General features: G+C 35.2%; 1 protein-coding gene across 1 annotated transcript; it reads right to left on the bottom strand.

Moving 5' to 3' along the window:
- Window positions 1–67,818: 67,818 nt before the first annotated feature.
- BMP5 (bone morphogenetic protein 5) lies at window positions 67,819–204,989 on the bottom strand. The gene is made up of 7 exons (XM_003926372.4): window positions 203,755–204,989; window positions 142,587–142,779; window positions 110,371–110,519; window positions 90,422–90,616; window positions 75,357–75,433; window positions 73,491–73,601; window positions 67,819–70,161 (listed from the first exon to the last, which is right to left on the bottom strand). The coding sequence occupies exons 1-7, from the start codon at window positions 204,242–204,244 to the stop codon at window positions 70,012–70,014; spliced, it is 1,365 nt and encodes a 454-aa protein (XP_003926421.1). The 5' UTR covers window positions 204,245–204,989; the 3' UTR covers window positions 67,819–70,011.
- Between the last annotated feature and the right edge of the window lie 83,369 nt (window positions 204,990–288,358).

Below are 288,358 nucleotides of genomic sequence, written 5' to 3'. Positions count from 1 at the left end.
CATTTCCATGCATAATCTAGAGTCACCTTGTAAATCTCTAAAAAAAATACATTTGAATGGCTGTGACATTTTTAAAAACAGATAATAACAAACATTGGTGAGGATGTGGAGCAGTCAAAACTCTTATGCGCTGACGGTAGAAGGTAAAATGGTGTAGCTGCTATGGAAAATAGTATGACAGTTCCACTGGGAATTAAAAACAATTACCATAATATCCAGCAATTGTACTTCTAGGTATAAACTCCAGAAAATTAAAGGCTGAGACTCAAGGTAATATTCATATACCCGTGTTCGTAACAGCATTATTCACAATAGCCAAAGGTGGAAGCAAACCAAGTGTACATTGTACATTGATGGATAAATAGGTGAGCAAGATGTGGCATGTAGATATCTATGTATTAACCCTACTAAGGGAGGAAATTCTGACACATGCTACGAGGTCAGTAAACCTTGAAAATATTATACTATGTGAAATAAGCCAGTCACAAAATGGTAAATACCTAGACAGTTCAACTTGACAGAGATAGAAAGTAGAATGGTGGCTGTCAGTGGCATGGGAAATGAGGAGTTTTCAAAAAATATGGTTTAATTGTTGTACATGTTTATGGGATACACTGTGATATTTTGATACATGTATACTATATGGAGTGATCAATTCAGGGTAATTAGCATAACTCTCAGATGCAAAAGTACAGCTAGTTAGGGGAGTTACTTTTCAGTGGGTCCAGACTTTCCCTGCGGGAAGATGAAGAAAGCTTTGAAGATGGGGGGTAGTGACAGTGGCAGAAGCATGTCATTGAACGATACATGTTAAAGTGGTACATTTTATGTTTTGTATACTTTACAAAAATTAAAATAATTGAACATTAAGTAGGGTGAAAAAGAATTTACAATCAGTTGTTTGCAAGTCCTCCCATAATGCCTTTCTCTTTTTTTTGTTCTTTAATATACTCTAGACTGTAATGTTAGGATTTATCCCTTTCGCTTCTGTTGCAGCCTACTGTTTCTCCTCTATAAAACATTAAATTTCTTAGGTTTATGGGCTATTACTATCCCAGCCTTTGCAGTCTAATCTAAACACACCTGGGTGACTTATCTTAAATTTACAAACAAATTAAAGAAACAAAATTGAAACGTTCTTTGCATAGTAATATCAACTTAGATTTTGCATCTAATTTACACTATTTGCCAGTTAAAATGAGCATCGTCTTCATGAAAGAACAATTGATCTGTTAATGATTTTAGGCAAGGGGAAGTTTATTTTGTCTTAATCCAGCCTGTAGAAAAGCATTTCCTTTTCTTTTATGTGGTCTAAATTAAGTAAAAACATCATACTCTGAGCAAAGAAATCATGGAATGGGCCCCTTGCTATTGTGTCCTGATGTTGATGTAGAAGAGAGACTTCATGACTGGAAGGCATCCGTGATATTAAACAGGCCTTGGTGCTGTGAAGTGCTGAGAGTGGTCATGCCGAGCAACAGGCCACAGGAATGCAAATCATCCACAAAGCCAAGAGTGGAGCTAGCAGGTGGCCTCGCCCATTCATCTGATGTCAACACTTTATTCAGCTCAGGCCCTTTAACATCTGGGAAGGCCCATTATTGCTTTTAATTAAGTTGAATACAGTCCATGCAGTGTTCTCTTCAATTAAAAAAAAAGAAAGTCACAAAAAGAGGTATCTTCTGTACACTGAGGGTCACTCTCTTTATATAAATAAATAAGGACATTTAACTTAGGTCATGTGGAGGTTTTAGTTTCCCAGATTTTTCCATACATTATTTCAGCATTTTATAGAAAATATTTATCTGGCTTTTGGCAACAGATCAGATTTTCTTTTAGGGAAAAACGAGTTCTTTTAGTTCTCTTATGATTAACATATTAGACTTTTGAAATATTTCTACTTTAAGGAGTTTTGGAATAACCATAACATATCATTTCAAAATAAGTTTATAGAAGATTAACCTGTAACAGTGGAAAGTGTCAGGTTATGGAATTAAGTCATTTTCTGAGGTCTGAATCTAAAGCCAAAACCATTTGTAATTCTGCCTGTAAGTACATACATACATGCACCCACATGCATATTGAATATTTCAAGTTATGTAAAACAAGTCACTGTCAAAATCTATTTAAACCACTACTCTTTAAGAGCCTTGTAAGTGTGAAATTTCTTAAGATTTTCATGTATAGTAAATATTTAAATTAGAAAGGCCAGCCAAGGTACAAAGTACTTAGAAGGTTCATTTAGAACTTCATAACAAAGATCTTATAACTTAATGAGGTTAGTACTTTTCTTCTTTAAATGTCTTTGAAAGTCAGAATTTTGCTTTCAAAGGTAAAAATGTTCAATGTCTTTGTGGGAAAATAATTGTTTTCTGTTGGAAATAGGTTAAACTTTGCTATACAACTAGCCAGTTACAAATTTTAAGTTGTTAACCAATGACATGATTTTTTACTGAGTCTAGTAAAGCATTAAGAGAATCACACTAAGAAATTCTTGCAATCATACATTATATTTTTATATTCACAACCTTATACCTGGTCTAACATATAATAGGTATTTAATATGTGCTCAGAAATGAAGGAAGGAAGGGCTTAGGGCGGTTCTAAGTGTTAAAGATGAGTGACAGGGTAAAAATCAATTCAAACTGATACATATCCATAAAATAGAGAAAGATGAAGCTTTCTTCAAAGTCCTAACTTTTGAGCAGATTCTTCAACAATCTTCAAAATCCAGTTTATCTGGATTTTGAATGACATTATTCTTTTCTGCTAATGTCACTCTCTATCCTTATGTTTTTCACCTTTTTGGATGCAGACACACCTGTAAAACTTCTTCTGAATCAACATCATAGAGTCCCATTCCAGACATATTTAGTCAGACTATCCCATTTAGGAGCCTGATATACATACTATCTATGGAAGCACTCCAGACGGTTCTCATGCCCAACAAATACCAGTAACCATCGTGTTAACAGCACCAAACCAAACCAAATGTTTTTCTTTCAATATACTTTTTTTTAACCTCTCTATTTTTACTTACACTTTTCTCTTATCCTCAAATGCTCTTTTCTCCTTCTATTTCTAATCAAAGCTTTAGGATTTCTGTTATGTTACATATCCCTTCCTCCAAAGCTGAAGCCCCAGAAAAATAATAATTCTCAGACATCTCTTAAATCAATTTCCTTGCAGTTAATAAGGTTGATTACTCGAGAATATTCTGCAGCACACTAAATGTGGTTCCAAGATTTCAAATGTCAAGAGATCCCAATAAAAGCCATTATTAGAGAACTGCTGTGGTCACGAAGGACTTGTAAGTATTTAGACTGGGTAGACAAGGGTCATTTTGCCTTCGTTGAGAATGCCCAGGCCCTCAGGCTCATTCATGGCTCTCTTCATCCATGCAAAATAAAAAAGTCTCAAGCTCTCTAACTGTGGCTGAATGTCCAGCCTCCTTATGCACAGTACACAGCTATTCCTCCTATGGCCCTGGGAGGGAGGAACCCAACTTTTGTCTTCTTGGCTTAAGTACTTTTCACTTACGCAGTTCCTAGAGTGAGTTTCCCATTGGACCTCAACCTCTATGGTACAATCTGTATAGGGATTATTAGCAAGACGTTCCCAGTAGCACTTAAGAGTTCTTATTTCCCAACCCACTAATTGGGCATCTAGAATTCTGAACACAGATCTATATATACTTTCGAGCTCCTTTAAGAAAGCAAATGTACCTGCCATTCTGGCATCAGAATTAGGTTCAAGTCTCTTGCTAAGAATTAGAAGGACAGAGCCTTATGTGCCCAGTACCATTAAGGAGAACTTGGGTTCTTAAGACTTGGAGTCATTAATTTCTAGATTGATTAAGGTCTGATGGTGAGAGGATGTTGAATCCTGGGGCGGATCAATCCTGTGCAAGGTGTGGTGGCATAATGGGATAATAACCTCGCAATATATTATCCCACTATAGAATTTTTAACCGGTTAAATAGATGTTCATTTCTCTATCTAAAATGTCAATGATCTTGTTTGAGATTGGTAGTTCATTCATCCTGAGTTATATAGTAAATTGCTTGGTTATGAGCACTCTGCTAAATGCTTGTGATAAGAGGGAAAATAGAGCTTTCAATCCCCACTTTCATGATGCATGTAATCTGGTGAATGACTCAAGCAAGTAAACAGATAATTACAATTTAGCATCCTGTGATATATATTTGAAAAATATAGAAGGCTATGGGTGTACATGAGAAGGGCTCTCTAAGCAAGGTTTTCACCTTTAGAACCTAGTGCCTGTAGATAATTGGTGGTAAATAAATGTTTATCAACTAAATAATTTTAGAAAAAATTGAAAAATATGTTATAAATGTTATCATGCGTTCTTCAGGTTTAATAGGCCTATACTGTGAAGGCGATACTTTTAAAATTTGTGAAATGGAAAGATAATTCTTTCCTCACTATAGTATTAAATTCTGCTTTGAGAAATAATACTTATCTTCAGAAAAGGGGAACGATGTGCGGGTCTACTGCTATTATCTGGACTATAGGAGGAATAAGCTGTATATAAAAATTACACTGAGGAAAAAACGTCAGTGGCATCAGAATTATGTTCAAGTCTCTTGCTAAGAATTAGGACAGTTTTATGTGCCGAGTACCATTCAGAAAGGCTTGGGTTCTTAAGACTTGGAGTCATTAATCTCTAGATTCATAAACTAAGGTCTGATGGTGAGAAGATGTTGAATCCTGGGGCAAATCACTCTTGTGCAAGGTGAGGTGTCCTAAAAGGTCGTGAATATTTGCACAGTATGGATTAGAAGAAAAGCAAAATTAGATGGAGTCTGGCAAGGAGTGCTTGGTTGGCAGTGGAGAAAGCTGACTTTAAAAATAGGGTGTTCCCCAACGTAGACCCGTGGGTGTCTAGGGAAGCACAATTTAACAATGAAGTGATTATCTTCCTCTCCTACTTTAATTCCCTATAATTAGTACCAAACTTTTAGAAAAGTTGTATATAAATCATACCATGTTGAATGGTGACGGTTTGAGGAATGAGACAAGGTAGCACACCGAAGGTGCTATACCAAGTAAAAAATTGATTGCTGCTGCTTCTGTGGGAGAGAACTATCTCTATAGAAAATTGGGTCTGGAAACTTGAGGCAGTGACCAGTAATGAAGTGAAAGGTTTTCCACAGTGAAGCTGTAAGCAGCATGGAAGGCCCAGATACTAAGGAACGTTTTCACGCCACCCAACTCAGAAATGAAACAGCTGCCTCTCTTCCCCTAGTATTTCCTAAAAGAAAAAAGAGGGAGGCAGGTGATTAATTATTCTAATTAACCTTAAGCAAAATTCACACTTTTGTCTCTCTGGTGTCTAATTAGAAACATGATAATACCTTGCCAGCTTCAGTGGACTGATGCGGACAAACAGTAAACCAGTAAAGGAAATATAAAAGTTCTATAAAGACCAAAAAAAAAAAAAAAAAAAAAAAAAAACTTTATCACTGTACCTACGCTAGAATATACTCGTGATGTATAGCAATGATGGGGTGAAGTTTTAAATTTTAAAGTTCAAGGGGATCCTAAATCAACTTAATAAGAATGTGTTGGCCTGTTAAGAGTTTCATACATGTTGCTGTGATTATTAATAAATAACTAAAAAGAAAACTGAGGGAATCCTGCCAAAAAATGCTGTGAAAAGATGAGCATTTTAAAGTAATGTTCTTACCAAAAAATGTGTTCTGAAGCTCAAATGTGAATGTTTTAAAAAATATATTAAACATATAATATGGCAAACTTACCTTCTAATAGTGCATCTCTCCTCGTCTTTCATACTTACAGAAGATTCCATGTCTGTTTAACTCCTAATCAACCATGGTTGGTAGGCCATATGGACTTCTGGAAGAGGCTATTTATTAAGGATATTAAAGAATATGTATAATAGATTTTCTTCTATATGTTGCAATATAGATCTTCAAATTTACTATTACAGAAACAAAATTTTTACTCCACAATTCAAGTAATTCTTCAGAAATATTTTCTAGCTGACTAATTGAAAGTATTAGTGGAATTTCTTTCCCTTATTCACTGCAAATTGGAACCCATATCACTTTATTTACCCATTTGTATTAACACATTACAGATGAAGTAAGAAGGATGGTACTTAGCTTAGGAATTTATTTTGTATGTTTAAAAATTTATTATATGATTCAAAATTCTAATAAAAGATGCCTCTACCAACTTAACTAGAAGAGAATAGAAATCTGATTTAAGCTGTGTATTAAAGGTGAAAGAGTGTCTTCTAATTTCTGTACTTTATCTCACTCTTTGTAAGGAAAGACAATCTTCCAAAACTCTCTCTTCCATCCTTGCTCTTCTCCAGTTTTTATCTGAATCTGTAGAAGAACTGAAGGGCTTGGGATCTCAACATGGTGAAGTGAGCTTTATGGCCACAATTTAGCTTCTGAATTCATGCTAGTTTCTGCTGCAGTCACAGGTCTGATTAGGTCATGGCTGGTTGTTCATTTAGATACCATGTGATACAGTAAAGGGAGGCAAATTTTATTGGAATAAAGTAATGTCAGGGAAGAGCAAAGGAGAAGAGTTTGAAGGGGAGGTGTTCACAGTTTAAGGAAATGTAATGCGACTTCAGTAAGAAGATCCATTTGAGACGCTAGCTAACATAGCCACATTTTTCCTCCCATGGATTCTGGGGCAAACAGTCTAGAATTGAATCCAAGTAGAGTTAGGTTTCTGCTAGACTAGCTAAAAGTAGAATAGCAGGGTCAAGAGAGTCTGAGTCTAAGGAGGTATTGTCTTGATGAGATCTTTGCTGGATAAGGAGAGAGATCAAGACTTGAAGACATAGAAGAGCAAAAAGTAGTGGGGTTGATGGGTAGGAAAGAAGCATTACTAGAATTGCAGTGTTAGAGAAAGTAAGCTAGAAAGTAGAAAGGAAGCATAGAATGTAGAAAGGAGACATGAAATTAGACTTATACAGTTACTGCAGTTATAGTAATATCTAAATATGACAATGGACGTTGGTGATTTTGGTAACTGATAATTTGCTACATATGCATCTGGAGTGGTTGCTAATGTATCAAAAGAATATCTCTTAAAAATCAATAGGTAAATGAAAAACATCCCAATAAAAATGGTAAATACAGGCTTAGGCAATTCTCAAAATAGAAATACAAATTAATAATAAACATATGAAGAACTATTCAAGCCAATAAAAGCATCTTTCAAACTGACAATCTTTGCAAATTCTAGCATCCAGTATTAGCAGATTTATAGTTAAAAAATCATTCTTATACAATGGTGATGTAAAGGTTAAATCAGAACATTCTCAAAGTAACTTCGGCAATTATTTTTAAGAACCTAAAAATGTACATAGCCTTTGACTCACTAATTCTGTATCCAGGAATTTGTTCTAGGACACAATAAGAAATGTGATTCTAATTATTGTTATTTCAGCAATTATTTAGTATGAGTGAAACATTGAAAATAGCTTAAAGTTGAAACTTCTTACAGGAAATCATTAATGATAGAATGAAACATTCAACAATCTTCGAATATCATTTTCCAATAAAATTCTATAACCAAAAAATTATTTAGAATGTACTAGCAAAAGCAGGCTACAAAATGCACACAGAGATTGTTCTAATTATTATCTATTTCTCTGTACATGTGTGTGTTCAGTGTGTTATGTGTGGGTACAGTAGTATGCATAAAGCCTGGAAGACAAACTTGGTTGTGCTTATCTCTGGAAGCTGGATGACTTAAAAAAAATACTTTCAAGCTGGTCTCAAACATAACAAAGCATCATATCTACAAAAAGAGAAAATGAAAATAAAATTTAGAAAAATAATTTTAATAGTATTCATATGCAAGACCATATGAGAACATTCAGCTACAGCTTGAGAGAAGTCAAGTAGGAGAGGTGAGATAAAAAGTTAGAAAAAGGAAGTCTTGACATCATTTGGGTTTCTGGATTCAGTCATGCATAAACAGTTCCCTATTATCCTTCCCATGATTTTATTGACTATACAAATATGTTTCTTCCACTTTGTTTTTTGTTATGTTTTGTTTTTACTTATATAGATTTCAACTGGGTTTCTATCACTTGAATCAAAGAATGGTAGACAAGATTAATATAATCACTATTATGAATTACATAGCAATGAATTCTGGCATATACATATTTTTCCAATTTGTTTCTGTTTTCTTATAATAGCCTCCTAGAAGGGACTGAACATATCAAAGTCTCACTGGCTACTGTGGCAGTTAAAAGAAATATAGCATAGAGATGTCATCCCAGGGTAAGCCAGCCGTATAGACAGGTGTTCAAAAGATGACCATAAGTAAATGTATTCATCATCTCTAATTTTTAAAGTCAAGAAACTGAATTTTCATTAGCGAAATCAAGTCTCAGAGATAACGGTATCAACCTTAATAGAAGTGCTAATTTATATAGTCAACTATTACCATTATGCCAGGTAAAATATCCGTGGTATTTGATCAATGCAACTCTTTCTACAGGGAAGCACAATCCCCCCATCGACTCTGGGGACAATGTCTGGGGACAACATGTTTTGTTGTCACAGCTAAGAACTGACACTAACATCTAACCAGCAAAGACCAGGATGCTGCTAAGCATGCTACAAGGCACAAAACACAGTCTCTATGATGCAAAATTATCCAGACCTAAATGTCCAGAGAGCCAAGATTGAGAAGCCTACAGTAGAGACATGCACTTGACAAGTGATTGATTATCCCAAAGGATCATCTTTATAAATGGGAAATACTAATTAAAACTTTTTTGACCATTATAATCCCTATTTCTAGGCTCTATTTATCATTTCCTAATACGAATGCCTCCAATAAAGGTACAACACAGTTAATTACAAATTTCTTGGTTCCAAACACATTCTACTTCTGCCTCCCTAGAATTACAACCAAGTCAACTTGATTGCAGTGCTTCATTCACAGGGAAAAGCTGTATCATTGGATATGCATATTTCAGTTTTTCTAGAAATAGTCAAATTGGTTGTGGCAGTTTACCCTTTTCCAACAGAGTTTTACTCCATAAACTAACCAATAGATGGAACTTTTGGACTTCAAATATTTGTCAGTCTGAAAGTGAAGTTGTATTTTATCATTTGACTCAGCATTTTTCTGAATTCTAGGGAAATGAGACTATTCTTAATAGTATAATAACCATTCTGGTTCTTTTAATTACAATTTGTCCTTAATATTCTTTTTTAGTTTTTTAATGTTTCTTATAAATTCATAGGAATCTTTAGAATTTCCAGGTACCTAATATTTTTTTTCTGTTTAACATATTGCAATACAATTTAGTAATGTTTCTTCTTTTTTTTCTTTTTTCGGTGTGTTTTGTATGTTGGTTGGTTTTTGGAGTTTTTCATTGTTATTGTTTTGAGACAGGGTCTCACTTAGGATGTCCAGGCTGGAGTGCAGTGGCATGACCTTGGCTCAATGCTTCCTAGATATTCCAGGTTCGGGTGATTCTCCCATCTCGACCTCCTGAGTCTCTGGGACTACAGGCATACAACACCATGTTTGGCTAATTTTTTTTTTGTATTTTTAGTAGAGACTGGGTTTCAACATGTTGGCTAGACTAGTCTCAAACTCTTGGACTCAAGCAATCCATCCGCCTCGGCCTGCCAAAGTGCTAGGATTACAGGCACGAGACACCACTACCAGACAGTAATGTTTCTTTATCATTACAATCTTTGAGATTGAAAAGACGTTTCAGATTATCTTCATTTTTAGTCTAGGAAAATATATAGCTGAGTGTTATCTCTAGAAAATACTACTCCCTAATAGTTTACTAATTTCATAGAAGTAGAGATAATCATCAAGTATTATGTTAAATTTTTCACTTTTAACAAATACGTTCCAATTGTAATACAAAATCTACTTTTACATATTTATACTGCAAGGAACTTTAATAAGTTCTTTTTTTTTTTTTTTTTACCTTTTCTTTCATATCACAGATCTTTTGTGATGTTTATCAGTTATTACTTATATTTATGCCACTTAAGGTGGTCATAAATGTTTCACCTAATCATTTTTTAAAAGGATATGATGTAATTTACTGTTGTTCACTTTTACAGAGGTTTATTTTATTTTACACAGAACGACGTGGCACCTCTCTGATTTGCTGACTCAAAAAATATTTATTGCATGCACTCTGTGTGCCAAGTAGTGCTGTAAGTACAGGAAATACACTAGGATACAAAATAAATTTAATTCCCGACCATATGGATCTAACTTAATGGAGAGGGAGGCAAACAATAAAGATAAATATGTAAAATATCAGCTAGTAACAGTACTAGTAAGTTTAAAAATGCGGTATCTGCATGAAGCATAAGTGAGGGAAGCGTGATTTTCAATTGAATAGCCAGAAAAGCCTTGCTGAACTGACATCTGGGGAAGACAGAGAGCTGTGGATATAAGGAGAAAGGGCATTTTACCTAAAAGGTAGAATGAGAACAAAGCCCCTGAAACATGAGGCTTTAGGCATGAGGCTTAGATAGCTAGAGATAGAACTAAAAAGAAAAATGGGACATAAGGTCAGAAAGATCATGCAGGAGCCAAATACAGATTTCTAGCTTATACCTTGAAAAAGGTGGGAAAGTGCTGGAGGGTTTCATCATCTGATTTAGATTTTAATTGGATCACTAGAACTTCTGTCGCCAGGAAAGTCTTCCAGGGGGCAAGGGCAAAAGCAAGATGAATAAAAAGATGTTGTCTTTACTTCTCTCTCTACCCTTTCTCTATTTATTTATTTATTTATTTATTTATTTATTATTTTAATAGAGACAATATTTCACCATATTGGCCAGGCTAGTCTGGAACTCTTGGCCTCAAGTGATCCGCCCCTCTTGTCCTCCCAAAGTGCTGAGATTACTGGTATTAACCAACTGCTGTGCCCAGCCCGCCCTTTCTTTTTAACCCACTCCAGTGGGTTATTTGCTGTAACTCATTTTCCTGCTAAGGACGATAATAATCCCCACCTAGGTAAATTCAGTTGTCCATTCTAGTTCATCTTCTTGGACTTTTAGCATTTTGGCCTTGATATAGTTTCTCACATGGCTTCAAGGATAGCATAATCTTGCCCTTCATCTCCTAACTTCCTTGCTCTTCCTTCTCAATTTTCTTAGCTGGTTTCACCTCATGTCCCCAGACTCTTAATGTACGGAATCCAAGAGTTCATATTTTGTTTTCTTATCTCCAACTGCATTGACTCCCTGCATGATCTCATCCAGCCTCCTGGCTTTAAATATCATGTAAATGATAGCAGTTCCCAAGATCTATTTTTACGGAGACGATTCTATTGAGTTATAACCTCATATATCTAATTATCTGAATAAACTCTCCACCTAGATGTATACTAAACATCTCAAAAATCACTCTGCCTAACCAAAATCCTGACGTTCATCTCTGGTCCTTCTCTGTCTGCTGCCTTATTCATCTAAGTCATGCCAGTTTCATTCTTCCAGATTCTTAGGCTAGAAACTTTGGGTTCTGAAAGTAGAATTTGAAAACTAAGCTACAAATATAAACGTTAGAATTACCAGCACATAATTAGGTGACTCATTGCTTTTTTAAAATACCCTAAAACTATGCTTTTGCTGGTGTATACAGAATAGTCACATAAAGTATCTTTTGTTTCTATAAGGAACTCTTCAATACAAATGTGTTTCTTACCTACATCTTAAGTTGAATCTCTAACACTTAAGAGATTTAATTAGGCAAATAATATTAATAAAGCAGTAATTTATGAGTGACTATACTAAGCAATAAATACAAAGCATTATATGGCTAAACACAGATTTTTCTGAAGAGATTTGACTAGCTGGTCAGTTTGAAGCTAACTAAACTAACAACAGTTATTTTCTTTTTTCACCTCTTTCTTTGAGATCCTGTAATCAATTTCTTAATAATTTTTAAGGATTATTTTCCAAAAAAGGTAAAATCATTACTCTCATACAGATAAAAAATTGACATCTGTAATATGTCTTATGTTATTCATTATTAATGAAATAAGTGGGCAAGCGTTAAACCTGCTCAAAGGAAAAGCCAAAGAACAGACACATTTATAGATAAGGAATATTAAAATGGATTTGCAAATAGACACAAAACTGGCTTTTTATACAGTGGAGCAGGAAGTCTCTACCTGACAGAATTTATTTGTCTGTCTATAGAAAAAAATCATTTTGGATCACTAGAAAGTGCAATTTAGTGAGTTATAAAATAACTCCAAGAGAGTGAAGGGCACAGAGCCCTGTAAGATTGCTTACAGTCTCCTCCCCTGGCTTCTCTGATTCTAATTCTGATTCTAATCCAGTTTTTCATTGGAAACACCTAGTAATCTTTTTTGCTTATTCCAAAGTTTCTCTGTAAATATTTATACCCAGTGTCGGTCATATAACAGAATAAAAACCTCAAAACTGGAGAGTAATAAGTAACAAGAAAAGAGGAAATTATTGTTTTTTTATTAATTAATGCATATTTTGCTTCTACATAAGAAATGAAATTATGTTTAACATAAACATATAGTAACAATTCTTCAAAAAGTTTTGTTCTTATGACATTAAAATGTTATAATTTTAGTTATCGTTTATATTTGAATCTTCTAATTATAATTTAAACGATAAATCTAACAGACTATGACACTATTCTCTGTTAAAAAAAAAGCACTTGAGAAAAAATTGGTTTTTATTATTAAATAACTCCAGTTAAATTTATATATATGTGGTATAATAAAGAATTTCTACTCTTTGTTATTCATCCCTGGCCTAGAGCTTCAAAAAACGTGGAATTTCCTGAGTGGAAATTTTCTGAGTAGGAGTATTTCTTAGGTTAATTAGGTGACTCATTGTGGGAGCCTTATGCAGATTCTGAATGGGAGTTAGTCATTGAAAATACCTCCCACATCATTGTAACTAGAGGGTTGAAACTTTGGGACAGCTCAATCTCAAGCAAGAACCAGGTGGACTGGAATTTGAGCTCAATCACATGGCCAATGATTTCATCAATTATGTCTACATAATGAAACCCCGATAGTGTTGAACCTGCAATTTAGTGCAGCTTTTGGATTGGTGAGCACATTGATTGCAAAGAGCGCAACATGCCCAGATTCTGTAGAAAGAGCACAGAAGCTCTGTACCCCTACCCCCACCCCAATCTCAGACCTTGCATATATGCCTCTTCCATTTGGCTGTTCCTGATACGTATCATTTACAACAAAACTGTAATTGTAAATACAGTGATTTTGGTGAATTCTGAGTCATTCTAGCAAATTATCAAGCCTGAAAGGAGGGGTGAGAACTCCTGACTTCATAACTGGTCAGTCAGATGTGTATGTGGCCCTGAGATTTGAAGCTGATGGCTGAAGTGAGTGTAGCCTTGGCTTCACAACTGTTTGTACAAATTTGTGGGGTCTGTGCTAACTCAGGATAGTGTTCAGAATTAAAGTGAATTAAAGGCCACCTAGTTGTCAGAGAATTGGTTTTAGGACCTAATATGTAGATACTGAGCAGCGTAGAGCATTAAGTCAGCAATAATAGGAAAGTATGTTGAAGCATTATATTTAAGAAACTCACAAGGAGTGACTGAATTTCTTACTGCGTCTGTCTATGTGATATTCGATTATTAGCTCAATTCAGTTAAAATAAAGCTACAAAACAAACTCATCTATCTATGAGTATTGAGATCCATTGAACATAAATTACAATAACCTTTCCTGAAGCAACTTTTCCAGAGGGTTTCCTTTTCTACCCATATAAAAACACAAAGAGGAAACTTGTGGGCCAGTTCTTCCTACTGCAAAAAAAGAAAAATGGCAAGTGTCCAGTGGTTGTGAATAGTGTAAATGGTAAGCCTGGATGATGTCGGAACAAAAACTACTTTTTAAGTCATCATATTTCATGACTTAGACAATTTTCTGGCATCAGTGCATCTTGACTTCATCTAACCAATTTTTTCAGCCATCTACAAAATAAAAATGTAAGGCTTTTACAAAGAAATATTGGGTAAAATAAATCCAGATATAAACAGTATGTCTACAGGATTGTTATAGCAGCTCCAATTATAATGAAAGCAATGTTTTTAAGCTTTCTTGCATTATGAACATAATGCTCCCAGTATTACAGAAGCCAGAAGTCTATTTATAATGGTCTTAGCTGCCCTCACTCACTACACCAAATCCTTAGCATGCAAACTGAGGCCAGAAAATCAAGGTTCCAAATTACACCATGCAGAATGCCAATGCAAGTCTTTTTCATCTCCTAAAGCGTTAAGACTAAGAATGTAAAAGACTAGCTAAAAAAATGCTTATCCTTGAATATTCAAATGTGTAAAATAAAAAGCAAGCATTTAGTCTCTATTTCTTTATTTCTTGAATCACATATGCATAAAGCAGCACTGAAAGTATTTTACGCTGATTTTTTGGCAAAGAGGAAGCCTGGTAAAGAACTGAAACAACACAAAAGAGTTAAGTCCACGTAAAACATCACCTTTGTCTTGCAAGACACAGTAGAGAGATCTTACTGATTTCAAAAGAAAAAAATAAGTGCTATTATGTTAAGTCTAAGCATAAAACTGCTAGAAAATAAAGCACTACAATTATATCTGCTATCTGTAAATCTCAGTTAGTGAAAGAAACACAATGATTAGGTGGTTGATGAAAATCCTTCTAGAACTGTGTTCTTGTTGCTGAGTAAAATTGGTTCCTTGAAAACCTTCATTTCCCGTAAGTCATAATGAGAATGCTTGTTTCATACCTACATGTTATTAGGCCATTTTGCAAACAGAAACACCCAAATTTTGGAATTTGAGCTAATTTTCTTCTGTTTTCCATTGCAACTATTGAATTAGTACCAAACCATCATAACTGTCTGTTTTTTATTATGCAAGTTAAAAGCTATGAAGCTCTGAACATTTCCATTATAAAAATGTGTTACTTCCTAAAAGTACTAAAAGTTTCCTTAGCTTGGATATGTCCAAAGTTTGTTATAATCCAAAAATGAATTATGAACAATTTAATTTCATATTTTCAATTTGGAAAGAGTAAATCAGTAATCATAGTTTAGCAGACATTGATTTTGTTTTTTAAACACAAGAAAGACATGGACGGATGACCTTCACCTCTTCAGTAGGCATAAAACGTAAGACGTATAACACCCAACTGGACTCACAAATAGCTCCTGACACCTCATGCCTACAAGCAGGAGAGACACTAGGCAAAACTTCAAGGCAAATGAAATGTCTTCTTGTAACCCTTAAGGTCCTTTTCACAGCACTTCACAGCTTCAGAATCCTTTCTGTTCTATGATCCCCTCCTTACCAAGGGCTCTTTTGAGACTTTTTTATGTTTTAAAGGGCAGTTTCTGAAGAAGGCAATGCTTAACAAAAAGATATGACTTCTGTTAGAGGTATTTCAAGTATTGCATACTGCTTGGTCAGCTTCCACATTAGGCCCTTTCAACCTCTGTATGATGGTAGGGAAAACTGTCTTCCCTTCGTAATAGTGAAGCTAATGATTAAAGGATGCTTAGGATTGATCATTTAACCCAGAAATATTTTGATGACATGGAAATGCTATCTTTTGGTGGATGGCATTCAATCTTTTTTTTTTTTTTTTTTTTTTTTTTTTTTGAGACAGAGTTTCACTCTTGTTACCCAGGCTGGAGTGCAATGGCGCGATCTCGGCTCACCACAACCTCCGCCTCCTGGGTTCAGGCAATTCTCCTGCCTCAGCCTCCTGAGTAGCTGGGATTACAGGCACACGCCACCATGCCCAGCTAATTTTTTGTATTTTTAGTAGAGACGGGGCTTCACCATGTTGACCAGGATGGTCTCGATCTCTTGACCTCATGATCCACCTGCCTCAGCCTCCCAAAGTGCTGGGATTACAGGCTTGAGGCACCGCGCCCAGCCGGCATTCATTCTTTATTAAAGTCTCTTTCTAAAGCTAGAACACTTAAATTTTTTTTCGTTCAGGTTATCTATTAATCTGTCTTTCTTGCTCTTAATAGATTTCTTTCTCTGCAATTCCATCCTAATTTTAATACTTTACCCCAAACTTCTAATTTTTAAGTTATTTCTTGAAGTATTTATAAGCCTAAGTAACCTTGTGAAATTATAGTAGAAGGCAGTAAGCATTCTTATTGAGAAAATACAAAGCTCAAAAACCATTTATTTTAGAAGTAATCATAAACACTGCTTCCAAAATGCTCAGTCTTTATTACAGCACTTGACCTGGTTTACCTTCAAAAAAAAAAAAAAAGGTCTTTTAATAGTGACTAATATTTTCTGTTCATTTAATCAATATTTTATTCCTGCTGAATTAGCATTTTGATCTATTAAATAATCTCTTATGTTTTTAAACTATTTTTAAGTGTGTTCATAGCACATTTCTGTGCAATTCATTTCTCCACAAGTAAATAAAATTCAATTTAATGGTGTTTTGTTTTTATTATTTTAATTATTTTAATGTGTTCCTGAATAAGAAGGCTTTTTAGCTTTTACAAATAAAAAAAGATAAGAAAATGCTGTATTTTTCTTTTATGACTCTAGCAAGTCTGTAACTACAAATATTCATGCCTAATGATTATTTTATTTACCAAACTAATGTGGTAAATATGTGTTCTTTATGGACGTATATAAAGTTTCAATAAAAATTTCACTTATTTGAAGGAAAGAGAACATGTATTTTTGTAGTAATCTTTAAGTTTTTTTGTTTTGTTTTGTTTTGTTTTGTTTTGTTTTTTTCCCAGACAGAGCCTCGCGCTATCACCTGGGCTGGAGGGTGGTGGCACCATCTCTGCTCACTGCAACTTCCTCCTCCCGGGTTCAAGTGATTCTCCATCCTCAGCCTCCCAAGTAACTGGGATTACAGGTACCCATCACCATGCCCAGCTAATTTTTTGTACTTTTAGTAGAGATGGGATTTCACCATGTTGGCCAGGCTGATCTCGATCTCCTGACCTCATGATTCACCTGTCTCAGTCTCCCAAATTGCAGGGATTACAGGTGTGAGCCACCATGCCTGGCCAGTAATCTTTAAGAATATTTCTGATTATGTTATTTGACAAATGAAAAAATCAACCTTCTCCTACATAGCCTACTGTCTGTATTAACATGACTTCAGTGGTCTTTATGGAATTGTCTTTTTTGTTTACTACAGGAACTTTTGAAAAGACTTACAACTTTTCAATAGAAGTCGTAAACAGTTAACCTAACAAGCGTCTTTGAACCCCTTGCCTAAAAATCTTGGCATTGCTGCTTGCACCAATTATAGCCTGTTATGTCATAAGAGTTTTCCAAAGCTAATCAAGCTCCCTCCTACAACCCCTTCTTCCTGCCGAGTTCTCTCCATTGCTTTCTTGAACCAAGCTTCAGAAACTCAATAAAATTCAATCTTGCCCTTCCTGGTCAGAGACATTCCCAAGGCTTTGTTCAAGTGTTACTTTCTCACACTGCAGTGAGCAATAAACATAACTTTGTCTTATCCACAGTTGGTAATATATGAGGAGGTGGCATTCAACATAAACATAATTTAAAACATTTTTCTCTCCCTCAAAATACGTATATTTCTAAATTAAACACAATTTTGGACATATCATTTTAAGTTGGCTGGAAAACATACTTTTTTTGGAATCTCTGAAAAGTTCTAAGTAAGTGTGTATCATAGCTTTAAAACTTTGAAATGGTTACCTGGGTAAAATGGTAGTAAAAGGTTTACAGAAAAGGAGACGAGGTTTTTCACATTATAACAAAGTAATAGGAACTTTTCTCTAAACTTTTTCCAAGTTATTTTAAAGGTCTGTTTACTGTGTTTTTCATAGAATTTATGAAGTTTTACCACAAAATTCAAAGCATTGAAAAGGTCATTCGCTACTGTGTTCAAAGGAGTTGGAAAAAATAACATTTGTGAATTGCCCATCTTCTTTTTAGAGAGAAGAAACATACATTAATTTCTTTGAAAAGTGTCATGATTAAAGTGCTTATGGTAACACCTTTCTGAAATTTAGATGTAGGTCTAGTTTCATGACTCATTCCACTGGACCATTCCTTATTCCCACAGTGTTGCCCTAATGCAGAACCTCATACACTACAGTTCTGTTCAACAGCAATGACAGAGCCAAATTCATGCATCTTATTTTCAAAGACCTGTGTTTCTTAAGTGTAGGATCCATGTCTTCTACCCATTAAGTAAGCAAGAAGTATTTAACAGAAACCAGTTAAAGGAATGAGGTAAAGGCAGACCAAGGAAGTGGAGAGATGTCCAAATGGGAGAAACAAGTGAGAAAGAGCTCCCAGGATTTATGAACTTCTGGTAGAGGGTAAGGAATACATGGAAACACATGCACTGTTAGGTTAAGATAAAACAGGAAGTCAGAGATACAAAGACACACAAGTGTACTTTTATTGTCTAGAATCTTGTAAATCCTTGTCAAGCTCACTTCTTAATTACACAAGCACACACATGCGATCATCATATGATTGTTAGTTCACTTACATGCTAATTGGTAAGATTTCTTAAGGAGAGTTCTAGTCTCTTTGAAACTAGCTTAAAATTGATGCCTAGGTATGAAACATTCGTTTTTATAAAGGCCTATTCTAAGGATGCTTTGCTATTGCTTACTTTGAACTTTGCCTTTATGCTTTATCCTAGGTAGACATGCCTTTCTTCAAGAAGTATTCAACTTAAACTCATGCATACACACAGCCTGTAGGATATTCTTAAGTAGGTAGATTGGTTTGTAAATATTCCTTCTTTTGTTATACTTTAAGTTCTGGGGTACATGTGGAGAACGTGCAGGTTTGTTACATAGGTATAGACGTGCCATGGTGGTTTTCTGCATCCATCACCACATCACCTACTTTTCTTCTAATCCTATCCCTCCCCTGTCCCCCAACCCCCTGCTATCCCTCCCTTAGCCTCCCCAACCCCAACAGGCCCTGGGCTGTGGTATTCCCCTCCCTGTGTCCATGTGTTCTTTTTGTTCAGCACTCACTTATCATTGAGAACATGCAGTACTTGGTTTTCTGTTCTTGTGTCAAGTTTGCTGAGCATGATGGTTTCCAGCTTTATCCATGTCCCTGCAAAGGACATGAATGCATCCTTTTTTAAGCTGTATAGTATTCCGTAGTATATACGTGTCATGTTTTCTTTATCCGGTCTATCATTGATGGGCATTTGGGTAGGTTCCAAGTCTTTGCTATTGTGAACAGTGCCACAATAAACGTACGTATGCATGTGTCTTTATAATAGGATGATTTATAATCCTTTGGGTATGTGCCCAATGTAGGATTGCTGGGTCAAACAGTATTTCTAGTCCTAGATCCTTGAGGAATCACGATACTGTCTTCCACAATAGTTGAACTAATTTACACTCCCACCAACAGTGTAAAAATGTTCCTATGTCTCCAAATCTTCTCCAGCGTCAGGTGTCTCCTGATTTTTCACTGATCACCATTCTAACTGGTGTGAGATGGCATCTCAATGTAGTTTTGATTTTGCATTTCTCTAATGTTTCTCTTGTGGGCATTTAGTGGTGTAAATTTCCCTCTAGACACTGCTTTAAATGTGTCCCAGAGATTCTGGTATGTTGTGTCTTCGTTCTCATTGGTTTTAAAAAAACATCTTTATTTCTGCTTTCGTTTCATTATTTATCCAGTAGTCATTCAGGAGCAGGTTGTTCAGTTTCCATGTAGTTGCACGGTTTTGAATTTCTTAATCCTGAGTTCTCGTTTGATTGCATTGTGGTCTGAGAGACTGTTATGATATCCATTCTTTTGCATTTGCTGTTGAGTGTTTCACTTCCAACTGTGTGGTCAATTTTTGAATAAGTGTGATGTGGTGCTGAGAAGAATTTATATTCTGTGGATTTGGGGTGGAGAGTTCTGTAGATGTCTTTTAGGTCTGCTTGATCCAGATTTGAGTTCAAGTCCTGGATATCCTTATTAATTTTCTTTCTCCTTGATCTGTCTGATATTGACAGTGGGGTGTCTCCCACTATTATTGTGTGGGAATTGAAGTCTCTTTGTAGGTCTTTAAGAACTTGCTTTATGAATCTGGGTGCTCCTTTATGGGGTGCATATATATTTAGGATAATTAGCTTTAGTTGTTGCATTGATCTGTTTACCATTATGTAATGTCCTTCTTTTTTTTTTCTTTTTTTTTTTTTTGACCTTTGTTGTTTAAAGTCTGTTTTATCAGAGACTAGGAGTGCAACTCCTGCTTTTTCTTTTTCTTTTTTTTTCTTTTTTTTTTTTTTTTTTTTTTTTGCTTTCCATTTGTTTGATAAATCTTCCCCATCCCTTTATTTTGAGCGTATGTGTGTCTTTGCATGTGAGATAGGTCTCCTGAATACAGCACACGAATGGGTGTTGACGCTTTATTGGATTTGTCAGTCTGTCTTTTAATTGGGGCATTTAGCCCAGTTACATTTAAGGTTAATATTGATATGTGTTAATTTGATCCTGCCATTTTAATGCTAGCTGGTTGTTTTGCCCATTAGTTGTCGCACTTTCTTCATAGTGTCAATGGTCTTTGCAGTTTGGTGTGTTTTTGCAGTGGCTGGTACTGGTTGTTCCTTTCAATGTTTAGTCTTTCCTTCAGGAGCTCTTGTAAGGCGGGCCTGGTGGTGATGAAATCTCTCAGCAGTTGCTTTTCCATAAAGGACTTCATTTCTCCTTCACTTATGAAGCTTAGTTTGGCTGGATTAGATTGTCTGGATATGAAATTCTGGGTTGAAAATTCTTTTCTCTAAGGATGTTGGATATTGGCCCCACTTTCTTCTGGCTTGTAGGGTTTCTGCCAAGAGATACATTGTGAGTCTGATGGGTTTCCCTTTGTGGGTAACCCAACCTTGTTCTCTGGCTGCCCTTAGCATTTTTTCTTTCATTTCAGCCCTGCGTACTCTGATGATTATGTGTCTTGGGGTTGCTCTTCTTGAGGAGTATCTTTGTCGTGGTCTCTGCATTTCCTGAATTTGAATGTTGGCCTGCCTTGCTAGGTTAGAGAAGTTCTCCTGGATAATATCCTCAAGGGTGTTTTCCAACTTGGTTTTGTTCTCCCCATCACTTTTAGGTATACCGATCAAATGTAGATTTGGTCTTTTCACATAATTCCATATTTCTTGGAGGCTTTGTTCATTTATTTTCACTCTTTTTTCTCTAATCTTGCCTTATCACTTTATTTCATTGAGTTTATCTTCAGTCTCTGATACCCTTTCTTCCACTTGATTGATTCCACTATTGAAACTTGTATATGCTTGACAAAGTTCTCATGCTAAGTTTTTCAGCTCTATCAGGTTGTTTATGTTCTTCTGTACTCTGCTTATTCCAGTTAGCATTTCATCTAACCTTTTTTCACGGTTCTTGGCTTCTTTGCATGGGGTTAGAACATGCCCCTTTAGCTCAGAGAAGTTTGTAATTACCAACCTTCTGAAGCCTGCTTCTGTCAATTTGTCAAACTCATCCTCTATCCAATTTTGTTTTCTGGCTGGTGAGAAGTTGTGATTCCTTGGAGGAGAAAAGGTCTGGTTTTTGGAGTTTTCTGCCTTTGTGGGCTGATTTCTTCCCATCCCCATTGATTTACCTACCTTTGGTCTTTGAAGTTGATGATGTTTGGATGGGATCTCTGAGTGGACATCATTTCTATTGGTGTTGAAACTATTGCTTTCTGTTTATTAGTTTTCCTGCTAACAGTCAGGTCCCTCTGCTGCAGGTCTGCTGGAGTTTGCTAGAGGTTCACTCCAGACCTTGCTTACCTGGGAATCACCAGTGGGTGCTGCAGAACAGCAAAAATTTCTGTTCCTTCCCCTGGTAGCTTCGTCCCAGAAAGGTACCTGCCCGATACCAGCCAGAGGTCTCCTCTATGAGGTGTCTGTCAGTCTCTGCTAGGAGGTGTCTCCCAGTCAGGATACATGGGGGTCAGGGAGCCACTTGAGGAGGCAGTCTGTCCCTCATCAGAGCTTGAATGCTGTGCTGAGAGATCCACTGCTCCCTTCAGAGCTGCCAGGTAGGGACGTTTATGTCTGCTGAAGCTGTATCCACAACTGCCCATTTACCCAGGTGCTGTGACCCAGCAAAGTGGGGCCTTTATAAGTCCCTGACTGGCTGCTGCCTTTTTTTCAGAGATGCCCTGCCAGCAAGGACGGATTCTGGTGACATAGTCTGCCTCAGAGGCCTTGCTGAGCTGCCATGGGCTCATTCACATGCCCATTCACTGTGTATATTTCCTGGTGACTTTGTTTACACAGGCAAGGTTAGAACTGCCTACCTGAGCCTCAGCAGTGGCAGACACCCCTCCCTCCGCCAAGCTAGAAAGTCCCAGGTTGACCTCAGACTGTTGTGCTGGCTGTGAGAATTTCAAGCCAGTGGATCTTGGCTTGCTGATCTTTGTGGGGTGGGACCCGCGGAGCCAGACCACTTGGCTTCCTAGCTTTGGCCCCTTCCTGGGGGAATGAGTGGTTCTGTCTTGCTGGCATTGGAGGTGCCACTGGGGTATGAAGGAAAAAACTGCTGCAGCTAGCTTGGTGTCTTCCTAAGTGATCATCCAGTTTTGTGCTGGAAACCTGGGGTGCTGGTGTGGAAGGCACGGAAGGGAATTACCTGGTCTGTGGGTTGTGAAGACCATGGGAAAAGCATAGTTTCTGAGCCAGAGTATTGGGAAAAGTCCCTAATGGCTTCCCTTGGCTGGGAGAGGGAGTTCCTCGACCTGTTGTGCTTCCTGGGTGAGGTGACACCCCACCCTGCTTCGGCTTGCCCTCCTTGGGTCACACCCACTGTCCAACCAATCTCATTGTGATGAACCAGGTACCTCAGTTGGAAATGCAGGGATCACCGACCTTCTGCATTGCTCTTTCTGGGAGCTGTGCACCGGAGCTGATCCTCTCAGCCATCTTTCCAGCAATCATTACTTCTTTTTTAATTAAAAAAAGATGAGCCATTTGTACAAATGCTTTATTGAAACTAAATACGTAATACATACAATGAGATTAAGACAACATAGAAGTCTGCATAGTTATATCCTGTTCCTTGGCCGGTTGAGGCAGCTCAGTGGCTGAGCCCAGTCCAGCCAATCCGCAGCTTCACTCACGACTTTGAGATTTGATGCTAATTCTTTTGAATTTCTACAGTTATTAAATACGTGTCTGAGTAAAAAAACAAAAAAATAAATAAATAGTTTCTTTTAGATCCGCTGATACTTAACTGTAAATCCTTTTCATATGTGTAGGTACACATTGGTCCAGAAAGTTTGAAATAAATTTTATTATATAAAGTTTGGAGATAATAGTGGGCTAGCCATTTGAAAAGCACATAACACCTTTCTGAAGAGAAATGCTGGCTTTTATTTGAGAGCAGTTTATCAACTGCCTGGAAGCATCACTCATCTTTGTCTGATGTCCCTTCTGGCTCTGCAAGCCCATGATACTAAAAATTTTAGATTTTATCTGCCTTTAAAATGTATGTCATTTAAAAAATTAGATAATGAAAAAACTAATACCTGAAAATTTGATTTAAAAGAAAGAATGCCACCAATTATTTTTGTTTTATTTTTGTTTTATTTTGGAGGTGGAAACCTACAGGAGATTTTGCCATTAGAGCTAGTAGAGGATGGAAAGTTTGGATCAAGATTAAATGTAAGAATTTATAGAATATGCAAAATTTCTAACACAGTCCATGCATACCACAGACTCTCAATAAATTTGAAACACTAACTTGGCTCTCAGTAGTTTAAAACACTTACTTCCTATTCTGTGCCAATGACTGTGTACCCATTTACTTGCACTCCATAATCCTCATACTATTCGAAAAATTGGGATATCATTCTTCCCATTTTCCAGGTAGAAAACTGAAGTTATGAAACTTTCCTAAGGACAAACAGCTGATAAATGGTAAAGGAGCCTTTTAATCTAGCAGTCTGGCTCCAGAATCTTAGCTTTTAACCACTGAATTATACTACTGTTTCAATTGCTGTCTTTAATACAGTTTCTTACAATGGGAAATCCTTTAAATATTCATTATAATGACAAATGAAGTAAAGAAAAACTAGAAATACATAAAATCAAGATATGCCGTGTAAGCATATGTAATTATTCTTGTTTGACTTTACATTTTAAAAAGCTATATGACATAGTACCTTTGAAGTTTGACACTTAGATTTGAATTTTGACTTTACTAGTTGTTTAAATTATTGCATCAATATGAAATTTGTTTACTCACATTCAAAACCACTTACCTGTAAGGGTTATTGCAAGGATTAAATTAGTTATTAATGCCTAGTAGATAATCCACACTCAGTAAATGATGGCTATGATAGCCATAGTAGTTTTTATGTTCTTTCTACTCACTCTCTATTTTTATTTACTCCCTCTTCTCGAAGGAGAAGAGCATAGGTGCACAGAAAGATCCTTAATGACCCAGGGCCTTGTACTATGAGGTATTCAACTGTCTGAGTGGGGAAGACAGGCATAAACTATATGTCCAAGGCCCTGGGGCCAGAGGAATGATTATTAAAAGCAGTGGATTGAAAAGGCGAATAATTTCAACTGTAGAAAGTGAAGAAGCAGATGAGTCTGGAGAGGTGTCAAGGGACCAGATCACAGGGCCTCGTCAGCAATGTAATGAAGTTTGGTTTTATCCTAAGGACCCTAGGAAGTCACTGAAAGATTTTCATGCAATAAGGTACCTGAACAAATAGACTAGATTGTTATTTGACTGCAGCGTGGGAAACAGAATTAAGACGCAAAAGTACTATCAAACAAGTTAGGATTTTGGGGTTTTTTTTTTGTTTATTTTCACCATGTCTAGTCTAAAGAAATATGATCTGAGTGTAGAAAGGTGCTGTGGGAAATGAGGAGGTGCTTTAGGGATCCACTTCACACTGCTTAATGAATTATTATGCTAGGAAATGAATTTCATGGTAAGAATTTTTTTTTTCTTTTCATGGCAGCATCATTTCCGTCTAAATCAATTATCCCCAATTGTCATCACTCCCACTTTCTCTTTTCTCAAGCAATATACTTGCACACTTTTACAAAATACTTTGTATTTCCTTGGACTTAATAAAGTATAAAAAAACCTCATAAAGAAAAGTGTTTAGAATAATAAAATTTATGAATTATAGAATGAACAATAGAGAAAATCTTGTGTCTGTATTACTCTTTCCATGCAAACAATTAGAAACATTTGGTAAAAGAAGTCAAATGGATTTCTACCTATTTGGCCTATTTTTAAAGTCAACAGGTATTTTTGTTGTATAAAGATTTATTGAATTTATGAAGTACCTGTTTGGTGCAAATTTCTATGAGTGACACTGCAAAAGTGACACAAAATATTTTTCGAAAAAAGGTTCTTTCTGAGAAGATGCTATTCATTTAAAAGTTTATTTAAATAAATTATGTATTATAATGACTCCAGAAAAAAATATAGCCACCTCTAGAAGTCCTACCCTTCATTCATTTTACCCATTTGCAAAGCAACAATTACATCACAATAAGTATAATCTAAAGATTCAAAAAAGAAGGAACCAGGTTTTCTAACCTAGAATGGCTACAGAAGTTAATTTAAAATTAAAAGCAACATTTTGTCTCACTAGAGACCATGTTATATGACATACGAAGGACTTATTTTAAATCGTAGCAAATGTAAACTGAAATGCCATCCTTTGCTTATTTAAGGGGTCTCAATTTACTTCTCTGTAAATGAGGATAAGCATATTCTTTTTGAATTGTGGGGATTGGATAAAATATTGTATGCTAAATGTCTAGCTTGGTGCCTAACACTAAAAGGAATTAACCGTGATTAACAGACTAACAGGCAGATTCCAAACTAACTCTGCATTTGAGACCAATGCCTTCTTTATCTCAAATATGAATTCATTAGAGTAAGTAATGTAGCACATTACTGAATGCAGGATTTGGGGTATATATACTGGAAATAATAAAGAAGCAGGGATGGACTGTGTAGGGATGAGAATAAGCAGTATTTCTGAGTAGTGTGGTTCTTGATCTAAGACTTTTTTTCCCCCAGTTAGGAAGAAAAAAAATAATACAGAAAATTTACACGTTTAAGATTTTGCATGAATTTAAAATTGTTACAACATCCTGGAGAATTAGACTAATCTCACCTATGATAAACCCCATCTTTAAAGTAAGGATTTCAATGTAGAATGATTTAATCAAAATGTTTAAAATAAAATAGCACAGGATTCATAGAATTACACACTGTTTTAAAAGTGTACTGTAGTTGCCGTAGATTTTCCTCACATTTAGGGTCAGGATTTGAGGCTAGACAAAGGGATAAAGATGATTTAAAACACTAGATTAATTTACTTTTAACTAATTATAATTAATAACACTTCAAGACTGTTTACATTTCTGCTGTCATCCATATGCATTAGCACCAGGTTAATGTGATAACCATGAACCAAATAATAGCTTGCATAAATCTCCTCTGTATTCAGATAGCAAAGTCCATTGCCCTGTTCTTACTTCCTGGAAACAACCTTTGATCTTCAGATCAACAGTAAAAATAATTACTGGCATTGGCCAAACCAGGATTCGTCATTTCTGTTCTGAGTAGCTGCACAGCTGGAGACAGATGTGCAGGTCTCTCTGCACAGATCCGAAAGGATCATCTCCAAGCGTTTATATCATGCTTGTCATTCGTTTATCAGAGGCCAAATGTTTTTCTTTGTAAACGTGTGTAAAACATTCTCAGAATTTTAAACAATAACAAATCAGGGCTGAATGTGGCCAACATGCAAAAAGGAAATTTCCCATCTGTCCGAATGAAACAGTTGTATTATTAGAAAATGAGTCCTAAAAACTGTGCACATACACAGACACACATAATATTTTAATGTAGATTTTCAATAAGTGGTCCAGCAGAAGGACAATATACAGAGAACGTGCCAAAAGTTTAAGCAAGAAGAAAACAAAGTCTGTTACTATGGAAAAATGAAAATACATTTTAAAACGTGTTAGTTCATGAAGTTAATTTTTGTTGTTAAATTTACTTTTCTTCTCCTTATGTGTCAATATTATTAACATTTTAGGAACAATAAATCACATTAATTCAATATCTCGTGTGAAGTTTCATTTTGTAATTGATACCTTTAAGTGTCATTTGTTGAAGGAAGATTATTCATTTGCTCATTGAATAAATATTGTGTAGTGTAATTTAAGTCCCCGGCACAAGACTAGTATTATGTTCTAGGCATTGGGGATACCATGTTCACAAGACAAACCGTGATGTACAGGATCGCATGAAGACTCTCAAATTCGACCGAGAGTAAAACAGACACTAAACAAGTAAATAAAGTTAGTTTCAAGTTGTAATTGATGCTAGAAAGACAGTGAAACAGAGTACGGTGACCACTGAGACAGATGGGGTGGCGGCACCTGTTTTAGATGAGGTGTCTGATTGGTGGGATTGGAAGACCTCTCTGAGATTAGTGTCTTCAGATAAGACTTAATCATATAAAAGAACCAGTCATGGGAAAGCCTAGCATTAAAAACTGTCTAGGCAGAATGAACAGCAGAGCAGCAAGTGGAAGGGTCCTGGATGGAATGAACTTGATGTACTCAAGGAAGAAAGAGAAAACCAGCAGAACTGGGCCAAATGAGCTCGGGAAAGTTTGGCAGGCACTGATTTTCACTGGGCCTTGTAGGCTCTGGTAAGCAGATCCAATTTTATTTTAAAGATGATTTGGGGTTTCTTTCTAAGCATATTTTGATTCTTTTCCCCTAAAGAGCATTGACAGCATGGAAAACCTAGAACTCCCTCTTTAATAAGTTAATGAATAGGAAAGAAAAAGATATAATCAGGCCTATTCTAACATTTAAAAAATTACAGACTCCTCTTGTTTTGAAAAAGAAATATATAATCCAGCCAAATTATTTCTGCTCATCTCTTTAGGCTATTGTTAAATGCATGATGAAAAGGGAAATTTCAGGTTAGATTTCACACCCCCGGGGGCTGATTTTTACATTTTATTGAATTTGGCTCCTGGATCATGTGATTTGAAAGAGCTGATTTTACTCTGGTATCACACAGACACAGACTAAATAAATTTGCAGCATTTCAGGAAATCCACTGTTTTTATTCTAGTTGTTCACCAGAGTTGAGCCCTTTTCTTGCTCACTTGAGAAATCACCAATTCAGAGGTCGTACCTTACTTGAAATTAGCTCATGATTGACAATCTTAAAGCTAAGCAATAAGTTCCCAAAGAAATTAATAGCACTTTAAAGAATGATTAAGTTGTATTTTAACTTGTCTTCCTAAAGTCAATAATTTTATTCTTATTAATATCAGATGTATGATTTGAGAAATAACTAGAAAAATATAAAGAAAAATCTCACATGAATCCTACCACCTAGAGATAGTCACAGTTAATATTTTGGTTTCCCCTTCCAGCTATTACAGTAAGCCTTTGTAGAATCAGTCTACCTACCATTTTATTACCTATTTGCTTTTTGGAGAACTTAATTTACTGTGTACAAAGATACGTATTCTTCTAAGACACAGAATTATAACCTGATGAACCACAATTTATATAACTAGTATCCTACTACAAGACCTTAAAACTGTTCTAAATTTTTTTCTTTTTGGAAATGGTTTCACAAACCTCTTAGAACCTATTTGTTGGGGTACATTAGGCACAATTTAAGAGCTTTAAATGAAAAAAATTGCCTAGGTAAACAGGAGCTAAGGAAGTCTGCTAATGCTAGTAGCCATTTGCATATTTGTCGTATATCATAGAGTTGGAACGCTTTTTACTTTTTTCTTCTCCTTGGCCAAGTTACCCAGGTAAACATAAGAGCACTTAGGTTTAATAAGTGACAGAGTAACTTTAAAATAGGGATTATGGTAACCTCCTCTGGCCCATGGACGGGGCAGGCATTATACATTCAGTTTTCATGGGAGATAATTGTGTGGATCATCAAGTGCCGTACCTCCTCGGGATGTCAAATCTCCTAGTTACATGGACAAACAAAAGGCTCGCCGATTCTTTTACTAGTTTCAAGAATGTAAAGCAAATTTAAGTTCGGTTATGACTCATGAGTTGTTTTTGTTTTGTTTTAAAGTGGATCTAGATATACATATTCCACTATGTCCCTAAAAATTTATCTGCTGAGAAAACTAAGAAGGCGATTTAAACAGTTGAAGATAATTTCATTTTAAGAAGTCCAGCTAGTAGAAAGTAGTTTAAGAGGGAAAATCTGGCCAGTTTGACACTCTTTCAGGTTAAAAAAGTTGTTTCAACTACTGTCAAGACCAATTAGACAGTGGTCCTCCTATAATGGAAACAATGAGTAAATCCTGTATTGGAAAATTCTTGTTTCCTGCTTACAGCGTTTTCATGGAACTTCCCTCTATATGACCACAGAGCACAGAGGTAGGTTCCGAAAGATACAATCTTGGAGTGGAGCTTCTCTTGCTTTACAGTCAGAGTTTATTATTATTTTGCATTTGACCCCAAGCTGGGCCAGTAAGATACGCTTCTCTAGGAATGTGGAATGCTTGTCTCGTTCTCCATGAGTTTCTTTAAGTCGTTGGTTCTCAGCCAGGAGTAATTTTGCCCTCAAGGGGGGAATTTGACAATGTCTAGAGATACTTTTTGATTGTTACTACTTGGAGAAAGTGGATGTTGTCATTTAGAGGGGATAGGTCAGAGATGTCACTAAACATCTGATAGTGCCCAAGACAGTGCCCACAGCAAAGAATTATCTCATCCAAACTGCTGGTAGGACCAAGGTCAAAAACCCTGGTTTAAAGTAAGAAATGTCTAATCTTTGGAAATGGAGTGAGACCTGTGCTCTGCACTGTGGACTGGAGAGCAGGGGTAGTTGGTGCAGAGAAAGAGAAGAAATAAACAGTTTCCCAAAAGAAGTACAGACAGGAAAGCTAATAGCTTCTCAGTTCTAGGACCCTGTATCTTAATGGGATGGCTACAATCCTACCTCTGGTTTTGTGAGGAGTTCTGTAGTATTCTTATACTAATTCCGAACTAGAAATTAATATACTCGTAATCTAGTATATTATCTGTGTGTAAAATAAGGGGGAATATACTTCACTTCAGGGATGTCCAATCTTTCGGCTTTTCTGAGCCACGTGGGAAGAAGAATTCTCATAGGCCACATATAAAGGACACTAACAATAGCTGATGTGTTTAAAAAAATTTTGAAAAAACTAGGATACTGGGAATTTATCTAGCAAGATGCAGAGTTTTGTGAGATGGAGTCCAAATTTGTAATTTTCTTTGAATTAGTAGGGTTATTAAATCCTAAGATAGCTTTTAAAATCTATTTCATTTCAGTAGCTCAGGGCTTTATTTCCTTGCTACTTGCTCCTGCTTTGGAGCTGTGCTGTAAGAAGTGGTTCCAAGAAGGAAGAGCTTAACTTGGTTCTTGCTACTTGCTCCTGGTTTGGATCTGTGCTTTAAGAAGTGTTTCCAAGAAAATGTACTGTTTAAACAGAATGTAAATACTGGATTACTGATTAATGCACAAGCAGAAAAAAAAAAAATACGAGAAGGGAAAGTTCCACCCCAAGAACAATATAACCTACATTGGAAAGTGTGAAGAACAATTAAAAAATCAATATTACAGGTGAAAAAAGTGGGCTCATTATAGGTTTAAATTGTATAGAAGAGAGTAGAAATAAAGATATAGAGCAGGCTTTTTCAACCTGCACCCTTTGGGCCGCATGTGAACCAGGACATCTTTGAATGCAGCCCAACACAAATTCATAAACTTCCTTAACACATTATGAGACTTCTGCGATTTTTTTGTTTTTTAGCTCATCAGCTATTGTTAGTGTTAGTATTCTTGATGTGTGGCCCATGACAGTTCTTTTTCTTCCCATGTGGCCCAGAAAAGCCAAAAAATTGGACACCCCTGGGTGTCCTTTTGAAGTGAAGCATATTCATTTTATTTTAGACAAGTTAACTGAATTGCCTGAGCCTGCATTTTCTCATGTGTAAAAGTAGGGTAATAAAAGTGATCTGAGTCTGACTCTATCAATAGGAAAAAAAGGAAAATAGCTTTATTTTTTCAACAATTTATGGTACAATCCTGATCTGTCCTGAATAAAAAGAGAACTAAGCTTTAAGTAGATTTAAAACAAGCCACATGTTTATCAGACCTCCCACTCTCCTTTCGTCCCTCCTGCTCCAGAATCTCTTAGATTCATTTTATAAAATAAGAGTTTTCTTGAGATGTAATTATATTATCATAAAGACCTTTTAAAGTATTTAATTCAGTGATGTTTTTAGCATATTCTCAACCTTGTGTAACCATCACCAATAACTCCAGAACATTTTCCTCACTCCCTAAAAAACTTTATACCTATTAGCCATCAATCCTCATTCTCCCTCCCTGCAGCACTAGGAATCTGTGACTTTACTTTCTGTCTCTTCAGATTTGCCTATTCTGGATATTTCATACAAATGGAATCATATAATATGTAGCCGTTTGTATCTGGATTTTCTCACTTAACCTAAAGGATTCAAGTTTCATCCATGTTTACCATGTATCCTAACTTGGTTTCTTGAATCACTACTTCGTTCTTCTTTTCTCTGTCAACGGAAGGCCTTAGCTAACTTTAAAATACAGATTCACTCAGTGAGGAGACTGGTTATACTCTCTGGGATCCAGATGCAAAGAGAAGAGCTCGGAATGGATAAACCTTGATAAGGTTCATGTTTAGATTAATCCATTGAGACTAATGTACAAAGAGCCTGTTTTGGGTTCTTCCTTGGTACCAACCAACTGTAACCAGGCAAAAAACACAAGCTTATAAAAATGTCTGATTTTATCAGAGATCAGTATTGCAGCCCCTGCTGCTTGTTGTTGTTGTTGTTCTCCATTTGCTTAGTAAATCTTCTTCCATCCCTTTGAGTCTATGTGTGTCTTTGTATGTGAGATGGGTTTCCTGAATACAGTACACCAATGGGTCTTGACTTTTTATCCAGTTTGCCAGCCTGTGTCTTTTGATTGGGGCATTTAGGCTATTTCCATTCAATGTGAATATTTTTATGTGTGAATTTAATCCAGCCATTTTGTTACTGACTGGTTTTCTTTCCCATTAGTTGACTCATTTTCTTCATTGCATTTTTGGTCTTTGCCACCTGGTTTGTTTTTGCAGTGGCTGGTACTTGTTCCTTTCTGTGCTTAGTGTTTCTTTCAGGAGCTCTTGTAAGGTAGGTCTGGTGGTGACGAAATCTCTCAGTAATTGCTTGTCTGTAAAGGATTTTATTTCTCCTTCACTTAAGAAGCTTAGTTTGGCTGGCTGGAGACGACATATGCCAGAGAGGATGTGAAGAAATAGGAACACTCCTACACAGTTTGTGAGAGTGTAAATGAGTTCAACCACTGTACAAGAGAGTGTGGTGATTTCTCAAGGACCTAGAAATAGAAATTCCATTTGACCCAGCAATCCCATTACTTGGTATATACCCAGAGAACTATAAATCATTCTACTATAAAGACACATGCATATGTATGTTCATTGCAGCCCTGGGTACAATAACAAAGACCTGGAACCAAGCCAAATGCCCATCGATGATATACTGGACAAAGAAAATGTGGTACATATTCACCATGGAATACTATGCAGCCATAAAAAATGATCAGTTTGTGTCCTTTGTAGGGACATGGTTGAATCTGGAAACCATCATTCTCAGCAAACCTGACATAAGAACAGAAAACAAACACCGCATGTTCTCACTCATAGGTGGCTGTTGAACAATGAGAACAAGTGGACTCAGGGAGAGGAGCATCACACACTGGGAGCAGTTGAGGAGGTTAGGGGAAGGACAAGCGGGGGTTGGGGGGGTGGGGGTGGGGAAGGATAACATGGGGAGAAATGCTGGATATAGTATACACCTAAAGTAAAATTTAAAAAAAAAATAGTCTGATTTGAGGAAGCCTTGCGAAATAGAGGTGGAATTGGATCTGGGAGGTACATTTTCCAGAATATTTGGGGATAGATTGGTGAGCAGATGAAATAATGCGCTTAGTATAATAATGTATCTGTTGATCTATTGAAAAATAAGAAAATAGATATTTTAAAAATGAACTACATACCAATATAAGACTGTCAATTAGTATATTTAAGAAAAACTTAGATATTAAAGGGAAATTATGGAAAAATAATGAAAAACATTGCCAGGGTTTTGATTAGTGGAAATTATAAGCATTTTCCTTTAATGAGCACTGCTAACAACTTTTAACTGTTTTTCTAGGAAGGTGTAGAGTTTCACGAGATGAAGTCTTTCTAATTCAAAAGAAAGGTTATATTAAATATTGATTAAGATAGTTTTTAGTTTTATTTCAAGAACTCAGGTCCTTATATATTATAAGCATCCAAAAAGCAGAGGTGCTTTTAAACACCCTATGCTACCATCACTATTAAATATTGATTAATTTATAGCACAGGGGGTTGATTCACTTAAATATTCTGCTGCAGCATTTTTTTCTGCATAACCTATAACATATTTTTTAAAATCCTTGCATGTTATAAAATTATCTTTTATCACTAGTTTATTTGGTTGCAAAAGAGTTCATACTTGGTGCTTGCAAATACTGACATTTTAAAACTAAATTGTTAAATCATTTGTTCAAATAAAACAATTCAAATGTAAATATAATAGCTATTTGGTACCTACCGTTATAAATCTTAAAAATATATGAGAAGATAATTAGAAATTTTACATTACATATTTTATTTTAAATCATACTTCCAATCTAATTCTACCCCCAAATGTTACAAATATATTATCCTACCTAAATAGGTTAAATATGGAACATCTTGTCATAACTATCTACAATAAAAGTATGTAATTTGAATTACGTAACATTTTCTGTAACTCTGTAAAATTTTTCAATTTATTTAGATTATTATTGAATATGTTTAATATGTATTAATCATAAAAATGAAATTCCTTTGAAAGTGGATTAATAGAGGCCAGGAGCGGTGGCTCATGCCTGTAATCCTAGCACTTTGGGTGGCTGAGATGGGCAGGTCATGAGGTAAAGGGAGAGATCATCCTGGCTAACACAGTGAAACCTGTTTCTACTAAAAATACAAAAAAATTAGCCGTGTGTGGTGGCAGACACCTGTAGTTGTACCTTCTCTGGAAGCAGAGACAGGAGAATCACTTGAAGCTGGGAGGCAGAGGTTGCAGTGAGCCGAGATGGCACCACTGCACTCCAGCCTGGGTGACAGAGAGACTCGTCTAAAAATAATGATGATAATAAAGTGGCTTAATAAAATCGGTATGATTCTAAAATTAGTTGGTGTATACATAGATGAATATTTTCATCATTGAAATGAGACAGAACTCAACATAATTTATATAGCTAGTTTTCACATTTGAGGATATGAATTGTATGTAACCACTTCAATTATCCATAAATAGTTACATAGGAAAAAATAAGTCTATCTCCAGAATTACCATTTAATTTGCAATGCCCCTTCAAAGTTATATGTTAAAGTTACAATGAAATTTACATTAAATACTTACATGTGTGTGTGTGTGTGTGTGTGTACGCACGTGTATGTGTGTGGCACCCAGACTGGAGTGCAGTGGTGCAATTATGACTTACTGCAGCCTTGACCTCCTGGGCTCCAGCAATCCTGCTGCCTCACCCTTCCACATAGCTAGGATCACAGAGACATGCCACTATGCACAGATCACATTTCTGTTTTTATTTTTATTATTTATTTTTATTTTTTATTCCTGTTTGTTAAATCTTATAGATGTGGTAAGAAAGAAGAACTAGACTGATTATGATTTCTCTTTTTCTCTCTCTATATATATCTATATCTATATTGTATTTTAGATTCTGGGTACATGTGCAGATTGTGCAGAATTGTTGCATAGGTACATATACGGCAATGTGGTTTGCTGCTTCCATCCCCCTATCACCTGCATCTGGCATTTCTCCCCATGTTATCCCTCGCCAACCTCCCTACCCCCACTGTCCCTCCCCTAGTTCCCTCCAACAGACCCTAGTGTGTGATGCTCCCCTCCCTGTGTCCATGTGTTTTCATTGTTCAACACCTGCCTATGAGTGAGAACATGTGGTGTTTGATTGTCCATTGTAGTGTCAGTTGGCTGAGAATGATGGTTTCCAGCTTTATCCATGTCCCTACAAAGGACATGAACTCATCATTTTTTATGGCTGCATAGTATTCCATGGTGTGTATGTGTCACATTTTCCTTGTCCAGTCTATCATTGATGGGCATTTGGGTTGTTTCCAGGTCTTTGCTATTGTAAACAGTGTTGCAAAGAACATGTGTGCATGTGTCTTTATAATAGAACAATTTATAATCCTTTGGATATATACTCAGTAATGGGATTGCTAGGCCAAATGGAATTTCTATTTCTAGGTCCTTGAGGAATCACCACACTGTCTTCCACAATGGTTGAACTAATTTACACTCCCACCAACAGTGTAAAAGTGTTTCTATTTCTCCACATCGTCTCCAGCATCTGTTGTCTCCAGATTTCTTAATGATCGCCATTCTAACTGGCGTGAGATGATACTTGAATGTGGTTTTGATTTGCATTTCTCTAATGACGAGTCATGATGAGCATTTTTTCATATGTTTATTGTCCTCATATATTCTTTTTTTTTTTTTTTTTTTTTTTTTTTTTGAGATTAAGTCTCACTTTGTTGACCAGCTTGTCTTGCACTCCTGAGCTCAAGTGATCCTTTCACCTTGGCCTCCCAAAGGGTGAGATTACATGTGAGCCACTGTGCCTGGCCAAAAATACTGTAAATAAAATACCAGATTATATCTTATTTAAATTATTTCTAATTTTGTTGCAAGAGAACAAATTACATGAATTGCGAAACATTTTATTATATAGTCATAAGAATAATCTTTTTAGTTACCCAAGAAACAAGTGTCCCTCAGTTTTGTGCATGGAGGGAGGATTTTACCTTAAAAGCAGTGTGCCCTAGTAAGAATCAGGATGGTTGAGTGGGGTGTGTTTATTTTACAACTGGGGTAAAGAAAGGGCAATAGTGAACGGGGTAATTGGAAAGGAGTAACAGTAAACTATGTTCTCCAGGTAGATCAGTTTTACAGTAGTACAGATGGAAGTTAAGAATATGGATACTGATTCCTCTAAGAGTTTTGAGTCTGCCTAAGTCCAGACTCAAAGGTCTGTGTGCCTCAGTTTTAAAACAGCTGGTCTTGAATGGTGGTTTCCAAGTGAGGTGCATGAATCAGAAAGGACGCCTAAGACTGTCCACAGCAATGCACAGGAATAAGCCAGGGTTTTATTTATATTTTGATCCCAATATGAAAAAAGAAATAGTTTCTGTTTGCATTATAAAATATATGCATTCACCCTGATATCCCTTGTGTCTAGCATTATAGTAAGTCCTAGGGAGAGTGAGTACCACATGGTCACTCATTTGTTTTCAGCATATTGCCACAGATTTAACACCATTGTTTGCTCTGGTGAATTTTGGGCTTTTATTATTACAAATAACAGAATCTTTATAACTCTGACATGAAATGGAAAATGATTGTGAAAAGTCTTCTGTATTCCACATAGATTCACCAGTTACTGCATGAGAAAATATTTTTTAAAAGTTGTTGAATATGAAACTTGACCCAAAGAAGAATAAAGAAAAAAGCATAAAACACTATATTTTACCATGTGAAAAATTAAGAAGATATACTCATCAAAAACACCATAAAACGTGTATAAAAGTAAGCAACAATCTGACAACAGACATTTCCAACTCATATTGGTAAGGATTCATATTCTGGATGTGCATTTACAACTTCTACAAATCAGTAAGAAAGCATAAAGTACCCTGCTACTACTGTTTTACATAAAATAAATAATAGGAATTTCACAGGATACAAACATGGCTCTAATATTACAAGATGTCCAATCCTAGTAGTTATTAGAAAACTGAAAATTAAATCCAAAATTAAATACCCTTTCATATCCACCATTTGTCACTACTGTGTGCCCGTGAGAATGTCAAAGAAGAATCCTTTTACTCTTGCTTGTATAAGTAAAAAATTGGGCAACATATTTGGAATATGGTATGCAACACATGGTAAGGTTGAAATGCATGTAGCATGTAACCAAGAAAGCCTACTTCTCAAGAGTTATTTTAGGTGCCAGAAGGTTTTACACACATTTTCCCAAAGATATGCATAATAAAGTTCATACCAACCTTGTTAATAGCAAAACAAACAACATCTGGCCAGCCAAACAAAATACCTTTGAACAATCCTAAAGTCCATCAGGAGTAGAAGTAGACAAATAAATGGTGGTGTATTTATACAATGGAATATTTGGTAGTGAAAATAGATTAAAGTCATAGACAAAAATACATTAAAATCACAGAGATATACTGTCGGACAAAAAAAGTCAGAAATAAGCATACGGGGTGATTATATTAATTTCAAAGCCAAATAAGCTACTGTTTACAATTTTCTACATATATGTATGTAGAAAATCTGCAAGGAAAGCCAGTAAATTCAGCATTACAGTTAACAGGTTGCAGAGGGAGGCATTGGAAGAGGACAAGTGAAGTCATAGATGAGGAGCTTTTAGAGTACAAGATTCTGTATTTTCACTTGGTAGTGGCCATATGGATATACACATTTTTTTCTTGTTTTAAAATTATATGTGTAATTTTTCATTGATTTTTGTGTATGTGGTATATTTTACAATTAGAAAAATTATTATTACCCTCAAAGAAGGAGGGAAAAGATATGAGTTATGGATTTTTATTTTGAAAAAAATACAAGTGTTTCAAATGTGCTGCTACTTTCTGCAAATGATACCTGGCCAACATTTGTATGTTGCCAGAAACATATTTGGGGATGGGGAGTGTGGAACATGTTTTACAAAACGTCAAAGTAAAATTAGTATTATTACAAAGGACATGAGAGAGAATTTTGCAAATTTATTTTTAAAAAATTCTATCATTACAAGATTTGTGGTAAATAATGTGCCTCACCTATGAAAAATATATGTGTACAAAAATAATTTGAGAAAAGAGTATTAACTGCTTTTTAAACATTCTAAATGAAAAGTTTCAATGGGATTTTTAAAAGATTATTAAAATTATTACAGTAGTACAACTTCCAGGTGATGGGTGCACCAAAATCTCGCAAATCACCACTGAAGAGCTTATGTAACCAGATACCACCTGTTCCCCAAAAACCTATGGAAATAGAAAATAAAAATAAAATAGAACAATTTCAAAATAATATACAAGAAAAATCAATTGACATCAAGGAAAATGAAAATTTATTAGCCAAAGTGCAAGAATTTTAGATCTTTGTGTCATTGTGAGTTTTCTAGTTACAATGGCATGAAACCCAAGCTTGAAAGCAAAAGAAACACCCCTAAAATCATAAAGTACTACCTCTGAATGAAGTAAAAAAATAAAATAATTATAAGATATGTTTAAATTGGTATATTATACATTATTAAACAAATATTCTAAAATTTATGAGGTACATTTAGTTATGTTTCACTTACTATAATCTTGGTGTTTGCAATGGTTTCTACCGTTCCTAGATACTTTTAAAATTCCTTAAATAAATATATTTCAAATAGGCTTATTTCAGTTTTATCAGTTTATTTCAAAATCTTATTTTAAATTTAACAGTTTAGCTCATCTTTTAAATGTATATTTGGGGTATACTGTAATGAACAATAATTGTCTGTCATTCCCATGGTTTATGCATATAATTTATATATGAATAAATATACACATATTGTATGTTCATGCTACAAAAGTTTAGTGATAAGAGTGTATGATCCTAAAAAGTTTGGAGACCAGTGGTCTAAAAATCTTGTTTGGTACATAATAAATATTACACTTCACTTCTGAAAATAAAAAATGCACATATAGTCAGAATTTCTGCCATAAATAAACCTGTTTAAATTTTTTAATTCAGTATTTTTCAAGTATATATTGCACATCTCTTTTTTTTCTGGAACACACATTAATGTCCTGTGGAAGTGGAGGTGGTTTTCTATGTAGTAATACTCTAGGAAATGTTTAAAATACTACATTTAAACATTTATATTGTTAAATGTGCATGCAGAGAAAGTAATTAAGGAGAACTGTAATTATACTTACGTTATTCAGGGGGCTGTGCTGCAGCTAAAGGAAAGGAAATGAATTCTAAGTAGTTAAATTATCTATGTAGAACTTTGTCATTTGTTTATATTAAAAACATATGTCATAAATTGAGAGATAAATTCTATTTCATGTACATTTTTGAAGGAGAAAGTTTTGACTTTGTCTAAGAATGACTGTCATATGAAAATGAAAACAATTAAGCTTTAAATTAAATCAACAGAACTCATAAATTCAGGATAACAAATTTATGCTGCCCTTTATAGTGTTAGCCATCAGAACTGCCATATTTAAAACCATGTAGTTAAATATCTCTGAGGAAAGCTCACCAATCACAAAAGAAAATCATTCTCACCTATTAATATTTGGCATCAAAGAGCATTATGAATTTGATCACCAACTTTATTCTTCATATTTCATATTTAATTCTTAGTCTATTTTTCTTAAAGAAATTCCTAAATGGTTTAAACTGTTATTGCTGAAGTTTCTCGAAAGGAGTTTATTGAGCATATGAAAGTAATTTTAGCTGATAAAATTTATTCCAAAATAAAAATTGACATTTAAATATCAGTTTCATTCCTTCAAATAGCTGCCATAGTAGAAGTGCTTCTAAATGAATTTAGAACATGTTAAACATTTGAGATACCCTTAGGATTACATATTTTTTTAACTAAAAAAGACTAAAGGAAATAACTTTTAGGCAATTGAAATGCTAAAAATTGCAAATATATATCATCTTCATTCCTTCAAAAAGTATTTGTTACTGAAATAACTAAAATGAGTTAATACCATTGAAAGATTAATTTTGGAATATCTGTGTGGATAGCAAACCAGCATAATGTTTGACTTTTTTTTTAGCACCAGAAAATGCTCTTTGATGGATATTTTTTCACATGAAAAAACAATGAGTTGTTTTACTCAATCTCAAACATGTTATACACAAAGTGGAATGGCTGGAATAAACATAAAAACAAGAATCTGACCAATAAGGCTTTGAAGCTGTTTAGACTGCTGATTGGGATCCAGTCCTAGTATATTAATATATATTCTGCAAACTCCTATGCTTTACATTTATAGAAATCTTTACCATTAATAAAAGAAGGAAGTATTTTATATATATATATATTATATATATATATATATATTATATATATATATTATATATATATATATATATATATCATATATATACTTTAAGTTCTGGGGTACATGTGCAGAATGTACAGGTTTGTTACATAGGTATACACGTGCCATAGTTGTTTGCTGCATTCATCACCCCATCATTTACATTAGGTATTTCTCCTAATACTATCCCTTCACTATCACCCCACCCACTGCTATCCCTCCACTAGGCCCGACCCCCCTACAGGCCCTGGTGTGTGACGTTCCCCTCTCTGTGTCCATGTGTTCTCATTTCTCAACACCCACTTACATGTGAGAACTTGTGGTGTTTGGTTTTCTGTTCTTGTGTCAGTTTGCTCAGCGTGATGGTTTTCAGCTTTATCCAAGTCCCTGCCAAGGACATGAACTCATCTTTTTTTATGGCTGCATAGTATTGCATGGTGTATGTGCCATATTTCGTTTATCCAGTTTATCATTGATGGGCATTTGGGTTGGGTCCAAGTCTTTGCTATTGTGAACAGTGCTGCAGTGAACATACATGTGTATGTGTCTCTATAGTAGAATGATTTATAATCCTTTAGGTATATATCCATTAAGAGAATTGCTGGGTCAAATGGTATTTCTAGTTCTAGATCCTTGAGGAATCATCACACTGTCTTGCACAATGGTTGAACTAATTGACACTTCCACTAACAGTGTAAAACCGTTCCTTTTTCTGCATATTCTCTCCAGCATCTGTTGTCTCCTGATTTTTTTTTTAGCTTTCTTTTTATTTTTTTTAATTGTGTTTTAGGTTTTGGGGTACATGTGAAGAACATGCAAGATTGTTGCATAGGTACACACATGGCAGTGTGGTTTGCTGCCTTCCTTCCCCTCACCTGTATCTGTCATTTCTCCCCATGCTATCTCTTCCTACATCCCCACCCCACCGTCCCTCCCCCATTTCCCTCCAACGGACCCCAGTGTGTAGTGCTCCCCTCCCTGTGTCCATGTGTTCTCATTGTTCAACACCCGCCTATGAGTGAGAATATGTGGTGTTTGATTGTCTCCTGATTTTTTAATGATCGCCATTTTAACTGGCCTGAAATGATATTTCAAAGTGGTTTTGAACTGCATTTCTCTAATGACCAGTGATGTTGAGCTTTTTTTCCATGTTTGTTGGCTGCCTAAATATCTTCTTTTGAGAAGTGTCTGTTTATATCCTTTGCCCACTTTTTGATGGGGTTGTTTTTTCTTGTGTTTATTTAAGTTCTTTGTAGATTCTGGATATTAGCTCTTTGTCAGATGGGTAGATTGCAAAAATTTTTTTGCCCATTATATTGGTTGTTGGTTCACTGTAATGATAATTTCTTTTGCTGTGCAGAAGCTCTTTAGTTTAATTAGATCCCACATGTGTGTTTTGGCTTTTGTTGTCAATGCTTTCGGTGTTTTTGTCATGAAGCCCTTGCCTGTGCCTATGTCCTGAATGGTATTGCCTAGGTTTTTTTCTCGGGTTTTTATGGTGTTAGCTCTTATGTTTAAATCTTTAATACATCTGGAGTTATTTTTTGTACAAGGTGTAAGGAAGGGATTCAGTTTCAGCTTTCTGCATATGGCTAGCCAGTTTTCCCAACACTATTTATTAAAAAGGGAATCCTTTCCCTGTTGCTTTTTTTGTCAGGTTTGTCAGAGATCAGATGGTTGTAGATGTGTGGTGTTATTTCTGAGGCCTCTGTTCTGTTCCATTGGTCTGTATCTCTGTTTTGCTATCAGTACCATGCTGTTTGGATTCGTGTAGTATAGTTTATAGTCAAGTAGTGTGATGGCCCCAGCTTTGTGTTTCTTACTTAGGATTGTCGTGGCTATGCCTGCTCTTTTTTGGTTCCATATAAAGTTTAAGATTTTTTTTTTCCAGTTCGGTGAAGAAAGTCAATAGTAATTTGACGGGAATAGCATTGAATCTATAAATTACTTTGGGCAGTATGGCCATTTTCATGATATTGATTCTTCCTAACCATGGGCATGAGATGTTTTTCCATCTGTTTGTGTCCTCTCTTATTTCCTTGAGCAGTGGTTTGTAGTTCTCCTTGAAGAGATCCTTCACATCCCTTGTTAGTTGTATTCCTGGGTATTTTATTCTCTTTGTAGCAGTTATGAACAGGAGCTCACTAATGATTTAGCTCTCTGTTTTTCTATTAATGGTACATAGGAGTGCTTGTGATTTTTGAACATCGATTTTATATCCTGAGATGTTGCTGTAGTTGCTTATCAGCTTAAGGAGATTTTTGGCTTAGACGATGGGGTCTTTTAGATATACAATTATATCATCTGCAAATAAAGACAATTTGACTTTCTCTTTTTGTAACTTAATACTCTTTATTTCTTTTTCTTGCCTGTTTTCCCTGGCCAGAACTTCCAATTCTATCTTTCACAGGAGTGGTAAGAGATATCATCCTTGTCTTGTGCCAGTTTTCAAAGGAAGTGCTTCACACTTTGTCCATTCAGTATGATATTGGCTGTAGGTTTGTGGTAAACAGTTCTTACTATTTTGAGACTCCCTTCATTGATACCTATTTTATTGAGAGTTTTTAGCATAAAGGTCTGTTGTATTTTGTCAAATGCCTTCTCTGCATTTATTGAGATAATCATGTGGTTTTTGTCTTTGGTTCTGTTTATGTGAGGAAGCATGACAGTTTCTATCCTTCTACATGATTAAATTACCTAACGTCAATGTACCATATGAAGGACTATGAAATCACCAAGATTTAGAAGAAAGTACTGGGCTACTTTTTACCTTTGAATTAAATATCTCTAAGGGATTCTCTGTCATAGAAGAAAAAGAAGGAGAAGAAAAAGAAAGATGGAACAGGAAAGAGAAAACTAACTTGGTACAGACTTTTGGAACACACAGTTTTGCTATTTAAAAACTTCTTTGCATGAAACTCTCTTTCCTGTACAAATGTTATTAATAACATGTACATATTATTAATATAAATATAGAGTGGGACTGAGAAGGATATTTAACAAAGGAAAGCTTATGAGTAGTGAGAGGAAGGGATGAAGTTGTTTATAAAACCTGGGAGATGCAATGTTCTTTCCATACATAGTAGAGTCCTGCATGTTTATTTTAATACTTGAGTTTGTTAGCTTTCTTGAAGTATTTATTAATGGTGCTTACACTGGCTTTCAATAAAATCCATAGCTGCTTCCTATTTCTATATATACAGCACTCTCATTGTGTGAATTTTTAACAATCTACATATTTTTGATTAAGTCAAAGAAATTAGTTTTATATTTTTAAATTTAAAAGACTGATAACTTGAAATAACACATTCATTTCTATACATTACACGCAGTCACAGTACTAATATGTATACATGACTATAAATCATGCCAAAATGGGAAGCAATGAAGCATGTACTGCAGTGTCTGCAGTCTATATAGTGTGACCCTGGTTTATAAAATGCCAGTTTCACAAAAGAAAATGTTAATTTGTTTGAGAAATATTCTATTGACTTAAAATCTAATTCTGTAATTTAGCCTTTTCTGTTTTTAAGAATGTCAGCCATAATTGTTAAAAATGAAGGTTTAATCAAACTTGGTGCTTGGCCCAGATCATCACACTTGGGAAGCAGAGCTCATCATTCAGGGAATTCCAGAGCCAGGCAAAGACAACAAGTATTTACCAAAAGCTGTGAGGGCTACTGAAATTAGAGACGTTTAAGGAACCAAGAATTGAACTAGAAGCAAAGTTCAGTGAGCTTTAGAAATAAGTCCAAATCAGGATCCAGGCAACATATCGGAAGGTTGAGGCATAGAAACTGGCAGGGGAAAGTAGATGGAAGCAAAGCAGGGTAGGCTTTTGAACAGTCATCTAATAGGCAATGCTAGTGTCTGAGGCTGGCATTAAGAAACTTATTGAGGGGTGCCCTATAAAGCATCTGTCATCTAAAGGACTACTAGTTTGGACTGCTCAGATATTTTCTTTTGGGGTCACATTTTTCCTCAGGCAAATTAAATTATAAGCAATTCCAGAGAGGAGAGAGTCTCTTTTAGCTTTTGTCCATTTAAAGGAGAACAAAACAAGGAGTCAGAAGAACTTGATACTGGTTTTAGTGTTTGTATAAGTTCTCTATTGTTGCCTAACAAATTACCACAAACTCTGGCTTAAAACAACACAAAATTCTTATCTCTGAGTTTAAGTCATAGATAAAAATTTTAAGTCAGCAGTCTGGTTTGGCCCAACAGGTTTCTCTGAGTTTTACAAGGCTGCAGTGAAAGTGTCAGCAGAATAGGCTTTTACCAGGAGGCTCTAGGAAAGAATCTGCTACCAGCTTCATTCAGGTTGTTGGCAGAATTCATTTCCTTGTGGTTGTAGGACTGAGGTTCACATGTCTTGCTAGCTGTTGGCTGGTGATTCTCAGTTGCTAGTAACTACCCACATTTTCTGGTTCGTGCCCCTCTTTCTCCATTATTCAGAGTTCAGCCTGCCCTCCTGCCTTACCTCTGCAGCCTTCTTTTTCTGCTGCATCTGTCTGGCTCTTTTTCTGCTTCCCTAGTCTGGCCCTGCTATTTTCATTATTTCCTGCTTTTATGAGTTCATGTGTATATTAGTCTGTTCTCATGCCACTAATAAAGACAGATCTGACACTGGGTAATTTATAAAGAAAACAATGGACTCATAGTTTCACATGGCTGGGGAGGCCTCACAATCATGGCAGAAGGTGAAAGAGGAGTGAAGGCACATCTTACACAGTGACAGGCAAGAGAGCTTGTACAGGGGAACTCTATAAAACCATCAGATCTTGTGAGACATAGTCAGTATCATGAGAACAGTATGGGTAAGACTGCCCCTATGATTCAACTGCCTCCCACTGGGTCCCTCCCACTAAATGTAGAAACTATAGGAGCTACAATTCAAAATGAGATTTGGGTGGGGACACAGCCAAACCATATCGATGTGATTGTATTGGGTCCACTCAGTCCTGGATAATCTCTTTATTTTAAAGTCACCTGACTAGCCAGCAGAATCCCATCTTAACAATATCTATGTTAGTGTGTGATTAAGTAACCTAGAATGGGACTCTTGTGGGGACATCTTTAGACTTCTGCCTATAATTGTTTTATTACCAAAAAAATTGTGTGATGCTGGCAAAACAGGCATCTTTTTTGTATCTCCCCTCAAATAGTTTCCCATTGAAAAACTCAGAAATTAGGCCTAATAAATGTTAACTTTCTCCTCCAGCTATCTGTACCTAAAGTCACTTGACTTTGGTATAATGCCATGTAATTAGTTGCTGCCCAGTGAATATTTGTTGCTTGAGGTAAAATAAATAACCTTAATTGTTGAATATTTGAACTTACACTTTGTGGCTTTGTTTTACAAAACTGTATTCTAATAAAAGTTCACATAATGTTATTTATATATTATATATCAAATTAAAATTTCATATAACATTCTGAGTAATTCTAGCACAGAGTTTTTATAAAAATAAATCCACTACCAAATTCTCTAATTTCAGGACTGGCAAATCTTGCTTATTACATCTTCCAGTGCTAGACTTGTGACTTCCAATAGTATGCTTCTACTTCTATATTTTGGTGTAGGATGTACCTATTGCTTAGCTACTGTAAAAGATGAGAAATTTACCAAAACTGCATTTCATTACTTTCCTCCACTTACATTCCTCATGTTGGTGATTGTGGCAGATTGTATTTTCCACAATAGCATCATTAAGATCTCCCACCTCTCCTCTTACAGTATGATGCTGATTTTCCACACATCAACATGTGGGATGTTTGTGCCCTCCCCTTGACTCTCACAGACCTGTGAAAATGGTAAAAATGTGGCTACTTGACTTCCAATGGTAGGTCATATAAGACAACCAGCTCTCTCCTGGTTCTTTGGAGATGCGTATTCTTGGAATACAGCTGGCGTGCTCTGAGGAAACCCAGATCACAAGTAGAGGCTCTGTTTAGGTGATCTAGCCAATAGACCCAGTTGAGACTCCAACTGACAGCCAAATCCAGTATCAGACTCCCAAGAAAGCCTTGGAGATGATGCTTGTCTCCATTATCATCTGTCTGTAATGACATGAGAGACCCAGCTTGAGAATATTTAGGAGAACCTGGTCAATCCAGAATCATGAGAGATAATAATGTAGTCATTGTTGTTTTAAGCTCTCAGGCTTTGGGTCAGTAATAGGTAACTAGAACAGCTATACCTATATTTTATATTCTTAAGTTTTATTGACTCAGCATTCTGACAGAAGTTCAATTTTAGTTTTATTTGTTGAATAATTTTAAATACTTTAAAATAAAACAGAATTTAGTGTATTATGGTTATCTATTAACAAATGCAACTCAGTAAAGAACAAAGAAATGAGATTAAGTACCTAGAGGGGAAATCATACTTGTCACTAAGTCCCCAAAACTCAAAGAAAAATATCTCAAACACAAAGACCCAATAAATTTTCTGCTAATATTTTTATGGTCATAATCAACTATCATTTTTCTTGTACCTGAAGACATCTTCTTTTTATGGCACTTTTTCCTCATTTTTCTTTCTTACTGTCCTTATATTTCTTAAGTAATATCTTTAAAAAATAAATTACTTAGGGAACTTACTTTTCTTATGTAACTTTTTTATTAGGATTGCATGAGTGGGAAATAGTTATATACTTTTAAATGTTTTTATTTTATACTCTTGCTTTCTTGATAGTGTGACTTGATATGAAAATTTAAGTTTAATATATGTTTTTAATTTAAGAGACTATTTTTTCTTATGTCCACTATTAATCATTAATCTTAATTTTTTTGTATGTAAGCTATTTCTCGATCTCTAATGGGTGCTGGATTTTTTTTTTCTCTTCGGTGGATTTTAATTTTTCACCTAAAATCATTCAGATGTAGGTCTCTCTTAGTCTATCCCTTTTGGGAATTGGAACTCCTTTTAATTTGAAGAACAATGTCTTACGGCAGCTTGGAAAAAATATTTTTTATATGTGCGCGCACGCGCGCGCGCACACACACACACACACACTTGATCAGTTTCTACCATCTCTCTTCTCTTCTCTGCTTCCAGATATCACATAAAATTACCTCTAAGATCTATATAACATTTCTCTCTTACTTTCTCTCATGCGTTAATGTCTGTCTGTAGCTTTCCATTTGGGGGAGTTCTTTGCTTTTATGCTGTAGCTCACTAGTTTGGTTAATTTAGCCTAACCCATTTTATTGTTCATTCATTTGATTTGTCTCATTTTTAGAGATAACATTTATCATTTTTGTCTTGATATCTAATTGTTCTTTAGTAACAAGCTGTTATTAATTTATTGATATAATATCTCAAATCTCTGTAAATATACCCTTTGTTTCTTAAGAGAATTCCCCCAGTCCCAAGATAGGACATCTGAAGCCAGGTTTGCTTGTCACAATTGGGAGTGTTGCCACTGGCATCTAGTGGGTTGAGGCCACAAATGCTACCAAATAGCCTGTGATTAATTCCTAGGACAACCCTCCACAAAAAAGAATTATCTGTCCATAAATGTCAGTAGTGGCAAAGTTGGGAAGCCCTGGAATATACCTATTAGAAATATGAAAAGTTCTTTTTATTCCATATATCACGTTTGATTCCTCTGGATTTGATGGATATATTTTCTTCTTTCTTTTTACATTGTGGGTTTTCTTCCCCCAAATATGTGTTGATCTTAGCTCCTAGTTCTCAAAATATACAAAGTTGAGTCATATAATTTTCTCTCTGGTTGTGTTTGCCTATTTTCCCAAGAGCTTCTACTTTATATGAGAGAGCCAACCACTGATTTCTCTTAGGGAGCAGGGCCATGTCAACAAATCAGTACCACAGTAGGGTGCTTAGGTATAGAGCAGGCAGGCTAGAGATCCCTTCCATTGTCAAATTAAGAAGAGTTTTACTTTGAAGATAAAGTATCTTACTGTATTTCACTACTAGATGAACCTTTTGGTTTCCTTCTTTTACTTGATATTTTCTTGGTGTCTGACGTAAATGTCCAGAGCTATTTCAAATCCTTCTCTACGTCTCTCTCAGGCCAAAACTTATTCTAGAATATCTCCCCAAATAAGTGTTAGGTTCTAGCTTGGAGACAAATACTACTGCTGTCAGCCATGTCATCTGCATATATTCCAGAGGAGGAGGAAGAAAAAGTAAGTCTCTCTAGGCCCACCTATTAAAAAAGCGGTTGTTTAATTAATTAATTTTTTTGATGATTCCCAGGACCCTCTCCTACTCTTTGTGTTGATGTCATTGAGTTTACAATTTCTCAGGGGCTCCATCAGGATTGATTGCTCTCACTTCTGGAAACTTGGCTTGAATTCTTCTGCTCTGTTTTCTCCATTAATCCCATTCTACCTACTTTTTAGTTTCCACGGTTTGTTTAAACTTTCTGGTCCACTGGTAGCACTTTTTTATGTTTCCCAACACTATTATTGTATTTTAAAATGCTGATCCTAACCATTTTGATGAAACAGTGTGCAAGAAGAGAAATAAACATGTAAACCAGAAGCTACCCTGAATCAATTATAGACCCAACTTTCATAGATGTTTGTCAGTTTCATATCGTCAGCCCCCATATTAAGTCATGTACCCTGGTAGCACATCTTGAGTATGTCTTGTGCAAATGATTTATTGACAGACACTCCTAGGGAAACAGTATGGAAGTAGATGGAGCAGGATGGGGAAAGAGGAAAAATGCCAAGTTTGATAGGCAGAACACTGCCACACCCAAGATGTCCAAGTCCTAATCCCTGGAACCTGTGAATTTATTACCTTACATGGCACCTTACAGCTGTGAGTAAATAAAGGATCTTAAGATAGTGAGATAATCCTGGTTTAGCCAGCTAGCCCAAATATAATCACAAGGGCCCTTAAAAGTGAAAGAAAGAAGCAGGTCAAAAGACAAGGATTTTATTCTTGCCAAGAACCTTCCAAAGGAACACAGCACTGTCAACACTTTGACCCCAAGGAACTATCTTTGGACTTCCCAGGCAAAGTCCGTCAGAGAGCATCTGACCACAGGAGAGTCCTAGGGTGTAAGTGCTGCCTCAGAGCTGTCGCACTGATGACAAGGGGCTTAAGACTTTGATACTGACACACCTGTACATTTTCTGGTTATTTATAGTTAAATTCCCAGGTATTTCTGGCACTCCACCTGAGATGGGGAGAGCATGCAATTGTCAAAAGGGATTCAGAGTTCTGAAATGAGCACTGACATTATTCACTAGCCCTCTCTTCACCTAATCTTCCTTTTAGATACTCAGCTATTGTATACGTATATTCAGAATCATGGAGAGGCAATGCATATCTAACTGTCCATTTACAAGCCTAGCTCTCCAGCAATCAACCGATTCTCTATAACCCTACTTTCCAGTTTTCTACCCAAAAGAGTCCTATTTTGACTAAGATACAATCTATTTCTATTTCTTGTAACACAAAATATAAACAACCAAGAAAATGAGGAGTGGGAAATCATTCTTCAGAGAAATGAGACAGAGTAGAAGACAGAACAAGTCTTGTTCCAAGGTGGGAATCAAACATCTTATACTATGAAGTCATAACACTTGATTAAAGATGTAATCTAAGGCACTAAGTATTAGTGTCCTAGAGAGGCATATATCTGGGGTATCCTGAGTCTGGTGCTAGAAAATAGTATAAAAGGCATTAAAAAATCAAAGGCTAAGAGATATGTAAATAATTCTGTATTTGAAAAGTTAAAAAACAATTTACTAATTTAAATACTAAATATTAAGCTCAAGGCAAAATTCCAGTAACACCCATTTTGATATCTGAATCTCTGCCCTTTATCTAATAAATTAACCTAAATGAGATTGTTGAATGCATTCTTTTTTTTTTAATGCATTCTTTTGCCTACTAACGCATTTACAATTGGATTATGTTTATCAAATGTTGGCACCTGTCTAGATGCTAGAAATAAAAATAAATAGTATTGTACATATTCACAAACAATCTTTGCCTTCAGATAGCTTAAAGTCTCATAGTATAGGACAGTTATAGGAACCTAAATATAAAATAAACATATCTTAGTAAATATAAGAGATTAAATATATCATTTGAGTTCTTTGATTTCATTAGGATAAGTCTGATAATAATGCAATTCTGACAATTAGATTATTAAAGATAAACAGGTTCAACAGGTGCTATGGTTGATTAAGTTGTCTTGAAAATTTGGGACAGTCAAAATGCCCAGTCTAAATCACAGATTTCTTTCCACACCAATACACTCTTCCTGATTCCACAAAGATGTTGCCTTCAACTTTTGTTTGAGAAACTAGATTGCATATCATCTTCACCATACAAAAAAAGCAATTGCCTGTATTTCATCAGGTCAGTGTGGTAATTAAATACATAAACATTTAACCAGCTGTTTATTATTTCATCCATCTCCATTTTTCTCAAATCAGTATGAAACTCAGGCAGTTGTGTGATAGGAATTCAAGACTCTCATCAGTATAAGAAATTAGTTTGAAATTTAATTTTCATACTGACACTTTATACAATCTTAGATTTAGAATTGTTGATTTGAAAATAAGATTCTACTGACAACATAAAACTATTTTGCTGTCCTAGAAGACTATTCTCACTTATAACTAAATAACACAATCAAGTTGTATCTATTTAGGGGCACTGAGTAAGTTAATTTTAAGAATTTTTCCCAAAGATAGTCGAATTTAAATCTTAAATCCAAAGTATTTCTGATTAATTTTCCCAGGTTTTAAATTGTATCCACAGATTTTGTGGTAAAATGGAAGTTTTAGTGGCCTGACAGAATGATTATAAATTGACTCCATATTTCTGGTTCGTCAATTCAGTTGGGTATGCTGAAATCTAGAAGAAAGAAATTATAATTCAACTAGGTTGATCTCTTTCGTAAGCCAAAAATACTTCAGTCAAAATTTTAAAATGTTAATACATTATTTTTAAAAGATCCTCAACAAAATTCAATACTAATTGAAATGATTGATATGACCCAATTACTAACATATTGTAAGTCTTCCTCTATTGCATTTGAAATACTTCTTGTAAGCATTTTTAGTATTCTGCTAACAAAAAACCCGCTGTGACATTTATTTGTTTTTATTTTTGTTTTTGTTTTGTTTTGTTTTGTTTTGTTTTTGAGATTGAGTCTCACTCTGTCACCAAGGCTGGAGTGCAGTAGTACAATCTCCATTCTCTGCAACCTCTGCCTCCCAAGTTCAAGCAATTCTCCTGCCTCAGCCTCCTAAGTAGTATGATTACAGATGTATGCCACCACACCCAGCTAATTTCTCTATTTTTTGGTAAAGACAGGGTTTCACCATGTTGGCCAACTTGGTCTCGAACTCCTGACCTCAGGTGATCCACCTGCCTAGGCTCCCAAAGTGCTGGGATTACAGGTGTGAGCCACTGCACCAGGCATATGGCATTTATTTGTATTAAACTCACTTTTCATTGATTATATGTTTTATATAGAACTTTTAGCCAATTATCAATAGTTTATCATTGCTGCTACTGTTTCAGAGGTCATTTATTTTTGTTGCAGCTAATACTGTCTTTGCCATGGAGATACAGACACAATGCTATTGGTTGGATTTCTGTAAGAAGAACATAGCTAGAGGTTCTAACTCAGTATTACAGAAGGCAAATCCTTTGGAATTGATCCTGGCCAAGAAAATTCCGGTAACTGAAAGCATTTGTATTTCCACGTGACCCAACAGTACAAAAGTATCTTCTCCACTGAATAGTTCCTAAATTTCCTGTTATCAAATGAACCAGTTTCAAATTGTATCTGAAGTTTGTATTTTCATATTGAGTCTTCATTTTACTGATGCTGAAATACATTACTTGAGGTAAGATGAACCATTGAACTAAAGATACCACCCTTACAACTTCCTAGACATAAACATACTGAGACCTAGTGATACATAGTATTTGGTTTCTTAAGGAGAATAGAGAAGAGACAAAAGGAATTTCTAGCCTCATAGACCCATGCAGATGTTCCTAAACTGGACTAGTAAGAAATAGGAGCCTTCCAGATTCCTGAAAGGAAAGGAATCTGAATTGGTATGATGTTCTAAGGGAAAATTATTCTCTTACAAGAGAGCTGGAGGTAGATGAAGAATGTAGTCCTTCTATTCTACATATTTTCCAGGACCACCTCTTGAAGGATGTCACATAGTGAATCCTTTCCTAATGGATTTATTTCACTATAATATACTCTTCCAGAAAAATTGCCAGTTATAAGTGTTTTGAGTTTATAAATGAAGTTTTAATCTTGTATCTCTCACCCCCAAAATAATCAGTCATGTCAAAAATTAACTTATGTTACTTAAAACACAAAGATCCAATAGCCAGCCAAATAACTGTATAATACTACTATATAGGCAAGACACATATATCTGTATATATGAATATATAGTTGTATACAGCTATACAAATTACAAAATAAAATATATTGTCTAGTAAGAGATAATATCTTTAAGCCTTAGGATTTTTCTACCATGTAATTAAATTATAAACTCTTTTTGTTCCCCAAGATATTTATTAAGTACTAACTTAAAAAGAAATTTTAAATATATACTTAGGAAATAACTTAATCTTTAGGTTCCCCAAAGTGACAATTTGAGAACTTTCAACAGAAATATATTAGTTGTTCTTGCTACTGGTACTAATGGAATATAAAGTACATGATGGAGGACTATACGTTTACTTTCTGCAAAACTAAATAATAGAGATAAGGTAAAAGTAGTTTCAACTGTAAGTAAATTTTGTTTGTTTAAAAAATAGAATAATAATAATCACTTTTGTGATTTGACAACCATAATAGAATTTACTTCATATGCACAGCAAAATTAACTTCAGTTTCTTCTTTTTTTATTATAATGTAATATAAAACATGATCTTAAGAGTAGTTGTTGCATTTCATTCCTATGGAAAACTTAACATATATTATTCTAGAAATAAGCTGTAAAATACATTGATCTGTGTACTTGCCCAGAGCTAACATTGCTGGGAAATTAGAGCATAGTAATATTTACATTGAGAGCCTTTCTTATATCAACAAAGTGTTTTTCACCACTGACAAGGAGAAGAAAGTTTGTGGAGCAAAGTAATAACTTATGTTTATAGCTCTGTAACAGTAAGCTAAGGTCACAATAATGCTGTGAAACAACCAACCACAAAAATCACAGTGGAATACACAAATAAGTACTTATTACTCACAAGCCTTCAACTTACCTATGGGTCAGCTAATCTAATCTGGCAAAGCTTATAGCTCTATTGATTTTGCATGTGGTCTTTCATGTGTCCTTAGGTTTTTAGCCGGGAGTTTCTCTTCTTTCTCCCAGAACAGCAGGTTTGCCTAAACATGTCCTTCTTATAACATTAACAGAGGCACAATAAACAAAGCCCAATCACACAAGTGTTTTTCAAGGCTTTATTCATGTAACATCCTTCAACCTTCCATTGGATAAAGTAAGTCATGCGGTCCAGTTCAAAGGCGAGGAGTGGAAACTTCGAAGATCAATAGCGAAGTGTATAGATGCGGGGAATGATGAACAACTGGGTCTATTAACACAGTCTGCCATAAGCCTCCCTGGAGCACACAGGAGTTTCCTCCAGCTTTCCCTCTGGCTGCCTTCTCTAACTCTGTGGGCCCTGAGAGACATCATACTCATGCTTATTAACTTTTATTTGCTTTTGGATACATGTAATATCATTTCTCACTTAACCATCTTATGGAAACATTCACAATTACTTTTAATATAATCAAACCTCTTGATTCATAAAGGCCTCATTCAGAAAATGCCTCTTTCAATATGCCTATTTAGGGAAGTGATTTAGGAGAATGTGATATCTGAGGCTTATTCTTCATAGAAATGTGTGGGGTGCTGCAGGCCAACACCTGAGCATCCCCTTTAATGAGGCTGCTAGTACACATCAATGCACAACAGCATGACTGTAACAACCACATAGCAAAAACTAACAACCTGTGGGCAATGGCTATTCTCCTACCTGGCCTCCTGTCCCCCATCCATTCCCTAATTAAAGCTAGGGTAATACTTACATTATTTCTTTATTTCTACATTTTTGGCTTTAGTACATTACCTCATTTAAAAAAAAAAATTAATGTTTAAAATTTTTATTTTATTTTATTTTTGGTGTATACTATATCCAGCATTTCTCCTCACGTTATCCCTCCCCTACCACCTGCAACTGCCGCCAGTGTGTGATGCTCCTCTCCCCGAGTCTACGTGTTCTCATTGTTCAACACCCACCTATGAGTGAGAACATGCAGTGTTTGGTTTTCTGTTGTTGTTTCAGTTTGCTGAGAATGATGGCTTCCAGATTTATCCATATCCCTACAAAGGACACGAACTCATCATTTTTTATGGCTGCATAGTATTCCATGGCATATATGTACCACATTTTCTTTGTCCAGTCTATTACTGATGGGCATTTGGGTTGGTTACAGGTCTTTTCTAATGTACACAGGGCTGCAATGAACCATAGGTGTGCATGTGTCTTTATAGTAGAACGATTTAAGTTCTTTGGGTATATACCCAGTAATGGGATTCCTGGGTCAAATGGAATTCTATTTCGAGATCCTTGAGAAATTGCCACACTGTCTTTCACAATGGTTGAACTAATTTACACTCCCATCAACTGTGTAGGAGTGTTCCTATTTCTCCATGTCCTCTCCAGCATCCATTGTCTAGAGATTTTTTTAATGATTGCCACTCTAATTGGCATGAGATGGTCTCTCAATGTGGTTTTGATTTGCATTTCTCTAATGACCAGTGATGATGAGCATTTTTTCATATGTTTGTTGGCCTCATATATGTCTTCTTTTGAAAAGTGTCTGTTCGTATCCTTCACCCTTTTGAATGGGGTTGTTTGTTTTCCTGTATATCTGTTTTAGTTCTTTGTAGATTCTGGATATTTGCCCTTTGTCAGACGGGTAAATTGCAAAAATTTTTTCCCATTCTGTTGGTTGCTGGTTCACTCTAATGATGGTTTCTTTTGCTGTACAGAAGCTTTGAATTTTAATTAGATCTCATTTGTCTATCTTGGCTTTGGTTGTGATTGCTTTTGGTGTTTTAGTCATGAAGTCCTTGCCTATGCCTATGTCTTGGATGATTTTGCATATGTTTTCTTCTAGTGTTTTTATGGTGTTAGGTTTTATGTTTAAGTCTAATCCATCTGGAGTTAATTTTAGTGTAAGGTGAAAGGAAGGGGTCACACTGCTGGACTTCAAGCTATACTACAAGGCTACAGTAATCAAAACAGCATGGTACTGGTACCAAAACAGAGACATAGACCAATGGAACCGAACAGAGGCCCCACAAGCAATACATCTACAACCATCTGATCTTTGACAAACCTGACAAAAACAAGCAAAGGGGAAAGGACTCCATGTTTAATAAACAGTGTTGGGCAAACTGGCTAGCAATGTGCAGACAGCAGAAAATGTTTTAATATTTAAAAATTTCTTCCTTATAGGCTGTATACATGCAAGTGACAGAAGGTAAACAATGAAGATGAACAAATCGCAACAGTTTCAGCAATTACTTTGGTTTGAGCAAATTTAGATGATTTCCACAATTATCTAAACAATCTCTTCTCCCTTAAATTGTTTAGATTTCAATTCCAGAGTTTCTGCAATGAGCTTATTGCTTTTACAAGGATTCTAATAAGAATCGAAAATAACATTACAATATTAGGCTTTCTGATTTCCCATCTTGTGCATTACCAAATAGCAAATAACCAATATTTGGCAAGAAAATGTTCAGTTTCTTTAAAATAAGTAATGTATATTATTCAAGGATGAAGTAGCTTCATTTGAAGTTAATAAAGGACCACCTTCATGTTCTTCTCACTGGCTTGATTAATATGGACTTGAACTGTTAGGAATTTAGGAGGGAAGTTGTTCGAACATGTTCAGAATGCTGCAGAAAGACTTAGTTTGGGAATATTATTAAACCCTGATGCATTCAGAAACTCAGGAAGCTTGATCAGTTCTTCAAAAAAATCATCTCAAAGATAGTGTACTACTAATTCCATGATTAAAATGGTTTCTTCAAGGCTTGTTTGTATGCAGTGAACTCTGTTAGCCAATTTGTTTGCCTTGGTAACTTCTTGCTTCCTACAGTCATATCCCACAGTAAATTTTAATGGAGTTTGCTCAAGATTCTCATGCCATAAGAATTATACCTACCACTCATTAACTCTTCTCTTTGTGCCAAGAACTATATTTGAAAACATTATTGCAAATATTCACAGGAACCATCAGATAGCTTTTTGTTACTATTCTCAGTTAAAAATGAGGAAATATGCTCCAGAATGCGGAGTCTTGTATGGTATCTAGGATTTTTTTATGAGATTTTTTTATGAGACCTAGGATATTTTTTAAATAGGAGATACAAAGTAACTGAAGTATTTTAAGCAAGAGAATAACATAATCAGAGTTACATTTTGGATAAATTATTCTGGTGGCTGAACTTACCTAAACCTTGGTTTGATTTGCAATGGGCAAGAATGAAAATGGATGACAGTAGGTTATGATACTGTAAGTAAGAGTGATAAGAAACAATACAGGCTAGAATTAAGGTACTGACTTTGTTAATGAGCGTCAGCTTTTTAATTTTTTTTAATGTATAAACTTACCATAGACCTTTCTCAACAGTCTTCCATGCAGCCTTTACAAATATATAACAACTGATACGCATATAAAATCATTTTTGTTATTCCTGCCAAAATTTGTGGTTCCCCACTATACACACATTTTCACACTGCAGTCTGATTGCCTGTATTAGCTACAATAAAGGCTAATGCCATAATGAAGAGAAGCTAAAGTGAGAAAATTCTCTCTTGCTCTGTATATTTCTCTCTCTCTCTCTCTCTCTCTCTCTCTCTCTCTCTCTCTCTCTCTCTCTCTCTCTTAGTCTTTCTCTCTCTCTACTGACTGAAATATCCCACATTTCAATACAAGGGTAGGGAAAGGGAAGCAATCAACTTTTTTGATCCAAATGAAAAAAAATATAGCACACAACACTTCCACTCCCATTCTTTAGTGAGAACTTAGTTACAAGTCCAGAACTAGCTGCAAGGTATGTAGCTAGTTTTCAACAGGACAGCTATCTGTCTAGCATGAATAGAAAAAAAGGGATTTAACATGACAACTAAAAGTGTACAACAAAATTCTTAAGTTTTTCTATATGATTCTCATAAATAACAATTCTCCAATTATTTTAATTGCCCTCCAGATACTTTAAACTCTTTCTCCTATTATCCAAGTCCTGGTCTATCTGACTCTTTCCTAATACAGGGTATTATTTCCTCCTGCTGTCATTTAAACCTTATCATTTCAGAAAAAAAAAAAAAAAGCATAGATAGATAGATAAACAAAACCCTCCTTGTTCCTTTACCTTTTATGCTTTATGCTTATAGTTTCTACTAGATAGCAATGCATTATGACCTCCAAAAACCCTAAGCCTGCATATCTTCTAGTCCCATATTTAATGCTTCATCTGCTACAGAGCCTGACTTGATCTGGCCAAACAGAATAACCCTTCTTCCACTGAGCATCTTGAGATCTTAACATATATCACTTCTTAGGAGTTAATCATTTGATTTTGTAAAAATTTAAGTACTTCCGTTATTGAATATTGCAAATATGCAAAGTAATATAGAAAAATAAATGTGATATGCTGTTACAGTAATAACCCCCAATTTGTTCATGCCTCTTGTAGCTGTGTTTTTATGTAGTTATTTCCCTCTGAGGTAAAAATCATATATACATTTTTAAAAATTTATAAGATCAGATTTTTAATATCATTTATACTAAGAAATACCATTATCAATATCTCCCTCACCTATTAAATACTTTGTTGTAATTTTGGGATAACCATTACCTTCAATTTCAAAATTTTTAAATCACTCCCTTGCTATTCCTTAATGTACATACATATATATGCCTAAAATGCTGAGTTTTGCTTTATTTTGAGGTTTATAAAAATAATATCATACCATATGTAATCTTCTAAGATGTACTTTATTTCTGCAACATTATGTTTGTGGGTTGTGACTCTTAAGTTGTGACTATTTTCACTGCTATATAATGTGATATGTTTGTCCATTTTCTACAGATAATTATCGTTGTGACATCCATATTTTTAGTTATGCATGCATGTATTTTTTTCCCCAAGATAAATAGTTTTGTCATAAACCTTCTTGCATAATTTCCTAGTTCAGATCTCCAGAAGTGTTTTCGAGGTAAATATTTAGGAGAAGACTCCTTAGGTGGTTGGTGTGTGAATGTTCTTCTTAACATTATTACATTAATGGCTTTCAAAATTATTTTTCCAATTTATACTCCTACCAGCAACATAATGATATATAATAATACTCTCTTCAACAATGTTAAAACATTCTTTAAAAATTATTTGCCAATCCAGTGTGTACGATGACATTACTTTGGTCTTTATTTGTTTATTCATAAATGTTAGTGGAGTTGAACATTGTGTTATATATTACTTGACAATAATGGACTTGATAACAATTATTTCAAAACAGATAAAGTATTTTTCTTTGTGAATTGACTGTTTGGCACTCTTTATATCCTTATGAGAAGATGCTTCAAAGAAAAAGTAAGAAAACAGACTTCTTCAATTTGTTCATTCTAGTTTAACACACAGCCCACTTGAGTAAGCTCTTTCAAATCAACTCCTACATTATCTAGAATATAGCATTCCCTATAAGAGCTGTTAGAAACCTTGAATAATGAAACCGATAAAATACAAAGCATTTTAGAAGACTTCTTCAGGCTCTAGAGACAGTTTGAGGTACTAATATTTAAAATTAGTAAAATTGAAATAAGAGAAAACACAGATTTTTAAAAGGCATCCAAAAATATCTACACATTTTATTAAATTAGTATTGTCACAGAATACATTATGTCTATTAAATTAGTATTGTCACAGAATACATTATGTCTATTAATGAAATACCTTAACCCAATAATATTTACCACTTACAGAATATTCACACTAATACTACAACATCTACAAGTGTTTAGTTTAATATTCACATTGTTTCCCCATGACACAAATTCTTCTGGGCCAGTATATACTATTCTTTGGAGAAAGAAAAACTTTCTTGATAACTAGGTCTTAATGCAAAAAATATTACAAGTTTACCAAAAGAACGTAGATGTAATTTTAGCACATAACAAAGCTGTGCAAATCAAGTCAATCTTAAGAATATATAAAGGAACTTAATCAAAAGTAGGCAAAATTATCTTGTCAATGGTGAGGGATGAGGATGATCAAATACTAAGATCACTTCTACAAAGGGTTTTTCAAAGCCTTTTCTTGGAGAGCCATTTTAATGTTCAGTGGTATTTTAAATCAGAGAAACTCTCTTTATGTCTCTCCTAAACCTTTTATGTTGCAATTTAAGCTCCTTTTTTTTTTTCTCACTGCACATAAAGACTTGGTGAAGAATACATATTACTTTATTGTTTGTTTTTCATTAAAAACTCATATGCATGTAACATGTACATCAATGAAATGTTATACAAATGTTTCCAGATGTTTAGCTTCATCCATTTTTTCTCACTGCTGTATTTATTTTCCCAAAAGTTTCAGCAAGTGAAGACATTTAGTACTTAGATTTTTATTTTCTGAAAAACATACAGAGATTTCCAATTGACCCTTCTCATTAAACAGAGATAACTTGATTTTTGAAGTCTTATGCCATAAGAAATATATCTGGCACTATGCTGATGGACTTCACCTCAATACCTGCTTTCCACAGGTAGACCCTAGGTGTGATTTAGCTGAGTAATAAAAGTTGGAGAAGCGTTCTTATTTACTCTCAGTACCTTGCACCTGCAGTGGTGATCTCACTGATAATATGGTTTTAAATGTCATTACATGCTGATGACTTAGGGATTCATATCTCTGGCCAGCCTGTCTCCTTCACTATCAGGACTTATATTTCTTACTGCTTTCTGGGCATCTCTTTCCGACATAAACATGTCCGTAACCAAGGTCTCAACTCCCTGCAACAATTCCTTTCTGTCCTATGCTGAACCTAGTAAGTGATTCCTCCTTCCTTCCCGTTATTTGAGCCATATTGTAACCAGGTTTTTTCTTGGATGCTGTGGGTTTTTGGCCTCTAACTCTTTAAAGAATAAGTGGTGGGGCCGCTTCAGCTGCACCGGATGCTTGTAAAAGTAAAATGTTGGACCCAAAAAGTGTTGCAGAAAGGTGATTTTGTTTAGGTAGATAAAAGGGAAGGAAAGGGTAAGAAGAGAAAGGCTTCCACGAAGAGTGTGGACGGGGATTCCAGAGGGGAAATCCCAGAGGGAGCTCCCACCGTGGGGGCGGGGATTCCAGAGAGCTGGAAATCCGACGCAGGTGAGGGAGCAGGCACTTTTATCCTGGGAGAAACTCCCACCTTCTCCAAGACCCTGGGCCAATGAAAGAAGTTCCTTAGAACTTCCGCTGGAGTGATTGACTTTTAGTTTCTTCCCATGCCCATGAAGTTAAAACATAAACCATTGAGTCTCCCAGATGGAGAGACATGGGAGCGAGCATGACTCTGGGAAATTCTTGCCCTTAAAGCTACGCCCCCCTCATGAACCCAGAAAGGGAACACATTTCCTCAATATTAACAGGGGTTGTCCTTAACTCACTCGTACTTTGGATATTTTGTCCCCCCAAATCTCGTGTTGAAATGTGACCTCCAGTGTTAGAGGTGGGGCCCAGTGGGAGGTGTTTGTCTCATGAGGGCAGATGTCTCATGAATGGCATGATGTCCTCCAGGTGGTTCTGAGTTCCAGCAAGATCTGGTTGTTTGAAATAGTCTGGGAGCTCTCTCTTCTCTCTCTTGCTTCTTCTCCTGCCATGTAACATGCTTGCACCATAAGTAAAAGCTTCCTGAGCCCTCACCGTAAGCCAAGCAGATGGTGCCATATTTGTATACCCTGAAGAACCATGAGCCAAATAAACCTCTTTTCTTCAGAATTCACCCAGGCCAGGTATTTCTTTATAGCAATGCAGAATAGACTGATACTTTCATTCTCTTCCCACATCCCATTAACACACCTTATCAGCTCTGCCTGTGAAATACTTCCAGATTCCAATTACCTCTCATCACCTCTCCCATTACCATACTACTCCAAGTTATCATACTCTCTAGGCCTGGCTTATTTCAGTGTCTACTAACCATCCTCCTTGCTTTCTGCCTTTACTGTAATACCCAGTATTCTCCTCACAGTGGCCAGATTCCTTTTAAAAGATGAATCATAGCTTCTTCTGCTCAAAACATCCAAATGGTGATGCATCTCGGAGTGAAACTTCAAAGACCTTCAAGATCCTACACAATCTGGCTTCCTGCTATCAGCCTACACTTACGTTCTTCCTCTTTTCCCATCAATCATTCTGCATGGCCACCACGAACTCCTTGCTCTGTGTCCGAAATGTCCACCATACATTGGCAATTGCTGCTATTTTTGCCTGAAATGCCCTTCTTACGGATATCTATGTAAATCATTCCTTTTGTCTCTATGCCCAACTCTGTATCACCACTTTATGAATGAGGCAACACTTTTTACCTTGATGAGAAGCTTTTTTTTTCCCCTGTTAAAATTTAGAAAAACTAGATCATCCTATGGGCTTCATAGTGTGTTTCTTCTTTTATCTAGATTAGCATACTCCAAAAATGAAAGATATGGGGGTCTACTGGTTTTAAAATAAGGAATTTAGTCCCCTCACTTTCTTATTTTTGATGACATTCCATTTAGATGTGCTATTCATTTCCCATTAAAGCAATAAATTAGGCCATTTTCAAATTGTGTCTAAATCAATTTTGAGCACTAACTCTGATAATATCTTTGATAACTTTGTAAGAAATTAACAAATGAATGAACATGCTAAGATTTCTCTGTCTTTCAGTGTAGAGCAGACGTCCCCAAACTACAGCCCGCGGGCCACATGCGGCCCCCTGAGGCCATTTATCCGGCCCCCCTCCGCTCTTCAGGAAGGGGCACCTCTTTCATTGGTAGTCAGTGAGAGGAGCACAGTATGTGGCAGCCCTCCAAGGGTCTGAGGGACAGTGAACTGGCCGCCTGTGTAAGAAGTTTGGGGATGCCTGGTGTAAAGGGAGTATATTTCCAAATAACTGTAGTAGCTGACATAATGTGATGATGTGATGCATGTATCAAAAAAAGGGGGTGCTATCGTTATTTATTAGAGGGATTGGACACACATGGTTTGGTGTGTTTGGTCATTTTGAAGGAATTTGCAAATGAGAAACGTCTCCAGAAATCAACAGAATATTAGCAGGCAAAATTTAGAAAGGACATTCCTGGTGAATTTAAAAAATGTTTCCAAGACCCAGAAGCTTCACTGGTGCATTGGGGAATACAGAGTAGTTAAACTTGTCTTCAGTTTGTAAAAGCCCTCAATAATAGAAGGTTAGGGTGAGATGAGATTCACTGGTGCCCTTATGTTCAATAGCCAAGATTTTTAAAATAATTTCTCTTTCCATTGTGACATCCTTGGAGAAATGCTTACCTTCTCAAGTAAAGTATTTAATGTCCTGAGTAGAACACCTTAAAAAGGCTTATTGACCTCAACATGTTTTGTTTGATAAAATATTGTTGACTTTCATCTTTAAAACAAGAAATTGTCAAATAACCAGACTGAAAAACCTTAAGAAGAAGATGTGAATATATGGCAAGATTAAAGTCCTAATTTATTAATTTTAAACAGGCAATTTAAAAAGCAAATCTAGAAATTGCTTAATGAAAAGATCCAAAAATTAAACAGGAGACAATAATATGTCCTCATATTCAAAAGGAGAGCACTCTGTACTCACTGGTACAATCTTCCTAAAGGACATACTTTGTTAATTTTTAGACTTGAAAACCTCAAGGGCAAAGAAGAAATAAATTATTCAAAGATACTAATGTATTCTTGCTACAAATGTGGTTTAGTTTAACAAAACTATTTTTTAAAGTGATTGAAATAATCAATTTTCAAATGTCTTGATATGGTTTGGAAGTGTCCTCACCCAAATCTCATCCTGAATCAGAGCTCCCGTAATTCCCACATATTGTGGGAGGGACCCAGTGAGAGGTAATTTAATCATGAGGGTGTGTTTTTCCTTTGTGGGTCCTGTGATAGTGAGTAAATCTCACAAGATCTGATGGTTTTATAAAGGGCTGTTCCCCTGCACACACACTCTTGCCTGACACTATTTAACACGTGTCTTTGCTCCTCCCTCTTCCTCCATGATTGTGTGGCCTCTCCAGACATGCTGAACTGTGAGTCTACTAAACTTCTTTGTTTTATAAATTACCCAGTCTTGTGTATGTCCTTATAGCAAAGTGAGAACATACTAATACACCTGTCATATTTTCTTGAAAATTTTGCAGTGTTCAATATACATTAATTAAGTCATGTTCGTTAATATGGCATCTGCTATATTCCCGGTAACCTTTTTTCCTGTTAATCTATCAATTAATAATAGAGTTTGCTAAAAGTATTTCACTAAAATTGTATACTTTCAATTTATCCTTATAGTTCTAATAATTGCTAGCTTATATTCTTCTAAGACATACTATTAGGTACACTTAAGCTTAAAATAAAAATGATGATTGAAAACCGTATCAGTATGTCTTGATCTTCATTGTTTCTAGTAATGATTGTTTTGTGTTAAAGTGTAAATACACTTTATACTATGATTAAGTCAGAGTTTTTGTTGCTGTCGTTATTATCCTGATATCTGTATTTCCCTTAATTTTACTTTAAACTTTTCTGTGGGTTTGGGTCTTTAAATGGCAAGTAACTGCTTATTGAAGTTATTTTTAAATCTAATAAAATAATAGTGACTTTTAAATCAACTTACATGTAAAATTTTAGGAGTTTATCTGGATTTCTGTGTCGGGGGGGCTGGGGGGCAGGGTCTTATTCTGTCCACCAGGGAGGACTGGCTTGATCACAGTGCACTGCAGTCTCCATCTCCTAGGCTCACATCATCCTCCTACCTTAGCCTCCCGTGTATCTGGGACTACAGGCATATGCCACAATGCCAGGCTGTTTTTTGTTTTGTTTTGTTTTTTAAAGTACAGACGAGGTCTCACTATGTTGCCCAGGCAGGTCCCGAACTCCTGAGCCCAAACAATCTTCTCACCTTGGTCTCCCAAGATGCTGGAATTACAGGTATAAGCCATCACACTTGGCCTGGATTTTGTTCTGTCATATTATTCTATGCAACATTTCTCTTTTAATGTTTCTCTTTTATGCTTTCCTTTCTTTTATTTTGTTGAAATAATTGTGTTTTATCACATTGCAATTACTGGTTTAGAACAGGGGTCAAAAATCTGCAACTCAAAGACCCAAATCCCCTTTAATCCATCTTTGTAAATAAAGTTTTATTATAATAGACCTGCACTCATTCATTTGGGTATTGTTTATGGTTTCTTTCATACTACAGATGCAGAATAGAGTAGTTGGAACAAAACTACAAAGCCTCAAATATTTACTGCCAGGTCTCTACAGAAAAAGTGTGCTGATCATGATTTAGAAGATACATACTGTTTTGCTGGTCTTTTATTTTTGCACTTAAAATTTTACCATGAATTCTGAAGACAAATCAAACTGAATCATCATCATTAAGGAAAATGGAAAATGTGTATTTTCAGTCATCTACCTTCTAGCATACATTCCATAGTTCCACTCTATTTTAAACTCTTATCTTAACTCCTTTAATACTGTTCTAACTCTACTCTGCTTTTTAACCATGGTTGTTAGACAATATTTATCACTTATGCATATATTTCTTTTTAGAATTTATTTTCTTTCTTCCTGAGGTATAGCCATTAGCAGTGACTCTGATATTAACAGTAAATTCTTTTTCAGTTTCAATTTTATTTGCTCAAAACTGTTTTAATTTGCCCTAATTACTGAAGATAGTTTTGCTGGATACAGAATTCTAAATCACAGTTATTTTTCTTTAGCCATTTGAAAGTAATTACAAGTTGACTGACTTTAAAGCTGAGAAAACAGTTTGATTGAAAAGTCACCTGTCCAAAAATTGTCCCCAAGTTTCTGGAAGACTGATTAGATGGATGTTAGAATTCCCTTTAATACCTGTGTATGTTTAGTTCTCTGTTAGATTTTCCATCTCTTTATCCGGCTCAGTGCTGCCTTAAGATCTGTCTGCCAGCTCATTATTTCTCTTGTTCTTGGTATCAAAACCAATATTCATCACATCCAATAAAGCTTAAAGATTTTTCTTCTTAGATGTTCTATTCATTTAAAATACTTTTAGACTTAAGTTTTTATTCTTTATAAAAATCACATAAAATATGCTTACTTATATTCTATATCCAATAATTCAGTAAATAAGGCCTTTATGAGTTTGGTGTTATGCTTTTTTATTTCTTAGAACTCTAATGGTGCTGTGTTTGTACCTATATTGTGATGCTTTTTGTTTTGTTTTGTTTTGTTTGTTCCTTTAGTGTTTTTGTTTTTGTTTTGGTGTAAGCTTATATTTTCAGTGGGTGTTCCTTGAGTCCTAGGTTGAACGTCAAGTTCCAAAAGAAAGTTTTTGCATTTGCTTCTCCCAAATGCTTTTTCAACTTCACTAATCAGATCCGAGACTTTTAAAAGTTAAATTTATGCCATGACTGCACATGAGTATATGTGGATGTGTAGATGCCGTGCATAGTGTGACTTTTAGTTACACGTTTATGTAAAGGCTGGCTCATGATTACTAATTCCCAGTGATATTTTCCTCTTCAGTCCAGAGCCAAGACAAACTTCCTTGGTGTCTGGCCTTTCCTCATTTTCTAATTAATGTTAAGCTTTCTGATCTGAGCTCCTGCCCTCCATAGACCTAAGGCTTTGTCTCTTGCCCCATGGAATGGTCATTGAAACCAAAGTTCCAGGCTAACAGAAATCAGAAAAGGCTACTAATGGAGTATTCATTTCTCGCTTGGACGTGTGTGTGTGAGTGTGTGTGTGTGTGTGTGTGTGTGTGTGTTGGAAAAAGTGAAAAGTGTAGAGATATGTAGTCTAAGCTATCTTACTGCCCTTACACCAAAGTTTGAGAATTTTTCTCCGACTTGGCTCTTTCTGTAGGTACCTGAAAGAAAATAAATACTGTCCAGCTGTTTAAGTAAGTTCTACTATATTTCACTGTATAGTATTATCTACAATGAACTGGAAAAAAATATTGTTTATGTCCCACTAAACCCTTGGGTTAGGTCCTGCTTCCAGACTACTTCTCGAGGCTCTTTATGCAGTATTATCTATTTCATTCTATTCGCTGTAATTTGCAGAAGTTGAGGCTCTATCATATCAACCCATCCCCTACATTGACCTTTCAGTACTATATTTTTTGAGATGGAGTTTTGTTCTTGTTGCCCAGGCTGGAGTGTAATGGTGCCATCTCAGTTCATGGCAAACTCCACCTCCCAGGTTCAAGTGATTCTCCTGCCTCAGCCTCCCAAGTAGCTGGGATTGCTGGCATGAACCACCACACTCGGCTAATTTTGTATTTTTAATAGAGGTGCAGTTTCAGCATGTTGGTCAGGCTGGTCTCAAACTCCTGACTTCGGGTGATCTACCCACCTCAGCCTCCCAAAGTGCTGGGATTACAGATGTGAGCCACCATGACTGGCCCAAAATCGATTTTAGGCTGAGTGCCTTAGTGAATTTGAAACAGGAATGCAAAAGTTAACATACATGCTTTTAATTTTTGAAATTTCTGTGTAATTTTAAAAGGCTACATCTGATGTGACTTTTCCTGTCTTTGAAATCTCTTTCAAACAGCTTTTAACAAATGTCACAATAGAATTTAAAAATTTTGCAGAGGCTTTGCTAGTTTTTAAAAAATGTTAACTAGGATATAGCATCATTTTCTACTTAAATGACCTTTGACACTTACTTTTTATACTTTCTCTTCAATTGTGATCTTAAATAAATTTAATTAAACGCAGATGTATACCTGTATAGCAACAATATATATGCTTTATCAGCAAAGGTATCTTCACTTCTAACTTAAAGCAGACCACAATAAAAATTGTGAAAGAAAAAACAGGTAATCCAAAATGGAAATTAGATAATAGATGGAGCACTGGACTGAACAGTTATAAGATAGTTACTTGAATTTGGGAATGAGGATTTCTTCTGCCTTGAATGGAACTGCAACATAAGCTAATTATTCATTGTAAATGTTGTAGGAGATGATATCTGCCAGCTTGTAAAGTACCCAGTAGCGTCTGGCTTGGGTTTGATGATGATGATTACAGGGATTATAAAATGACAGTCCTTGATTGGGCAAGAAAATAATTTTGGATTTTCTGACTGTGTTTTCCTTATTTCCTTAGTTTAATGTAGACTATTTTTCCCTTAGTTTTAAAGAACTTGAGTATTTATGATTTATGCCCTTCTATTTCCAAAAAGGATTATGGTCACTTTACAAAGTAAAAACAAGTATAAAGCAAAAAAATTAAAACTAAACAATCTAAAACGTCAGTACATCATTAACTAAAAAGACTCTAATGAAGACCTGTTAAAATAGGCCAAATTACTCTGGTTTCTGGTAATAGCTTGAGCATCACCAAGGTAATACCAAGAGTTTACTGTAAAAGTTGTTAGAAAATAATGTGACTGAGAATAAGTGCATATTATACACATATGTAATTTTAGAAAATGCAAAAACACTGATGCCAATCATTTCCCTTCTTATATAGAGAAGAAGAAATGAGGTATTTCCCCATTCTAATTATTTTTTGCTATTTTTAAAATTTATTGTTTGAACAGATTAAGAAAATCTTTAATTCATGGATTGTTGCTTTGCACATTTAATAGCGAGATAATTGTTAACAACAAAAACAATTTTGGCAATTAAGAATAACAAAGAATCATGATCCACAAACACTTCACATTTGATAAATATTGTTATAATTTCAATTTATGATATACTTACATTTTGTATTCCTTTTAAATAAAGAACCAAATCAAGAACAGCAGAAACTAGCATCCATTTAATATATTTTAAAATATGGAAATATATTTAAACAGCACATTTAAAGAATAAAATAGACTTCTATTTCTTATTCTCTCAATGGTACACTATTAAAAATATATTACTTAATGTACCCCTCAATATAGTTAGTCAAATTTTCTTTAAAATGTATTTCAGAACAACATTCCAATATTCCTGAATTACAAACAAAGCTATAACATTTTTGGAGACATTTTTGATGTAAATTTTGTTTGAAAGATCCTAAAGGATGATTAATAAATGGTGCTTTATGATTACTATAGATTAACTGTCAATAAGCCTAACCACAAAGTCACCATAAATAGCAAGTTATCAATCTAAAGATCATTCTTCAAAAAGTTAGTGTGTGTTACAGAAAGGCCTTAGAGGGCATTCTAATAGATAGAGAAAATAAATTAATAATTTTAAAGGGAAGAACACACACAAATACACAGACACAGAAACCAGAACCTTCCTGTTTGGAATTATTTGTGCTTGGAAGAAGGTTTACAAAATCTCTTTACAAAATAAGGTTTTCATTGAGCTCACTCTCAAAGATATGAAAAATGAATTTCAGCTGTTCTTTAGAAATGGCAATTCTGTCAAAGCCATTCTGGGACTTTAGGTAATTTCCTCCAGTTTAGTTTCAGTGCTTTTACTCCTAAATAAAATCCCTTGCATCACATCAGTCAGCAAACTCAGTTACAAAGGAAAGCTAAAGAAATGGCTCTGTCGGCATCTTCTGCTCTTGTACATTTTATGCATGCAGGGATTCTTGCCTGTGGGGACGAAAGTGGAGCACATGTAAATGTTTCTTTATTTTGGACTAGGTTTTTAAATCTGAAAAAAAAAAAAAAAGTCTGCAGCAGTAGTGTTCTAGATAATAGGCAGACATGATTTATTTGAGGTAAGAAGGTTGTACTACAATTAATGTTAACTTGGAACACTACGGACACAGGCTCAAGCCTGTCTGCTGAAGCTTTGAGCTCTTTGCAAAATCTACGCTCCACAAGCCAAAAAGGAACATGCTCCTACAGTTACACCAGTTCTGTTAAAGCAAACAGTTAAAACAATTATGTGCAATCTTTCAGCTTCTATGTTCTGCCTACCGTTTATTTATTCAAATCCAGTTCAACATTTCACTCTGTCTAATGAAGCAGGAACTCTAAAAGAGAAATTGTATTTATCCAAGCATTTTTGTTTGGGTTGTTACTTTTTTAAAGTCTTATTTCTAAATAAATATCCTATCATGGTTTCCATTGGCACAATATAACTAAACGTATTCAATTTCCTTCCACAATATTAAACAGTCAAAGGACTTCTGTCTAATCTCATAAAATTGTATTAGAAAAAATGTTGAAATGGAATTGAATGGACTCAGCATAACCCATGGAAAATTAGACTAGATGATCTATTGTATAATGTAGTTGCCTAGAAAGTAGGTTTTAATGATAAAGCATCCTCAAAAGAGAATACATACCTTTAAATAAATAAAAATGACTATATACATGATGTTGTACATAGGAAAAGAGTCAAAATGAGCCAGACAAATTTTAGGAAATTCCCCTTTTGTCTGAAAGTATGCTTTTTATTGCAGCCATAAATCTTAATACAGATCTTTTTATTATTATCAATATTTAATATTAGTGGCAGCCACATGAGCGTACTACCATATTTCTATATTTTTTCAAAATGACATTGGAGCTGTCATCAAAGTATAGAACAGAGATGGCATTTAATTTGGTTGGAGCACAACAAGGCTTTGGTACGTGGTCAGGAAACATCAGATGAACCTGGGAAAGAAAGAATGCTTTGTTTTATTAAATAAAATACACGTTTTTTTTTTTTTTTTTTTTTTTGCAATTTTACAATGATATGCTTATCACTCACAATCAGGCACACCGTTAAGCCGATCGCCCTTCTCCCATTTATGTTTGATGATGGGAGTGGGAGACTGAAGGATGTATTCTTAAGCACTAACATCTAGAATCAACCCACCCATTTCAATTATGTGTTATAACCTTGAAAAATATCTCATCAAATAAAGAAAACTGCCTCTATAGACTATCCAGTGGAAGATTTCCTAGAGAAAGTACACAGCAGCTAGCGCTTTGTTGCTTTTAGTTGAAATGACTATTTCTATATATATCATGAGGAATATGGAAGTTATAAGTGCAAATCAATGAAAACACATAGTTGACTGCGGAAAGATTTGGATCTAAGACTTATCTTTTAAAAGGAAAATTAAATAATCAAATTTTATGCCAACTCTTAATTTTCCATGGTAAAAGAAGCAAAAAATATATAAAATAAAATCCAGATATAATCCAATACTTGCCTTAAAGCAATGATTTCAACTCTTCACAGAATTTTTTATCACATTGGCTGGAGTTTAATATTCATTTACTTGTTTTCCTCTCTTGCCCACCCCCTAGACAAGTGCCAGAAAGCAGGCAAAGCTAAATCAGAAGCAAAGGGGCCTAAAGACTTTACAAATTGAACATTCACCTCCCCAAAAGCCTGAAAAGGTGTCCGTACATGAAACGTGAAATACTTAAGTAAAGGGTTGATACTAATTTTGATCAGACTGGCAGTCTGCCTATGATTTGAAATAATTGAGCCAAGAGCCAGAACACACTTCCCCCCTTTCCCACCCACCTATTCTGGCCCTTCCCCCAGAGGAGTTTATGGGAAATCCCACTGATGAGTCTTACGGGATCTACAAAAAGCAAATACAGCCTCTTACAGTTTTGGCTGTACTATGTGCTGGCTGAAATGATATAGGAGCCTTGCATGTGGACAGAAACGGCAGGAAAAATGAGGTGATCCGACATGAACTTGAAATTTCCTAAGACCTCACAAAACTAAAAGTTGGATAGTTTCTATAAATTTCTGATGTAGCTTATGTCCTTCATCAGCTTTATCTTCCATAACCCACACATACATGATTGATAATCCTGCTGTTTCAATGGCCTTGGCAGCCTACCGAAAAAATGGATTGTTCTTGAACGGTTTCTCAATATATTAGTCACAAACACGCTTTCCTCTGTCTTCTTGTTTCATGTCCTTCACAGAACAAACAGAAAGCATGCACAACACCAGGGAAAAAAATCTAACTTCCCATATCAGCTCCAGTTTTCCAGTGACTTATGTCCCACAACCAAGGGTGGGGATGCAGAGAGTTCCAAGTTTGTGTCAGATTTTTTTTTTATGTTTGTTTTTTGATACTTCAGCCATAAGAGCCAAAAATATGTCATTATTTATTTATTTTACAAAAGAAAAATGAGAGATATGAGAGAAGGGAGGGTATTTGACAAAGGGTATTTTTCAATAAGTAGACACTGCTTAGCCTGAAGGAATATTTGATGCATTAGATCCATATCTAAGGAAGCAAAAATCTGCTTTCCTACTCATTGAAATGATGATAAAAAGAGGCAAAGAACTTTCTGAGAAATTAAGTAGCATTATTCTTTGACCTTACAGAAAGACAGCGATCATGAAGTTCTCATCAAAGGGTGAAACAACAGCATGCTTCTTTATCTGATATACTTTCATGTGAACGTGAATTCTCATATACAAACAGGAGAGTTAACTTCTTAGAGACTGTTTTTAGTGGTAGAAGTTTGAATGCAAAACATCCATGCTTGCAAGGCCTACCTACTCCGCATACTCCTGGAAACACTAACCCATAGAAAGAAGTGCTTATATTTATAGACAGCAAAGCTGAAGTCATATCAGACCTTAAAATCCCCCCAGGATTTTACTCTATACCTTGTATATGGCAGTAAAGTAGACAATCTCACTGGTCATGAATCAATAAAAAGAACATTTATGAATCACTTCCTATCAAAATGTATATTTGCTTTATCTTTCTATTTCTAGCCCAAAGTTATTTCCAACTTTGACAGTGCTCATGTTCCAGTTGTTACAGATGTGTGTTTTTTGGTATCCAGCCGCTATTGTGTACTATTTTATGAAGTCAATAAAGATGCCAGCAAATAGCAATCATTCAAGTATTTAATTTTATCAGTTCATATATATCACTTTTTTTATCAAGAAGGAAACTGGACTATTCCTTACTTCAGCTTTAAATTAATTGTGGGGGAAAAAAGCAAACTTCTAGGGAGTCAAATCTTCACAAATTCTAAGAGTAATTCTTTCTTTTTCCATAAATAAGCTTCACCCAGAAAGATAGGTTTTTCTGCTATCAACTTTTCTCTTACTACCATCCACCAAGTAATTCCACTCCCATCAAGCCTTGATTCTAAAATAATGTGTTATGTTTCATTCTTCTTAAATACAAAAGTTAAAATTTTTATATTAGCCCAAACATTAATTTAAAATTGTATCACATAGTCTGGGATGTCTTCTAGAACCTGTCATTTAGTCTTCTGGACATTGTTCCTTTGCCATATCACGAGGCCAGATACTATGAGGTTCATCAGACTCTCAGGTGGCTTCATGAGCTCATCAGGTAGAATGCAACCCGTTAATCAAGTCAACCCTGCGGTACCCTATTCATAAAAATAAGCCTAGGTTATTAGAGATTTAATCACTGCTAAGTTTCAGAGATTGAGGAAGAAAGAAAAGGAAGTATAATTTCTACTTTAAAGATACAGGAGAAGGACGAGGAAGAAAACAATAAGAAATAAAAATTAGTTTCCTATTTGTATACTGCATTGAAGGATTTTTATAATACCAAAGTATGTTATAGAACATTCTTAAATAATTAAAGTAAAAACCCTCAGATGAAATTTAGTACAGCTATGACTCAATGTTTTTGCAATGATTAGTAACGAATTGCTAGGTTAGAAACAGCCCCAGGGAACCTGTGTGCTTAGTCATACTGCATAGTGAAGAAACAGTTCAGGATGACCATTTCATGTTATTACTGCAGTTTTCCTAGCTGAATCTTTCCTCATTGTGTAATTCCGACTACTCTAAACCAGCCTGGGTTTCCTGACTATACTCACAGTTGTCACTTCAGCTCCAAAAAGAAACAAATAAGTTTGAGAATATAAAATAATGCATTAATAATTGTAAATAGATGCGTTCCTCCAAAACAACGTTATAATGTGTTTGCATGCTAAGCTGTTTTCAGTTCTGCAAAAACAAAGCTTACCAGAGTCTGAACTATAGCATGGTTGGTGGCATTCATATGGGCGTTAAGCGGAAAAGAACATTCTCCATCACAATAAAATGCAGCATATCCTTCTGGTGCAATAATCCAGTCCTGACACACACACATAACAAGAAAAAATATCACCAAAGTAAAAATTTTAAAAAATTCTTAAAAATTACTGAAATACATTTTATCTGAATAGGTTTACATTATTGGTCCAACAATTATTCTAATAGAATAACCCTTTCCCCACATCTTTAAATTTTAAGCTGAAGTTTACAACAAAGCCGTACATATTTTCACAAGAAATTGTTCTAATTTCTCCCAAGAGGTAGTTATGTGGAATATTCATAGTAGGTAATTAAACATGTATTCATGAGTAAAACCATTATAAGAAAATAGCATTCTAAATATTGTTTAAACAGGAAATGATGAACTCTGAAAAGTTCAAGTGAACCCGAAAGAGAAGAGACTTAATTGAGATCATTCTCATTACTTCTTAATAACTCAGTTTTAGAAGACTGACAACATCCTAAACCCTTGATAAATTTTCTGCATGCTGTTTTTCTTTCCATTCATGCATTTATTGTCTCTTTAGGAAAAATGAATTGGAGCAAATTCCTAAAAACTGAATATGAAAAATTTTGGGAAGCTAAAGAAGTGGTACATGAATGGTTGCCTTAATATTTTCCCCACAGAGAAATAAAACTTGGCACAAATGTAAGAATTATTGAGTGATTCATGTTGAAAGTTTATCAGAAACTTTGAATATATTTATTATACTTCAAGTGCTGGGGTCCATGTGCGGAACATGCAGTTTTGTTACATAGGTATACATGTGCCAAGGTGGTTGGCTGCAGCCATCACCATGTCATCTACACTAGGTATTTCTCCTTATGCTATTCCTTCCTTAGCCCCCCCACCCCCTGACAGGCCCCGGTGTATGATGTTCTCCTCCCCGTGTCCATGTGTTATCATTATTCACCCATTTATGAGTGAGAAAATGTGGTGTATGGATTTCTGTTCTTGAGTCAGTTTGCTGAGAATGATGGTTCCCAGCTTTATCCATGTCCCTGCAAAGGACATGAACTTATCCTTTTTATGGCTGCATAGTATTCCATGGTACATATGTGCCACATTTTCTTTATCCAGTCTATCATTGATGGGCATTTGGGTTAGTTCCAAGTCTTTGCTAGTGTGAACAGTGCCCCGTAAAGATACATGCACATGCATTTTTACATTTTAGTAGTATTTCTCAATATGGGAGCTCATACATGAGAATTCTTTGTAATAGAATATTAGGAGAAGTCTTAACATTTCAATTTAAAGTGTAACCACACAGAGCCATTAAAAATTAATTTGGTGAAATTTTCCTCCTCATCTTGTTTGTAAAGACTATCTAAAAGATAGCAATATAATTTTTAAGTGCAAGAAAATAAAATTTCTGTACATCTACCCCATGACAGGGACATTAGAGTTGAGGGCTCTATTTCCTAGGTCAATAGTTGATGACCCTCTGGGGTTTTGTGGAGTTACTTACACTAATATGAACAAATCTTCTATTTATAATAAACTTTGGAATACTTAAACAACAGCTCTCTTTTTTTCTTCTTAAATATCATAGTGTTCTATTTCTTACTCAGCATAGGTTTTGTGTGTGTGTGTGTGTGTGTGAAACCTACTAATCATGTTTCAATGGTAAAAGGTTAATTAAGAAATGAAAATAAAGTATGTAAACCATATTCTATATGGTCATGTCAAAAGTCATTGGGTATTATATTGGAAAATCAATGCCAAAGACTATGACTTCCTAAATATTTATGATAATGCAGAAAAGCAGCATCAAAGTTGACCAAAAATTCTTACCTGCCATCCCAGATCCCGAAAGCTCACATAGAGTTCATGCTTCTTACAGGCTTGTTTTTGCTCACTTGTGTTAAAATCTGAAGATAAATACCACATTTTAAATAAATAATTGTTTACCAGATATACTAATATTTCTGTTGTGAGATAACTGGTAAGACTTTTTAAAGGAGTTTTATTTGAAGTTGTGGAACCTGAGTTTCATTCTTAAAGCTCGAACTTCTTAGCAACCATGTGAACTCCAGTCAAGTAATTTGTACAGAGTTTCTTCTTCTGTGAGATGTAGACAATACCATTTACCTTATGAAGCTCTAACAAAGATTCTATTAGGCCAGCTACATGACAGGGCACAGCATGGAACCTGCCATTCATTGAGTTCCATCTGCTCAATGAATGCTTATTCCTTAATTCATTCATACTCTAGTGGTACTTAATACATACATTAAGTTGAGCTTCTAACCATCCCCCAAAATCCTGTCCACCTGTAGACTTCATTCTTGACTGATAATAGTTGCCTGGATTAAAAAACAAACCAACAAAAAAATCAAAGCAGTCATCTTTTTTTTCTTCCATTTACACATCCAATCTGTGAGGAAATCTCACACACTATCTTCAATATGTCCAAAATGCACCTGCTGTCACACCCTTCATAATTGGTTTTGGCCCAAGCCACCATCATCTCTGGCGTGAATTACTGCAATACCTTTATTGCTATTCTCTCGGCTTCTGCACTTGCTCCTCTACAGCAAACTAGTCAAGTGGACATTTTAACAAGTAAACGTAATTACAGCACTCCCCTACCAGTCCCTCTGTGGTCCTCATATCACTAACTGAAATATTCTGAGAGTGTTTAGAAAGCTCTATGCATTTTGTACTATTACCCCTCAGACTCATTTCCTGTCATTCTTCTCCTTCTTCACTTTGATCCAGCCACAGCACCTCCTTGCTGTTTCACTCACAGTCAGCCTTGCTCCCACTTAAGAGCCTTTTCTCTCACTAGTCCTCTTCCTGGTTAGCTACATGGCTAATTCCTGCATCTTCATGTCCTTGCTTAAGCATCCTCTCAACAAGGTCTTCACTACCCTTTTAATATTGCAGCTCTCACCCTGATACACTTGATTTCTCTCACTTTGTTATGATTTTTTTCCATCTCAATTACCACTTTTAGAAATGTGATTCCATTTCTTCATTTATTTATGCATTGTTTCTTATCTGTTTCCTCCCACTACAATGTAAGCTTCATAAAGGCAAGGATCTCATTTGGCTCTTTTTTGTTCACTGATGTATCCCTAGTGCCAGGAACAGTGCCTGGAGTACAATAAACATTCAAAAAAAAAAGTATCCGAGGAGCTAACTGACAAATTTCTCATTGTGTTCCACCAGTGATTTGAGGCAAGTGAAATACTGTCATTACATACTTCGGAATATAATCTGAAATACCCATAACATTTTATAATTGTTTTAAATGATTAGGTATAAATACAGAATTTCAATCTTGCATCTAGAATAAAGTAAAATACTGAAGAAACATAGAGATTTATGAAACATTTTTCATTGTTGTCTTATCTGGGGTTTGCTCACATGTTGTACAAATAACATTAGAAAAACTAGCCCACTCTGATTATTTCTAATATAAAATATGAAAGAAATAAAGTGTCACCTTTCAGTTTAACTACTTTCAACCTCTAATGAAAATATAGGCATATTAGAGCTCAAAGGAGCCCATCATAGAAGGCCTCACATTTCCTGGTTACTTCAAATAATGATTTGTTTAACGTTACTCTACAAAACAAGCTAAATTAAATTTTGAAATCAAGGTATTTTTCTAACTTCTAGGTTATTTATTTCTACTGTGCAATTACCTTCATTAAAACTGATTAAATAAGTTGAGAATGGGAAATAGAGGAGAGAGAATTTATTTCATCTTCTACACTCCATTTCTTCAGGGAAATATCTCCCTTGGAGCTAAGTTTGTTCAGGGAATGGGCAAATGCTCTTCAACACTAAACATGAAATGGATAATTTTCCTCCATCATTTTTAGAGAAAAGAAGTAATTGATTCTACTATTGGTTTGACTTCATAAACTCCTTGATATACAAAATTTTAAAAAAATGTTGGCTATGCAATGGACCAGGAGTCAGCAAACATTTCTGGTAAAGAGACAGATAGTAAGTATTTTAGGCTAAGTGGTCTCCCTGGCAACTACTCAGCTTTGCTGCTGTAGTAAAAAAGCAGTCATAGACAATATGTAAATGAATGGGTGTGGCTATATTTTAGTAAAACTTTACTTATTGATACTAAAATTTGAATTTCATGTGATTTCCACATGCTGCAAAATATTGCCCTTCTTTTTCAAACAAACATTTAAAAACGTAAAGATTACTCATAGCAGGTCATACAAAAACAAATGATAGACCTAATTTGGTTATTGGACCTTACTTTTTCAAACTCTGCATTAGATAATGAAATTTTTATTTATTTTTGTCTTAATTAAAAATATTAAATATGAATAACAATACTGTAGCCAATAATACATACATGTTTATATGAGAATCCAAAAACTACAAATAAGGTTATTTGAATTCTATGTTTATAAAAAATAAAACCTAAAAGTCAAAAGATTATCTGTTCTATATTATATATATATATATATATATATATATATATATATATCTTTTAATGCAGACTAAGTGATATATATAACATCACATAAATGTAACAAGCAATGAAATTTATAACCAAATCTGGTTCCAAGAGTCTGATCTCATAGAGCATTAGGATCATGTGCTTATTCTGTCAGAAATAAAAATTAATGGATAGTGAGTGAAGTAAATGTTGTACCCAAACTAGCAAAGCCTGCAGTTAGGTTGACTCTAAATGCTTGGTGGAATTATGCTGCGAGAGGAAGGGCGAGAAAATTAGATCTATGTCTTTTAAAATACTGATGGGCAGCCTTTAGGAGATTAATATGAAATGGATATAATTACACTGTTAATGAATCTGCCTACAAATGAAGAGTCATCGCATAAATTACTAAAATGTTCTTCAGTCCACACTAGAAAAGTAAGCTGACATGCCTTATCTCTAGTGCAGGTGTTATCAATAATATTTCTGTTTTTTCTCTTAATGGTAATAATATTAGGAAGCCAATGCCAAATAGTAAAAATATCACTAAAAACTTTATGCAAATTTCTTTGTGGTCCATTTCTAGATATTGTATAAATTTAACCTTTCCTTTAGTTTGAATTTCTTTAGTTTGATTTTTTTTTTTGCCTTAGAATAAAATTATGAAAAACAAAATAAAATATGTGGAGGTAAAAACTGGTAAAAACAAAGAAAATCCTGAATGTGAAGCAAGAGGAAAACTAGTACGCTGTTGGTGGAAATGTAAATTAATACAACCATTTTTTGAGGTTCCTCCCAAAAGTAAAAGTAGAGCTACCATATAATTTAGCAATCTCACCACTAGGTATATATCCAAAACAAAGTAAATCATATTGAAGAGATATCTGCATTCTCGCATTGATTGCAGCATGGTTCACAAGATACAGAAGCAACGAAGTGTCCATCAAATGGATGAATGGCTAAAGAAAATTGATATGAACATACACAATTGCTTATTATTCAGCCATAAAAAGGATGAAATGTTGTCAGTTACGGCAACATGGATGAAACTGGAATATGTTAAGTCAGATAAGCCAGGCACAGAGAGACAAATATCCCATGTTCTTAGTCATATGTGTAAGCTACATAAATGATCTCATGAAGGTAGAGAGTGAAGTGGTGGTTGCCAAAAGCTGGGAATGGTTGCAGGAAGAGGGGATAAAGAACAGTTGGTAAATGGACACAAAAATACAGTTAAAAAAAAAAAACTGATAGAAGAAATCAGTTGTTGTGTTCAGTAGCACAGTATGGTGAAAATGGTTAACAATAATTAACTCTACATTTCAAAATAACTAGAAGGCAATGGTTAGAAAATGTTCTCAATGTAAAGAAATGATAAATATTTAATGGGATGGATATCTTAATTACCCTGATTTGATCATTAGACATTATATATATATAATTATATATATATAATTATATATATATATATCCAAATATGACATGTACTCCATGAATATGTGTAATTAATGTATCAGTGAAAACAAATTTCTGAAATCTGCTTGGACTTTCAAAGTTCTGCATGCTAGTTCCTGGAAAAAACATAATAAACATGGGCTAGACTTGCTGTAAACTGGATAACAAACAAATCCAAAAACCTTCATATACCATTTTTTTTTCCTTCAAAACACACTATTGGTTTCTTAAGGGGATGAAACATAGATATAGCTATAAAAGCAAAGAGAAACATTAGAAATAAAATTTAACATTTAACCATGGCAACAGCTTAAATGAGCCAAATATGACATACTGCTGTTTAAAAGCAAAAGAGATGTTAGTTTTTTCCCTCTGATTTTCCAAAGAGAAAAAGGGGAAAAGGAAGTTGAAACCTGAAGCATCAGGACAGAAGACCTTAGTTGGTTTATAAAAATTTTAAATGACAAATGAAGGTCCAAGAGTTGAAAAAGCAGGAATGGGGCTACAATAATGTGAATTTTGACATGACCTTGGGGGTAGAAAAATTCATGATAAACCCCAAAACAAATAACAATCTTACCCAAAGCTCAGGGGCTTTAAAATGCTATTGTTCCTCTAGCGTAATCATTCTCTTCTATACTCAGTGAATCATTCACTTACATTTATACACAAGCCAGTAGTAATTACTGTTGTTTGTTTTGTAGAGGTTGTAACATGATTTTGTGTTGGTGTAGGTACCAGTGTACCTAATGTGTTCATGGAACCCTGCTCTGCAAAATATCCATGTGGATCACGTAATTAACGTTCTCACTTTAGAGCTCCTTGACATAAAAATCTATCCACAAACCTGAATTCCAGTTGCCTGACAGATACCTCTAAAGGACATTTCCTGATGCCTCCTGCTCACTATCTCTGCTTCTGACCTCACACTCAATGTTCACTGTTTTCGTTAATGGGAACATCAGTCACCTAGTGGCCAGGAGAGAAAATTTAGTAAACATCTTGATTCTCAGTTTTTTCGCCCTCAGATCCTACATGAAATAGATCCACAAAACCCTATTAATTGACGAATTTCATTACTTAATCTAGGTATCCTGTTGGAAGCCCTTCGCACTCTTGGTTGCCTCATACTTCCTCAATGTCCTGTTCCGGTAACCTTGGATTCTAAAATAACACTTTATCCCTGTTCCTCTTTGACAGCTCTGATGATAATTTTTTGGCTTATTTTATGGAATTGCTTTTTCCCTTTGCCTATACTTACAGTGTTGATGTTCCCTAAGGAAGCTCCATCTTACATTTTTTTTCTTCCTTTGTTTCCTGTGGCATTCGGTCAGCCTTATCCTACATCTAACAGTTTGGCTTATATATCCTTTCCCTATACATTCACTTACTTGCAGAACTCCCCTCTCCAGAGTCCTGGGTTATCCACCCTCTTCCAACCCCTGCCGACCCTATCCTATGTGTTTTGGTACATACATCCCTCTCTCCAGTCTATGATCTTCACTGCTTGAAGTATTATGCTAGACTTTTAATAATTATTTGACTTTTCCATCTCCTCCCTTGGCATTCCATTCTGCACTCTGTGGTCAAAATTAACTATTTAAAATGTGTGCTGATTACAATTCTTCTTTTTCCAATTGTCTATGCAAAGACATCACTGCTCCATATAACCACACACCCTACTCTTTATAATTTGGCTCCTGGATAATTTTCTACCTGATATCACAGTCCTGTCCCATAAAAATGTACGCATAACCCAGTCATTTGACAATGGTCCATGGCTCTACAGCTGTAGAGCCATTGCATTTCTACAATCTGAAATGGTTTGATCCATGTCAGTATTTCTGGAAAATGTCTAATTGTTCTCAGATAAATCCCTCGTGTAGTATTTTGGGCCATATAGTAATATAGTACATAGCATATATTTTATAGCATATGATGCTGTGTCTGGCATATTATGGGAGTTTGATACTGAATAAAATATGATTTATAAGAAATGATACCCAGGTATATTCTCCCTGTGGATTTTTCCTAGAGAGAAATTTGACAACAGACAAAATGCCTTAATATCTATTGACAAGTCTTTTTTAAAGTATGTTGTTAATTGCTAATATAGATTAGCCAAATTAGGTTAAAGACTAAAATTTCTCTTGCTTCTAAAGTCTCAAAAGATAAGAAATTCTGTGACCACAACTATGGGTACTTACAAGAGAGAGTGAACTTCTAGTTTTCTCTGACGTAAGAGTTTGAATTCTTTACGTACCAGTTCTATAAAGCCAATTATAATGGCCAATACTTAATGAGCATTTGCTTTGTACCACTATTTTAAATTAGTTATATATAATAACTCATTTAATCCTCACAACTCATGTTAATTATCTGTAAGGCAGATAATTAACATTCCCACTTTATAGAGTAGGAAACAGAATCAAAGAGAGGTAACACATCTTGTGGAATATTATACAACTAGTAAACAGTGAAGTCAGTATTAAATATTAAATGATACATTATAGATAAATGTATAGATCCATAAAGCTAGCTAACAACATGTATGCATCAAAATACCTGTTTCAGGAGGGGTTTCCAAAATTTTTCATGATTCAGGGCACAGATAACAACTTTTAGTATTAGTTACTGTCATAATTACGTGTATTAGAAATATTCTTACTTGTACACTATTGCAGGATTTTCAGTACAGCATTTATTTTCAGAGTCCCAACTTGGAAAAAAGCAAAATGTCTTTTTTTGAATTAGATGATTAAATAAACTGATGCTAATACTAAGTTGCAACAGTTAAAATTACCTCACATTATTTGAAATATGGCTAAACATTCTTTTTTAAACCCGTAAAATATATATTCATGTAATTAAAAGCATATAACAAAAATATATTTTCTCAAAAGAGATGAAAGAAAGGTTTGTACCATGTTGGTATCAGCATATTAAGGTAATCTATTATGTATGGATTAGGTAAACAAAGGAGAACTTTAGCTTTTTTTATGATTGTATTATTTCTAAATACTAAAAACATGTATTAGTTACATAATATAAAACATTCTATGGAAATAACTTCAATTAATTCTTTTCTTGTTTTGACTACTATCTGTTGTTCCAACATGCATAAATTTACATTGTGTTCATTAGGCAAAAGATAGTGCCTATCAAAGTTGAGAACGAGAGCAGAATGTTTCGATTTTAGTCAACTATGGATTGTATCTGATTTACAACGCTTTGACTTAAGATCTTTCAACTTTATGAGGGTTTGAAAGCAATACACATTCAGTAGAAACCAGGCCATGAGTACCTATACAACCATTCTGGTTTTCACTTTCAGTAGAGTATTCAATAAATTGCACAAGATATTCAAAACAATTGTAAAACAGGCTTTGTGTCAGATGAGTTTGCCCAACTTGAAGCTAATGTAAATGTTCTGAGCATGTATAAGGGAGGCTAGGCTAAGCTATGATACTTGAGCTCATGATATTGTAAACTTTTGCAGCGTTTATTGGGATATAACCCCATTGTAAGTTGACGAGCATCTGTATACCAAGGACTTGCCTACTAAATCACCACAGATGCAGGCAGGGCCACTACATGATTTAATTCTTTTTCAAAGATTCTCAGTATCTAGCATGCAATAAGCAACCTTTCTAAAAAAGTTCCATAATGATCCAGGACTTGCCATTTGTTCTGTTAGTTCTTTTAGATTCTTCATACAGGCATATGTCAGAGACATCTACTGGGTAGATACTGTAAATTTAGTTCCAGACCATGCAATAATGTACCACAATAAAATGAGTATCACAATTGTTTTGATTTTCCCAGTGCAAAAAGTTATGGTGGCCAGGCACTGTGGCTCACGCCTGTAATCCCAACACTTTGAGAGGCCAAGGCAGGTGGATCACCTGGTCTGGAGATTCAGACCATCCTGGCTAACATGGTGAAACCCCTGTCTCTACTAAAAATACAAAAAATTAGCCGGGCATGGTGACTCACACCTGTAGTCCCAGCTACTTGGGATGCTGAAGCAGAAGAATTGCTTGAACCCAGGAGGCAGAGGATGCAGTAAGTGGAGATCTTGCCACTGCACTCTAGCCATGGGCATTTGGGTTAGTTCCAAGTCCTTGCTGTTGTGAACAGTGCTACAATGAACATATGTGTGCACGTGCCTTTATAGTTTAATGATTTATAATCCTTTGGGTATATGCCCAGTAATGGGATTGCTGGGTCAAATGATATTTCTATTTCCAGATCCTTGAGGAATCACCACATTGTCTTCCACAATGGTTGAACTAATTGACACTCCCACCAACAGTGTAAAAGCGTTCCTATTTCTCCACATGCTCTCCAGCATCTGTTGTCTCCTAAATTTTTTAATGATTGCCATTCGAACTGGCATGAGATGGCATCTCAAATTGTTTTTGATTTGCATTTCTCTAATGACCAGTGATGATGAGGTTTTGTGCATATGTTTGTTGGCTGCATAAACATCTTCTTCAGAGAAGTGTCTCTTCATATCCTTTACCCACTTTTTGATGGGGTTGTCTTTTTCTTGTATATCTGTTTAAGATCTTTGTAGATTTTGGATATGAGCCCTTTGTCATATGGGTAGACTGCAAAAATTATCTCCCATTCTGTTAGTTATGAGTTTCTTCTAATGAGAGTTTCTTTTGCTGTGCAGAAGCTCTTAAGTTTAATTAGGTCCCATTTGTCAATTTTGGCTTTTGTTGCCATTGCTTTTGGTGCTTTAGTCCTTGCCCATGCCTATGTCCTAAATGGTATTTCCTACATTTTCTTTTAGGGTTTTTATGGTGTTAAGTCTTATATTAAAATATTTAATCCATACAGAGTTAATTTTTGTGTAAGGAAGGGATCCAGTTTCAGCTTTCTGCATATTGCTAGCCAGTTTTCCCAACATCATTTATTAAATAGGGAATCCTTTCCCCATTGCTTTTGTCAAGTTTGTCAAAGATCAGATCGTTGTAGATGTCTGGTGTTATTTCTGAGGCCTCTGCTCTGTTCCATTTGTCTATATGTCTGTTTTGATACCAATACCATGCTGATTTTATTGCTGTAGCTTTATAGTATAGTTTGAAGTCAGGGAGCATGATGCCTCCAGATTTGATTTTTTTTTTTATTTTCATATGATTGTCTTAGCTGTACAGTCTCTTTTCTGGTTCCATATGAAATTTAAGGTAGTTTTTTCCAATTCTGTGAAGAAAGTCAGTGGTAGCTTGATGGGGATATCATTTAATTTATAAATTACTTTGGGCAGTATGGCCATTTTCATGATATTGATTCTTCCTAACCATGAGCATGGGATGTTTTTCCATCTGTTTGTGTCCTCTCTTATTTCCTTGAGCAGTGGTTTGTAGTTCTCCTTGAAGAGATCCCTCACAACCCTTGTTAGTTGTATTACTAGGTATTTTATTCTCTTAGTAGGAGTTGTGAATGGGAGTTCACTCATGATTTGACTCTATTACTAGTGTATAGGAATGCTTGTGATTTTTGCACATTGATTTTATGTCCTGAGAGAGACTTTGCTAAAGTTGCTTATCAGCTTAAAAAGATTCTGGGCTGAGATGATGAGGTCTTCCAAATATACAATCATATCATCTGCAAATAAAGACAATTTGACTTCCTCTTTTTCTAATTGAACACCCTTTATTTATTTTGCTTGCCTGATTGCCCTGGGCCAAAAACTCTCAATAAAGTAGATATCAACAGAATATATCTCAAAATAATAAGAGCTATTTATGACTAACCCATAGCCAGTATCATACTGAATGGGCAAAAACTGGAAGCATTCCCTCTGTAAACCGCATAAGACAAAGATGCCCTGTCTCACCACTTCTATTCAACATTGTATTGAAAATTCTGGGCAGAGATTATATCTTTAACAAGGTACATCCCTTAGTTAAAAATTATTTATTGATTTAAAAAAATGCTAGTCATCATCTGAGTCTTCAGCAAGTTGTAATCTTTTGGCTAGTAAATAGTGGTCTTGCCTCAATATTGATACCTGCTGACTGATCATGGTGGTGATTGCTGAAGGTTGATGTGGCTCTGGCAGTTTCTTAAAAGACAACAGCAAAATTTGTCATTTTGATGACTCTTCTCTTCCTGTCATAAAAGTTTCTTTGCAGTGTGCAAGGCTGTTTGATAGCACTTTGTTTTGTGTAGATCTTTTTTAAAATTGGAGTTGATTCTCTCATATCCTGCCACTACTCTGTAAATAGACTTATTTAAAATTCTAAATCCTTTGTTGTCATTTAAGCAATGTTTACAGTACCTTCACCAGGAATAGATTTTATCTCCAAAAATCACTTTTTTTTTTTTTGCTCAACCATAAGAAGCAACTCCTCATTCATTCAATTTTATTAGGAGATTGCAGCAATCTAGTCACATCTTTAGGTTCCACTTGTAATTCAAGCTCTCTTGCTATTTCTACAAAATCTGCAATGACTTTCTCTGCTGAAGTCTTGAACCCCGCCAAAGCCATCCAGGAGAACCCTTGTTTGTGTTGATATTTTGACCCCTCATAAATCATGAGTGTTTTTAATGGCATCTAGCATGGTGAATCCTTTCCAGAAGGTTGCCCAGATTATCCAGGATAATCATTATCTATGGAAGCTATAGCATTACAAAATCAGTTTTTAAAATAATGAAACTTGAGAGTCAAAATTATTCCTTCATCCATGGACAGCAGAATGGATGTTGGGCTAGTGAGCATGATAAAAACCATTCATCTCCTTGTATATTTCCATCAGAGCTCTTGGGTGATGGAATACATTGTCAATGGGCAGTAATATTTTGGAAGGAATCCTTTTTCTGGTCAGTAGGTCTCAACAGTGTGCTTAAAATATTTAGTAAACCATTCTGTAAACAGATGTAAACAACAAAATCCAGGTTTTGTTCTTCCATTTGCAGAGCCCATGAAGAGTAGATCAAGCATGATACTTAGAGGTCCAATAATTTTTTAGAATGGTAAATGAGTATTAGCTTCAACTTAATCTCCAGGTATATTAGCCCCTAACAAGAGAATCAGACTGTCAGAAGTGCTGAAGCCAGCCATTGATTCCTCTCTAGCTATGAAAGTCTTGCATAGAATCTTTTTCCAATAGAAGGCTGCTTAATCTACATTTAAAAATCTGTGGTTTTGTGTAGCCACCTTTATCAGTGATCTTACATAGATTTCCTGAATAATTTGCTATAGCTTCTTCATCAATACTTGCTGTTTCACCCTGCACTTTTGTTTTGCTTTGGAGACAGCTTCTTTCCTTAAACCTCATGAACCAACATCTGCTACTTTCAGACTTTTCTTCTGCAGTTTCCTCACCTCTCTCAGCCTTCACAGAATTGAGAGTCTGGGCTTTGCTCTGAATTAGGCTTTGGTATAAAGGACTGATGTGGCTGCTTTGATCTTCCATGCAGACTACTCAAACTTTCTACACATCAGCCAGAAAATGATTTTGCTTTCTTACTATTATTGTGTTGATTGAGTCGTACTTATAATTTTCCTCAAGTGCTTGTTCTTTACAGTCACAGCTTGGCTGTTTGGCTCAAGAGGCCTAGCTTTCAACCTATCTGGACTTTCAACATGCCTTCCTCAATAAGCATAATCATTATTAGCTTTTGATATAAAGTAAGAGATGTGCATATCTTCCTTTCATTTGTACACCTTTAAGACACCATAGGGTAACTAACTGAAGTTATTTCAATACTGTTGTGTCTCAGGGAATAGGGAAATCCAAGAAAAGGGAGAGAGAAGGGGTAATGGCCGATTGGTGGAGCAATCAGAACACACACAACATTTACTTCTCATCTTAAATGGGTACAGTTTGCGGTGCCACGAAACAATTACCAATAAATATCAAAGATCGCTGATCACCTATAACCATAAAAAAATAAAACAATACCAATAAAATGTTAAAATATTGCAAGAGTTACCAAAATGTGATGCACAGAAGCAGAGTGAGCAAATGCTGGTGGAAAAATGTCACCAATAGACTTGGTTAATGCAGGATTGCCATAAAACTTCAATATGGGAAAAACACATTATCTTTGAAACACAATAAAACATAGTATGCCTGTACCCTATTCTTTTCAACACTGAACAAACTCCTTCAAACAGCATCATATCTTGGAGGCGTTTTAAAACATCTTATCAACCTAGTGCCTTTATATCTTCAGAAGTAGCTGGCTTAGAATTTAGTTATTGGTACCATTTTCTTCCCTCTCATGGAGAAATTCAAAGAAATATCCATTGCCCTGCCTCAACATGAAATAGGAAATATCTTCCACAATCTGTCTTATTAACCATCTTGCCAAAAACCTGAAAGGGAACAAGTAGTAGCGGGCAGTTTCTGCAGGAAAGCTGGAAGTAGTGGTTGTATGTACCTTTACTTGAAAAACAGTTAGTTTTTCTGACGCAGTCAACACGTTAATATATTCAACAAGTATTCTGGGGACTCCTATTTTGTGCTAGTTACTATTCTAGACTCTTCCACAGGAATATGGAAGAGAAAAAGAACATTGAGAAGTCAGAAGGCAAGAATTATTGAAGTAGAAAATAAATGGGATAAAGACAGCAGAAACGACTTGGATTTTAATTCTTCTGTTCAAATTGAGATTTTCAACATTTTACAATACGCTTTGCAGAAAACCCTGCAATCAGGCAAACATGCAATGTGACTGTCCTCCCTGACTCCGTCCCCACCCCACTTCTTACCCATGGAGCCTTTGTACAATATTTTATTGTAAAATCTTGTTACTGTTATAACTTTGTTAGTTGTATTTTGATAATTTTTAAATTTCACTGGCATTTCAAGTCTCCTAAGTATCAAATTTTCTGTTTACATTAGCATTCCCTTTCCTTAAAACTGTGTCTTTTAGGCCAAATCCTATGCGGATTTTCCCAGACTGCTTGATTATTACCTATTGAAAGGTTAAGTCTTATAGACACAAACCTACTACTTTCTTTCTTCTTATTTTCAAAATATGAGCACACTCCAAAACCATCTACCACATATTTCACAGAAATGGTTGCCAATGATAAAATTTCGAAAAGACAATATTGGTCTATAGTACAATAATTTTGTCCTCTAAATGGTGTTAGGAAACTGGTGAAAAGTTATGTGATTTCTGCTCCATGTGTTTTATTCATCTATGGTTATAGATGTACATTTGTTTCTTCTGGTCAGGAAGAGAAGATAAATAGAATTAACCAATAGGGAAAAGGACGTTGATGATTTCAGTCACTGGAACGCCTCTGTCAGAGTCATTATGAGCTCCAATAATAAGTATGTGACTTAGGCTTTTGCCTTTGTAATTTCCTCCAAAATTATTTACTATTCAAGGTTTAGCAAAACTTTTTCTTAATACAGTCTGCTACATTAAATTAAAAACATTTCAACCAAACTTAGAACCATTCTACATGAAAAGAAAAATATACAAGTTTGACAGCCTAATATTTACAAGGAAGAAAAGGTCTTAGAAAGTTATTTTTCTCCATCGTTCATATTAAGTAATTACAACTTTTTGCCAAACTAAATATCTTGTGAAGATCTTTTAAAAACAGCTTTGTAATAAGGCACTAGTGTCATGCTTTACTCTCAAGTAAAAACAGTGGTTACATTCCTTTGTTGGAAAATTACTTTAAAGTAGCATTTTAGAAGTAGCATTTAATTCAGTATAATGCAGTTTCATATAGAAATCTTCCCTCCTGTTTCTGTCGCTAGACACACAAATAGTACTTCTTTCTATCATGATTCTCCTGATGCCTACCCTTTAGGAAGACTCCAGTGAATCACACTTAGTAATTTTAGGGAGAGTCTCAGAGCAAAAAAAAAAAAAAAAAAAAAAAAAGAAACAAAACAAAACAAAAAGTCTTCATTTATATCTTACGTAAAGACTCATGCATGCTTGAGTCATAAATAACTGCTATACCATCTGTCATTTTCAAGTAACCTGGGAAAAATGGAAATACTAAGAATAATGACAAAGACTGAAGTTAGAGTTTCAATTTGCTGAAATAATACACATAGAAATCATGTCTCTTTTGCACATCAGTTCACCCATCTTGCACGGCAGACTACTATGCATACGTTGGCCATTAACCCAGAATAATTCATATTTGACAAATTAGATAAGTATGTGGCACTAAACTGAGTTGTTCCAAGATGAGTTCCCCCTTCAAATTTATTTATATATGCAAATAATTTTTTTCACTAAAATAGCCAAAATTTTCACCTAACAGCTTATAGTTTGCATCCTGAACTAAACAAGGTACTTCTTGCCATAAATAATAGAATTAAACCACTACAGATTTTGACACTTAGTTGCTTTCTGATCAATTGAAGTTTGATCCTCCCCCTGTAATTCACAGATTCACTTGCAAGGACTTTGACATCAATTGTGCATTTCTAATATTTTGTTGAAAGATTGTGTGTGTAGACACACCTGAAGAAAATTATCTAGACAATAGTCCTCCAAATAATAAAAAATATAAAGATTATTTTAACCATTGTCTTATTTATGTCTTTCTCCTGCTCCTAATTTCAGAAAAATAAAATCTAGTGGCATAATTCACAGGTATTGACTTAAGTACTAAAGAAAAGATTTTATGTTGAATTTACCTAGTTGATCATCCACTGCTTGAGAGGCCCTGAGGAAGTTAGCTCAGCAAGTTGTGTAGTTCAGTTCTGGCTAGATTTTGCTGATCTAACCATTTCATAATTTTATTACTGCCATCTTGATTTTAATTTGAACTGAATCTTTCAACATATGAAGGCAAGTCATACTTATTTTAAAATGAATTACTGAGTGATTCACTGAGGAAACATTCTGGGATGCTAGAAACATCACTGGACGATTTAATATACTGTCTGAAGGTATATACAGAGGGTAAATTTATTGTGGTTACTTGATTTGCAACATGCGACCCCATAACTCTCTGTGTACAACTGCCGCTTGGGTTTTATCTTACCTCCAACACCGGACATTCTGGAGGAGTCCTGATGAGAGCTGGATTTATTGCGGTTTTGATTTTTGCGTTTGTTGGCTGCTCTCACCGATCGAAGAAGTACTTCACTCGCCTTGAAAAAGGCCACCATGAATGGTTGTTTGGATTGAGGTCCCTGTCTCCCCACAAGACCAGCAGATTTTACGTTGATACTACGACCTAGAACATAATAGGAAAGAACTTGGTTTATGAAAAATTGAGAACATTTACCTGATGTGAGAATTCTGAGGGTACTTTGGAAAGGAGAAACATTTTAAAACATGATCAGAATGACTTCCTCACAGGCCAAGATTCTTATAAATACTGAGGCTTACTAGTACAGACAATTATCCATGCGTGTTATTTCATCTTGCTTCATTCTTCCACCCGGGAACACCCTCCAGCTGCTTTCACTCGGTAATAGCTTCTCAGACCTTCAAGTCAGGGATACTATCAATTGGAAGATTTGACTATTCATTTGCCTGGAGATGTTCACATTTAATGACAATTTTAAAAATATTAGCTATGGGCTCTTCTGCACTAAATGCCCTCTCATTTTTTTCCTTAAGTGATAAAAGCCGAATACTTGGCAGGGCGTTTCTACTTTCTCCAGCCTATTCGAAGCCTTTCAAGTGTTAATTAGTGCTGATAGCCTTTCCACCTTCGCCTGGGCCAGGGCCCAGCAACCTTTACGAAGCTGCACTGTACTTAAAGCTCTTCACCAGTCATTCCGGAAGCCTGGTCTGGGGATGAGGTCTGCTTTAAGCCTCAATTATTAAAAGTAGTGACAAAAACTGCAATTATCTTTGTGCCAACCTGATAATTTATCAATAGGAAGTACCGTGAAATATACAGAAATTTTGGAATTCTTCCCCTTCTGAGTTTTGACACAACTGAATGCTTTCCGAAAAAAATTCAAAACAGGCAAACCAAGCCTGGAGACTCTCAGAAGAAAAAAACAATCCAAGTGAGCTTTGAGACTCAAATTTGCCTATAAACTAGTCTGTGTCTCAGACCCTTATTAGTCTTTTGATGTGGTTATATGTCAGAGAAAAGGAATACAACCAGGGCCTGTATAGAAGTGAGTTAAAAGTCAAGGTGCCCTCAAGATAAAGTTGATACAGTACCTCTCCCATGTGGCTAGTAATAATAATACTTAAAACTATGTCAAAGAGTGCTTGCTATGCTAAGCATTTTTCTAAGTAGTTTCCAGGCATTATTTTATTTGATTCCACAAATGCCCTAGAGTTAGGTATTACTAGTTTCTTTTAATAGTTCATTTTATTAGGCTCTTCTAATTTGAAATTATCACTGAAAATTATATATATATATATATATATATATATATATATGAAAAAGAAAACCATTAATATCTAGTTCAATGAAAATCATTCAAACATGATAAACTAACCTTAAATTGTAAACTTAGTTGAGAATTACTTAACACATATGCAAAGTTGCTACTCTAGATACAGAAGTTAGCGATCTTTTTAAAAAGAGTAATACATAATGTGGTGAAATATGTGTATGATTGACTGACTTGCCCCATGAGAGATGTGCATGTTTTCTTAAAATATTTATTCAGTAAAAACTGTGGAGCAACCTCAGTCCATTATACGACCTGACCCACCTTAGAAGAAAGAAAAGGAAGGCAAGTCCCTGAAATGGCATCAATGGCATTTTAGCAAATAAACCCTTGCTCTTAACAAAATTTATTTTGGCAGCATAAAAACTTTTGTGTATACTTGTATTGTGCAGAGACTGTCTACCGTCAGAAAATGAGACCGTGTCATGTGAGGCTGTGCAGCTGTTGAGAGGGACACATAGGTCCTTTAAATGTGGAGGTATTGGTTAAAAGAAAAAAAAGCTGAATCAATTCAGACAGCATAGGTATCCTCCACCATTGTCCTACAACCTACTGGGAAAAGTTATCCAATTCCTACAGGCATTAAAATGGCCATCTGCCTCCCAAATGCCACTATCTTCAGTCCTAACAGAGAAGAAGGGACTTAGAAATATTCAAAGCGGTAAACCTTAAACAAATAAGCATATAGATTCTCTTTTAAATGCAAACTTACAGTGGCTCTATGCCAGAGTCTATATTTCTTAGAAAAACTCTATCACTGGCATAAATGAAAGAGGCAGTTTGATTTGTGGTCAGAACAGTTTCCATTCTACTTCCACTGTAACAAATGTATTAATTCAGCTCAGACTTCCTCCTTCTGGCAGCCCTTTCACTGTAAAAAGAGAAATTAGAAGTTCTAGCCAAATACCATACCTTGAACTGACCCACTTCAATACATAAACACTTTTACAACATGTTTATTCAGGTGTAGCACTTGAAATTGGTTTAAGATGTTTCCAGTGACAGAGAGCTCAGCAAAGGAAAAAAAAAAAAAAGAAAAGAAAAAGAACTGAGAAACTTAACTGTTATAGAATAGAATAACTGGCAATCTGTTCTTTAAATTTTTTCATTTTTTTTTTCTGTCTTGGAGTACAGCATAGAAAGTATTTGTAGAAGCTTTTATTTTGATATTTTAATGAAGTGTTAATTTAACAGGAACTAAATTTTTACTTGTATACATTGATGACTGCAGAAATCATTTTTAATATATGATCTTTCTAATACTGAAACAGGTTGCTGCAAGATGTTCAGAAATGGAAGACAATAAAATCAATTTTCCATTCATTACAACACACACTGACTCTTTTATGGTTAAATAAGCACTTAACAAGAAGTTCCAAGTTTCCTTTGGTTTGCAAGGGGGTTTCTTTTGTTATTCCAAAGACTTTGAATATTTTAATTTTTATCTGTGGAGAAATAATACTGCTCTGAAGATTTATGTTCTAAAAACTGTAAAGATGTGTGTATGTATGTTACAAATATAGGTTTCTTGGGTTTTACAAAGGTGGATATTGTATGTGAAGCAAAGTGCCCTTCAAACCAATGTGAACTCCCTTTAAAATTACTTTTAATATTATTGAGTTTCCTCTTGGTTTCCTTTTTACTACAGCAATGGGGTGACTATTAAGATTCCATAAGTTAATGCTTGTTCAGTTACCCTTGGTCTTGAGCTATACCATAGAAGCATTAATTACTTGACCTACTGTTTCAGACATGATACACTTAAATCGATTATGTTGACTAAACCTTTTCAAAGATTGAATAGTTGTTTTAATAAAAGTACTGATAGAAACCCAGACTATACTGCATGTGTTAAAAAATAGTAAATGCTTTATAAAATTTTATTTGAACATTTTAAATTGTATTATTGAATATACAGTATGTTTTAGATATATAGCTAAAGATGCCTACCTAAAGCACTCTGATACAGAAAAATATTACCTCTACACCTTTACGTGTGTGTATCACCATGGATTTAATTTTGAGAGCTGTTTCTTATTTTAGAGAAGTTTCTAGTTTAAAAAGATACATAAAGATTAAGTACTTAATATACAGCAGAAATGAAAATGGTGTGAGCTAATGAAACGAACATTAAAAGATGACCAGCTTGAGCCCAAGCTTAGTCACCTTAAGATTCAAACACATCCAAGCATAGCTAGTGATAGGCTTGATTCACTAAGCATATATTTGAAAGAAACTGAGCAATTTCATGGTCAAGAAGTCATCTAAGGAAAAAGGTGAGCCACAGTGATTTTTTTTTTTTTAAAGCCTATAACCCAGAGTTACTTCTGGCACAGCTCCGATAGATACATGTTTAACTCCAAGAAAGAAAGAGAATCAAAGAAAATCTAATACATAATTTTTACCCAAAGTCGCTAAAATACTAGGAGGACAAGTTAGCACTACTTTGGAACTTCATTGACAGACTGTGACACAAGCCCTGAACAAAGATTCTCTCTGTGTAAGAAGAATGGCTTCTGAGCAGTTCCACACTGGGTCAGGATGGCAGCAACAGAATGAGCTCCTAAGTTATCTTCCATGTCAGCATCAGCATTGACTTTAGAGTGTAGTACCAGCTCAAAGCTGAGCACAGCAGCAGTCTGACAACACTGGGAGTTTTAATGTGTACCAATAACTATTCCAAAGAAAGAGACAATGCCAGTGACGGGATAAAGTGGCTTCAATTGCAAGGGAAAAATTCCCTCGCACGATATCCATGTCTTGATGTGGACGCTGGAAAGAGGGTAGGGATGGGATAATGTGGCATCAATTGCAAGGGAAAAATTCCCTTGGATGATATCCATGTCTTGATGTGATCTGCTAAATGGATGGGGTGATAATAGGAGGTAAAGAAAAACTTGGTTGCTGGAAACTGTTCAAGCTTAAACATGCAAATGAGAGGGGAGAAGATACAGCAGAGAGGAGATTAGAAAGGTTCTTGAAGGATGTGCCAACAGTCCTGTGATCTTGCTGGTGGCAGTCAGACCCAAAGAAACATTGTTTATTCCCAATTATTCCAGGTTTGGGTGTTATATAATGGTGGGATTATGAAATCAAAGTGGTAATGATGATAATTGTAGGAGTCCAGAGTTTGGTATTGGCATAGATATTGTCTTTTGGATTTCAAAAAAAAAAAAAAAAAAAAAAAAAAAAAAAAAAAAAACATTAAATCTTTGCTCGTGGAGAGTTTTTTTTTTTTTTTTTTTTTTTTTTTTTTTTTTTTTTTTTTTTTTTTTTTGAGACGGAGTTTTGCCCTTGTTACCCAGGCTGGAGTGCAATGGCGCTATCTTGGCTCACCGCAACCTCCGCCTCCTGGGCTCAGGCAATTCTTCGTGGAGAGTTTTTTAAGTAACTATTTATACCTTGTCCATTTTATTTTCTCCTTAGAATTATTGTACAGGAATCATAGTGAAACAATTTGAGCAGCAAATATAGGGGTATTTTATTTTACAGTTTTATTAACTCAGTGAACAAAGATAGGGTTGGGATGATATCTTCTAAGAAATTATTACTCTATTCATACAGAGATTAAGAAGGATGTAGATGAGGCTGGAGCTCTGAACTGCTAAATTTTGTCATAATTGAGGCTGGAGATTCAAGCCTTCTAGATCTGCTACTCTAACCCAAATGACTTCATATAACTATTGAGGTCAGGGTATTGTGGTCACATTTGCCTAAAAACACAACTGAAACTATTTCAGATTTATAGTCACAGGGAAGGTAGGCTGGCAAACCAAAATTCTATCCCAAACTCACTGGTTTTGTATTTCAGACCACTCCTTTTGGAAAATGTGATTTTCAAAATGTTTATTTCTTTAAAAACAGAGTTATTAAAGGAGATTCTGACATAAAACAGCTCTTCAGAGACATGTTGATGTTATAAGGATAAGTGGTTCCAAATATGATCATTGAGTTTCCCTCTAGGATACACAGTTTGAAAAACATTCATTTGAGGATTTATCAGAGTCTAAACGTCGATATCACTTTGAGAAGTTAGCATACATTCCAGTTTGTTTTTTTCTCCACTAAAAACCACAGTAATTGACTGCTTAACCCAAAACACCTGTGATGGAACTGGTACACAAATGATCTTTTCTTCATTTCAAAAAAGACTCTTGCAGTGTCCATTACGGACTCCTTAGCAGTAGTCAAATCAGGGCATTGTCTCACATCCACACATCTATCTGATCTTCACTTATTTTCAACCTGTGATTAAATTTGATTCTGGTACTCTGAAATTATGGATTCTGTGACTCTAAATTATAGCAGAATTTTACCCTTTTTAGAAACTGATCATTTAAAATGTACAGAATTCACTACCCAGCATATAGACTACATCATATTTATATCTGATTTTAAGGAATGTGGGGAAGATAGAATCGTGTCTACTTAAATCTCATATATACTTAAATTTGCTATCACCTTAAATTAAGCATATTGTAATCTAGCTACAAATTTCAACCATGTTATACTTTTTAAAACTTAAAATTTGCATTTTTTAAAGTTCTAGTGTAAAGGCGCAGACCTGTTGCCAGACCTAAGGACTCAGACTTGAAGTTATCACAAACAGAAATTTAGCATTCCTCCTTATTACCTTCTTGTTTTTCAAATGGCTTGCATGGCTTTATGAATTCAAACAAAAACAAGTAAAAGCTGGGATTTAAAACTATTTTTTAAGTATTAAAATTGAACTTTAGAGTACGGGATAAAAGTTTTTGAGCGATTCTTCACAGTGATTCTGGAGTTCTGTTTAACAAATGAGGTTTGTTGTACAATACCTTTGCTGGACTTTTCTCATCTCTTTTTACTGACATTTAAAAGACTAATTTCAAAAAACCACTTTGCCCATATTATATATTGATAATTATATATTATTAGTAATATGTGAAAATCAAAGGAAGGAAGAAATGTAATATGTACAGACAAGCATAGGATTCTTGGCTCATAAGTAAAGGGAAAAAAAAAAAAAAAAAAAAGACACACTGGAGAGATGAAATCCAGCAAGGGCTATTGGTAGCAGTTCACTGGCACTGGTAGGAACTATGAGTTCAGAGTTTTCTGTGGATAAGAAATGTGGTTACAACTCATAGTAACAAATAACAGTAGAAGAAATCCATTTTTTTATATGATTGGGGTGTGTTAGGGATAAAGAGGTTGAAAGGAAAAAGATTTTTTAAAGTGTTGACATTGTTTCTAAAAATTTTGAAGAAGATACTGTCATGCCCCACAGTTTGATAAAGTGATGGGACTTAGAAAACAAATGGGGATATGTGGTCAGAAACACTGGCATGATAACTAAAGTCCTGAAGGGGGAGATACACGAACCCTTGAGAACCGAAGCTCATGAGACTCCAGGAAGGAGGGCCTGAGGACAGAGAAGCCAAGAACCCTAAAGCAGCATGCCCAGAGGTTTGTGCCCAGTTGTGGAAGCTGTCCAGAATGCTGAAATATTTTATTGTGTGAAGGGCAGGACTGAGGTGATGGAAAATGATTAGTCTCCTTCCATGGGACATCACTCTGAAATGCGGGGCTTACTGTCTTGGGCATGACAAGCCCAACAAATGTGTTTTACTTGTGCCATCTTTTCAGCTGATGGAAATATGAATCTCATGCTAGGAATTGTAGTTTACCTCCACAAAAGCACTTACTTTTTAATAGCTCTTGTCTTTATATATAGCACCTTTCCCCTGAGGTCCTATGAACTTTACAGACATCATCTGTCACATGCCCCAGAAAGACTGGGTAGCAGTTGGTCTTACAGCCCTCATTTATTTTAAGAAAGCAGAAACATTCTCTTCACAAAACTGTGAGAACAGTGAATTAGTTTTAGTCTTTTTCTCCAGTTATTATGTGACTTTTTAAAATAAAAATTGTATGCATCTTAAATGAAAAAAACCTTTTCCTTTAGAAGCCTGGGAGATTATAATACAATTACAGTGAAACAGATTTTCAGCAGAAATCAACCAAAAACATTAAAAACTCTCTCTTTGTGTTATAATGTCAATGACAAAAAGCTTTCAGATGTCAAACACATTTTAGTTTGTTTCACAGCAGTGAAATTTTAGTATTCCTCAGTTTACCTATAGTGATTAAAGTGGTCTTGGAAACTCACTTAAAGTAGGTATTTGGGAAACTTATGAAGATCTAAAGGAAATACTCCTTTTACCAGCTACTGTATTATTCCAAAAAAAAATTTTTGTTTTCTTTTTTTCTGAGATGGAGTCTCGTTCTGTCACCCAGGCTGGAGTGCAATGGTGTGATCTCAGCTCACTGCAACCTCAGCCTTGCAGGTTCAAGTGATTCTTCTGCCTCAGCCTCCTGAGTAGCTTGGACTACAGGTACACGCCACCTTGCCTGGCGAAGTTTTTGCATTTTTTTGGTAGAGACAGGGTTTCACCATGTTGGCCAGGCTGGTCTCAAACTCCTGACCTCAGTTGTTTCTCCCACCTCAGCCCATCATACAGAAAACCCTATTTGTTAAATGTTTGACCTTCCCTTTTTATTTTTATATGAACCTATCAAATGCTTATAGGCTACTTCCAGTGTCTTTGGATTAGTCTAGTACCAGCAAAATGAAAGAAAAGTAAATTATTTGGCACCCAATAAAGAAGAAAGTGAAAAAGAAAAGTAAAATATATTTTCTAAAATATGCAGTAGAGAACCAATACTGAGATACCTAATGCAACATGCCATAGTAGCTACTTCCACAGGAAAACATTTTGAAACCTGCTACCACAGAGAAATAATAAATGTTTAAAGTGATAGATGTAATTAGTTTGATTTAGTCATTATGCTATGTGCACATGCATTGAAACACCACATTGTACTGCATGAATATGTACAACTACTGTTTCAATTATAGATTGTAAAATGTGGAGTTTTAGTATTTGGAGCTTTTCGTCACATAGGAAAGCTGATCGTAAAGCATTCTTCTGAGTAAAAAAAAAAAAAAAAAGCAGAATCTTTATTCACCAGGTTTTCATATCTCTGGCTATGGCAAGAATGCCATCTAACCTACCCCACATAAGGGACCAGTTACAAGGCTAAATCTCCCACCACCAATGATTCCTTGCTGGCCCCCAGAGCAAAAGCATCCGAAACCATTTGCATGCAAAATAATCGCTGGTTTCCAAGAGTGTTTTCCTTGTGCTCTATCTAGGTCAGCAGTATCATCTGACTTCATAGCACAAGTAGAACTTTGATATTTCTATTAGTTGTGTGACTTCAGAGAAAAATACTGTGAAGAAGACTTCTACATATAACCATAACTGGTAACCAAGAGTAGCAAGAAGCATGTCTCAAAGGATCAGGGCAGGGACACTGGGAATTGAAACAGCCAATTCAATACTTCTGAAATTAAGAGAGAAGCACCAGCTGCCACATCTTGAAGATAGGTATTTTACCAGTTCATTTGAATACATCTTATTTCCTCCTCACAGCAAAGCAACTGTTATACTCTTTAAATGCTTAAAATAAGGCTCAAAAAATGAGATTTTTAACTCAGTCCTGTCACACTACTAAAGTAGCTTGGTTTTTCCTCTAAGTACACAGTATTCCCTTTTTTAGAGACTGGTTGATACTTTCATTTTGAGTTTCTGTATACTTCCACCTTGAGAGCAAAGGAGGAAAAATAGCCTGTCAGTAGCATACACATTGTAGTTTTCAAGAACAATGTTATAGCTGCTTGTTTCGTTTAGTTCAGGATCAGACTTTCCTTAATAAAGAGGAAGATGAAGACCCAACACTTCTTACCAACCATGAGAAGGCAGGTGGCTTCCCTAGTTCGTATTCCACTCTAATTGAAACTTGTCACACTGAGAAAATAGCATACATTCGTAAGCAGTGGGGATACATAATTTAATTATCAAAGTATTTTTCGTCTAATCAAAATTTTGATGGCCATTTCTAGTATATGCTACTGAATGTGTGGTTAGATGCCTTTGCTTTTTGTCTGTCTGTTTCTGTTTTGGTTTTCCTCTCTCTCTCATAATCTTATTACCGGCATGCCAAAATTTAACTCTCAGCAGCATGGAGCCACAGTGGTTGCTCATGCCTTATAATGATCAAAGGTTCTCTTTTCTGCCAACTCATGCTCTCTGCTCAGGACACAAACACCAGCACTACTGCTATTTTTGCAATGTATCCTTGAGAAATATGTGTCAACAATAAGTTAAACCTAAGTAGAAAGAACAGAAAAGACAAAGTAAACTCTTGTGTCTAATGACAATCAGTAGTATTTTATATTTTTCATGACCCTAAATTAATATTGCCATGAAAATATTTACTCCACAGGTCATTAGTTTAGCTACAGAGTCTAGGAGAGAAAATATAACAAACAACAGAAACTGAAATATGTTTCTGACTTCGGCATTTGTTTGGTAAGATTGGTGCTCCATAGTTACTGTTCTGAATTAGGGAAAATCAAAAACAGAAAATACAGATGTAGCCAAGCACTTCCATACCCCTATTCGTTAAAAGAAACCTTAAAAAATAGCAAAATATATATTTCGCCAGGTAGTGAACCACAACTAACTCCTGTTTGTCACCGCTTACTTTAAATCAGTAATTTTAAAACCCTTTTTTTCATATACGTGTTTTAGTTGTGATGCTAAACTTTGGATAAGCAAACTTTGTGAACCATATGGCTCTCATTCAAATATAAACAAACTAAATCAAAACAAAACCTAAGACTTCTGAAGTAAGTTACTGTGATCCACCAATGTATGTTAAGATGTTCTTAAGCACGATCAAACCTGCACTTCTCCACTTAGAAATGTTACCTGCTTTGGGACTTGAACAGAACTGTTGTTTCTTAGTACCTAGATTATGCCAAACACTTCACATATTATTCTTTGTTCAACTTTTACTGCCATACAATTATTCTAAGCGGACATAATAAAGAGATGCAAGTCTTCAAAGAAAAAAAAGCTAGTTTTAAAATGTTTATATAATGGACATGATAAAAGCAGCAGAATTTAGTCTTTCAGTTTATTATTATGGAATATATTCTATAATTAATATCTATTTAGAAAAACATTATTTTCTGCTTCAAAATCATAAGACTAAACTAAGAAGAGGGGGTTCATTATCAAGTTCTAAATAAAGAAATTTGACTAAATTTAATTACGTGTTGAAGTGAATGGCAGAAGAAAAGTTCGTTTTTCTCCTTTCCAATTTGTTAATTTATCAATATAACTATAATTGCATAAAGGGACAAACAAAATATTGAAGCGGTTAATTTAGAAAATAAAAAATAGGGCAGAATTACTATTACATTTTGTGGGCCAGATCACAATTAAACTCCAGCCAGAAAATATGAAAACCCAAAAATAATTCCCAACAGCTACAGCATAAAATTCAATTCTGTTTCATAGTAATCATTTTTAATGATACTGTTTTATTTGGAAATTATTAAAATAAAATTATATTTTAGTTCAGAATTTATAAAGGATTTAGTAATTTATAAGAGTCAGCATATCACAGGCTGGCTCTGAAAATAAATCATTTTTCGATTTATTCTTAAGCTAGTTTTACTCATGTACAAAATAGGTTAAAAAGTAGACATTTCATTTAAAGAGCTTAGCAAAATGCCTAACACTGAGTAAGCGCTCAGCAATGTTAGTTTCCACTAATGTTATTAATATAATTTCAGTTGTCTATTTCAGTTGTCTATCATAGAAAATGTCTGGTTTAAATACTTACTGTAAATCAATTAAAGATACACCTAGAAAGTTAAACCTGGAATAACCATGTAGAATTCAAAAATACTAAATATTAGCATAAAAAACTGATATTGGCAAAAGATATTGCTGAAATCAGCATATTAAAAAGTTGATGTTTTGTAGATAGAAAAGAAGTTTTGATAAGAATTAGTTTGAAAATACATGGAGTATATTTTACGAAAATGCTGTGTGGCTGATAGGAGAATTAATAAGATCTTTGGTTGAACAAAGTAGAAATTTAACAGTGATCCATTATTTATGTTCAGTTACTCCTGCCATGAAAGACATATTAATGATTTTGCTCATTTTTATACAGTGGGCAAATGACAAAAAAATTAAGCATACAGGAAAGATTTATGTTCTCTGATGTGTTTTAAGACATTACGTGAGTTAGAAAACCATGGGTCACAGCTTATATGGGGTTGGAAAATTAACAAATACTGATTTCTAACTCCAAGGGAAACTTTTGCCATACTTATTTTCGGTAGAAATCTAGTCATTTTTAGCATAAATGTACAGGAGTTCTTAATGGACACTTTTGGTAAACATTCACACTAAAATGAACAACACAGTTATTTCTCTCAGCCATCTTTTAAATATTTCTTGATTTCAGGCAAAAAATAATGATTTTTCAGAACGTAACATATGGACACACATAATTTATGTTTTGAGGTTCTGAAATTTGATGGAAATTTGATAGAAGTAGAAGTCACTCTAAAATGTTCTGGAAAAATTGTGACTGAATTTTATGTTTAGCTATGATACTAAAACATTTAGTATGGCACTTAAGAAAATACAATCCTGCCAAATGTGGTAAGAAGAGCTCTCTAGAAAACTTAATAATCAGAGATTTTCAACTATGAATTTATATTTGATCCCTGACACAATTCCTTGAGAATGTATATGCCTGGGTTTTCCATGTCTACATGCACAAACATGCATAAAGAAAAACATGTCTACCTTTCTGGTTCTTCTTTACCAGTTACTCCATCACTGGCTTTATACAGTATCTTAAGTTGGGGTTTGAATGTAACTATTTAATACCAGCTTTCTCTAAGACAATACATTTCCATTCATTGTACCTTCTCTACATACAGTATATTTGTATATTAGAATATAATGCTTAAAGTGTAAATATATGCTTAAAGATTACAAATGGCTTACCATTACATGATACGGCAAGGTTGTAAGTTACTCTAGAAATTACCCAAAACGTATCTTAGGTGATATAATTCCTAGACAGGAAGTCAACTAAATGGTGACTTCTTGAAGTCATGTAGAGCTTATTCCTCACAGAACAAATAATTTATAGCCATTAACTTCTATTATTCAGGCTTTTTTTTTTTTTCTTTTGTAAAGAGTCCTCAGTTTGCCTTTTATGCACATTGATTTAACTTCTGGACCATAGAGAAAAAGTTCAATTTTATTTATTAATTTCCTTTCTTCAAGTACTTGAAGATAACTATTCTCCCACTATCCTCCTAATGTATTCTTAAATATTAATCCAGAAGTCAATATCTAATTATCCTTAAACATTACACAATACATAAAGAACTACTTATTTATAACAATATTTATCTACAACAAATCATGAGCATATGTTCTTTTTTCCTTTCAGAACCTCTAGCAAGATAAGTGATTGTTTCAGTTTCTTAGATGTAGACACTCATTTATTTATTTAAAACCAATTGTCATCACCATAAATTCAGCAAAAGGGGAGCCATATGGTTTTATGAACAAAATGACTTAATTACTTTAAAAGATAAGATTCAGATAACAGAAGGAAATATTATCAAATCTTAGAATGTTTAAAAGATCCTCAGATAAGTGGACATAATTCAACTTTTTGAACTTAGATAAATAATAATGAGAAACTGTAGTCAAAACAGCAGGAGAAAAAGAAAAATATCACCCTTGATCTCAGAATTTCTTCTGCTACTTATTAGCACTGTCAGCTGATATTCAGATTACGCAGCCATATAGATCATCTAACCTTTGACACAGATAAATTAAGCCTCTGACAACACACAGGCTTAATTTGGAGCTCTTTCCCTGAGGCAAAAGTGACTGTCTTAGGGATATGAAGAATTAACACAACAAACTTCGCCGGATACTTCCATTTAAAGCAGCAGATTCTTGGACTTACTAAATCTAAGTAGATATTAAAAACTCTGCATTTCTCACACAAATACACTTCAACTCTATAAACTAAAAAGTATATTCAGGTGTAACTTACACATTTGTTTAATATATACTCACATGAGGACTTTAGATACTGGAATGTAAGTTTCTAATTAGGAATATACTGCTATTCAAAAGATGTGGCAATTTTGGAAAAACTGATTTTAAAAGAATACATTTTGGAGCAATTACTGGATATGTTGATTTGGAAAATAAGCGTTGTCAGTGTGTTAAATTACTCTGCATATAGGAATCAAAAACAACCCAAGGTTGCAAAAAAAGATGAATCTTGTTCCTTGTTAACATAGTTTTAACAATTGTCAACTATTGGGAATGAACAGCAACAAAAAGTAATCACAGGTTGAAAAATAGAGAATATAGCAATGCCCTGGGTAATAAAATGTAAAATTACCCACTGTCCAGTTAATTGTCCAGATTAAAAGAAAGACTTCATTTGAAGTTTGCAGACTAATATTGCTGAAAATAAAAGAGGATTCAAATGTTGGTACTTTAAAAAAATCTCTCATTTTCTAAAATCTAAATGTCAAAATCTAAAATCTCAGCTTTCCGATCATATTCTGGGAAATACCATTATATAGTGGAGATTTTTTTGTGGTTTGCTATAAACGTCAAAAAAACATGTAGCAGGAACCATTGGACCCTACTTTTCATCAAATAAGACTAAACTTTATTTGATCTTGTGTTCTGTGAACATTAAAATCCTGCTTGTAATTCCTTTATCTTTGTAAGAATCCATTTTACCCTTTGATGCTTACTAATAGGTTTACTAAATCAAATACTAGTAATTTGTACTGAGGAATTTTTAAATGGGAGGTTTTTTTAAGGTATTGTAGGCCAGCATTTAATAAATTAACTCCATATATAATCTTACTGAGTTACAAGAAGCTTGTTTCCTTTATTTTCATTGATGCAATTAGTAATCTCCAAAAACATGTTATTTGTCTAAGAACAAAACAGGTCTCAAAAAATTACCACATTAAGTACTAGTAATGTAGTATTCTATGGCAGCTATAAATATAAGCATCAATCATTGGTTGATGCCAGCTAATATAAGCATCAACTGATCTGACACGTCTGAGTGTTCATTTCTATTGATTTCATACCCTAGATTGAAACAGGTTAAAATTTTCTTATAATTATTTTATCAACCAGTGTTATTAAACATGAGCCTAATAACATAACTGCCTATATTCTCTGCTGTCAACTCAAAGTTTCCGAACGTATAACAATCTGATCTTTTCCCTGTGGACTAGCATTTGTGAGTTTATCTAAAATTTATTTAAATCATCTGTAAAACCTCCACAGTAAAAGAACTAGTCCCAAGTTAAAGGAGTGATAACCAGAGCTAATGTATGTGAAAAGTCTATGCAATCTCTAGTCTAAGTCAACAGAACTTTATTACTGCCCTGCCATGTGCTAGGTATGCCAGGTACTATTATCTAATACAACCTCACATTCCTTATATCACACTCATTTTCTTGATGCAATGGCTAAAATGGGAAATATTTTATCAGAGCCCAGATTTTAATCTAGTTTTTCTAATGATTTCTTTTTAAAATTTTTATTTCTAGAATGTAGCTATCTGTTCATTTATCCTCCTCATTTAAATTAAATATCAAAACTTCAAATTCTAAGTTACCATAAGCAATAAGTTTCTAAGTTTTACATTTAAGTATCAGTTATAATCAAATTTAATTTGACAGTTTAATACCACTGAAATCTTCTTTTTTTTCTTGATTTGGGTGCAAAATTTAGTGAGACTTTAAACTTTCTGACTTAAAACCCGAAGTTTTACCTTGATGTGGTTGAAAATTATGCTATGACTTTGTTTTCAAAATGGCTTTTACAGTCCTACTTCTAAAAAATAATCTTATAATGTATCTTGGACACTAAACAGCTCGCTGACAAAACAATATTTTGGTGAGTTGAATACCAATGAATCAGAAACATACGGATTGAATTTTTCTCAATGTATAAGCAAGTTTGAATAGAAAGAAAAAAAGTCACTGGCAAAATTCATTCTGGGCATTGCCAAACCAAAAATGTCTGAAAACATAGGGCTTTTTAAAAGACATTCTAACGAACCCAAAAATACTTTGTTTTCCTATCTCTAAATTATTCTATAATCCCAAGTTTGAAAAAAAAAAAAAAAAAAGAATCTACTTGGAAGGCTTAAACTACATAAAATATAAAACAATGGAAAATTAAAGTGGGGGGAAAACTCCGGTCTTCAAATTTAGATTAAATTGCTATCTGTGTAATAAAACGTGTGCATATGTGTGTAGGAAAAATCATTACTGCAGACATTAGCAATGTTAAGAAAGACTTAGTATGTCACTTAATTAATATATCATTATAATGTAGGGAACTGGAAATCTTACAATAATTTAGGACAGATTTAAGCCTACTCGTTTGCTATTAAAAACACAAATAGAATTTATATTATCATATAGGTTTGTTAACCACAATGAGAGAATGCTTGAGAACTTGGAAACCAATTTTGTAAAACTGGATATAACATCTTGTCTGGAATCTCTAAATTTTGCCATTAAGAAGCAGCAATAGATTTTTTTTCATTTGCTTGTTCATATGTTTGCATTACTTTGCAGAAACAAACATATGGAGCTCGAGAATTATCTATTCAGCATGAAAAAATAATAAAATATTCTTGAACTCTCTTGCCAAATCTATTGCAGTTCATTTGTCAAATTTCTAAAAAGAATATTTCATAAACTGACATAATTTCCACAGGCTCTCTGAGGAATCAAAATGCTACTTTTGATTTCAGCAGCCTTTTGATTACCAAAATACGTTTAGACCTTTTTCGTATTTTTTCTTCACAGGGGCATGCTAAACAAAATTTAATAATACACATCACTGACTTTCTCCTCTCCTTATGATTTAAACTATTTAACTACTGTACTGTGGTTTCCTCTACAAAAGTCTGCTCCTATGTTAAATCAGTCTGGTTTAGTTACTAATAATCCAAAATTTACAGTTTGGAATGTCTTCTTAAGAGAAACGTGTTCAGTAGCAAGTGATCTCCAAGAGGCTTTTAATCACAAACTCATTTCGTTACCGCTAAAGATATTTTCAATACCTACAACCTGCATCGAGCCACACACTGAGGGTACAAGTGTGAACGAATGATACATGTCCCATGACCTCATGAAACTGACATTCATTCAAACCTATAATCACAGTTGTGTTACTGTGATTAATGTTTAGTTCTTTTTATGACTAACAATCTGCAAGAGAATATTACATTTAGTTTAGATTTCATATTCCTTACATGATTTGTTTATGGATTACTTGCCTAATAGCATCTGCAACCATATTTTATACGTGAAAGTTTTCTGGCCAATTCTGGACTATTAAATTTTTCCAGCATATACCATGCCATTTTGCCATGCTGTGCATTATTTACCTTTTCCTCATCCGGGAATGAATTACCCTGTCTTCACGATCACTTCCCACACTTCCATGACTTCCCTTCCTCTTCATCTCTATTTCTGAGAATCCTAGCTGCTGATCCTGTTTAAAGGCCACCTCTACCGTGGCTACTTTGGCTCCATCCCAGGTGTCTTTAGCCATATATGTTCTGCTTCTGCATGGTGTCTTTTTTGTCACACTATTTTTTAGTATTAGGGCAGTTTATTCTAAAATCAGCTACCTCTATCTTTCTCTTAGGTGATACGCCTTTGTAACCTGCCATCTTGCCTGCACAGATACGCAATGATTGTGCATTGGACAAATGGATAAATAATAGTCTACAAATGAGTTTGAAGGCAGACTTTCCTATCATCCTTTCATGATTTTCAACTCCTTATGCTTAGAAGAAAACATTCAGAATATATTATTGAAAATAAAAGATGATCTGTCTGCTCCGAAGCAATGTCACATTGAGAACACCAGCAGTGGTAATGAGTGAAGTTGTGATAAGCTGAAGCATCTGGTTATTCATATTTATAAGAAAATGTCACATGTATGTTCTTCACGAGGTTGCAGTTAATAAAACTAAGGTGCCAGGAGAATCAGTTACTTTCCCAAGGCCATATCTGCTCCACGTCTGGTTAAAATATGTTTTAAGCATTGCTTAAAAGCAAAAATCCAGCTAGCCTAGGATGTTTAACCATGCTAAAATTCTCCTTATTAGACAATATCAGAGAGATAAATAAAAGCAACAGAAGATTGTGTATCTTAAACCTAACTCTTAAATATAGAATTTGGAAACCTTTGAAAGGAGTAAAACATTCGTTTAACTCTAGGATAAATAACACCCTAGTAATTTAAGTGAAATTACCCATGCAATATAGATAAAATCAGAGAGAAAGGGAAAGTTAAAATACAGAGTAGTTCTCAGAAAGAAAAAGATAAATTGAAAAGGACATTGAATTTAAATTATGGAAATAGTAAAGGAAAGAGAACCAATACAAGAAAAGAGAAGAGTAGGAAAAAACAAAAACAAAAAGGGAAACTTTAGAAAATCCACATGGGGCATGAGGGAAGATAGAAATGAAAAGGAAACATGCTGATCATATTTCATAGATTTCTTGATTTGTTTAGATAGACATTTCAAGCATATCCCCAAAGAGAAGAGTGGGGGAAGCACATACCACTAATTTAATTTTTCTTGTTTGGCCCACATACCAGGGAAGGAAGGATTGGCTTACCTCCCCAGTACCAATTTCCCAGTCACATTTCTGACCATAAATGTTCAGTAGCTTAACATTGTAAGAATTCTTGGAAGGTTATTTAAATTTGTGCTTTTTGCAGTCTACATTTATAATGCTTGAACTCTGGGGATCCTTTAATGATAATTTTAAAGCCATAACTGGACTCTAACCTATAATCCAGAATACGTAAATTGTTCATAAAAATTCAGCATCATAATTAAAATCTGGATTTGAGGGCAGAGGAAAGATCTGAAACTTTGTCTATAACACTTTCAGTAAGAACTTTCTTTCTCTAGATCAAGATTTGAGGTCCATAAAACATTCACTAGACTAACCCTTTAAAATATTCGATTTGTGGGTGAACTTCATTATGTATACACAATCTTTGCAGTCGCGGCATCGGTTTTGGTTTTATCCATAGGCCGTGAAACTGGCTACAGGAAAAAGAATGCCATGATGAAGCCTTAGTACTTACAGCACTAAATCTCCTTGAAAAAGATTCAAGACAAACACAACTTTTACTTACCTATGTGGTTTATTAAACAAGACTTTTGTGTAACACAGCAAGGAAAAATGAGGGAGGCAGACGGTAGGCCTAATGTTTTTCTTGTATTATCTGTGATAACTAGAAGAAGTGAACCTTAAATAAAATACTTCCTCTTATTATTATTTTTTAAATTATCCTCCCTGTCCCTGGTGGCAACATTTTTAGGGTAAAGAATAAGTGCACAGTGTTTATCTCCATGATTTTTTTTATATTTAAAATTAAGTTCTTAAATATAGCACACCATTAAATTATGTCTTATCCTCCTATCCTGACAAATATAATTTTAAATGACTTGCAATTCTGGATTTTAATATAGAGTGTTGGAACTTTGATCAAAGAGCAACAAAGTTCTGACTATATAGGCCTTGGCTTCCGGAGCCCTCTAAGTAAATATGTCAATGTCCCTATCACCACACCCTGCAAATTCTGTTCCATGTATCTCAATTGTCTGCCTCACAACTTCTTCCCCTAATCACATCTTTGTATTTCAGATTATAGGTCAAATCCAGCCACTGTCCTATGTTCACAGATCCATTGAACTCCTCAGTGTGCTGTGATACACATTCACTAATATGACTGTGTGTTACTACTACCTCGTGCATCACTCAGATGCAAGTCTCATAAAGCTATCTGCATTTGCTCACTTTTATATCTCTAGAATCTAGCCAAATGCACAGCATTTAGTAGGTTCCCAATAAATAGTTATGAACATAAGTATTTATTTCTTAAAAGAGAAGATTTCCTACAGACCCTTCCACAGGTAATTCTGGAGCAGTCATCTTTGATCAACAATTGCAATATGTAAATAACTAACCTGGTATTATTTTCGCAATTTTTTGTGACTCATTCCATCCCCATCCTCTTTCACTTGGTATTACTGATAGCTCCTTTACTTATCTAGTGTCTTTTTTGATTCACATTTATCATTGTTTTAGTTGAGCTTTAAGATTTAATTTGTATATAAAAATATTCATTCTTTGATGTACAGTTCTATAAATTTTTACAAATTATATAGTTGTGTAACCACCACTACAATCAAGATACAGATCCATATCACTTTATATGTGTCTTTCTTTTGGTATTGTTATATTAGAGAAGTGCTACTTACTTACGTATACAGGTCTTCAACACTAGACTAAAAATTCCTGAAGAGCAGTAGCAGAACCTACTTCTTCTTTACCTCCCACCCTAGAGCCTTACAGTAAATGTATTGGATAGATGTGTTCTAAATTAGCTAATAAAGTATTGCATTATCCTACGAAATGTGCCACTTTGGACACCTTAAATATAAAACATATATTGGTTATACTGCACAAAAAAACAATAACTCTCAATGTGTCAAAACAAGCTTCACAAAAAAATATATAAAAATCAGTGCTTACCATCCCCTGTTTCTGCACAGAGCTGTAAGCCCAAATTGTTCTGTGGATTAATCACCCAATGATTGCTGGTCACAGTGATATCAAAGACAAGCCAACCCACATCTAAAGCTTGGGCCATTCTTGTGTCTAACAAGAACAGATCTGCATCCCTAAAAAGGAAAGGAACAACAAAAAAAGTTAAAAGTTTAAACGAAGATCATTATTTCCTAGACTTAAGGGAAAACATTAGAAAAGCAGTCTGTAAAATAATAGGAGTTAAAGAACAAGGGGAACAAGTGACCCAAGTGATGAGTAATAAGATACGAATCACTTTGTTACTAGGCTCCCAACCAAACCTGGTACAGATTAGTAATCACTATCTGAAAGTAATTCCCATTTTCCTGCTTTTTATTGGCCTTTACAAACTGATGTCCTGCTCTTAATTTGATTCCTGGTCATCAGTGTTCCTGGTTACTCCCATCTATAAGTAGTCCTCAAAACAAAAAAAAATTAAACTGAATAGAGACAAAGGAAAGTAGCTGTTCCAGCTTGGATGAATGTGAATTCTCAAATGAATGGAACACAGGCAGGATGTAATGTGATCATCTGTTTTTGAAAGAGTTTCCTAATTTTTTTTCTTTTTTTATTAAATAATTATTTTATGGATACCAAACACCAAGAGAGGATTAACAGAGTGCACCACTGGGTTAAGAGATACATCCCATGAGTTAAGTGGTGCAATCTATGAGGACTTGTGTTAATATCTTCTGCAAGTGTAAGTTCCCTCAGGACAGTAATGCCTATGAATATGAACTTACATAGTTCAGAATAATCTGTAGTGTTTCTGCTGTTAACATTTATACTTGAATTTTTGAATCTCAATTTTAGCATTATATTTATAAACGTATAAATATTTGAATTATGAAGAATAATGTATTATTCCTTTATTACAGGCAGTCTCTGAGCTAAAGATACCTATTTCTGACATTTAATCTTTACAGGAGCTCCTTCGTATTGATAAAATTCAGGCTCAGATAGGTTAAGTGTAAAATATTGTATCTCCCTCAAGGTAGAGTTAAAATAACACCATTATGCATTTTATGACCTTGGATATAGTATTGAATCTATGTGAGAGCATATTATTGACCTAAAAAAATGTAGCTATTCATTAGCTATGTTAAACACTATTTTACTGAATTTTCTGTCTGTATACATCATAGAAGTCACTTAAAGGGTGGTTTAGAAAATGTAAAAAAAGTTTTTGTTTTTTTGTTTTGTTTTGTTTTTTGTTTTTGTGATCTACCCACCTCGGCTTCCCAAAGTGCTGGGATAACAGGCATGAGCCATTGCGCCTGGCCTGAAATGTCATTTTTAAGCTTGGTGTCTAATGACAATATTTTGTGTTGTTTTGCTGATTTAATAAATAAAGCCACATACTGACATGAAATAGTGGTTTAGTAATCCCTTGTCTACTCCTGAAAGCTGAAGGCTGAGGAAGGACATTCACATTCCCTCACAGGCTTCACATGAAAACTTCCACGTCCTGTAGGACTTACAAGGCTGCCTTGGCTGTCCAAATGGATGGTACATTCCAGGTGGAAGGTTATAGATCATAGGGAATAGTGTCACCACCTTTGTTGTTGTGAAAACTTTTTATAAATCATACTTTTTTTAAGAATACTCTAAAATTTAAAATGGAACCATTTTAACAAAAATGAAGTTTAAAAATGTGTCAGTATCATAAAAACTACATCTTTGTTTTCTAACTTGATTTGTACTTTTTTCTATTAATCTGGAGAAATTCAAATAAATGTAATATAATTAAATCATCTAAATGCCCTAATACAAACTATGAATGTTTTATTCTCTTTTTATAATTAGAGCGTTTACCAAAGGAAGGTTTGAAACACTTTTTTCATATCTGATACAGTACTGTTTTAGATACTACAGACACGTGACAAGCATATAGTACAAAGCAATAACAAGATTCCTTTTGTTCTCACTAGAATTTGTAGAACCCTTTATAGTCCCACTGTGATAGCATGTCAGTTCAATTCTTCCTCTTCCACCTAAATTGAAAAATCCTCCAAATAAGCAGATAAGAAAATGAGAATTGTCTTAAGTTTTGAGATATTTGATGAATATCTCTGAGACCTTAATCTTAGAATTAACTCATTTACACTGTTCACTTCTTAAACAGGAGCAGTCACCCTGTACCTTGGGAAAAACTTGAGTGCTACACTGATTTCAGGTCTGCTTTCATTTGAAATATGGCAAAAATGTCCCAATCAATTCTGCAAGGCTCATAATGTCATCCCTTGGCATGATATTAATCAAGACATGAAAAACAAAAAAGAATAGGAGATAATTTTTCAGAAGCAAAATTAACATATTTCTTTATGTAGTCATTTAGTAATACTTTATTTTTAAATTGTGCTATCTCTTCAGGAAAAAAAAAAAAAAAATCCCCAAACTCTCCATGTTGAAGTCCTGAAACTTTCTAGCATGTCTATGAAGAAAACAGTTCCAGTTTTTATGTACATATTTAGAAAAAGCATCAAATATGGCCTAAATATCCAAATTTCAGTGATGCAAACTGCAATTCATTGAAAGTTAATCTAGGAAGATGAAGTGGTATGGACTAAAAACAGCCGTGTCTTTCTAGTTCACCTCTGAAAAGTGACGAAAGTTCAATTGATTTCCTAAGTGCCAGTTTCCTATTAATGGTCAAAGCTATTTCACCTATGACTGACAAATTCTTTAATTTCTCCTTTCTCCTTTTATATAAGAAACTCATCTGTATTACCTATAGACAAAAGAATAGGCTTGAGGAGAGTCAAGACTATGACTAATAAACACAGCAGTAACAATTCTGTAAATTTTACTCATATAGCCCCTTTCACAGCAGTTTTTTAAAAACAAGTCCTCCCACCCCATTCTGTAGAATTTCTTTTGAAGTGAAAAATTTCTCCACTTAGGGTGAAGAAATTTTACACTTCAAAAGAAATTATTTTACCCTAAGTAAAATACTTAGGGTATTTTACTATTCTCGGTAGTATAAATATGGCATTTATACTACCGAGAATAGTAAAATACCCTAAGTATTTCCCATGAACAGTATAAAACAAACTTGCTAAAGCTGTCCTGCCTCACTAGTTTTACCTGACTTTTTAAAAGAAATTCTTAAAATATACAACAAAAGAACATTTTAAATAGCAATGCATTTAAGAACAGTGCAATGGAGAGAATACGTGTGTGCAGAAAAATACATTTATTTGTAGCAGAAATAATTCCACAAATCCTTTAAATAAAGTGCAGTTACAATACTAAAATTAAAGCCTACATTATAGTAAAGGAAAGCCCATTTACATGAATGTACATAAGCAAATATTTCAAAATGGCATTCGTGATGGTTTCATAAGACTGTTATGACAAAATACCAAACTAGGTTTTGCAACTGATTTCTCTCATTTCTGGAGGCTAGAATTCCAAAATCGAGGTGTCTTCTGAAGCCAGAGGAAGACATCTGTTCCAGGCTCTCTCCTTGATTCATGGTTTGTTGTCTTCTCCCTGTACTACTTCACATCGTCTTCCCTCCTATGGACGTCTTTGTGTCTTAATTTCCCCTTTTCTTAAGGACACCAGTCATATAGGGTGAGGATTCATTCTACTGACCTCACTTTAGGTCAGTTGCCTTTGCGAAGATCCTATGTCCAAATAAGGTCACATTCTTAGTTATTGGATGCTAAGACTTCAACTTACGTGGGAGAGGGCACAATTCACCTCATAATACTATTTAAAAGTGGGGTTGATTTTTAAGGCAAGAAGGTAAATATTCCCGGATGTGAATAATCTGTCTTTACTAACAATATAGCACTTATCAAGATTGAAGTTTTCACAAACAAATATGTGAAAGTAAAATTATATTAATAGAAATCACAATGAGTAAAATTTGTATTTTTCTTTATCAGGTAAAATTTCCATGTTCATCTTAAGTTGTTATGATACAGATCAGCATGATAATTTCCTATATAGTTAATAAAGTCAGCATGTCATTGTTAAATACAAGTCATGTTTAACAGACAACATTAGATTTGCAGTATTAGATAAACTTATCAGATATAAAATATTTAGGAATATTAAGCATAGCTATTCAAGGTGAATAATATGTAATATACACATATATTTATAGTCAATGCAAATACATTTGAGCAGATCTGACTCATCATGACCAGAAGTTTAAACCTATCTAGTTATGTGTTGGTTATTGGTGTGTTTGTGCGTACTTACTTGCATGAGTGCCTTTTATTTCAGTGAAAGAAGGAAGAGTTTTGCATACATACACTGAGAATCCTAAAATACCAGAAAGATAGACACTTCACTAAAGACTAAGCAGCAGGAGCCAAAATTCAGCAAAATTTAAGTTACTACTATTAGCATAACTCTTCTGAAAATGCTGACTGGTGGAATGAGAAAATTGAGGTTACATAGCTAAGAAATTTATTATCTTTTTATCAATATCGATGTAGTACTATAAAGATTTGGAGATCAGACAGAGCTTGAACAATTAAGGAATACCTCAGCCTCAGTTTCCCTGTATATAAAAATGGTACAATAATTCCTGCCTTAATAGGTTTTATCAAGATCAAGTGTAATACTATGAATATCTATCTGGTTCAGAGGTAAGTTACACTTAAATCTGGAATCTTTTATATGGTCTGCCATACTACAAATTTCTCAAATTGCTTCATTTTGACCTGTGAGGTTTGGGAAAGTATTATCCAGGGAGGTACATTACTTTCGAATGACCTCAGCCAGTGTTAATTTGGTATTCTGATAGATGGCTGCTAAAATTGGTTACAAGAAGAGGGAAGAAGAAAAAGAGGAGCAGAAGGAAGAGAAAAGGAGAAGGAAGAGGTAGAGAAAAGAAGGCACGAAGAAATTTTAAAAGTATTTCAGAGAGGGTTGTCTCAAAAATTCAACTATTGGCTCTCTTGATAAGTGTACCTGTGGAGGAGAAAGAGACTCCATTTTGAAAGCTAATTGACTATTGGCTTCAGATTAACTTCTGTTCTGGGAAAGCCTCTAAAATTTCCTTTTATTTTCCTAGTTTATGAGCAGGTACTTACCATAAATTCTGCCTTTAGGCCAAACAACCTTGATGTTATCATACAGTTTTCCAACAGTTCCCATTGGAACCATCCTTTCTCCCCTGTAGTATGTAAGCCCAAGTCCTGGGGGCAGTGGTGTAGAGACCCACCATCTCACCTTGCTTCTACCCGAGACACAGACATGGCTTCTGTTCATTAAGTCCCTAATACATATTTGTTCCAAGAAAACTGGTTTTGTCAGCCTCTCTCTTCAGTCTCTCAGATTCCTGGGACTGTAGGGTAGGTCTGCACAGACCTCTCTACAGGGAACACAGGGAAACATCACTTGTTTAAAAGGCACTTTAAAAAGCACTTATATAACACCCTTTCCTTACATAAGAATAGAGTCAGAGGTTGCACTGTGGATATAACATTTATCCATTTAAATAAATGCAAACACACACACACACACACACACACCACCTGTGTATTCCTATACTTCTGATAGCATAGTATTTCCAATGACAGTATCATATACAAATACAAGAAAAAGCTACTTTTCAAACAACATAGGTGGATCTGAAGGTGATATTAACATTGTAATATATGACTAAAACTGATTCTAGTAATAAAGACATGTCAAAGATGCATGAGACAAGTTTGAAGAAAAAGCTATCATATGTATGTTTTGTGAGTGAAACAAGTAATACTATATTAAATTATTTCATATATGTGATTTAATACATATGCAAAACATTAACAAACTATTATAGTTTTGTCTATTTTAAGTGTATCCATTATCTGTTTACATAAAAATCCAAGTGTATAAAGATTCAAATTCTTCTAATTTGTTTGAACTTTTACTTGATAAAGGAAATATAATTTTTATATGATTATATCGGAATAATGTGTTCTTATAATGAGGTATATAAGGAATGCAAACAGCTCCAGTAGTACACCATGCATGTAGTACTGGAAATGTTAACTGTCTATTTTCTAGTCAGCTGAATAAATGGAGTCTTTTCATTATAAGACAGAAAAAAAAAATTGACCAAGAATATTTGGTGTGAAATTAGTAAGTCTGGGATTTTAACTCTGAACGTGACCAAAATCACAGAATGCTAGAACTGAGTGAGATATAAATTCCTGAGTCAAACTATGATTTTCATAAGGCAATTTAGAGAGAAGTCAAATAATTTTCCATGTTCACTTAGTCAACAGGAGGACCAAAACCTAGATTTCCATTTTCAGAACATTTTCTTTTATAAAATATCAGCTCTTTACTCCCAAACCATGAATCAGTTGCTTTCCTTATCTTGAAAGAAAGCACTAATATTTGGACTAGAGCACTGAAAGGTTGATCTGAGCCACTAGCCTAAAACACAAGGGATAGAAACAGCTAAGAAGTGACTTTAGCTATTTCACAAATCCATCCATCTATTAATTCATTTATTCACTTTTTCAATTTAACATTTTTTTACTCTCCATGGTGGTTTTATACTATATCAATTCAACTAAGCTGCAACTACTGTGTACAGTTTGGCATTAGGGCTGGCTACAAAAGAAATTTGGGTAACATTTAGAAGGTGGCAGTGAAGCCGTACTCATATTTATACTTAGAAGACGACTGTGTGATCGAGCGTTATTGCAACTTAGACATACTGTGGAGATTTGCTGGTTCATCTTACTGGTATTAGGCATGCAGCTCCTTCAGATGCCATGAATTTTCCTCATTCAGTTTCTCTGAATCCAGGGCAAGGCATCCATTTCCAAAAGGAAAAACTTGGTGGCTAGAAAGTCACTTGCATCACTGACATTGGAGACTTGGAGGTAGTTTCTACTTTGTCGTCACGGGTTCCGGATTATCTTCACAGGTTCAGTTTTGTCCTTGTTTTCCCCAGTGCATCTTTCTTTTCTGACTCTGACCTGTGGACCTTAAGCCCAGCTTCAGATGCAGAGGGACAGACTTAAATAGACTGGCTCCAGGGATGCATAAGGTGAAATCTCTACTGTAAATCTTTGCAGAAGCATTTCCCAGGGGGATAAAATCTCCACTTTGTGTTTGGCTAATTATATTGGACCACTTGCTTCAGTACTGGAAGGAAAGTTCTTTGTTCTCTCTGGAAAAAGTGCTCTGGATATGAATCTGCCTTCTTTGTCCATGATGCTTCTTCTAAAAATTACCACACATGTACTTTCAGAATGCTTTATTCACTTATTCATGGAATTTCATATAGCATCACTTCTGATTTAAAAAAAAAAATGGCTCATGCTTATATAATCACTGCTCTTCCCATGTTTCCCATCAAAAGGACAGCCTTTTGAAGACTCAGTTACACCGCCAGTTCAGTACCAATATTTTACGAGGATGAACTGATACCCTTAAGGAAGCTTTATATTATCTAAATCAGTAATCAATATAGGTAGGTTGACAGTTTCTCTCATACCCAGATGTCTCATGGTCTGGAAATCAAGGGATGGAAATGGAAAAGGAAATGGTTCCTCTCAACTCACTATACATGATTCAACTGGCAAAATCTGTGCTTCTGTCTCCCGAGACATTGGGCTATGCTGGTCCCGAGCTCTTAGTTCCCAATGGTACAACACTAACTCCAGTGTCCATATCAGTGGTTCTATTAAATTGGAAACTGAAACAGCTACCTGGCCACTTTGGCTCTTCATGCCAGTGAATCCAGAAGCCAGTAAGAAGTTACTATAGCATGTGAATCAATGATCCTAAATATCAAAGCGAAATTGGATTATTACCACCACAATATGGGTAATGAGGAGTATGCCTGGAGTACAAGAAATCACCTGGAACACCACTTAGTACTCTCTTGTCATATGACAAAAGTCAGTGGAAAATCAGTTCATTCCAGGCACTATTGCTAATGGCCCAGACACTTCAACAATGAATGTCTGATTTACCTTACTAGGTAAGGAAAAATGACCAGTGATGGGTGCTTGTGAAAGCAAACAGAATATTGATTGCACACTAGAAGAAGGAAATTATAAATGGCAGCAACCATGTGAGTAAATATAGAAATGACAATTGTAGTATTTCTTCCTTATTTTGATATTAATGCATTTTTTTTTTTTTTTTTTTTTTTTGAGACGGAGTTTCGCTCTTGTTACCCAGGCTGGAGTGCAATGGCGCGGTCTCGGCTCACTGCAACCTCCGCCTCCTGGGCTCAGGCAATTCTCCTGCCTCAGCCTCCTAAGTAGCTGGGATTACAGGCACGTGCCACCTCGCCCAGCTAGTTTTTTGTATTTTTAGTAGAGACGGGGTTTCACCATGTTGACCAGGATGGTCTCGATCTCTCGACCTCGTGATCCACCCGCCTCGGCCTCCCAAAGTGCTGGGATTACAGGCTTGAGCCACGGCGCCAGGCCGATATTAATACATTTTTTATTAAAAGAGTACTTTTGTGATTTAACAGCAAAAACCACAAGTACTTTTGCACCAACTTAATATATATTAAACAATTCTTTTTTTTCCTCTTTTCTTCCCATCTACCTCCCATCTAGTATAAGTAGTGTTGATAGTAGCTAATCACGTATTTCAATATTTAAGTTACAGTGATTCAAAGGAAGAGTATGGCTCAGCTAGAAAAGGAATACACAACATTCAAAGACAGATTAAAAGGCAGAATTAAATTGCTATTATGTTTTTTAGAAGTTATGAATGGTGCCGGGCATGGTGGCTAACACCTGTAATCCCAGTACTTTGGGAGGCCAAGGTGGGCAGATCAGCTGAGGTCAGGAGTTCAAGACAAGCCTGGCCAACATGGCAAACCCTCCATCTCTAAGAAAAATACAAAAATTAGTCAGGTGTGGTGGCGGGCACCTGTAATCCCAGCTACTCAGGAGGCTGAGGCAGGAGAATTGCTTGAACCTGAGAGGCAGAGATTGCAGTGAGCGGAGGTCATGCCATTGCATGGCAGCCTGGGTGACAAGAGCGAAACTCCATCTCAAAAGAAAAAAATGTTACGAATGGTTATAAAAGGTGCGTACTAGTGACAAATTGACAACGATGGACTGTTGTGTCTATGCATGCTGTCATATTAGGTTAAACAGAGATGACAAATCCCAGAAATCCCTTGGGAATTTGGGGCTGCTTTAAAGTTAGCCATCAGAGAAATTTGCACAAGAGTTGGGTAGTGGAATGGAAGCCGCAGCCAAGTTTACGATTGGATGACTGGTAAAGTACCAGGCTCTTTGCTGCTGGCATACATTGTCACTGATCTGCTAGCTCACCTTACTGTTGTGAAGACCTGGGCTTTTTCAGCTTCTCCATAATAACCACTCCATCAGCTTCTCCGAATCCTGTCCCACCACTCCTTTTGCAAGATCACCTCCTTCAGCTTCTCTATATCCTAAGCAAAGGAGTTTGTGGAATTCATGGTGAAGCATGCCAGTCTCCCTCGCAGGCCATGCACATCCTTAAAGTTGGAACTCCCAAGGCATGAGAAAGACATGGGTTCCAATTTGTCCTTGGGGCTCCAGCGTATCCTGTAAAGTTCTAGTTCTTGTTCACTCCAATTCTGTATCTATTTTTCTTCCCAGCTGCCTATGGGAAGCTAACTTTAGACCCAACCCAAGATGCAGAAGCAACAGCTTTACATGAACTATTTAACCAGGTCTCATGATTGCAGAAAGTCAAATCCCTATAATCTCTTAATCCTTATTACTCCCAATGATTTTTTTTTTTCTTATCAATCGCTACCTAGCTTACTCCCTGTTATGGGTTAAATTGTGCCTTTCAAAAACATGTTGAAGTACAAGTTCTTCGTACTTGTGAATGTCATCTTATTTGGAAATATGTCTGGCAGATGTAATCAAGTTAAGATGAGGTGAGCCATATTTCAATACAGTCAGTATACTTATGAAAAGAAGAGGGGAGACACAAAGATAGAGACACACAGAAAGAAGACAGTTACATGAAGATAGAGGAGACTAGCATTACAGTAGCTTCACACAGCCAAGGAACTTCTGGGCTTCCAGAAGCTAAAAAAGGCAAGGAAGCATCAATCATCCTCTAGAGGTTTTGGAGGGTGCCTGACCTTACCACTAACTTGATTTGTGAAATCTAGACTTCAGAACTGTAAGAAAACAACTTCCTGTTGTATTAAGCCACCATAGTTTTTAGTCATCTGTTATGGCAATTCTAGGACACTGACATACTCCCCTGCTTAGGATATTTCACATATTAAATAGGAAATGTGCCATAATATCAAATACTGAGGAGAAGAAGAAGAAAGAAAACATATCCGTAAGATCTGGTAAAGAGGAGGCTGTTGGTAGATGACTAGTTGAGTTACGAAAATCAAATTGCAGTGCATTGAGGGGTGACTTAAATATGCAAAAGAGAAGGAACTGGAAAAGTTTTAGATCTCTGAATATGATATGATGTAGAAAGGACAAATAGTGTGGAATTTGAGGGAATAGGTACAAACAGACATGTAGAGGGATCTTTAATGTGAGAATCATGAGGCTACTTATAGGATGCATTTAAGTTTGTATGTGGAAGATAGAATACCTCATGCTATTTCAATGTAAGAAGAGATATATGTAGACAATACTGAATGTCTTCTGGAAAAAACAGATGCTTTTTTACCTCTCTGCAACACTAGCCTTAGAATTCAAATGCTAAATTTCATTATAAATGAAATCACCTCTTAGAAAGAGACACTGGGTAAACTAATATGCACCGGGTGGGATGCGCATTCATCTTTTGCTGAAATCTGTTTTATCAAGAGTACTATATTATAGACACATGGCAAAAAATGTTTGCTTGTTTTAACAATATAATTGAACATTTCTCATTGGCATCATGTGCCAGTAAGGTGTAAGACTCACAGATACTTATTTATTTTACTTTAATTTCTGAGATACAAGTGCATAATGTGTAGGTTTGTAAATAGTTACACATGTGCCATAGTAGTTTGTGGCACCTAACAATCCATCAACTAGGTTTTAAGCCCCACATGCATTAGCTGTTTGTCCTAATGCTTTCCTTCTCCTTGACCAGATTTATTCATGTCCCTGTAAAAGACATTATCTCATTCCTTTTTATGGCTGCATAGTATCACATGGTGTATATGTACCACATTTTCTTTAACCAGTCTATCATTGATGGGCATTTGCACTGGCTTCATGTCTTTGCTTTATAGTAGAATGATTTATATTCCTTTGGGTATATATCCAGTGATGGGACTGCTGGGTCAAATGGTATTTCTGGTTCTGGATACCTGAGGAATCTTCCACAATAGTTGAACTAATTTACACTCCCACCAACAGTGTAAAAGTGTTCCTATTTCTCCAGAGCTTAACAGCATCTATTGTTTATTTACTTTTTAATAATGAACATTCTCATGGGAATGTGATGGTAGCTCATTGTGGTTTTCATTTGCATTTCTCTAACAATCAGTGATGTTGAGGTGTTTTTCATATGTTTTTTTTGCCACATAAACGCCTTCTTTTGACAAGTGTCTGTTCATATCCTTTGCCCACTTTTTGATACGTTTTTTTTTTCTTGTAAATTTGTTTAAGTTCCTGGTAGATTATGGGTATCAGACCTTTGTCAGATGAGTAGATGGCTAACATTTTCCCCCTTCTCTGTAGGTTGCCTGTTCACTCTGATGATAGGTTTTTTGTGGGTTTGTTTTTGCTATGCAGAAGCTCTTTGGGTTAATTAGATCTCATTTGTCAATTTTGGCTTTTGTTGCAATTGCCTTGGGTGTTTTCATCATGAAGTCTTTGCCCATGCCTATGTCCTGAGTGGTATTACCTAGGTTTTCTTCCAGGGTTTTTATGAATTGGGGCTTTACATTTAAGCCTTTAATCCATCTTGAGTTAATTTTTGTATAAGGTGTAAGGAAGGGATCCAGTTTCAGTTTTCTGCATGTGGCTAGCCAGTTTTCCCAGCACCATTTATTAAAGAGGGAATCCTTTCTCCATTGCTTTTATCTAGTTTGTCAAAGATCACATGGTTGTAAATGTGTGGTGTTATTTCTGGGGTCTCTGTTCAGTTTCATTGGTCTTTGTATGTTTTGGTACCAGTACTATGCTCTTTTGGTTACTGTATCCTTGAAGTATAGTTTCAAGTTAGGTAGCATAATGCTTCCAGCTTTTTTTTTCTTTTGAGATGGAGTCTCCTTCTGTCACCCAGGCTGGAATGCAGTGGTGTGATGTCAGCTCACTGCAACATTCACCTCCCAGGTGCAAGTGATTCTCCTGTCTCAGCCTCCCAAGCAGCTGGGATTACAGACACATACTGCCATGCTCGACTAATTTTTTTGTATTTTAGTAGAGATGGGGTTTCACCATTTTATCCAGGTTGATCTTCCAGGAGCTTTGTTGTTTTTGCTTAGGGCTGTCTTGGTGATACAGGTTCTTTTTTGGCTCAATATGAAATTTAAAGTAGGTTTTTTCTAATTCTGTGAAGAACATCAATGACATTTTGATGGGAATAGCACTGAATCTATAAATTACTTTGGGAAGTATGGCCATTTTTGTTATATAGATTCTTTTATTCCCAAGGATAGAATGTTTTTTTTCCATTTGTTTGTGTTATCTCTTATTTTCTTGAGTCGTGGTTTGTAGTTCTCCTTGAAGAGGTCTTTCACATACACTGTTAGCTGTATTCCTAGGTATTTTATTCTCTTTGTAGCAAATGTGAATAGGAGTTCACTCATGATTTGGTTCTGTTTGTCTATCATTGGTGTATAGGAATGCTCGTGATTTTTGAATATTGATTTTGTATCCTGAGACTTTGCTGAAGTTGCTTATTAGCTTAAGGAGTTGTTGAGCTGAGACAATATGGTTTTCTAAATATGCAATCATGTATTCTGCAAACAGATAATTTGATTTCCTCTCTTCCTATTTGAATAACTTTAACCCTTTATTTGTTTCACTTGCCTGATTGCCCTGGCAAAACTTCCAATACTATGTTGAACAGGAGTGATGAGAGGGGGCATCCTTGTCTTGTGTTGTTTTTAAAGGGAATGCTTCCAGCTTTTACTCATTCATCATAATATTGGCTGAGTTTGCCATAAATAGTTCTTATTACTTTGAGATATTTTTCCTCAATACCTAGTTTATTGAGAGTCTTTAACATGAAGGAATGTTGAACTTTATCAAAGGCTTGCATCTACTGAGATGATCATGTGGTTTTTATTGGTTCTGTTTATCTGATGAATTACATTTATTACTTCATCCCCTTGTATTCCAGGGATGAAGCCAGCTTGATCATGGTGGATAAGATTTTTCATGTGCTGCTGGATTCTTTTTGCTAGTATTTTATTGAGGATTTTTACATTGATGTTCATCAGGGACATTGGTCTCAAGTTTTCTTTTTTGTTGTGTCTTTGCCAGCTTTTGGTATCAGGATGATGCCGGCCTCATAAAATGAGTTATGGAGGAGTCCTTCCAATTGTTTGAAAGTTTCAGAAGGAATGGTACCAGCTCCTCTTTGTACCTCTCGTAGCATACAGCTGTGAATCTAGCTGGTCCTGGGTGTTTGCTTTGTTTTTGGTTAGTAGGCTCTTTATTACTGTCTCAATTTCAGAACTTGTTATTGGTCTATTCAAGGATTCCACTTTTTCCTGATTAAGCCTTGGGAGGGTGTATGTGTCTAGTAATTTATCCATTTCTTCTAGATTGTATAGTTTATTTTCATAGAGGTGTTTATAGTCTTCTCTGATGGTAGTTTATATTTCTATGCATTCACTGGCAATATCCGCTTTATCATTTTATTTTATTTATCATTTTATTATACTTTAAGTTCTGGGGTACATGTGAAAAATGTGCAGGTTGCATAGGTATACACATGCCATGGCGGTTTGCTGCATCTATCACCCCATCATCTACACTGTGTATTTCTACTAATGCTATCCCTCCCCAACTCCCTGGTATCCCTCCCTAGGCCTGCACCCCCCAAAAGGCCCTGGTGTGTGATACTCCCCTCCCTGTGTCCATGTATTATCATTGTTCAACTCCCTCTTATGAGTGAGAACATGCAGTGTTTGGTTTTCTGTTCTTGTGTCAGTTTGCTGAGAATGATGGTTTCCAGATTCATCTATGTCCCTGCAAAGGACATGAACTCATCCTTTCTTATGGCTACATAGTATTCCATGGTGTATATGTGCCACATTTTCTTTATTCTGTCTGTCATTGATGGGCATTTGGGTTGATTCCAGGTGTTTGCTATTGTGAGCAGTGCCACAGTAAACATACATGTGCCTGCGTCTTTATAACAGAATGATTTATAACACTATGATATATACCCAGTAGTGGGATTGCTGGACCAAATGATATTGCTATTTCTAGATCCTTGAGGAATCCCAAAATATCTTCCACAGTAGTTGAACTAATTGATACTCCCACCAACAGTGTAAAAGCCTTCCTGTGTCTCCACATTCTCTCAAGGATCTGTTGTCTCTTGATTTTCTAATGATAGCCATTTTAACTGGTGTGAGATGATATCTCAATGTGGTTTTCATTTGCATTTCTCTAATGACTAGTGATGATGAGCTTTTTTTCATGTTTATTGGCTGCATAAATGTCTTTTGAAAAGTGTCTGTTCATATCCTTTGCCCACTTTTTGATAGGGTTGTTTTTTTCTTGTAAATGTGTTTTAGATCTTTGTAGATTCTGGATATTAGCCCTTTGTCAGACGGGTAGATTGCAAAAAAATTTTTCCCCATTGTGTTGATTGCCAATTCACTCTACTGATAGTTTCACTTGCTGTGCAAAAGCTCTTTAGTTTAAATAGACCTCATTTGTCTATTTTGGCTTTTGTTGCCATTGCTTTTTTTTGTTTTAGTCATAAAATCCTTGCCTATGCCTATGTCCTAAATAGTATTGCCTAGGTTTTCTTCTAGGGTTTTGTTTGTTTGTTTTACCACTATTACTACAATTTTTTTATTGCATTTTAGGTTTTGGGGTACCTGTGAAGAACATGCAAGATTGTTGCATAGGTACACACATGGCAGCGTGATTTGCTGCCTTCCTCCCATCACCTATATCAGGAATTTCTCCCCATGCTATCTCTCCCCAACTCCCTACCACCCACTGTCCCTCCCCTATTTCCCATCAACGGTCTCCAGTGTGTGATGCTCTCCACACTGTGTCCATGTGCTCTCATTGTTCAACACTCACCTATGAGTGAGAACATGCGGTGTTTGACTTTGTTCTTGTGTCAGTTTGCTGAGAATGATAGTTTCCAGATTCATCCATGTTCCTACAACGGACACAAACTCATTATATTTTATGGCTGCATAGTATTTCCTGTTGTATATGTGCCACATTTTCCCTGTCCAGTCTATCACTGCTGGGCATTCGGTTGGTTCCAGGTCTTTGCTATTGTAAACAGTGCTGCAATGAACATTTGTGTGCATGTGTCTTTATAGTAGAACGATTTATAATCTTTTGGATATATACTCAGAAATGGGATTGCTGGGTCAAATGGAATTTCTATTTCTAGGCCCTTGTGGAATTGCCACACTGTCTTCCATCTTCTAGGGTTTATTATGGTGTTAGGTCTTATGTTTAAATCTTTAATCCACCTGGAGTTAATTTTTGTATAAGGTGTAATGAAGGGATCCAGATTCAGCTTTCTGCATATGGCTAGGTCAGTGTTCCCAACACCATTTATTAAACAGGGCATCTTTCCCCCTTTGCTTGTTTTTGTCAGGTTTGTCAAAGATCAGATTGGGGTACATGTGTGGCATTGTTTCTGAGACCTCTGTTCTGTTCTATTGGTCTATATCTCTGTTTTGGTGCCACTACCATGCTGTTTTGATTACAGTAACCTTGTAGTATAGTTTGAAGGCAGGTAGTGTGATGCTTCCAGCTTTTTGCTGATGTTGTTGTTGGTGGTGGTTTTTATTTGCTTAGGATTTTCTTGCCTATGTGGGCTCTTTTTTGGTTCCATATGAATTTTAAAGTGGTTTATCCAATTCTGTGAAGAAAGCCAATGGTAGTTTAATGGGGATAGCATTGAATTTATAAATTACTCTCAGGAGTTTGGCCATTTTCATGATATTGATTCTTCCTAACTATGACCATGGAATGTTTTACATCTGTTTGTGTTCTCTCTCATTTCCTTGAGCAGTGGTTTGTAGTTCTCCTTGAAGAGGTCCTTCACATACCTTGTTTGTTATGTTCCTAGGCAATTTATTCTTTGCAGCAATTGTGTATGGGAGATCACTCATGATTTGGCTCTGTTATTGATGTATAGGAATGCTTGTGAGTTTTTGCACACTGATTTTATATCCTGAGACTTGGCTGAAGTTGCTTGTCAGCTTAAGGAGATTTTGGGCTGAGATGATGAGGTCTTCTACATATACAATCATGTAATCTACAAATAGAGACAATTTGACTTCCTCTTTTCCTATTTGAAAACACTTTATTACTTTTTCTGGCCTGACTTAACTGGCCAGAACTTCCAATACTATGTTGAATAGGAGTAGTGAGAAAGTTCTTCCTTGTCTAGTGCCAGATTTCAAAGGGAATGCTTCCAGTTTTAGCCCACTCAGTATGATGTTGGCTGTGGGTTTGTCATAAATAGCTGTTATTACTTTGAGATATGTTCCATTAATATCTAGTTTATCGAGAGTTTTCAGCATAAAGGGCTGTTGAATTTTGTCAAAGGCCTTCTCAGCATCTATTGAGATTATCATGTGATTTTTGTCTTTCGTTCTGTTTATGTGACGGATTATGTTTACTACTTTGCTTATGTAGAAGTAGCCTTGCATCCCAGGGGTGAAGCTGACTTGATTGTGATGGATAATCTGCTTGATGTGCTGTAGGATTCGGTTTGCCAGTATTTTATTGAGGATTTTTGCATCAATGTTCATCATGGGTATTGGCCTCAAATTTTCTTTCTTAGTTGCATCTCTTCCAGGTTTTGGTAACACGATGTTGGTCTCATAAAATGAGTTAGGGAGGATTCCCTCTTTTGGTATGGTTTGGAATAGTTTCAGAAGGAATGGTATCAGCTCCTCTTTGTACCTTTGGTAGAATTTGGCTGTGAACTCGTCTTGCCCTGGACTTTTTTGGTTGGTAGGCCAGTAATTGCTGTCTCAATTTCTGACTTTGTTATTGGTCTATTCAGGGATTCAGCTACTTCTTAGTTTGGTGTTGGGAGGATGTAAGTGTCCCGGAATGTATCCATTTCTCCTAGATTTACTGGTTTATTTGCATAGAAGTGTGTCTAGTAATCTCTGTTAATTTGTATTTCTGTGGTATCAGTGGTGATATCCCCTTTTATTTTTTATTGCATCCATTTGATTCTTCTCTCTTTTTATTATTAGTCTGGCTAGCAGTCTATTTTCTGATCGTTTCAAAAAACCAGCTCCTGGAATCATTTATTTATTTATTTATTTATTAGGGTTTTTTTGTGTCCGTAACTCCTTCAGTTCTGCTCTGATCTTAGTTATTTCTTCTCTTCTGCTAGCTTTTGAATTTGTTTGATCTGGCTCCTCTAGTTCTTTTAATTGTTATATTAGGATGTCGATGTTAGACCCTTCCTTGCTTCCCTTGTGGATTTTTAGTGCTATAAATTTCCCTCTAGACACTGCTTTAAATGTGTCCCAGAGATTCCGGTAGGTTATGTCTCCATTCTCATTGATTCTGAAGAACATCTTTATTTCTGCCTTCTTTCCACTGTTTATCCAGCAGTCATTTAAGAGCATGTTGTTCAGTTTCCATGTAGTTACTGAGTTCCAATTTGATTGTTATTATTTCCATTCTTTTGCATCTGCTGAGGAGTGTTTTATTTCCAATTACGTGGTCACTTTGAGAATAAGTGCCATGTGGTGCTGAGAAGAATGTACAGTCTGTGAATTTGGGGCAGTGAGGTCTGTAGCTGTCTATTAGGTCCACTTGGTCCAGATCCAAGTTCAAGTCCTTGATATCCTTGTTAATTTTCTGTCTTGTTGATCTAATATTGGCAGTGTGCTGTTAAAGTCTCCCACTATTATTGTGTGAGAGTCTAAGTCTCCTTGTATGTTATTAAGAACTTGCTTTATGTGTCGGCATGCTCCTGTATTGGGTGTGTATATATTTAGGATAGTTAGCTCTTCTTGTGTCTATTTGATTCTTCTCCTTTTTCTTCTTTATTGGTCCAGCTAGTGGTCTATTTTGTTAATTTTTTCAATAAACTAGCTCCTGGATTCATCAATTTCTTGAAGGGTTTTTGTGTCTCTGTCTCCTTCAGTTCTGCTCTGAGCTGTTGCTTGTCTTCTGGTAGTTTTTGGATTTGTTTGCTCTTGCTTCCCTAGCTCTTTTAACTTTGATGTTAGAGCCACAATGTGAGATCTTTCTAGCTTTCTAATGTAGGCATTCAGTGCTAAAAATTTCCCCCTTACCACTGCTTTAGCTGTGTTTTCTAAGATTCTGTGGACAATGTACATTCTAAGAAATGTACATTGTCCATTTCTCAGTGGTTTCAAGGAACTTCTTGAATTCTGCCTTAATTTCATTATTTACCTAGGAGTTATTCAGGAGCAGGTTGTTCAATTTCCATATAGTCGTGTGGTTTTGAGTGAGTTGCTTAATCCTGAGTTCTAATGTGATTGCACTGTGGCCTGAGAGACTTATGATTTCAGTTTATTTTTATTTTTTTTTTCTTTGCATTTGCTGCTGAGGAGTGTTTTACTTCCAATTATGTGGTCAATTTTAGAATAAGTACCATGTGGCACTGAGAAGGATGTATATCATGTTGATTTGGGGTGAAGAGTTCTGTAGATGTCTGAATCAAGTGGATTTAGTCCACTTGATTCAGAGCTGAGTTTGAGTTCTGAATATCTTTGTTAATTTTCTGTCTTGCCGATCTGCCTAATATTGACAGCACAGTCACTTTTAGCGTGCGGGAGTCTAACTCTCTTTGTAGGTCTCTAAAAACTTTAATAAATTGGGGTGCTCCTGTATTGGGTGCCTATATATTTAGGATAGTTAGCTCTTCTTGTTGAATTAATCCCTTTAACCTTATGTAATGCCCTTCTTAGTCTTTTTTGATCTTTGATGTTTTAAAGTCTGTTTTGTCAGAGACTAGGATTGCAACCTCTGCTTCATTTTTTCTTTGCATTTACTTGGTAAATTTTCTTCTATCTTTTATTTTGAGCCTGTGTGTGTCTTTGCATGTGAAATGAATCTCCTGAATACCGCACTCGGATTGGTCTTGATTCTATCCAATATGCCAATCTCTGTCTTTGAATAGGGGCATTTAACCCATTTTCATTTGGGTTAATATTGTTATGTGTGGATTTGATACTGTCATCATAATGCTATCTGGTTATTTGATGCTGTTTCTTCACAGTGTTATTGGTCTTTATGTTTTGGATTGTTTTTGCAGTAGCCGGTATCAGTTTTTCCTTTCCGTATTTAGTGTTTCCTTCATGAGCTCTTGCAAGGCAGGACTGGTGGTAATGAAATGCCTCAGATTTTATTTCTTCTTCACTTATGAAGCTTAGTTTGCTTTGGTATGAAATTGTGGGTTGAAAATGCTTTTCTTTAAGAATGTTGAATATCAGTCCCCACTCTCTTTTGGCTTGTTGAGTTTCTGCCGAGAGGTCCACTGTTAGTCTCTGTGCTTCCCTTTGTAGAATACCTAGCCTTGCTCTCTGGCTGCCCTTACCATTTTTTCCTTTATTTCAACCTTGGAGAGTCTGACAATGTTTTGGGGTTGATCTTCTCATGGTATATCATATGGTGTTCTCCGTATTTTCTGAAATTGAATGTTGTTCTGCCTGGCTAATATCCTGATGTGTGTTTCCTAACTTGGTTCCACTCTCCCCATCTCTTTTAGGTAGTCCAATCAATCCTAGGTTTGGTCTTTTTACATAGTCCTTTGTTTCTCTGGAGTTTTGCTCATTCCTCTTCATTATCTTTTCTCTAATCTTATTTTCATGCCTTATTTCAGCAAGATGGTCTTCCAACTCTGATATCCTTCCCTTTGTTTGGTAGATTTGTCTATTGATACTTGTGTATGCTTCATGAAGTTCTCATGCTGTTTGTTTCTCTCTAAACTGGTTATTCTAGTTAGCAGTTCCTATAACCTTTCATAAAAGTTCTTAACTTCTTTGCATTAGGTTAGACCATGCTCCTTTAGCTCAGTGGAGTTTGCTACTACCCACCTTCTTCTGAAGCCTACTTCAGTCAATTCATCTATCTCCTCCTCCATCCAATTCTGTACTCTTGCTGGAGAGGCACTGCGGCCTTTTGGATTTTCAGTATTTTTCATTGATTCTTTCTCATCTTTATGAGTTTGTCTAGTATCGATAGTTGAGGCTACTGACCCTTAGATGGGTTTCTTGTGGGGACTTTTTTCACTGATGATGATGTTGCTTTCCGTTCGTTTGTTTCTCTTGCAATGGTCAGGTCCCTCTTCTGTAGGACTGGTGCAGTTTGCTGGGAGTTCACCTCAGGCCCTATTCCTCTGGTTCACTCCGTCACTCACTGGAGATGTCACTTGAGGTGGCTGGAGAAGAGCAAACATGACTCCTTGCTCCTTTCTCTGGGGCCTCTATTCTCAAGGTTCACCAACATGATGTGAATAGGAGCACTCCTGCATAGGGTATCTGATGACCCTTTTGAAGGGTCTCATTCCGTTTGGTGTCATGGGAAACAGGATCTGTTTAACAAAGCACTTTGTCCTTTGTGGGAGGAGGTGTGCTTTGCTGGGGGCAACTCACTCATATGAGCTGCCTGGATTCCTCAGAACCAGCAGGAGCAAAGACTAGGTCTCCTAGTCTTCAGAGACTGTGTTCACCCCTCACCCAGGGGCATGGGCCCAGGGAGATCTGAGTTCTATCCTTGAGCACCTTCCTGAAGTTTTAAAAGTTCCTGCAGAAAGGCCCTGCCCAGTGAGGAGGGATAGGCCAAGGTCAGGCCTGAAGAGGCACTCTGTCTACAGTATGCCATAGCCGGTGTGTTGGGGATACTTCTTGGGACAAGGCTGTCCAGCCTTCCAGGGTCCAGCAGGGGAAAAGTGGAGGCTGGAGCTATAGAGATGGCTGCTGCCTTTCTCCCGCCAGGGGGGCTTCGTGTGTTACCAGTCCCCGTGTTGGCTGTCACCCCTCCCCCTGTAGATTCTAGCTTAGTGGCTGTTGAGAATCTGTGTGGGTCCATGGATGGGACCCCCAGGCCCTGGTGGTGTGGGATCACAAGTGAGTTCTTCTGTGCATTCCACAGTTCTGTGGAAGAAGCATGTTTTCCCAGGTTGGACAGCATGCTCACTCACCGCCTCCCTTGGCTGGGGCGTGGGGGCTCCTCTGCCCGGTCAGACTCTCAGGTGGGCCACCGCACCACACGCTCTTCTTTCCTCCTCATGGGTCATGCCAGCTACCCAGTCAGTTCTGGTGACAGAACCTGGTACAGGATCTGCATGCTGTAATGGTTCTTTTCAAAGGGAGCCTCCAGTCACTACTGCTTCCAGTCAGCCATCTTGACCTGCACCACAGATACTGTAAACAGCCACTCTATCCATGTACCTTTATGAATCCAGGAACCACAATCACAGATGGAATTGGTACCTACTTAATTTCAACACTGACTTGCTATACTCAGGCTTTGCTTAATATTAGAAAAAAATAATTATGTTCTGTAAAGTCACCTTTCTAAAGTTATCTTTTTTCTCCTGTAAATGAAGATTAGAAGATGATTAAATGAATCTTTAATTTCTACCTCATAAATCTATTGCAAGGACAAAATACACAAAAAATATACAAATTACTATAATTGCTAGTTTCTTCCCAAAACACATGTATAGTGTGTAAGAGTATATAATGAGTTGTATATATTATTCTTGCATCCAACTCATTACAGTCAGAAATGATTTATAAAATTACTAATGTAAACATTATTTAACAACATGTACTTTAACTTTAGGAACATTTTTGGTATCTAATCCTTAATAATGCTTTGCCCCTCAGTCCTAGTGGAGAAAAAAAATTGGTTGAAAACTTATCAAAATCATTAACCCTGGTTGTGGTTTCAATTACATAATTATATGTATATGTGTGATGCATGCATATATTATATATATATGTATATACACATATACACACACATACATATGAAGAGAGAGAAAGCCTAGTTATCCAAGAATATAGCCACATTAATTTTTTATATACAAAGAGAAACAAAAAGGATAGTGAACCAATAGGATAGCTACTCTACTATCTAATTATGAAGCCCTTAAACCTAGTCCAGAAAAGCTTCAAGAAATTATCTAGAAGCTACACCAACACATTTTAGAGGAAAAGATGCCACACTACTTTGCTTTCATAAAGTATGAACCTTATAGTCCACAATGACATCTCCACTTTTCTCAAAGCTTCTATTATTATAACTATTTCACTCTCTTCTATTTCTATTTTTCCTTCAATGGCTTATCAAGTCCAGTAAAAATATAAGGATGGCCACCCAAGGAAAAAGCATGCATTTCTCTCTGGATATTTGCCATAAATACCAGCATATTATTCAAGAGACTACAAATTAGTCATGGCAAACTCTAGAGTTTATAACATCAAATGTTTTTCTTATGAGAAACTTTTAGCTTATATGGGCTAGAATTTGAAATGGGTCTCTGATATTTTCAAATGGCAAATCACTGTATTTCCCAAAATAAATGCAGAGGTATACAATTCTATAAATCTTACTAATTATTAATTTTCAAAACATCTGATTCCATGTTGTATTTGAAAAGTACAGGTGAAAACTGGTAGAATAGTAATATTAGATACCACTGAATGAAAAAGATGGTAGAAATGAAAAGCACAAGTTGGATTCTCACTAACAAAATTCAGCAACTTTTAGCTGAGAAGAATTTTTTTAATTGCCAAGACATTTTTCATATTAAGCAGGTTTCCTGGCATTGCATCATCCCATATTTTTCCCCTGCAGAGAAATTTTAACATGCGCTACCAGATACACACCCAAGAGGTCCCCTCATTCAACAAGCAAGAAGGACATGAGACTATTATACAGACCGTCCAACCATTTTTCATGTAATGAATGAGCAGCGTACCCAGTACAAACTCCTAAGTGCTTTTCATCCTATGAATCTTATGATCCAAAATATGAAATGGACAAAGCAAAACTGACTGATATATTAGTTTATGGAACAAAGTATTTCCGTTTTAGGTTTATATCTTAAATCTTCAAATAGAGCAAGATTTCTCAACCTTGGTACCATGGACATTTTGGTTGGAACCACTCTTTGTGAGGTAGAGGAGCTGTCCTGTGCACTGTAGGAAGTTTAGCAGCATTCCTGTCCACATCTCTACCCCACCATATCTACTCATAATGCTAGTAACAATACACACACATATATGTCCCCTGTCAATTGTGGATGACAGAAAAAAAATGTTTCCATACATTGCTAAACGTCTCGTAGGGATCAAAAGCACCCCAGGTAAGAACTGCTAAAATAAAGCACCATCCCTGCATGCTGAAGAGATACTAGCTATCCTTGTGTACTGTTCTACACACTTTACAGATAACATCATCTACCTTTTGAGTATCCTGCTTGGGCACCCTGCTCTCAAGAGCCCAGGAAATCTTCCTGAGTGGAAAAGAGTACCTTCTGAAGTATGTCCACAGAAGAATCACAAATCTTGGAGGAGCAGGTGGGTGGAGATGATGTAAATATAAAGCCGACTGTGAACTGGAATGATGACAGCTTAATTAAATATATCCAAGTACTGAAGGTGGCTAATGACATCAAGCAGGCTAGCTTAAAATGTTTTTACAATGGAGTACAGAAATTTATATTCATAGCAAAGCATTAGGGAAAGCTTGATTCTGCACAGCACTTTTTCTTTAGGGAATACATAAATATATATATATATATATATATTTGTGAAAAAATTAGTTCAAGTAAAACACCACAGTGCCAGACACATGGTGAGTGTCCATTAAATGCGTAAGTGCTGGCTGCTCTTCTTAGTAGTAGTAACACTGTCATTGATAATTTTATTGTGTTACTTTTAATTCATTATATGCTTAGATCTTTTTAGTGCTTAGGAACATTTCTTCCGGGATACACCTCTCTCTCTCTCTCCCCCTACCCCATTCTTTCCCCATTTGTTGTTTTGCCTGTACAAAGTTCAACCTCAAAAGTGAACTCCTTTCAGAGGCTTTCCCTACGGTCCGTACCCGTCCAAGTAAAAAATTGAGTTTCTCTTCATTTCTATTTCCATAGCACTTAGTGCATATTTACATCATCGTTCTTAGCACATTGTATTATAGTTATTAAAGTCTGTGTGTGGCAGGCCCACCACAGTCCCTGGCCTCCAGGCTAGGAGCTTTTGAGGCCTTATTTACTTGGCCTTATGTTCTCTGTGCTTGCCACATGGTAGACGCTCAACTAAAGCGTGTCAAACTCAGCTGAATTATCTGGAAAATTCAATCGTGTGGAAACCTCATTTTCCAATAATGCCAGATATATGAGGTGTGACTGAAGAGCAGTGCCTTCTATATAGAATTTGGGGCTGTCAGCCTCATGTAAAAAGATTAAATAAGTGAAATGATGCAAAGTGTGTTAAGTTTTTACCAAGTAAAATAAAGATTTGGATAAATATCAGAACACTCCTTTAAATTACGTACATTTAAATATGAGTAGGGATAAAGTGGGAAGGTGGGAGAGATGGTAGGAATAAAATATATGATTTTAAAAGCTGTAAGTCTCACTAAGATAAGAAAAGAGATGACATAATGGATCTGCCGTATTTTAAATTCGATTGCATAACACTGCCAAAGAATTCATAGGCTACATGGTTAATAGGACATGGCTAATGTCTTGAATATAAAACATATCCATAAAACATGAGTCTAAATTACTGTACAGATCTCCCTCACCCAGCCACTCCTAGGCAGTACCTTAGGGAGGGGAAACTTTACATATGTGAAAACATATATGCATTGTCAAGTAAATTACATTAAAGAGTAAAGTATAGCCTCACTTTTCAACTGTTTCTGAATTTAATTGAAAATATGAAATAGATAAAATCCAAATAGAAGTTTTGAGAGGTGACTCTGCTTTAAAAATAACCATAGGTACTAGTTTCTAAAGAAGTATATAAAGCCATAAGCAATACTGAAAAAAAAAATTGGATTTTAAAATTACTTTTCAAATAGAAATTCTTTCCATTTAACCTGTGATCATGTGATATGCAAATCAAGTATTTTTAATAGAATACTCTTCTAAGATAATTAAAGTGAAAGTTCCAAAGTAGTGGTAAATTTTTTCAAAAAAGCCTTCCCTAGCTTAAAAAACAAACAAACAAAAAAGAAAGCCAGCAACTCTTTCTAAATCCTAGTGTTTTTTGTTTTGATTTGATTGTTGATTCTCACTACCTGGAAAAAGCTGGGAATGCTATTTTGTAAAGATACGTGTGCCATAAATTTGTTTCATTACTTTTGTTCTCTCAACGATAATTATGCACATTTGTTTATACTAATAATTTTCATTATAAAAATTTTAAAAACATAGTAATGAAGAATTAAAATTTAAATTACCCAGAGCCGGCAATTAATATTCGATGGGTTCCTTCAATCTGTTTTGTATATAGATTTATTTAAATTAGTTTAATAATGTATATAATTATGTTTCTCAGTTTTGCTCAATTAACATTTGAGCATTTTTCAGTGTTAGTAAATATTTCTCAAAAACATAATCTGTATTTGCTCTCTGCTATTTTTCCAAAAATTGTTTTTTGTCTAAACAGTAATACCGTGATAAACACTTTTACAAGAATCTTTGTCTACATGTGTCTGTATCTGCACTGTTGCTGTAAGATAAATTAATACAGAAACTCTTATCCCACACTACCCTATCCCCATACTTCTTCAATTGTATTTTTTAAAGAGTTTAACTATCTATCTAAAACTTGTATTTTCAGCTATTAAGTTCACAGAAAGCTTCAATGATGCTGTCATTAAATTGGGTGGCACTTATTTTATCACTACACTTTAAAATTTTGCACACATTAAACTATGCAATAATACTAGAAGATAAAGACCCCTAGCACATTTTACTTATCTTTATATAAAGGTAGGTGTCAGCAAATAGTACCTTATGTTATTAGAATAAAAACCACTTTTTGCCATTATGTATATAATTCTGTGAACTGAAATTATATATATTATATATTATTATATATAATATAATGAATATATAATTCATTTATATATTATATATTATATAATATATAATTGTATATATTTTATATATATTATATTATTTTATTATTTATTATATATTATATAAATTATTGTATATAATATAGTATATAATAAATATAATAAATAATATTATATAATTATATATATTTATATATTATAATTATATATTTATATATTATATATTATAATTATATAATAATAAATATAATAAATTTATATATAATATATATTATATGTATTATATAATAAATAATAAATAAAATAATATAATATATATTAATTATATATTATAATATGTAAATTATATATTATATATTCTTTATTATTATATATTATACATATGTTATATATTTTATATATTATATGGTATATATTATATATAAATATGTATTATATATTATATTAAGTTAATATAATATATAGATATATTAATATATATTGTATTATATATTATAAATATATATTATATTATTATATATTATATATTACATATTATATATTATGTATATAATTCTGTGAACTGAAATTCTGTGAACTGAAGTTATATGACAATATATTAAAAATACATTTACCAGTGTATTTATTATCAACTATGGTCTTTGCATTGGGATATGCATTAGCCCTTCCCAAATCATCTGACATTCCTTTTCTTGTCCTGAAATACTTTTTCACTTTTTTCAGATTCATAAACTGAGACTCCAAGAAATACAGAAATTTCCCTATGTGTGAATTTCAAAGTCCATGCTCTTATGGCACTATATTATTATTTTCTATGGTGACTATCAAGTCCTTCATGGAAACCTGAAATATTCTTTAAGACATATTACTATTTCTGTATATCCTTTCCCTTAAACAAATTTCTTTGGAAAAAAAAAAGGTGAAGTGCAAAAAGTGAATCGTGCATCTACAGGCAATAACAGGGCACAGGATTGTATTTTCTTACAATGCAGAATAATGAACTCCTGGCAATAAACAAATGCTTTTTTTAAAATAAAAAATTACTATATATTTTACTAGAGATTATTCAACCTGATCAGCAGTATATAAAATTGAACTATGGGTAGGCACAGTGGCTCACGCCTGTAATCCCAGCATTTGGGGAGGCAAACATGGGTGGATCACCTGATCAGGAGTTCAAGACAAGACTGACCTACATGGTGAAACCCCATCTCTACTAAAAATACAAAAATTAGCTGGGCGTGGTGATGGGTGCCTATCGTCCCAGCTATTTGGGTGGCGGAGATTGCAGTGAGCTGAGTTAGTGCCATTGCACTCCAGTGTGGGAAACAAGAGCAAAACTCTGTCTCAAATAAAAAAAAAAAAAAAAGAAATATGAGGTATGAGTCTCTGAGTGTGTAAAGTTAACAGTCATAATTCAGTAACACTACTAAATAGATGTTCAAAAACGTGAACTTGGAAGAACTGAATTAAGACTGAATTGAATTTTTTAAAATACTGTTTGTTTAGAAACTAAATAGAAACCTATCCAATCTATATCATCTCAGAGTTTAGAATGGCAGTGGAAGAAAATGCCAGGCAAAAATACACATGTACTTTAGATTTTACAAATCAAGTCAAAAGAATTAGGAAAACATATGAGTGTAATCCTAAATCTGAGGGAAGATTTAAACATATGTAAAACTAAAAAAGACTTAGCCAAATTATACCCAAGAATAACTAAAAGAACATGTAGCTATAGTAGCAGAAACATTAAGTGTAATATTTTTAAAATCTGGTATAATAATAAAAATACCAGAGGTACAAGATAAACAAATGTCCCATTTTTTTAGAGAACTGAAACTTCCCTGCTATCCCCATCAAGCTACCATTGACATTCTTCACAGAATTGGGGGAACAGAAACACCATAAATTTCATGTGGAACCAAAAAAGAGCCTGTATAGCCAGGACATGCTTAAGGAAAAAATAAAAATCTGGCGGCATCATGCTACTTGACTTCAAACTATACTACAAGGCTACAGTAATCAAAACAGTGCAGTTCTGGTACCAAAACAGAGATATAGAGCAATGCAACAGAATAGAGGCCTCAGAAACAATACTGCACATCTATAACCATCTGATCTTTGACAACCCTGACAAAAACAAGGAATGGAAAAAGAATTCTCAATTAAACAAATGGTGTTGGGAAAACTGGCTAGCCATATGTAGAAAGCTGAAACTGGATTACTTCCTTTTCCCTTATACAAAAATTCACTCTAGAGAGATTAAATATTTAAACATAAGACCTAACACCAAAAACCCTAGAAGAAAACCTAGGCAAAACCATTCAGGACATAGGCATGGGCAAAGACTTCATGACTAAAACACCAAAAGCAATGTCAACCAAAGCCAAAATAGACAAATGAGATCTATTTAAAGAGTTTCTGCACAGCAAGAGATACTATCATTAGGGTGTACCAGCAACCAACAGAATGGGATAAAATTTTTGTGATCAAGTATACATTCATGTAAGTTAGCAACCCATCTGACAAAGGGCTAACATCCAGAATCTACAGAGAACTAAAGTAGATTTACAGGAAGAAAAAAAAAAAAAAAAAAAAAAAAAAAAAAAAAAAAAAAAAAAAAAAAAACATCAAAAAGTTGGCAAATAATATGAACAGACACTTATCAAAAGAAAACAAACATTTATCCGGCCAACAAACATAGGGGAAAAAAAGCTCATCATCACCGGTCATTAGAGAAAAGCAAATCAAAACCACATTGAGATATCATCTCATGTCATACTGGTGAGAATGACTATCATTAAAAAGTCTGTAGACAGCAGATCCTGGAGAGGATGTGGAGAAATAGGAACACTTTTACACTGTTGGTGGGAGTGTAAATTAGTTCAACCATTGTGAAAAACTGTGGCAATTCCTCAAGGACCTAAAACTAGAAATTCCATTTGACCCAGCAATCACATTACTGGGCATATACCCAAAGAATTATAAACCATTCTATTACAAACACACATGCACGTGTATGTTTATTGTGGCACTGTTCACAATAGCAAAGGCTTGGAACCAACCCAAATATCCATCCATAATAGACTGGATAAAGAAAATGTGGCACATGCCGGGCACGGTGGCTCAAGCCTGTAATCCCAGCACTTCGGGAGGCCGAGGCGGGTGGATCACGAGGTCAAGAGATCGAGACCATCCTGGTCAACATGGTGAAACCCCGTCTCTACTAATGGTGCAAAAAATTAGCTGAGCATGGTGGCGTGCCTGTAATCCCAGCTACTCCGGAGGCTGAGGCAGGAGAATTGCCTGAACCCAGGAGGTGGAGGCTGCGGTGAGCCGAGATCGCGCCATTGCACTCCAGCCTGGGTAACAAGAGCGAAACTCCGTCTCAAAAAAAAAAAAGAAAAGAAAAGAAAATGTGGCACATAATACACCATGGAATACTATGCAGCCATAAAAAAGGATGAGTTCATGTCCTTTGCGGGACATGGATGAACCTGGGAACCATCATTCTCACCAAACTGACACAAGAACAGAAAATGAAACACAGCATGTTCTTCCTCCTAAGTGAGCATTGAACAATGAGAACACATGGACACCAAGAGGGGACTATCACACACCAGGGCCTGTCGGGGTTGAGGGGCTAGGGGAGGGATAACATTACGGGAAATACGTAATGTAGATGATGGGTTGATGGATGCAGCAAACCACCATGGCGCTTGTGCACCTACGTAACAAACCTGCACGTTCTGCACACGTATTCAAGAACTTAAATTATAATTTTAAAAATTTCCCAAAACTATAAAGTCAGGTGAGCTAAGCCTCAATATCCATAAATATTCCAGCATGGATTGTTAATAAAAATAAGCATGAATTCATTCAAAAATAAACTAACTTATTAATAGGCTCTTAGTTTTGTATCGTTTGTCATGTGTTAAATGAAACCATTCACATCCTTAGAAAAGTGAAAGTAAGCTCAAAGAGAGCTTCATTACATGACATTCAACAATATACTGAGAAGACAGAACAGTGGGTACACAGAAAAGATAGAACTTTTAATTGTGATCAATGTAAAATCTGCAATTAGATACAATTAATAAATATACTCTAGAGGATCGAAAACTGATATAATCATTCTTGAGAAAAAATACTTAGGATATAAATAACCAACTATAAACTCAACATACATAAAACTATATATGACTGACCAAAAATAAACATAATCCAAACATTTTAGGATGCGTATAAGGAACTAGTGTTCCAATTTTGAGTAATAATGATTTCAAAGCATTGAACTACACTGAGGAAAATGGTAGTGCTGAGAATAAAAAATAACTTACACTATCTCTAAACTCAATCAAAGCACAGAAACAAACATAGAAAAAGATAATTATGAATAAAGCAATTTGTTAGTTTTGGCAATATTATTAATATTTGGAGTATTTTCAATTCTCACTATCTTTGAAAGATATTATTTAACATAAAAATAATAGCGTATTCACTATATATGCCTGGCCCTACAAGATTATCTTAATTTCATAAATGGAACCATTGGATTGAGATTTTATAAAAACATAACTTATCCAAAGATGAACAGCTAGTCAGTGTTAAAGTTGAGAAACCAGTGCAGGTCTTTCTGCCTTGAAATTACTGCTGTTAAAAATAACAACGCATATCAATCAGTATGTATTACATTGAGTTCTGCTGAACCAGTGTTGCACAGAATATTAGTAAGTACTACTAACCAATGAATCCATAGCCAGATAATTCTGAGAAACACTAGCTAAAATAAAGTTGATAGAGCATATGCATGCATGCATGCATGCATGTATGTTTTCACTGTAAAGCCTTTTTCAGATGTTAATATTCTGATACTGCGAATCTCCTAGAGAATAGTCTAACTGGCAGGCTTTACAAATATACATGACCTCAGAAGACTTTTATTGTTTTCTTCATTGAGCAGTGCAAGGGACTGGTGTTTCATGGAGTGTTTATTGGGTATTCTGCCACCCTAGAATACCAAGTCAAATCTAAAGGTCAAGAACTACAGATAGTCAACAAGGAAAGAACAGGGCATACAGAAGACGAGATATCGATCTTTAAATAATTGTCTCATTAAAAAAGGACTTATTACTTCATCAAAAAAATGACCTAGATCTGAGGAATGAAAGCTACTGGGAGAGAGGTATCACCTCAATATTGGATTTCAAACATATTTTGATAGATGATCGATCGATCAATTGATCGATCACTCTGAGCTGTCTGACAAAGGTGATTACTCACCTGAAAAATGTGTTATCGAAGCGATTCGATTTCTGCATTCTTTTAAACGCCAAAGAAAATAACTATGGTCCCTTTTCAAGGCTTGAATTCAGTGGTTCATTTGCAGTCACTATCAACTGAAATTTTTATGCATTTAGTATTTCAGACTGTCCATTTTTCTACCATTCTGAATTAACCATCTTATAGACTGAGGTCATCAAAACGCACATAACAACATGCAATGTTGACACTCATGCCAATGAAAAGTAAAGCAGCACTTGTCTAACTTTCAGAACACCAAGTAACTTCATTATCTTAATTATGAATTTCATGGGGGCAGAACAAAGGAGTTTTCTGGAGTGAAGGACAAATTTACAAAATGAGACAACAGACCTAAAAGCACATTTTGAGAAGCACGAGACTATTTAGTATACAAATGCTAAAACTGACCTTAATTTTTTTCTTTCAGAGAACTAAATTTAACTCACTGTATTCTGATTTTCTTATCCTACATTTAAACAAAGTAGAGTCAGGAGTAGGGAACAGCTTAGAAATATAGAAGAAAATTTTCGGATTGATTAGTCTTACCTTTCAATGTCTCTACCTGGCTCGAAATGTTACTACGCTACCCAGTGAAGATAATTTGTTGATAGATCGCATGAGTTATCAATGACAGTTACTAAAATTTGATATATGTTTGCCAGGATAATAAGTTAAATAAAAAGACTATACCTATTTGTGTATTCCTTGATGATTTGATATATGCTAATCTTAATTGTTTCATTTTCAAATCGGCTGTTGCTCCGGTCCTTGTATATCCGGAATTCAGCTGCTGTCACTGCCTCTCCATGAGGAATTTGGGTAAGATCAAATCGAAATTCTTTGTAATGCCTTCGCTGGTGAGAAAAATCCTTGTCTCGTTCAACTGAAAAAGAAAAAAAAAAAAAGGTTGGGGAGGAAAAAAGTTAGTCCTTTATGAAATATGGAAATTAATAATAAATTCTCCAGCTTTGAAAATGAAAACAAACAAGGAGGATAGTATAAAACTGGAAAAACACTAAAACCACAAACTCAAACGTGTTTCCAGTTAAAGGAAATTCCACAAACCAACAGCCTTTTTCAAAGGCAATATAACCTCTGTGGTTTTATACGAATTCCTGGATCCTAAATGGAAAGGTTATCCAAAAATGTTTTTAAAAGTGAAGGTTGTAAAATGATTACTAGTATGTCTGAAGTATCAGAACACAGAAAATTTTATACAGAAATTCTGAATATGTTATGGTAACCTCCAGGATTCCAGGTGAAGTCAGTAGAGAGACAGCACAGCCATGGGAGGGAATCATGAAAGAGGACTAAGGAAATTCAAGTATCCAGGAACTGTGTTTATGGCATTTTAAAGTTCAAGTAAATAAAACAAACAAATTTTTATAAGAAAGATTGTTTCTAAAGTGTCTTCCCCAGAAAATCTTTTCTCCTTTCAGCAAATAAAATATTCTTAAAGACAGTTTCTTGTTTTTTTCTTGAGAAAGGTCTCAAGACCTGTTGCCCAGGCTAGGGTACAGTAGCGTGATCACCACTCACTGAAACCTCGACCTCCCATGAACAAGTGATCCTCCCATCTCAGCCTCTAGGGTAGCTAAGACTCAAGGTGTGTACTGCCACACCCCGTTAATTTTGTTATCCCGAGGCAGGATCTCACTATATTGCCTGGGCTGGTCTCAACATCCTGGGCTCCAGCCATCCTCCTCCTTTGGCCTCCCAAAGCGCTGGGACTACTTGTATGACCTACCCTGCCCCGTGTTATTTTAAAGGCATTTTTATAAATTCTTACCCCTGGTGCAGTATAAAGTCTCCCAAAGACCTCAGTCATTATACAGAATTGAGAAGGGAATATATTTCCCCTCTTTAGCACCCTTCCAAACAAGTGAAGTCAAAGAACTGTTCCTTTTGGAAATATTAAGAAATGCTGAAGAATTTAGAACAGTAAGTATCAGATGTAGTATACTATAATAAGCTAGTGTATTGTACAAGCAGTATACATTGATTCACAAGCTCAAAAATTGGGATTTTTTAGATTACTTAAAATTTATAAAACTGCTATACCTATATGAAACTTAGGATCCTAAGCTAGAAGCATTAAGATTATAGAAGCGAAAAGATGAAAATGACCATCAGGAATGATGCTGGGGAGCCCAGGCTGCTAGACCATCATGTTCCAAGTCCAGATGGGTGGCCACATCTGAAGCTCCTGACAAGGGAAACCCACAATTCTTTGCCTTCATTCTCCAAAAAGTCTCTGGATTATCTTCCCCAGAAGAGTAGAAGGTAGTTTAGGACAGCAGGAAGCCGATTCTCACCTCCATCTCCGACTCTAAAGCGGGAAAAGGTAGCTACATTTGGAGGCATATTTTTAAATTTCATTTTTTAGATGATGTCTATGTTAGCCAGGCTGGACTCAAACCCCAGACTCAAGCCATCCTCCTGCCTCAGCCTCCTTAGTAGCTGGGACAACTGCAGGTGTTCACCACCACACTAAGCTGGAAACGTTTTTGTCCTGTAGAGCTTGGCAAGGATGATGCACTTTGGCTGTCTGACTACACTACCACCACCTCACATGGTTCATTGAAATTGTTTTCTTAACATACCATCTTGGTCCTAAGAGTCGTCCATTTACAGAGAGACCGTTAGTCAACTTTTCCTAAATAAGGACAGAAATCCCATTTGTAAGATGTTATTTTGGTCCGTAAGTTAAAACTCTTCTCTGGCTTCTCTGGTGACAGTGCAGACTGCACACTCCTCCTTCCTCTCGCCTTTGTCCATTTGACTGGGCTGCATGAGAGTGAAAGTCTAAGGGGAGAAAACGCCTACTACCTAAGTAGCTAGTAACTGATGTGCACATAACAATGCTAAAAGCAGCCACAACGTTTGCTTTCGGAGAACTAATTTAACTCACTGTGTTATTTTCTTAGCCTAAATTTAAATGAAGTAGATGGCATCATGTGACCATATCTAAACAGCCTTTATGTCCCAGACTATATTATCAGTATGTTATCATTTTATTAATATTAACATATTCATAATAGCCTACAAGATGAGTTCTCTTGTTATCCTTATTTTGAAAATGAAGCAACCGAGGAGACGTAGGGAATGAATACCTTACTAAAAACTTTGAACCCAGTCATTTGGTGTCGCCAAGCCATGGTTGTTAAATGTCAGGATGTGCTGCATCTGCTTACACACTACTGCTCTGTCCTCTTTTATTAACACAGATCTAATAGGCTAAAATCTTGTATTTACAAGTCCAAAATCCAAAACATTCTGAAAACTACACATTTGTTTTCACGCTCCATTGACAGAAGAACGAGAAGTTAACTGATATGATTTACAGTCTCTATTTATCCCAGTTTAAATATTTGAATAAATAGATATTTAAATAAATAAAGATTTATTGCTTTGCTGCAGAAATTGTCATGTGTTTGCCTAGGTGGCACTGGCCCAGACCCTGCTTGCCAAATACTATACTTCATGCTATATGCACCAACCAGCCATTTAAAAATACATTTTCCCCATTCTGAAAGGCCATATTCATAATTCTAAGTGATAACAACCATTATTCAATTTTTCATTAACAATAAATGGTATATTTACATTTTTAACAAAAAAAGCAACAACTTAGAGTCCTAAAAACAAAGGCCAAGACATGCATTTGTTAGGATCCAATCTAAAGTGTGCACCTGCTTAATGCAGATGAGTATTGAATTCATGTTATGTAAAGTCATCTACCATTCTGGAATCCCCTGTGAGATGTTAGTGTAATAAAGTAGAAAGCTAGAGTTTCACCCATTATTATAAAATTTCAGTTTTCTAATCCAGGCTATTTAACTTAAACCCTTAAGGGGACTCATTTTCAAAGAGTTTAATAAAACGTTGTATTCGATATACCACACAGAACGAAGTCGCAGGCCTGTCTGGTGACTCAAATTTTTACTTCCTACTGCTTTGAATCATAACTGCAACAATAAATTCCATGGGACATGCTGGAGTGAGTAATGGAATAAAACTTACAACCTAATGATGCCCACAAATATTCAACAAGGTAATCCCAGTTACCTCAAAGAGTAACGCTAGGGAGGTGGCAAATATTAATATCCCTGACTTAAGAGTAAGAAATTGGGTGATGACAGCTCTGTGGTAACAGATGTCTATCTCCTACAGTTTATCATAAATCTTCATTCAATACCTATACCACCTACATATAATGACATCCTACGGTTCTGCACTTAGAGACTAGTTCTTCGTTAGTTCCATTAAATAATGTCTTTCAGCAGTACACAAAAAAAGTGAAGAATAGGCTAAAAAATAAGGGATTTGATCACCAAAGGATATAAAGCATCTAAGACAACACAATGCATAATCCAGAGAAGTCTTCTAATACTAGTTGAATCAAAAATTGCATGAATGGATCAAAATCTGGTCATCTCTTTTCACTCGGCAACTCCTGCAACTTAGCTGAAGCCATGGTAACTTATTTAAGTATCATTTGCATGGTACATATTTCATTTAATCCTTGTGACCCTACTTTTGTCCATCAGCCTTACAACTTGTCAAGAGCCCAAAACTGTTACCTGGAAGATAACAGATGTCATCCCAGGATTTCAATTTCCAAGCAAAAACACAACCTGAGTGTGTTTTTCTGAATATTTTGTTTTCTTACGTTTTTCAATCTAATTACTTCTTGGGAAAGCTGACCTTGTTTTAGTACTTTCATTTTCCTCTCCAAAGAACCCTTCTCTTTATGATGCTCCTATGATATAGACATTCTATTCTTTCTGGACCAAGCTCATTCTTTTAGAACACACCTCTCCTATTTTTTCTTAGCAAATGTATTTTTGTTCACTTATTTAATATTGATTACATTTTTAAGGATTTTTTATGAATAAACAAATCATTATATAAATATGAATATATGCCATACATGTTAATGCAACATCATACTTTTACAACCATACGTTGAAATTTAATTGTACCTTTTTTTTTTTTTTTTTTTTTTTTTTTTTTTGAGACCAAGTCTCACTCTGTAGCTGAGGCTGGAGTGCAGCAGCGCGATCTCAGCTCACGGCAACTTCCACCTCCTGGGTTCAAGCAATTCTCCTGCCTCAGCCTCCCTAGTAGCTGGGACTACAGGTGCTCGCCACCACCTCCAGCTAATTTTTTTGTATTTTAGTAGAGACGGGGTTTCACCACGTTGCCCAGACTGGTCTTGAACTCCTGAGCTCGGGCAATCCGCCCCCCTCGGCCTCCCAAAGTGCTGGGATTACAGGCGTGAGCCACCGCGCCCGGCAACTGTAGCTTTTCATTTTGACCTAATTGTGATTCACCAGCAGAATTCTTCCATTCCCAACCTTTTATTCACCAGAGCTGCTACCAACATCAAAACTCCCAAAGTATATGAAAAATAACAAATACACACATTTAACTCTCCTTAAATGTCAACTTTTTATAGGAAGGATCTTTGTCTTATTTACATTGTGACAAATTTGTTAAATATTAAGCATTCAGCTTTTCTATATATTACAGTATGCTATAACTCACTGCAATGGTAAATAGCTTGGGAAGATTAAAAAATGCAAAGTAAATGAGAAGGAAAAAAACAGGACAGTGTACCATTATTGGCTTTGAGATTCATATAGTTGGCCCTTTTAATTTACTCTTTAATGTATATTTTATACCAAATACCATGAGTTTCCAGAATCTTATCAAATATAAATAAGTCTCCATAAAACCCGTAATCACATTTCCTATTTGGTGGTGAAAAAGTCTCTCTTAATTACCGTATAAAAACAAGTAAACAAAAACAGCAGAAGGTTTGGCTCATTTAAGCCAGAACCAGACTTGTTAAAAGGGATAGAAGGACACAGAGTAAAGACATACTGAGACCAGGGGTTCATGCTTTTTTCCTAGTACCATCCCTGATCTCAGACCAAAAATGACATTTCTCTCATGTGAGAAGAGAAAGAGTATTTAGTAACAAACACTTGTATCAAGCAATTTGCTTCTAATAATTATCTTTAAAAGGAGAGCACAGCAGCCTGTCCAAGAGGGGGTGCATTTTGTCAAAGGGTCATAGACATCACTAATCCCAGACTTTTCTCTCATTGTCATTTATGACACACACGTTTTGAAGATTTCCAGGTGTAAGCCATTCAATATCACCATAAAAATGAAAACAGGAAACCTTACAATCATATACTTTATGAACAGAGTTGTAGATCATCCCAAATATTATCAAGTAAAATTATTACTTTCAAGTAAGTCCATCACCATAGGGTAATTTGAGCTGATGGCTGTCAACCAGTGCCCTCTAAAAAAATTTTTTTTAAGTTGTTTTCCTACACACACACACATACACACACACACACTCACAGAAAATAAACCATCAAAACATCAGCAAAACTTAAACGTTTTACCACCCAACTCACAAAACATAACCGTGATGGTGAATACACTTCCTTCTGCTTCTAGAGAGCAGGGTTTTTTCTGTGTACCCCAAACTTTCCATCTCTATGAAACTACAGAGCTATCTAGAGAAAAGAAAACTACACTGCTAGAAGAACAGAAATAACTGATTATTTTGGTTTAAAAAGTGGTAACATCAAAGCATATAAGATGTAAAATATGAATCAAATCATTCACATTCCATGATTAATGGACTGATAGTGAAAAGAAGCAGAATTGCCTTTATACAAGCACCAAACTATGTCCTAAGTGCTCTAAATTGTCAAAGTTCTGCCAAGGGTAAACTCTGCTGAAGACACACACTGAAGACTTTTATTGTTGAGATACAACTTAACAGAAGTTAATGACTGATGGAAGTTTTTTTATGTTTCCCCTCCCAAGCAGATAGCTCTCTGAATGACTTTATCACTAATAGAGACTGGATGAAAATGTCCTGGGCTAAATATTTTCATGTCTACATTATCTGAAGAGTAGAATTAATTAACAGGATTACAGTTTTATCTATGTAATGATTTATCTGCAGTTTTAAAGAGATGCATTCATAGCCAATCAGTCTTAATCTCCCACACAAGAGCTGTAACTTGGAAGACACAAATAGCAGCAGTAGCTGTAAGGCAAAGATAGCATTCTCCCAGGAGCCTAGCCAGCTGTTGAAAGAATACAGATCACTGTTTGCTGCTGAGTGCAAAAAATCATTAAGAGATTACTCATAGAATTATTACTTATCTCTGTTGCATTTTAAAAGTGAAAAAAGGCAAAGATGTCATGTGACTACCAAGATGCATCACTCTGCAAGATATTCTTCACTAACTAGTCTACCGAAAAACATGAACCTGGTCCTATAAAGATTTATTTATTGGCCAGTGAAAGAATATGTACATGTTTTCCATGAATGAATAACCATTCCAGAGACTGTGGCAAACTCTAGATTCCAGAAGTCTTATGGGCCTCTTAATACACAGTAATGTGTGACCTGAATGAAAGAAAATTGTCCCCCTGAATGTTTTGTTTCAAAGAATAATTTCAATTGACTTTCAGATTTTCTAAGTTATGATACTCTTATAAAAACTTCATGAATACAGTATTATAAAGAAGTAAAATCTCAAAGAATGATTAAATAATTGTAATACTCTACCATAACAAATTGATTTTCAAAATCAATTTAAAATACATTGCATATAATTTTGAAATTTGAGAAATTTAATTGTTGGTTGAATATGTATGAGTTTGCTTTAAGTATATAGTAGTTTGGAAACAGAAAGAATTAAGTCTTATATAAAGAAAGCTCTGAAATTGCAATGAAGTTGTTCTCAAGGTATTACTGTTTTCTTTAGATTATGCAGGCCTAGCAATGAGCTTTCAGCAGTTACTTAGAATACTATAACAACAGCTATACATACCAAGCATTGGTATAAAAAATTATATATTCAATCATTAAGTTAATGATAAATAATAATGATGGAGATAATAAAATTAATTTTAATTTTTTGTTTCTTCCTCCTCACTTGATCCAACAAGGTGGAGCTTCCATATCTCCCTCATGGCACAGATAAACACTATTAACTTCCTCAGTGTTACAGAGTTAGTTATCACAAAGCCAGAGACAACATCTAGATCTTGTTACTCATAATTTAGTCTCTTTGCATGAAAGTTTCAACTAATAATAATTGCTACTTCTCTCTCAGGGCAGAGTTCTATTCCCTTCCAAGAACAATGCTTCCACTTGAGCCTCACTCCCAAGCTCCTAGGCCCATTCTTAGCGTGCTCTTTCCTTCTGTGTATTTAGTTTCTTCCTTTTTCCTCTACCTTAAGTCAGTGTCATGGAGACAATAGGACACTGGGAACACACTTGCAAATGAATGAAGTTGGGTGCATTGACTTGTTTTAACTTGGGACGAATGCCACAGCAAACCTCAGTTAAAGGCTGTTCAAAAGGATTCTCTGGGATTGTGTTAGGTAATATAGTAGAAGGTCCTCAGAGGAAGGGTGATTGCCTCTGGCCTGAGTGCTCTCAGGAAGCTGAGGTAAATCAATCACTTGGTACCTTAATAAAATTTTCTAGAAGGTAGGAATAAGAAATATGGAGTAAAACCTTGTAATTGGAGAAAAAAGCAATCATCAGTAATATTATCCAGGAAAGAAATTGATCATTTTTGAGATGTATACAATGTTTTTGTTTATAATCTGCGCTCAAATTGTGGAATAGACTATTGTGGAATACTCTTGCTTTTGTCTTCCTCCCTCGAGATCAAAGAGAAGTCTTCTTCAACAATGATGTTCTATGAAATTGTTTGTGACCAACAGGAAAACTGTGCCAGTCCAGCTCCTAACCACAAGGCCTAGTCCATAGATCCAAGATCCAAGCCATGTCCTAGCCATCAAGTACTAAACGGTCTCTTTCTTTCTTCTCATATACACTCACCTTGGTTATCCTAAAAATATCCGCTTTGCTACTTCTACATTTATTCAATCTCCAAATATGTATTAGGTACCTGATCTCGGCCATACTCTAATAGTTAAGGACAGGCGTCCCCAAACTTTTTACACAGGGGGCCAGTTCACTGTCCCTCAGACCGTTGGAGGGCCGCCGCATACTGTGCTCCTCTCACTGACCACCAATGAAAGAGGTGCCCCTTCCTGAAGTGCGGTGGGGGGCCAGATAAATGGCCTCAGGGGGCCGCATGCAGCCCACAGGCTGTAGTTTGGGGATGCCTGGTTAAGGAGATATAAGAAGAAAAGACATAGGAGCTCAGGGTTTGAAAGCGTAGACCTGCTCTACAGTATTGTCAGATAGATTAAATATTTCCCATGGGATATTAGGAGATGGAGATGGACAGAGATAGTTATCTTAGCACAGTGCCTAGAACATACATGTTCTCACACTGCAGTAGTAATCATGGTATTAATCACTTTCTACTTGCATCATTATTTTGTCACCTCACATTTACTACATGACTAAGATGCTTGAGGGAAGTATGCATGTTTTCTTTTTGTTTTGCTTATCATCTTCATATTTCTCCACATATCCCATATAGGACTTTTTAACGTAGTAAGTGGTCAATGAAAATATAATTATCTAAAATTGCTTACTGTCCTAAAAGCCAACGATGTAGTTTAGCAGTATGTTAATGTCTTTACCTAGAATAGAGATTCATTAACAAGAGATTAATCTTATTCTGTTTTTTAATAAAAAGTGTGTTACTGTGGAGAAAAAAAACCCTGCAAGCTACGTTTCTACAACAGTGGATAAATAATTGTATTTACTCTGTATCTTGTTTATATATTAGTGGAACACATAGTAGCACATATGTGAATGTTCACAAATTGCCAAGAAATATCAGTCTAATAAAATTTGCTGGTTCTTACAAGTTTTTTTAAGTCTTAAAGTCATTTAGATATTTTTATCACTAAGGACAACAGTGCATTCTGAAGTATTCAAATAGCTTACTATTGTTATTATAAGCATTTTATAAAGGAAAAATTATTAATTAGATTTTAGAAGCAAATATGCACCTTTTGGGGGGTTCAGTCTTAAATGCCAAAAATTAGCTGAGAATGAATACTCACAAAGCATGGTACTTGACTGATTCATTCTGTATGATGATAAATGGTTAATGATGAATGAGAATATGTATTACACAAATAATGGATTTCAGTTACACTGTGTACAAATATTTGCGAATGTTTTGTGTTTAACTGTAAGAAATTACATTATCTTTCATGACTGTCTGATAGCCATCTTTTGGTAAATATTTAGCTCTTACATTTTTGTTAGTGGAAAAATTTGTTCCTTTTATAGATTGTTGGCAGCTAGAGGTCAACCATTGTATTCTCACCAGATTTCACTAAATGATCTTGTGAATTCTTCTGCTCCATCAGTAAAACAGTTTTTAACCACCTGAAGGTGATAGAGGTTACAGTAAGTCCATGTACAGAAAAGACTTTCCTTTACATCTTGAAATCAGCGAGTTGATAGTTTATCTACAGTGAATATTTGTGGTTTCATGACAAAAACAGGTCAAAGGTTTTGTGAGTTTTCTTCTGAAATTGCTCAGTGCCTTCTCTAATGACTGATAATTGAAAACAGAGATTGGAACTACCAAACGTGGTGGGTGACAGATAAGCAGTAGATTAATGCCAATACTTGGTTACAAGACACTAAAAGGTCAGAAGTCACATGAATTAGCTATTGTGCTACTGTGAAAAGACAGACATCAAAAGTTTATTATCCCCTTTAGTAGCTCTTAGCCTAGCTTGAAATCCATTCTCTCTTCCTTAGGTTATAATTTAGAAGTAATCTCCATGGCATTTTACATATGATATCAAAGTGAAGCCACTCACCCTAAGTGTATCAATAGTTGGAGTTTGCATATTTTATTTACATAATAAAGATTTTTAATAAATCACATATTTAATGTATTCAGTGTTCATTTTGGTATATTTTAGGAATATTTAGAAAAAATAATACTCAATGGAATGAATACTTGAAAAAATAAAGAAGTTGACAAGTATATTACATTTATTTAATATTTATGGGGAAACGAAGTGGGTTTAAGACACAGTTTGTATAGATTAAAAGATATGAGGATGTTTGCAGCTGAACAAATATCTCTCTCAAATCAACCAGTTTAAATTTTAAATTGCTATAACTTTTATAGAGTTCATTCAAGTTCAATTTGTGGTTCAATCTGTCATACGAAACAAAGATAAACTGTAAATTTTTCTGCCAAATGGCTTGCATCCGTGAAGTTTGGCCCATGGACGTGTAATCGCAAGGAAATGTGATTATCATATTGACTAATATAATATTAATGGAGATATATTATTTAGTTTTACAGGTTTCTAAGATTAGGAATAAAAGCACATGACATAGACACTCTAAAATTAATATAGGAGTAGCTGATGCATCTATTCTGTTTAGGCGAGAACCGCAAGGGACCCATGTTTGTTTCCTAAGAAGTGATTATTTGCTGTCTCCCCCAGGAGATTGTAAGCTTGCTAACAGCAGCACTTTTGTTTTACTAACTGTTGTACACTCATCCTTACCTCAATCCCTAGCACACAGTAGGTATTCATATACATGTATAAGAAACACAGGAAATTGTTGGCTTTGTTGTTTTTTTCAGCTTTCATTTTGTTTTTGTTTTATTGTTTTGTAAGGAGGCTAAATCCAGACTCTGCCATTCCAGTGAATTTAAAAGCAGAACCTCTCAACCATCTACTGTGGCATAGACCTGCTCATACCACAAAATAGCATTAATATTAGTTATAATGGTATGTTTCTTTCTTTTACTTTCTTCTTCCAAAGAAATTCAAATAAACAGTGATAGCTAGGCAGAATCCTAATGTCACACATTTATTTTCAGTTTCACACTACTTGTGTTGGTACTTAAAAACACATGCTAGTGTAATAGAATCTCTGTAATTCTCTAATGAATATATTACTTTTAAGAAAAAAAAAGGTAATTCAGAAAATACATAACAATGCAAAAAATAACATTTATCTGATGGTTACTATCATAATTGTATTAAAATAATCTACAGAAAGAATTATGCATTGTAGAAGACAGTATGCGGTTTTTAAATATCATGGATATATTCTCATTAATTTTTTCTTATGTATATAAAAATATTCCTCCAAACTGTGTATATGTAATGTAACCATATTTTTATAATTTTGAAGCTTCTTCTAAGGTATAAAAAACAGTTGATCCCTTCAAAAGTATGGCTGTTTTCTGTGCTTCTTTTATATTTGATTGTTACAACTGCTATTATATAAGTTTCCCTAACATCATCCTTAGAAATTAAAGTTTATTTTATCCATCTTTATGTTTACAGTCAGAAACTGTAATATCTAATACATGACTTGATAACATCTTTTTATAGCACATTATTAAAATTGTTGAGTTATATGAATCAATGTACTGTATTTAAAGATGTGTTGTATAATTGGAGAGTTACTTCAGAACATATGTATATTTAATAAAGATGTAACAGGTGCCAGAATCAATAAGGAAATCACATGATCTTCCTACATTTTACTGAATAAGACCACGCTGTAATTAGAGTCAAGGGATCCTTAGTGGTCTCAGTTCACAGAGTATTCACATGAACAGCCTCATATTTGGGTTGATCTGGTTTCACACTCTTGGGCTTTTCCTTTGTATTGGGATTTCAGGTCAACCACAAAACTCAGAGCAAAATTCAACTATGTATCTTTGAGCAGTATCTGGTTTTGAGTTCAAATATACAAACCCTTCAAGTTTCTTAAGATGCACACCTGGAAAGAACAATAAGTCTTTTGAGATTTATCTTAGACCATCTTATTTTAGATTCAAATTTAATAATTTCCTGAGTCTCCGATCCAATTTTATGTTATCAGATGGTCTGTTTTCTGATGGTTTTGCTGTTAAGTTTGACTTGTTCTTAATGTTATTTAGTAATCCATCTAACTAACCCATATGTACTGTTACATAAAACCCAGATTTACAATAGAAAAGGCTGAATTAAAACTAATTTAAGGAGCATATTCTTCAAAATGGTCAGGAATTGATGATATCTACTTCTGCTAGAAATGATTGTATAAAGCAGATGCAAGTGTTCGAGGTTAAAATAAGCACGTTTGACTATTGAATGTTTACAAAGGAGGTAGATTCTTAGGTCTCCCTTCACATTCTGTGCTGTCGAGTGACTGTTCTTTTCTACATGAGAAGAAGTTTAGGCATTTTTTTTTTTTCCTAGAGAAGGGAAAACAGAGGGTTCTTGACTGGCAACACCAGGCCCAGTTAGTGTGTGATAGCATACGCAGGACAGAGGAACTAGACAAGTCTATTCATCCTGAATGCTAAATTCTCAGACCTCTTTCCCTGCTTGGTTCCCAGGTCATTGATATCCAAATTTCATACCTTCCAGGCAAGAGAATGAGAATCGTGTTTTTAAAATCTGGTGAATCCAGAGGAAAAGACTAGGTTTCCATAAAATGGCAAAGAAACAGTGTCCTAAAGGGAAAATAACACTGACCAGTTCCACCCATATGCTAAATTTCTAATCGGCATTGTAATATCTCACTATTAAGTAAGCACAGAAAACCAATGATTCCCAGATAGCTGAGAGAATTCTCCACCTTGAGATATAAAGGTACAAACTGATATTTTTAAAGAAAGGAACTTGAAGGATCCTACTAAAAACTACCATATTATTGTTTGAGAACTAAAAGAAACGACTGCATCCGTGGAAAAAGTATTAATATAATATGCTGTAAAACAGAAATAGTCAACGCTAAAACACCTCTTGCAAGTAAAGCAGAAAGTCAATCTCAGTTCGAAAGACTGAGTTGAGCAAATTCTCAAAAGACAGAGCAATCAGAAGTGGAAAATAAGAAGAATTTACAAAGTAAAAGTCCAGAATTAGTCAAATAATAGTTTCTGGAAAGAGAGATGAAGAAAAAAAAAAAAAAAGGAAATCATCAAAGAAATAGTTCAACTCACTGATCTGAAGTACAAAAATTTTGAGATTAAAAACCAGTGGTCCCAGCTGAGTGGATACACATCATTGTGAAAATTTAGGACACTGGAGGCAAACAGGAGATTTTGCAGGCTTCCAGAGACAAAATACGAATCATATATAAAACAAGGAAGTAAACCAGAAAGAAGATGAAGACATGGGTTATAGGAAAGAGAAGGTCTAACACAGAGAGTGACAAAAAATAATGCTTAGGAAGGGAGATTTCAGGTCAACAGCTGTGCTCCAGGCATAGAAGGCAAATAGTCTGTACTGGAACAGTGTGACTCAACAGAAAGATATATTAAGGGCTAACATCACAAAGATTCCATTTACCATTTGTAGCATCTTTTGGGCCTGACAAGGCTAGCTGAGCCAAGACTTGAACTATACCTATAAGTAGCTCTCCTGACGTGTCCTCATGAAGTTCTTTCTCTCTCCTCAAAGCAATGCTGCCTCTTGCATCATTTGAGAACACTCGCTTCTCCCCAGTGAATTTCTGCTTTCCTTTTTTTCCCTACTCCTGAGAGCTGGCTGCTGATCACAATGAGCCTGGAAACGGAGAATGCAAAAAAGCTCACATTCCCTTACCACGTTTCAGTTGGCTGGACTGTACCTGGCCTTGCCACATGGCAGATCCCCCAAATCCCCAGGACATGACCTCCCCAGAAAGAAGTCTTTAAATTAAACTGTTAAGCTAATTAAGCCAGGATTTTACTCAGAGGCTGTGTTTATCTTATCTTCTGAAAGAATTCACTAAGCACCTTTATTTAAATATCTAGCTTTGTGCTTCTCACCTGTTTTAATAGTAATTGGTTTTACATTTACTTATATGTGAAATATATTTTATAAAACATGACATGTCTAATCGAAGAAAAAATAATTTAATCCAAGTTCATATATATAGTAATAAGAGAGCCTGCATTCAAATCTGTACCTGAACACATCACTGCCTCCTATGAAACGTTCCAGGAGGTTACTAAATTTCTTTTTGAGCTTTCTTTTTGCTCTGTCCCAGTGTTAATGCAAATTCCAGAATTCTACTGTCTCACTTTTCTTTTGGGTTTTATTCCTTCAAATATAAATCATAGGCCGGGTGCAGTGGCTCATGCCTGTAACCCCAGCACTGTGGGAGGCTAGGGCAGGAGGATCGCTTGAGGCCAGGAGTTTGAGACCAACTTGTGCAACATAGCAAGACCCTGTCTCTGCAAAAATTAAAAAAAAAAAAAAAATAGCTGGGCATGGTGGCACATGACTGTAGTTCTAGCTACTCAGGAGACTCAGGCAGGAATATAATTTGAGCCCAGGAGTTCAAGGTTAAAATGAGCTATGATCATGCCTCTGTATTCCAGCCTGTGCAACAGAGCAAGATCCTCTAAGAAATAAAAAATAAATAAATCAGAAAGATTAGGAATCGCTATCACTAGGGAGCATTTTCTGTAATCTGCATGGCATTCACCACAGTAAAGGATGTTTAGACTCTGCAAAATACAAGTGTTATTCCTACAATCACATCTAAGTACAAGAAAAATTGGTCTTGTGTAGAAACGTCAAGTGTATTTAAAGTTATGCTTCATTTTCTCACCCCTTGATGTGTGTTCACAGTCTCAAACAAGGCATGACTTTGAAAACCTAACATCACTAACCAGCCTATGCCACGTTGTGATTAACACAGAGTGAACACAAAAGTTATCTCAAACCTAAGATGTGTTTGACATATTTCCAGTTATAACTGGCTTTACTCTTTTTCTGCTTTTGAAGGAAATCAGCGAAACTTAAAATAACTCTAGGAAGCCATGTAAATAATCATTACACAGAACAGAGCTGACAAGGGTAATGAAAATGATTAGGTGAACTCATTTGAAAGAGAGACTGAACGCACCTTAAAGAATGGGGCTAATAAAGCTCATTAATATTTATTACCGAATAAATTCAAGCAATATGTAAACAGGACAGCAGTCTCCAAAGGATGAAAGTCTGCGTCATTAACAATGTTAAAAATGGCACAGAAACTAAAGAATTACAGCGTCTCTTTTCTTCTCATCCAAAATCATGCAGGATATTCCATACTCAGGGAATCCTAACACATTTTTGAAGCTTTGGTATATATTCAGACGTCTTACAATGTTCAGGGAATGACTAACAATAATGATGCTGATTATAAAAATTTTAACATTTATGAGACATTATGCAAAAAAACTATAATTTCATTTACTACAATATGCATTTAGTAAACAAAAAAAGAGAAAAACGGTTTTTACATCTATTGAAAGATCATTTAGCCACCATTCTGAACAGATGATAGGGGAACAAAGAGGAAGGTGAGGAAATGGGGAACAATCATCTAATTACCCTCTAAGGTAGTTGGATACTAGATGAAATATAGGTCATGGACTCAGCATTAATTGAGCATTTTTTTTTCATCAGTGATTAATGCATCACTTGTTGAAATATTAAATTGTCCTGTTCTCTTGAAGTCACTTTAGGCTAGACTTTATTAACAGAAACTTCCTTTCCTCTCTCCTTTAATCCTGCTTTTCATTACTCCACTTACATTCTGAAAAAAAAAAAATTCAATAATACAAGTAAATATTACTAATGGTATCTGCATCAGACTGATAACTAACACTAGATATTCACGTATGTAATATGCCTTGCATCTTGTCTCTGGCACAGAAGGCCATCTTTACTGGTTTTGAAGATTCTGATCTACGTCTAAAAAAACCTGCATTCAGCTGCTTTCGTTTTTTTTTTTTTTTTTTAATAGGCCAATACATATTCATTTAGATTATGGCTATAAAAATTCAACCATCATTTGATTAAACTTTTTCATATGGCAAATATTGTACTAGCTGTCAAGAGAATGCACACCATCCTTTTCCCTCCAAAAATTAAAACTCATAATTTACAATCCCTCATTGAATTATTTATAAAAGTAAAGTAACATGCTTAAATGGACAGAAACAGATTCTATACGTGCTTACATACCAAACAAAATAAAATTCTCTAGGGAGTTAGTTTGAGAAAAATTCATTGTTAATAGCAATTCTTATTTAGTCTTTTGACAAAACTTCATTTGCAGAAAAATATTTACATTATTTTTCAAGGTATTACCTGAAAATGCTTGTATGAGAACTAAGACCCTTTCCCAATTTTTTTCCACCAAATTCTCAACAATAACAAAATATGAAAACCCAAGATTACATCAATAGCTTCTAAAAACACATGCAAATGTGTAACATGATTGGAGCAAAACTTCCTAACTGAGCAGAAATTATTTCCTGGATTTCAAAGGCACATGTACAGAAACACTTTGACTTAGTTAAGCAATACTGTTTTACATTTAGCATTACACACTAACTTGCAAATCAACTCAAATTGTATTCTAATTCTCTTCATGTTTACTGAGCACCTATTACGTACAAGCTGCTCGGCTTGAAATTGTAAATGAAAAGCAGCTTTCATTGTTAAGAAAACATATTACACACAGTACTTTTATGTTTAATGCTAAGCTATGTTGTTCATTGCTCACGAGTATATGGTCCTACTTTTCCTTCTCCCTCTGTCTGAGGCTTGGATTATATCCAATTTCTAGAAATCCACCTTTCCTTTCTAGAATGCCAACTAGAGCCTACACTGTGTTCAAGAGAGAAAGACAACAGATAGAGCTAACTTGCAACACTTAAAAATAGCTTCAGTGGCAAAAGACTAAAAAGAATTTTCTGTCAGAAACAATTTGGGCAAAAGAGTTACAAACAGTTTTCAATTTAAATATGAAACTAAAGTGAGAGATGAATTTAAAGTTAAACAGCATTAGTTTGGAACTAAAGAGTGGGGTTGTCATCTATACAACTGATGGTATGTTTTCAATACATTTTAACACAATACAGTATTTTATTTCTTAAATATTAAATAATATCATAACATTATATGTTTATTTAATTTAGGCTACCTGGCTCAATTTTCCCAACCAAAACAAAACCAAAAATTCAACAAATTTGTAAAGTTGATTAAGATACCCCAAAGACTCATAAAATATGAGAGAATGACCAAGTGTATTAATTACAGATGATGTTTATTGAGTGCTTAAAGTATTTCATGAAATAAATTGAGGTCTACAGACACATTGTTGTATTAAGTACTATAAAAATCAACAACTACAGTTCAAACTAATCTTGAAAGTGATTATTATTGAATTCATGCAATATAACTGTTAGCATTAAGTAGCAAATACTAACAAATTATATAACCTGTACATATGTAACTATTTTGCAAAGACTAGCAGGATATTTTAAAAGTAAAAACACACAAAGAGAAACCTTTCTCTATTACTGTAGAGAGGTTTAAATGTAGCAGTCCAGCATAAAAAATCTAAATTGACAAGACTTTGTCAACCAAGTGATATGATAAATCAGTAGTCAGAATGAGATATTTGTCTACTGAATTTGCAGATTGCCAGTTGACAATATTTAGGCTGTAAAGATCTTAACTCCCTAACTAACCTCAACCCACACCCACACACACACACACACACACGCACACACGCACACACACACACACCCTTAGGCATTACTGGAAGACCTCCCAGGTTATCTTGTTTACCCTCCGAGCCCTAAGACTGGTGCCAACTAACATATTCCAGAGAGTGCTGTCAGCCCTGAATTCACACAGCTGCACTTCATGCCTTTTTATTCCATTCCAGTGCAAAGAATCAATGTTAGGCAGTTCCTTGAATCTATCTCAAATATTGTTTCACACTAAAATCTAAAACATTTCTTAAACTGAACTACAGGGATATACAATTTTAAATTAGGCAAAATATGTAGAAAAATAAAGTAATTTTAAGTCAACTTCTCCAAATTCATAAGAAGTAATACTGTCAAACGTGCCTTTTGATATTGAAAGTATGGGAAGAATTACTGAAAATTATGTAACTAGAAAAGGTTTTAACTTTTTTTTTTTTTTTTTTTTTTTTTTTTTTTTTTTTTTTTTTTGAGATAGTCTGTTTCTGTTGTTGTCCAGGCTGGAGTGCAGTGGTGCGATCACTGCTCACTGCAACCTCTGCCTCCTGGGCTTAAGCCATTCTTCCTGCTCAGCCTCTCAAAAAGCTGGAACTACAGGTGTGTGCCACCACACCTGGCTAATTAAAATTACCCTTTATATCCTTATAAAATATAACTAATTTAGATAGATAGGTAGGTAGGTACATAGGTAGGTAGATAGATAGATAATAGATATAATTTACTTTGGGCTAAATCAGCCAAGCCTTTTTACATGTTTCATTAAATACTACTTTTTTTTTTAACTTTTTCATTTTAAATTTTTGTCAGTACATAGCAGGTATATATATTTATGGGATACATGAGATGTTTTTATACAGGCATGCCATGTGAAATTAGCATATCATGACTAACAGGGTACCCATCCCCTCAAGGATTTATCCTTTCAGTTACAGATGATCCAATTATATTCTATTTCAGTTCTTTAAAAATGTACGATTAAGTTATTTGGTGGACCAGATGGATTCAAAGCCAAATTCTACCAGAGGTACAAAGAGGAGCTGGTACCATTCCTTCTGAAACTATTTCAAACAGTAGAAACAGAGGGAATCCTACACACACAAAAAATAAAACCTCAGGCCAACATCCCTGCTGAACATTGATGTGAAAACCCTCAGCAAAATACTGGCAAATCGAATCCAGCAGCACATCACAAAACTTATCCACCACGATCAGGTCAGCTTCATCCCTGGGATGCAAGACTAGTTCAACATATGCAAATCAATAAATATAATCCATCACATAAACAGAACAAACGATAAAACCCACATGATCATTTCAATAGATGTGGAGAAGGCCTTTAACAAAATTCAGCAGCTCATCATGCTAAAAACTCTCAATAAACTAAATATTGATGGAACGTACATCAAAAAAAAAAATAAGAGCTATTTATGACAAACCCACAGCCAATATCATACTGAATGGGCAAAAACTGGAAGCACTCCCTTTGAAAACCAGCACAAGACAAGGATGTCCTCTCTCGCCACTCCCACTCAACATAGTGTTGGAAGTTCTGGCCATAGCAATCAGGCAAGAGAAAGAAATAAAGGGTATTCAATTAGGAAAAGAGGAACTCAAATTGTCTCTGTTTGCAGAGGACATGATTATATATTTAGAAGACCTCATTATCTCAGCCCAAAATCTCCTTAGCCTCATAAGCAACTTCAGCAGTCTCAGGACACAAAATCAATGTGCAAAAATCACAAGCATTCCTATACACCAATAACAAACAGATCCAAATCATGAATGAACTCCCATTCACAATTGCTGCAAAGAGAATAAAATACCTAGGAATACAACTTACAAGGAATGTGAAGGACCTCTTCAAAAAGTACGAACTACTGCTCAAGGAAATAAGAGAGGACACAAACAAATGGAGAAATATTTCATGCTTATGGATAGGACGAATCAGTATCATGAAAATGGCCATACTGCCCAAAGTAATTTATAAATTCAGTGATATCCCCCACAAGATACCATTAACTTTCTTCACAGAATTGGAAAAAATCACTTTAAGCTTCATATGAAACCAAAAAAGAGCCCACATAGCCAAGATAATCCTGAGCAAAAAGAACAAAGCTGGAGGCATCACGCTATCTGACTTCAAACTATACTACAAGGATACAGCAACAAAACCAGCATTGTACTGGTACCAAAACAGAAATAGAGACCACAGGAACAGAACTGAGGCCTCAGAAATAACGCCACACATCTACCACCATCTGATCTTTGACAAACCTGACAAAAACAAGCAATGGGGAAAGGATTCCCTATTTAGTAAATGGTGTTTGGAAAACTGGCTAGCCATATGCAGAAAGCTGAAACTTGATCCCTCCCTTTCACTTTATACAAAAATTAACTCAAGATAGATGAAAGACCTAAAACCATAAAAACCCTGAAGACAACTTAGGCAAAACCATTCAGGACATAGGCGTGGGCAAATACTTCATAACTAAAACATCAAAAGCAATGGCAACAAAAGCCAAAGTAGACAAATGGGATCTAATTAAACTAAAGAGTTTCTGCACAGCAAAAGAAACTATCATCAGAGTGAACAAGTAACCTACAGAATGGGAGAAAATGTAGGTTGCAATCTATCCATCTGGCTAATGGATATTATCCATTCTGACTAATATCCAGAATCTACAAAGAACTTAAAGTTACAAGAAAAAACACCATCAAAAAGTGGGTAAAGGATATGAACAGACACTTTTCAAAAGACATTTATGTGGCCAACAAACATGTGAAAAAAATGCTCGTCATCACCAGTCATAGGAGAAATGCATATTAAAACCACAATGCATGCCAGTTAGAAAGACGATCATTAAAAAGTCAGGAAACAACAGATGCTGGAGAGGGTGAGGTGAAACAGGAACACTTTTACACTGTTGGTGGGATTGTAAATTAGTTCAACCATTGTGAAATACAGTGTGGCAATTCCTCAACAATCTAGAACCAGAAATACCATTAGATCCAGCAATCTCATTACTGGGTATATACCTGAAGGATTATGAATCATCCTATTATAAAGACACATGCGCACGAATATTTATTGTGGCACTGTTCGCAATAGCAAAGTCTTGAATCCCACCCAAATGCCCATCAATAATAGACTGGATAAAGAAAATGTGGCACATATACACCATGGAATACTATGCAGCCATAAAAAAAGGATGAGTTCATGTCCTTTGCAGGGACATGGATGAAGCTGGAAAGGATCATTCTCAGCAAACTGACTAAAGAACAGAAAACCAAACACCTCATATTCTCACTTGAGCAGGAGTTAAACAATGAGAACATATGGACACAGGGTGGGGAACATCACAAGCCAGGCCCTGTCACGGGGTATAGGGCTGGGGGAGAGATAGCTTCAGGAGAAATACCTAATGTAAATGATGGGTTAATGGGTGCAACAAACTACCACGGCACATGTACGCCTGTGTAACAAACCGGCACGCTGTGCAATGTATCCCAGAACTTAAAGTATAATTTTTAAAATGTACAATTATTATTGACAATAATCATTCTATTGTGTTACCAGATATGTTTTATTCACTATTTCTATTTTTTTGTACCCATTAACTATCCCCATCTCCCTGACAGCCTCCCACTACCCTTCCCAGCCTCTGGTAATCATCCTTCTACTCTGTATGTCCATGAGTTCAATTGTTTTGATTTTCAGATCCCATAAATGTGAGAACATGTGATGTTTGTCTTTCTGCGCCTGGCTCGTTTTACTTAACATAATGATATCTAGAATCACCCATGTTGTTGCAAATGCCTGGGTCTCATTCTTTTTTATGGCTGAATAATACTACATTATATACATGTTTCACAATTTCTTTGTCCATTCATCTGTTGACGGACAGTTGGGCTGCATCCAAATCTTACCTACTGTAAACAGTGGTTCAACAAACATAGGAGTGCAGATATCTCTTTGATATATTTATTTCCTTTCTTTTGTGCTTACACCCAGCAGTGAGATTACCAAATCACTTAGTAGTTCAGTTTGCAGTTTTTCAAGGAAACTCCGAAGTGTTCTCCATAGTGGTTATACTAATTTAGATTTCCAGCAACAGTGTACAAGAGTTCCCTTTTCTCTACATCCTTGTCAGCATTTGTTATTGCCTGTCTTATGGGTAAAAGCCGTATTAACTGGGGTGAGATGATATCTTATTGTGGTTTTGATTTGCACTTCTCTGATGATCAGTGATGCTGAGCACCTTTTCATAACCCTGTTTGCCATTTGTATGTCTTCTTTTGAGAAATATCGATCCAGATCTTTTGCCCATTTTTGATTGAATTATTCTATTTTTTCCTATGGAGTTGTTTGAGCTCCTTATATATTCTGGCTATTAATCCCTTGTCAGGTGGGTAGTTTGCAAATATTTTCTCACATTTTGTGTGATGTCTCTTCACTTTGTTGATTTTTTTCCTTTGCTATGCAGAAGCTTTTAATTTGATATGATCCCAAACACCTGGGGATGTTTTCTAGATCTGGACCTTCTCCAGATTATTTACATCATTTTAAAAATCCGTATCATTATAAATTACCTATCCTATTTTTCCCCTTGGAAGCATCTACAGAATCATTTATTTTCATGATGCTTTTGCTGCCATGCTTATCTAGAACAATTATAAACTAAATAATATGTTCCACATTGTTTTTAATTCTAATTCTGTTTTGGAACTTCATCCACCTCAACAAAAGCTTTAACAAGCAGTTGTGCAGAAATTGCAGAGAGGGCAAGTCTTTTAACTATAAGTTTTAAACAAAAGAATAAATTCTTCACTTCAGTTACAGTGCTGTTCTATTAGGCTTTTTTGAAATTAAAAAAAAACAAAACAATACAGAATGTAGCAAAATGAGAACCCGACAGAAGCTACTATGGGCCATTTATAGCCACAAAAACCACACACACACACACACACACACACACACACAATCTCTCTCACATTCACACGCACATGCACAGGCACACACAAGCATACAAGCTCCCTTTGCATGGTACAACGTTAAACTTTTGTATAAGGAAGCTTATCCTCCTTTTGCACTATTCTTGCTGCTTTTTCTTCTGTATTGCTAGATGCAAATACCAGAATTATACTTGAAAATACAGTTGGTGCACTGGAGAATTTATTATTTAAAACCACTCTGTTCAACGGGGCATCAGTTTGTAGTCCCTCTGGTTTGCACAGAGTGCTATGACAACTCTAAGGAAACATCAGAATTACTAATCTAGCTAGTATCATTTATTCTGGAATTTTTTTCTAAGCTGTGACTAACTCTCTTGATCTCTCAATATAATTTTTGAGCCAGTTAATTTTTTCACTGTGTTGCCATAGTCTTGGGAATGGGCCCCAAGAGGATAGTGCTTCCAAGTACATCTTCTCCCAGATTCTCTGGCCTTTTTAATGAGCTATTGTTAAACCAATAGGCTAGTTTATCTTGCATCAGACCCTTTTAAGGTAGAGGGAAAATGTTTTTACTTTCCCTTTTTCTTCTGTTAATACTTATGGTAACATCTAACTGAGCCTCACTTACATTAAATGATTCACTTGAAATATATACAGAAGTTGTAATTTGCTTTAAAAAAATGGAGCTAAAGTAATACTTTTCTACATATATAAATTATAGATGCTAATCTCATGCACCCCGTGGGAGCTCAATAAAGATTGATTGAATTCAAAAAAAAAAAAAAAAAAACCACGTGGTGGTTTCAGTTGCCATGGACCATGCAAAGCAAGGACATTGTTCTGATACGCACCAATTTTATTTAACAAGGCACTGGTCAAAAGCATGGACTAGCTGTAGCTATGTATTCGTGTGTGTGTGTGTGTGTGTGTGTGTGTGTGCATACATACACATGATATATACAAACATTCACACAATACACACACAAAGTATTATTCTCTGGCATATTTTGTCTATGCTAAAGCTTTTTTCATTAGAGTTACTTTCACATTCATGTTAAAGAAAATATGGAGTAACTGCTCAAATTCATGTATTTAACAGAACTTTCTTAAGACATAGTGAAATGCACAGATCTTAAGTGTACTATATAATTTGATAAGTTTGATCAAATGAATACACTCACCTACCTGAACTCCCAATCAACATATAATGAATCCCCCTAGAAAATGTTTTGGAAATTCATTCGTGTTCTCGAGTCTATCGATGTTCATTTTCTTTTTAGTGCTAAGTATTATATCATCTTGTGACTATGCCATTACATATCCAGAATACATACATCTATTGATGAATCAGTGTTATTTCAAATTTAGCACTATGTAAATAAATCCCCAATAAAACTCTATTTTATTTATTTTTATATATTTAGGGATTTTAATTTTATAAGTTTTTAATGTTTTATTTATCATTTATTATTAATTTATTTCAAGGCAGACTCTCACTTTATCACCCAAGTTGGAGTACAGCGGTACAATCATAGCTCACTGCAGCCTCCTGAGCTCAAGCAATCCTCTCTCCTCAGCCTCCCAAGTAGCTAGGACTACAGGCATGCACCACTGCCAAGCTAATTTTTAAATTTTTTGTAAACATGAGGTCTCAACATGTTGCCCAGGTAAGTCTTGAACTCCTGGTCTCAAGCCATCCTCCCATCATGCCCTCCCAAAGTGCTGGAATTACAGGCATGAGCCACCATGCTTGGTCTGTGAACAAAGGTGTTTTAATGTTTCTTGAGTAATGTTAATACATAGGAACACATTGTTGTGCCATATGCTATATGCACATTTTCTTTGCCAGTTTTATTGCTGTCATTCTTTTTAAATTTTGCTATTGTAGACCGTGTAATTTTAATTTACATTTCCCTAATGAATGCTATTAAATACCTTTTGATACTTTTTTGCCATTCATATACCAACAACAGGAGCTCTGCCTCCTGCTAAGTGTCTGCTCAATTTTTTTCTATTTACTATTAGGTTGTTTATCTTGTAATTGCTTATTTATAGAAATCAATATAGACTTTAGACAACAGTCCTTGGTTCATTATGTATATTGACAATATTTTGTCTGAAGCTCTGACTTTACTTTTCTTAATGGTGTCTTATAAACAGAAGTTTATTTTATGAAATCATAATTTATCTCTATTTTGGCTATGTTTTACAGTTTTTAATATAGAAATATTACATTTTGTTAAATTTATTTTGATGCTTTAGTCAATATTTCATAACTTTTTCTTGTTTGATGTCAGTATACAGAAATACGATTTTTTATATTAACTTTGTATTCTATGCCCTTGCTGAATCTACTTTTTTCCACTTTTATTAATTGTGTAGGTTTTTCTTAGAACTTTAAAAATACTCATTTTATCAGCAAATAGAGTATATTTTGTCTTCTTTTTAAATCTTTATGCCTTCTATTTCTCCTGACTTATTTTCCTGGTGAAGACCTCCAATTCAATATTGAATAGGCATGGTGAGTATAGATAACCTTACTTTATTCTTTATCTGAAAGGGAATCCACTCAATATTTCACTTTCCAATATAATGTTAACTGTACATTTTGTATAGATTTTCTTTGTGATACTGATACTATTTGTCTGGGACTCTGACATTTTTCTTCTAGCATTTCTTATAATGTAGATTGAAAGTAAAAATATCTCAAAGCAAAGCATTCATTTAAAATAGTAAATAAATTATCTACTTTAGCCATGTTTTCCTATAAAAGTTATGGATTGACTTTATCTTTTTAAAGTGTTATCGCTTTGTCATCTGATTTCCAGTGTTTCTAACGAGAAGATTAGCCATAATTTGTATCACTGATTTACTCCATATAATGTGTCTTTTTTCTTCTGGCTGCATTTAAGATTTTGCTTTGTGATTTTTAAGAGCTTAAAGATGATGTAACTAGCTGTACATTTCATAGTATAGTTCTCCTTAGGCTTCACTAAGCTTTTTAGATCAGGGGTCTCTAACCCCCAGGCCACAGACTGGTACTGCTTGGTGGCCTGTGGGAACTGGGCCGCACAGCAGGAGAAAAGCAGTTGGTGGGGCAGCATTATGACCTGAGCCCTGCCTCCTATCAAAACAGCAGAGGCATTAGGTTCTCTCTCATCAGAATGTGAACCCTACTGTCAACTGCACATGCAAGGGATCTTGGTTTCGTGTTCCTTATGAGAATGTAATAGCTGATGGTCCGAGGCAGAACAACAGTTTCATCTCGAAACCAACCCCCACCCTGATCCATGGAAAAATTGCCTTCTACAAAACCGATCCCTGGTGCCAAAAACGTTGGGCACTGCTGTTTTAGATCATTAGGCTGATGTTGATGTTTTTCAACAAATTTTCAGTTATGTTTTCTACTCATTTATATTCTTTCCGCTCCATCTAGAAGTTCTTAAAAGTTATTTTAATCCACTCAACAGAATCTCATTGGTCACCTGAAGCTACGTTTTCCTTCAAAGAAGCTTGATTCTCATTTGTTCAGTTTAAATTATTTCTATTAATTTGTCTTCAAGTACAATAGCCCAGAGTCCATATATATATATATATATATATATATATATATATATATATATATATATATATATATTGTGTTACTTTGCTAAGATTGCCACAACAAAATGCCACAGACTGGTTAGCTTAAACCACAAAAGTGTATTTTCTCATAGTACTAGAGGCTACAAGACCAAATTCAAGGTGTCACAGTTCTGGTGGTGGTCGTTGTCTGTCTGGAGGCCTCTGCTTGGCAGCAGATGGTCAGCCTCTTGGTGTCTCTTCACAAGGCTGTCTCTCTGTGTATAAACAACCACGGTGTCTTTCTGTGGGTCCAAATGTCCTCTTTCTATAAGGACATTAGCTCAGTTGGATTACGTTTCATCCTAAAGGCTTTATATTAACTTAATCTCATCTTTAAAGGTCTTATCTCCAAATACAGTCACTTTCTAATGTACTGGAAGTTACGGCTTCAACATATGGAGAGAACAAGTTCAGCCTATAACAGAGAGAAAGAGCGAGAAGGAGGGAGAAAAAGAGAGAAATATTTTTCCATCCTTAAACATATTTATACATTTCCAAATCCTTGTCTGCTAATTCAAGTGTCTGTACCATCTTGCAGTCCATGCCTATTAACTGCTATGGATCATGACTTTACAATACTTTTTTAAAATTCCAGTTTGACATTATGAATGCTATGTTGCAGAGAGTATGTTTTCATTTTCTTAGCCCGTTGAAGTTTGTTCTGGTAGACAACTAAATGTGTGGTGAATCCTCTTAGTGCTGTCAAAATTCATTTTGTGATTTCTTAGAGTGGATCTATTTCAGTTTGTTCTTAGTTCTAAGGCATGGCCCTATTTTAGGTATCTTTACTCCTAAGATGTGGCCTTTTTGGGGTCCTAACCCAATGTCCAAGAAGTCAGCAAGTTCTCTCCACTCCAATTGGACAAGAATATTCATGCTTCTGTGAACTGGCTTCCAGTGGGCCCGTTCAAGTCATCTCTGTAGCAGCTGCTCTCTGCTAGGCCCTGCAGAGACTTTCAGCCTACACATGCAGAATGCAACACTCCCCCAGGTTTTCAAGGAACACTCAGTGCCTCCACAAAGCGCCTTCATTTATAGTGTCTTTCCTGGAAAATTCCAACTGCCTCGGGAACCCCAGCCTCCAGTCACTGCCTCCTCCATTTCACTGGCTGCTGCTGCTCTCAGCTTAGGTTTCATCGTCTGTCTTGCATTTTGCCAGCCCCTCAAAAAATGCCCTGACACAGAAAACCTGGGCAAATGTGGGTCTCCTTGTGTGTGTACACATTGTGTTCAAGACTGTAATCCTCCACTGTCTGATACCTAGAAAAGCTGCCTTATATATATATTTTTTACAGTTCCATTGGAATTATTGTGTTGTATTTCTTAGCTTTGAAGGTATAAGTCTAAAATGAGTCTACCATAGCAAAAACAGCAAATATTTATATATTTCTTAAATATTTGAGCTAAAATTACATAAATCAATTGTAACATATTTTTCACCCACTTAATTGCTTCATCTTTGCTGTGAGCTGAAAAGAATCTGATTGCTTGTTTATACCAGATGCAGCCTCCTAAGAATAAACATCATTAAATCTTCTCCCTATAATTGACACAGATTCTTATGAAAACTTCACAGCAAAAAAAGTAAATAAAAAAGCATTAAGACTTTTTTCTAGTTTGCTTAATTTTTTATAAGAGTAATTTGCATGGCTGTGTTGCATTATGTAAAACACTTTTTTCTACAATGTCATAAGTTAGGATAAATATATGTAGACTTACTGATAAATGATTAGCTTTTAAAGCAGCCTGGCTGTTTCATTATATGTTTCACAGAGGCATACAATTTTTTTAAAGTTTCCTTTAAATATTAAAGCATTTTATAAAGTAGATAATTAAGACACTTCTGGTCAATAAACTAAGATTAAGAATGCATCTCCAGGCTGGGCACGGTGGCTCAAGCCTGTAATCCCAGCACTTTGGGAGGCCAAGGCGGGTGGATCACGAGGTCAAGAGATCGAGACCATCCTGGTCAACATGATGAAACCCCATCTCTACTAAATATACAAAAAATTAGCTGGGCATGGTAGCGTGTGCCTGTAATCCCAGCTACTCAGGAGGCTGAGGCAGGAGAATTGCCTGAACCCAGGAGGTGGAGGTTGCGGTGAGCCAAGATCACGCCATTGCACTCCAGCCTGGGTAACAAGAGCGAAACACCATCATTCTCAGCAAACTGACACAAGAGCAGAAAATCAAACACCGTATATTCTCACTCATAGGCGGGTGTTGAACAATGAGAACACATGGACACAGGGAGGGGAGCACTACACACTGGGGTCCGTTGGGGGGAAATGGGGGAGGGGAGGGGCGGGGGTGTGGGGAGGTGGGAAGAGACAGCATGGGGAGAAATGACAGATACAGGTGAGGGGACGGAAGGCAGCAAACCACCCTGCCATGTGTGTACCTATGCAACAATCTTGCATGTTCATCACATGTACCCCAAAACCTAAAATGCAATAAATAAAAAAAATAAAAAAATAAAAAATAAAAATAAAAAAATAAAATAAAATAAATAAATAAAGAATGCATATCCATAATGACATTTGGGATCTCAATTTTCAAATACTTGCATACCATCTTAACCATTTGGTCATACTTATTATAGTAGGTTTTTTTCCTCAAATTCATAGATAGGTTGTTTTTGCCTTAATGTAACGCATTAAGGCTGTGTTTCATATAGATTAAGATGCCTTTATCTCTAAAGAACTAAATGGTTCTTCTATAAGAACAATCATTAGGAATAGAAAAAAATCAACGATAGATCTATTATTATTTCCATTTTATAGTGGAGTAATCTGAGATTAAGGGGGAAAAATAATCTGAAATAGGAGAAACTTTTTATCTGGTGTACTATCATATCTAATGCAATCTTTGATACACAGTATTTATTTAGTAAATTTGTGTTGTGTAAGTTAACAAGGCTTTTTAACAGTGCCTGAGCCAAGATTTAAATGCAGGTTTGCCTGACTTCAAAATTCATACTCTTATTATCCTGCCCAGAATAAAGTAAGCTGACTTGTCTAAACAATTTTAAAATACAAATTATGACACTCTTGTTTTTTCAAAGAGAAATTGTCCTTAAATTTTAATAGGTATCAGTCACGGCTTTTCATGAAAAATCAAACCTTAGTTCCATTCACATCTCCATGAACATATACTCTGAGGGTGAATGATCTACAGAGAAGCTTGAATATGAATCTGTATTTATAATACAGAAAGGGTTGTTTTCAGCTTAATAAACTTTCCATTCACTCTTTCAATAAAATATTATGTTATTTATCCTAACAGAGCAGGAACCTAAGAGTTGACTGTTCTGTCTTCTAGATTAAGCCACCTCCCTGACTAAGATTTTACATTAAGAAGAGGAAAAGCAAGTGAAGTTTGAAGCTGGTCCATTGATGACTCATCTCTTTTAACTGTGCTGCTGTCACCATGCCTCATTAATCTCCTTTTGATTTGGATAGTCTCATAACAACATTGTCAAATTTTCTTTCCTAACACATCAATCTAAATACAGCAAGCTTTTTAAATTAAAATTAAAAATGATCAATATAGGAAAAATTTTATAGCTACAACAGATTGTGCATATTTGTGAACTCATTTTTAATGTTACATATTTAACTTAGAAGTAATTTCTCTTTTTATTTATTTTTTTTATTTTATTTTTTATTTTTTTATTGCATTTTAGGTTTTGGGGTACATGTGATGAACATGCAAGATTGTTGCATAGGTACGCACATGGCAGTGTGGTTTGCTGTCCTCCGTCCCCTCACCCGTATCTGTCACCTCTCCCCATGCTATCTCCTCCCACCTCCCCACCCCCTGCCCCTCCCCCATTTGAGAGTGATTTTATGAGTTCTACAAATTAAGAAATAAATTTCTTTCCAAACTTAAAACTCCAAAATAATTCACAGCTGATTATTAAAATTCAACATGAATTTAATAAAAGAAATACCAATGCCTTTTATTAAAATTTGTATAAATTACATTATTTTCTTAAAAAAATGACCTTTAAAAAGTTAACTCCAGATGAATTAAAGATTTAAACATATGACCTAAAACCATAAAAACTCTAGAAGAAAACTGAGGCAATACCATTCAGGCATAGATGGGTAAGGAATTCATGACTAAAACACCAAAAGCAATGGCAACCAAAGTCAAAACAGGCAAATAAAGTCTAATTAAACTAAAGAGCTTCTGCACAGCAAAAGAAACTATCAGTAAAGTGAACCGGCAACCATCAGAAGGGGAAAAAAAAATTTGCTACTACCTATCTGACAAAGGGCTAATATCCAGAATCTACAAAGAACTTAAATGTACAAGAAAAAAACAATCCCATCAAAGCGTTAGTGAATGATATCAACAGACATTTCTCAAAAGGAGATATTTATGCAGACAACAAACATGAAAAAAAAGCTCATCATCACTGGTCATGAGAGAAATGCAAATCAAAACCACATTAAGATACCATCTACTCATACGCGGGTGTTGAACAATGAGAACACATGGACACAGGGAGGGGAGCACTACACACTGGGGTCTGTTGGGAGGAAATGGGGGAGGGACGGGGGGTGGGGAGGTGGGAAGAGATAGCATGGGGAGAAATGACAGATACAGGTGAAGGGGAGGAAGGCAGCAAATCACACTGCCATGTGTGTACCTATGCAACAATCTTGTATGTTTTTCACATGTACCCCAAAACATAAAATGCAATAATGAAAAAAAAAGATACCATCTCATGACAGTAAGAATGGTGATCATTAAAAAATCTGGAGACATACTGAAGAGGATGTGGAGAAATAGAAATGCTTTTACACTACTGGTGGGAGCGTAAATTAGTGCAAGCATTGTGAAAGACAGTGTGGCAATTCCGCAAGGCTCTAGAAATAGAAATACCATTTGACCCAGCAATTCCATTACTGGATATATACCTAAAGGAGTGTAAATCATTCTGCTATAAAGACGCATGCACATGTATGTTCATTGTGGCACTGTTCACAATAGCAAAGACTTGGAATCAGCCCAAATGCCTGTCAATGATAGACTGAATGAAGAAAATGTGGTACATATACACCATGGAATACTATGCAGCCATAAAAAAGGATGAGTTCATGTCCTTTGCAGGGACATGGATGAAGCTGGAAAGCATCACTCTCAACAGATCGGCACAATAACAGAAAATCAAACACCACATGTTCTCACTCAAGTGGGTGTTGAACAATGAGAGCACATGTACACAGGAAGGGGAACATCGCAAACCTGCTCTGTCAAGGGGTGGGGGGCCTAGGGGAGGGATAGCATTAGGAGAAATACCTAAGATAGATGATAGGTTGATGGATGCAGCAAACTACCATGGCACGTGTATACCTATGTAACAAACATGCATGTTCTGCACATGTACCCCATAAAATTACACAGATAAACTCTTGTCACAGTTAATTTCAAAACTCTAAATACTTATCATTTCATTGAAAGAAATATACAAGAAAAAACTTATCTAGAAAAAAAGTAATAATGTTGTTTGGCACCAACCAATGTGTTTTCTAAAAGAACTAAATGTTTAGCTAAAAATGTATACTTTGAAATATTGACTTTGACACATTTAATTCAGTTTAAGTTCATTTCAAAAACAAAAGACACCTTGTATATATCATATATCTTTAATTTTATTCACCATGTACATGACTATCAGTTATATTTATTGTTGTCTGTACACATCAAAAACCACAAACAAATGCTGTTCTTCAAGTTGTTTTAAACATACTAAAATTTGAAATCCTCTAAAGGACATTCAGCAAATTTTATGACTAATATCTTTATACAGCACATGTACATAATAAGAAACAGAGCTGTCATATTTACTTCACTGGACATTTATAATAGATTTATATTTTTGCCAAGAAATTTGAGTTTCACAACAAATCAGTTATGCTGAGACAATAAAGAAGAAACTATTTTGAATTATTCTGAGATATGACTTTACCATACAAATTACTTGACATCTGAAGCAACTAAATCACTCTGCAGCAAATTCACCTGGAACCTACGATGGGTCTGTGGAGCAACCCTTGAAAAAAAATGATCTGGATGCTTTGATGTAGTGACATAATTAGAATGTGAGGGGATTTCCATTATAACACTTAGTGTTAAGGTGAGTGTCTCCTACTACCTTAAGATGTTTTTTTATTTACCATGCAGATCTCTGGGTGATAGCAATATTGTATTGACACTTTAAAATTACTTTAATATCCAATATATGTACCTTGAGTAAAATATCAAGTTGAGTCACCATAAAACCACTGCATGAAGCCCTTGAAGGAAACACAGTGAATCTAGAATTGGTTCCTCTTATGGAGGGAGAGAGGTTGTGATGTTTCTGCCTTTTTATAATTTAGAGGTTACACTGTGAACCCCCTGGACTCAAGTTTATCAAATTCCTTCATGTCAGTCTTTTTGAAAAACATACACTGGTCAATTAGGCAGCTATTCTGAACTCTTTATTTCCATACTTTTATAGAAGAAGATATTTGGGAACAAGAACACCAAATCCAATTTCCTCTCCTTCCTGATCCTACTCCTACTTCCGCTCCTCCTTCTAAGGCACAGAAGATGTTGGAGGTAGCAATGCTGTCTCCTCGACAGAATTTGGAACTATGTAGAGACTTGGAATTTAGCTAGAAGAGCAAGGGCTATCTTCTAACATGACTCCGTCATATTGAAAAATTAATTGTCTTGGGCGCCCCCCACAGTCTTTGAATGGCCCGCTAGACTAAACTCCCATCAATATAATTCATTCATTCTTTAGTCGCTAATAAGGATGAAGAGATTTTAAAACAATGTACATGAAAATACCAGTAATCCAGCAAATGATCAACTGGGAGCACAAAGCTTAAGTGGAGCAAAGAAATTGTCTTGAAATGTACAACTCAAATATTACATGCTGATAGAAAACAAAATAGGAAGGGAAATATAAATATTGATTTAATAATCTTCATTTGGTTAATATTTTATTTGATGTTATTAAAGACACATGGTAGTTGTTTAGGATGGTTCTCACTTACATCATTAGAGAGAAATGCTGCCCAAAGTAGTTTAGAAAAGATAGCACCCTGAAGTATTCATGGTAGCATGGTTACACCCTCATGTGAAAAACTAAGTCTCTCATTTTCTCAACTTCTCTAGATCATTTCTCTTGTCATGTATTTCTTCTTCAATTAAACTCACACTCATATTCACACAAAAATTAGTATCCTCTGTCATGTGCAACACACCCAGTCTCTTATTATTTATCCCCTCACTAATTTATATGCTGAAATCTCCCTGAATGTCTGCTCTTTCATTTTAATGTATTTATTTAATGGAATGGCTTCTAACATCATGTCTCTTAAATTTGAATATCTTCATTACTGGTAGGTGCAAGCATCTGATTTTTTATTGTTTTATCTAACGAAGTAATAACCAAGTTTTTATACATTCAAATATATATTTAAGAATAAATTATTTTTCTTTTTTTCTACTTATATATATATATATGCCTCAGCTAGTATTTTATAATCATATGTAAGCAGATGTTTTTCAATGATTTCCATTTCAGGGAAGCAAATATTTATAATTAAAAAGTAGCTTCGATATGAAATTATTACTCTAAAATAAGAAAAAGGAAAATAAGCAATAAGGGTAACCAGCAAGGGGCCAAGACCAGTCCTGAACATTGCATACTCTCTATTCCATTATCTCATAGACTAGACACTGCAGTTCCTATTTTATCAATGTAAAATATAACATTCCAAGAGATTTACTTGCCCAAGTTAGCACAGTTTAGAAAGTGAGGGGACTGAAATTCAAAGTCATTTCATTCCGTAATACTAAAGCCCCTGAAGTCATCTTTGCCAGACCCAGGATACATATCCATGATTTCTCATCTCGTCCTGTCATTCTGTCCCAGCACTTCATTTTATGCTGTTTGTAATGTGTACTTTTCTATCCTGAGACAAAACTTTTATGTAATATGTCCTACTTACCCTGATTGTCTTGAAAATATCAACACAAAATTAATCTTACAAAGCAGTGTTGGCATACAATGGAACCGATCATAGGTTTGCATCACCAGGAATGCAACAGCCTTAAAGGCAGACTGATGCAATTGCGTTGCCATTAGTCATAGTGTATCAAAAGTGAAAATGGTGTTTATTAAATTCCTGGGCCAAAAATGGTGCTATTATTTGTTGACTTCAAAGATAAATGTATTGATGGGGAAAAAAAATCAATGCACATAAAAATGCAATATTTTTTACTTTTATGTTAAGAGAGTTTAGAATCCAGGTTTTAATTTTTTTAATCTACAGGAATGTCCAGGAGGAGATCAGAAATTTTATAAACGCAGTCAATTCTTCATGATGTAGAATGTCCATTACTTTAATGTAGAGTGTCTTAGCCATCAAAGTATCAGTGATGCATCTCAATATTGTAAAAATAAAAATTGCGCTCTAAAATTTTTTAAAGGACTCCTAGGGCAAATAGCATCACTTCTACTTCTATAACTTTTTCATATAGATCACTAATACTGTTAGTTAAGGGTGCTTTCAATTCTACTTCAATTAATTTTTCTTAAAAGAATTAATTAGATTTTAATTTGTGCAGTTAATCTTTTAAGCCATTATTTTAAAAACAACTTTTTAAAAACTTCTATTTACTTTTCTAGTCAAAACCGCTGGTCTAGCCTAAGTTAACATTTAGACTTCCCTGTGTGAGGTCAAAAGTTTCTACTTTCAACCAGAATGCTTCTGTGTGTATATTTCTGTAACACTGCTTGTAAAATATTATGTTTGTTGTTCTATTTCCTGGAAGACCACCCTAATGTAGGAATAAATATCCTGCAAAAATTCACCAACTCCTGGTTTCTGGTTGACCAACAGCTGTCACTTTGGTATAATCATTCAAAGGCCAAAAGAATGCAAATTTGTAAACAAAGAAAACACTGTATCCCAGTCACTATGCTTGATTCCCTATCTTTTCCATTTAGTAATAACACACAAAATTAAGATAAGTGATATACAACTTGTAATTTACAATATTCATATTGTTCATATATTCAGTGTATTCATCCACTTATATGCCTACATTTAAGTCTATCTACGATATGGTAGATGGCATCACAATGAAAAGAAAGTTCTTATCTTATTTGCTGCTGTAACCTCAGGGTTGAAAACATTTGCCTGGCATGTAGTTGGAGGTTAATATGTATTTATTGATGTTTGAGGAGCTGGGCATTCATGCTGTGCTCCATTGATCATAATTGGTTTTATTGCAGAAAGATAGTATCTCCTGGTTTTCAACTTCCTTCTCTATGTCATATTTAGTCTCTGTCAGCCCTAAAGTGCTATGATTTTAAATATGAGTCAGGTATCAGGTAAGACAAAGGATGCGGCAGGAGTCATTGTTTTCTCGTTTCCAGTAATAAAATCAGAGACTGCAGTATTAGACCAGCCTCTTACAATTCATTTAGTTCAAATATGATACTCTAAATCTTACCTAAGAAATTAGACTGTCACTGCTTGAATACCTTGGTAACAGAGAATAAACACACTTCATCTCTGAACCACTGTGATTGTTACAAAATGTGATCACCATTCATTTATCTCTATTTTATTTTATATCTAATCATACTTCCATGCAAAAGCAATTCAAATATTTGAAGATAACAATTAGCCTCCTTGCAATATTTTCCTTCTCCAAGCTAAATAGTCCATCATTTATTCTTCCAATAAATATTTTTTGTGACCCTACTGTGTTCCAGGCACACTGCTATGGTCTGGGGCTACAGGAGTGAAGAAAAGAGGTAAAGTACCTGTCTTTATAGAGTTCATATTCTACCGGAGAAAACTGGAATAGCGAGGGCTAAGAATTGATGAATACATAAATAACGTCAGGTGCTGATAAAGGCCTTTTTATGTATGTGCATACCTACATATGAACATACATATATGCAGACATGTGCACATATATACCAGGATAATGGAATAGAGAGTAATATGAATGTTTTCGATAATATGATTGAGGAAGAAATCTCTGAAAACCTGACAATTTACTAACATGAGAGTCAGCAACATACATAGATTGGAGAGGAATATTTAGGCAGTGTGAATGGCCGGTGCAGAGGCCCTTTGGAAGGATACCACCTTGTTTAAGGAAGAGCAAGAGGAACAGAATAAAGCTGAGTGAGCTACAGGAAGAGCTAGCCAAAACAGGTATTATTTGGGGATTTGTAGAACAGAGTAAGAAGTTTGAATTTTAATCTACGTAGGATGAAAGCTTTTAAAAGATTTCCTTCAAGCATTCCTACTTAAGTGATTTAGAATACCCTCACACCCTGCATTCACGTCCTATGAACGTGTTGAACTTTCTATACATATTTATTAAATCATGGAGAGCAGAAGTGAATGAAAATCATCCCAGATTTCTCTGATCAAGAGGTAGCGGAGGACTATTTCCATCCCACCCTTGATAATCTATTCTAATAATAAAGCCAAAAATCATAGTATATTTTCTGGTGGGCCTATCAATTTGTTGCCTCTGAAACTTGTGGTTAAACAACTTTTTGAAGTTCTCTGCATACATAGTATTTGTCAAGGTCTGTCAGTGCCATACTTTTTAGTTTTTCACCAAGAACAGCACTTCGAGTTTACCTCTAATACATCACCTTTTCTTGAACAATCTGGATTCAAATCTCATTTATCATCACAAGTTGCAAAACCTTTACCAAGTTACTTGACTTTTAGCTTTTATTCATCTGTAAAATGGGGATTAATCATAGTATTTATAATTTCGTTGTTGAGGATTAAATGAGTTAATAGATATAAATTTCTTAGACTTGCCTGGCAAATGTCAAGTAGAACATAAATGTTTACCTGATAGAAAAGCATATATTATGTATGTATGTAGAGATACGTAGTAAATAGACAGACTGATAGATAGAAAGAATAGGTAGGTAGGTAGATCCCTACCCAAGATATTTTTAATATCCCTAACCAGGGATGATGGGCGCCAATGATATATACAGACCTTATATATTTACACCACTGCTTAAGTTACTACTTTATCCCACAAAGTTTCTCCATCCCAAATTTTAATCAGTGTAAGCCTTATTTCATGCACATTTTCAAACTTCTGTCTACTCAGAGTAATCCTTTACTCTTCTGACAAAGCATTCACAGTAATGCTTATTTTATAAAGGCACTGCATTCATTATAAGCTATGCCTGTCCTTTGCTACAAATTCTTTCAATACATATTTATTTAGCATCCACTAAATGTGTATCTGGAGGCTGTTCAGTATAGTGATTAGGAAAGTAGGATCCAGTCCCGTCTTTTTAACTCATTAGTTGTGTAAATGTGGGCCTCTCCAAACCTCAATTTCCTCATTGCAAACGAGAGATAATAAACAGTTTACAAGATGTAAAATGCTTTAAATAATGAAATGTTTGTACAGCATCTAGCATTTTCTGCCCTGCATAGCAGTTGAATGGTAAAAGATAGTTATTACCAAAGTTATTGCTTTGATCTAACAGACTGAATTTCTTAAAAGCAGTTTTGTGCATCCTCCTTTATATTCCTTGGAGCAAAAAGCATAGTGGCACAAAATATTAATGTTGTGCACTTTTAGTTTCTTTCTTTTTTTTTTCACTTTTGTTACTTTAATAGAATAAAGGAAAGAAAGGCTATTTACCATTTTTTTTCTGCTAAATTTCTTCTCCCCATTCTAAGCAGTTAAACAGGTTTCTGTGCTACTTTTTCTTTCATGGATGGTCATGCTTTGTAACAGAAAACAGAGCTTACTTATACACAACTTCCCTTCATGGCTTTTAGTCCTATGAATGTCATGGAGTGAGGAATATGCTACATATCTCTCAGGAGAAGGGAGAGGGGCAGGAGCAGCAAAGTAAGACCAGAGCAGGTGTCCAGAGCCAGTTCTCCCACGGAGGTAGGTGGTAGTGCCTCTGGAAGAAGTGTGGAAAGCTGGGGGAATATTACTAGAACATTTCTGGAGAGAATAGGCAGCAGAACCACTCAACTGCAAAAGAATTTGTGGACTTGGAAAATAAAGTGGACTTCTGATTTTCTCAACAAAACTTAACAGATGATTTAGTGAAAGTACTTACTTTGGTAAAAATTTTTTAAAAATGCATGTTCTTCATATGTACCCCAAAACCTAAAATACAATTTTAAAAAAAGCTAAAAAAATAAAATTAAAAAATCAACTTAAGAAGTTTAAGTATTACAAAAAGACTCTTAAATTTTAAACACTTATCATGGCCACAGTGTTAATACTCTGATTAGATGTCATAGAAAGCATCTGGTAATAAAAACTCTGCATTCCCTCTACTAAATCACAGAAAAGATTTCTTAAAAGTTATGAAAAGCCTCCTTTTGTTTAAGTGTGGGCCATGTCAGATATTAGGAAGTTTATTTTATTGCAAAGGTATTTTGAGTGAGTGACTCTGAAAGAAAGTTGACGCTTCTATCAATGTTTCAGTAAAATAGAAAGAAATCGTATTAGGCTAAATTGTCATGCCTCCCATTCCCCCGCCAAAAAAGATTTTTATATATACCAAGCACTTATTAGTAAAATAAATTTAATTTCTTTCTGTTAATGTATCTATCTACTCTCACAATATTAAAATTGATCCAATTCAGGAAGCATGCTATGTAAAATCTGTTGTACACAAACACTATACCACATCTACTATTATAGCAATATATACAATATTAACATATTTAGTCAGGCTTTACAATGCACATTAAAATTTGGTAGGAAGACTACTAAATTTACTGTTCCACTAGTTCTTAGCTGACTTTTAAGATGCGATTTTTTTTGAATATTTTTGTCCAGATCCAAGAAAGGTTCAGTTAAGAGTTTTAGACTGATAATAAATCTATTATGCAGATAGAAACACAACAGTTCATCTCTTTTCTCATTCAGAAAATTGTCACTTAATTTATACCAGTTTTTATTTATATAAAATTTAGTCACAAAAATCTTACATGTTCTTGTTAGGGGTTCCAAGTAAACTTTCCACACTTTTATTTTCGTGTTTGTTTCTACATCTACTGTCATTGGTATGTAATGTTTTCATCACAGTCTCTAAATGACTGCTCTTTACGTAGAAGAAATCCATTGTGTTTTCAGTCTAATTTATGCTTAGTCATACCAATTAATTTTAGTGTCTTTTCAGTTGATTCCTAAAGTTTACCATCAACTATATACAGTTTAGACTTGCAGCATTTTTCAAAATTCCAGATCTATGTTAATTATTGATAGTGATAATGAGCATACTAGTTTGTTTTGTTGTCAGGCTTCTGTTTTTTTGCTTGCATTCAGAATTTCATTAGATACAATTTTATTATTGTTTGTTGATAATTTGTGATAGATATTCTTTATCATATGAGTAAATTATCTATTCCCAGTGCTCACTGACCCTCTCTCTCTCTCTCTCTCTCTCTCTCTTTCTCTCTCTCTCTCTCGCTTTCTGATTTTCTTTAATAGGAAATGGAATCAAGTTTCATTATATGCCATTAATTTCCTATTAACGTCATTGGTGTACCAAGGTTAGGTGGTTAGAGTAATACACTCTGGGTTCAGGAAAAAAAAAAAAGATTTATTTTCTGAAGAGATTCAAAAACAATAGTATAACCACTTATTATTCATTCTGCTTTTTATCATCACCATGCCTCCAGCAATTCTATACAGTGTCAATGATAAAATACTCCTCCCAGAAAAAAAAAAAAATGTGTTAATAGAAGTTTTAAAAACTGCTGTTGTAACTGCTGTATTTTCATAATATGTATGTAAGCTTGCAATTAGCACATTTTTATTGTTTATTTTTAATAAACATTGTATTCTATGGAAGCTCACGTGGAGAACTGCTGGTTACGCAATCAAACCCAACACACATGGGGGTGAGTCAGAACGGAAGTACAGTTATATTTTTTCTTTACAATCACAGTGCTATCCTTGTTTATAGCAGATCTACTATTTTCTTGCAGGAGCATGTAGTACTACATGATGTGATAAACAAATGCACCCTAATCAACCAATTTCAAACTCATTATATACTTAGAAGCATTTTCCAAATATAATATAGCTTTATTGTATTTATGTTTTGTAAGGATATTTTAGCAAACATTTTCAAATGTGAAAAATCTGGAAAACCACAACAAATCCAAAGATACAATGAAAGACTGCATCATAATTTCTAAACTTGATGGAGAAAAAGGGTTTTATGAATTTCTAACAAATTTCTTTATGTTTAAGACATTTTCTATTTTTATATATGTTGTGATGTGCATGAAAAGAAATTCTTGAAAATTAGATTTACATAAATTATTTTATCAAATAGGACTGAAGACAGATTAGGAAATCTGTACATCCTGGTACTAAGATCATTTTGATAAAGTCATTGACAAATTTGCAGAAACCTTACAAATGAAAATCTTTCTTATATATTTGGCCAAGATGTTAATATTGATCAATATTTTTTCATTTAAAAAAATGCAATGGCAGAGTGTTAATTAATGTCTCTTTTTTATACTGCATTTTATTTTTTAATTTTACTGGCATTCATACACATATGTGTGTGTATATATATATATATATACCATTCAATAAAGACAATTTTTACTGTATTTTCTTTCTATCCTTATTTTACTACATTCACTTCACAATTATTTTTGAAGATAATTTTGTCACGTAGAGGAGCAAGGTGTTGAAATGACTGAATCTGAATGTTAAATATTTTAGGTATGCCATAAGTTCAGATTAGTTGCCTAATTTTACCTTATATGCTTTATTGAATTGACAGATTCCTTAAAACCAAATCATCCTTTTATTTCTAAGATAAAAATCAATTGCTAAAGACAGATGACTCTTTTAAAAGTACACAATTTCAATTTGCAAGTTTAATTAAGATTTTTCCATAGTACTTTTGATTTTGATTTTCAAATCATTTTAAATAAGGTTTCTGCCTTACAAAAAGACTCTCCTTTTATAGTTTCCTATGCATGTTATGCTAATTTATTAAAACATACTATGCAGTTTTCCATATTTTAAAAATATTCTGGACCAATTTATGCAGCATTTGATGTGTTTTTTATTTTTTTAGCTCTCCCTTAAAATGACAAAGTTAATCTCCTTTAGAATAAAAAAAATAAAAATAAAAAAATAAAACCTTTGGATTAAATTTTCAGCAACTACCAATATTGTTTACCTTTTTAGGCTTCTCATTTCTGGAACATCTTGGTAAGATTTTTAATAAGGTGGGTGGGGCATGCTCGCTCACACCTGTAATTCTAGCACTTTCTTTTATTTATTTTTATTTATTTATTTTGGGGAGAGTGTGGAAGGTCAAGGTGGAAGCATCACTTGAGCCCAGATGGTTGAGGCTGCAGTGAGCAAGGATAGCACCAGTGTGCTCCAGCCTAGGTGACAGAGTGAGACCCTCTCACAAACAAAAAAAACAAAACAAAACAAAACAAGGTTTTTAACATATTAGATGTTAGCATAAAGTTAATATAATAAAGTGTTAATGAGTATTTATAAGTCATTTCTTTTTGTTTGAGATTTTTCTATTTAAGTTTACCAGGAGTTTGTTGATTAGTTGGTCTTCCAAATTAACAACTCTTAGATGAATTAATCCTATTGTTTCTGTTTTCTAATTCAGCAAATTTTCCTTTTGTTTCTGTATGTAGTCCTCTTAGGATTCCATAGAGTATATTTAATCAAATGCTTACTTTATTCATATACATTTATTCTGATCATTTTCTTTTTGTACAAAACTTTCAAACACATTAATTTATCATACAGTACTGCTTCAGCTGCTACTTTTATGTTTTGATAAATTTCATGTCTTTTTTAATGTTATTCCTTAAACATTTAATTTCCTCTCTTAATTTAGCTATTTATTTTACATAGCTATTCTATGTATTTTATGAATACTTGATTGTAAATATGGCATATATATACATATATATCCATATCTATATCTATACATATATACATATATATATATATATATATATATATATATATATATATATATATATCTGTGATTTGCTTTTACCAATGAAATATTCCATTAGTTTTATGGTTTTAACAAATGCAGAATCGGTGATCACCAGGACAATCAAGATACAGAATAGTTCCATTACCTGCCCATGGCTCTTCTGTAGTCAATCTTTTACTCCACCTTTAGTCTCTGGCAAACATTGATATGTTCCCATATCTATAATTTTGCTTATCCTACAATTTCATACAAATGAAATTATACAGTATATAGCCCTTTGGGTCTGGGATTTTTCACTTAGCTAGCTGTGTTTTATGTTTTAGCATTATCAATAGTTCTCCCCATTTTTTGTTACTGAGAAGTCTAATAAAATGGATGTGTCACTGTTTTGGTTAAACAGTGACATCCATTCAGCCACTGAAGAATGTTTGTGTTGTTTCCAGTTTTGGAGAATTCTGAATACAATCACTATAAACATTCATGTATAGGTTTTTGTGTGAACCCAGGTTTCCATTTCTCTAGAGATGAGATTTGTGTCACAATGGCAAGCATATGTTTAATATTATAAGAAAATTCTAAGATGTTTTCTACCTGTCTGTATTAAGATTTGTGTAAGATAAAATGATTATAAATTTAAGTAAAAATTGGTAGAAACAGAATTGTTTCTACCAGCAATTTATACACGTTTTAGTTGGTCTGCACCATTGCCACACTTGGCTTTCTGAGTTTGAGGGGTTTTTCTACTTTAGCCACTGGTATGATGTATAGTGGTATCTCATTTTAGTTTTAATAGCAATTCTCTAATAATTGTGTTGAACATTTTCTTACATGTTTATTATCTATAGTTTTTATATTTTTAAGTTTATATACCCTGATTAATGACTATGTTTCACAGAATCTCAAAAATTATATTCTCTACATGATTTCATACATATCAGTATATTTCAAAGTATAATCCTCATTATGTAACATTCAATTTAATATTCTTATTAATTTATTAAGTACATTATTTTACACTTGTGCGTGTGCTATTAAGTAATATTAATTCTATGGAAAGATTTTATACTATGGTTTTGTTTCTACCAATTTTTACTTACATTTCTAATCATCTTTACCTTATACATTTTATTATTTTCCATATACAGGTTGGGCACTGCTGGAGCGTTGTAAAGTTTTGCGTCATTCATTATCATAGTGACTTGTTTTGTTCAGTGTCATTCAATGTTTTGAATCCTATACTACTATAAAATTTTGAACCCTGTTTTGTTCTGCTTGTGCAGTCCTGAAATATCTTATTCCTTTATTTGGAATTTATCAAACAACTCAACTACATATTAAGTTGCATTATATTTGCAGTTAGTGTCTTACTTGAATTTACATTTATACTTGTTACTTAAATGCCTTTTTAAAAACTATGCTCTGATACAGTATTGACACTCAAACAGTTATTATGTATGATTATAAAATGTTTAAAGCAAGAAAGGTGATAAGAAAATAAACTTGTACAAAAAAAAAAACCTATCATCTAGAGATCAGGTTTACCCACAACGATAGTGCATCCAGACTTTGGCAATCTTTCATATCCTTTAGAATAAACTATCAATCTAGAAGACACCTAAAAAGGTCAAGGTGCTAAAAGTGGGTTTTGAATATCCTATATCACTGTGATCATTTAAATAATTGCTAATGGCTAAAAGTTCCAAAACATCTTGAGATTCTGTGAAATGCTTTGACTCAAAAATCAAACTTGATACTAAACTAGAAAGTATATAATGTATGGGTAACTGCATGCAATTACTACTCAATTAAAAAATAATGTGTATGTTTGTTTACTAATCCTCTGCAATCCCAAAATGACACCTTTAAATAGTATAATAAATGAGGTAGTATACCTCTGCCATCCAAATTATTCTCTGCTCATATGTATTTGAGCAATTTTTTATTTTTTTGACAGAGTCTCACTCTGCTACCGAGGCTGGAGTGCAGAGGCACAGTCTCGGCTCACTGCAACCTCCACCTCCCAGGTTCAAGATATTCTCCTGCCTCAGCCTCCCAAGTAATGGGGACTACAGGCAGAAGCCACCACACCCAGCCAATTTTTTGTATTTTTAATAAAGATGTGTTTCACCACATAAGCCAGGATGGTCTCCATCTCCTGACCTAGAGATCTGCCTTCCTGGGCCTCCTAAACTGCTGAGATTAAAGGCATGAGCCACCTCACCCAGCCTACTTGAGCAGTTTATAATTAAGTTACAGAAGGTTCTTTGAACATAAAGTTATTTAGACCAAATCTATTCGTTCCCTGATTTTAATTCTAAAACTCTAACTCCATTGAGGAATTATTTCCAAAATAGAATGTTGATGGTATGTTTTTAAAAAATATCAGAAATGTCTTCACTTCATTGTTATTTACAAATAACAAGTTGGCTGAAAAGAGATCAAACAAAAAAGGGAAAAGGAAGTAAATAATCGTCAATATCTAGTCACAGGAGAAATTTCTAAGCATAAGCTGCAAACTTAAAACTTGCCAAAGAGAAAATATAAAAGATGAATAAATCTCAGAAGAAACACAAATAAAAGAGATATGTTTTAGATTATCAAGAATGTAAATACATAATATAATTCAGGTTTCATTCTGGTAAAATAGTACTAAAATGTACACTGGTACAAATAGAAATTGAAACAAAATTATTGAAAACCCAAGTTAGGGCCGGGTGCGGTGGCTCAAGCCTGTAATCCCAGCACTTTGGGAGGCCGAGGCGGGTGGATCACGAGGTCAAGAGATCGAGACCATCCTGGTCAACAAGGTGAAACCCCGTCTCTACTAAAAATACAAAAAATTAGCTGGGCATGGTGGCATGTGCCTGTAGTCCCCGCTACTCAGGAGGCTGAGGCAGGAGAATTGCCTGAACCCAGGAGGCGGAGGTTGCGATGAGCCGAGATCGCTCCATTGCACTCCAGCCTGGGTAACAAGGGCGAAACTCCATCTCAAAAAAAAAAAAAGAAAGAAAAAAAAATAAACTGCAAGTTAGTATATTTCTCAGGAGGCTTAAACGTATGTTTATTACAGCACTATTTACAATAGCAAAGACTTGGAACCAACCCAAATGCCCACGTTGGTATACTGAAGAAAGAAAATGTGGTACATATACACCATAGAATACTGTGCAGCCATTAAAAAGAAGGAGTTCATATCCTTTGCAGGAACATGGATGAAGCAGGAAACCATGTTTCTCAGCAAACTAAAACAGGAACAGAAAACCAAATGCTGCTTGGCCTCACTTATAAATGGTAGTTGAACAATGAGAACACAGGGACACAGAGAGGGCAACATCACATATTAGGGCCTGTCGTAGGGTGGGAGACAAGGAGAGGGAGAGCATCAGGACAAATACCTAATGCCTGTGGGGCTTAAAACCTGTATGACGGGTTGGTAGGTGCAGCAAACCACCACAGCACATGTGACAAACCTGCACGTTCTACACATGTATCCCAGAACTGAACGTAAAATTTAAAAGATATATTTAAAGAGGAGGCAAGTGATTTAGCAAGCATATTTAAACACTGGTTAGTTTCAATAATCAGTGTTCCTGGGTTCATCTTTCTCAGGCACTCCTCAATATAATTCTGTGTAATTGCATTTAAAAAATCACACCTTTTGCTCTAATAATTCATTTTCTAAGAACAGACTCTTAAAAATGGCCAGGAATGTTTAGAAATACACGAATAAAGATACTCACTGCAACACGGCGCACAATAGGAAAAACTAGAAATATTGCATGCCCAACAAAATACTGTTTATGCAAATGGCAATGAATTGTTTAGCTGATATATTCAGTCATCAAAAATATATTCATAAGGAGCAAATGAACAAATGAGAAAACCCAAAAACATAAAATTTAAGAATAAAGTAAGGGTATAACCTTACATAAACAGTTCAACTAAAATGTATTTTTAAAGTATAAAAGGAAATGCACAAAAACATCAATAATAAATGGCTCTAGATAATGGAATTGTAACTTTTTTCTGCTCCTTTTTGAGATAAAAGTGACTACAATGTCAACAAATTGAAGTATCATAACTTTCTGCGTGCTTTATTTCCTAAATGAATTTTACAAAACAGTGTTTCTCCATATAGGAATGTTTCTCCCAAATACCAGTAATCAATCATGTGCAAAACTATAACCTATATCCTCCTTGCAGAGATTCTTACTGCTCATTAGCATAATAAACGCACTGAGGAATCCTATCCTGAAAACATAAAAGCTTATTGAATAAGTTTACTTGCATAGTTCAATTTTATTTGGCCAAAAAATTTCAGACGACACCTCTTAGAAGGACAAAGAAATGTTTTGATGGCTCATCCCTATAATCCTGGCCCTTTGGGAAGCTGACACAGGCAAATCGCGTAAGCCCAGGATTCCAGACAAGCCTGGGCAATATAAGAAGACTTGATCTCTAAAACATTTTCAGAAATCAGCCAGGCCTTATATTAAAGTAACCTTCTAAGTGGTGTTGGGTTGTCCTCTCCTAAGTGGTAAGGGTCTGCAGTCCCAGCTACTCAGGAGCCTAGGTGGGAGGACTGCCTAAGTCCAGGAGGTGGAGGCTGCAATGAACAGAGATCACACCACTAAACTCCAGCCTGGGTAACAGAGCGAGATCCTGTCTCAAAAAATGTTTTTAAAGTAATGTTTTCAATGAAATACATTTTAGGAAATCCTGACAAAGAACTTTGATTAAAAAGAATAAATACTTGAAAGTGGCCAAGAGATTTGAATATAATTATAGCTAAGCACATGTTTTATCATATGTCAATGAAATTAGTCTAATAAAAATTAAATGTTTCACCTATTCATAAGTTCATCTAATTCCTAAGCATGTCTCAGACTAAGTAATTAGAAATCAGATTTTAAGATCCTTCACACTTCTACTATTACAATTGGGCTACCGGTAGATTGGGTAGGAGTGGCTAAAGGTAAAGAGAGAGACAGTGAGATAAAAAAAAAAAAAAAAAAGAGTCTCAGTCTTTAAGCAGCAGCAGGTGACATCTTACATGCTCATTTTTACTCTTTGCTGCCTCTTGGCTTGCTTTTCAAAGCAGAGATTAGTTTTCAGTCATTAGCTAAAAACCAGTATGTTAACAACTATACATACTTTTTATAATTCATTGTTTGGTTCCCTCTATTTGGTAGTGAGAGCTGAGAATAGCCGGGTCTGAACTGTCCTCATGTACTTCTGCATTTTGCTTTGAGAAATTTTGTAGTTACAGAAATATTTTCTTTTGGAAAAAAAAAATCCCATGTCCTTACCATTTAATTCATAAGATACATAAGGAGCAGAAATACTGTATTTAGCTTTTGTGTGACACTAGGGCAGTGAGTGAGCTATGGAAAGAAACGGACTTCACACATGCAAGAGACTAGGGCTGTAACTGCTACAAACCAAAGGATGTGTATCAAATATGGGGTGTTGTTAAATATTATGTAGAACTCAGGAGAGTCTCAGCCATGACTAGCAGGATGAAGAAGAAGTTACCTGTCAGTTTCTAGCCGCAGCAGTATGAGATTCCTAACTTGTAAGTTGTAGATGTTGTTGCAGCCCAAACTTCCTCTTTAGTAGGTTTCTACTAATTCACTGGCCAACCCCGAGTGGGCTCAGAGAAGCTGAGGCAAGGCACTCATACTTAGCAACAGGGCAGCCCTGCTTATGTGGCCTTCTAGACTGGCCAGCAGATTGGAAATCTTCCAGTATCTAAATAAACTCACTATTACTTTATTCCAATCTCCAATCACTTTTTTTGAGGTCTATTACTATTTGCAACGTTGATATTTTACCTCTTTTCTATTTTGCCAACTGTTACTCTTGTTTACACCAAATCTGTTTTTTAAAAGTGGGAATCAGTAACACAAGTCAACCTTTTCACTCCTTATTACTGACCAATTACATTGCATGTCACAAAGGTGAGTATCCTTGATGTCTGCAAAGTATGTCTTTTCCTCTGCTTCATGAGTATTTCCCTCCTCTGGAAGGCCAGCAACAAAACTCGTCTATCAAAAGCCTGTAACAGTTGAACTCCAGGGAGAAGATTCTTGGTAAACTCATTATTAGAGACTTTTCCCTAAAATATTTTTATTTCATTTTATGACATTTTATGTCCATTACTGATGAAGTGAAAATAGACCAAATTCAATATATAGTATGTTGGAAAAAGATATAAAACTCTACAAAGAGTTCAAGCAATATCCCCCAAAACAGCAGCCTTCTCAATAGCATTGTCAAAGGCAGCACAGCATAACAGTGACTAGCTTGAGTTCTGAATCCTGTTCCTCCTATTATAGGAAGCAGGACTTTGGACAAAGGACTTCAGGGTCTCAATTTCCTCATCTACAAAATTAAGTCACTTAATAAAAATTTAACATGTTAGCACCTGAAATGCTATTTGCATGCTCTCTTGAATCATAAGCACTATGCTACCTGTGGCAAACAGAATATCCACTAGAGCAAAAATTGTTATACGTCTTAGCTTCTTCCACTTCTATTATTTCACTTTTATGATTGAATGTTTTGTTGATGTGAACGCTATTGAACGTGATGGTGTACTAGTACACTTATATTCATATTTTGATGTAATTTTTAACTTCACAATCACAGTAAACTATCAGGAAAGAGCAAAGAAGTCATGGAATACTGGTGATTTTTTCTTGACAATCAACCTTAAGTAATCATTGCCCATTGCCCACTACCACAAGTAGATTCAAGGAAATGTATGAAAGTGGTCCTTATACCAATTCTCAGGAGCCCCTTTTACTGCAATTTATAACTGTATCTCCACTGACTCTCATTAGATCCTGAAACTACATTATGTCAATGTATATAGTAACAAAGTAAACACTGTATACAATCTTGTTAGCAGTAAAATATGGGTGAAAATCTTTATCAAACACAATTGAAGAAGTAAGATAGAGCCGGGGTCAAGATTTAGACAGCTCAACAACTTAATTTTGAAAAACTCTATGCCCTTGCATCCTTATTTCCTGAACACAACACAAAAAATGAATGTCTGAGCCAATGTTTTAGAATGTACCGTTAGCATCCAGTGTCAAATCTAAATCTTCTTTTCAGATATTTCCTTGAAAACCACTGGAGCCTCCATAACACTGATTTCTCACAGCTATACAAGCAGGCTTCTAACAGATTCTCCAAGCTTTGGGGCAACTTGATTTTACCTTTGCTCCGGGCTTTTTGGACTAAAAGGCTTCCTTGGGTTCTGTTAACTGGTAACAGGTTTTTAGAAGAAAAAAAAAGTTTCTGTAAAGGGATTTTTGTTAGTGTTTTTAATTTTACTTGGTGCTAGATTTTTGGTGTGATTTATTTGAAGTATGTGACATTGAGCAAAGGAAAAAAAAAATCCTGGCACAAGAAGGAAGGATTCTGGGCCTGGACCTGGCTCCTTTGCCCTGTGATCTTGGCAGTAAAACAAGCACAGTCTTTCGCACAGTGTCTGGCCCAATAGTAGGTAATCAGCTTATATTTGTTAGATGACTGAATGAATGACCTTTCAGAACTCCAGTTTCCATAGATGTGTGTTGTGGTATCATATCTACTTCCTTGAGTGCTATATACTGCAGTAATTTAAATCAAACTGTATAATGTGCATAAAGATTATTTTTAAAAATATAAGCCATTATTACTGTTGTTAAAAGTTGTATACTTTTTCTCTTTTCAAAAGTGGGTTACAAAGAATAAAAAAGAGTAATGGCAAAGAATATAAAAATTGTAGCCAGAGCATGGCTCCAGTAATAATTCTGCCATTCACTAGCTGGGTGGCTTTTGTAAGTTATTTACCCTCTGAATACCCTGAATTTTTACATCAATACATTGACAGAAAATTATTTTCCCATGGAATTAAGATGTAGATAAATTGAAATAATGCCTACAAATCAGAGTCCAGTCTCTGTCATGGGAACTGCATTTATTGTTTGTATTGTTCCTGTCATTATCACTGTTAAAAATTATACTATGACCTGACAAGTTCATATACAGTAAGGGGCTACATAATGACAATGTTTAGATCAACATGGATCATATATACAACACTGGTCTGATAAGATTATAATGGAGCTGAACAATTCCTATCATTTAGTGATATCATAGGCATGATAATGCAGCACAACAAATTATGTTCTTTTCAGATATGTTTCAATAAACAAATATCATGGTATTACAATTTCCTACAGTATTTAGTGCAGTAACATGCTATAGATATGTGTAGCCCAGGAGCAATAAGCTTCACCATCGAGCTGACATGTTTAAATAGGTTATGCCATCTAGGTCTATGTAAGTACACTCTACGATACTGGTATACTGATGAAATCACCTAAGGAAACGTTTCTCAGAATGTACATACCCATTTGTTAAGTGATGCATAACTGTAAATGCATCACACATACAAAAAAGGGCTCACGTAATTCTGATAAATAAAATTCTTCCTCAATATAAATTATTGAATAACTTTTTAATGTAAAGTACAAACAGAAAAACTTTAAATGGTGATTTGACTATATCAATATATATGTAGTTGGAATCTACACTTATTTTAATAACTTTACTCATCACAGTTAAAAATCTAGCAGTGATTATCTACTACGATTTGAGTATGTCCTCTCCTAAGCTCACCTTGAAAGTTGATTCAAAATATGGCAGTTTTAGGAACTGGAACCTAGTGGGAAGTATTTACATTATGAGGGCACTGCCATTATGAATAGATTAATGTCATCTCGTGGGAGTGAAAAAGTTATTGCTCGCCTGGTAATGGATTAGTCCCCTTGAGAGCAGGTTGTTATAAACCCAGCCTCTCTTTTGTGTCTCTGCCCATGCTCACGTTCCCTTCCACTTTCCACCAAGAGTTGAAGCAGCACGAGACCCTCATCTAATAGACTGCCTGATCTGAGATTTCTCAACCTCCAGAATCATGAGCCAAACAAACTTTTCCTTATAAATTACTCAGTCTCAGGTACTGTATTACAGCAACACAAACAGACTGAGACATCATCTTAATGACTTATCTTTCAGCATTTTATCAAATAATGAGAAAACAATAAATCTGTGTTTTCCCACTCAATGTATTATGAAATATCAAAAATCGATGTGATGATTTTACAATGTGCAGCCTGTAATAGAAGATGTCCACAGTTTATGTATGGCCTTTTGTGTGGCTTTGGAGACCAAATACATTTTCATCCCGTTTAAAGTATTATGTTATTATAACAACTCAAGAAAATTAACAAAAACATTTAACAGCCTCATCTGAAAATAACAACGTAAACACATAGTCGAGGAAAGTGACATGAATGGTATTAAGTAGAAACGAAATTATAATAATGATTTAAATAGTAGTGACAATAGCTACAAATTATAAATCATAAATTCAGATATGATTTGAGTTACAGACACTATTAAAAGCTCCAGGATTGAAAGATTATTTGAACAGAAGGACTTTCCTGTTTAGAGTTTACAACTTTATACACCTAAATTTTCATCATAAATTAACTTCTTAAAAATTAAAACCCTCAAAATAAGTTGACTTATGAAAATACACATTAAAAACTTTTCATTTTTTTTTCAGTCTTTCAAAGGGTTTTTTACAGAGTGTCCATGTCTTTACAACCAACTGTCTTCTAATTGTGTATTATTACCTTGGCTCCTGATCAGATTCCCCTTCTCCTTAACAAGCAAGGAAATGGAACAGGTAATATCTAAAATTAAATATCTAAAATTAAAATTAAAATAGTTCTATGACTCTGGCCAAAGGGAATATGAAAAGCACCTTTCAGTAGCTAATCACAGAAAATGTTGCGTTTGGTTCCTTAGAGGAAAGAACCACAGTCAGTCTCATGAAGGCTCTGCCACAGATTTACCTTTTCCAAAGCACCCTAGTCGGGAACAGAGTCCATCAGCTGTCCAACTTGAAGAAAGAGTTAGTGAAATTCAAGGTTTTTCTTTTGGACAGAGGAAAAATTATGTGCATAATGTTTCAGAATTTCAGCAAGGCATTTATTTGACAAAGTCTGGTGGGCTAAAGGTAGATTTTCTCTAACATCGGATCTCCATAGTATATTCTAGTAGAAACAGTTCTAGTAACAACTGAGAGCGCTGAGTATTTATCTCATGTAGGCTCAAAGGCCTAGGACTTTATCTGATACAGTCTTAGCTAAAATTCTGTATTATTAGCTCCACTTAGATGAGGAAATAATTTCAACAAAGTGAAATGGTTTGCTCAAGGATACACAGCTGGAATTAAAACGAGTCAGGCTCCAAAGCCATAACACTGAAACCCTACTGAAACAGTTAAAAGAGAACCAAATGATCCTTCTTCACCCAGAGCAAAAAAATACATCTACAAAAATTATGAAACAAAGCATATTTCATTAACAACCTTCATTTCTTCCCCACTAGATAAATAATCCTTTCGTGCCTGCATCAAGGGCATCTGCAGAAGAGTCTACACAATTTCTGAGTTGCACCCTCTCTTCCTCTTTTAATAATCATATAAGTGAAATTGCCAATTGCAGCAACTTTGATAGGAAACACAAACTATACTGGAAAGGAGTTGTTCTATTCAGTGTTTCTCTGTGATTGAAGTTTAGTGCTTGATTATGAGAACTAAATAGCTGACATACCTGCTCCTCTGCTAAATTCTGCCTCTTGAGTCACAGCAGCTCTGCCAGAAGAGAATAAAGGTAGCAAAGAAGGAAGACAATAATCCCTATCTACCTCATTCTAACATTATTTTTGCCTGCAACATTAACTATGGAATGAGAACGCTGCATGTGAGAATATCAGATGATTCCATTCAGCATTCAAAAAAGCTTTAACACAACATCATGGGTCATTTCAGGAGGTATGGCATGCAATTGAGAATAAACAGGGATTTGAAAAATATATTGCTCTTCATGCTTGCATTATATTCTACTCATTCCCATACTGAACTTTTTCATTGGCAATTGCAGTCTGCAGTTCATGTTGTGATCTGAAGGTGCTATTTTTTCTTGTTTTAGGGGGTTTTGTTTTCTGGGTAGTTTTTGCTTTAAATTTCAATTGTCTCTAAAATGGTTTTAATTTATCAGCCGAAATTACTGACCCATATAAAGTTCAAGGATTTTTTTCAGCATGTCATGCTTCTATTTACCTCTTTATTTCACCAACTCCTGAAGTAATTCTCTCTCACACTAAATTATTCTCTCTTGAATTTTATTACAAATCACCATAAAGATTAACATATGTATGGGTAACTTGCACTGACATTGAAGTAATTCTAGAACCCTGGCTGACTAAACACCCAATGTTTATTTATCTACTTGTGCGAAGTATCTTCCATTTGTCCCTCAAGATTCACTCTCCACATTTTCCTGTTCTGCTATTCACACCAAGAGACTAACTCTTAGGCACTGCATCAGTGTGCTCTGTGGCTCTCCGGCTTTCAGTGAGGATGAACCAATGGACGAGCAAAATGTATGGTCTGGGTATTTATCCCTTGGTATCTGTATCCCTCCCTGCTGAGGGTCTAGGAATTCGACGCATGGCGTCTTTCTCCCAATGTCAGTTTCTGTCGGGAATCTTCCCCATATATCTCTCGTCTGAGCTTTCTGGAAACTATTTATGCTCCCCGCCCAGGAGTAGTGAAGGCTACCCTGCCCTCCCAAAATACTATATTATCCTTTGTTTTGCCACGATAAAACAAAACAAAAAAACCCCACTGCCCACAACACTATAAACATTATAACATTATTTAAACTCTCGTAAACGATTCAGTTTACACATTCTGTCTGTTTTCTTCTGGGAATGCTGATATACCTCAGTGGGTGGGGCAGCGGGGTAGTGATGAATGGGCCATGGTTTCTGTTGCCACAACATGTAATCAAAACGTGCAGGGCTAGCATCATGGGCAAGTGACCCGTGCAGTTGCACAGGGCGCTGGGCTTAGAAGGGCCCGCTCTTGGTGCAATACTCTGCCGCCACCATCTTGAAATTCTCAACAATTTTTGAAGAAGGGGCTTGCATTTTCATTTGTATCAGGGTCCACAGATTATGTAGCCGCTCCTAAAAATTCTCTCAACATTCATTGAAGAAGGTGATCTTAATATCTGCGCTTTTTCGATAAGGAAGCAGAGGCACCAAGGATTTAAATAACTTGCCCAAGTTCATACTGCTAGTCAGCATGGAATATGGGATTCCAATCCATTCTGGCTCTCTGTATACTATCCTACTTCTGTGATGGAAGCACAGAAAACAATTAAATTTAATTTATAATTCAACTTTAAAGTCATATGAGCAATAATATGCCATGAACTTAAGATTCTGGAGATGGCTGTGTCTGCTATATAGAAAGGGTAATCACAGAGCGAGAACAGAGACAGAAAATCTGCACACCAACTAACACTGAACTTCTTATATCATTATAACCTTAAAATAGCTGAAGGATTTTGTACGTGTTAGTAAATCTTTTCTTGATTTAAATGTGTCTTATAGTCCTGAAGAAAATCTAAGTGGGATTTACATCTGTTGATGGTGACTTTTTAAAACTATTTTCTATATTCCTAACAACTCCAGGCAATCTATGTAACAAGAACAATAAAGTTGCTACAAATTTTTTTCCAGAAAGAAACTGAACCAACACAGTATCAAAGACAAGGTTCTTCACTGTCTTAGAAGTCATAAAACAGCACAATCTCCAGTTTAATTTCTACATCAAACTACTCAGAATTAAACAAAGTTTTGGTTTCTAAGAGTAATATAATATTTGTTTAGTTCACTGCCTTCCAAGCTGAAGTTAAAGCATTTTTTTTTTAATTTTGGGGGACTTGTTGATATTGTTGCTGTTTTCTTTTCTCCCCAAACCACTAGAGACCTTTCATACTAACCTACAAATAGTCATTTTTTCCCTCATTTTAAACATCGTACATTTGAACACATTTTGTTTCTGTCTTATAAAATTATCATTTATCTACAACTACTTGGGCAAGACTCATACAAACTAGGGGTTACTGCTACTTGGTTAGGCAGATTGTTTTAAACATCTCTGAAAAAGGTAGGTGAATACTCCACCATTATTTTTATCTTACTGTCAAACTTTGTGAGCTGAATCTTAAACATCCCAATCTGACATCAAAATCAAAACAGATCCTTTTCCCCTAAATAAATGAGCTGGTTGTCAAGGCTGACTGGTGTGTTTTAAAGGATATCTTAGCCAAGGGTATTATTTTAAGAGATGAGCAAATGGGGAAACCCCACAGCCCAGCCAATAAAATATGAACTTAAGGTGCAAAGAAGCACTCATAAATATTACTTAGAACAAGGGATTCATTGTTTCCCTCCAACCCTTTCAGTGATTCCTCTGATCTCAGCCCCTCTCCTGTGCGTCAGGGAAGCCTCTTCCTTTAACCTGTGGTTTCTTAAAGCTGAGCTACTGCATTATTTATGACTGTAAATGTGAGTAGCCTGTCTGTATGCTCCTTGTACACACACACTGAGACAACCCCCCTTCTTCCCCACTTCGGTATTTTAGTGTGTAAGCACGAAAGGGTTTTCCCCTTGAGCTGATGTGGTTAGGGATGTTGAATTAGCTGCTGTTTAGTATGAGGCAGACTAAGGATTTCCCAGCACCTCCTCCACCTGCACAACTCAAAGGCCAGCCATTAATGACTCATTTCATTCCTTTTCTTTCTTTTATGCACTTTTTCAAAAATATTTTCTTTCTTTCTCTGTCTCATCCTCATTGCTGTTTGCCTCTAAATCTTCCTCTACATCTCTATTCTTTCTCATCTGTTCTCGAAAGAATTAATTTCATCATAGAAGTGACAGAGTATTAAATAGAGATAATATAAGCAAAAGCTTTTTATAAACTAAACAGGAATGGCATGTTCGATGAGTGTTATTTTTGCTCCATGTTGGTTTTTCTTTTACTTTTCTAGAAATTTTCCCTTTTAAATGTTATTTTATAAAATAAAGGCAAAACACAATTAAATCCTGTCAATGGGATCCTTAGGGAGAGATGAGGAGGCCAAGAAGAATGGGATGGTAGAGAAACAATTACAGGGGATGGTAAGAGCCAGGGCAGTTCTGATGCCCTGGGGAGCTTTCCTCCCAGTGGGTGGAGGCTGCAATTGGCACGTTGTAACCTTTTCCTTCTCAATTGGAGAGAAAACAGGAGAGTGTACCTCAATTCTCAAACTGTAACTAATTGATTTTCAACTAATTTAAGCCTCTAGCAAACCAAGACCAAAGGCAGACCCCAGGAAGGGTGGGAGTGGTAAGGAGGGGGGTGCCAAGAGAGCCTGGGGCTACAGAGACCCAGAATGAGGAGGAAAGGCCAAAAAACCCTGGGATGAGAAGGGAGGAGAGAGAGTGGTGACATTGCAGAAAATAGAAGAATGAAAGGGAAGGAGTGAGAGGTGGCGGCCAAGGCAGTCCCAAGTCATTCTCACTTCCAGCTAAATACTTCTCATTAAACTTTCAAAACTTGGTATTTGTGAATGACCATTAAAATTTGCAAAAACATGTTAAACTATGATTATAACTATTTCTGGCAACCCAGAGTTTGTCTGTCATGCCAGTCACTTGACAATCAACCATCCTTAAAGGAGAACAAGAATCCCGTTGCTCATGATTATGAATGTGAAGGTTGCTGGAGAAAAGAGAAAAAGGACTCCACACTCAGCAATATTTTCCTCTTCAAAAGTTAAAACTTTAACAGAATGATTGTGGCATTACCCGTTATTAGCATTAGTTACTCCAGGCATAATTTATGAATATGTACTATAATGGCTTTAGATTATCTTTCCTTCCAACCTATCCCCCTTCAAAAAAAAAAAAAATCTTCCAAATGTTTATGGGTGTGTTTATCTTACACAAGTGTTAATAACTCTGTTGGAGAGACTACACAGATAGGCATCTTTAGGTAGATTTGTATATAAATTCCTCTCCACTGGGCACTTGATTCAGCCAAAAACAACAATAAATATCAATGATGTCTTTCAAATCTGTCAACTGAGAACATAAGCATATTTTTTCCCAGTACCAAGAGAACTTAATGATTGAGGAAGCAGGCAAAAAAGGTTCAATTTGAAGTTTTTGAAAGTGTTGTGTTTTGCTTTGTTTTTTGTCATTATAACATACTAATATTATGTTCTTTTAAGATATCTAAAATATTAAACAACACATTTAAATATTTTCATGCTTGGAATAATATAGTCTTGAAATATATCTAACACTAAAAAACCATTAATAAGCTCAAAGTTCAACTTTTTCAGAGGACTATGTAGATCCAAATAATAATATAAAAGTAATTTTCCTGTTTTTGCTGCTTTTTACCTCCTCTAAAACATCTAGTGTTATATTATGGTCATGCTATCACCAAGTAATCAAATAAAATTGGCTTCTCACTAAAAGATCTTAAAAATACACTATATGTTTTCTTTATGTAAACAAGAGATAAATATTGTAAGCAAATTATCTAATCATGCTTTTAACTTGTATTGGTATTTAATACATATACTAACACTTAGCACTTTTGACAAAAAGATGGTTAAAAAGAAAAAAAAAAAACTTACCAGAAAGACATTGTGTTACTAACAACATATTATATTGACAAAGCAAAAATGTCACTGATATTCAACAGCTTTAAAGAAAAAGCAAAGAATTCAACTTATAAAATTTAATACTATGAGACTGATAAAAGTGGTCTAAGAATAAGGAATATTTCTCTTCACACAATCATTTCTCTTTGTTTCTTCAAAATGAACAGATCACTAAAATAAAGGTTAAAATGATGTAGTTGGTTTCATATTCAGATGTTTGCATGCCTTAAGCAATTTATTTACATTTTATTTTTCTTTTAGTAAATTCAAATCTGTTTTTTACTTATGAATATAAAGCTTATCTCATCTGAATTTTAAACAGTAGATATTTTGTTAAGTGTGATTCTGAGTTTGAGTTAACTTTAATTGTTCTTCGTGAGCAAAACTATGTTGAAAAAAAGAATTTGAGTGACAAGGTAACTGTAGAAAATCCATTATTTGACTTGAAAAGGACAACAAACAAGCATTTTTTAAAAGGATGCTACTAGATCTTTTTCATGTAATTCTTCTAATTATGGGAAATGTCAACAGATTCTTTTCACATATTTAAATATCCAGGTGGCTTCCTCGTTACAAATCCCTTGCCTATTACTAATTTGACTCATTTGTACTTAGTCTCAATTACATGTATATCTTTTAAGATACTGAAAAAAAAGTCTTCTAAGAACATGAAATAAACTACAGTTAATATTTGCTAATGGATGTTACATTAAAAAAGTACTCATACTCTTATTGCAACTAATAAAGTTATTACACATTCACCTTTTCTCAGTATGCTGATTAGCTTACTTTATAATAAAAGAAATGTGAAAGTTAAAGCCTTTTACTGAATAGTGATCAGTTATAAAGTTTGGATGTATTAGAAGACACGGTCATTAATTAAACCACAATGAAGCTGTGGTTTAATTTTCCTTAAAGTCTACCAAGAAAAACTCACCTAGTATCAGAATCAGATTGTCAGTAATTTCATGTAAGACGGTTTGGAATTATTAAATAAAGAAGAAATAATACAGCTTGTTATTGGGTATAAAGCAATACTCAGCAATTCAAGCATGATAAAAATAAATATACAATTTCTGTAAGGCTTATAGCTAACACTTTCTCTAGAGTCAAATGAATAATTGTGTTTCTTCATATAGACGATAAACTAATACACTGCTATGTTATTATAATCTAAACGATGTAACCAAAATGTCATTTGTTTTAAAATGTGTTCCTCAATAATGAAAATGTTCTAGGAATCAATGAATAAAACTATTATTGGCTTTGACTTTCTTATTCTATGTAGATTTACAAAGTAAACACATAAATTCAAAAATCATGCTTACACTTCTCTTGTGAATGATCAGAACAATTCTAATAAAATAAATTATGACATTCATGACTGAGCTACTGTTTATTAAAATATGTAACATAGCATATCCTTCTTTGTCAGATTTTAGATGATCTGACCTGATTTTCTCAATGATTTATAAATATATAAATTTTGCTACGTTGAAATTTTTCTATTAAAATATTAAAACTAATTTGAATTCTTGAATACTACTTTAGAAATGCTACAAAGTGAAAGGTACAACAAGCTACATTTGCATGTTCCTTATACTAGGTAAAAGCAATCAAATTAATTTGAATTTAAGCTATATTTTAATGGCCAAAATGTTCCATGTGAAGTCTGTTAATTACATGTAAAAGAAAAGGCCTCCAGGACACCTGATTAGTGCAACAAATGATGACTTACTACAACTTAATAATGAGAGCTTTGTCTCTAGTAACATAAAACTTATGATTTATTAAGTACCTTATCCTTCATGCTAGAATTGCTAAGAGCATATGAGCAGAGTATATGAAGCAACACATATAAAAGCATCCATGTGTTATTAAGATTTGTTGATATCTGACTTTTCAAAGAATATTTCCTTTGAAATGTCATATAAGGAAGTTTTTAATTAAGTGTTTAATAAAACATGTTAATTTTAAGTCAAAGCAGATTGCATTTTTAAAACAAAGCTCTAAAAGTTCTAACATCATAAAGTCCTCAATTCTTCTCAGTGGATTAAATATGTTGACAGAATTTTTAATCTTTAAAAATAAAATAGGTTCAATGTTATTTTCCTTTGAATGCCAGAAGATAGTAAATTTCACCTTCAATTTTTATTAAAACATTTAAAGAAAACAATGGCCCTTATAAAATAATTTAAAATTGGTAATCTTATAATATTATTTTGAGAGGGAATATTGGGAGCTAAATTATCATTTGACATTGTCAGTATTTACAAACCACCATAAAGCGCCAGCTTCAACTAAGACATAATTTTAAACTTTTTTAACTAAAATTGTTGCTATTCACAGAAAATTTCAATTAACTATTTTATATCACGTAGAAGGAAAATTTTGTATAGGTAAAGACCACTAAAGCATGTCTTATATTTTTCTTGCCTGTGAAAAAAATCAAGAAGGTATAATATAACGTACTTTACTCATTACATTTAAGAACTGTTAGACTGAAACTTTATTTCTGAAATATTTATTACAGAATTTCAGAATCCCTTTCTTCATTCCTTGATAGTTATCTTTTATGGTGCTATTCGATCTTGGTTAATTTTATATCTGTATTTTTACAGTAGTTGCCTCCCTTAGGTGAGAGATTTTTAAGTAGTATGTGACTATATAGTTATATGTGCTTTAAATCCCTTTGGGAAAAAAAAAAGTGGTTCTGAATGTCACTTTTACTTTCCCATCTGCAAGTGGTTTTTCTCTTTTTTGCCCATAGCATAGCTATCCTCATAAATTTCCCTGTTTTTAGACGACTGCCTTTGCACTCATGTATTTAAGCGAGGTTGAAATTTTAACAAAATCTGAAAATACTCACACTGTAAGTGTTTAATTTTAACTATTCATATTAAATACGCATATATGACTTTTGCCTAAGGCAAAATCTTACACAGCATCAATGAAAGAAAGAAAACAGAAGCTGGAGAGGAGAGTTAGAGAAAATGACTTTATATAAACATGACCACCTACCAAGCAGCTCCTTTACCATTAGGAAAACTTCCACCTTGTCATAGCATAGATGAACAAACAAATGAACAACATACCTAAGTTGACAAAGCTCATGACCATGTCAGCATCATTCAGAAAGTTGGTATCATGGAGGCTGGCTAGAGGAGGGCTCTGGGTGGTCAGAGGAGTCGTCCGAGATAACTGTATGTGACGAGGATACCCATTGGGAGAGGCTGGGTATCCCTTTCTTGCCCCTCTGGTCTCTTCTGCCAAGGATGCCCTCACTGAGTACTCCGACTCTTCAGGGTTTTCTTCATTGGCCATGGCATTGTAGAGGTCCAGCATAAAAAGAGGTGCAGAGGACGCTTGTTTTCCAGGTGAAAATGGTCTGGGTCTGTGAGGCAAACCCAAGATTGAGAGAATTTCCCTTTGTATTTCCCGTCTTTCATGGTTCCGTAGTCTTCTATAAATAAAGCTGGAGTGAACATGATTGTCTCCCAAACCTCCTTTTGCATAACCCACTAGAACCCAGCAGCTCCAGAGGAAACCCACAATACCCTTAAGTAAAAATACAGTCAGATGCATTTTTGTCCAAAAGCAAAAGTTGATATTTTTAGTCCTTCTTGTCGTCTTAAAAAAAAAAAAAAAAAAAAAAAAAAAAAAAAAAAATAGGTTTCTAGGAGGTACACTTTCCCAGTAGCAGAAAAAATAAATTTACCTATTCTTCATGACAGTGACATTTCTGAGCACAACATCCCCACTGATTTTCCTGTCCTATTTTAAATATTTTGGAATGTGTCAGGAGTAGTTACTTCTAAGAAAGCCGAAACTCAGATTTCCAATTATCCACAGTTGTTAAGAGTTTTTGCTGCATTGATGTAGCAGAAGACGGCTAATATTATTTGATCAGATGACCTATGCATTCCTATACGAATTTATGGTAATCAGGCCTTTGGTATTTGAATTAACAAAAGTTGATCTTCTGATAAACTGTAGTTCCCAAAGGTATCTTCACTTGCTCTTGAGTTCTTCTCAACCCTTGAGCTCTTTCCAAGACAAATCCTGATTTCTGAATCACAGATCTATGCTGATCTGCACCTTGGTGTTGGAATATATATCTGTCCGGCAGCCTGGTGATAACTTTAACATCTTTTGTGTCGTCTTAGTGTAAAATAATACTCTAGGTTGTACTATTCAAGTAAATGTGTTTCCCTGAATTTACTTAAAATCCTTCCTGTAAGTCCATTCAATCCCTTTCTCCTTCTTACTGTTAATTCCACCTCCAGCAGGCACAAATATACCAGCCCTCTTCAAGAGAGATCTAAAGAGTAATGTAAGCACAACCCTGCTGGGAAAGAAGAGGCTTCTCATTGTAATTTGAAACTGGTAAAGCAAAAAGAACTTAACCCTTTTGCTACCAGAAAAGTCTCCATTTTCACAATTTTATAACCACGCATCTAACAAAGAACAGTGATGCATGGGGCATACAAATTCCAGGGGAAATAAAAGGCAGTTTTCAGGTAGTACACTGAAAATTTTGCCATCCATTTTACACAGCACTTCTTTAGATCTTTCTTTTCTAATGACATGTACTTAATACACTTCTGTATTAAGTCTCAGATTGTGCCTAAATTAGCTTGATAAATCTCAGTTCTATGTTCAAGACTATTTCTAGTTTTTATAAGTCATTAAAATACACTTCTTAAAAAATAGAAGCATGGGTTGTAAATTGTGGTTAATTTGCTGTTTCTTAATGATAGATTCTTTAAAAATAAAATACAGCAGAGAATTAATCACTAATAAATATATTCTAGCTGCCAGTTTAGTAGTTGTAATAATTCAGTAAGTGATTAGATAACCTAGCTTTAACTATCTTTACGTATTAACATTTTAAGCAGAAAAATGTATTCATATTTTTTTATTAAATCAGTAAAGTTGAAATACAAACATCCTAAGATGTAGTGTTGTGATTCATAACTTTTAAGTCATTTCAGTTGAAATACACACAGACTTACAAATTAGGTATTTCCCATAAATTGTACTCAGTACTTTGTTTTAACCCATGCAAATAAACACAAATCAAATCTTCATGACTACATGCAGATTGAAATTTGAGTGTTTCAAATTTGATGGGTAAAATGGGGAAAGTGCACCTTTCTAAAATACCATACTTAATCCAAGGAAATGAGCAAAGTACGTGTTTATCCTTTATGTTTAATGCCTTTAAAATTTGGAAGTCTACAATGTTTTTGTGCAGCTATAATTTTCCTTACAGGCTCTCACTTAACCTTAGGGCTCACAGTACTTTCATTGTCTGGTATAGCATTCTGATACCAATGTAAATTTATCGAGCAAATTCTAGAGCTGTTATGAAATTTTAATGTTTTTCCTTTACTCTACTTAGAGGCGCCTGGTTTCTTGTTTAATTTCTTTTTAAATATTTCCTCTGAGTGTATAAAGAAAAGTCATATTTCTCACAAGTCTTCAGTTATTGGTGAAGGCCAAATACTGAAAGGGCTTGAAGAATAATATTGTATGCATCAATTTTATTATACAAAGTTATTACACAAAAACTTGATGTTGCTATTTAATATCTGCTTTACTTAAAATTATTTATTACTAGTTACGTAGGATGCCACAGTAGCAGACCCAAATGCTGACATACATGGCATACCCTTATAACATGGATATCACAAAGACTAGCAGTAGTGCAGGTTAAAAGTAAGTTAAGAAATACCACTTCAAAAAGAAATAGTTTAAATTGCTAAAATTCTTCACATTGCTTATTTAACAGCCAAACCAAGCTAAGAAACAAAGTTAAATCAATTAAGACAAAAAGTTTCTCTGCATTTATAAAGCATCCTAGATAAAGGAGGCTACAGTTCTCTATATTTTAAAATAAATCATCAAGGTTATGAATTTGCTTCATTTGTCTCTAGAGCACAGCATAGAGTTACAAAGTAAAAACTGACCACACTAGAAGAAAGAACTCTTATTATCTTCCATATGTGCTAATTTTTTTCTAAGATACATGTGAAAAATAAAAATGAGACAAGGCATCACAAGTCTTGAAAACTCAGTTTCCCAAAGCATGATGTATAATATCAGTCCATGTAATTATAATTTAATTGCTTCACCAGGCAGATAGCCTACCTCTATATTGGAAATCAGTTGCTGGTATTCTTAGAATATGAAGTAATCACTCTCCCCACCGACCTTCCCTTCCAACTCAGACTAGATTTGGCAAACATTCATTTTTCAAAAAGATCAAAATGTGCAAAGAAAGAAAGAAAATAAAGAAAAAGCCTTCCAGGAATAAAGAGGAAATAGTAACCACCAAACCTGAAGTAAGATTCATTTTCAATTAGAAGTACATGTATTTTACCCCACCCTTTGGATTCTCAGGTAGACTTGTATGTGAGAACAATTTGAAAGACAAAGTATTTTGCAACTGCAAATTATAAAGGGTCCAAATTTCAGAGTACGTATTTCAAGTTGAATAAGGCATTGAACATACGGAATAAGCATATGCTGAGAAAGAAGACATGGGGACGGGAAAAACACCCAGAGCATGACAAAAATTGTGTCTGAAGATAAGCACATTTCAAGAAAAGGAGCCTTGTAAAAATCTACCTTTCACAATGTAGTATTTGCCTGGGTATATTCGAATGTCAGTGACCTTCTGGTGAGAAACAGAGACACTGGAATCCATGTTAGAAGTATTTCTCCACTGTCATTCTTTCTGTTCATTTTTATCTTTCCCTCATTAAAATTTGACACATTTAGTACATGGATATATAAACCAACTATGTCCATGCAATCAATTTTTTTTTTCTTATTTAGCTTTTCAAAAGAAACTTGCTTCAAAAAAGTATGAAGCATTTAACTCTGTTTGGCTCTAGAAGGACCTTTTCTATTTCACTTTTGTTTTTTTGTTTTTTGTTCTTTTCTCCTTAAAAACATTTCACCTTTCTCTGTATTAGGAGAAAAAAACTTCCTAATAGAAAGATATGACTGCAGTAAAAGACAAATACCCAATGTAAATTACATCTGCTTTCTAAATTGTCTCTCAGATTAAAACGAAAGTCAAAATCCTTTGAACATGATCATAAAATCCTAAGCAAAAGCTATCTTAGATTGTGTTGGAGGGAGTAAGAGGAAGAGGTATAGAGGTAAGGCCACTTAGAAGGTTGAAGAGACTGGAAGCAGTGGGAGAATTTGGGGAAGGTGGGTCACCTTCTAGAATCTTTTTGGCAACTACATGCACAAATACGTAACAAAGCAGCATCTATTATATTAAATTGCTTCAGTTCACTCTCTTTGGTGAAAAACATACAAACAGAGAATATGGTGTAGTCCAAAGGAAGGCAGAGCAGTTCTACACCACCACCGTCTGACTTAGATTTGCCTATTATAACCCAAAAGGGACTGTAATCATGAGCAGCATAGGCTTTTGGTCCATGTTGATTACCACTTGTGAAAGAAATCTTGAAAATGCATAATAGAATACAGCCACCAAAAACTTTTGAAATGTTTGGTATTATTTTTAATGCATGGTGACAATACTGAACAGTTATAAATAAACAGAAGATTTTTCAATATGCTTTGTAATATTACATGTTCCTAAGATTATTTTTAAATTATTCCCTGAGAGTAGATGTTATCCTACCAATAGATTTAAGGTTATAAAATGATTATTTCAATGTAGTTATTAATCCAGGGAGATTTCTACTTTTTTCTTGAGATATCAACTATAATGCAAACTACATGAGAATAAGGGCTGAGTTTATTTTGGTCACTGGTGCAAAGGAGTACATATTAGTGGCTCAGTTAATATTTGTATAACGGTCTATTTTCTTAACAAAGATTAATAATGTTACAGGAATTTTTAAGGGCAGTTCTCTCTGAAGTAATAGTTGTAAGGATTCATTAAGCTGATGAATTGTTGAATTGCTGCATCACTTAGTAGGGATGCTCCCCAACCTTCTAAAGTTTCCTTTCATAAAGAAATGTGCCAATTAAATATCTTGCCCCAGAGTTATGAATCTAACTGCAAACTTCTGTCAATACTAGGCAATTGTAATGAATCAGAAGTGAAAGCATTATGTAAAGCATTACATTAGAACTTACAAAATACCTTGGTCTATCATTATAAGGACAGCCTATTGAATTAAAGTAGCCCTTGACTCAAATAAGCAACTTGTATTCCTGTCAGTTAACACCTGGTTCCTTTGCACTATAATTGCTTATTGTGTTTTGTTTTGTTCGTGCTGTTTTTATATCCCATATTACAATGTGAGAAGCCCTAAAAATGACTATTTTTAGCCGAACATTAGTAATTAACAGCATCAACAAACAAAAGGCTTTTCTACTTTTAAATCTTTAAGGAATTTCCATACTGTTTTTCATAATGGTTCTAAGAATTTATATTCCCACTAGCGGTCTAAAAAATGTTCCCTTTTCACTGCATCCATGCCAACATCTATTGTTTTTGACCTTTTAATTTTATGGCCATTCTTGCAGGAGTAAGGTGGCTCAGTAGGTACATGCAGACATGAAACACACACTAGACCCAGGGATGAGGTGGAGTCTGGAACATGGAAGAATGCACTAAAGGCATGTTTGTGAGTACCAAAGTAAATGCTTATAAACCCACACTATTTATACTTTTATAGATGGCTAACTCTAACTACAAGTATCTTACAAGTAAGTTGACCACATCAAAACCTGTGGTAGAGTGATAGTTCATGAAAGGCACAGCTGCCAATTTACCCCAAAAATTCCCATGAAGAGTATGTTGATCCTCAGTGAAAACTAAAATCTATAAATGTCACTAGTCCTGACATATTCACAATGAGACAATTTGAAGAAAATTTTAAAATTACCTAATGCAAAATGGCCTTGATGGCAGACTTACTATTATCTGTAATGTTTCCATTAAATGGCCCTACTGTTTCATAGCTTTCTTTTTTACTAGGAAGCAGACAATATTTTATAGGGTCGTCTTCAAAACCTTTAAGATAAATTTAAAGCCTAACAAATTGGTCCAAGATATATGACAGAAACCGTCCATCAGAAATATAAAGAACTTGTGTGTATGTCATCCAAAATCCATAAATATTCTGTGATATGAGAGAATATGGACTATCTGCTTCCTAAGACATAATACATTAAGGAAATATAACTAATAGTGGGGAACACAACAATAATTATTAATGTTCAAGCTGTACGTGCAAATATCCCTCGAACACAAAGGTTCTCAAACCAGGCTTCACATTAGAATCACAAACTGGAGACAGGAGGACAGTTTTAAGAAATACTAAGTGTGGGGCCACACCCAAGACCAATTAAATCGCAACTCTTGAGAATGATCCTAACTATCAGTATTTTTCAATACTAATATGTAGCCAAAATTGAGAATGCCTAACAAATAATCTTGGCAACATATAATTCACTGCACATACAATAAACTATATTTCAGTATCATAATAACAGCTTCAAATTTAGAGCAAGAATTTTTATTTTTTCCCTGATTGCTGCTAAGTTCTATGGTATGTAACAAATTATTCTTTAAATGGATACACAATGCTTGCATTAAGAAAACCTTTTGCATCCATTTACAGACTAAACAGTAGGCTATTCCATACCTACTATAGCAGTAAATGAAACAGTTCCTACTCTTCCCAAATTTAGAGGTCAGCTGTTTCTAGAACAATTTCTTTAGGTATTTGTATTCAAATACTGAGCTTAAAATGCAGCTTCTTAGACACAAAGTGCCACTGTGTCACGGAGAGAATAAGAATATATTTTTCAAAATGGTATCTACTTATTGTATAGTCCTCTGCTCTTATTTGCAGTTTTTTTCTTAGATTATAATATGTGAATTACAAAGCCCCCTCCACTATAAAACTTCAAAATCTAATTTTAAACAATTTGGTCATTATTTGAACTCATATAACAAGAGCCCTCCATGCCTATACTGGATATGTTCAGTTCTAAAGTTTCCCCACTTTCCCGGTTTTTAGAGAGAGCCATCATCCTCAGAGGTGCACATTGGTTTCTGAAGTGACCTCTTACCCTATATCTCCTTTCCATCTTCATTTCCCAGTAACTTTCTACCTGTGAAATGTATTGATTTTATCTTCCTATACTTTGCATTCTCTTTTTATCTTTTGTTCCTCCATTTTACAATAAACTCTTTATCTTATGTCTCCATTTTTAAAAGCCTTATCCCTCCTAGTTTTCTTATCTAGAACTCTCTTTCAAGTGTGTAACTGTTTTCTTTATCTCTGACCTTTCACCACCCCTTCATTCCTGCAGAGAGGGATTTCATACTCCCATCTCTTCTCCTAATCTCCACTTCTCTCTTCTTTCTTCTAGAACAGTTGTATTTTTTTTTTATATAACAGTTGTATTTTTTATAGCTGCACGTTCATCAGCAAGGCAGTGATGACATCAATCTGCAGTATGATAATATTCTTCCCACCTTATAAATTCATTTGACTTTCAAACTCCTTTTGTGAAAACAGATGCAAATATTGTACCCTATTTACTGAACCCAAAAAGATCAGTGTTTTCAGATGTAGATATAAATCCTTTTGAAACAGTCACAATTTTTTCACTATTTCTGGCCAAAATAATAATAATAATAGTAGTAGTAACTCTAAATTTGTTTTTTAGAGATGCATCCCACTATGTGTCCCATCCTGGAATGCAACAGCTATTGACAGGCATGATCACAGCACACTACAGACTGTAACTCCTGAGCTCAAACAATCCTCCTACCTTTTCTTCTTGAGTAGCTAACACATAAAAGCAGGCACCACTGAATCCAGCAATAACTCTGAATTTTAATGAGATATGGAGCCTCATAGTAAAAATACAAGAAAATAACCTAAGTAGCTGTTGAAATGATATCCTGTCAGTTCACACTTATAATGAATAATTATCTTTGAGTCTAAGGAATTAACTTTTTCCCATTCAGTAACTTTATATTTTGGCATAATATATTTTCCCTTAATAGTAGGCTCTAGTCCAATATACAATCTCACTAAATACTGTGTCTTCTAAAAGTCTTCTAAGATTTTTACACCTTCTCAAAGAAAAATTACCTTTAAGTGATGCTTATCAATTGTATGTTTTCCTCCAACCACTTCTAGGGAAATAAAGTTAAGCCAAATTGTCCACAATTTCTACTATAATCCAGAAACTGTATAGGTAAATATACTACACACCTACACATATTTTTAAGCATGCTTCCTAAATCAATCATAAAGGCATATTAGAAAAAGATCAATCTGATAACATTCCTTAAACAAAGTCAGACAAGTGTCAACACTCACAACTAGTCAAGCTTTTCAAGAGCTGTCCAGATGCCCAAAGTTATTTCATGGGTATCTAGAGCAGGTCAAATATTCGCAGCTTTCTCTATAAATCTAAATATACAGATTTCAATGCGTACTTACTTCTGCAATTGTAAGTCCAAGAACACGCTAGCATAATCTTCCTACAAAACTGAAATATAAATCATCCATATATGATAGAATCAGAATCTCTTAGAAGGATAAAATCAATAACTACAGGGCATAAGCTTACAACTCGTTATTATATGAACACTGTATCTTTGCAGCTATCCAAATGTCATCTGGATGCTTGAAACTTTTTAGTAGAAAGCTTCTATACCTTATCACTTATCATGTACTCAAAGAATGTTGTAAAAATTCTTCAGTTCTCATTGCTTACAGTTTTTCCACTTCCATGACTAATGCCAGGGATATTTAAGAAGCATAGGGCTTAAAGCCAGGAATCAAGATTTTTATCTTGGTTTTGCCACTTACTGTCTGAATGACCTTGGAAAAGTCACAATGGAGTCTCACAACAGAGTAACAGCAAAGGGTCACTTTTCTGAATCTAAGTTTCTTCATCTGTGAAATGGAGAAAATAAGAATCCCTTTTCATGAGGCTCTTGAACCCATTAAATGAGAACATGTATGAGAAAATGCTTCATAAAAGTCAACATGTTTCATAACTTATTATCATGGGCACTTGGCCCAGTAAAATTGAGATTCCTGTGAGCTTTTCCATTGGTTACTTCACAGTGACAACCTGGGACTCAATGTTTGTATTTCTGTTTCATCATTTGATGAAGAGTAAAAGATTTAAGAATTACTCTGAAAAGATCATTTCCCAAAATAAGATTGTTATGTCTATGGATAGACAAAGTTAGACAAAGCCATGGATTTCATACTGTTATCTTTCTGTACAATCTCCTAATATCCTGAAGGACATACAGCATTTCTCTCCTTGGTGATATTTCTCATTGTTTTCACAGCACATCGCAAATCTGTTCCTATGGTATCCCAGTGCAGCAGCAAGAGAGAAAAAAATAGGCTTGATTCACTCTGCTCTTCCACCGTACAAGGAAATAAATCTAAAATGCACATCTACCCTGAGGTTTTCCATTAGTGTTAAGGGAGGTTGTCAACTTCTGAATATGATGAGTGAAAAGAGAAAAAGTTAGCTTGTTCTTTGAAGGAAGCAATACACAACCAACTAAGAGCTTGGTGAAAGAATTACCTAAAGCCTATAGATAATTACCTACAAGGATGTGGTATTCGATGGTGGAGATATTTGCTCTACACAATTGAGAGTATTAGGTTTTGAATTAGAACTGATTCAAGTACCGGTTTTGCTACTGTCTGCTTTGTTACACGTAAGAAAGGTCGCTTAACACCTGTACCTCAGTTTCTTCACCTTAAAAAGGGATATTAGCAAGATATATTTCAGAGGATTTTTTATGATCTTTAAATGATGCAGAATATGAATATCCTTTAATAAATATAAAGTAATCATTATCATAGCATGTGTCACCTGTGTTATTCAGATTGCTGTGGAGAAGTATGTAATTTTCATACCTTTACAAAGAGATTGCCCAAAAGCATTTAGCATGCTACTGCACATTTAGATTTTTTTAAAATATTGTGGTAAAGGGGAGTTACAGTATATAGCATTTTCCACACAAATTTTACTATGGAATCATAGTATCTAAGGAGCTAAGAAGGTGATTATCTAAGCAGCTGATTGCCATTATGCAAAACATATCCTAAGACTGATTTTCAACCAGAACATCTGGAAAAGAATATACATGCCTTGTTGTAAGTGGAGAGGCAAAATAGCACAGCAATTAAGAGCCTCTGCTCAGGAACTAGACTAAATTTGTATCCTGACTCCACCATTTCATAATTGTGTAACCACTTTCTGCCTTAGTTTTCTGATCTGTAAAGTGGAGATAATGGCAGATGCTAACATTTAGGGTTTTATGAGAATTCAATAAGTTAATAAACATCAAAAGACTTGGCATGACTCTTGACACAAAATAAATAATAATGTCAAGTGTTACAAGATTTTCCTACTTCTTGAAGGATGGAACTTTATTCTTATGTATTATTGTAGCCTCAGTGTAACAGGAACAGATTTTGGCATAAAGACATCCAATAGAATGAATATGCATAGAATGAAATTTATAAATTGGCTTAAAAACATTTATAAAGCATCTATAAACAATGACAACAGTTTATCATATAAACTGTAAAAAAGTTTATATGGACCACTCACAACTGTGACAAACATTAATAATTATTCATGTGTTTTACTACTTTACTAATATTGTATCAAAGTCTAAGAAATGTTTGTCACAATTGTGACTGGTCCATATAAACTACAGTTTATATAACTGTATAGTTCAATACACAGTGACCAAAATGCTTATCTACAAAGGATATTTTCTTTGAGAAACACTGCATATAAGTAAGCAAATGCAGTACAAATCCAAGGTTAAACATCAGATTGTGGTTTTTGCTCTGTCTCTTCCCAAGTCTCACTGACCACCCGTAGACAATTTGGCTGTCATTTCCATTCTTTCAACTGAGAAGTGCGTAGAAGAAAGATAAAATTATAACTAGCGTAACCCTTTTCTGTCCTAGAAATCTTTCTTAGCTCATTTAAGGAGCCTTACATGAATAAACAAGTTATTTAAAAAGACTTTGCCACCAACATTGCTAACTGAAAAATAAATGCATTTTATTCATTTTGATAAAATTATAAAAACTTATTTGGGCTTACCAAATAAAAATAGCTATGATTCAAATATGTAAAGGCTTTGTTTAAAACTTGTTTCAAAATTGCTAAGTGGTTCATTAATTTATATTTAGCATTATTTGCCAAAAATATCCATTATAACTTTTATATACTTACTTAAAGATAAAATTCTCAAATTCAAAAATGTAATTATAACAAATGGTAGAATTTACTTTTTCCATGTTTATGAAAGCAAAAATGAAAGTCTTTTCGTGTTCAGACCAAACTCAAAAAAAAAAAAATCCCTAAACTTCTGTTTCAGAATTTTGATGCCAAGCTTTTGCTAAGGAAGTAACAATCCACAGCACTGTTGCAAAGCTCTAAAGAAATGGGTTTTTATACAAACACTGACAGGCTCTGACCATCAGTGGCATTAGAAGGCGCCACCATAATTGCAGTCTCCTTAAGACTTAACTTATTTCAGGCTAAGTAGGAGAGCCAATATTTTGTATTTTAATTAAGGAACCTGGATTTTGTTTGTAATAATTGACTGTTAAGTCAATTCTTGCCAGAATATGCTTGTAAAAGAGAATTTGTGCCTCCAGTAAGCTTTCATTTAAGATTTTTTGGAACAGATTTAGAATTTGGAATTGAAATCTGTTTTAATTATTTATGTTAGCTGCTTTCATTGTAATACTAATAGCTGAAGATTGTATTTGTATATACTTTCAATAGATGAAAATGTTCTTAAATGTTTATTATTTGCTTCCTGAAGAAAATGTTGAAGCATATGATGAAAATATATTGTCTGTTATAAACTTGCAATCCAAACTGTTTCCTTTATTAACTACTTAGACCTGAAGATAAAGCATTGTTTTCATAGTGTTATAAAATAATTTAATCAATATTTAAGACAGAGAACACCAAAGAGACAATCTAGTAACAAATAAAGTATTTTAAATGTAAAATACCCACATGCTGATGTTGAAAATGTTCTCATTTTTGGCTGTTCAGATCAAACTATTCTATACAGTAAACACTTTAATGTTCTTATTTTCAAAAACAATTCTACTCAATTATGATTATTTTAACTACATGTAATAATAGTGATTTTTATTAATACTTGTTTTAAAAGTTAATTAAAATATAGCTGAAAATTTTACCTCTAGAGAATGAGTTTCCAAAGAAAACTAAATGGAATACTGCCACCTCTTGGTTATATAAATTGTAAAGTTGCAGAAATTTACTGCAGCCTTTTTGAATAGAAATGTTCAGACACACTTTAAGCTTTTAGAAATAATAATCCTATCCCTATTGCTATGAAAATATACATCTTTAAATTTTCTTTTCATTTACAGTACTTTAAGTATTTTACTTACATTTTGCTAAGTTTGTCCAAAAACTCTTGAACTTTCGAACCTGGAAACAATTCTTCATGTTTATTTTGTAAAGAATGGCAAATAATGACCTTGTAATGAAAAACACAAAGGGACTTTTATATCCTGGGTCTCTGTTGTGAACATTTCTATTACTTCTCTTTATACCAAACCACACCACTAACCTACAGAACAGAATTTTGCAAGGACACACTCAAATTTGCCAAAACACTAATTACATTTCTTTCAGCTAGAAGGATTTATATCTTCTCACCCCATAAGTATTTTATGTACACAGTTTTAAATTATAGGGTAAAAAATTATACTGTAAGTACCTAGGTACATCTAGAGACTCATTTGGTGAGTGAAAAGAAATGAAAGACTCTACATGGACACAGATTTCACTAAGGACAGGATCTGAAATTGTGAGTTTGTCGAAGCATGGGGTCAATGTAAAATAAAAGAAATCAAGAATGGGAGGGAAAATAAACATTAATAAATAAGTAAAGGAATTGGTTCAACAACAAATTATATTATCGTTTTCATTGCAGTTCTTACAACCTGACTGTAGAAACAAAACACATCTCTTGCTACATAAGTAAACAGTAAATAACATGTAATCAAAATAATGAGGTGAAATATACAGATGAGCTTACAGGAAAATAAGAGAAATTCCTAAGTGTCAACAACAAAGAAGAAATGTAAAACCAGAGAATCTGTAAAATGACTCAATAGATGTTTAGGGGGTTCAGGAAAGCAACATTTCTAGGGGATCCAGATTAAATGTCCATATAGAGACATGAATATTACATTGGACTTATATGAGGATAGATGTTGAATATGAGATCCTTATAGAAAGCTAGGAAAATAAAGGGGCGACCTCTAAGCAACTAAAGAGAGATAGATAAAATAGCAGCCCCTAGGGAAATTATATTTGATTTGGCCTAAGGATCTAAGTGAAAAAATAAAAAATTCTCCTTTAAAAATAAAAGAAAATAGTTCATGGTACTATCCTGTTCTTAAAGATAGTGATAGAATTCCCAAGCCTCAATATTAAAAACTTGTCTTAAAACAGTTCAACAAACATAGCATAGATACATGTTAATAGCTTCACTTTAAGCACCTAGAGTCCACAGTATTCTGCACAGGGAGAAAACACTTATTAAAATTTAAAATCAAAAACTACAAACCATATGAGGGAGCAATTTAACCTGAGCAGGAGTTATCAAGTAAGACAGCAGGAGGTATTTCACACCCCCAAACTGGAGGGAATAAAACCATCCAAAAAACTTTTAAAACTACGCTTAAAATAGTAGATAACGATACAACAGAAGAAATAAAAATCATTATTTTTTAAAAGCAGGACATTGAGAAAATAACAGGAGGGTGTGAAAACTAACAAAAATCTAATAGAAATAAAAATATGAACACCAATTTCTTTAAAAATCAATAAATGGTCAAACACATTTCACACAGCTGAAGGAGAAAAATTAATAAAGATAGATCTGGAAAATATATCCATATGTATCACAGAAAGATAGAGTGAGGAATACATAAAAGAAATAGTTGGACATCTATCTTTGCAACACATGGCAGATTTCTCTTACACACGGTCTTTGTCTCAATGTAATGGTTACAGAGATTTCAATAACAACCATCTTAACTGTCACCACTATTAATACTCTCAAGTATTACTTGAAACAATCATAGAAAAAATTTCCATGATGCAGAGGGCCAAATAGTAACAATGTCTTCAAAACTGTTACAGAATATTCATATATTCTTCAGTGTAAAAATGTGAATACCTCAAGAAAATGATTTGGGTTGAGGTCTTGATACAGATAAATGGCAGCCTCTAAAATGGCCCCTGGTCCTCCCGCCCTACTGTAATCCCCTCCCATGAAGTGTGGGCCGAACTTACGGATTGCTTCTAATGAATAAAATACACAAGAACTTCTACTATTAGATGATAAAATGACTAACTTCCAACTTGAGTGTTCTCTCTTTCACTCTCGGACTCTCTGTCTCTTGGATCACCAGGCGTCCTGTGGTGAGGACTTTGAGAGAGCCACTGAAGAGGCTCACATGGTGAAGAACTAAGGCCTACTAGCAATCAACGTGCATGAACTTCGAAGCAGATCTGAGGCCTGCCAAAAGCACATGAATAAACGTGGAAGTAAATCCCTCCACCCACCCACCACACCCATCAAACCATCAGAGGATATCACAGCTACACTCAACAACCTAACCACAGTCTCTCAAGAGACCTTAAGCCAGAGTTATCTATTTATCTAGTCACCAGATTCTTAATGCACAGAAAATGTAAAATAACAAATGTTCATTGCCTTAACTTTCTATGTATAGGGATGTCTTAGTCTATTTTGCTGTTGTACCAAAATACCTGAGATTAAGTCATTCGTAAAGAGCAGCAATATATTTCTTACAGTTCTGGAAGCTGGGGAGTTCAAAATCAAGGTGCCAGCAGTCTGTATCTGCTGAGGGCCTTCTTGCTGAGTATTTAACATGGCAGAAGGAGCACACTATTTCCTCACATGGCAGAAGAAAAAAAAAAAAACGGCAAAAAGGGTCTAACTTAGGCCCTTTTTAAGAAAATAATTTATTCATAAGGTCTTCACTTCCCACAAGGTCCCATCTCTTTATACCACCACAATGGAGATTGTTTTGAACATGAATTTTGGAGGGAATAGACACATTCAAACCAAGGCAGGGAGTAATTTGTTATACAGCATTAGCAGTTTCTTTACCTAAGATACCCTTTGATTTAGAAAATTTATTAGCATCTCAATATTTATAATGGAATGTTAAATAATATCAACTGAAAATCTACTTTCTGCAGAATATGAACCTGTCATAAATCAATCTTACAGATATTATTTTATACTCATCAAAGAAAATACAAAAACCTGTTTTACGATTTTTTAAAAATTTTTATTGTACTTTAAATTCTGTGGTACATGTACAGATCTTGCAGGATTGTTGCATAGGTACACACGTGCCATGGTGATGTGCTGTCTCCACCCCCCTGTCACCTACATCAGACATTATTCCCAGTGTTATCCCTCCCCAAACTCCCCGCACCCCTCTATCCCTCCCCTAGGCCCCACCCCCCAACAGACCCCAGTGTGTGATGTTCCCTCCCTGTTCCCATGTGTTCTCATTGTTCAACATCTGCCTATGAATGAGAACATGCAGTGTTTGGTTCTCTGTTCTTGTGTCAGTTTTCTGAGAATGATGGTTTCCAGATCCATCCATGTCCCTACAAAGGACACAAACTCATCATTTTATGGCTGCATAGTATTCCATGGTGTATGTGTACCACATTTTCCTTATCCAGTCTATCATCGATGGGCATTTGGACTGTTTCTAGGTCTTTGCTATTGTAAACAGTGCCTCAATGAACATACTTGTGCATGTGTCTTTATAACAGAACCATTTATAATCCTTTGGGTATAAAATACTGCTGGGTCAAATCGAATTTCTATTTCTAGATCCTTGAGGAAGTGCCACTATGTCTTCCACAATGGTTGAACTGATTTACACTCCCACCAACAGTGTAAGTGTTCCTCTATCTCCCCATCCTCTCTGGCATCTCTTTCCTCCTGATTTTTTAATGATCTCCATTCTAACTGGCATGAGACGGTATCTCAGTGTGGTTTTGATTTACATTTCTCTAATGATCAGTAATGATGAGCATTTTTTTCATGTTTCTTGGCTTCATAAATGTCTTCTTTTGAAAACAGTCTGTTCATATCCCTGGCCCACTTTTGAATGGGTTTGTTTTTTTCTTGTAAATCTGCCTTAGTTCTTCATAGATTCTAGATATTAGCCCTTTGTCAGATGGGTAGATTGCAAAAAAAAATTTTCCATTCTGTTGGTTGCTGGTGCAATCTAATTATTGTTTCTTTTGCTGTGCAAAAACTCTTAAGTTTAATTAGATCCCATTTGTATAAACTGGCTTCTGTTGCCAATGCTTTTGGTGTTTTAGTCATCAAGTCCTTGCCTATGCCTGCATCCTAAATGGTATTACCTAGGTTTTCTTCTAAGGTTTTTATGGTGTTAGGCCTTATGTTTAAATCTTTAATCCATCTGGAGTTAATTTTAGTGTAAGGTGTCAGGAAGGGGTCCAGTTTCTGCTTTCTGCACATGGCTAGCCAGTTTTCCCAACACCATTTATTAAACAGAGAATCCTTACCCCATTGCTCATTTTTGTCAGGTTTGTCAAATATCAGATAGTCATAGATGTGTGGTGTTGCTTCTGAGACCTCTGTTCTGTTCCACTGGTCTATTTCTCTGTTTTGGTACCAGTACTATACAGTTTTGATTACTATAGCTTTGTGGTATAGTTTGATGTCAAGCAGCATGATGCCTCCAGCTTTGGTCTTTTTGCTTAGAATTGCCTTGGCTATGTGGGCTGTCTTTTGGTTCCACATGAAGTGTAAAGTGTTTTTATCCAGGTCTGTGAAGAAGGTCATTAGTAGCTTGATGCAAATAGCATTGAATCTATAAATTACTTTGGGCAATATGGCCATTTTAACGATATTGATTCTTCCTAACCATGTGCATGGAATGTTTTTCCATCTGTTTGTGTCCTCTCCTATTTCCTTGAGCAGTGGTCTGTAATTCTTCTTGAAAAGGTCCTTCACATCACTTTTTAGTTGTATTCCAAGGTACTTTATTCCTTTGTAGCAATTGTGAATGTGAGTTCACCATGATTTGGTTGTCTGTTATTGGTGTATAGGAATGCCTGTGATTTCTGCACTTTGATTCTGTATCCTGAGACTTTGCTGCAGTTGCTTATTAGCTTAAGGAGATTTTGGGCTGAGACAGTGGGGTCTTCTAAATATACAATCATGTCATCCGAAAATAGAGACAATTTGACTTTCTCTTTTCCTAACTCAGTACCTTTTATTTCTTTTTCCTGCCTCATCACTCTGGCTAGAACTTCCAATACTATATTGAATAGGAGTGGTGAGAGAGAGCATACTTCTCTAGTGCCAGTTTTCAAAGGGAATGCTACTAGCTTTTGCCCATTCAGTCTAATATTGGCTGTGGTTTTGTTGTAAATAGCAATTATTATTTTTAAGGTATGTTCCATCAAGACCTAGTTTATTGAGAGTTTTTAGCATAAAGGGCTGTTGAATTTAATTTTGTCAAAGGCCTTCTCTGCATCTGAGATAATTATGTGGTTTTTGTCTTTGGTTCTGTTTATGTGATAGATTACATTTATAGATTTGCATATGTTGAACCAGTCTTGCGTCCCCAGGATGAAGCCTACTTGATCATGATGGATAAATTTTTTGATGTGCTGTTGCATTCAGTTTGCCAGTATTGTATTGAAGATTTTTTTGTTGATGTTCATTATCAATATTGACCTGAAGTTTTCTTTCTTAGTTGTGTCTATATCAATGTTTGGTCTCATAAAATGAGTTAGGGATGATTCCCTCTTTGTGTATTGTTTGGAATAGTTTCAGAAGGAATGGTACCAGTTCCTCTTTGTACAGCTGGTAGAATTCAGCTGTGAACACGTCTGGACCTGGACTTTTTTGATTGGTAGGCTATTAATTGCTGCCTCAACTTCAGCCCTTGTTATTGGTCTATTCAGGGTTTCAACTTCTTCCTGATTTAGTCTTGGGAGGGCATAAGTGTCCAGGAATTTATCCATTTCTTCCAGATTTACTGGTTTATGTGAATAGAGTTGTTTGTAGTAATTTCTGATAGTGGTTTGTATTTCTGTAGAATCAGTGGTGACATCCCCTTTATTGTGTTTATTGCATCTATTCAATTCTTCTCTCTTTTCTTCTTTATTAGTCAGGCTAGTGGTCTTTTTTGTTGATCTTTTCCAAAAAAACTAGTTTCTCGATTTATTGATTTCTTCAACTGTTTTTATTTGTGTGTGTGTGTGTCTCTCTCTCCTTCAGTTCTGCTCTGATCTTAGTTATTTCTTGTCTTCTGTTAACTTTTGAGTTTTTTTTTTAATCTTGCTCCTCTATCTAGCTCTTTCAATTTGATGATAGGGTGTCAATTTTGATCTTTTCTTGCTTCTCATGTGGGCATTTATTGCTATAAATTTCCCTGTAGACACTGCTTTAAATGTGTCCCAGATATTCTGGTACATTGTGTCTTCATTCTCATTGGTTTCAAAGAACATCTTTATTTCTGCCTTCATTTCATTGTTTATCCAGTGTCATTCAGGAAAAAGTTGTTCAGTTTCCATGTAGTTGTGTGGTTTTGAGTGAGTTTCTTAATCCTGAGTTCTAATTTGATTGCACTGTGGTCTGAGAGACTGTTTAATTTCTGTTCTTTTGCATTTGCTGTGGAGTGATTTACTTCCAATTATGTGGTCAATTTTAGAGTAAGTGCAATGTGGTACTGAGAAGAATGTATATTCTGTGGATCTGGGGTGGTGAGTTCTGTAGAAGTCTATTAGGTCCACTTGGTCCAGCTCTGCATTCAAATCCTGGATTTCACTGTTGATTTTCTGTCTCGCTGATCTGTCTAATATTGACAGTGGGGTGTCAATGTCCCCCACTATTATTGTGCGGGAGTCTAAGTCTCTTTGTAGGTCATTAAGAACTTGCTTTATATATCTGGGTGCTCCTGTATTGGGTGCATATATATTTAGGATAGTCAGCTCTTCTTGTTGCATTGATCCTTTTATAATTATGAAGTGCCCTTCTTTTTCTCTTTTGATCTTTGTTGGTTTAAAGTCTGTTTTATCTAAGAGTAGGATTGCAACTCCTGCTATTTTTTGCTCTCCATTTCCTTGGTAAATCTTTCTCCATCCCTTTATTTTGAGTCTACGTGTGTCTTTGCACATGAGATGGGTCTCCTGAATACAGAACACCAATCGGTCTTGACTTTTTATCCAATTTGCCAGTCTGTGTCTTTTGGTTGGTACATTTAGACCACTTACATTTAACGTTATTATTATTACTGTGTGAATTTGGTGCTGCCATTTTGTTATGGGCTGGTTGTTTTGCCCTTTAGTTGATGCAGTTTCTTCATTGCATCATTGGTCTTTATCATGTGGTATGTTTTTGCAGTGGCTGGTATTGGTTGTCCCTTACCATGTTTATTGCTTCCTTCAGGAGCTCTTATATGGCAGATCTGGTGCTGACAAAATCTCTCAGCGTTTGCTTGTCCATAAAGGATTTTATTTCTACTTCACTTAAGAAGTTTAGTTTGGCTGGATGTGAAATTCTGGGTTGAAAGTTCTTTAAAGGATGTTGAATATTGGCTCCCACTCTCTTCTTGCTTGTAGGGTTTCTGCTGAGAGATCCACTGTGAGTCTGATGGGCTTCCCTTTGTGGATGACCTGACCTTTCTTTCTGGCTGCCGTTAGCATTATTACCTTCATTTCAACTGTGGTGAATCTGACAATTATGTGCCTTGGGGTTGCTCTTCTTGAGAATTATCTTTGTGGTATTCTCTGTATTTCCTGGATTTCAATGTTTGCTTGCTTTGCTAGGTTGGGAAAGTTCTCCTGGATAATATCCTGAAGAGTGAACAGTGTTTTCCAGCTTGGATTTATTCTCTCTGTCACCTTCAGGAACACTCATCAAGCATTAGGTCTTTTCACATACTGACATATTTCTTGGAGGCTTTGTTCATTTCTTTTTTTTTTTTTCCTCTCTAATATTTCCTTCTCGTTTTATTTCATTGAGCTGATCTTCAATCTCTGATATCCTTTCTTCTGCTTGATTGATTCAGCTATTGAAATTGTATATGCTTCACAAAGTTCTCGTGCTTATTTTCAGCTTTATCGAGTTATTTATGTTCTTCTCTAAGCTGGTTATTCTAGTTAGCATTTCGTCTTACCTTTTTTGAACGTTTTCAGTTTCTCTGCACTGGGTTAAAACATGTTCTTTTAGCTCAGAGAAGTTTGTTATTACCCACCTTCTGAAGCCTGCTTCTGTCAATCTGTCAAACTCATTCTCCATCCTGTTTTGTTCTCTTGCTGGTGAGGAGTTGTGATCCCCTGGAGGAGGAGAGGTGTTCCAGTCTTTGATGATTTCATCCTTTTTGTGCTGTTTTTTTTCCCATCTTAATGGATTTACCTACCTTTGACCTTTAAAGTTGGTGATTTTGGATGGGGTCTCTGAGTATACATCCTTTCTGTTGATTTTGAAGCTATTTCGTTTTGTTTTTTAGTTTTCCTTCTAACAGTCAGGCCCTTCTGCTATAGGACCACAGGAGGTCCACTCTAGACCTTGCTTGCCTAGGAATCACCTGCAGGGCCTGTGGAGCAGCAAGGATTGCTGCCTGATCTTTCCTTTGTGATGGCTTCCTCCCAGTCGGGTACCCGCCAGGTGTCAGCCAGAACTCTACTGTATGAGGCCTTTTTTATGGTTATTCAAAGGTCAGGGAGTCACTTGAGGAGGCAGTTTGTCCTTTGCCTACCTGCAGAGCCATTGCTGTGCTTCCTTGGACTCAGCCCTGCTGCTGTGTAGGTTTCCTCTGGCTTTACACAGGTGAGATTAGACCCACCTTCACAATGACAAATGCCCTTTCCCCAACCAAGCTTGATTGTTAACGGTCAAGCTCGAACTGATGTGCTGGCTGCAAAACTCTCAAGCAAGAGGACTTCAGTTTGCTGGTCTTTGTGGGAGTGGGACCTCTCAAGCCCTATCAGTTGTCTCCCTGCTTTCAACTCTCCGTCTTTCTTGAGGGTGGGTAGATCTGTCCTGCAGGCACTCTTAACGCTAGTTAAACTTCTGCCCAGATCTGTTCTGACAACTCGCAGTGCCTGGCCGGCCGCAGCTGTCACTCAGATATGTGTTAGCAACTCATAGCGCTTTTCAGCCCGGCAGTGTTCTCCCGGACTATGGATTGTAGGGGCCATGGGAGAGGCACAGTATCTGAACCAGAGTGCTGAGGAGGTAAAGGTCCCAATCTTCAGGCCAGTTGCACTACCCAGGTGGAGCAGCACCCCACCCTGCCTTGGTTTGCCCTCCTTGGGCTAAACCCACTGTCAAACTAGTCCCATTGAAATGAACCTGGTACCTCAGTTGGAAATGCAGAGATCATTCACCTTTTGCATCTCTCTCACTGGGAACTGTGCTCCGGAGCTATTCTTATTTGGCCATCTTGGCACAAGTCCTGTTTTATGATTTTCTTTAACATAAGACAAGAAACAATTTACTTAGAAAAGATCACTTAATGAGTATAGCATTAATACACTCCTTGAGGAAATTTGATTTTAAGGATAAAGTATAATAAGCCATATTAGTGTCACACATCTATGATACTGATGCTGAGAACATTGTTCATCTCTACATAAACCCCTATACAAGCATCACATGAAATTTTTCTTTTAAAATTTAGTACCAGGGAGACATGTTTCTTTTGGAATTTTATCATTTATTTATACAATCATTCAATAAATTATTTATTTATTCCCTTACCATAAGTTAGGCATTTAAGATGGTACCAGGAATACATTTGTTAAAAGTAAAACATCTCTGCTTTCATGAAACTAACTTTATTCTTCTAAGGAAGAAGTAAACATTAAACAACTGACCACATAAAAAAGATAATAAAGTAGGAATTTCATCCAATACCTTAAAATGGCAGATTCAGAAATCAAGGAGAGGAGCTAGACAAAAATAAGTATTTTCAAAAGAGGTTTATATACAAATCAGCTAAACATCAAATAAGTTCCTCACTTCCAGAACAGAAAGGGTTCACAAGTAGAAGACTGGTGGATAGGGAATTCCTCTCCCTTTTCAGGGGAAACAGCTGAGGATGGTTATCTACCTCTAACTCAAACTTAACTACAGAGGCTTGGAGGAGTCTCCTCAGAGAACATATGTGCACCTTCAAGTTGGAAGTTGCCAGGCCTCACATCTGGGAAGTGTTACGGCAAGAAACAACTGGTGAATGGCTCTGATGGTGAGGCAAAAAGGTGGGAGCTAAGTTGGTATAGGCCTATATGCCCAGAATTCAATAAAGCAAAACAAACTTAAAGGTTTCTTTGGACCAAATGTGGGCCACAGGTGGAAGTGACTCAGTGTATTGCAACATATTAGGGCCCATCCCATAAAACTACCTAAAGAGTGAACTGATTACAGTAGAGAGAAGTTAAAAGCCACCCTGGATTCCTAGAGACTACAAAAATAAATAAACCATAGATCAAAACATCACGTACATCAAGAAACAGCCAATGAGAAATCTATCCTGCTGGAGGATAGCAGTGGGTCTTAAGAATCCCTATGACCACCTTTTCTTAAATCCACAAGCCATTTGTATGCTTTTTTAGGAAAAATGTCTATTCAGGCCCTTTAACCATTTTTAAATTGTTTGTGATTATTTTGCCATTACGTTGTGCAAGTTCTTCATATATTTTCTATAGTGACCTCTTATCAGATATATAGTTTGCCATGACTTTCTCTTATTCCATAGGTTACCATCTCATTTATTGACTGTTCCTTTGCCATGCAAAAGCTTTCCGGTTTCATGTAGGTATCTCTTACTTAATTTTACTTCTGTTGCCTGTGCTTTTGATGTAGTATCCCAAAAAAACTATCATCAAGGGGATTTAGCCCTATGTGTTCTTCTAAAACTTTTGTAATTTCAGGTGTTATTGGTTTTCTTTAATCTATGTTGAGTTAATTTTTGAATATGGTGTAAGACAAACATAAAATTACATGTAGATACTGTTTTTCTAACACCATTTATTGAAGAGATTTTCCTTTCTCATTGTATATTTGTGATGCTCTTGTCAAACACTGGTTGATCATATATGCATGGGTTTTTCTTCTATACTCTATTCTTTCCCCCATTAGTCTACATGTATGTTTTAATGACAATACTATACTGTTTTGATCACTACAGCTTTGCAATATTGTTTGAAATGAGGAAGCATGGTGCATCCAACTTGGTGTTTCTTTCTCAAGACTGCTTTGGATATTTGAGGTCTTTTGTGGTTCCATACAAATTTTATGGGGTTTTTTTCTACTTCTGAGAAAATGTCATTGGCATCTTGATAGGGATTATATTGACATAAAAATGATGAACAGGTATATGAAAATGTGTCCAACATCATTAATCATCAGAGAAATGCAAGCCAAAGACAAAATGAGCCAGCACCTCCTACCTGTTAAGATGACTATTATCAAAAAGAAAGGCAGTAAGTGTTGGTGAGGATATAGAGACAAAGGTCCTATTGTACACTGTTGGTGGGGATGTAAATAGCAACAACCATATGGAAAACAGTATGGAGATTCCTCAAAAAGTTAAAATAGAACTACTGTAAAATCCAGCAATCCATTTTTAGTACATATCCAAAAAAAAAAAAAAAAAAACCCAGTATCTCAAAAACTTATTTGCACCCCCCTGCTGAGTATGCATCACTCATAATGGCCAGGATATGGAAACAAGCTGTGCCCATCAGTGGGTGAATGGATAAAGAAAATGATGCATGTATGTGGAATATTATTCAGTCAAAAAAGAAGTACATCTGCTATTGTGATAACATGGATAAAACTAGCAGACTTTATGCTGAGTGAAATAAACCAGATACAGAAAGACAAATATTGTCTGATCTCATTCATATGTGGAATCTAAAAAAGTTGCACTCAACAGAGTAGAATAGTGGTTGCCAGGGGCTGGGGAGTGGAGGAAGGGGAAAGATGTTGACCAAAGGGTAAAAACTTTTAGTTTTAAGATGACAAGTTCTAGGGATCTAATGTATAACATGCGTAATGATGAATGTATTAATTAATTTGATGATAGTCATTATGCATTATATATACTGAATCATTACATTCTATACACTGAACATATACAATTTGTATTTGTTAAATATTTTTAAATAAAAGAAATTCACACAAGAACATTTTACAAAAGGGGTCAATGTTGACTACCTACAGGCCCAGAGAATATAAAACAAGCATGGGAAATTTTGCAAGTAAGAAATAATCTGTTGCTTTTATCTTTCTGTGTTAGTTTCCTATGGCTTCCATAACAAATTATCACCAACTGGCTGGTTTATAACAACAGAAAGGTATTATCTCACAGTTGTGGAGACTAGAAGTCCAATATTAAGGTGTGAACAAGGTGTGCTCTCCCTGATGGCTCTAGGAGAGGGTTCCTTCTTTGCTTCTTTTAACTTCTGGTGGCTGAAATCTTTGGTGTTCCTTGATTTACAGAGGCGTCACTGCAGTGTCTGCCTCCCTCTTTACCTGACCTTCCTTATGTGTCTGTGTCTCCTCTACTTCTAGGGACACCAGTTATACTGGAGTTAGGACTCGCCCTACTTTAGTATGACCTCATCCTAATTAATAACATCTCCAAATAGCCTATTCCCAACTCAGAATGATGTTGCAGTTTTGCGTGGACATGTGTTTTTGAGGACCCTATTCAAATCAGGACAGTTCCCTACCTCTGCATGTTTCAAATTCCCAGAGTGCTCAGAAAAGAAATCAAGTGGTGGAAGAGGTGAGCGGTCATTGAGAGGAAAAAAAAAAAAAAAAACAACAACTGACCATTTCACCTTCAGCCTCAACCTTCCCTTTTTCCAGCTGGATTACACATATTCATTTTCTTCCACCTTTCAGTCACATTCACATTCAAGTTTCTCAGACTTGCCACAATCTCCCTTGCTGTAAGGCTTTTACACCGCTGTTCCTTCCATCTGGAATACTCTTCTCTGTAACACCTGCTTACCTAAATTATCCCTATTCCTTCAGCATTCAAAAGAAACATCACTTCCTCAGGACCCAAATTCTAGTCATCAGTGTCTTACCAGATCATCATGGCAAAGCTTTCATGACCATATAAACCAAAAAACAAGTTATGGCAACGGTGATACAATAAGCGTATATACATACAGACACACACACACACACACACAGATACACACACATATATACACACAAATATTTTACTGTATTATTATATCATATGTGCATATATATATAAGCATACAAATATAAACTCAGGTATTAACATAATTACAAAATGTGCTATTTTGGAAAATCCATGTTTTAAATTCTTATATTTTGCCTTTCTTGCTTATTTTTCGTAAAGCAGATGGAAGTTCTTTTTTATTGCCCTTAATTGTCCAAAATAAATTTTAAAATTCTAAAGGTAGCAATTTTATGTCACCAAAATTTGAAATTGTACTGGGAATCACAGAGAATCTACTAAGACTTTCATATGGGCCACTAGAGGAAGAAAATCTTGAAAAAAATACCCACCAATTAAAAAAAGGATTCTCTTTTCACTAAAAGTACCTTTTATCCTGTGTTTTTGACTCAGTTACTCTCAGAGCTTCTAAGCTTGTTTTTTTTTTTTTTTCTTTTTTTAATGTATTTCCTTGGATCTCTACACTGTATTTCTCAATCCATTCATTCACTAGAATCCTAGAATCTTAACCTACCACAGTCCAAATTAATTCAGTGTTACCCTTCAAAAGATATCTGCATTTCTCATCTTCTTAATTTTGTTTTTCTTTTTTTATTTGAGACTTAGCCTTGCTCTGTCGCTCAGGCTAGAGTTCGATGGTGCAATCTCGACTCACTGCAACCTCTGCCTCGCAGTTTCAAGTGATTCTCTTGCCTCAGCCTCCCAAGTAGCTGGGATTACAGGTGTCCACCACCACACCTGGCTATTTTCATATTTTTATTAGAGATGGGGTTTCACCATCTTGGCCGGGCTGGTGTTGAACTCCTGACCTCATGATCCATCCACCTTGGCCTCCCAAAGTGCTGGGATTACAGGTGTGAGCCACCACGGCTGGGCTATCCCCTTAAAATTTTAGCATCCCCATCTGCATTAGTATATTCACAGTAGCTCTTCAGGATTGCTTAGTTGCCTCAGACTTTGACACTAATTCTGTACCTTACTTGCCTTCAGCTAACACAATAACTTCTTGGTAAGTTTTAATAAACCCTAAAAGTAATTCCCTTTCAATCTCAAAATGATTGTGTGTCTATTTTCTTTTTCTCTTCTACGTCGTGCAAAGAGGTGCCTCCCACATCTTCAGTGTTCCTCTACAGTTGCCAAGTAATTCCACACCAGACTGCCTTGCCAAAGTTTAACCCTCACCAGTCATTCCTTTTTCAGTGTTTTCTACCATCCTGCCTCTATCAGTCATTTGTTCCTTGTTTTCCAAAATTTCAATCTAATACAAACCTTTGTGTCCACCTCTCAGTCCTTCAAATTATCATTCAATTTCCCTCCTGTCCAAACTTCCACTATTTTATCACTGTGTATATGGTCATCTACTAGTATTAAGTTATTTTCCCCACAACTTAGCTGAAACTATTTCCTTACAAGTCAACTCTCATCTCCTAGCTATAATATAAAATGGATATTCTCTATTCTTAATTTCTCTTGTATATCTCAACCACAGTTTTAAAAAATGTTTTGTAGATAAAGGGTATCACTGTGTTGTCCAGGTTGGTCTCAAACTCCTTGTCTCAAGCAATCCTCCTGCCTCACCTTCCCAAAGCACTGGAATTACAGGCATGAACCACCACACCAGCCCCCAATAGCATCTGACACTGTAGTTATAATATTTAACCATGTTGACTCATTATTCATCGTGAATTTTTTCTTCTCTTGAGATATATGGCACTGAATCTCCTTATTTCCCTTTGTATATTTAGAAGAGACTTTGATGTGTCTTTTTCATTAATTCTTCATCCCCCTATGACCAGATAGATGATATACAGATAAATAGATACCTGCTGGTCATAGCTTCAGCCAATACCATGTTGAAGATTATTAGTAAACCAGTATCTCTAGTCCTGATTTATTTCTGAACTTCAAGTCCCACATTTCTAGTTTCTCACTGGGTATTCAAAACTAAATAAACCAATAGCTCCTTAGTCTCAATAGGAACAAAATAGAATTAATTTGTTCACCTTTAAAACCTGACTCCCCTGTTTTCCGTAATGCATATCCCCTGCATCATAGCCACTATCAATTAAGCATTTACTTTGTTTCTGGTACTACACTATGTCTTGTCAATGTCAATATAAAAGATATAGTTACTATACTTTGCAAAAAACATAATTGTTATCCTCATGTCTAGTGGAGAAGTTGGAAATATACCATTTAGTGTATTTTAATAGCACTAAACCCAGATTGATGTGTTTATCCCAGACTTATGAAAATAATAAACAAATTTCTGAAAGGATATCTAAGCTATGTCCTGAACAAATGTAAATCACCAGCAGAGTTCTTGTTTTTTCTGTGTGTGCTCACCAGTTATTTAACAACAATATTCAAACTTGCATGTGCATCTAAGTGATCTCCATAACTCCAAAATGAAATGCCCGATCTCACCCGAAAATCCTGTTTTGCCAGTGTCATGGTAGGAGCAAAACTATTTTACCTTTCCAAAGCTCCTCATTTTAAGCTGTGACACTGATTTAGGGTATCACTGACTGGTCCACTCATGGAAAGAACTAAAATCAACTACAGAGAAGGATTTCTTTTGAAATCTTTCAAAAGCACTCCTTAGTTATAAAAACGGGAAAATACACAGCTGCTCTCAAATTGTCTTATAACATTCTTGCTACTATAACGAAATACTTGAGGGTGAGTAATTGACAAATAATAGAGATTTATTTCTCACAGTTCTGGGGGATAGAAGTCCAAGATCAAGGTGTTGGCAGGTGATGTCTGCTGAGGGCTGCTTTTGGTTTCCAAGCATGACATCTTATTTTGTTCTCTGACAGGGATGAATACTGTGTTTTCACATGGTGAAAGGGATAGAAGGGACGAATTTGACTTCTCAGGCCCTTTTAGAAGGCATTAATTCATTTATGAGGACAAGGCCCTTATTACCTAATTATCACATAAAGAACCTACCTTCCTACCTTTTAATAGTGTAGCATTGGGGATTCAGTTTCAATAAAAATTTTGGAGAGACACAAACACTCAAACCATAGCACATAAGTTCCCTTCTTTCATAAAGTCTTTCAAGATCTTTCTCTCAATTCCAGAGATACCATCTGTGACACATCTCTGTTGATGTCCTATCAATACACTTATCTCTTGTGTCTGCCTTTTCCAATAGATAATGATTTCCTTGAGAGCAGGGATTTTTGCTTTTACATCTTTGGAATTCAGTACTAGACAATACTAGGTACACTGTTAGAAGTTCTGGTAATGTTTATGGATTAACTAATTAATGAGAATTACTCGAATGAATACTGGCTAATAAATATTCTAAGAAAATGTAAGAGCAAATATAGGGATCAGAAAACCATGTTATTCAAAGGCAGAATGCAAGGATGGCTGTAGGTGGAGATGATTCTGGAGAGGCAAGCAGAATCTGATTGTACAGATCTGTGGATCCAGTGCTATGGTCTTTGGACTTTATCCTAAAATTCATAAGGAACTTCTGAAAAAAGTTCAGAAGTATAGTGTAATTGAACAAATTTAAGTCATATTTTTAAGCTATGCATTCAGGTGGGCAAAAATAACATACTTTTTCTGTAATGCACGTCAATCTCAATTTTGAATCTTCATTACAATTCTTTAGCCAATTCTATGGAAAAACAGTTATTTCGAAGTCAAATGCCTTCTCTGCGAGATTTTCCTTCCTTCCACTCCCGTTTCTCTCCAGTGGGTATTTAATTTACGAAAGAAAGACATCTGGTGTCTGCCCGTTGTTAACTGTCTATGCTGCCATCTACTGAAATGCAGAGTCAAGCACAGCTCTTGGGATTCTAATTAAGTCGACTGGATAAATGTTATATTACAGTTCACTAAGATAAAAGTTAGAAGAATAAGAATTCATCTGAGGAGGGGTCAGAACAGAGAATGTTATCTTTGCAGGGCCTTGATTACAGTCAGAAGATTAACTCAAGTGGTTAGATGGACATCTGGGATCTAGATCCCAGGAGGAAAAAGCTGAAGGAGAGGCAATTTAGAGATTCATCGACAAAATGCCTGGCAAAGATTAGTTATAGTTACTATACTTTGCACGATTTACTCAATAAATAGTTGCTTAAAAACATTTTAAGCAACTATTTACTCAATAAATAGTTGCTTAAAAACATTAGAAATTAAGTTTGAAACTATGGGAATGCATGTATAGAACTGTTAGATGTAAAGGCTGAAAACAGAAAGTTCGGAAACACCAACATACATGAAATAGGTTAAGGAAGCATTGTTCTTTAAATAGCCAAATATGTAGAAAAAGAAACTAAGAGATAATGGTGTCACAGAAACCAAGATAGGAGAGAGTTCAAAAGGATGAATTAATTATCATTATCAAATAGTTTAGTGAAGTAAAGATAAGGGATAGAAATTATCTAGCCTATTAAGCCACACAGAGATCATCATCAAAGACCTTTGCCTAAAAAATTTTGTTGGAGGGGTGTAGATGGAAGCCAGATTTCAAAGGGGATGGAAAGCAAAATAATAAAGAAATATTTTATAAAAAATAAGAAGAGTAAAAGAGAGAGATAGGTTTGCTACCAAAGACAAAATTCGAGTGAAATTTTGAATAGTTGGTTGCATTTAGCATTGAAAAACATAACTTTTTCACTAGTCAGTTTGTTAGTGTCACATAAATATTTGGTTATACTCTTCTCTTCATTCAATGCATAACCTGTATCCAAATCAGTTGCTAAATACTTTGAGTTTTTTCCCCGTAGAAGTTTTACATTTTTTTCATTCTTCTGTTGTGACTCCCGTGAAGTATAGTACCTTTTTATTCTTCCTTCAGTCACCTTGTGCAACATTCTTACTGACTAAAGTACTGCTTTCATCATGTCACATGTCTTCACATTGTTTTGGGTACTTTCCTGTTTCCTAACAGAAAAACTAAACACTACTTTTATTTATGAAGACAAAATTTTAAAAATCTCAAATTGTTGCTCGGCTCAGTAGCTATAAACCTCATTTTTAGAAGACTCTACCACTCTTCATGCCATTCCCTATGCCTAGAGATAATGCTCTCTTAACTTTTTCCACTATCCAAATTCCACTCATCATCTAAGACTCTCTCTGGAAGTCATCTCAACAATGGTATTTGCTTTCATCTCCGCAGGAAACAGAGATCTCTCTTTCCTGGTCAAGGTGACAGTCCTGAATTTTTACAACCCCGTCACCCTCTTATGCTGTTTGTGTTGAAGTTACTGGTATTTTTAAATCTTCTGTGAGACAGTAAACAACTTAGAGAATATGCTTTGTGTGTCTTTTAGCCATTACAAAGCCTTACACAATAGATGTTCAACAACATCATTAAATATATGTTTCTGTTAACTAGCAATGTTAGTGCAAGAAAGGTCCAAAAAGTAAAACAAAAGCAGATGCAAAAAAGAGTGAGACAGAATTATTACTGTTTATTCGGTAAACTGAGACCTTCACGAATAATATATTAAGACTCCTTAATCAGGTCTATAACAATCCATTTAAAAATGAATTTATTATACACAAATGATAATGATGCTAACAGTAGAGAGTCCAACATACATTAAATACACTATGAAACTATGCAATTTGAAAGAATTCTTTACCTTCTGGACAGTGCTAGAGAGGTAACAGGTCCTGCATGCTTATTATTCTGAAGGAGTGTAGTGAATGAAGTTAAGAATAATGGTCCCATGGAAAGCTTTTGAACTAAGAAATAATTCCGGTTTGAATCAACAAGTAAGTCTGGAACTTGTTTTCTTTTTCAAAACAGTTCGTTGCTACATAGTATGGGATAAGAAGAAGGTAAGCCACAGAACCTCCTCAAGAATCACAAAGTCTAACAGGAGAGGCAGAAAAGTTGATGATAGCCTGAGATTATCACCCAGCCTCAAAGGTCCAGCCCTAAGCTTAATATGTTCAGGGAAGCCACCAGAAATCAGTTACAACCCCACTGCTGTCATGAACTGACTGTTTTTCCAGAGGGCCATGTGTGCAGCCCCTCCGCCTCGACAGACCAGAGCTGGAAACCCTCTCTTAGATAACTCCAGGGTCTTCAGCTTTGGCTCCTCACCCTTTGGAGTTTGAGTCTCCCGAGCATGATGGCTACAAACTAGTGCAGAGGGAGAGCCAGGTCATCTCCTCCTTCTCCTCCATCCTGAGAGCATTTATGCTGTCTCCACCCCTTATACCCTGCACTAACACTCTTCAACTCAGATTTACTGCAGATCAGAACTGTTCAGTAGAAATAACCATTCCACTCAGCAGAGCCACAAATACAATTTTAAATTTCCTGGTAGCCACATTTTTGAATGTACAATAAAATCAGTGAAATTAATTTTAATAATAATCCTATATGGCCAACATATTAGCATGTAAACACATTATCAAAATTATTCACATATTTTGCATTTTTCTACTGTCTTTCAAATCCAGTCTTATATTTTATGCTTATAGTACATTTCGATCCAGAATAGCCGTATTTCAATTCAGACTTGTCACACAGTGACTATCATAATGGACAGCACAGATCTATATATTTGACATCCATGGGGAGACTGAGACAAGAAAAGATACATAACACAGTACAGTTGGGCAGATCTGCCTTGCCTACCCTACACCAACCTATTTACCAGATTCTGGAAGGAACACGTGGTCATCTGAGCCCTTCCACTTACCTTGAGAACCTGGAGGTCCCAAATAATGTCAATTATAAACAGTAATATTAAATATCCTCCTTATTCTTGATTCAAAAAGAAGTGTACCTTTTTTCTATTAAGTATATTTGTTCTAGGTTATTAGTATACATTGCGTCTTATTCTTAATTTGCAATGTTTGATAGTCATCAATGAATTTTTATTCTTGTCAAATGATGTATGTACTTCTATTGAGAATATCTGAATTTTTTCATTCCTTAATCTGTTAATGTAGCAAATTTATTAATATGCTTTCTAATGGCAAGTTAAATTTGAAACTAGAATATAAGAATTGAATATTACTGGTATATTATCTAAATTCAGTTTGCTAATATTGTGCTTATGGGTGTTTGCCTTTATGTCCATGAGTAGATGGGCTTTTTTTTTTTTTACTCCATCTATTTAATTTTGACATCAAGTAATCGTTTTTAGTATTGCAAAAATCTTTACTTTAGTATTGCAAAAAAAAATCTATATTATCTAGAAATGTTTATGACCAAAATCATCTATATTTTAAAAGTTTATAGAACTCATTTATAAAATTGCCTAGATCTGGTGTTTTCTTTGTAGGAAGATTAACTACTAATTCATTGTCTTTAAATGTTATTTAACAACCCAAGTTTTCTCTTTTCAAAAGTAGTAAGAAAAGACAGACTAAAAGAAATGCTATACTACAGATACAGATGTTATTGTTGTCAAAATATAAAAATTAAGAGGGATGAAGAGAAACAGAAAAGAAGAGTTGGTAGGTCTTAAGTTAAGACAGATAACAGAGGAGAACAGGCCGAGGCTGGCCAGGAGGTGGAAATCCTGTCACAGTGCATCATAGGAGCATAATTTCAAAAGCATCAACTATGTAATATGTTCATGGAGAAGCAAGTGTTCAAGTCTGGGTGTACTGCATAAAAAAAAATAAAACAGAAGAAAATGAAAAGTGGACTGGAACTTGAATTCAGTGCTCAGGTGTTTGGGCTTGACCTTAGGTATTTATAGGTTGTCAAAAATAATGAAACTGTTTCCTTGTCTTAAAGATTAGAGCTGCCTAATACTGTTAGGAATTCACATGTGTTGTACTCTTGTTTACTTCTGTCAACATTTTCTAAGATTACAAATTATTCTCTGGCATTCTGAGGAAACTAGTGCTAGTAATGGTTACATCACATCTTGAGTGCCTTTGCTGTTAAAATTTTATCAGAAAGGAGAGAATCAGGCTCATTAACCACTTATTTACTGGATGAAATAACAATTGTCATCCTACATAAAAAATAAAATGGAAAAAGTATAAACTTTTAACTAGGAGTTACTTTATGATGACCTTACATTATTTCTGTCCTAGCCAGCTAGAAATTGTTATAAATTACTGTGACACATAGAGAATAAGATACTAGTCCTGGCCCAGGAATTTGGCACCTTGATAACTCTAAGAGAGGAGAGTTATTGACTCCTGGTATGTGCCATGCACCAAGCTAAGTGTTTTGCATATATGACTTCATTTCTCCTCACTACGATTCTATTAGTTAGATATCATTTATTTTGATTTAATAACGTAACTCAGGTTCTAAAATGTATACTGTCAATACAATTTTAAATTTTAATATTAATTTAAAAATAAAAGGCATAATTTTTTTCAAAAATACTTGTCAGATAAAACAATGTTTAATAACTTATACAAGGTCATACACATATTACTTGGCAGACACAAAATTGAACCCAGGTCTCTGATCCATGTTCCAAATATGTTTTATTGACTGTCTGCAACATGGTTTGTAAAATGCAATGTTGACTACCAGAGAACAGGGTAACTGTTATTTAATAAATCTAAATTTCTTATATAACTCTGTAAACTACTTAACTCAGCACAAGGTACATCAGAAAACAGTTAAAAACAGTAATTACTGCTAATATAATTAATACTATACATTAATAAGTCTAGCCAAAATGTTAAGCAGTAAAATTTCCAGTATAAAAATTGAATTACTGTGCCTGAATCACCAGATGACTGTAAATTCTTCGCTTTGCTCAGGAATAAAGGAGCTCTGGGGAGAAGGCTCTATGTGAAATGGATATGGAGGCTTTGTGTCTGCTGCAGAGACACAGAAAGGGTAAGAGCCAAGGCATTCTTAGGAAGAAAAGTTTAGAGTATTTGTTTTTCTTTCCCTAGGCTCAGATTTCCAGAGGCCCCAAACATAAGCAAAAGAAGGAAAAAAAATACAGTTGAAAGGTAAGGTTTAGATAAACGTGACTCATTTGTTCAGAGAAAAAGTTCGAGTTCCAAAGAGATAATGGGAAGGAACACCCTTGAGGACTGGGACAGTCAGAGAGGAGGCCCAGGCTGGGTCTTTTTTAAGAGACATGTCTATTAGGTCAGATGAGTCAAATAGAGATTTTGAGGGCAGAGAAATCTTGTAAACCAAGAAATAACTCAGAATTAGTCAGGAAGCTCATGATAGCAACAGAAGCAGAGGATGGTGCAGTCTCCTCTCCTCACCAGCTAGCAGTCAAACTTGAGTATTCAGTGTTCTTCCAAAACAAATCAAGGTGGAGGTTTTAGAAGTTCTCAAACTAAACATTTAAGATAAAAATTATTGTGGTCTCATCAGGTGGTGTTTAAAAACAAAGGACAAAAGCAAAGCTATAGCTTGGCTCTGCTGTCTATGTGTCTATTAGCAGAGGAGGAAGCAAATGAGAAGAAAAAAAACAAATGTAATTAATACAGAAGAAATAATACACCTCTGATTCTGGGAAAACTTACTATAATGCCTAATTCAAAAGAAAAATTAAAAATGCAAACAGTGAAAATACTTTACCCAGAAGAAAACTATTACTTTTTAAAACAGTTAGTATTAAAAAACTATTACATAACAAAGTATCTAAAGAAAATTAATTTTTAAAAGCAATTTATTAGGGAACCTACGGAAGAGGATCTCTTATTTACTGCAATCTTGTTCAAGTTCAAAGTTGAAACAGAATATTTCCCAGAAACTTAGAAACAATCTATTAAAAAAAAATTAAGCATCTTACAAATGCAAGACAATTGATTCATTTCCTTCTTGTTTAAAATAAATCCCAGTTATTACATGGACTAATGAAAGGCAATGATCCTGGGTACAGCCCAAACCAGCAAGGTTATAGCTAGCTAATGAGGACGCAGGTTCATTTAAATTTTTCTCTAAGCACTCTTTAATTTTTTTCTATTCTACACTTTTTTCAAGGTGGGGAGGGCCGGTGGAAATTTCGTTGGTTGACACTTTCTTTTATGTGCATGTTAATTTAATAAGGCCAATAACATACTGTCAATTTAGGCTGTTATAAAAGAATACCATAGACTGGGTGACTTAAACAACAGAAATTTCTTTCTCATACTTCTAGAAGGTGGAGGTCCAAGACTGAAGTACTCAAAGATGAGGTGTCTAGTGAGGGCTCTCTTCCTGGTTTGCAAAGGGTCATCTTCTCCTTGTGTCCTCACACAGTAGAGAGACATCATCTCTTTCCTGTTTCATCTAAGGGCACTAATTCTATTAAGGAGGACTCCATTCTCACGGAGTTAATTACTTCTTGCAAAACCATCACACTGCGGATTTAAGCTTCCACATGCGAATTTTGAGGGTGCACAAACATTCAGTACATAGAGCATACCAATAACTGTTAGAACTCAACTGTATCATTAAGAATATTTTCTAGTCTCAGGATGCCAGAGGTGTAAAAAGAGATGTCATTCTACTTTCTATTTCTTGACTTAAAATCTTCATCTCCACCACCACCAGGAGCTCAGAAATTTTTTTCCTCATTAATTATACTTTTAGAATTACTGTTTTCCCTTGAATGGGCACTAAGATGCACAGAAAGCATCCTCCCCAGACTTAAGAGTAGGGATGAAAGTTATGAATCGTACAAACAATGGCATTGACCTGAATGGAAGGAAATATGCATGGGCCAAGAACAGAAATGTTCATGGGGATAAGGGTTAAAGGGGTGAACTCATAATCATTTCAGACATGGTGCTATTTTATCTGAGTCCTCAAGGAAGACTATTCTTTATTACGGAATGATCTTCCTTTAGCTAAAAAGACTACCCATTTCAATTAACTTTGTGCTGTTTTAAGAGGCTTGGGCAAGAATTGGCACAGGAAGGAAAACAGAGAAATCTATTCAGTCATTAGATAAATGAACTGCCACAACAGATTGTGCAACTAATTTTCCTCCCTGTCAAAAATGGATCAATATACCACATTTTCTTTAACCACTTGTCTAACTGATAAGCACTTAGGTTGGTGTCATAGTCTGGCTATTGAGAATACTGCTGCAATAAACATGGAAGTGCAAATCTCTCTTTAACATACTGATTTTCTTTCCTTTGGATATATACCCAGCAGTGGGATTACTGGATCATATGGTATTTCTATTTTTAGGATTTTTTGGTATGTTAAGTGAAATAAGCGAGGCACAGAAAGACAAATACAACATGTTCTCACTCATATGTGTGAGCTTTAAAAAAGTTTATCTCAAAGAAGTAGAGAGTAGAATAGTGGTTATCAGAGTCTGGAAAGGGTAGCGGGGAGGGAAAAATAGGAAGAGATTGGGTAATAGGTACAAAATTACAGTTAGATAGCAAGAATAAGTTCTAGTGTTCTATAGCACAGCAGGATGACTATAGTTAATATATTGTGTATTTCAAAATAGAAGAGAGAAATTTTAATATTACACAAACAAAGAAATGATAGATGTTTAGGGATGATGAATATGCCAGTAATCTTAATTTGTTAATTACACTTTGTATAATCGTATCAAAATATCACCTGGCCCATGAATATGCACAATTATTATATCAATTAATTTTTTTTAAAAAGAAATCTATAGTAGCTGAGAAGAAAACACAGATCAATAGGAATTTCAGAAGGTATGGGAAAGGAGTTCTCTGTACTTTTACAAAAGCAGAAAACAAAATAATTCAATTTGTGCCCCCAGAAACTTGGAGCAGTTGAAGTGCAGGGTGCATTTTGAAGAAAGGCAGAGGAAAATGAAATCAGGAAAACTGCACAAAACCATTAGTATTATTTTTCGAAGCTGAACAGTTTTATCTCAGACCAAATGCTACAGGACTATTACTCTAATCTTCACATTCAAAAATGTCATAAATATTTATCTTGATGTCATTCTCTTGTCAAAATATATTTTTCTTGTTTAAGGGGAGACTGCTCAACATGTAGACTCCAATTTACCTGTGGCTCAGAAAATGTTCCTCCTTTATTTCGTTGACTATTACTTTTGTCTTTTATTTAAATTAATTTCAACTTTCGTTTTAGATTTAGACCGTACATGTGCAGGTTCACTGCATGGGCATAATGCACGACACTGAGGTTTGGAATACAAATGATCCCATCACCCAGGTAGTAAACACAGTACCCAATAGTTGATTTTTCAACCCTTGTCTCTCTCCTTCCCTCCCTGCTCTAGTAGTCCCAAGTGTCTGTTGTTGCCATCTTCATGTTTGTGAACATCCAGTGTTTAGTTCTCACTTGCAAGTGAGAACATGCAGTATTTGGTTTCCTGTTTCTGTGTTAATTCACTTAGGATAATGGCCTACAGCTGCATCTGGGTTTCAGGAAAAGACATGCCCTCATTCTTTTTATGGCTGCATAATATTCTATGGTGCCTATATGTACCACGTTTTCTTTATCAAACTCACTGTTGATGGGCATCTGAGTTGATTCCATGTCTCTGCTATTGTGAATAGTGCCTAAATAAACATACTAGTGCATGTGTCTTTTTTGTAGAACAATGTATTTTCTTTTGTACATATACCCAGTAATGGGACTGCTAGATTGAATGGTAGTTCTAAGTTCTTTGAGAAATCTCCAAACTGCTTTCCACAGATGAAGTAATTTACATTCCCAGCAGTTTATAAGCATTCCTTTTTCACCACAGCTGCACCAGCATCTGCTATTTATTGACTTAATAGCAGCCATTCTGGCTGGTGTGAGATGATATCTCATTATGATTTTGATTTGCATTTCTCTGCTGTTTAGAGGTTTTGAGCATTTCTTCCTTTGTTTGTTGTCCTTGTGTGTCTTGTTTTGGTAAGTATCTGTTCATGTCCTTTTTTAATTTTAATTTTTTTATTTTCATGGGTACATAGGAGATATATATATTTACGGGGTTCATGAGATATTTTGATACAGGCAAGCAATGCACAGTAATCACAAGAGAGTAAATAGGGTATCCATCAGCTCAGGCATTTATCTTTTGTGTTTAAAAAATCCAATTATGATCTTCTAGTTACTTTTAAATGTAGAATTAAATTTTGATTGACTAGGAGGATTTCCGCCAAGGTGGCCAAATACAAACAGCTCTGACTCACAGTTCCAACAAGAGCGACCCAGAAGATGAGTGATCTCCGCATTTCCAACTGAGGTACCACGTTCATCTCATTGGGACTGGTTAGAGAGTGGGTACAGCCAAGGATGGCTAGCTGAAGCAGGGTGGGGTGTTTCACCACCTGAGAAGTGCAAGGGTAGGAGAACTCCCTCTCCCAGACAAGGGAAGCCATTAGGACTTTCCCAATACTCTGGCACTGTGGCTCAAATACTGCGCTTTTCCCATGGTCTTCACAACCCGCAGACTGGTAGATTCACTCCAGTGCCTACAACAGCAGTGCCCCAGGTTTCTAGCACAAAACTGGGCAGCTGCTTTAGCTGCAATAGTGTTTTTGTTTTCTCATACCTGAGTGGTGGCTGAACATGAGCAAGGTAGAACCACTCATTCCCTGAAAAAGGGGACTGAAGCCAGGGAGCCAAGTGATCTGCCTCAGCAGGTCCCATCCCCACAAATATCAGCAAGCTAAGATCCACTGGCTTCAAAGTCTTGCTGCCAGCACAGCAGTCTGAGCTCAACCTGGGACATTTGGTGGGGAAGTGGCGACTGCCATTGCTTAGGCTCAGGTAGACAGTTTTAATATTGGCTGTGAAAACAAAGTCACAGCAACTGGCTGGAGCCCACAGCAGCTCAGCAAGGCCTCTGCAGGCAGACTGTCACCAGACTCCCTTCTTGCTGGGCAGGGCATCTCTGAAAAAAGGCAGCAGCCAGTCAGGAAACTATAAATAAAGCTCCCACCTTCCTGGAAAAGAGCAACTGGGAAAAGGGGCAGCTGTGGGTTTAGGTGCAGCAGATCTAAATGTCCCTGCCTGGCAGCTCTGAAGGGAGCAACTGATCTCCTAAACAGCACTGGAGCTCTAATAAGGGACAGACTGCCTCCTCAAATAGCTCCCTGATACCCGTGTATTCTGACTGGGAGACACCTCCCAGCATGGACTGACAGACACCTCATATAGGAGAACTCTGGCTGACATTTGATGGGTACCCTTCTGGGATGAAGCTACTAAAGGAAGGAACAGGTAGCCATCTTTGCTGTTCTGTAGCCCTGTGGGTGATTCCCAGGCAAGCAAGTTCTGCAGTGGACCTCCATCCAACACCAGCATACCTGCAGCAGAGGGGCCTATTAGAAGAAAAACAAATAGAAAGATATAGTTTCAAGATCAACAGAAAGGACATCCACTCAGAGACTCCATCCAAAAGCCACCAATTTCAAAGACACAGGTGGATAAACCCATGAGGAAGGGAAGAAACCAGTGCAAAAAGGCTGAAATCTCAAAAAAACAGAATGCCTCTTCTCCTAAAAGAAATTATAACTCCTCACCAGCAAGGGAATGAAACTGGATGGAGAATGAGTTTGACAAACTGATAGAAGCAGGCTTCAGAAGGTGGGTAATAACAAACTTCCCTGAGCTAAAGGAGCATATTCTAACCCAATGCAAGCAGGCTAAGAACCTTGAAAAAAGGTTGGATGAAATGCTAAAAGGAATAACCAGTATAGAGAAGAACATAAACAAGCTGAAAAACACAGCACGAGAACTTCGTAAGCATACACAAGTTTCAATAGCCAAAACGATCAAGTGGAAGAAAGGATATCAGAGATTGAAGATCAATTCAATGAAATTAAGTGAGAAGGCAAGAAAAGAGAAAAAAAGAGTGAAAAGAAATGAACAAAGCCTCCAAGAAATATGGGAATATGTGAAAAGACCAAATCTACCTTTGATTGGTGTACCTGAAAATAACAGGGAAAATAAAGCCAAGTTGAAAAACACTCTTCAGAATATTATCCAGAAGAACTTTCCCAACCTAACAAGGCCAACATTCAAATTAAGGAAATACAGAGACCACCACAAATATATTCATCAAGAAGAGCAACCCCAAGACACATAATTGTCAGATTTACCAGGGTTGAAATGAAGGAAATAATGCTAAGGGCAGCAAGAGAGAAACGTTGGGTTACCCACAAAGGGAAGCCCCTCAGACTCACAGCAGATCTCTCAGCAGAAACCCTACAAGCCAGAAGAGAATGGGGCCAATATTCAACATCATTAGAGAAAAGAATTTTCAACTTAGAATTTCATATCCAGACAATCTAAGCTTCATGAGCAAAAGAGAAATAAAATCCTTTACAAACAACTCCTGAGAGATTTTGTCACCATCAGGCCTGTCTTACGAGAGCTCCTGAAGGAAGCAATAAGTATGGAAAGGAACAACCAGTACCAACCACTATGAAAACACACCAAATTGTAAAGATCATTGACACTATGAAGAAACTGCATCAACTAATGGGCAGAACAACCAGCTAGCAACAAAATGGCAGGATCAAATTCACACATAATAATATTAACCTTAAATGTAAATGAGCCAAATGCCTCCATCAAAACACACAGATTGACAAACTGGATAAAGAGTCAAGAACCATTGGTGTGCTGTATTCAGGAGACCCACCTCACATGCAAAGACACACTTAGGCTCAAAATAAAGGGATGGAGGAAGATTTACCCAGTAAATAGAGAGCGAAACAACAATAACAAAAAAAAAGCAGGGCTTGCAATCCTAGTCTCTGATAAAACAGACTTTAAACTAACAGAGAACAAAAGAGACAAAGAAGGGCATTACATAATGGTAAAAAGATCAATGCAACAAGAAAAGCTAACTATTCTAAATACATATGTACCCAAAACAGGAGCCCCCAGATACATAAAGCAAGTTCTTAATGACCTGCAAAGTAATGACCTTTGACCTCCCACACAGTAATAGTGGGAGACTTTAACACCCCACTGTCACTATTAGACAGATCAATGAGACACAATTAACAAGGGTATCCAGGACTTGAACTCAGATTTGGACCAAGTGGACCTAAGAGATATCTGTAGAACTCTCCACCCCAAATCCATAGCATATACATTCTTCTTAGCATCACATAGCACTTATTCTAAAATTGTCCACATAATTGGAAGTAAAACACTCCTCAGCAAAAGAACAGAATTCATAACAGTCTCTCAGACCATAGTGAAATCAAATTAAAACTCATGATTAAGAAACTCACTTAAAACTGTACGACTACATGGAAACTAAACAACGTGTTCTTGAATTATTGCTGGATAAATAATGAAATGAAGGTAAAAATAAATACATTCTTTGAAACCAATGAAAATGAAGACACAACCTACCAGAATCTCTGTGACACGCTTAAAGCAGTGTGTAGACAGCAATTTATAGCACTAAATGCCCACAAGAGAAATGAATAAATATCTGAAATCTACACTCTAATATCCTAATTAAAAGAAATAGAGGAGCAAGAACAAACAAATTCAAAAACTAGAAGACAAGAAAAAAAACTAAGATCAGAGCAGAACTGCAGGAGATAGAGACACAAAAAAAATCCTCCAAAAAAATCAATAAATCCAGCAGCTATTTTTTTTAAAAAATCAACAAAATAGAGAGACCATTAGCCAGACTACTAAAGAAGAAAAGATAGAAGAACCAAATAAATGCAATAAAAAAAATGATAAAGGGAATTATCACCACCAATCCAACAGAAATAGAAACTATCATCAGAGAATACTACAAACACGTCTATGCAAATAAACCAGTAAATCTAGAAGAAATGGATACATTTCTGGACACTTACACCCTCCAATAATAAACCAGGAAAAAGTCGAATCCCTGAATAGAACAAGATCAAGGTCTGAAATTGAGGCAACAATTAATCGCCTACCAAACAAACAAGTTCAGGACCAGATGAGTTCACAGCTGAATTCTACCAGACATACAAAGAGGAGCTGGTACCATACCTTCTGAAACTATTCCAAACAATAGAAAAAGAAGGAATCCTTTTTTTCCTTTTATAAGACCAACATCATCCTGATATCAAAACCTGGTAGAAACGTAACTAAAAAGAAAACTTCAGGCCAATATCCATGATGAACGTTGATACAAGAGTCCTTAATAAAATACTGGCAAACTGAATGCAACAGCACATCAAAAAGCTTATCTATCACAATCAAGTTGGCTTCATCCCTGAGATGGAAGGCTGGTTCAACATATGCAAATCTATATATGTAATCCATCATATAAACAGAACCAAAGACAAAATATACATGATTATCTCAATAGATGCAGAGAAGGCCTTTGATAAAATTCAACAGCCCTTTATGCTAAAAACTCTCAATAAACTAGGTATTGATGGAACAAATCTCAAAATAGTAAGAGCTATTTATGACAAATTCAAAGACAGTATTATACTAAATGGGCAAAAACTGGAAGCATACCCCTTGAAAACTGGCACAAGACAAGGATGCCTTCTCTCAGCACTCCTATTCAACACAGTACTGGAAGTTCTGGCCAGGACAATCAGGCAAGAAAAAGAAATAATAGGTATTCAATTAGGAAATGAGGAAGGCAAATAGTCTCTATTTCCAGATGACATAATTGTGTATTTAGAAGACCCCATCATCTCAACTCAAAATATCCTTAAGCTGATAAGCAACTTGAGCAAAGTCTCAGGATATCAAATAAATGTGCAGAAATCATAAGCATTCCTATACATGAGACAAACAGAGAGCCAAATTATGAGTGAACTCCCATTCACAATTGTTACAAAGAGAATAAAATACCTAGGAATATAGCTAACAAGGGATGTGAAGGACCTCTTCAAGGAGAACTACAAAGCATTGCTCAAGGAAATAAGGACACAAACAGATGGAAAAACATTCCATGCTCATGGTTAGGAAGAATCAATAACACAAAAATGGCCATACTGCCCAAAGCAATTTATAGATTCAATGCTATCCCCATCAAGCTACTGTTGACTTTCTTCACAGAACTGGAAAAAACCACCTCAAATTTCATATGGAACCAAAAAAGAGCCTGTATAGCCAAGACTATTCTAAGCTAAAAAACAAAGTTGGAGGCATCACACTACCTGGCTTCAAACTATACTACAAGGCTACATTATCAAAACAGTGTGGTATTCGACCAAAACAGAGATACAGACCAATGGAATAGAACAGAGGCCTCAGAAGTAATGTCACACATCTACAACCATCTGATCTTTGACAAACCTGACAAAAACAAGCAATGGAGAAAGGATTTCTTATTTTATAAATGGTGTTGAGAAAACTGGCTAGCCATATACAGAAAGTTGAAACTAGATACCTTCCTTAAACCTTATACCAAAATTAACTCCAGATGGATTAAAGGCTTAAACATAAGACCTAACACCATAAAAACACTAGAAGAAATCCTAGGCAATAACATTCAGTACATAGGCATGGGCAAACATGGCTAAAACACCAAAAGCAATGGCAACAGAAGCCAAAATAGACAAATGGGATCTAATTAAACTTAAGAGCTTCTGCACAGCAAAAGAAACTATCATTGCAGTAAACCAGCAACCAATAGAATGGGAAAAACTTTTTGCTATCTACCCATCCAACAAAGTGCTAATATCCAGAATCTACAAAGAACTTAAATTTACAGGAAAATAAAACAAGACCATCAAAAAATGGGCAAAGGATATGAACAGACACTTTTCAAAAAAAGACTGCAGCCAACAAACATATGAAAAAAAAAGCTCATAATCACTGTTCATTAGAGAAGTGCAAATCAAAACCACATTGAGATACCATCTCTTGCCAGTTAGAATGGCAGTCATTAAAAAAATCAGCAAACAACAGATGCTGGAGATGATGTAGAGAAATGGAAAAGTTTTACACTGTTGGTGGGAGTGTTCAACCATTGTGGAAGCTAGTATGGCAATTCCTCAAGGATCTAGAACCAGAAATACCATTTGACTCATTAATTCCATTACTGTGTATAAACCCAAAGGATTGTCATCATTATTAATTACTGTATTATAAAGATACATGCACATGTATGTTTATTGCAGCACTGTTCACAATACCAAAGACTTGGAACCAACCCAGATGCTCACCAATGATAGACTTGATAAAGAAAATATGGCACATACACACCACAAAGTACTATGCAGCCATAAAAAAGGATAAGTTCATATCCTTTGCAGGGACATGAATAAAGCTGGAAACCGTCATTCTCAGCAAACTGACACAAGAACAGAAAACCAAATACCACATGTTCTCACTCATAAGTGGGTATTTAACAATGAGAACACATGGATTCAGGGAGGGGAACCTCACACACCAGGGCCTGTCAAGGAGTGGAAGCTATGGGAAGGATAAAAGGGGGTGGGGAGCTATGGGAGGGACAGCATTAGGAGAAATACCTAATGTAGATGACAGGGTGATAAATGCAGGAAACCATCATGGCACGTGTATACCTATGTAACAAACCTGCATGTTCTGTACATGTATCCCAGAACTTAAATTTAAAAAAAAAATGTATAATTGACTATAGTCACCCTGTTGTGCCATGTTCATTTCTTTTGCCCACTGTTTAAGGGGGTTATTTGGTTTTTGCTTGTTGAATGTTTAAGTTCCTTAGAGATTCTACATATTAGACCTTTGCTGGACGCACAGTTTGCGAATATTCTTTCTTTTTTCCTTTTCTTTCTTTCCTCTTTCGTTTTCTTTCTTCAGACAGGGTCTCACTCTGTCACCCACACTGAAGTGCAGTGGCAGTATTGTGACGCCATCATGGCTCAGTGCAGCCTCGACCTCCCCAGCTTAGTGGATCTCACTTCACCCTTTCAAGTAGCTGGGGCTACCGAAACACACCACCACAATCCGCTAACTTTTGTATCTTTTGTAGACACAGGTTTCACCGTGTTACCCAGGCTGGTCTCCAACTCCTGGGCTCAAGGGATCACCCCACTTCGGCCTCCCAAAGTGCTAGAATTACAGATGTGAGCCACCGTGCCCAGCCTAGTTTGTGAAAATTTTCTCCCATTTTGCAATTTTGTAGGCCGTCTGTTTACTCTGTTGATAGTTTATTTTGCTGTGCAGAAACTGATTTTTGTTTTTTAAGTGCAATGATCTATATTCAGGTTCTGCTGTTCATGTTTTTTTTTAATTAATCCCCAATCTCTACACATTTTATGAGAATTTAACTTCTTGCATCAGAGTATTATCTGACCACACTCTTTATAACTTTTAATGCAGGTTTTAATTATGTTATTGCATGCTTAATTTAGCTCACACAGCTAACTCCTTTTGTGTTTTTACCTGTTTCTGAATCAGGCTCTCATTTATTCTCTATCATCTTAACTTTCTTTCTTCATTACTTTTAGAATGATCTTGTAAGTATAGAGCTGTCAAATAATGTTCCCACCTTACTGCCAGTGTCTGGGACCCTTGGGTCCTTGGATGCAGTTTCTTTTAAATGTCTTAAATTACAACAGTGAAAATTAATCTAAGTGGAAGGTTTCTTCTCTCCCAGTGGTGCTCTTGCCTTCTGTGGAAGTCTTCCAGAATTCTCTGTGCTAACCTACTTCACCAAAAGGGAAAATTTCAAATTTGGCTCTCAGAGGTCTCATCAATCTATACCATATCAAGCACAAATTCCTGAAATGTTATGGCAAAGTTACAGCATTTTCCCCATTCTATTACTTTTTTCATAACAGATCAGAATGTAAGAGGGGGGAACTGGAAGTCAGTGTTTAGGTAATCATTTTATCTGACAGTTTCTCAAATAGATTTTTCAACCAAATATTTTAAAAATCAGGGAAGTGGACAGACACAGTGCCTCACACCTATAATCCCAGCATTTTCAGAGATCGAGGCAGGAGGATAACTTCAGACCAGGGGTTCCAGACCAGCTTGGGAAACAGTGAGACCCTATTTCTAAAAACAAGCAACAACAAAAACTGGGCATGGTGACGCTTGCCTGTAGTCCCAGAGGTACTCTGGAGGCTAAATAAGTGGGTCACTTGAACCCAGGAAGCCCAGGCCTCAGTGACCCTTAATTACACCACTGCACTCCAGCTGGAGTGACAGAGCAAAACCCCCATCTCAAGAAATAAATAAATAAAAATAAAAAGTGGAGAAGTAACGTTAACTTTTCAGGATTTCATGTTGCTAACACTGGTTTGTGTATCCCTGTAACACTAGCCAGTATCACTAGGAATTGGTTACTTTTTAAGTATATCAGCCCTCTCTTGGCTGATGTTCTTACTCAGAAAATGTGGGAAATCAGCCCATCTAAACAAGCTGACTCTCTCCCATTTGTCATCATGCTACCAAGAATGAGCCAAGCAAATATTAAGTAAGAGTTGACAGGCCAGACTCCCTGATTTCAGAGACAAGGGAAGTAACCTCCCCCAAATCAAGTAAAGACCTAGACTATAGACTGTCCTCTTACAGGGCTTACTTTACTTCCTGTTATAAAGTTTTCAGAGGTAAGCAAGCCTCTTCTCACACAGTCAGCTCACCACCCTGCACTCAGCAGGACAGACAGCTGTACTCAAATCGTCCACAGTCCCGTCAGGTAGGCTGACCTTGTAACTAACTGACACCGATGTTCTCTCCTGCAGACTTGAGATTATCCTCATTCTTAATGTGAGTAATTATCCATTATTCGTTTCATTCAAACATTTCCCTCAAAATTCATACCAGTTGTCCTTACTGAGAGAAGCTCCAGTTTCAATGGTTGTGTCAATCAATTTTAGGACCCCAAAACTACAAAAGGGCAACTGTAAACTGCTCAAAATTATGTGACTTTTTCATCTCTAGTGTCAAGCACAGTGTCAGACTTTAAGTGCTCAATAAATATCAAGAGCTCACGTGATGACAGATGCTTTCTGTCATTATTTCTAAGTGAGACGGTTAATTCCATTCTTAAGTTTTATCTTTTCAGTGCCCTTAATAGCATTTTAAGAGAGGATAGAATGTCCCTTCTATACAAGGTCTAACCTTGGTTCTGTGAAAACAACCAAGCCATTTTGACTTTTCTTCAGTTTATTTCCATAAGACACTTAAGAATATTTTGATATTTAAGAGAAAATAAAAGATTATTTTGGCTTGAATGAAAATGCATTTAATTATTATTAACTAATTACAAAGAAAAAGTCAAAGGCTAGTTGAAATTCTTTCTCCTAGCTTACACACACGTTTTTAAAAAGCTATTATTAGAATTTTCATTGTAATGTAAACTGAAAATATTTATTTTCATGCAAATACACTGCCTTACCATTAATGATATTTTAAACTTCACCTGAACGTACTGTCAATGATGTTTGGCTGGTGAAAAAAAATTAGTTGTTGCATCATATTCCATGTATAAAATATTTATTTCTTGACAGCTTCAAACTGTGAAACTGGGTCAAGATAGAGACAATGGGTTAATAAATGTGGTATTTTTAAATAAGAGCACATATTTATATTTTTATATATATATAGATATTTGCAGGTTTACTGATATAAGTAGGTTCACTGTGCCAGCTGTTATTTTAACGTTTTTTACTTTCGTTCCTTACTATATCATACCAGAATGGTTTAAGTCCAGCACCTTATTTCATAAACTTATAAAAAATAGCAAAAGGAATAGTTTCACATTTGTCAACATTAAATAATTCATCAAAATTCTAATCTTATAACATTTTAATTGTATTTTATATTTTATTTACATATTACATATACTGTGCAAAATATGGAAGATAGTACAGATTGAGTCAATGTACCAGGAGTGTACTAATAAATGTTTAAAAATCAGCTGGCTCTTGTTGATGGTGGTGGTGGGGGGGGGGGGGGTCTGCTGTGAATTATTTGTCAATTTTCATGGTATACATTTATTATATATGATGAAAATTATATACATTATATACATATTACTATTTAAATATAGGTAAATATATTTCCTGGTATAATGTTTCCATATCTATCTTTCAGGTACGGTTCTGAATACAAATGCAATACCAACAGTTAGATGTATCTCACAATATTTATAATGGGACAAGTGAGCCTGAGGTCAACTTCCTCTGCTGGGAGACAAAGTTGTGAGGATCTGAGATGTTCCTGCACATCACCCCACTGCCCACTTTCAGGTTCCTGGGTACTGGCAGGTACAGCTTTCTAAACCCAGGAAACCAGCTCCCTTTAGGTCTTAAACTTAGTAGTGCCCATAGTAACCATAAAGGAAGCATGAGGAAATTTTGCTGAATCTGTTATCTGATGCTCTGGAAATTTTCCCTTAAGGGCCAGGATGGGATCCCCTCCTTCAGCCCTCCACACATTTTGTAAGTCTTTGATTTAAACTTTTTCTGCTTAAAATTTGCTATATAACTGGCTTTGTTGGCACCCATTTACAGCTTTAAATTGTTTTATTTCTGCATACCCGGTCATGTCTTCTCCTCAATTCTGATATATCAGCTAAAATATTATGTTATTATGAAACCTCCATAGACAAAATTGTTTTTTCTCTTAAGCCCTATACCTCCTTGTCTTTGAACTCTTATAAGGGGCCCAGGTATGTGCAAAGTGGTCTCACTTTAAAATTTAGACAAGTTCTATCAGGTTGGCAGGACAGGTGAGCTGGGTGCAAGTAACACATCTTCAAGAGACAGTAAGCACTCAGAAACAATTTAATCAAAGCTAAATACATATAGAGAAACAAAACTGCTTCAATACCAATGCTCTCCTTATCAGAGGGTCCAGGCGATTTTGATACACATCTCCTATTCCTAAGGATTTATTTATGTCTAAATCCCAGGGAGAGAGGGAAGTTCTATTGGCAAGCAATAATAAACGACTGCTTCACTAAAATTCTGACTATTATTGGTGTACGTGCCAAAAAAGTCGAGAGAAATAATTTTCCATATTTGGAGTTGCATGCCATAGCTATGGAGCCTGAAGACCACCAGCTCTCTCAGCTCACAAAGGGTCTTCACGCAGCTCAAAGAGCAGCTTCAAGCTACGACATCTCTTTGGCACCACATTTTCAGAAGTTGATTCAACAGCAACTTTGGCAGACTGAGATAAACCCCTGTGGTTATCAATCACGTTACTACTTATGATTTTGGAGGCATAGGATAAAAACTCCCATGGAGGTCTATGAGAATGAAGAGAGACAGTAAATGGGATTAACATTAAAGCTTTTGATTTCAACTAGTAGCTCATGTGAGGCACCTACCAAGATTGTCGAGCATGTATAATCAAATTGTTTCAGAGGAAAAAGAAAAAATGGCACATGGCTACTGTGGCTAAATCACCTTACTGTAAACACCTATGAGCACCATCTATGAACTCTTAGAAATAGCTCAAAAATAGTTTTTGTGATGAGGACTGTAATAGAAAGAATAGTGTTTGTTATTAAAAATATGATTCTACATTTACTTATAGGTGTGCAATGATATGTATATAGGTTATTTTCTTTACCTGATCTGAACTGTAAACTTCTTAAAGCTAATTTATGAATCCCACACAATACTTAGCACATTGTTTCATACGTAAGTGAACGATATGTGTCAGATAAATGAGTGCCTTTTCTATGTATTTTTCTTCACTATGAAACATGTACATACATACACAAGCCCTGCCAACATTGTAAATCACATTAATTTAAATTTTTCTAATGTATAATTTATAATAGGTATACATAAAAATATTGGGCTGAAAAAACTCAAAGTACTTTCAAATGTGTTATTTATAAATCACAAGACTTTTTGTAGATAGTAAAAGTAGTCATGTTAATTTTATATGCAAATGACAATTTAGTATCAATAGTTTAATTTTCACTTTATGTAGTTATTTCACTCAATAAAAGTAGAGAAAAATTTAAATCCCACTTAATGTTGTTTTATGCTAATTTCTCTAAAATATGCTGTATTTTTGAATGTATACAGTAACTCCAATTATGTTTTAAGAAAACATTTAGAAGGGGTTAAATCTGCAATATTTTTAGGTTTATATATGGATGTAGACAGTCATTTTTCCTTTGGTACAGGCAATTGGAGCTCCCTTTACAAAAATCAAAGTGAGTAAATACATTGGCAATTCCAATGAATGTCTTTAAATATTAGTTCTGCTGAATTCAAAAGAAGCCAAGTGATGTCATATTATACTTTTATTTCCTGTAGAGAGAACAGTCTGGTATAAAATATGTCTATCTTAAAGACAACCTCATAGTTTACAACTACACTTTCTAAAGCAAAACATGACAAAAACATGGCCTAAGGTAATAGCATTGTGTCAACAAAGTTTTAAGTCACAATGAAAACTCTGTACTTAGTAATAGTAGCCATTTAAGACTATGGGAAAATGTATATACACACACACACACACACACACACACACACACACTTCTCCTTAAAATTATATCCTAAGAAGTTCTTAAAAATAATACTCTCCAAAGAAGGAGCTTTGAATAGGTTTCAGTCAGAGTGACAGGAAAATCTGCTAATCTCCTATCAGGCAGAGAGTTAAGTAACAGTGTTATTAGAGATTTTGATGATTTTGGAGGCAGATTTAATAATGATATAAATCAAATGTTAAAATAATCCCCTAAGGAAACTTACTTCATTTGGGAGAAAAATAAAGTTTTACCAGTAACCATAGTGAGTTGATATTATTGCAGTTGTTTTTATAAGTTGTTGCCATGACTTTTTTGACTTTTGGGCTAGATTTTACTCAAATACAACAGATGGCAACGATTACACTTCTGTAACTTTTTTTTCTTTGAATAACTAAACAGAGCACAATAAAATAAACAGGCTTATACCCCAGAGAGTTTTGTCTTGTTTCACATTTTATTAAAACTAAAAGTGAACAAAGCAACCAAAAACAAATATTAAGACCTTCATGTATCTCAAACTGCACCCAGATTTTAAAAATATTAAAATATTCTTTTTCACTTCCTTCATGGTTACAACAAGGTTAAAACAAATAGAACAAAGATATTGTAAGAAAGCAAGCTGCAACATTGACAGAATGGTACTCAAATTGGAAGCAAATGTTTAACATTTATAAAGCTTCTCCACATGATACATCTTCCTTGCTTCAAAATTTGAGTCATCAATTTAAATATAATTAAAATTTGGAAGAAAAAAATCTTATCACGGTTTATTTCAAACATTTTCAGATTTACTCCTTAGTATTATATGATATCTCTCCATACCCTATCTCTTTTCCTTCATAAAGGTATGATTAATTTTCAGAATCCAAACAGGCACAAAGAAAGTCGAGTTTTGATTACTCATCCCAAGCATATTTTAAATTAATTCTGTAAGGATTATTTAATGAAAATCACATGCTTAATGGGAATACACTCTAATAAATAGAGCACTTATTTAGATGTTAGAGATTAGAGTGTATTTTCCAGGTGTTTAAAATAATATGTGTCTTTGGAAGAATCATTTAACTTTTAACTGTATTTTCTCATTTTGGTAAACGAAGATAATCCATTCTCTGACAATATAGAATTTGTATATCATGCCGAGATGCTGATATAATTAGACAGATACTTTAAAGCATTGTGATAATATCAGTGTTAAAACTATTCGTTATCATGATTTCACTGGCATAGGTAAGAGTCTTTTCTAAATAGTGTGTGGAATGGTTCTAAAGTGCCGGGTTGCCTTTTTAGTGATCTCATCATGATTTCATTCTTTGGTTAACAGCTTGAGAATCTGATGGGATAAAGTGTTCTGACTGAGCAATATCTAAAGTATTTGCCTGTAAAATTTTTATTTTAAAACAAATACTGCAAAAATTCAGCAAAATGATCATTTAAAGTAGATTAGCAGAACAATTCTTAGTGAGGGTTAAAAATCTAATCCTAGTAATTATCTACACTAAAATATTAATTGCTAAGTATTGCAGATCAGAGGCCACTGATCCTGACACAAAAAGACTGAAGTGTCTTAGTATATGTTTCCTAATTATATAGTTAATATTATATTTGATGATTATTTTTTAAATGTGGAAAACTATAAAAAAAACAGACAATCATAGCATGTGTAATGCTTAGAAACAAACTGATTTTTATTATATTCTTTCAAGGTATTTTGCTATATTCATGTGCAGAAAGTCGTCTATTTACATGTGTTTGTTTTCCTGGAAATGTATTTAAATTTAGAGGCATAAAACAATTAATTTTTATATATTATACCTAAATATATCAAGTTATATTGCCAAAGAATGAAATTCACACACATACATGCACACCACACGCATAATACAAAGCCTACTTGATGCAGTTCAAATATGCCCATCAGACAAGATCACAGGCAGTCAGAGACCTCACAAGAAAACCCTAACAAAACCTTACTGGCCATGCCCACTTGACCAAAGCTGGCCTCATCTCTCCTTCAACCTTCTGCAAAGGACACAGAATCAGAGGTTCCTCAGCCCCTCCCACTCAGATAACCTGAGTGCCTGGACAGAGCATTGGCAAACAAGGGCTGTTCGTCCCTTTGCACACACACAACAGTCATGGCCTCCATGGAGATTCCTCAGCAAACCTAACAGCAATCAGAAGAGCAGGGCATGGTAATAAGCTGAGAAGATGATTTGTCTGTTAGACAGACACAGGACCAGCAGCACAAGAACCAGCTGGAACACACTGTCAAGGCTGTAGCAACCTGCCCTTTCCTGTACTCTGCTATGTGATGTCTCAAAAGCATTCTGCAAAAGATATACATCTGTATACCTGTATGTGTGTCTGTGCGCAGTCACGTGTTGCTTAATAAGGGGATATGTTCCAAGAGATGCATCATGCTTAGGCAATCTCATCATTGTGGACTCACACAAACCCAGATGGTTTAGCCTATTCCACACCTAGGCTACATGCTATAGCCTAGTACTGTATAGCATGTTACTGTATTGGATAATATAGGCAACAGTAACACAATGCTAAATACTTATGCCTAAGCATAGCTAAACATGGAAATCATATGAAAAATGGTTCTGTAATCTTTTGGGACCACCATCTTACATGAAGTTCATTGTTGAACAAAAAATCCTTGTGTGGTGCATGACTGTATATACATGCATAAGTTTTACTGTAACATTAAACTAGTAAGATTATTTTCAAAAAATATTTTATGTTGCACATTGCATTGTTTTAAGTTACTCTCACTTACATTAAGAATTGTATCCTTCAATTATCATGGCATCCAGGGAAAGTCTTATTCCTACAGGTGATTTTTTAAAGTCACATTGAAAAGAAACAGAGTCAATGGAGGAGGATGAAAGTGCCCATTCAAATATTCCTGATGTAACATCCTAGTGCACGGAGGTATAGGATGGTTCTATAATTATTTTTGGAAGAATTACATAGGAATATTTGAATGAGATTTGGAGTAGGAAATCCAGGTCAAGTTCAGGATTTTTCTAGGGCTAACCAGACATTAGACATTGGAAATGATACAAGTTCTCCTTTACTCAGTTTGCTTCTGGTAGATTAAAACAATTTTAAATCCATTCCTCCCTAAATACTATGAAAATACATGTGGGAGTAGAAGTTATAGATGAAGCAAAAACAGGCCAGGAAAAAATATTTGAAAAGAACAGGACAGAAAAACTGAGGACAATCAGTTCGTGAATGAGGTCAGGCAGAAGGCAGCATTGGGGGTAGGGGTGCAGGGGGCATTATTGTAACCTTAAATTGGAGAAAGAAATGGTTTTAGGAAAGAGTGATAGTCAAATGTCAGATGTCTCAGAGAGGTAAAGAGAGAAAAATACAGAAGACTGTTGTCATTTTATTGAAGTAGAAAGAGAAGGAGCTGGATCTCCATGAATGTGACAATCATATTCTTTTCAGAATCTTTGCAGTCAAGGAAAAAGGAGCAATGGCATTTGTTAGCCAACTGACATCCATAGTTCTCCTCTGCCTATTTGAACAGGGTTTTTAGTATATTCACTTAATTAGTTTCTTCTTTATTCAAGAGTTTCCTTGTAGAATTTACAGGTGTCCATTCCTGAATGAATCACTATTCTAAGAGTTGTGTCAATCACACTCAAAGCCCTAGGTACACAAAGGACAATGGTAAACTCCTCAAAGGTATGTAACTTTTTCATCCATGTAGCTCTAGAAACTGGTGTAGTGCCAGACTCTTTCTGAGTGCTCAATAAATGCTTGGAGCACAACACGATCATGGATCTTTTGTGTCACTAGCTGTGCTTAGAAAAGCTCAAGGAAGGATGTGGGTTTTGCATTGGGAAGTGGGTTTGTTTTGTTTTTATTTTAGTCAGATGGAAATTTAACTTGCTTCTAAACAAAGAAAACTAACAAGGAGCATACAGAAGAAATAGGGCAATTACCAACAGATTGAAGTTCAGTAAAGAGATGGAAGGGAATGGGATCCAGGACCCAGGTGGAAGGGCAATTCTCTCCACCAAAGGGCATCTAATGGAGATAGGGACATACATATAGACATATATATGTCTATGTGACTGTGAGTGGGGAGGGCACAGGTATGGGATAGGGAGGAATCTGGAAGAGTATCAGTCAGGTTACCTGCTGACTGTGAGAACACAGAATGGCACTTTTGACTTGAGTTGGACTGGAATGATTTGAAATAGTTGTTGTGGGCTGTTTGTGGTAAGTGCAAGAAAATGCTTTCCGTATTATGAAGACTTCCACAAACTTAGATTCATTTTGCTATGTATGTACATGTGCTCAGATGATGAAATTTAAATGTAATTGTAATAAGAAACCAAGTTGTATCGATGTAAATACATAAAAACCTCTACATTCTACAAGAAACAAAGTACTAATAAAAAATTTATTTTAAAAATGTGAAAACACAAATCACTACAGAAAAACAAGAAAACAAGTACTGGGCAAAATTCAATTACAAGAGGATTCAAATAATGTAAGTTAATGATGTCACCATTTTGCCATTCAAATGAAGTTGTGTTCTATAAAAATTATACAGCTAATACATGTTTATGTAATAAAATATTAACAACAAAAATACCCTAAAGGAAAAAAAAAAAGTCGTATCACTTAAAATTCCAATATCCAGAGATATTGTTTAAATTTAACTGTATCTGCATTCTGATGTTTCCCATGCACATACATATGTAAATTTGCAGTTAGAAATGCATATAACATTTATTGTTCTAAAACTTGCTTATTTCGCTTAATGTCCAATTAATATCTTTTCATGTTAATAAATATCCATACAATTATTAATAGCTATTCATCATCCCATACCATAAAAATAAATAACAACATTTATTTAAACAAGCATTTTTCTTGATGTTTTGTTTAAAATTTTTTCTGTAACAAAGAATTCATCAAGGAACAGCTTTCTGTGTGACATTTTTGTGTGCCTGTATAGTTAATTTCCTAGGGGAAAATTCTTTAAAATTTCTGAGTCAAAGACTTTACCCATTAAGCCTTTTGAAACCATTTTCCTCCAGAAAGGCTGTGCCAATATTTGCTCCTAAGAATGGTGTCTGTAGTTCATTTCTCTCTACTCATGCCAACACTTGGTTTCATCCTTTAAACTTTGCCAAACTAATAAACGAAATATGCTGCTCCTTAATTTGCAATTTACATTTCTTTAAATACAAGTGAGACTGCAATTTTTTTACTTTGTTATATGATAATGTGTATTTCTTCTTTTTAAAATCAACATCCTTTCCCTACATAGAGTAAATACGTTTAACAGTAATAATATTCAATGCTGGCATCATCTACTATTGGTAAAATTATAAGCTGATACAACTATTCTGGAAACACATTTGGTAATACAATAACTGTAAACCAATAAAGTGATTTTTAAATATGACAATGAACTAAAAACAACCCTTTTAAAACGTGGGCAAAAAAAACATGACCAGACACTTTTCATACATGCTGCCAAAAATCACATGAAAAAAAACTCAACATCACTGATCATTAGAGAAATGCAAATCAAAACCAAAATAAGACACCATCTTATACCAGTTAGAATGGCTATTATTTAAAAGTCAAAAAATAACCAATGCTAGCAAGGTTGTGGAGAAAAAGGAACATTTATACACTGTTGGTGGAGATATAAATTATACCATTGTACAAGACAATGCAGTAATTCCTCAAAAACCTAAAAATAAAAATTCCATTCCACCAACCAATCCCCTTACGGGTTATATACCCAAAGTAATATTCATCATTCTCTTACAAAGACACATGCACTCCTATGTTCATTACAACACTAGTCACAATAAAAAAGACATGGAATCAACCTAAATGCCCATCACTGATAGACTAGATGAAGAAAATGTGGTACATACACACCATGGAATATTATTTATCTATAAAAAAAGAATGAGATCATGTGTTTTGCAGGAAGATGAACGGAGTTGGAGGCCATGATCTTTCAGAAACCAATGCAGTAACAGAAAACCAAATACCACATGTTGTCACTTAAACGTGAGAAATAAATAGTAAGAACTCATGGTTACATGGAGGGTAAAAATACACACTGGGGCCTATCAGAGGGCAGAGGGTAAAGTGCAGGAGGAGGGAGAGGATATGAAAAAATTAACAGTTACTAGGCTTAATAGTTGGGTGACAAAATAATCTGTACAACAAATCCCCGTGATACAAGTTTACCTATGTAACAAACCTGTACTTGTACTCCTCAACTTAAAGTTCAAAATAAATATGACAATGTTTAGGAGTATTTCTGTAAAACATTTTTACAAAGAAATGATTTGTGTTAGAAAATGATACATTGTTAGCAGTGTTCCTGGACATTCAATAAACGTTTGTTGAATAGATGAAAAATCAGTATGTTTAATCTTATTTAATTGGTTTTATAAAACAGTAACTACTATATATAAACTGTGAATGAATATATCATCTTACTTTGCAACGGTTCTTTTCCCACTTAGAAAACACAAGAACCAAGAGTTCATGAACAAAGACCTCTTATTGTGGTATTTTAATTTCTCTGATTACTGAGCTTATACATACTTTTATGTGTTGCTTAGTCTTACCTATTTTGCATTTGATGAAATATTTGCCTTTAGCCCAGTTTTCTGTTCATTTGTCTTTTTCTTATTGATTTGTAGCAGCATTTTATATGTTCCAGATACTATTCATCTGTTAAATATACGTATTGAAAATATAATTTCCCAGTCAGCGATTTGTCTTATAATATTTCATTAAGAGTTTTTAATTTTAATAAATCAAGATAGGGCAACAATTTTCTTAATGATTAGAAATCTTTGTATCTTATTTAGGAACTTTTTTCTTATTCTCAGGCCAGAAAGATGTTTTCCTATATCTTATTCTAAAAGTTTAAGGTTTTGTGTCATATTTAAGTAATCTGGATTTGATATTTTAGTATGTTGTAGACAGGGATCTAATTTTGTTTTTCCATCTGTATGAAAATAATCCCAGAACTCCTGTTTCTAAATGCCACATTTGTGAGTATATCAAAGTTTCATATGTGCTTTAGAACTCTGAATGCTGTTTCTTTTGTCATAATCATTCAGTTCAAAATATTTGTAAATTTCTATTAGAATTTCCCATGAGCTACTTGTAAGATGTTTTAATTCACAAATTCATGCATTTTTCAATTTTGTCTTTTGCTTATTGGTTTTAAACTAGATTGTATTGTGATCAGAAAACATACTGTGTATGACTCACTTTCTCCTACATTTATCCCATTGGTCAGAATTACTCACACAATTTTACCTAAATATAAGAGGTCTGGGGAAGTATTTTTCCTGTGTGCCGATGGGGAAATTTTAATAGATTGGTGGTCATATGGCACTATTCTGCCATATGCCAGGACCCTGTTCTTAGATCAACTCCCTCAACTCTGTCAAATCTTTGCTCAAATTATTACCCTCTCAATGATATTCAACCTGTTAATCCTATTTAAAATTTTTTTAACTTTTTTACACCTAATACGTTTTACATATACCTGTATTTTTTTACAGAATTTTCCACTTTTTAAAATATTACACATTCTATTTCTCCTGTTTTTTGTCTTTCTCTTCCCATAAGAGTGTAAACACGCTAGCAGATTTGTTCATTGATACATTTCAAAGGACTAAAGCATGTACATTGTAGGTGCTCAGTGAATATTTGTTGAATGAATGAATCCTCTAGTTTGCTTAGCTGTGTCTCATATGTTGTTCAATCTGTTTATTATTCAGCTTTGACATTTCATTTTTCATTCTTAGATGTTTTGATTCTTTTTCAATTCTGCTATTTTATCATCTTTTTATCAGCATGATTTTCTAGTGTATCTTTATTTCTTTAAAAATTGTATCAACGGTCATTTTAGATTGTTAAGCCCTTAAGGATCTCAATTATTGTTGTTTTGGCTTACTCTGAATCATGGTAGTTTCTTTCATTTTCTATTATGATTTTTCAATGTGAGCCTATCTTGAGCAGAGGAGCTACATAGTCACATTGTTAAAAAAACTGAATTCAGGACTGAGAAAAGGGAAGCTGCCCTTTGGAACACACCACAAGGATAATGCTCCTACTTCTTTTTAGGAATTTTCTTCAGCCTGACAGCTTGACTATTCAAGAATATATTCACTGCCTTATCTTTGTTTCAACTGGAGAATTAACCTCAGCAAATCTGTGAACTAAAGTTACTATTGATGCTTATAACCTGGACTGTGTCAGGGGCCTCATGAGTTTCAGTACCCCTCCCAAGTGCTCTTCGAGACACTTGCTCTCCTCCGTTTGTGAACTCCTTGCAATTCTTAGGCCTGGTTCCTCTTGGTGAAGGCAATGCCTGCATGTCAACTTGCAATCATCGGATTTCTCTTAAGTCTGTGAACAAGCCATATGAATTCAGGGTTTATGTCTCCAAATTTTCTGAGTCTTAATTAAATTTGGGACATTTGACCCAGCACTGCCTATTTAATCATTGTATTAAGGATATTTGAAAGTAGAGCTTTACAAGTATTAGGATCTTTCCAGTTTAAAGCAAGCAAATTTTGTTCAATGCACTATGCCCCAAAGACTTATAAGGATTCCCTTTCCATAGGTACTCTAGTTTATACCCGCCAAAGCCTGGTTGCTTTCCTGTTGCACTTTCAGTGACTTTTTGCCGTTTACCAAGCTTGAACAATCCCATTGCTATAAAAATCCACTCATCTACAGACACCAGCCAAAGTAAAACTGTGTGTTACCTAGGATTTAAAGCCTTTTCCCCATTCCTTAGCAGTAATAAATACTCTATAATAACCACCAATAGTTTTAAAAGCCTTGCTTATTCATTGAAGTTCAAGACTCCAAATACTGATTCTATGACAAAGCTGTATTACTCCATGTGTGATGTGTAACCCCAATTTCAGAGAAGGAGAAGCTGAAAATGTATGGGTCCTCTTGCAAGGACACTTGCTTACAAGAGTGAGCATGCCCAAGTTACTCCTTCCCAAATTTACCAGTCAGTTCAGTAATTCACATTTTCTGAAGAGAATGTGGAAAAGGAAAGAGAAGATGAAAATATGTAGAGTAACTGCATTCCTTTAAAAGAAAAGAAGATTTTAGGAGGTAATGAAGGTATACCAATTCAGTTTAGGAAAAGAGGTTCAAGGTAAGGAAGAGATAGTTTGGTATATTTTGTCATTCATACTATTCAACCCAGTGTCAAAGGAAAATCATTTTATACAGCAAAGTGACCTGTAGAAAGTAAAAACTGAATCAAATGCAAATTTCATAACATTGGAGACTTTAATTTTAATTTCTGGGAAATGTGCTCCACATGCAGGTTTGTTACATAGATATACATGTGTCACGGTGGTTTGCTGCACTTATCAACCCATCATCTAAGTTTTAAGCTCCACATGCATTAGGTGTTTGTCCTAATGCTCTCCCTCCCCCCTTTCTCCCACCTGCTGACAGACCCTGGTGCATGATGTTCCCCTTCCTGTGTCCATGTGTTCTCACTGCTCAACTCCCACTTATCGGTGAGAGCATGTGTTATTTGGTTTTCTGTTCCTGTGTTAGTTTGCTGAGGATGATGGTTTCCAGCTTCATCCATGTTCCCAAAAAGGACATGAACTCATCCTTTTTTATGACTGCATAGCATTCCATGGTATGTATGTTCCTCATTTTCCTTATCCAGTCTATCACCGATAGGCATTTGGGTTGGTTCCAAGTCTTTGCTATTGTGAATAGTGCCGCAATAAACATATGTGTGCATGTGTTTTTATGAATCCTTTAGTATATACCTAGTAATGGGATTCCTGGGTCAAAATGGTATTTCTTGTTCTAGATCCTTGAGGAATAGCCACACTGTCTTCCACAATGGTTGAACTAATTTACATTTCCACCAACAGTGTAAAGGCAGTCCTATTTCTCCACATCCTCGCCAGCATCTGTTGTTTCCTGACATTTTCATGATTGTCATTCTAACTGGCATTTTTTAAAACAGCCTCTGATTTATATAAAGAGGGCTTTCTTTCACCTCAGCTTCATCAATATAGACAGAAAATGTCATCTACCTCTCCACATAGGGACACAAAGGAAGTTTTTACTATCCTAATCATGACTTTCAACTATTAGTGGTCAGGTACACTATAATTTAATCATCTCAGATAAAATATGATATACGTCACACAAATACTAACCTGATTTTCTAACTTCTCTTGCAATTGTGTGTGCCTTGTTGGTGAATCTAGAATAAGAGTAGAAACGACTTACATCACTTTCAGGGCTGGCCCGCAAAACCTCCCATATGTATCCTCCCTCCCTGGGAGTTCTTTTCCCCTGTGCTAGAATAATATCAAGGTAGGGATTGCCGAGTTCAGGACACTGAAGGACTTGAAGGGATGGATTAGAGGTTCTCTAGGAGGAATTGGAGCCATAATATGACCACACTACGGTGTGAGTAAAAATATTCGGAGACATGAAAATAAAAAAGAGTTGAGGAAATTCTGAAAGTCTCCTCTTCTGAAAGTGATTTGTGATTTAAAAGCTAGAAATTTAAATTAGTTTGTACTCATGGCAGCATGCGTACATTGTAAGTCTTTTATTGTGCAGTATTGTAGAGTATGCCAAATTTACTTATACAGCAAGTTTAAATTTGTACACTATAACCCAGATGTAAAAAAAAAATGCACTTTTAAAATCCAAAAATGGTATCGTCTTTTCAAATTTCAATTTCTACTCAGTAGATAAAACAATCTTTCAAATACTTTCAAGGGAGCTTGGTTCTTTTAAGTTCAACAGTCTCTTTTAGTTATTCCTAAGTCAGATATTTTATTATGTAAACTCACTGAGTTTTTAATGATTCCTGTTTTCATTCTTCCTGCTTCCTTCTCAAGGAAATGTATGGTCTCTGGGGTTTAAGCTATGTTTCCCTACAATCAAGCTTCATTCAATTAGTTGCTGACAAATTATCTGCCACTATTTGCTGAGATGTGCTTGGTCCCAGCTGGTTCATTTGACTTCTGCGCTAGCATTAGCTGCTAAAATCTATTCTGCCTCCATGACACCAAGACACACTCTTCTGCCACCTTCTCAATCTGGTTCCTTTAATCACTTGTTTGTCAGGCAGCAAGGCACAGGAAACTCTGGGTTACCTAAACACAACGCTAACAGAGAGATATATATATAATCCACCTTAGTAATATTTTCATAACTTACAATGCTCTCCAACCATATGGACCTTTTTCCTTGAAGACACCTGTCTTAGGGATTTTGCACATGCTGAGAGCTCACTCTCTCACTTTAGTTGGGTTTCTGCTTAAATGTTAGGGCATCAGAGAACCGCTTCCTAACCATGCTTCATAAAATACAGTGTTCTTTCACTCTCCACCTTTTCTCCTTTATTTTTCTTTAAACTGCCTATCCTTACCTAACATAGTGACTATTGATGTATCTGCGTGCTATTTTAGCATGTAATCTCCATGAAGGCAGAAATATGATCTGTCTTTTTTTCTGAATTTCTAGTACCTAGGAAATTATAGGCACATATAAAACATTTGTTGAATACATGAACTAGACTATTATCTTTCTGCATATACTGTATATCATATACACATATGGTTAGAGATTTCAAGAGCAATAAAATACATGGAAAAAGTTGTAATGTGGTGAGATTATAGGTGAATTTTCTTCCACTAGTTTTTAAACTATAAAGTTTAGAGTTACTAATAAGAGTATGCCTCATAACTTGGGACTAATGGTACTTTCTCAGTCTTCAAAAGTGTTTTGTGAGGAAAAAATAAGATAACAAACATGAAATTGTTCTGTAAGTTGTAAAGATTTTGATTAAGGGAAGATTCTGCATAAATGTAAAATTATTTGAGCTAAGAACATATGGTAAGTGTAAATTATTAAGATAATTCAAAGCTAATAAATGATATAAACTAATATGTTAGGTCTCCGAGTAGTCCTTATTATCTACCTGTTGGATTATCTATCATTTTACTTTTATAACCTTCATTCACGTCTTCTTCCCTCCAAGTTTCTTCTGTTTCTTAATATGTCAGATAAACTTTGAATCATTTCCTGGATTATATATGTTCTCTAAACCATTTCTGTAAAATATGTCTCATATATAAAAGCAAGCCAGAAACGTTTTGCTAAGTATTATGAGTTCCAAATTTCATTGTACTGGAGAAGATAAGAAGTGTCTTCAGACTATATATGTAGGAGGAAAAAAAAAAACCCTGCCTTTACAATTAATGACAAAGTAATGCTCAAAATATTAGCAATGATATTGACCTACAGTGCGTTGAAAAAAAGTAACAGACTAAAATATGAGATATTACAGTACATTAGAGTGACAAAACACCTTCCTGGGCTTCCTATGCGGCTCCCCAGGGAGGAAGCTCCCCCTAAAGCTTCAATTACTTTTCTAAAATATTCTGCAGTGTCTCATCCCCTTCACACTTCTTATTTTACATTAGATAAATATTGGTCTTTCTCCAGTTTTTCTATCTTTTGAACACAATGGCCTCTTCCAAGAATACTTAACTAACAGCTGTAAAGTTCATTATTGTATCATTTATGGCTATGAATTTGAGCCCATAAAGCCAAGAAACTTAGAAGTAGACTATTATTCCTTAGAAATACAAGGTTATCCCTACAAAAGGGTGGATAAGTAGCACAATCTCACAGGCAGATAATTTATGCAAAGATCAGAAAAATAAACAGATTTTTTTAGCATTCCTTTTATAAAAAAAAAATACCTGGTATTTCAGTTAAAGACTATTCAACAAGGTAGTTAATGGGCTAAGTGCCAATTACTGTGATACAACACACTTGGTGGAAAAGCACACAATACCATTTCTCCAGAACCTCTTCCTACAAGCCAAACAGCAAACCTTGGTTTCCTGTATTTGAATGTAACATTAACCACTAAATGATTTACCTTTTTGCTTAGATTTTTTGTCTTATGAAGTTCATAGATGTCTACTGTACAAAATGTAAACAATACAAAAAGTATCTAGAAGAAACCCACTACCACCTACCAAAGTATCACTGTTCATAGACATTCACCAACATTTTGGTACACATCATTCCAGAATTCTATGTGTACTAATTATAAACATGTATCACTTTACATAAACAATTTTATTTTATACATGTTGTTTTTACTCTGCTTTTTCAATTCAATACATATGTGTGTATGAATACAGATAAACATCACACTTTCTCACAGATAATACTCTGTTATATAAACCAGCAGGGGTTAAAAATGCATTTGCCTACAATACTTAGAATGGCAAATAACCCATTATTACATTTCTTTTCAATAATTTGAGTCTTATATTTTTTCTTTCAAATAAACTATGAAAACATTTTATCAAATGGAACTATTAGCATTTTGATTGGATTATGTTGACTTATAGACTAATTTAGGAAGTGGTAATACCATAGAGGTTTTTTTGTCCAAGCACAAGATGTATCTTTCCATTTATTAAGTCCTCCTTTATACTCTTCAGTGGACCTTGTTTATTTCATGCAACATTTTTTGGTAAATTATCCAAAGGGGTTTTTATTGTCATTGCTCTGTTTTACTTTCACAATTTTGTTGTTGCTATCGTATAATGGGATACTTTTACTGTCACATTTCCCATGATAGTAGATAGATGTTATGTATGAGCTGGACTGCATGCAATTGTTTCTTGCTAACCATCTTACAGAACTCTCTTGTTCCAACAGTAGAGCACCGATTTGAAGACACTGCTCTGAGTCAAACAAGGAACCATGGGCTTGAGATTGCCTTGTGTTCTCTCTGAAGCCTTAAGTATATATTCAGGTTCCAATTCTCTTATCTATAAAGTTATGATTTTAATGGAATCTACCTAAGGATACTAGGAGCATTACATTTGATAAAATATGCAGTTAATTTTCACAGCGATTTTAAGTGTTCAATGTTAGTATAAGTAGGCAAGATTCTAGTAATTTTTTATGATTCTTATGGAATATAGTCACATAATGAAACCTGGTATATTGTTCTGTCATTTATAATTTGCTTTTTGTTTAAATATATTTAAGCAATATTCACTGATAGTAGTGGAAATGAGCATTTTAATCTTGCTCCTGACAGTATTGTAACAGCTTCAAGTTTTGTACCATCATACACAGTGCTGTTTTAAGATTTATATTTTCAAAATCATGTAAATAATGTGCATGTACTTTCACAAAAGTTTTTTGTTTCTTTATCGGGAATGCATATTTTATAATCCTTTACTATCTGTTAACTTGATCTTTTTTTCTTGCTCTAGGATTATGGCAAATTGTAACTATTATTGTTCTTCTTTTGATTTGCTTGATATTTCAGATATTGAAATAGTAAATAATGATAATTGCAACTAGTCTGGGTTTTTGTTTTTCGTGATGTCACTAATATTGGATTTGTAAAAAAAAAAAATACATCTATTCGACAAATTTTGTAACGTGGGGGCTCTGGAATAGTTGAAATCACATAGAAATATTTCATACTTTTAGGTTTTCCTCTTAAAACTAACTAAACCTGGCACTAGTTTCTGTGATGCTTATTTAACAGTTTTTCTAGTATCTTTGGTGGTTATTTAGATTTTTCTATTTCTCCTCCAGCAAACTTAGTTTTACCTGTATTTGCTGTATTTTCCTAGAAGAGCACCCAAATCATCAAATTTTTAAATTTGTTAGCATGAAATTTTACTTACTATTCTTTATTATCTTAATTTCCTCTTTATCAGTGATGGCTTCTCTTTTCTCATCTTTAATTTGCCGTCTTAGTGTTTTTCTCTTCCCCGATCTTATCTTTCTTTACATACAGAGCACTGAACCACCTAATGAACAAAGACCTCAACAAACGCAGCTTTTTCAAGTGCCAATGCTCTAAAAAGGCCAACAGACAAAATGTAAAATTAGACTTCAATAAAAATACTTCTAGGTAGAACTAAATTCAGGACCACCTTTTTCAAGAACGGGCTTCAAAGTTAAAGGACTCTGATTCAAGTTCTTGGCTCTGGCAGTTACTGTTATGTAACACTGATGAATTAAGTAATCTCTCTAAGCCTCAGTTTTCTTTTTTATGAGTTTAGGACGGCAATATAGTTATCTAACACAGCTGATTTTTTGATTTAACCTGAATAATTCATAAAAGGTGATTAGCGCAGTGCCTGAATAGGCAGGCAATAAACTTCTATTTTTGTAATAACTGTGATTATTTTTTATTCTAATGATAACTAACTTGCCACAGTGGTTGGAGTGGAGAGGATTCTTCTTCACAAATAACAATTTAACTAAAAGAATCAAGCATTAATCACAATAGAAAATTACAAAAGCTAATTTATGAGACATCTGCTGTGACCTCATAGCTATGTGGCCCCAAGTTACTTATACCTGATGGGTTTATTTCCTTATATGTAAAATAATTGAGGTAATATAAGAGGTTCCAAATTCTAGGAATAGAGTAGATGCTCAAGAAAAGTTAATTTCCTTCTTTTAGGTGCATGGTATAAATGAAAACACTCTCATCCTTAAAGAGTTGGGGATCAGGCAGAAGCAGAATGTGCCTGTTCAGAGTCACCTTCTGCGAACTTTCTCCACTGTGAATCAAAGGAAAATGTCTAGTTCAATACAGTCACAAGAACATTGGATGAAAACCAAGTCTCTGATGCTAGAAGGGAAATCTACAGTGGCAAGATGCCAAGGCTCCCAGTGCTAATGTCAAAATGCACTCACTCCATTTCAGCCTGGGCCTTCTAGAAGCAACTTTATGTAAGACTTCTATTAATGTCCTTGGTCACTGTCACATGCTCACCTTTCTGACCATGTTTCATCTTCTGGTACTATCATGTCTACACTGCTATACTACTTCAAAAATCCATTTTCCCACTGTTACCTTCATCATCAACCTGAGTTGATTCTATTTATTTGACCTGAGATCTTCATTCTATTTATTTAAACCAGTCACCTTCATTCACCTTTCCCTGCATGTTCTCTGCACCTGCGTTCCTTAAGTAAAACCTGGTTCTCCTCAGATCAGTTTTATGCCACAGCATTCTGAGTTGGTCACTTCTCTTCTACACTCTAGTTCCTTGCCCCTTCACTTTCATGTACAAAATTGCTCTTCTGAATTTTATGGCTGTTATCCTGGCTGCTTGACTATGTTCATTCCCATATTCACTGAACATTTTGAAAGAAGCTTCCTACTCCTTCATTCCTCACCTGCCAAGTGCAAAGTGTAACCACACTGCAGATGTATATGCTCCAAAGCCCTTTGTCTTTAGCTTATCATCTCATGCCACACCCTTTACCTGCATGCTACATGTAATCCCATGTCTCCAACTATAATCTATAGCCTCATGGTCCCTTAGTCTATTTCTATATTCCACATAATTTGAGCTCCAGACTCTACAAATGTATTTTACAGACAGCTCACAGTCAAAGCTGAGGCATGGATTTAAGCCATCTCCGTATCTTTATCCAGTTATCTCAGTGACTGTGTGTACTACCTTTAGTTTCCCCATTCTAATCAGCAGATGTCATCCCGATGCATTCCCTCTTCCTTCACTTTCCAAATCCAAGCAACCACCAAGTTCTGAGAACTGCACTTCTCAAATCTATCCACGTCACTCACCCCACTGACACCGCCTTAGCCAAAGCTCTGATTTCTCATAAACATTGCTACAATGTCCTTTCCACTGGCCTCCTCACTTCCAATCTCAGCTCCTTCAAATTTATTCCCCACAGTGCTGCGAAGATTTCTTCAGAATTCTAATCAGGTCATGCCATTTTCTGTCTTAAAGTTAAATGACTCTTCAAAGTTTCTGAGAAAATCTCAAGCTCCTTGGCATGGACTAAAAAGGCCTTTACTAACTGGCCCTCCTTCATAACTCACCAGACTCCTGTACTTCAGTGATTGATTTGTGCGTTCCCAATATGTGAAACACCCCACCTCTAGATTATTCAATATGCCAACTGGCATTACTCTAGACCATGTCTTGCTACTCCTCCACCCCTCCACAGTCTCTCCCATCCAAATCTTGCCAATTCATCTTTCGGCACACAGGATGAATCAGTTTTGATATTTCTCAGGGAGCTCTGCCCAAAGCTTTCCACATTCTCATCTAGACCACTGCCCCAGTTTGGGTTAAATGCCCCTCCTGATAGCTCACCTAGAACTGTGTGCTTCGTTCTGAAATAGCAGTTACCAAGCTCGAATGAAATCCATGGCTTGCTTAACTGTGCCACAAACTAAGTCCGCTCAGTAAGTCTCAACTGTCAGCTGATTGAAGTTAGAAGCTTTGGCTTTACTCATGTCTAAAACCCTAGTGTAATGCTTTCAATTGGGTACATAAATATTTGACAAATGAAAGGAAGAGGAGAAGTCAATGGAAGGAGGAGGCAAAGGAGGGGAGGCAGCTGGCTGGCTGAAGAAACTGAGGTATGCAGATAATCCCCCATAGTTCCTACAAACCTATCATACTTGTACAGGCAGGTCCTGATAAAATCTTTCAGGAAAGATCAGGCACACCATATATATTTAGGATAAAACAAAAATGTCTAGCAGGATTTTTTGGTAGGTTTTTAAAAACCTACCAAAAAATTGTCAAATGTTTGATAAGTTACCAGGATGATTAATTATAAGTAGGTACTTTAACTGGTAAACAAGGCTGGCTATCACTTTTACCTTAAGATAAATGGTTCAATATATGAACAATATGACTCCAATAAGATTTTTATGTCTATCATACTGTTCCGATTTAATTCTTACAACCATACAAGGCAACCACACTATTATTATACCCATTTTATAGAGGAGAAGCCTGAGGCAAGAAAAGATGACATAACCTGCCCAAGATCGCACTGACAGGACAAGAGTTTGAACCTAGACAGTCTGACTCATTTTTCTTTTTTTTTTTTCTGAGACAGGATCTCTCCCTGTCACAGGCTGAAGTGCAGTGCTGCTGTCACAGCTCACTGGAGCCTCCACTTCCCATGCTCAAGCAATCCTCCCATTTTAGCCTTTCGAGTAGCTGGTGGGATCACAGGCATGCACTGCCACAGCCAGCTACTTCTTTGGATTTTTAGTAGAGACAGTGTCTCACTATATGTCCCAGATTGGTCTCAAACTCCTGGGTCCAAGATATCCTCCCACCTCGATGTCCCAAAGTGCTGGGATTACAGGCTCATGACACCATGCCCAGCCAACAATCTGACTCTTCAGCTCATACTCCTATTACACAGCACTGTCTATATGTCACTCTTAATTACAGTCATTCATGTTGAATCACTTCCCATTACTCAATTTAGCAACTCTTTGTAGAAGAAACAAACAAAAAGTCACACACACACACACACACACACACACACACACACTCACACAATCAGCGTGGAAATGTGGGGGCAGTATAGGCATTTTTAATGTTTAGAGCAGGAGTTTAGATAAGGAGGTCTAAGAATTATGGCCGAAATATTCAACTAAGAGAAGGGGTTGGACCTCTTACTTTCCTACCAGATAACATCCCAAATATGTGTTATTCCTTAGAACTATTCAAGATCTGGGCTCAGATGAATGCTTGCCTCCTCACTCCTCCCTGGTTATGAGCCAAAGCATAAGACATCATTACTCTTGGATCCTCTCCCTCCTCCCAACTTCCAAACAGCTACTCCAGCTTCTCAGATCCTACATTAATTTTACTTTAGTTTTTATCTTTCTGTGCTGCTACAGATGAACAAGAAGTACTATTTCAAAGAAATGGCACCTGACCAATTTTTTTTCCTCTGAATACAAGCAAGCTCATCCAGTGGTTCCAGACCCTTATTTAATAGCTGATTAAGTGGAAGATGATCCATTTTTGCAGCTGATTTGTAAAATCTGTATTGCATTAATAAGTTGCCTTTAAAGTCTTTCTATGGTTAATGGAAGATACTATATTCCTCAAATGTTTGCTGTGCTACAGATTTTAGAGACCATAAAGCACTTACAGTTTCCTGGGATCTTCTTATTCAACCCAGTGGCTCATTCAGTATAAACTCTACCAACTCCCTGAACCCTTAAAAATTCTAGTACATAGTATATTGCTTAGAATAATTATTTTGGAAAACATTGGAAAGCTGAAAACAGGTATTTAAGAATAAAGACACACTTAACTAAACATTAAACATACAAAGATTAACAACAAACTCAGTTTTAACTTTAAATGTCATATGGTAAGCATTAAATAATTTTGCTAGCCTTCTTTTCATTACACTATTTTTCTTTTTTCTAAATCACCCTTTGGTTTTCCAAAGATTTGGACTTCTTTCCCTCCTTGTGTATGTACTCTTCTAAGGATTCTGTGGAGACTCATAAAAATGTTTTCTTGTATCCCAAATGGCTCTCTTCTTTTGATTTTTATTTTTTTTTTAGAGGCAGTACCACTTAATAGCTGATGGTTAGCAACTCTTCTACTGAGTGGGCTGTTTTTGGTTCTTAACAGGGAATGCAACTCTCCAAGAAACTATGCTTAAGGAAAAACACAGTAACTACCTATCCGCATCATAGTAGCCAACTCTCTATTAGCAAAAGTTGGAAGAGTTTTTATTAATGAATATCCACAAGATGTTTAAATTGAGTACAGACACAGCTATACATACGCACACATACTTTAATTCAGGACATTGATTAGGTTTGTCAATACTTTTTTTTATACATCAGAAAATTAAGAAATAAATTTAAACTATGAGTTAAAACAGGGCCAGATTTTAGAAAAACTGTATTTCCAAGCACTTGAATCCAGTTCTGGGCAACCACAGTTTCAAAGGTCCAAATCTCCTTTACCATAGCAATGGGACAGGTCTGGTTGACAAGATTCCTATCTCAGGACACATCACACACAACCAGTCTCATTAACCTGTGTGGGTTTTTTGGTTTTTACTTTACTAAGTTTATTTCACATGTGTATTTTTGTGTTCCACGTATTCTATGTCTGACATCTATTACTGCTCTATCCTAGTATTCCATACATACTGAAAACCAAACGCAGGCTGGAGTTCCATCTTTAAAAACTAAACGGGCATTTTGGACAACATATTCTTAGCAGTGAGATCTGGACAACATTTAACAAACATGGTAGGGAATGTTCTTACTTTGTGTTACAAAAAGGACAGCCATGTATCACGGTTGCTAAAATGAAATCAGAGAAAATCTGTAACAGCCCATCAGTGATAGACTGGATAAAGAAAATGTGGTACATATACGTAATGGAATACTATGCAACCATAAAATAACAATATTATGTCTTTTGCAAGGACATGGATGAAGCTGAGGACCAGTATTCCTAGCAAACTAATGCAGGAATGGAAAACCAAATACCACATGTTCTCACTTATAAGCGGGAGCTAAATGATGGGAACACATGGACACAGAGAAGGGAACAAGACACACTGGGCTCTACTGGAAGGTGGAAGTCGGGAGGAGGGAGAGGAGCAAGAAAAATAATTAATGGTTTCTAGGCTTAATATACCTGATGGTGAAATAATCTGTGCAGCAAATCCGATGGCACAAGTTTACATATGTAACAAACTTGCACAATCTGTACATGTACCCCTAAATTTAAAGTTTAAAAAGAAACTGTTTAAACTGTTTTTTTTTTTGTTTGTTTTTTTTTTTTTTTTTTGAGACGGAGTTCCGCTCTTGTTACCCAGGCTGGAGTGCAATGGCGCGATCTCGGCTCACCGCAACCTCCGCCTCCTGGGCTCAGGCAGTTCTCCTGCCTCAGCCTCCTGAGTAGCTGGGATTACAGGCACGCGCCACCACGCCCAGCTAGTTTTTTTGTATCTTTAGTAGAGACGGGGTTTCACATGTTGACCAGGATGGTCTCGATCTCTCGACCTCGTGATCCACCCGCCTCGGCCTCCCAAAGTGCTGGGATTACAGGCTTGAGCCACCGTGCCCGGCCGACTGTTTTTTTTTTTTTAATTGCATTTTAGTTTTGGGGGTACATGTGATGAACATTCAAGATTGTTGCATAGGTACACACTTGGCAGTGTGGTTTGCTGCCTTCTGTCCCCTCACCTGTTTTCTTAAAGAGAATTCCTCCACTACCAGAGAACTGAGTCTTCTGATCAGTGACCTGGAAGCAATTTTCCACATAATTGATGAACCTGGCTTCTACTTCAGGAAGAGAACCATCTTTTCCTATACTTGCTTACATTTTTGCTTTAATATATTCTACAGAACTGGGTCTTTTTGTGTTTCAGGAGTTTTTTTTTCTTTTTTTTTTTTTTTTTTAACACTTCTTGACCTTTTGATTTTAGCTTTGATGGTTTTGAGTCTTTCCATTCAATTTTGACTTTTGTGCATTTTTTGGCAGGGATGTATTCTACAGATTTCTTCACTGAAAATTTTCTTCAGTTTCCTCATCATCAAAATCATCATCATCATCATCATCATCATCATCTTCACCAGCATCAAGTTTTACTTTTTTCAGTGGAACATTGTTATCACCTCCAGCAGAAGATCACTTTCCAGATACAGTTAAGAGTTTCACATTCTCCTCTGCTTCCTGATTCATCTTCTTCCACAGCTACTAATACGCACAGCCCCTGAACCACACTTGAACCGTAAGAGTATGGGTGGTGTTATTTCAAAGCCCACAAGGAAAACTGTTGGCCAAACAGACATTTTCAAAGTTGCCAGTGTTACTCAATTGGACTGCCTTCATAACTTGCTGCCTGTTTCAACAATGTACAATTTATCTTTTGCACAGGGCCCTGAACTGACCATTCTTCTTTTTTATTATTGTACTTTAGGTTCTGGGGTACATGTGTAGATAATGCAGAGTTGTTGCATAGGTACACACATGACAATGTGGCTTGCTGCCTGCATCCCCCCGTCACCTACATCTGGCATTTCTCCCCAATATCCCTCCCCAACCTCCCCACCATCCCCCCACCACTGTCCTTCCCTTGGCCCCCTGCAATAGACCCCTGTGTATGATGCTCCTCTCCGTGTGTCCATGTGTTCTCATTGTTCAACATCTGCCTATGAGTGAGAACATGGATAACTGGTATTCATTTTCATCATTATCCACCTTAAAGTGATCATCTTTGCTGGCCTTTAGTTCACAACCAAAAAGGTAATTCTGAGGCCTCAGGGGGATCCTTTCCATGCCCAATGAATCTTCCATGGGGTGGTGGCACTCAATCAAATGGGAGAGAAGGCAGATGGAGATAAGCAACCACTGCTCCACAGAACAGCTGTGCAAGACAGAATCACACCAGGGCTTAACCTGTTTTTTTAAATAAGCTACCCTCTAATCATCTGTAGATGGCAACATAGTTAAGCTGTCTGTTCTGGTTATGGATTGAGCTGTATCCCTCCAAAATTCATAAGCTAAGGTCCTAACCCCAGAACATCAGAATGTTACTGCTTTGGGAGACAGAATGTTTAAGAAGGTATTTTAGGCAAACTGTTGTTATATGAGTGGGTCCTAATCCAATATGATTGATGTCCCTCTAAGAAGATGTTAGGATACAAATACCAAATATGCATAGAGGGAAGACAATGTGAAGCAATAGGAAGAAATGGCCATCTACAAGCTAAGGAGTTAGGCCTCAGAAGAAATCAAAAGTCTTAACACCTTGAACTCAGACTTACAGCCCCCAAAACTGAAAAAATAAATTTCTGTTGTTTAAGCCATCCAGTCTATGGTATTTTGTTATGGCAGCCCTGGCAAACTAATACAGACACATGTCTGGTTCACCAGATTCCTATCTCAGGGGATATCACATAACCAGTGATGTTATTATTTTCCTTAATCACCTAGTTGGCTAATCATCTGTAATTGATAATACAGTTAAGCTGACCTTGAACACATGGCATACTTGCAGCCTCAGACAAAGGGACTAACTGTATACAGGAATCAGCAAAATATTGTGAAGGTCAAGAACTAATCTCTGTTCACCAGTTAAAATTTTCTTAACATAACCCTAGCTGAAAACCACACAAACGAGGAGAAAGAAAAAAAAGCCATTCATTCTGTTTTCCTTGAAGATATTGTCAATAGGAATATGGGCAACATCTTCATTTTAATCTAGCTTTTCCTGTTTCTTACAGATTAATTGTCCTTTAGTCTTGATATATACACAAGGGCCTCGTGTGGGAGTCTCTTGTCTTATAGGGTCTTCTGAGTATTGCATGGGTATACTGCAGTCCCCTCAGTAACAACTAAGACAATTGTTCTAATTATACATCTCTTGATAGAAAGTTCAACTCTTATTAAGAAGGTCTTTTCAGCATCTCAGAGGATAGCAAACGTTTGGTCACTGTCAAGTAAAATCCACCTCATTCACTCCTGTATAATTTCTTAGTGTAACCTATTACCAATATTATGAAAAGAAAATGTGTAAGCCCATAAATACTTTGTACTTTGGAAATTCACTGTGAAAGTGATTCAGTGAATCTTGAGAGACCCCTATTGACTTTCTTAGGTATTATGAGAAATCCACCAGTTTTTAACATAGACTTTGCCTGCATTCCCTTGTGCTTGTGAGCTCTTGTGTAAGTTACGGGTGCTTAAATTCACGGGTAATGTCTTACTAGTCTTTATCTTTGTTTCCTAGAGCCTACTACATAGTCCACTGCCATTAGAAATTCATTAAATTACGTTGGTTAGAAGTGAATTACTTACAATTAAGAGGCTCTGCATTGAGACTAGGTTAAATGTATGAGAATGTATAGAAAACAAACAGGGACTTTTCAGTTCCAAGAGCAGAAATAGCGTTGGGTATCAGATTCAACTGAAACCTAGGAACAGAATGCTGTCAAAGTTCTTCCTCCATCTCTCTCCTTGTCACCTATCTTTCATTTATACCCTCTGTCCATTTCTCTAGTCCATAGAAAAGAAAACATGGCTGCTTGCAGAAACCAAGTTTTAAATGCTGCAGTTTTTCACCATGTGTAGAAAGCCTGCCTTGATTAGCCTCCAGTTCAGATTCTCCAGTGGGCTTTAAGCAAAGGAGACAGCTGCAAGTCTTAGAAGAAAACAATAAACGGATATTCCCATTACAGTCTACCACTATAAATGAGAGAATGAATAAATGAGGGAATGAACAAATGTAGTAATAGCTCTCTGGCACCAGAATATTAAAACAATACTGAGAAGACAAGAATATATAAAAGTACTAATTTATAAATTACTTTATTGATTCTCTAAGTCAGATGGCTGTGAAGCATTAACATATTCAATATGACAAATATTTTCAATATGATTTTAGAAAAGGTTGTTAGCAAGAGAAAATGCAAGAAATATTAAATAAACCAAAATCCCATTCATTAATGTAACTATTTTATGGTGAAGCTGGGTTTCAGAAAAATCTTTAAAGTATCAACATGGCTTTTGCCTTTTAAAAAATGATAATTTGAAATTTATATGAAATATGAATGAGTTTGACTACAATATGGAATACTAGAAAACTGCAAAAACTTATTTAAAAGGTAAAAAACTGGTATTTTAAAATTTGTTGTTGTTGTTGTTTTGGGGCATCTGGTAAATTTACTTTTGTTTCAGATGCATTGTCACTGTTATCCCAAAAGCAGAATTAGCCAGATTGGATATGGATTTAATGTTTTCTTCACGGGATTCTTCCCTCTGTCACAACAGTTAGAAGCATACACTCTGGAGGTTTTCTGAATAATTAAAATAATATTTAAACACCATCCTATAGTCTGCCAATGGGAGTTTCTCAGTAAATATTTGTTGAAGGCATGACTCTCGTCTGCTTACTTTTTTGATTCTCTGGCAGCAGACAGCACAGTTCTTGGACAATTTCTGAAGTGGATAAAGAAGTAGATGACTAGTGAAGTGTAAAGAATGAAGAGTGAGAGGATTTATATGAATTTAGAATTTCTTTGTTAAAATTATAAATGGTTATGTAAGGGGTATTTGGTTTGTACTTCAGATAAAATTAGGTGTTCAGGGAACTGTTGACTTCTTAAAGTCAAGATCTCCCAAGCTTGAATGATTCTAGAGCAACTTAGTGACTCACTAACATTCTTATGTACCACCGAGAACAAATGTTCAAGTCATAGAATTGGGTTAGCAGAGAATAAATCATCAGAAAATGTCAGAAAATAGTTCAGTTCTATAAAATAGCAGACAGCCTGATAATTTTAAGGAGTTTCTAGAAAAGTATATAAATATAAAAAAAAATTTTATATATACATACACACACACACACACACACACACACACACACACACGTACCTAAGGTAGTGAGATAACACTGGGAAATTTCCAAACACCAATGTGCAAGCTCATCCTAGTGAAATGTAAATGTCTGTCATGTTGACAAGGAGACCACCATCACTTAATCTGCATTCCCCATTTTCCCTGTGCATTCCTAGAGTTGAATGTGCAAAGTAAAAATAACATCCTACCTCCCTCTTCATGTCTCTTGGAGCTCCTGTTTGGAACTTTTATTTCTCCTCGTCTTCCACACAACGGTCCTTTCAACCAAATAATCTCTCATTTATCCTAGTAAAATCCTGGATTATGATCCGCATTTTCCTTGTTTTTACTGAATAATAGGATTGAGGTATTACACATCTGTCTAGTTTACCCTGTATAGTGGAAGTATTGTTAATAAGAGGTGTGATGTGTTCATGTAGAGATAGATTTCATTCCGTTTCCTTTCTCTATTTCATCTAGAAGCTGGGAGTTTAATCACTCTTCTCTGACTAAAGCTTGCACTTACATGGTGCTACCAACACAATTCAACGCAGGAATCAGGTTTAAAGAGCCCATATGATAAATTTCAGTTATCAGTTTCCAAATCCCATGAACCATCTAAATAAACTTTAGATGATTTGTTAAATATTTCCTTTCAGCATTTATTTAAAATACACAATAACTATTGTGCTATACTTGATTAATCGCCAATTATATGTTCTCAATTATAAATCTGGCATAGGTAACCAGCAGTTGATTTTACTCATAAAATAGGGTATATATTTTTTATTTCGTCCAACATTTTTAGGGGGTTTATGTATGAGTTTTATTATCAAATTGCACATTATTACTGAGAATGCTACTAACCAGTTAAATTCCTATTAAGCAATCAAAGATGAACTCGCTATTAAAACACATCTTAAACTTTCAGTATCAACAGACATTTCTAATTATTCTTTTCAACCTTTCATTCTCTAAATATGTCACTGATTTATTTTTATTCAAAGGAAATTTTGAACAATTTCATTCCAATCACCATGTCCATTAAATACCTACAGTATTGTAATGATAACTTAATAGGCCTAGGATATTATTTTTACTCACAATGCTTTCCTATCTAAGCATAAGAATTTAGAGACTTGATTTAATTTATACTATATTTTAAGTGTTTTAATAAATTAATCTTAGTATTTTTTACTTATGTAGAACTAATCTCAAACTAGGTCAACATTCAAACATTCACATTTGCTATTAGGAGTCAAGAAAGATGTTATTTAAGACCAACAGTGCCTCTTAAACTAACAAAAGAAAAGCCAGATGATATGCTAAAATAATTAAAGATTTTGAAGTTAAGTTTAAGTCAAAATTTCCAAAGGTATCTACTGTATCCTTAAATTGATCATTATTGGTTTTGTATTTAATCTATACATCAAAATTAAAGTTAAGCTAGTGAATTTATAAAGTCATAAAACTAAATTAACCAATTAGAAACTTTAATATGTAAAATGTCATTCCAAAATGTCCTCTAACATCTTACTCTTTATTCAAGGGTAGATTTCTGAAAAACTGATTTCTAATGCAAAAAAAAAAATTTCATCAATTTAATAAACTTACGTTGTAGAACTGGCTTCTGAGTTAGATTTTATAGTTTGAGTCTAGCCTGTTTCAGTTTTTACATAGCCTACTTACATGTTTCAATCAAAATATTTTACAGCAGCACATCACACTGCCATGTGTGTACCTATGCAACAATCTTGCATGTTCTTCACATGTACCCCAAAACCTAAAATGCAATTTTAAAAAATTTAAAAATATATATATATATATATATGACATTGAAGAAAAAATATTTTACAATGGGCAGTATGAAAAGAAGAGCATAAAAAAGTGTATTTATTTGGATACAGCTGAAAATAAGAAAGAAGTGGGACCAATTGCCTCACTCCCCAATATTTTACTTGTGAACCCAACAGATGAAATTTCTTAAATATTTGTATTTCTCAGATTGAGTGTTGCTAACTTATCTTAGGCTAGCTCTCTTCTAGAACCCTGAGAATTCACAGAAGTCACAGGAAAATCATTGTACATTTGATAAGATGTGGGCTGGGGACTTGGACAAATTTTACTCACATGTTCAAGTACAGATCTTTCCACACAAAAATTAACACACACATACGATGACAACAACAATGGCGAAAACTTCTACTAAACAGCATTAGGTGAAAATAATGACAATGAAAATAAAAGCAGTACATACCAGAATCCATGAGATATATTTAAAGTGGTGATCAAAGAAAAACTTCTAATACTAAATACTTTTTTTTTTTTTTAATTTTTTGAGACGGAGTTTCGCTCTTGTTACCCAGGCTGGAGTGCAATGGCGCGATCTCGGCTCACCGCAACCTCCGCCTCCTGGGTTCAGGCAATTCTCCTGCCTCAGCCTCCTGAGTAGCTGGGATTACAGGCACGTGCCACCATGCCCAGCTAATTTTTTTATTTTTAGTAGAGACAGGGTTTCACTATGTTGACCAGGATGGTCTTGATCTCTTGACCTCGTGATCCACCCGTCTTGGCCTCCCAAAGTGCTGGGATTATAGGCGTGAGCCACCGCGCCCGGCTACTAAATACTTTTGTCAGTAGAAATAACTAAATGAATTTATTTACCATTTTAAAAAAACTAATGAACAACAGGGTAACAAAGTAACCCAAAAGAGAATATAAGAAAAGGAAATAATGAGGTAAAAAAGAAAATGATGCAGAGTCTATAATAATAGTACATCCAATTAATAAATTAAAAAATGGATTTGTTTAAAAAATTAAAAATGTAATTACTATTACCTAGGTTGATCAACAGAAAGAAAAGAAGTCATAACAAACAAGCAATGTCAATGGGAAAATAAACAAGAAAAATTGTTAATCAGAAAAAAATAACTTACTGACATCTACACAAATACATTTTAAAGCTTGGATAAAATAGATAATTTTCTAGGGAAATACCAACTACTATAATTCACCTTATTAAAATTAGAAACCTTTCAAAGACCAATCTCAAAACAACAACAACAACAACAACAACAACAACAAAACAACAGTTATTAAGAAACTATAAAAATCCAAGCACTTTGGAGGCCAAGGCAGGCGGATCACCTGAGGCCGGGAGTTGAAGACCAGCCTGACCAACATGGTGAAACCCCGTCCACAAAAAAATTAAAAATTAAAAAATTTTAAAAAAAGAAACTATAAATTTTCCAAGGCTGCTGCCAGAAATTTTCACAAACTCAGTAACTTAAAACGGAAATTTTTCATCCCACTAGGTAGACAGAAATCTACTCTCAAAGGTTGGCAGGGCCATACTCCTTTTGTAGTTTCTTATTAAGAATCCTTCCTTACTTATTCTAGCTTCTGGTGGTTGTGGGCATTCCCTGGGCTGTGTAAGTGTAAATTTAATCTTTACCTGCACCTTCACATGGCCTTCTCTGTCTGTGTCTTCCATCATTTTCTGTCTCTATTTATAAGGATGCTTGCCATGGTAATTAGGGCCCACTCTAATTCAAAATCTTGTCTTAAGATCATTACCTTAATTATATCTGCAAAAACCCAAAGACTCTTTTTCCAAATAAGGTCATCCTCATAGATTCTAGAAATTCGGACTTGAACGTGTCCTTTTGGGGGTCACTTTTTAACTGACAACAGGAACTACTCTACACACACACACACACATACACACACACACACACACACCTTAAACGGTTTTAGAGGATAATTCTGTCAAAGCTTCAAATACCAGAAATGTCCAATGCTCTATAAATTATTCCAGATAAAATGAAGGAAAATTTTCAAATTCCTTTTATGAAACAAATGTTACACTGATACCTAAACCTGATACAGACAGAAAAAGAAAATTACATACCAGTATCTCTCATATGGTCATATGTAAAAATACTAAGTAAAATGCTAGCAAACATAATACCAGATATTGAAAATACTACACAATGACTAAGTATATTTATTCTAAGAGTGCAAGGTGGTCCAATATTAGAAAATCCATTAATATCATATACCACATTAATACATCTATGGAAAAAAAAAATCATATGATTGTCACCAAAGAGGCTAAGAAAGTCTCTGACAAAATCCAGTACCCATTAATGATAAAAAAAAAAAAAAAGAAACTCAAAAACAGAAATTGAGCAGTATTTCTTAATATTGTAAAATATGTATATCTTAGTCTGTTTTGTTTTGTTTTGTTTTTTGTTTTTTTGGTTTTGAGACGGAGTTTCGCTCTTGTTACCCAGGCTGGAGTGCAATGGCGCGATCTCGGCTCACCGCAACCTCCGCCTCCTGGGTTCAGGCAATTCTCCTGTCTCAGCCTCCTGAGTAGCTGGGATTACAGGCACGCACCACCATGCCCAGCTAACTTTTTGTATTTTTAGTAGAGACGGGGTTTCACCATGTTGACCAGGATGGTCTTGATCTCTTGACCTCGTGATCCACCCACCTCGGCCTCCCAAAGTACTGGGATTACAGCCTTGAGCCACCGCGCCCGGCCCATATCTTAGTCTTAAAGCTAGTGTCTGGTTTAGTAGAGAAACATAGGAGACGTTTCCCTAATATCAGTAACAAGGCAAACATGCCTACTATCTCCAGTATTATTCTATGTTATAATAGAGATATTAGCTAATACAATTAGGCAAAAGAAATAAAGGCATATGATGGGTTTAGAAATAAGTAAAACTATTTATAGATGACATAAGAGTATACCTAGAAAATCTAAGAATCAATCACAAAACTAACTCAAAATAATTGAGGTAGCAGGATACAAAATTGAGGTAAAAAATTAGAAACCTTCAACCATACAAATAATAACCAAGTTCAGTTATGTAGGAAGAGAAACTTTCATTTATAACAGCAACAGAGAGTATTACATACACTTCAGAACTGTGCATAACCTAAAATAACAAAATTTAACATTCCAAAAGGACACAAACTAAAATTTGCACAAATAGGATATCATTTCCTATTCTTAGACAGGAAAATTAAGCATTGTAAAGATGTTAATTCTCCTTTTGTTAACTTATAAATGTAATGCAATGGCAATAAAAATACTAATAAGCATATTAGGAGTTAGAAATGTTAATACTAAAATTTATATAGAGAAACAGCATGCAGTATTTATGAAAATGTGGACAAAGAACCAGTATGAGTGGGGACTAGAAGATTACCCAATTAGATAACAAAGCATATTACAGAGTGTAATTAAAACAGCAGAGTCTATACTACTGGCTTACAAAGACAAACAGACCAGTGAGACACAATAGAAAGCCCAAAGTATACCCAAATGTATATGGAAGCTTAGAAGATGATAAAGATGGCATCTTAAATTAATAAAAATATGAACATTTTAACAAATTGTGCAGGGACAATTTGGTAGTAATCTAGAAAAACAGAAAAATATATTCATACCTTGCACCACACACAAGAATAAACTCCAAATGGATTAGCCATCTAAATGCAAAGTTTGAAATCACACAAATACTCTAAGAATGGAAAAGTTCCTCTTTCACCTCAGGATAATAAAGGTTATCCAACATTAACTCCAATTCAGAAACAATAAAAGAAAAGACTGATAAATTTCTCTATATAAAAATTCATAAAGAAAATACATGTTTTCCATGGTAAAGAACGCCATAAATTCCAAAAGCAATGAACAAGTTGGTAGAAAATATTTGCCACATATACCACAGACGAAGGGATAAAATCTCCCAGTATATCAAGAACTCTTAATAACTGAGGAACAAAGATCCAAAAGAATCTGGCAGAAAAACGAGAAATAGATATAAAGAGAAAATTAATATGAGATACATAAAGATAACCTTCAATGTATGAATAAAAGTAGATTTTTAAAACACCGAGATGCCATTTTTAAATGCAAAGTTCCAAAAGTTTGAGGACATGTCCTCTTGGCAAGGCTATGAGGTAAACAGGCACATTTATATATTGCTGAGGTAATACAACCCTGAACTCTTTGCAAATTTTCTGAGTCTAAAGATAAAAAATAATTTTTAAAAATTCACAATAAAAACCCAAAATTTCTGTAAGTACAGGATGATGTAAGCTGAAAAAATATGTAACATAGAAATAATCATTTTGTTGTGAAGCCCAAAAAGAGATAAGTGAAACTGCACTGAAAAATCATAAAATATTATTAAAATACAAGGTATTTTGTAGAAATTCTGAAACAGAAGCTTAAAGGAGAGATAGATGCTGTCAATGATATTGGAGGTCTACAAATCCAAGTTTGGGGTAGATAGCAAATATTTAGTGTAATTATTTTAGGAGCCAGTTAATTTGCTATTGTCTTTTACCGAAATTCTAGCCTTCTGTATACTACCCTGTGATGCTATAGCTAAAATTCTGCCAACTACTTTTCCCACACTCCCTTGCCAGTTAGCTTCCTGTTAAGATTTTTCAATGGTAGTCAATGGAGGAAAACCGGAAGGCTCTGGGGAAGGGAGAAAGGTCTGTCCTCCTCTTCTTCACTTCTTGCCAGCATTGCCTCAGTAGCTGCAGACTTGGCCCATTCCCTGTTTGGTGCCGCAATCCTAGCACCGACTTCTCCACATCCCCTCGGAGACACCAACAGTAACCAGCAGCACTACTTTGGCAGTCCAAAAACCAGCTAAGCCAGGTACCCACCAACCGAGTCTTAGTCTGGAACCATCGAAGCATCCTCTTATAAACTACTTCAGCATTCTCAGTCCCACCAGGTCTCACCCTCTTCAGAGGTCTGACACCCTCCAGGACCCCTACACGCTCAGCACACCTTCTTCAGAATCCCACTGCAAAATGAATAGAGCTCCCCTCAGAGCTCTAAAGCACCAGCTTCAATGAGACCTTTAGGCAAACTCATAGTTTCTGTAACCTGCTCCTTCCCTGCTTTATCCTAGCTTCTTCCTGCAGTCATTCAACTTAAATACCATAGTATTGCCTTTACTCTTTAAGCATTCCTACCCCTATGTTACCAATTCCTGTAATCTACTCTGCATACCTGGTGAGGTTTCTGCTTTCTGGTATCTGACAGACTGTTTTAGAATGCATTTTTGGATTTGGGTGGAATTTTGTTTACATCCTATTTATTAATTTAACATTTATTAAGTTAATACTTCATTACTGTGACAAATAATAACTATCTAAAGATGAAAAGGCATAGTTCTGCCTTCAAATGTCACAATAAGTGGATGAGGTAACTATGTAATGGAGCAACGACCAAGGGGATGAACTCAATATTGCAGAGGAAATTTTGTGCCGTGAGAGCACATGAGGAGGCACAGTGTTCAAGAGAAAGCTTTCCTCGGGGCTGACATGAGAGCCTTACAGGTCACTCAGAAGTCTGAAGGAGGAAGACGCACAATGTTTGGAGAACGTCATAGTTTCAAACAATGTTGAGTAAGTCCTGTGATGTAGCTTAGGGGAGTGCCTTAGACTGAAGCTGAACAAGGAGACAGCTAAGGGCATGAAAGACCTTCAACAACACACTCATTAATATGAAATTCTTCCTGAAGCGCTGAAGAGCCACTGAAGGGTTCTAAAAAGTTACCCCTTTTATTATTATTAAAATAGCATGTTTGCTTTGTTTTTAAAGCAAAGATTAATTAGCCCATTGACTCACATTCCAGAAACAAGTTGATTAAAGTACAAACTTAGAGAAAACACTAATACAGATCTTAGTGTATGCCAAATGCTGTTCACAGCAAGTTATATTTATTAACCCATTTAATCTTCACAAGAAGCCTATTAAGTAGTTATGATTATAATTTTCAGTTAACAAAGAAAATTGAAGCTCAGAAAGACTAATTGGCACAGGGTCCTAGAGTTTGTTAAAGTGCTAGAGTTAGGCTGTCGACCTAGTAATTATGGCTCCATGATCTACTTTCTTAACAACTAGCCTACAGTGCTTCATGTAACTACATATGCGGTATGTGCATTGTAGAAAATGATCTATGCTGTTGACACTGCGCTACAATGCTACATAACATGTTTGCATGTATATGTGGAACAAACATGAAACAAATATTCTAATACAAATTTCATACTCTACACTTTTATTCTGCACCCTTTTCTCTCAATTAGTAATACACCTGGAAGGTAGTGCCTTAACAACACAGCTGAATCCACTTTATTCCTAAGGACTGCACGGTATTCCACTATGTGAACATTCCAAACTGGATTGCGGTATTTCTACATTGATAAATGTTTAAGTTATTTACAGGTTTGGGTCTTTGAAATAATGCTGCATCAAAACTAGTATCGGTGGAATTATTCAGAGAAAACATTTTTAATACTGAGAGATAATACAAAAGTACTCATCGTCAATTAAAGCATTTAACAGCTTTACCATCATGAGAGTTTCTGTTACCCCTGCATTCTTGGCAATGACAAGTTTTCATCAAATTTTGTTTTTAAGTGTTTTGCCCATCTGAAAAGTAAAAAGTTATCCCTACAGCATTTTTTAAGTCGCCTAATGTGATGAAAAGGGGATTTTGGAAAGCTTGTGCTCAGAGGATATGGAGCTTTGCTTGGTCACACCAAGACTCAAGGCAGAAGAGACGAATAGAAAGCCATTACAACAGACTGTGTAAGGGATGAGGACTGCTTAACTGGGGCAGTCCCTGGAATGTATTAGGGGAAACAGATATGGTAGAGGCACTATCAATAAGCCCAGCTGTTGAGGAGGTACAGCAATAGGCCTTTTTCCCTGATACTTAATACAGTGTTAACAGTGGGCGAGACAGAGGAAGGATT

Source organism: Saimiri boliviensis, chromosome 4, assembly GCF_048565385.1.
Source record: "Saimiri boliviensis isolate mSaiBol1 chromosome 4, mSaiBol1.pri, whole genome shotgun sequence".
Lineage (NCBI taxonomy): Eukaryota > Metazoa > Chordata > Mammalia > Primates > Cebidae > Saimiri > Saimiri boliviensis.
This window is presented reverse-complemented; position numbering and strand designations above follow the sequence as displayed.

Bases quoted from the DNA above. Each gene is read 5' to 3' on its own strand.
- BMP5 (XM_003926372.4), bottom strand. From the start codon at position 204,244: ATGCATCTGACTGTATTTTTACTTAAGGGTATTGTGGGTTTCCTCTGG. The intron at 110,520-142,586 runs GTATAGTCTTTT...TTTCCTTTTTAG, and splicing joins ATCAAGGAATACACAAATAG to GGATGCAGATCTGTTCTTGT. The intron at 70,162-73,490 runs GTAAGCTTTGTT...TTTCTTTCCCAG, and splicing joins ATGCTATAGTTCAGACTCTG to GTTCATCTGATGTTTCCTGA.